Raw genomic sequence first — 241445 nt, forward strand, 5'->3', positions numbered from 1 at the left:
CTATCTACTAGTGCCTTTAAGAATAGGAGGAGGAAATCTAGTCTCTTTAACGCTAAGTCTACTAGCTGCTACTACTACTACTACCTTATAAAGCTACCTAGTACTATAGTTAAGATACCCTAGATAAAGATAATAAGAGTAAAGATAATAAAGATAATAACGTTAGCTATACTATAGAAATAGGTCCCTAAGATAATAATAATAGATCTATTTATATAAGGGATTATTACTATAACTTTAATAAATCTAATAGCTAGCTAGTAGCTAATAGCTAGCCTACTTCTAGCTAACTTGCCTATAGTTAGCTAGTATTTAGCTAACTTGCCTATAGCTAGCTAGCATCCTATTAACTAATATATAACTATTAATACTACTAGCCTATATATATAACTAACTAGCCTATATATTAATAACCTATATATACGCCTAGCTAGCTAGCTTATAGTTAACTAGCCTAAAGTCTATACCTATACCTATATATGCCTAGCTAGCTAACTTATAGCTAACTAATTTATAGCTAGCCTATATATATACCTAACTAACTAGTGTACTAAGCTAACTACTATTAACCTAACTACTTAACTAGTAATAATAACTAGGATTATAGTAGTAATAATAATAGTAACACTATTAAAGACACTAATAAATATAAGGACTTTAATAACTATAAGAATAAATATAGTAATAATAAATATAGTGACAGTTATAGTAACAATAATAACTATAACAAGGACTATTAACCCTTGACTATTAACCTTTAGGTATATCCTTTCTGCAATAGCTACAACAGCCTTATAGAAGCCTAAGGCACACAGTTAACTACCCTGTTAGCTAGTAAATAATTGCCGTACAACGATTATTTCTATTATTAGGGGGGCACTTGTCACAGGACAATATGCGGCCGACCTTCGGATCCACTTTCTTGGCCTTGCCGATGGATCCATTGGTCGGGCCGATATCCTGCCGACAGCTGGTGCCCCACTGGGCCCCACCTGTCGCCAGTCTATAAGACCGGCTGTTGCTAGCCGTAGCTCTAGCTTAGTTAGTCATCGAATCCATCACCTATTTAACCGTGTCAATAACTATAGTATACTCTCTAAAGCCCTTAATAAAAATGTATTTCAAATGTATTTTCCCTTAATACACTGGTTATAGCGCTAGCAGGAAGGTCCTGGAGCAGCGGTTGTGTGCACCTGCCTACTTAAGTGTAGTTATTCTAAGACCTTCTAGTCTTAGAATTCTGTATCCTTTTACGTAGATACTACAGTGGGCTACGTATAGGACACGTCAGCAGTGTAACCACCACTGGAGCAGCCTAGCTGCCAGTCACGTGACATTATTCTAAGACTACCCTACGGTCGCAGGTTCAATTCCCCCTCACGTCACGGCAGGTGGGCTCTTGCCTGGGCTGATAGCCCTAGGGCTGGGGGATGTGGGCTTAAGTAAGCAAGTCTTGGTAGAGCCAGCCAGGGACCAGGGCATGCGCTGTGGACAGCGCGCTAGCGTGGCAAAGGCGGGGATGGTGTCACGGCGCTGGCAGGAAGGTCCTGGAGCAGCGGTTGTGTGCACCTGCCTACTTAAGTGTGGTTGTTCTAAGACCTTCTAGTCTTAGAATTCTGTATCCTTTTGCGTAGATGCCACAGTGGGCTACGCATAGGACACATCAGCAGTGTAACCACTACTAGAGCAGCCTAGCTGCTAGTCATATAACACTTTTTTAGTACTTATCCTAAGGAGTATTAACCTTTTAGTAGTAGTTATTATAGTATTTCTTACTATTTTTTTAAATTATATAAATTTTTTTCTCTAGACTAAGGCTAAAGTAATATTTATTAGAAAATTAAATTTAGTGCTAGTAATAAATGTCTAGTTACTTTAAAAGTAGCTCTTAGGCTTTTTTTATATAGTCTTTTATAGTATATAGGCTAACTTAGTTCTTTTAGTAGGTAATACACTTATAGTATCTAAGTATACCTATTACTTAGTAAATAGTCTACTAGTAATAGTTAACTTCTAGGCTAGCCTTAGTAGATAAAGACTACTAAGTAAAAGTCCTTATATCTTATTTATAATCTTATACTAATCTCTTTATTTTCTAGATATTATTAAAGGAAAAGATCCTCTTTTTTTCTTATGTTTTATCTATAAAAGGGTTATTATAGAAGCAACAAGACCTATTAGCAAGAATATTATACCTAGACCTCTAGCTAACCCTATAGTAGTTAAAAATCTACTGTTTTAGGTATATTAGATTAATATATAATAAATAATTAACTACCCCTTAGATCTTTGCTTTTCTTAGGGTATTGAAATGCTAGCGGCCTATTTTGTATAGGTATTAATTAAAGGAAAAAATGATGTTGAGAGTACTATAGGTTGTTAGTTGTGAGGGGTAATAATAGGGGGTAAGTGGTGACGTGTGCACTTTTTTTTGTACACTGTGTGCCCCGGTGCCGGTTTGGTGTACCTGTAGGAACACGCTCATCATGCATCACTCTTATGGGTCAAGCCTTCTTTCCTGGCCTCGTCTGCGAGTGCAAACCCTTGGACTGCTCACAGGTTCCAATTGATGATTGCTGTCTCATCATTGGTCGGCTGGGCGTGTGACATAGCTTCCAGAAGTCTGCATCGAGGATGGCTAGATCGGCTCAACCGACGGGAGGGAGGGTGTGGTTGAGAAATGTCATGGTATCATCCTTCCAACGTCTGGTCGGCTCCTATCTATCTGTCCTGAAGTGCCTTGGAGGTCATCAGTTTGGGCCGAGCCTGTTCCGTTACCTTGATTGCCACAAATTGATCTCCGACCCCTAAACGGCACAGTGTCATGCTGTGCTTCTGCTCGCCTCACATCAGCAGAGATAAGAATCATTTCTCTGACTCTCGCTCAGGCCCCCCGACCCCCAACCTCCCTCACCATTAGTCTAGTGTATCTCACTGCTACCAACTGTCAATAGCCTCTGTCGAAGGGGGTTCAAGCAATGATAAGATTGCCATTGCACGATGCCGGGATCTCCAGGTGATGCCGCTCTGGATCATTGCAACCAGCAACGAGTCGTGGAGCAGGGCCAAGCCCTGTAGGACCCCGATGTAAGAGGCGTGGCCCCGCGAAGTCACAACAATTGCAAACATGCAACTTGAAAGAGACGCTCCTGCCTCCGAGTACGAATCCGTGCGGAAGCTGCCACAGGTAAATGCAGGATATCTACAAGATATCGTAGGAGAGGGGAGGCCATCTTCAGCCTTCCACTTTTCGCATTCTACGGATGCAGTGCAGGCCCGTGAAGAGCGACCGCTTATTTGAGACCCTCTGTCTCCTTGAGCGGACAACCGTAGGCCAGAGAGTAGGAGAGCCTAGGAGGTGGAGACCCCAAGTAGTTCTTGAAGCACCAGCAAAGACCAGAACGCCAATGCAAGTTCCAAAGTTGAGCCAATTGCCACCACCTGCATCTTGATACCCTTCTGGCAATGCAGTAGTAGCATGGAGGGTACAATCGCTCATCGCCACTACTTGGTATGGTATACCCCGTCTTCCGAGAACAGGCAAATGCATATGCAATGCAACGCAAATGCGCATGAGGGCCGTTGGGGAGATGGAAGCGAAGCTATGGTCAGCGGCAGCAGGAACGAGGCGTCTCGCGCCTACCGCTACCATGGGGGGTTGGCTGAGACCGCAAAGCTGAAGCCGGTAGGACTGTGCCCGAGGTCCCTCGTCTCGGGATACAACTGGTGTCAAACAGAGCACTGTAGCCTGTTGTTGAACCATGTAATCAATGTCTCTTTCTTGTCTCTCGTGTCTTGTGTGAACTGCCCGCCAGATGCGACGCCACGGATAAACGTGTCCAAGTAAGTAGGAGCCTTGGAAACGACAGGGCCGCCCCCTCTCAAAAACCGCACAGCCCCGCCCCTCCTCCTGCTTTCTTTCCACAGGCGCCTGCGGTACAGCCATCCAGTCTTGTCCCCGAGATAATGCTCCGCACTCTGTCACTACTACCCTTGCAGCCATGCGGGAGTCGTGCCGTTCTGACAGTACCTATGACTAAGAAGGGGATTTCGCCAGCTCCGTCGGGCCTTGGGGCCGCTGGGTGTTAGAAAATATGGCTTCATCTTTCTACAAATACGTGAATGTCAGTCGGCCGTCTTTTGACTCGAGCCCTTGTCATAAGAACCTAGTCTTTCAGCATCTCTGTTGGTAATTATATCTCGTCATTAATTTGCTACGGCCGTGACATCTTATAAGAGGGGGTTTGACGGTGATTCCGCTGTTGGTATATACTAAGAAAGTGACGGCGATCCCTCGTTGGGGCTTACAGCTCCCCCTGAATATGGGTATATCGTCTCGATGCAATGTCATCGAGTAAGCTCGCTTTCCAGTATAATCTGGGCTGCTGAACTCCATAGTCCCTGTAAGTCGGTGTCAGAGTCCAGTCGGCATCCCGGGAGAGGGGGGTCCGTATAACTTTCCACATGGGATCCGAATCAAGGACCATTCGCAAAGATCGTGAAGCCGGCCAAGCAACTCGCGCGGGAGAACATTGTGATATGCTTGTTTACGCCGCAGTATTTGTCCTGGTCTATTATCAACGCCTCGTTGACAGAGCTATAGTGTCCCTTTGGGAGAATCAGGCTGCCTTGGGAAAGCGAACCTGACGACCAAATTGTAATGGCTCATTCGGTACCGGCTTGGTGGGTATCCAAGGGAAACCTCCAGAATGACGTGTCAATATCAATGTTGAAATCATACGTTCATATTGCATTGGAAATTAACCACGACTTTTACCCACTTCACTTATCTAGTCTTCCCTTGAGCTCACTGAGGCCCCTCGGGTTAGCCAGCATAAGACACTAGGTTTAACTTGTCGGTTGCGCCAGCTTCTCATCCCAAGATCTTGCAATACACCTATGAGATTAATATTCCTCCTGCGTGCGTTATAGAAAGGGCTAGTTGTCGCATGACAGTTGTAATCTCCATCCAGTTGTAGTCCCACGGATATTACCGTCCCAGAAACTTCGGGCTACGCTGGGAATTACTTGGGCCCAGAAAACGTGCCTGTACAGATATACAAGCCGCCATAGGTCTCGCAGCAACTTCCCGGTTGTGTAGTAAGAAGAAACGATCTCAACGGAGAGGCATCACACGCTAGGTAGATGGAGTAATTCAAAACTCCAAATCTCAAGACCGAGGTGCTGCAGATACTCACACCAGTACACAACAACCGTCTACCTCCCTATCCTACTCAACAGTGGCCTGTATCCCATGTTTGTCTGATACAGAAGGTAAAGACGGTCTTTGATATCGTCGTGAAGCTGGCTCGTTCATCATGTATCCTAAGGACCTAGTAACCCTCCGGAAGGCTAGGTCAACGAAGGGGAAGAGAGGCTTTGTAACGGCCGACAAGCACAGCTTGAGGCGTCACTCTTTAATACCCCATATGATATCGGTCAAGCTTCCAGAGAAAATAAATGACAAGAAAATTGCCATACCTGCCAGTGACTGTTTTCTCCTATGGGAACTAGCTAGGAACATCAATGCAGGTTTGCCATGGGCGGTTGACGCAGGATAGTAGGCCATACTCAATAGGTAATCTCTTGTATCTGATGAAGTTATCCAACCGAGATCAGGCAATTCGGCAACAAATCAATCGCAATCGATCGTAGCCATCTTGCTTAAATTTCAGAGCCGACCCGACCCAAGTTCACTCACCACTTGACATGAGGAGTCTGATCAGGAGCATGCATATATATATATATATATATATATTTATGTGGTTGTTCGCTTAGAATGACATCTGGCACGGGAAACAAAGACCGTTGCTACAATCAATTACAAGGTCCAAGACGTAAGGTGTGCATCTCAGATTTGGAAAAGTAGAGTGTTTTGAAAGTCCTCCAATATGGAGTTCTCCAGGCATGTGCCCTCCGGCTGTTCACAACTGGCAACGTTGATATTCAACCTAAGCGCCCAATGGCAGCATTACGAAGTGGGGTGGCATAGTGAACAATGCCAGTCGGCAACTTCTTGAGGGACGTGGTCCGACTACATTTCAGCCACTACAACCTCAAATACTCCGTAGGATGACTAGCATTTGTTTCGTGATCTGACGTCTCCTGAACATCTACCAAATACAGCACGCGCAATAGTATTTGTTCTCTTGTCACCACTCAATGAGTTCGCAGACGGGCAACTCCAGCGATAGGTATGTGTACCCCTGGCCCGACCGACAATGAGGTGATTGTTATCTTGACGGGGCTGATGTTGGAAATTATACACAGCGCTGCGAATATTATATTCATAGGAGCTGGAGCGGTTGGTTGCTTCTATGCTTCGCGACTGCATCACGTAAAAACCCAAGTACCAGTTCTATCGCCAATCTGGCCGAGCTAACTCATTCACTAGCCTGACCGCAATGTTCGTGTCTCGCTTGTGGCCAGATCCAACTACAAAGCCATCAATGAGTCGGGCGTAAAGCTGCAGACCCATTCATTTGGAGATTACACCTTCAAGCCACACGCGGCCTTCTCCTCCGTCGAAGCTGCGGCATCCGCAAGCAAGGACGGCTGCAAGACGCAGTGGGACTATGTCTTCGTGACGACCAAGGCACTACCTGATCGCTCAGATGACTCCGCCATGATTGCCCCCCTAATCGGACCCCGTACGAGCATCGTTCTGATACAGAACGGTGTTGGTGTCGAGGAGCCTTTCCGTCAGCGGTTCCCCGACAACCCCATTGTGAGCGCCGTGACGGTCGTCAGCGCCGAGCAGACGTCGCCAGGCGTCGTCCGCCAGAACCGATGGACGCGGATAAGCATCGGTCCGCACACAGACGGACTCGGAACAGGCGACCCCAAACTTGGCCGGCTCGGCACACAGGCGGTCGAGCAGCTCAGTATGTGGTGGGGCCCAGGCTGGGGTGGCATACGTGACGTCGAGCCTCATGATGAGATCGGGCTGCAGACAGTGCGATGGCACAAGCTTTGTATCAACGCGGCGTTCAATCCGAGCGCGGTGCTAAGTGGCGGAAGGGGCAATGCCGACATGGTGACGGACCCGGAGCTACGGGTGCATGTGGTGGGCATCATGAATGAGATTAGAACGGCGGTGCCCAAGATACTGGGGAGGGAATTTCCCGATGATTTGGCTAAGCCGGACCGGATCGTGAAGAGCACGGAGCGGAACACGGGAGCTAGGCCTAGTATGCTGCTCGACTGGGAGGCGGGCCGGCCGCTGGAACTGGAGGTGATTCTGGGCAACCCGGTGAGGATAGCCAAGGCACACGGGGTCGAGATGCCGCGTCTGCAGACTTTATATGCGCTTCTGAAAAGCGCGCAAGCAATGCGCGAGGAGGGGACCGCAAAGTCAAGACTATAGAGACATGGACCTGCTAATCACATGCCACCCAGTCACATGCCACCCCCGATGTTAGGAGTTCGCCGCAGAGATTGTTGGCATGTCTAGTTTTGGTAACCCAGCCCACAACTGGCCCCCAAATCTCCGCGTTATGGTTGGCATCACGGCGAACGGCTGTCGTGACCATACATAAAATTGCGTGAAGGAGCTAAGGACCTTGACATGGCCACGCACTACGTCTTGTCGTTGCCTGTATGCTTCTATACAACCATCAATTACGAAGAGCTGAAGCTACTCAACCTGCCAAGAAAATCAATTATAGTCATCGTTGGCTGCACTACCCGGACAGCCTTGCAGGAAGTCCTTCGGACCGAGGGATACGAGCATTGAACAAGTTGAGTATAATGAGTTGTTATCGAAAGGGCTCGAGCCCACATGAAGGAAGTATCAAGGCAAAAGAACAAGTCGCCCCGAGGGAAATAGCCGTGGAGAGATGTCAACTAGACAACATTATACGTGGAAACGCGAGTCTCGGCATGCCACCCGAACGTTGGCTAATCTCAACGGCATGGGTATCCAGACTGAAGTGACCATGGCGCAAGGTCAGGGGAGAGCCATTCGGGCAACGGTTTGGCCGATGTATCTACCTAGTAACTACCGTAAGGGAGAGGAAGCACGTGAGAGACATGTGCACTTGTCGGAGCGCAGTCGGCAGGCGCAGATGGACCGTTGACGGTCGTTGACGCCATGAGATCATTGGCCAAGCAGCAAACACCAGCGTTGCAAGAGGCAGGCTTTGGTGGAGAAAGCGGCTCAACGGGATGGATGGCCTGACGTCCTCATGCATCCATCTCATGATGCTGATGATGAAAGACATAGACAGAGCGGGTGGCGGTGGCGTTGCATGCCTCTCTGAACAGGAGGAGGATGAGGCAGGCGGACAGATAGACAAGGCAGAAAGGTTACGTTACACGGAAGCTTGAGCATGAATACGGTTACACCATGGAAAGGGAAAAGTTGGAATGGAAACAAGGGCTAACCGAGAAAACACACAGTGCCTACACCGTACCCGGTACATTAGAAAAAGCCTGGCACACCACGCAGCTAGTGACGCCAGATGAAGGAGGCCGGCAGCCGGGTTCTGATTGGCTTGTAAGGCTTGAATACCTGAAGCACGGGCCACTATCTATGACGGCATGACTCGCTGTGCGCAGAGAGAGAGAAGTCTTGCATTTGCATATGTATCCTCATCCAACCTGGCCAATTACGCAATTACGCAGCAGTTTACTCCGTACATGGGACCTTATACGCATAGGTAGATCAAAAGCCTTTGTTGTACCTAGCTGAGGTCAAATCATCCACCCAACCTGCTGGCGTTGGGAACATTGGGAACGGGGAGTCAGCCTTGCTCAGCTCTTGACGTCGAGGGCGTGTACTTCAGACACTGTGTCTCGTTGCACTTCAGTCCTCCCTTTGTTTTTACTATCCGACGCGTCCATCGTGCGCACTGACTTTCTCCTCGTCATTTTCGCCTCTCAGGTTGGTGTTTTTTGTCGGGTCAGGGATAAGAATAAAATAAAACATAATATAAACAGAAACATACAGGGTGGCAGGGGAAAGTTCTATGGCCCTAGTGATGTAAATTGCCACACAGTATCTAAGCATCCTACCTATCTCTTTTACCATAGAAATCTACGGAGTATAGTGGTGGTGATAGGTAATGCGTAATAGCTAGATGGCGTTGACAGCTGGCGGACTGGAGGGGGGTAACCTGACAGGGGGGATAAAACCTCGGCCTGGTACCATAGTAAAATCCCTCCCCAATCTGGATTAGTGCAGACAGAGGTAAGTGTCTGTCAGCGCCAGTACTATGTACGTGGAGGGATTTTCCAGCAATGGTAAGATCGACACTTGCATAGCCTTTTCAAGCATGGGCGATTGTGAAAATCCCATTTATCCAGGATCACGAATTCATATTCTTGTCTTTACATAGTACTGTCAACTGCCGAATTCGCCACTGATGATTACCAACCCCTCGTCAAACGAAAGGACTATTGGTGAAAGAAACCCCATTGAAACACAATTCAAATGTTGTTTTACAGCAGACATGTATTCCAGCACTATGTGTTTAGAGAGTCTGCATCATTGTCAACTGGGAAGGGAGTGGTTGATGAAACCCCTGCAGGGCCCGTCAATGGCCACTGATCGATCTTCCACTTCAAAAGACGTTCGGGATCAGGCTTCTACAGACCCAAGATATACCGGTCAGAATGCGATGCACGAATGCGTGGCTTTCCAGACCATCTCTTTGGAAAGCATGTCATGGCCAATACCAGTCAGTCGCTTGGAGTGGGAGCGGCCACGGATGACTGAAACCGCGACATTGGGACGGCCACGGTCTGCCCCACGCAAAATCGGTGGCGACCAGACGAGATCGAATTTACAATTCCCCTCCATTCGAATTCAGGGATTTCCGATCGCCTGTCTGCACACACCTGGGTTCCCCCACTCTCAGTGCATGGACCTGCCTGCCCTTCTCCTCCCCGACGGCTCTTGGTTGTGTACACTACCTGCGTTCCCCCCACCCCCGACTATGGTGAGGATGTTATTGTGTACCTACCTAGCGAAATACACGTAAACTACAGTACAAACCCCTGGAGACCAGCCGGGTAGAACATCCTTATTGGTAATAGGTAAGGCACATACTGCGTAGTACGGGCTCCGAGGGTTTTTTTTTGGGGGGGGGGGGAGGGGGGGCATTTCGATGCAGCTTTGTCGTCCAGGATTGCAGCAGAAGAAAGACGGCACAAGCAAACGAAAGGTCAGAACTGTCTTCTTCAGCCACAATGCATGTTCTCTCGGTAGACACTTTTGTCCCGGATATGAAACACACGTACAGTCATGACTGTAAGACGGCTTGGTTCCCCTGGGTCTATCAATATCGGCTTTCCCCTTTCTACCTCCCTTTTCATCTGTCCGTGGCCGTAGTAAAGGTAGGCACTTGAGAGACTGGCTAGCTAGCACTAACGAAGCATCAAGCCCCATAGAGCCTGTCATGAATCAGCGTTTCGGGCAATTGCCGCTCAGAGCTCTTTGAAGCGGAACCGTGGTAGGGAGGGTAGGACGCAAATGGCGGATGGTCGGGCTTGGTCCATGACGTTACACGAGGAGCCACTTGACCAGCGATCGACACGCTAAGAGAGCCTCGGCTACCCGACGACCTTGCCAACAACCGCCCCTGATGCCTGTCTTTTGGCTGCCTTCCGTGCCTCCCTCCCATCCTTTCGTTCGACGACCCTACCATGTACACCACACCTATGTAAACTACCTACCTAGGTAGTAAGTAACTCTTTGCTCTTCAAAGGTGAGCTTGATCCTAGCCTGCATGATTCTTCTCTGCTCCGGGAGTTTAACTGGACTCCCGATATGTAAACCACCTAAACTGGCCTGGATATGGATGGCTCATAACCTGGGGGGACCAAGCACCCGGCCTACCCTCATTGCCCTCCTTTCCTTGATTAGAATTCCACAAGGTAGCGTAACTGCAAGTACTACCTATGTAGGTTTGTGTCTGTAGACTAGTAGGCCCAGGTAGGGGATCTCAAATGAAGGTCCCCTGGTTCTCTAAATACCATGTTTTGTAGCCCAACCCATGCTGTCTTAACTCTTTCACAACTTGGTTTGTCGGTGTAGGCCCGAGCTGTGTGATGTGGTGTGCGGGTTGCAATTCATTCTTGCGTCCTTGAAAATCAAACCCCGTCTTTTACCTCAAGCAGTTCAGCGCCTTCCCACTTGCCTTCCCTGCTCCATGATAATGGCTCTTCCTCGCCACTCTTGATTTGGCCGAGGTACGTACGAATACTTGTCATTACCCTCGTCCCGCCTCCTTCTCAGCTGCCACGCCACGGCAGCGACAGTGGCCCAGCCACCTGTTTCCTAGCCTTCCTTTCCCCTCCGACACCTTGGGCACCTATCCTAGTTGCCCACCGCCCCTTCTCCTCAGTCTCCCCCAAAGCCATTTTTACCATCGCGGCTTCATAACCTGCCTAATTGTGCGTAGTACTAATACAGGAGGGGGAAGAGGTAGTGCTGTAATTAGCCTCTGCAGGATTTGTCGTTTTCACTGCTCCCGACTGCTGCTCAAGCCACTCTTGCTCAGGTATTGATTGCTGCTACTATGTATTGCCGCTATACCAGACCACGGAGCTAGCCACACCTCCTCCCTATTGACACTGAATTTCCAACTATCTCCTACCATGTACATGCCTTACCTAATGTAAGTCATTACCTCTTCTCCTCTTACGCCACCACCGCCGACCCGAAAATCAAGGAGTCCCATGGCCGAGAGCTGTACTTCTCTCCCTCTCGTCACCACACGCCCTCATCTGCATATCGCTTTTGACTACCTATTCCTGCTCTTTCCCTTCTGCTGTCGCTCGTCGTCCGTGGCAAAAACTGTCCTTGCCTTCTGCACGCACACGCACCCACACATCCTTCCGAACCCCGATTCAGCCCAGCACACACAATTGCATTCTACCCCCCGACATCTCCAACGCACGCCCCCCGACTGAATGAGTAGACGATCTCGTCCACCGTAGACGCATTGTACCGCGAACAACCAGCGAAAAGCGAGCGCACATCCTTCTAGGGGGCTCGATCTCAGCGAGGACTCACCGTTGACTTCTGGTGCTATTCCTTTACACCAAGATCCTTCTTCGACCTTCAGTACCCCCTGTTTCTTACCTTTTCCCGTCTCTCTATTCCTTTGTACTATTGTCTGTGTTCTTGTTCAACCAAGGTTCTCGTCCTCGTGCGACTTCTTCCGCCTTATGCCAAACCTCAGCAACTGCCGACCTTTGAACCCCTCGCGAGGCCTCGTCCTGCTTGCGACTATCTGGGCGGGGGCTGTAGACTTCTAGGTCTCTGCTTCTGGTCTTCAAGCATGGACGCACATTCCGACGCACCGCGGCCTTCCGTGGCCTTCGGCGACCGGTCATCCACATACGATTCTTCCGAGATGACTCCTGTACCGAGCGGTCAGTCCAACTCTGCTGCCCACCAGCTGCCAAACTCGCCCGTGGCACCCACCGCCAATTCCGTCCCCGTTCCTCCCACGAATGCAACACCAAGCTGTGCTTCGTCATGGAGCGCCAGTTCTGACCGCCAGCTCGGCCACGGTGTTAGTCCCGACCCGACAGATCGAGTTTTCCCAATCCGTTCCGTTGTGAGCGTCGACCGCACTGGCAGGACCTCTGGTGAACACGATTACTTCCCACGAGTGCCTGACCATGGCCAGTATCAAGCACCCCGTCCGGGCAACCCTCGTATTGATACTGCCACCTTCGAATCTGTCCCTCATCGCGATTCCACCTCAACACCTTTGTCTAACGCTGCCTCGCCGAGCGACCGCCAGGGCGTACGGACGAGAAGGAAGATGGCAGGGTCCGGCCCAATATCCAGCGTCCAAGCCGATGCCGCTCGTCACAACAGTTCGCAACCACTAGAAATATTCCAAGATTTTGCGTCAGACGGCGAGGATTCCTCTGCACAAGGAGATGGTTCTTCGCATCATCAGATATCCTTCTCCACCGGTGCCCTCGGCGAAACGGGTAACGATGGTCTACTGACGACACGATTCAAGCACGTCGTGACGGATGAAGGTCACCATGTTATCACAGGCACCGATGGCGTTCTTCAGCGATGCGAGGATGAACCCATCCATACACCCGGCTCTGTTCAGGGGTTCGGCGCATTGGTGGCCGTTCGCGAAGAAAGCGATGGCCGGTTTTCTGTTCGGTACGCTAGCGAGAACACGGGAATGCTGATAGGGTATCCGCCACAGCACTTGTTCCGCCTCGGCAACTTCTTGGACATTCTGAGCGAGGAGCAGCAAGACAACTTGCTCGACCACATCGACTTCATCCGCGACGAAGATGCCGACCCAACTGTCAATGGACCAGAGGTCTTTAGTATATCCGTGCGCCCGCCGAGGAAGAAGAGCGTCAAACTGTGGTGCGCCATTCATATCAACCCAGCACATCCTGACTTGATCATTTGCGAATTTGAAGTCGATGATGACCGCCGGTTTCCCCTACGGCCACCAGACGAGCCTACCCCGATGACCCCCGAAGATACGTTGCAGTCAAATCCCACAGCCGAGGAGCTGGCCGAGAGCACTGCGATCCTGAGCAAGCCCCTGAGAGTTTTACGGAGTGCGCGCAAGCGTAGAGGTGATGCTGGGGCCATGCAAGTGTTCGACATCATGTCCCAGGTGCAGGAACAGCTTGCAGGGGCCTCGAACCTGGAGAGCTTCCTCAAGATCCTAGTAGGCATCGTCAAGGAACTTACTGGCTTTCACCGAGTCATGATTTACCAGTTTGATTCGTCTTTCAATGGTAAAGTTGTCACAGAGCTCGTCGACACCACACAAACCAAAGACCTGTACAAGGGCCTGCACTTCCCCGCCTCCGACATCCCACGGCAGGCTCGCGAGCTGTACAAACTGAACAAAGTAAGGCTCCTCTACGACAGAGACTTGGATACCGCCCGACTTGTCTGTAAAACAAAGGAAGACCTCGACGTGCCGCTAGATCTCAGCCATTCATACCTTCGTGCCATGTCACCTATCCACCTCAAATACCTGAAAAACATGGCCGTTCGCTCGTCAATGTCGGTTTCCATCAATGCCTTCAACGAGTTGTGGGGCCTCATCGCCTGTCACTCATACGGCCGCAAGGGTATGCGTGTATCATTTCCGATTCGCAAAATGTGCCGTCTGGTTGGAGACACCGCCTCACGCAACATTGAAAGACTGTCGTATGCCACTCGGCTTCAAGCGCGGAAACTCATCAACACGGCGCCTACTGAAAAAAATCCGTCTGGCTATATCATCGCTTCATCTGATGATCTCTTGAAGCTGTTCGACGCCGACTTTGGCATGCTATCCATCAAGGGAGAAACGAAGATTCTTGGCGATGTCGAGCATTCGCAAGAGGCCTTGGCAATGCTAGAGTACCTTCGGCTACGCGAGTTGGCGTCCGTTGTAACGTCTCAGGATATCCGCGAAGACTTTCCAGACCTACGGTACCCTCTTGGTTTCACCGTTATTGCGGGACTGTTATACGTTCCTTTGAGCGTCGGAGGCAACGATTTCATCGTATTCTTTCGGAAAGGCCAGGTCAAGGAGGTCAAGTGGGCTGGAAATCCGTACGAGAAGACATTGCGCGAAGGAACAGCTGCGTATCTGGAACCCAGAAAAAGCTTCAAAAGCTGGCACGAGACGGTGCTTGGGAAATGCCGAGAATGGTCAGAGGAACAAGTCGAGACAGCCGCCGTCCTTTGCTTGGTCTATGGCAAGTTTATCGAAGTTTGGAGACAGAAGGAAGCAGCATTGCAGAGCAGCCGCCTTACCCGGCTCTTGCTTGCAAACTCTGCCCACGAAGTCCGCACCCCGCTCAACGCCATCATCAACTATCTCGAAATTGCGCTAGAAGGCTCGCTCGACCAGGAGACCCGTGACAACCTTGCCAAGTCCCACTCAGCATCCAAGTCGCTGATTTACGTCATCAACGACTTGCTCGATTTGACCAAGACAGAGGAAGGACAGAACCTGATCAAAGACGAGGTTTTCGATTTTGGAATGTGTATTCGTGAAGCGACTGATCCATTCATGAATGACGCAAAGAGGAAGGGGATCGAATATCAGGTCATTGAGCATCCTGGTCTGCCCCAGCATGTTTGCGGTGACAGCCGGCGGTTGAGACAGGCCATTTCGAACGTCGCAGCCAACGCTGTACAGAACACTTCGAAGGGCTCTGTGAGAGTTGAACTATACGTCAGCGAGGTTTTGGATCAACGGGTACGTATCGAAATCGTCATCGAAGACACAGGAAAGGGCATGACGCCTAAGCAACTGGACACCTTATTTCGAGACCTCGAGCAAGTCAGCGTGGAGATTGACGAGACAAGATTTATGTCTCCAGAAGACCTCGACCCTGGCAAGGATAAGAGGATATTGGGATTGGGTCTGGCTGTTGTCGCGAGAATCGTCCGCAACATGGACGGCCAGCTGCGCTTGAAATCGGAACATGACAAGGGATCAAGATTCGTCATACAGTTGCCCTTTGACCTCCCCCAAGAGGCCCCCACAGCCGCCAAGGCCGGTCAGAGCTCCGCGAACTCGTATGCAACCTCCAGCGTGGCGTCTGTCACAACAGCGATCATGCCGGATAAGAATGGCGAGATGATGCTGATCGATAGGGGAAGTAAACTGCCTGTTCTCGACGAAGGAATGGCAGACGCGGGGCGCGCAGAGACAGAGAGTATGGAAAGCAAGAACAGCGTTGCTACAGCAGGAAGCAAGAACAGTGGGCGGAGCTCTCGAAGTGATGCCGAACGCTTGATCGACGCGATCCAAACGCCTCTTGCCATCGGAGATGCCGACTCGAACCGACCAGCTGCTCACCGGCAGTATTCTAGGGAGCATTTCGGTCGACCATCATCCTCGGAGGGGCAGAATTTCTCATCCGCCTCAGCCTCCAGACTGATGGAATCGTCAAATCCGCGTGGAAGTGACCTGAAAATCTCGAAAACTGTCACAGCCGAACCATTACAACGTCCCGAAGTTGGGTTTGCGAGCGTTATGGATGCGAAAACTCCCATCAGGGCAGTCAAAGTACCCGACACATTCTTCGAACAGCCGTCAATGGTTCAGGAAAGCGAATCATCTCGAATCCTTTTTGAAGTACATGACCACCCCAAGGATCCGGGGACTTCGGATGCTGGTACTATAGGCACCGCCCCCAGCGTCGTCCTGGGCGCCGACAACACCAAGCTGCAAGTCCTCATCGCCGAAGACGATCCGATTAACTCAAAAATTCTGCGAAAGCGATTGGAAAAGTCTGGCCATCAGGTCTCTCACGCCGTCAATGGAGAAGATTGTGCGACCATCTACCGTGAGAAGTCCAGGGCCTTCGATGTCGTCCTGATGGATATGCAGGTATGTCGCTACCGTTTGTTTGCCTCGTCAGATGCGTGTTCTTACTAATGTTTCGATTTTACAGATGCCAATCGTTGATGGACTGACAAGCACGAAAATGATTCGAGCTTTCGAGAAGTCCAGTGACCATGACGGTCACTCCGCAATAGCGGTCCATAACGGCGGAATTCCTATCTTCGCGGTCTCGGCATCCCTCATCGAGCGGGAGAGGGACAAATACATAGATGCCGGGTTTGACGGCTGGATCCTTAAGCCAGTCGACTTCAAGCGACTGAACACTCTGCTGCTAGGCATTGTAGACGACGACGTCCGCGCGGCATGCCTTTATGCTCCCGGCCAGTGGGAGCAGGGAGGCTGGTTCAATCTCCGAGAAAAAACGACCAAGGTCGGTGTTGACCAAACGGCGCCGGTTGAGACATCGAAAGTCTCGCCCACAGATCCTTCATCGAAAGAAACAACTGACTGTAGCTTGGACGCCCGAAGCTGAGAACCTCCTGGCTTCGGAGCATTGAGCCTCTAGGCGACCGGAAAGCGTAGCATTCAGTCCGCAGGCACCGCGGGCTACTCTCTCTTTTTGTTTTTATTTTTACCCTTTTCGTTCTTAGTGTCATGCGAGTATGTTGGCAGTGATGATGACCATCACCATAATGTGCATGGCGCCAGGACCTCGTAAATCTCTCTGCTTCTAGCTTCGCATGCACGCCGGTAGTCCAGCGAGTATTCTACGAGTAGTGGATGCGAATTGTACATCGGCGAGTGGTAACCAGTGTCAGCCATGATGGCGTATCGCGGACACGGAGTTATGTAATCTATGTCACGGTGTTCAAAATCGGAAATTGGGTTGTCGAAACGTGATGACATAGAGTCAAGGCGGTAACGGAAATGATACCATGGCAGAAGCATACGGGTTGCATGGGAAGGAGGCTCGGCAGCTTGGCGGCCCTATTGAGGTCGGCGCCGGGGAGGCGTTTTTGATTTACATACTGTACCTGCTGGTTCACTTGGCCCTCGATGCAAATATACCACCTCGGTCCCTTTTCCTTCCTCGATTCGCATTTTTGACTAGCCTCAAATTGTTGAGATGCATTTTGCTACTTGGGCTCACACCTGCTCCCAGCACAGACAATTTCTTCACGTTTGTTGTCAACCTGAAGACGACTCTAACAATCGCTGAAAGAACTTGATCCCAACTTTCCATCTCGTCATCGCGACCGTGGTAACTCTTAACCTTATTGATCTTGGTACTACGTTGCCCCCCATAAGCGCTGGTCACAATAGGGGTTGTTACATGCGTCAACTTTCAGCTTCACTGGGCAATGGTATCATTATAAGGCCGATATTCTTGCGGGCCATCACGCCTTGCGTCTCCTTGCGTGTCCGATCCACTCTGAGAGCATTGGTAATGAGCAAGATGGGATAGATAGCGGGCTTAGCTCCATTTGCCACCTGCCCAGCTAGACACAGGAGACAGAAACGGGATGAAAGGTGCAAGCAACGGCCACACAGCGTGAAGACATGTGAGGTGCATCCCGAGACTTTTTACAAGCAGTCGGTGTATTGGAACTACCCGAGGAGGAACCCTGTAGATGGCCAGCATCAGAATGACGAAGTAATGGTATGAGAGGCAGGCTGCTGTTGCTTTCGTGAATAGCCAGAGTAAGCCCACGAGTTTGACGTCCCAACACTCCGGGATGCCTATTAGCCCGGGGCAGAAGGCAACGATCGCGGCCGCGGCGGCAGCTGAATCTGTGGCAAGGATGCAAGTAAGGGTCTTCAAGTGACCTCTGGGATGAAGTCGTGGCGGCAATTGGGCAGATAAGCGGTACGCTTCGTCGCAATGGCCCCCGCAGTAATCCGCTGCCGGTGGACAAGCGAAGATTGCGTTGATTCGTAAATATATCTATCGCCATTCCCAAAGCTCTACGTGAACTCTCTTGTTCTCCACGTATCTTGTAGGAGAAAGAATGGCAAAATCCACAAAAGTTGGACAGCGACAGGGACTTCGTCGGAATCAGGCAATAAATGACCACCTCCAGTCGCATATTGTTCAAGTCTTGAAACATGTTTGTTCTCTTTCCACTATTGGCAGTATGTCAACTCCTCCTCAAAGCACGGAATCGAGGGCAGCCGACCGCAAAAAGACAGAAATGGAGGGTGGGATGGCGATACGAAGGCAAGTCTCAGTCTTGGTATGGTAGGGTGCTGGGAACGAGGACTGAGAGTTTCTTTGAACTCAAGCATTTCCAACACATCATTCTGACTCGATGCGTCAATCCAATTAAGACTTCAAGCAAGGTTCCCCGCTGCCATCCCGACTTCACAGATATCGATACCTACATGTTCAGCTACCTATAAGCATCAAGTTTCATTTTTTACCTTCCCTTTCGGTTCAAAGTTATTGCTGCCAATGAATAAAGCTCATGCTTGCAGCCGTGCTCACCTTGACATGCACAGCCTGGCCAACCCGCCAAGAGCGTTCATGCATACACAGTACTGGATAGGTGAGATATCGAAGGAGAGAAAGCTAAAGCTATTTCCGAAGTTCGATCTTTGATAGCTTGCTAGCATCCTCCCTGCCACAAGAGAGTCTTCGAGTCCCTGATCTTAGGTTTCGCTTGATCGTATCACCAAGTTCTGGTTCCCCTTCGTCGCACAGGAGACTAGTCCCTCCATGAATAGTTCTTTCTCTCTGCGCCTATTTGAGTAATCGAGAGGAATTGGGGAGTTGAATGAAATATTCAGAACCAAAGACGGACAAATGGACTTGTTGTCCCCACGGTAAATACTCTATATACCGACAAGACCCTTTCATCTCTCCGTGCTCAGTGACCCGCACTTGCTTTGAGAAAGGCGATATGTTTATGCTGGGATAAAATTCTTGGTGTTGTGACCTTCCTTGTCTACAAGCATCGAACAATTCGATGACGGTGGACACCGGCAGCTCTCAAGGGGGAAGTGTGCTGGACTCTCTTACGGCCAAAAAGGTAATCCTTCGCGCAGACGCTGCTGGGGAAACTTGGGCTGTCCTCGTTTCCATCATTAACTTTTGGAAATATCCCCAAGAAAACTCTGAAACCATTTGTTGCTGCCGCTGTCTCTACTAGCCCGTCTTTGCCTCCAATATCTCCCCCAATGTCCCCAAATGGGTTCATAAACATCTCCGACTGGATCGACCGACTGCTCTTTGCCCCTTGACCTTCTGGGCTATCGATCTTCAAACACGGGAAGTGCCAGTTGGCTAGTCCATTCGTCAATCTCGATCGGATTCTGGCTTCATGTTCCACTCTCTTTGTCTCGCGTCTGCATAACAATCCCATTACACTGTCGCCAAGATGGATGCGTCCGTCCCTCCCACGGAATATGCCGACGACGAGAGGACGACAGTCGTCGGATCTGCGGTCTTCTGTATCCTATTCGCATCGACAATGGTTAGTCTGAGAATCTACACGAGAACGAAAATCATTCGAACGTTCGGCATTGATGATTATCTCGCCGTTGCTTCTCTCGTGAGTGAAGCTAATATTATTGGGAAGTAATTTTGAGACTGACCTGCAGTTAAAGTTAGCTACAGTGGTCTGCGGTACTGCCATCGCACTTAGTGGGTTGACTTGAACAGGTTCTGCAAGAAACAAACAGCTGACCCAAACGACAGTGACGACACATGGTCTTGGAAGGCATGTCGTAACTCTAAACCCGAAAGACATTACTGAGTATATGAGACTGTTCTACATATCGATAGTCTGTTACAACATCGCAATACTCTGCATCAAACTATCATTCCTCTGCCAATACTATCGAGTCATGGTTGTCCCTAGACTCCGCAAGATCTACGCAGTTGCCTTGCTCATCGTGGGTGCCTGGTCAACCTCCCAACTATTTATATCGGCACTCCAGTGTTTGCCAGTTTCTGGGTTCTGGGACAAGTCGGTGAAAGCAAAGTGCATTCCGAACCAGCCGCAGTGGTACGTCAACGCCGCGGGCAACATCATCACTGATGTCGCCGTTTTTGCCTTGCCGATGCCTATTTTTTGGCACCTCAGACTGCCTCGAAAGCAAAAGATTCTCCTCGTGGGAATATTCAGCCTGGGATTCTTGTAAGTATGCCGACCTTCGTCAGATGTCATGTGCGTGTCCCTTACGCGATAGTTGCATGTATTAATATCTTCTCAGCACTGTTGCCATCAGCATTGTAAGGGTTCAGTTCTTGAACGTAGAGACCGACTTCACCTGGACAAATGTCAAAGCCTCCCTCTGGTCTCTTGGTGAGATCTCGTCAGCCATAACATGCGCAAGTCTCCCGACCCTTCGTCCACTTCTGACCAAGTTATTTCCGGAGCTGATGAGCAGGGTGAACATCTCATCTGTCCCCAGCCAGCAGACGGAAACACGGAATACCCGGCCGACGCGGGCGTACTCGGGTCTCCCGAAGCCACGAGATATGGAGAGGGGCATCGCCGATTCGGTAGATTCTAGCGCGAGGTCGAGCCATATCAGGGACGATAGATTGGCCACCTACGGACTGCCGTACAATCTCCATACAAACGAGTCGAACGAAACCATCTTCGGTCTGACCAGTGTGCTCGAGGATTTTAAGACCTCTGTTAAGCCAAGCACTGCCACCCCGGGTGGGCGACTGGTGGCATGCAACACTTCCAGTAATAAAAAGTCGCACCACGTCCGGAGAGATGGAAATGGATTTTGAGCTGGAACTTAGCTGAAAGAAGGATAAGAGAGTCGTGAAACACTGTCCTTCGCTGTTTGTTGCTCTCACCTGAGTCTCCTTGTATGCTGGAAACAATAATGAGGTGGTAAGAGACAAGGCAATGGCGCAACAAACAACGGTAGTAAACAAATTTCAAGGAGGTCGACGTCATCGATGAAAGAACGAGGCTAGCAAAAGAAATCAGCAGAGTCGGCAGGACAGCACTCACCTTCGACTGGTCAGCAGAAGCGACAACGGTACGCATAGCCTCGCAGCTATTGGACATATCAGCGTCGTTGCCACTGGAGGATACCCATCTCGAGAAAACATAGGATTAGCACGTAGCATTTGCGATATCAATAACGCTTGCGCGGGGAACGTGAGGCAACCGCAACAACGGACTATTCACAGTTAGCCGCTTCACATCCCTCTATAATACTGGAGAGCAACGATCTATTATGTCGAAAAAACCACTAGGTAGCACGATTAATATATTGGGTATCTCGGAACCACATAAAATGTAGTAACTAGGGAAATTGCGCGACACTTCGTCCTCGTTTTTTCCATTCGCTTCATCTCTGTATGTATGCATTACTGGCCGCTCATAAGCCACAACGCCACCAGGGCTTTTTCTCGGGCACCTTGTATCCCTCCTCTTGGACGTTATGCTTCCCTACAATGGCGAGGAAAACTTGATCAAGCGTTGTCGGTGAAACGCTGAAATGATTGATACCCAGATACTCTCTCTGTTCCTCCAACATCACAGCCAGCTGACCAATCGCACTCGATGACATGTCGTTTGCAGGCGTGATATCTTTGGTCTTGTCGCCGCCAAAGACCATGAGAACCTCCCTTGCAGGTACGGAGAAGCGCATCTGGCCGTGGTATGTTTTCTCCTCCACGTTGGCTCCTGGGAAAGTAGCCGTGACCCATTGGCGGAGATGCTTTGTTTCTTCGAGTGTAGTGTGCGGTGCCGTCTTGCTGATCAAATGGACGTGCAGGGCATCGCCAAAACGATGTCGGAGATCATCCGTCGTGCCGACAGCAAGCATGCGCCGAGCAAGAATACCAGCTCGGTTTGCGAGAGCATCGGCCTCCTCCATACTGTGCGTGGTCAATAGGAGAGACCGGCCAGCGACCGTGGCGGCTAACGTCTTCCACATGATCCGCTTGGCGGCCGCATCCAGCCCTGAAGAAGGCTCGTCAAGGATAAGGACCTTCGGATTGCCCATTAAGGCGATACCAAGACTTAGTTTGCGCTTGTTGCCCCCAGAGAGAGTGTGGGCCATTCGCATCGAGAACGCCTGCAAACCGACTGCACCGATAACAGCGTTGACGTTGTGGTCGATATCAGGGATTCCCCGTACACGAGCATAGAACTCGAGATGCTCGCGAACAGTCATCAAGTCCATGGCGTCATGTTGGGGACACACACCAAGGTTTGCTCGGGCAGCAGGCAGATCGTGGATGACAGACTTGTCCTCGATGAGAATCTCACCGCCGTTTCGACTTGGTTTGATGTCTCCGCGGATGAGAGAAATGGTCGTTGACTTGCCTGCACCATTTGGCCCAAGAAGGGCAAACACTTGAGACCTCTGGATACCAAAGCTTACATTGTCGACGGCTGTGTTCTTCCCAAATGTCTTAGTCAGATGAATGACCCGCAGACCGTCATCGCTACTCTGTGTGGTTACTCTTGCCACTTCTTTGGTGACTTCCTCGTCAGACGAGTTTGCATCCTCTGTCTCGTCATGGTAACGCCGGTGCAAAAGCCGCCGGACTGACGTTCCGACGGAGCCACTATCAGCCCACAAAAGAATGCAGAACAAGCCGATGGACTGCAGGAGCAAGTATAAGATAGGACCTCCATATTGGAGGATACCACCCGGGTTTGATGCAAGTTGCCGTCCATCGCAGGCCGTCGAGAAGAGATTTAGGGCCAGGAACATGGCACGCACGACTGAGCCAATAGGCGCGATAGCTGAGATGACGAAGTGAACAACAAGGATGTTATCGTCGATTCGTGGGACGGGCGAGAACGTCACCGTGCACATGTAGGCGATCAGATAGATGAGGAACATCACCGCTTGCCCGGCCGCGACCCAGGCGTACGTGGACAGCGCTGTCTTGCAGAACAGGGATATCACGTACGCCAAAAGAATCGCAGTCAAGCCGTAGAGCAAAAACACTACGAAAATGAAGCCAACATGATACCAGACGGATGACAGGGTAGCCCAGAGGATGGTAACAAGAGTTGTGGATGCCAGAACAATGAGAAAATCGAATGCGAGATAAGACGACCACAGCGGCAAAACACGGACGCCGTTACTGTATTGGAGCCCGCGCACCCCTTGTCGTCGCTCGAGGCTGGGATACAGCGCAAAGAATCCTGGGTAGCAAGCAAGAGCGATGCCGCTGTAGACGATGAATTGCAGTCCGTCTCCATCCGAACTTGCGAAGGGGGTGGCAAACGGTGCCCAGGACATGATGATGGTAACATTGCTAAGAAGCATGTTGAAGATGTTTTGCGTAAGCAGAGGGTTGATGAGACCATTGTAGTCGGCCATGTACGCGATGGTTGGTACAGCAGAGTCGCCACCCAGCCAGATCCCACCCGGCAGGGTCTCTAGCCGTCGGTCAAAGATTGTGTCTTGAAAGGCCTGGAAGCTTTGTACGAAAGTGGAATTCTCTGTGAGAATCCGACCGGCGTCTTCAGAGGCGGAGGCGGAGCCAGCAGCAGCAGCAGCATCGAACGCTGGGAGAAGGACGCTAGCGGCAGTGTTGAAATCCAATCTCGAAGTCGGACCAAGCACTAGTTTCCAGGCGAAGTCCGTGAGGCCAATTCCTTCTGCCTGGTCAAGTGATCGTTCCTCAGAGGGTGCACATCCACTTTGCGCTTGATCCTTGATGAAAAGAGTGACAAGACCGGCAGCCGCCACAGGCAAAGCAAATGCGGTGAAGTATGGAACCCAGTTGGTTTTGAGAATGGTGATGCGCTTCCGGAGGAGTACCACTGCCTGCTCCACGAAACTAATCTGCTTGCCATCGAGCAGTTGCAGCCCTCGCCGGGGCACGGCACCAACGGGGAGAGTTTCGGCCGATGCAGTCGAAACTGTCTTCTTTTCGTTCAGGTCCGACCCGGAGTCGGGAAGTACATCGCCAGGTTCTCCATGGATTTCTTCGGCCAACTGAAGAAACACATCCTCAATGGTGGGCCCCGAAAAACGGTATTCGTGAATCCCAAATGTCTCAAGAGTGCGAATCACCTTAGCGGCCAGGGCTGAAGACGGCGAGATATAGCTGATGAGGTCAAAAGAAATCTTCTTTTGAACTCCTTCTACATCGGGAGCGTTCTTAAGTCCTGTGTCCTTGTGCATATGGACTCGATACCCACCGCCGAGACGGTCCTTTAGCTCCACCGAGGAGCCATCAGCACGGAGGGTGCCTTTAGACAGAATGGCGATATGATCGGCAAGGAGATCGGCTTCGTCCAGAAAATGCGTTGTGAGGATTATTGTCCTTCGACCCCTTTCAGCCAAGAGAATATCCCAGAGCTTACGTCGAGAGAGAGGGTCAATGCCACTGCTGACTTCGTCGACGCAGCAGACAGCACTTCCTCCAGTAAGCATCATGCCCAGCTGCAGTTTGCGTTTTTGACCTCCAGACAACGTCTTCGACATGGCTTTGCCTTTCAACTCCAAGTCGACAGACCTGATGAGGTCTCGGATCTCCTGCTTGGAAGCGATCTGCCCAGGGGACTTGAGCCTGTTGAAGATCTCGATGTGTTGCTCAACCGTCAAGTCGTCCCACATGACGTTTTTCTGAGGTGCAATCCCGAGTCCGCCAGTGCCATCAATGGTGATGGTGCCGCTTGTAAGCTTGCTCGTGCCAGCGATCGAGTCCAGTGTCGTGGACTTTCCAGAGCCATTGGCGCCCAACAGACAAAGAATCTGTCCTCTGCGAACATCTAGAGTCAGGTTGTCGACAGCACAAACCGGGTCACGAGGGCGCGAGATGAAAGAAAACAGACGACGGATTGAGGAAGGACGGTATATCTTGGTGAAACCTTGCAAACGCACAGCAGCATCGTCCTGCCGTAGTTCGCCGACCGCCGTTCCGTCATTCCGATTGTCAGGCGACTTCAGGATTATCTTCCTACCTTTCGTAGTAGTTCCATGAAGGGATGACTCGATCAGGGCCCCAAGTAAAGGGTAGGCAAAGATCTGAATAATCAGGAATACCCATAGAACAATACCGGAAAGCAGCCACGGGCTACCTGGGGCAACCTTGGCCAGGTTGGTTGGCAAGTCCTCTCGCTCCCATCTCGCCATATATGTGATGAAGTAGACATAGTTGCAGGGCGCAAAGAGAAAACTAAGTAGTCCCACAGCGGCAGTGCTCGGGTAGGAGATGGATTGTGCAAGGATGCCGAGGAGCATGATGGCGAGTATGGCGGCGATGCCACTGATCTGAGCCTTCTTGAAGAGCGACGAGGTCAAGATAGAGAGGGACACCATGGCGATTCCGTTGAGAAGGTGGTATATCAAGACGATTCCGACGCCGGTTCGCGCAAAAACACCAGCGCGCAGCACCAATGACCCAATGACCCAACCTGGGATGTAGATCAGGCTAAATGAGACATGGTAGGAGATGACACGGGCAGCCTGCGCGTGCCACCTTCGTTTGACGGGCATCATGGCATCGACGAGACGAATCATGCCACCTTCACGCTCGGTTGCGATGAATCCTGTGAGGTGGTATGTGACGAAAAGGACACTCGTCATAAATGCCACGCCCATCCAGTTGGTGATGGCACTTTGATAGTTGATGCGGATTCTCACAGCACGCTCCTCCTGGGTTATAGACGTGAAAGGGTATTCGTTGACGGTCTCTGGGAGAGAACCCTGCTCTACTTGGGACAGCCCGGACCCGGACGATGAGCCGGACTGGATGGAAGCAATAGCAACATCGACCGCTCTTTGTAGCGGCAACAGATAGATCTGAGCATCGTTTTTGTCCGAGTCGACATCGACAACAATGCTTCGCAGAGCTCCGTCGCTGCGGAGCGTGTAGTTCCAGTAGCCGCCTGGGCCCTCGGACGGAGAGGCTTGGAACACGACGGCCCCGTAGCATTGAGAGACACCGCGGAGGTTGGTGGGACAGTCGGTTCCAAGATCGGCAGTGGACGAGCGGCGGAGGACCGTTTTGCCGGCGCTTTCAACAGAGGTTGCTAGGGCGTCGATGACCCTGTCGATGTCACCTCCAGAGAAACCGTTGTTTACGAACACGACGGTTTCTCGACCGGAATCTGCTGCAACGTTGAGAGCGTCCGGAAGGGATCGAATGCTTCTCGGATCTGAGATGCCAAAGACGGCCGGCGGCACGAATAGATTCTTTGCAAAGCTAAAGAAGGTCGTCAGAGCTATGGGCAGGATGAATGCGATGAAGACGGCAGCGACGGCGTGGCGAAAGATGATGGCCCAGTTCTTCACCGTGAGGGTCCACGTCTGGCGAAGGAACGCCATTGTTGGCGAGAGTCGCCGAGGGGGGCGGACGCTCGAATCGGTCTCTTGTTTACTGGGTGTCGTTGTCGAGGAAGTATGCGATTGAGTCGATCCAGGTATGGTGACGGGCACTCGAGCTTTCTGCCTCCGACTATCAGCGCAGTCTATCTAAGATCTAAGCGCGACGCTGTCAGAACTCCGAAAACAAGGGTAAAGGTAGAGGCGCAAATTAGGCCAAGTCGCTGGCGACATAGGATATGTACAGTGATGTTGGTGTTGGTGACGCCTCAAGATAGGGAGGTGAAAGACAGGTGGTTTGGATCAAGGTGATGGGATGTCTCGAGCGGTGGGAGGGGCGACGTCGGGATGAACTCATTGAACTAGGGGTTGCCCGCCGAGTGGAAGATTGCAGAAACACTGAAACAGCGAAATGGAGCAAGACACGAGCGGCTACAAACTTGTGACCTTTGCGGACACAAAAACATCGGTGCCGGTGGTGAGTGATGTAGAGGATTTGAACGCGCCGAACGCCACTAGCACAATCTGTGTGGACGCCGGGCGTCGTGTTTACGGCGCTTCTCCACTGAACTAGAATAACTGTCCCGAAGTCCGGGCCAGACTTGTCTCCCGCCCCTTGTCCAGGTTCATCCCGCTCGCTGATCACGTACAGGTATGTATGTTATGCTCGGATTCCATCGACCTCGCTTAACTGACCGCGCCTCTGGCAAGACTTGGCACTACTATGAGCCCGGGCGAGCTTGTCCTTAGGTACCTACCTATTCGAGGTCTGGGCGGGGCCGAAGACACGGCAGCCTGATTTATGAATATGATCTACGGCCCAAGTCGTAGCCAAACAGTCGCGATGCCCCACCATCTTTCTATCTAGGTCGTAGGATGGACAAGCGTCCACTCAAGGAAGGGCATGTATGTATGTGCCTACTGTCGCGTGGGATATGATGCTCCCCTTGGGATTCCTGCTGTTGTGTTTCTGTTGTGATTCAGTTCCATCCGTACCGAAAACAACAACCAGGTAATGTGCTGTCCCAGCATCTTCGTAGCCAGATCCAGTGCGGCATTCCGCACTTCTCCACCTGTCTAGTCGGGGGCTGCAATATGACGACGACTCGGGGCCTGTATCTGGCTAGGACGCGCGTCCCCTGAGCCTCGACTGACTGCTCCTCCTCTGCATCATGAGGACGCCTCGTTGGCTGCTTTTCAGGGGTGGTGTTATGAACTTGACGTTGCAACCTTCAAGGTGGACGCTGTGCCTTTCCGTCTTTCAGCGACGGTTAGTCGGGCCTCGGTTCCCCGTCTGCTTGCTACCAAAACTCTGCAACAAAATGATGCAAACGACGTCCATGGACTGCCAAGAAGACGGACCACCTGAAGACGATGAAGGAGGCCATAGAGGTAGGTGGCTTGGCGCTGCCGACCAACATAACCTTCTTATCTGTGTCGCCTCAAGTGTCATTCGATTCGTTGGTCACATATGCTTAACTATCAGCTGAACTTTATTGACAAATGCGATTGACTTGCCCGCGCTGGTCGGTATTTAGACGATGCTCCAAAGTATGACATCTCTCTTGGTCCAGCAAAACGAATCAGTGCAGCAACAACCATCAACCCTGCTCATGCTTCCGAGTCCCCCAAAACCCCTTGCCGTAGCTGACCAGAATCTCCTCCCCCTTGCCAATACCCCCCTTCCCGCTCCCGTTCTTCCCTTCGGGCAGCACCCAAACAGCCATACACCGCTGCCGAAACCTCTGACACCAAACCTCGCGAAACTCCGCGTTAGGCCTGTCTGCAATCCCGCGATAGTCATTCACGAACCGCGCTTCATTACCGCCCTTGTCCGCGTCCACCGCGACCTCAGCCTCCCGGTCCAGCCACAGGTCGTAATCCGAATCGGACGGCATCTCTGGGTGTACCGTGCCCAGATACGGCAATACAAAGGTCCCCGGCTTGAGGTGCCGCGTTGCAAAGAGTCCGCTCTGTCCCTTGGCCGGGTGTCTGTCGTCCGTGATGGGCGTGATCTTAACCAGCGAACTCGGGAGCACCGTAGCCTGCGCCGGTATGTCGGGTACATCTGCCGGCTTCTGGCTAATTGCCTGCCGTTGGGTTGCGGTCAGGAGCCGAGAGTGCACCGGGGCTGAAAGGTACGGCAGCCTACCAGGCCAGTTCTTGGGCTGTGCCATGAGGTTCCGAGGCCTTCGGTATACGGGAGGCAAGCAGGCTGAGCTGAAAGGTTTCTTTGGACAACTTGGCTGAAGGGTTTTCTGTTCAGCAGTTACGGACACTGGCGCAATTGTCTGGCTCCGTAGGAACCAGAGAGCTGACCCCACCCGTTCATTTGCTGCTCAGACGCTCGGGCTAGGGTTTTCATCCATGCCTTGACGCCGGACAGAGCGTGTACATGTTCGGACGACCCCAGCGATTTCAGATCCGGTATACTCTCCACGACAATCAACGATATCGTAAAAAAGCACCCAGCAAGTCGGACAAAAGAATTAATTCATGTCTTGTGAACAGTTTTATAACCGAAATGCGCGTGCACTCTAATTACTACAGAATGCAGCTACACCTACAACATAATACATTATTGCTCCATCCCCTCCTACCCTGGGGGTTTGGAGAATAAGATGCCCAGCTACGGAGAGTATTCTTTGCTTTCACCGCCTCAGATCACCATACCTCCAGTCTCAAAAAAAAAAAAACAAAAAAAAAAAACCTTTATGTTCCTCCTGCCATCAGTCCTTGGTAGTAGCAAAGGCTCAGGTGCAGCGAATGCTTCAGGTGAGCGTCTTCTGTGAGAGGAAGGCCCAACACCCGGGGAACGTCCTACGAAAGAAACACGTCAGTATACTATCGAACGTAAAAGTATTCGTGAGCCGCAACCTACCTGCTCTTGCCTGGACGCTTCTCCCATCACTTTGGCCACGGTCGATCCCATTTCAGAGATAGCTGCCAAGCTCGTGATGTTGGCACTCTCGGCGTTTTCACGCATGGCAGGTAAACCTGCAACCAGCTTTTCGAGCACGGGAGAAAGAGCTTGTTGTCGTTGTCTCCGGCGGTTCACCAGTTCAAGGAACGCCTTGTAAACCTCACCGCCAAGAGTCCAGCCTGCGATGTCGTCGTCGTGGCCTTCGAAGCGAGATAGGATCGCTGTCAGCTCGTCGTAGTCGCGACTGATGACGGCAGACGGTGCCACCTTGTGCACGAAGACGTCGTGGGCCTCTGGGTACGACCCAGCCCGGAGCAGACACTGAACCTCAGCGGAAGAATCCTTCTTCACGGCCCTCATGTAGAGAGCCTGAGCCTCCCAGATCCATGCCGCCGGGATTTTCAGGGTTTTGGTAAGAGTTATAAAGTTGATACCGGTTTCGGGCCCCAGAAGACCGGCATGGCGGCAGAGATTGTCCTGTACAGCCTTGGCCCTCATTTCGGGCTGGCTAAGGTGCAACAAGACAAACGTAGCTTCGAGCCAGCTTCCTTCGTTAATCAACTGATCGGCGAAAGAGATGGTCAAGGCATCGGCCTTTTCAGTTGCGTCAGGACCATAAGAGACCTTATTGGTAGAGAGCAGGGCGCGGCTGAGTTGCCAGCTGAGACGGACGTTGAAAGGCGACAGCTGGCTATTTTCTGGACGCAACACAGCCTCCAAATCGGCTTGCTCGTCTGCGTAAAGTTTGAGAAGACCCCACAAGAGGTCCTCGCGCTGATCCTGATCCTGATCCTGCCAAAGCGCCGGAATGCCTTGCTCGATAAACCATGTTTGCGGCCGCTGCTCTCTATCTTGGGCAACGTCATCCTGGAATATACGAACAGCGGCAGAAATATCATCTTCGCGCGAGATGGAGTACCAGAGACGAAGGCCGAAGGCCTGTTTCCAGTCCAGACCAAACCGCTTGGAGATGACAAAAGACTCAATACGGTCTTCGAGAGGAACGCCCTTCTTCCCCTCGCAAACGCAAGAGTTGCCACTGAGAAGTTCGTATATTGCTCGGATAGGATCGGAAAACTCAGACAAGAAGTTGGCGTCTTGCCATTCGCTTAGCTGCTCGCGCACGTCCTTCTTTGACTCATCGTTGCTCCCAATCAGAGATACCAAGGTGGCAAGGCGGAAGTTCTTGCCGTCGATAAGATATTTGCAGGCGTCTTGAATACGGTGACCAGACAAGGCAGCAATCGCCTTTTCTTCGCCCGATCTGGCGAGGGCAATGGATCGCGACGATGCAGAGTCGACGAGCGCCGCCCAAAACTGGGACAGGTTGTTTCTGCGGGACTGAGCTTCGGCAGATCTGTTGACGGTTCCAACTGTGTCAAAGAGAATACTTGCAAGCTCCCAGACGAGCTTTTCGTGCATGTTGCTAGGATTGCTGACGTCCTGATCGTGAAAAAGGGACTTGAGCGTCGTGGGGTGTAACAACAGCTCCGGAATGCCCCCGGCGAGCTCAACCCGGGTCATCTGGATCTGGTTCTCAAGTGTTTTTGCGGACGACTATTTGCAGGTTAGGTAACATCTTGGTATTTCCCACCCGGAATTGACGCATACCTCATTGGAAAACTTGGCTGATTGTATGTTGCGACCCTGAGCTTGGATGACATTCTTGGTGATCATGAGGCTGTCGGCCATGTTTTGTCTGCCAGCGCCCTCGAGAGATGAGCGCCTGGAGGCAAAAATCAGAGTTCCGTCGGGTCCCCAGCTGGGCCGCATTGAGTTGTAAAAGGAGCGGTCGGCGTCACTCATGTCGGACTGGTCAACGAAGGACTTATTTTGTCGTTCATAGGGCCACTAGATTGATATTCGCCTTAGTCACAGTGATCACATCTTAAATACAGGAGGGCCATTCAGAATGCAACCCACGCAATGCAAACGGGGTCAGACAATCCTTAGACCATGAAGTATTCACCAACCTGAACGAATCCTCTCGAAGGCGCAGGTGCAGGCGGGGCGGGAGCCTTGGCCTTCTCAAATAGCGAGTTCATCAGGTCGATGCTTGTAGCAAACCCGCGTCCGTCAGACACAACTCGGCTTTTCTGTTCTGTTGCCTCAACTTCCTCGACAGCCGGTCGCAATGCTGCCTCGTTCACACTCCGGAGCAATGCTCTGTCTCTCTTCTGAGGACTAACAGAGCGTTGGAGCATATCCATCCACTCGTCTCCTCCTGCGACCTGAAGTCTCATTGGAGTAGCCGAGCCCTTCAGTGCCCGCATTCTAGCTCTGAGAATGCCACCCGGTGTTTCGAGTACTGGGGCTGCAGCATCACTCTCTGGCGATTCGCTTCTCTGCTCCGCGGCTAGATGGCGTCTGAGGGGGGTTCCCGCCGTGTCCTCATCCTCAGACATGCCATATCCGATGTCCTGGTCGTCTGCCTCCTCTTCCGTCGACAGAATTAGCGCATTGGACGTCGAACCCGCGAAGCTATCCCCTAAAAAAGACTGACGCTGGGCAGGTCGTTGCGTGTCTTCAACCTCGTCAAAGTCTTCGTCCCGATAATCGAACGCACCAGGGAGAGCGCGACGCTTGCTCCTGCGAAAATCGAATGTGTCATCTTCCTGTGGGCTAGACTCGGAATCGTCCGAGTCCTGTTGGGAGACATTGCTGAAAGATGCATCGTCGCGGGACGGCTCGTCGGCATGTTGCTCAGCCTCATCCTCGTCCTCGTCGTAATCCAAACCATACGTAGTGAAATGTTCAACCGAGAACTTCCAAATGCCAGTTTCAGTATCGTAGCTCTCAAACGTTGTGTTCTCAATGCGCTTGAGGCGCTCCACGTGCTTGTGGAAGCGTTTGGCGTCGTTGCTGGGCCGCTTGTCTCTGCCACGCGGCCAAGACTGCTCCAAAGAAATGGTAGCTGGAACGTTCAAGCCCTTACCCACAGGAGGCTTTTTGGCTGCGATGGGATAGACAGTCGCCGAGCGGGTTTCCAAGATAACGATGCCTCCAAAAATCTCATCCAGGTCGATGTTTGTAAGGTCAACAGGTACTTTGAATTGCACACTGCCAACGTTGTCCCTGCCCACTGTAAAGCCTGTGACTGCCTGGCGCTGCACTCTATTCATGGAAGCAAGCACCTCCTTGGTGGGGCTCATCCAGTAGGCGCCAGGGGCTGCATCGAAACCTTCCTTATGGTCTCCGGGAGGCTGTGAGGACGCATCCTCCTCATGGACTATGGCAAGCTCCTTGCCCTTGCTTGGGTCCGAGCCTTCGGGTGTTCCGGCTGCTGATGTGGTTCCGTTGACACTGACACCGGCGGGCGCTGCCTTCTGTGTAACCGCATCACCTCGATGGGTAGACGTGGTGTCATTTTCGTTGCTACCTTCGGAGGCATCCATCGTGCTCGTGTCAAAACTGACTCTCTTGGACAACTTACGAGAGCTATTGGCATGGTCGGAAGAGGGCTTCTCCTTCGTAGGGGTCGAGAACAGATCGCTCCGCATGTCCTTGTTAATGATCAGTTTCTTCACACTGCCATTCTGACCGTAGTAACGAGGTCCAGAGCTGGCCGAGAAAGCACCGGGGGCAAGGATGCTGTCCTCGGTATTAAAGCTTCTCCTTAGGTTGCTGGTTGACACGCTTTTGCTCAAGCTTCGGTTCATGGACGAGGAGCCGAGCAGACTCCGGCTAGTACCGCCGGGAGTACTTGCTGCGCTTGAAGGGCTGGCACCAGGAGTACCGTAGGTGCTGTAAGAGAATCCGAAACCCCTCTTCTGAGGCGTCGCATATCGAGCGGCCGACGCAGGATTCAGCTTGTACATGGGTAGAATGGAGCTGCGTCTAGGCTTGGATTTGCTAGAAAGAGGTGTAGCAAGTGGGCCTGGGTTTGGCGTCTCGGATCCTCCGAGGTTGGAAAACAAGGAGGGCGAGCCGTACGCAGACACATCGTTGATACTGGCCGTGAGAGACTGTGGACCGGAATTGACACCTTGGGAGTTGCCCAGGAGCGAGCCTCCGAGGAATGAATTCTGGGGCTGCTGCTGCTGCTGCTGGTTGTTGTTTCCAAACAAGGAGCTCTGCTGCTGCGTGTTCTGACCTCCAAACAAGCTGCCGCCCGCAGGCTGAGCTGAGCCAAAAAGCCCGCCTGGCTTCGTCTGATTTTGTCCACCGCCGAATAGTGATGACTGTCCGGTTTGTTGTTGTTGCTGCTGCTGCTGATTGTTTGCGCCCAAGCTGCCGCCGAAAAGGCCACCTCCACTGTTTGTGTTCTGGCCAGTCGTGTTAGATCCGAAGAGACCGCCGCCAGTGGCTGCTGGCTTTGCTCCAAAGAGTCCACCGCCGGTGGTGTTATTTGTGTTGGTAGTACCAAACGTGTTTGAGGTAGTGCTCCCACCTCCAAACAGACCTCCTCCAGTACTTGACGCTCCGCCACCTCCAAAAAGACCGCCACCCGCTGCCGGCTTCTGCTGGTTGTTTCCGAAAAGCCCGCCGCTCGCCTGCTGAGGCTGTGCGCCGAAGACTCCACCTCCACCGAATGCAGAGCCCGTGTTTTGCTGTTGGGGCTGCGACTGGTTATTCCCGAAAAGCCCACCACCCGCGGATTGGCCAGCGTTGCCGAACAGACCACCGGTGGAGCCGGTGTTATTGGTAGTGTTACTATTCGCCCCGAAGCCACTGTTTGTGGTGCTTCCAAAACCACCGGTAGTGCCGCCTCCGGTGTTCCCAAAACTGAAGCCTGTCGGTTTGTTCTGGGTTGTGTTGTTGGTGTTCGAGCCGAAAAGACCGCCACCTGTGTTTGCGTTTGTGGAGCCAAACCCGCCAGTCGTGCCCGTAGTTCCGAAGCCGCTTCCGGTACTTGCCCCGCCGCCGAAGAGCCCGCCGGACTGGGCGGGCTGCGACGTGGCTGTAGTGCCACTGCCAAAAAGGCCTCCGGTAGCCGGCTTAGCAGCACTGTTTCCGAAAAGACCACCACCGCCAGAACCGAATGCTCCCGTAGAGCCACCGCCGAAACCGCTGGTCGTTGATGTGTTGGCGGTGTTGCTTCCACCTCCAAAAAGGCCACCTCCGGCGGATGCGCCCGTTCCGAAGCCCGAGGATTGCTGGTTAGTTGTCGAGCCGAACCCACCACTGCCGAAGTTGGAAACGCCGAAAGCACCTGTACCACTAGCATTGCCGTGACGGCGTCCTTGTGCATAGTCAGCCAGTCTCAGTTCCTCGGACGACCACTTCTTGTACGGCTCCTGGAATAAAATGTTTTGGAAAGAGTTCGACTGGTTGCCTGCTCCCGTAGTTTCCTTCTCTTGGTGTGCTTGGAAAGGAGTGAGTGCGGTACCTGGCGGGTCACCGACATTGGAACCGATGCCGGGGTTCATCGATGCACCGAAGCCACCACCGGCGGCGGTGGTGGTACTGCCAAAGCCGCCTGAGGTGTTTCCAGCACCAAATAACGATGTGGTACCAGGAGTGCTGGCGTTGGTGGTAGAGCCAAAAGCGGGTTTGCTGGCACCGCCAAACAGTCCTCCGCCAGAAGAGGCTCCTCCAAACGGGGATGAGGTGTTTGTTGTGTTGGCACCGAAGCCGCCAAAGGTGGACGGCGTAGCTGTATTGTTGGAAGTGTTCGAGGCACCAAAGAGGCCGCCTCCGGTGGACGGGGTGGCACCAAAGGCAGGTTTCGCAGCCCCGAAAGCTGTGCCGGTGTTGGATCCAAAGCCGCCTGTGGAAGCAAAAGTTAGCATAAGAACCTCTCAAACCCAGCTCGAGACTCAACCAGACTGCCCACAACAGTGTAAACAACCTACCCGATGACGTGCCGCCAAATGCACTGGTTGTGTTGCCGCCGGCACCAAACAAGCCGCCGCCAGTACTGGTGTTACTGGCGGGCCCAAAGGCATTGTTTGCTGTGTTGCCAGAGCCGAAGCCTTAAGCACACGGAAGTTAGTTGGCAGGCCATCGGGGAAGCTGAGATGATGGAACAGGATGGTGAGGTATGTTGCGACGAAGCAGATTTCGACTTACCGGTACTGGCGGTGCCCGAGTTGTTATTGGCCCCAAATCCTCCAAAACCAGTCGACTGCTGGTTGTTGGTGGAGCCAAAGCCACCGAAGCCGGTGCTGCCAAAGCCAGACATGATGAGCAATGACTAGCAGCGACGGTTTGTGATGCGGTCAAGGATAGGGGAGGAAAGGATAGATGGCGCGACGAGGCGAAGGTCCGCCAACTCGTGGGCGCTGTGTATGTCGCCGATAATCAATTACAGACAGACATTCAGAGCAATCCGATCGGAAGGGCCGACGAGGTCGATGGCCTATGAGCGCGTCGGCTGGAACGATTGGCGAGGTGACTTGATGTAGGAGGTGCGTTTAGGTAGTATAGCCGGTGGTCGAGTTTTTTTTCTTTCGATGGGTGCCGCGCGAGGGAAAGATACGTGGAGAAAAAGTGGCTGGGGCTGGCGGAAGGTGCACGCGCGCTCTGATGACTGGGCGAAAGTGGCCAGGCAGGGGGACGAAAAGAGATTGAGAAAGGATTAGAAGTCGAGAGTAAAGTTAACAAGCAAATTCCTCTGGCCCGTTGAAAAATTGCCGCTGCGGAAATGTCAATGGCGGTTGACACGTCTGTTTCGCGTTCCGATGCGAAGAAGTCAAATACCTTAAGTAGGCTGCACTGAGGTTGGGTAGGTAGGTAGACAACAATGGTCTCTGTGGCGCGCGAAGAATAGTGCCGGTACGCTTAAGTAAGAAGTGGTGGTAGCTCCCGTAGTATACCTACCTACCTCTTCCGGCGGTTTCTGCCTGAGGACCAGGTTCCGACTCTGATTCGACCAAATGACAGAGCTCGAGACCGATGACCAATGAACGAGCTCGATCAGCACACCAGGCAGGAGCAGCAGAGTAAGGAGGATGTAGCTTCCGCCTAGGTTAATTAGTAATAGTACCTTCTCGCCTGCCCAATCACGAGCTCATGCTGCCTAGGAGAGAACGCCTTGCTTGGTCACGTCAGGTCACCAGACCACACTTGGGTACCTATTGTTGCGACCTCAAGAATGACCTTATGAACGTAAGTGGGAAGAAGCTCATGTGGGGAACCTACCTGGTAGGCCGACATGAGGAATGAGTAGGTACATTTGCTGGGTCGGACGCTACTCGATTACCAATTTTCCCAGCCCGCCGATGATGTCTACCTCCTCCCGTACCCTTTGTGTTTCCCATTAGTTTATCCCCAAGCCTAATGGAAAACTCCGACGATGGACCAAAAAATACAATGAGCATATTGTCAATTTAATTCTCTAGAATTCATTCATGTCGAAGCCCGGAAGGACGTTCTTCAAATGCACCCATTTCCTCACGACAAGCATCTTTTCGAGGACCCTTATGACGGGCTATACAAAAGATAGGTAGATGGCTCATGTTAGAGCACTATGCGCAAGCTGTGTAAATGTAAAGGAGGAGCAAACCGCCAGCCAACTATGAACAGGAACAAGTTGAGTCCTCTGACGGGTATGTATCCGCATTGCAAAACAAATCCCCCTTCCCCAATTCTCTAACAATAAGAAACTATCTTTAGTAATCACGCCAACTACGACCTACGTTGATAATGCCGATCGCTAGCAGCTGGCATGGACCGGCTCACTGGTACCCACGGAACACAATCTAGAATTGAATGAGGTCTTGCGGCTGGGAGTTCTGCTGCTGTGGCCTTGTTGCTGCGAATGGGTTGTTGCTTCCATTGATACCAGCGGGACCCGTCGCGGCAGGCATTTGCGTACCGCCGTAAGAGATGTTGGGCATGCCTGTATACTGCGATCGAAGGAATGGATTGCTCCCGGTTGCTTCCGCCGTAAGACGTTGCGCCCCGGTGCCCGCGCTGTTGACGAACGTCCCAGGGGCTGTGTGCTGCGCGGGGATACGCGTCTGACCCGTGTTGCCGAACGTGTCCATACCGTCTCCTCCAGCAAGCAGAGCGTTGAGCTTCGCCTCATGCTCAGTAAGCTCCTTCTGCGGGGCCCCGAACGTGTTGGTGCCTTGGTTGGAATTCGTCTGTGGTTGGTTGAAACTTGGCTGGCTATAGCTGGGCTGGCTAAAAGTGGATAGGGTCTTTTGCTCAGGTAGAGCGGGCATGGACGACTGGCTCTGGGGGTGCGGCCGGCTAAACGACGAGGCAAACGGATTGTTTGAGCCCGTCTGCATGGGCTTCATCGGGTTGGCCGGCTTCATCGAGCCAGTGGACCACGGGTTGTTGCTTCCAGGCTGTGCAACAGGTTCTTGGAGGGCGGAACTCTGAACCTGTGCTTGAGCATAGGGGTTGTAGCCCGTTGGCTGCGGTTGAAAGCCCTGCTGCTGCTGGCCGTAGGGATCAGACATGTTTTGCTGCATTCCATACACACCACCACCGTAGCCGTTGGGGAAACCGGTCGCTTGTGGCTGCTGATAGCCTGTGTAGGCATTGGGCATGTAACCAGTGGGTTGCGGCTGAAGCTGGTTTTGGTCGATGGGGTTCGCAAAGAAGTCAACGGCACTTCCCTGCTGATACCCTTGGTTGAAGCCGGTGTATTGGGGTTGCGTCGTCTGGACGGGGGTGTCATCGAAGAGTAGTGAAGCATTGGTATCTTCCATCTCACGTCGGCGTCGCTCGTCCTCCTCCTTGCTCAGCTTTATGGCTTTGGCAAGATCGTCGTCTTCGGTTTCGTGAGCAGCGCGGCTCGCTCGTTTCCGGCGATCCTCCTCCTCCTGGTGCTTGCTGGCCTCGATGGCAAGTCTATACTCGGTGTCGTCCTCGTTACTCATCCGGCGACGGACGCGGGGCTGCGTAGGGCTAGTATGCTGAGGTGCGAACTCTTCAAGGCCGGTGACGCGAGACTTCCATGACTTGCGATCGCTTCTCTCGGCTCGTAGCCTCTCCTCGTCCAAGATGAGGGCTGTGAGTTCTTTGGCAGCGACACGCACTATTCAGTTGTCAGCAAAGCAAGCCCAGAAGTGGTGACAAGAGGTCTATATGTCGCGTACCGTTCTGGCCAACGTCTCTACCGTCTTCATCAACGTATTGAAACTCGCGCAATGTCTTGATGATGTAAATGCTCTGTCTCGCCCATGTAACGACGAGCTCGGAACCCTCATGCAGGCAGTAATCCAGGACCTTCAACGCTTTCAGGACGTGCCTCCAGTTCTTTCCCTTGTCGTTCAATCGCTTGTCGAGCATGTCCATGATCTCATAGAACTCGGTGGATCTGTCATCATATTCAGTATTCGGCCTGGCTCGTGTGGGTACGGAACACCTACGTATTGTACGTAAGTTGAGCGATTTCGCTCATCTGAGTTCCGGTCGGACCCCATGGGTCGTTGCTGGTGGCTGAAAATGCATGTTTAGCAACGGCATAAACAAGGAGAGGCGGAAGGAAGCGAGCAGAGCGACGCACCTTCTCTGACCTTGACCTGGACGCTGGAGTAACCCTTGGTCACGTTCTTGACGCTTCGCATGACCTTGGACATTTTGGCGGTTGTGTATCGTCGTCAACGGAAAGCTGGGTGGGTAATGGTATCTGTGGATGAGGAACGATGGGATTGGCACGCGATGCCCGGTCTGGCAGGAGGTTGGATGTGGTTCGGGGAAAGTGGGCTGCCAGATGCACTGGACGACAGCGTAAGAGTAAGGTAAGGTAGCCAGGTGCGATTGGGCGGCAGAGCGCTTGGGCCCAACGCAGGCGGAATAATGATGCGACGGACAAAAGCACAAAGACTCGGTCGTTGTTGACAGTGCTGATGGACGGCGAGATTGATGCGCGGCCAAGCAACAATACCTGCCGACGATGGAAAAGCAAAGGGTTAGATGTGGGAGGGGCGGTTGTGACGACAGTACGGTCCCACGAATCGAATGGCGGCTGAGCGCTGAGCGTCGCAGGCCAAGGGTCGGTTCTCGTTTTGGGGGGGTTCACTGAGGGTTACGGGTCGTAACGGCCGACTTCGCCAGCAGCTTGGAAGGGTGGCCCAGAAGACGGTCGAATGGGTCTTGTTACGCGAGGTCGCGGAGGCGAACTATCAAGTAGCGTTTTTCTTCTCCCTCTTTTGTTTAGTGACGATGGGCTCGGTGTGATGATTGAGAGTCAAGATGCGGGAAATGGTGTTTGGAGACGAGTAAAGTTTGTCCAGGTCGGTGTGATCGGATGTTGGTAGAAACAAGGCATTGGCAACTGGCAGTGGCATCGGCACTAGCTATGGTAATGGGCGGCAATACTTGCGTGCCCGTTTTGAAGTGTCGCACACCCACCTCTACAGGTCCACGGGTGCGTGTGCATGCGTAATGCCACTTGGCGAGCGGAGATGACTGGGCGACTCGGGCGTTGAGCGGCCTGTAGGTACGGACAGGTAGACTGTGGAAGGGGGTCGCCCTCCAGCCACACTCCAAGTACCCCAGGGCGCCGTCTTGCAGAGGTAATACATCCATGACACCCTGAAGGGGCAAGGTGCTGACGGAAACCTTGATGCCAGGACATCCTCGCCGAACGGTACATACCTATTCGTACAGACATGAACATTGATTACACCGTCTCCTCGCGCTCTCCACCTGGGGCTTTTTAATTCTATTTCTAGCCTTGTATCGAGTCTCCCCAGTAGCGGGCACAGATGAGATTTTGGCGACGAGAAGAAAGAGCAAATCATGACGCTGCTATACTTGATGTTCAAGATATGCCTATGCTGCATCTATACACGCGTCTTGCTAGCCTCGGTTTCAGGACTCTTAGCTGCTTGTGGCGAACGAGAATTAGAAAGCTTGCAAGCAACCCGTAGCTTGGGGTGCAAAACATGTACCGGTACCACCTCTGCTGAGCTAAGGCACATATGTCGGGTGAGAGGCTAAGGGTGATATCAACCAAGGCTACCCTGAGTCCCCAACGATACTATAGAGGGTTGTGGGGAACAGACTGGGGAGTCCATAAGTATCATTGAGTAACTGGCGAAGTGTAGGTGGCTATGAGACCAGAGCGAGACAAGCCGTGGATTGGTCAGTTATCTCTCGTTGAGCGCAGAATAATCGTCGTGAACTACCTGTCAAGCTAGATTTGTGGCCCTCCAGCAGTCTTCTCATTCATCGAACATGGTTCTTGCATGCATCAAACAGCTGTAGCGCGCTTACTTGCTCAGACGGGTCACGCTCTAGCTATTCTAGGTACCTTCCAGCATGGAACGGAGAAGAAATGGCGAGCTGCAAGATCAATGACTGATGCTTGCGAGTGACCTGCGATGCCGTGCGCCTCAAACAACTGTCACACATTTGTCCAAGCATGTGAGGCCATGCCCCTTGCCATGCTCACCAACACATAAAAGACATGACTGCCTGCGTCATCACAGCCGAGCCCGGGAGCTTACTTTCGCAGCACCCAGCTTAGCAACACAAATATATGTAACTGTTTAAACCATACTTCAGTACACCAGGATGGCAAAAGGGGGGCCCTGTGCCTGCTCACACTCTTGGGAGCGCCATCAAAGCTCATGCGCCCCAATAGCTGGTTTGAAGCTTCGTCCAATTACAGTTCCAATCCTACCGCGTCCAAATAGGCTGCTCAGGCCGAAGGGGGCCAAGCACTTGCATCTCTGCATGCCTGTCAAGGTTACACTACGAAGTTTAGCATCTGATTGCCTGTCACTTCACACCCTCGAATAACATGCCGCTCTTGCATTATAAGATACACTATAACAATATCGTCTCAAATACCACCAGAGACCACAGTAGTAAGGGGTACCAGCTGTCTGGTATTCACTCATCTCTCTGCATGGCCATCAGCTGCTCCGTGGCTGCTGTGGCCGCCCCCAGCTGTCTTTTCGCCCGTAGCCTCTTGCGCCCCATCCTCGAACTGCACCCGAACCACATCAATCGTCTCCTTACTCTCAGGCTTGAGTCCTTCAACCTCTTGATCCTTGGATGCCCCAAGACTCGCAAGTCTTTGCTTGTCCTTAACCCAACCTGGTGGAAGACCAGGCCCGCTGTCGGCATTGCCATAATCGCTTTTCTTGGTACCCTTGGGCCATCGGCCCGGTCCGCGCCCTGTTCCACCCGTTTTCCGCCGCGCTGAGGACGACGAGCTTTTGCTCTTGGGTCGACTTGCGGTAGGTCGCCTGGCGCTACTGCCACCGCCGGATCGACGCGGTCGCGGGTTGTTGCTTGTATTTCGCGGCACAGATGGCCGAGGGACGCTTGGCCGCGGCCGGTCAGAACGTCGGCCACCAGGAAGCGGGTACACTTCGAACCTCGACGGAGGTATGTCCTTGTACATGCTGGCCCAATTACGCCCCATTGCCTGCTCAGGTGTGGCCGAATGAGGCACTTCACTGTGTTGAAACCCGTCTTCGTTCACTGTTTCACGGCTCCCGTCCCCGCCGACCAAACCATCCTGGTGTGACTCCGTTGATTCGTAAATATCGGGCTCCACCTTTGAGCCATTGGTATCTTTGCCGCCGCTATCTGCGCTGGCAGATAAGGCATCGACAGGAGTGTGAAAGTTGTCAACGATGCCCTTGGTTGGAAGGCCATTCACCGCTGGTTGTTGCTGTAAGGAAGGCAGCAGTGTCTCTTGAGCTGGTTTGTGACTGTCGTCTTCTTCTCGCGGTGCTATCGCACTGATGGCTGGGCCAAGCTCGAAGTTTGTGGCATTGCCTCGTCCCATGACGTATGGTGTCCAGGTGAGCGCATCCGGGTTCAACTTGACGTAGTTCTTGGCCTCCCACTTCGCGATATACTCGTTACAGTATGCTAGATCGACGCGGAAGGCATACAGTTCCGTCTGGGGGTCACGCACGAGACATCTGAGGCCTTCGAGGGCAGAGATGACATCGTCGGGAGTGAGCCCCGTATCGTCCGACATTTGTCGAATACTCAGACCTGGGGCGGCTGATTTTTCTTCTTCGACATGGTCTAGTAGGTACCGGCACAGCACCAGCCTCCAGTAGTTGCGGTAGGAAACGAGACCCATGTCTGAAAGTGGCTTTTCGGGCGATCCTGTCTTGCGTTCCACGCGAGTAAGCAGGTAAGAGAAGTCGATAAGCAGGTTGCCGTAACCTTTTCGCTGGTGTATAGGCAATGTCAGGATGCAAGAGACGTTGTTCTGACTGCTGGCTCGTTTTTCTTTTGAAAAGTAACCAACAAAGTGATAGCCAAGTGCGTCGTATTCGCATAGGACATAGAAGAGAAACGGCTCCACGTCGTAGTAGAGCGTCTTAGATCCTAGGAACAGCTTGGCAAGGAGGCAAAGATTCTGGCAATAGACCGGGTTCTTTCGGCCGTCCACCTCAAAAACAGAGACGGATCCATGGCGGTATATTTCGTCGCCCGGCGGGTGTTTTGCTGGACACTTGAGTTTGTGCCGCCAAGCAACATAATCTGAGTTCATATACTTCAGGCAGAACTCGCAAATATAGAGCGTTCGGTTCCGACTGTACTCCTCGGGGTAAGGAGCAGCATACCAGGTGTCGATCTCCCAGCCGCCAAAGTCGATGCACTCGATCTGGCTCGCCGGGCCAGAACTCTTTTTGGACCTCTTCGCAGGCGTCGCTAAATTGAGCTGGACGCTGTGGAGACGAGCCCGCCAAACCTCCTCTGCTTTCTGCTTGGCTTCGTCGAACCGCCGACGATCATCGTTGGTAGGTAGTGTTCTTGATGTGTCGGCTTCAGCTTCGCTAAGGATGCCGCCGTAAGGTTTGGCTTTGACTTCATCGGTCTCTTTGTCGAAGAAGGAATAGAAAGGGTGTGCATAGTCTGATGACGTGAACGAAGCCGTCATGGCGGCAGCCAGCCCATCATGAGGCGGCGCAGTTGTGCTTGCCCTCTCAACTCTTCTTCGGTTTGACGCAGACTTTCGGGATAAGACTCGACGAAGAGCGGAAGGTTTCAGGCGCATCTTGACGACGACTGAGCGAGTTTGCCGTATGACCGTTACCGACTGGGATTTGCGTGTGGGGTTAAGGCGCAACTTGCGTCTTGAGTCCTTGTCTCTGGTCCCACTTCGACCATCTTGCGACGCTCCCGCACCGTGACTTGACTCCCGGTCTTTGGAGGCGTTGCGCCGGCGCTTTCGGAGCGACATGACGATGTCATCCGCCTCGACAGATGACGTTTTGCGCTTACGAAGCACACGAGATCCATCCATTGGATCACCGTCGAGAAGCAAATGGTTGAAGACCGAATGGGAATCGGGTTTGATGGTACCTTTTTGAGGTGGAAGTAGGTCTCGCGCAACTTGGGAAGCCGTTGATCTTCTGGAAGACGGTGAGAGCTCGAGATCGATTTCGTGCTTCTTATCATCGTCATGCTCATCGGCGTACTCGTATTCCTGCTTTTGAGCAGTATCGACTTCCGCCTCATCAACTGGCGCATCTGCCCCCAATGCACAATCGAGACACTTCCATTGAGAAAGACCTAGGATCACACGTTAGTAAGAGACATACCCAGTGGAGAAGAACGTACTACTTTGTTCCTGAAGAGCGCCGGCTTCCCGAGCGCAATGCTGGTGTGCTAGGTACCTTTAGTCACTGTCCCGCTTTGAGGCAGATTCACTTACAGTTTTCGCCGCAGTTGACACAGGTTAAGAAATCTTCGAAGTCTTCGGCGGGGTCGTGCTCTTCGTCTTGTTTGCAGAATATACACATGTTAGGTGCCGCGTCCTCTGATTCCTCTTCGTCATCTTCATCCGCTGCAGCGACCTCGTCCCAGGCAGCGTCCTCTTCAGATTCGATGCCAGATTCACTGTGAGAATCCGAATGATCGCTGTCCGGCTCATCCGCCTCCTCATCGGTTTCGCCTGGTCTGAACTTGACAGCGCCGACGCCCTCTGCCTCGTCCTCCTCGATAGCATCCAGCAAGCTACTACTACTACGGCTTCGCGCGCCGCCTGAAGCATCATCTCTTTCGTCTTGTTCCATGCGCTGCTCCATATCTTCATCAGACTGATGATCTACCTCATCGTCCATCGAATCCTGTTCAGAGAGCTCGCTATTATCGTCGAGGTTCTCGCCCATCTCAATGTCGTCTTCAGCGGTGCTTGCGTCTCTTTCCTCGTCTTCGTCGCCGACTGCATCCGATAGTTCGTCATCGTGTGTATTAGGGTTCGTCAACGGGCTTTCGGTGGTTTGTGGTAATCGGTCCGAGGGAAAAATTGGTGCATCTTCGAATTCAGGGTCTTCGTCAGATAAAACTGCGCTCTGCTGCAGCTCTTCCTCGGTGAGTTGCGCGGTTGCCATCTTGTCCAAGGTGCTCTGCCCCCGCGAGATATTACAATGATCGTTGAACAGTCAGAACTACTGTTTCAGAATCCGTCCGTCAAGAACAAAAGTGTGGGATCCACAGCCCATAGCTAGCACAGAAGGGTTGGAAGTTTAACGAGAACGGCGCGTAAGAATGGTGATGGTTCGTCTTATTCTGAGCGGAAGTTGTAGTGGAGAGGGTGACAGCGCGTCTAACTGTGGGCGGCGTTGCGCGGCAATGATGCGCCGTTTCCTGTGGTTGTCGAATTATTCAGGTAAATAGCGCAAGTTACGTTGTCAATTTGTTATCGAGAAACCCTCCAAGACGGAGAAAAACCATCAGTAACTTCAAAATCGTGTTCGAGGCGCAAGAAATGACACGCTGCAGGCTCTCGGACTGGCGCAATCTAAGGGATGTAGCTTCCACGGCTATGTTGGACCGTGGCGCGTACAGTATTTCTGTATATTACACACTGTACATAACAGGCATGAGGTAAAGGTGCGTTTAGTGGACCTACATTTTGCGCTTGGAAGGGGGACAATCGTCTCAAGTGTCCGTTTTCGCACGGTGGCGAATGGTGAGCTATTGGGACAATGCACAATGGTGGGTAGCTTTGTATCCAATCATATCTGCCGCCAAAGGACTCAACCAGGAGCATAGATCACGTGATGCAAAAAGCTCCGGTGCGACGAGTTCACGACCTGCTGGGCACCTGCGGCAGCGCATCACTTCAGTCAACCAGATTGTCAACCTTGGGAAACCGGAGTTTGACACCCCCCGACTCGTCTGCCGACAAACCGACCGCAAGCTGTCGCTCTTGTCAGCCTTGCATCTTTTCGAAATATACAGATACATAATTGACCGCAATTTGCCGAACGGCCGTCCACCATAATGCCTGTTCCTTTCGAGACATTGATTCCTTATGGAATCATGATTGCCGTAAGAGCTGCCCTGCGCCAGCTATGACGTCTGCGCTGTCATGATAGGAACTAAGGTCTATACAGATGTTTGGTGTCACCGGTACCGGACTGCATGTCATTAAGGGCATCCAGAACGGTGGAAAGAAGCCTCGCTGGGGTTTGGACCAGTGGGATCGGGTAAGTACTCTTTACCTGGACTCGTTTATGAGCACATTATACTAATCAGACCATGCTTTTAGCAAAGTATGTATCTCTCAAGAACCCGAACTACCTATCTATCACTCGACCTCGGGCTAATAGAAACGATTCCCAGTGATGGACCGAGACCGTAGACTTACGGGCGACCTGCGTGGACAAATTGGAAACCACGAAGCGCCTCCAGGCTTCGAGCTGAACAACCCTTGGAGAGTATGTTTACTTGAGTGAACACTTTTGGAAAGAGCTAACCATACGGCATAGTTAGAGAAGCGCATCTCGTAGAAGGAGGTGGATACCAAAAACATGTATTCTACTAGAAGGGTATGGCATCTTACGATGTCTCTTCGACTCCAGCTATCCAATTACACACCATTTTCAGTTCAACAAACTAGTTACCTACCCAGTGGTACCGTTTGCTTTTTTGGCAACCCTGGCATGTGGCAGTAGAGGCTAGGCATGTTGAGGATTTATTGACCAAATGACTGTGCAGGCTACTGAAACAACTGGGGTACTGTCCTTCTTGAGCCGAAACCAGCTCTAGCCTATATACGAATTTGCGCCTTGTTCTTGTTCAGACCATCCACCAACAAACAGGCTTGACATATAGCCTGACTGGACATGTAACCGCACCTTTCGCACTTGCCCAATGTCTGTAAAGGGACGCTGGGTAACGCTCGGTTTGGCAAAGGTTGATTCTTGGTTTGTGTTCTGTTATCCGCAGCTGCAGTCCTGGTGAAGTCTGTCTCAAGATCATCATCAATAGTTGCTTGGCTTAGGCTTGCATCCAACTGAGCAATTTCTTTCTTTGAAGCCTTGCCCTGCTGCGACCCACACCCAGTAGTATAATCATCTTCAGCGTCGCGGGCAGAAGATCCTTTGCAAGCATAAGTACTACTTTGTCCACCAGCAACAAGACGTGCCATATCTTCGCCACTGCGGACGATGTCGAGGATGGCACTTGGCCGCACCCGCTCAAGATTCTTGATCAAGGTACGAGCGGTCCCTCGAAATGCTTCAGGGCTGTATATGCACTCGGTACTGAAGTAGTCGAGCTTTTTGTGGTGTGCGTATAGCACAATCTCTTTCTCATATGAATACTTGAGGGGCTTGCTGCGCTTGACATCGCAGGTGTCGTCACCAGTGACGATGCTTGTGCTTCGGCCTAGGCGAGGTAAGTCGCCTCTCAAAAGGTTCATTAGGATAGTTTCGGCAACGTCATCTGCGTTGTGGCCAGTGACGAGGTGCTTGATGCCCAACATTTTGGCCCCACGGTCAAGCGCCTGTCGACGAAACACGCCACAATATGTGCAGTTGCCCTTCTTTCCAATGGTTTGGACGACCTGGTCCATAGTCCAACCATACAACTCATCGTACCCAATAACCGTCAAAGGCATCTCATACTGAGTGGCATTTCTCTTGACAGTCTCCAGGGAGTCGTCTCGGTAGCCCTTGATTCCCTCATCAATGCTAAGAAGCACAAGATCCAGACCGTAATGATAACGCTCATTGAGGTCTTTGAGAACGCTCGCCAAGACGGTCGAGTCTTTGCCGCCTGAAGCACCAATAGCCACCTTTTCTCCTGGAGAAAACAGCGCAGATGAGACGATCGTATGGTGCACTTCCTCCTCAAAGACCGAGATGAAACAGTTCTTGCAGAGCTTCTGATGGTTCTTAGGACGCTTGACGAGAGCGCGCTCCGTCTTGCACTTGGCGCACAGAACAGGAGCCATGTTGGTGACTGCGCTTGGGTAGCTTGCGGCGACGGCAGTGCCTTGCCGTTGAGGACTAGATACAATGTGTCGGCTCCTTGCAGAAGAGTAATGATTCCAGCTGAAGCGAACAGTCGCGACGGTGATTCAGCTTTGCTCCAGTCTTCAGCAGGGGGTTGTTATCGGTCAACCTAACACGCGTTGGAATCGAAGCTCCGTGTGATGGCCTGGGAACCTGATTACAGAGTTTGATAAAGGAGTTGAGCAACGACCGAGAGCAAGTGTTGGGGACGCCTCGGGGTTATGCTGGTAGACCAGATCGATGGACCGAATCTACGTGTGAAGATAAAACTGTTTTGCGCTGGGTATCAGACAGAGCCGAGAAACTGCGTGCATGATAATATGTACCGACGACCTTGGGGTGAGGCAAGACTAACGGGGGGTTTTTTTTTTTTGGCGACGCTGGCTATAAAGTTCTCTCGGTACGTACCGCCCAGGTAAGAAGATCTTGACCCGTCGGATGCTGTGTCAGTGATCATGTTGGACCTCAGTGAACCCCAACAGCAAGAAGTTGGACTACCGAAAAAAGTTCATTGTGCCTCCAGACACTCACGCCACATATCGGTAGTATTGATATTCTCGAAAAGACTCTGTGATGAACTGCCTTGGTACAGCCATGAGGAAATAAGGAAGTCGAGTAGCCAACATGGGACACAGCCCCAGATCTGTCTAAAAAGCATGCCAATCAAACGCTGCGCATAGTGTTCAGAGTTCCAAAAGATGACAGAATCTGTTAGTGCATCAAGATCACGTGGAGATAAGACTAGCTTGTTGTCCAAGCCGGGAAGGCGACTCCTTATCGAGAGTCTACGGCCACACTTGCCCTAATTTTTATTTTTTTCCCTCGCTCTCGGCCCACACCGCGAATCTGAAAGTCTTTTCTTTCGTCCGCCGAAAAAACTGTTGACACTTGCACTTGCTCTTGTGTCCGTCCCTCATTCACCCCCGCCCACGGCAGTATCACGACAACCGACAAAATGGTGAGTACATATTGAGTCTTCGACAATTCTTTTCGCACTCGAGGCAAATTATCCAGCCATCGCTCGCATGCGCGCTGGGATATGATTTTCCATCTTCCCGTCTGCTCCCGGCATGCTTGCGTGTTGGGAACGGGGTAACGATGATGATTCTGGCTGGAGGGGACGTGTGAGGCGTTGGGGATCTGTCTCTGATGCTTCGCCGTCTTTCTCTTTAGAGTTCAGGGAAGACTCAAGTTGCTTTGGACAACTCGCTGATGTCTTTCTTTCTCAATGACAGCCTCCCAAGTCCGGTAAGAAGGTGGCTCCCGCCCCTTTCCCTCAGGGAAAGGCTGGCTCCAAGAAGGGTCCTAAGGTAAGTCCATTGTGCTCACTCTTCCCCAATACTCGCGCGGCATCATTGCGGCTGACCACGCGCTGTAGAACCCTCTCATCGAGCGCAAGCCCCGCAACTTTGGCATCGGTCAGGATATCCAGCCTCGCCGTAACCTGGCCCGCATGGTCAAGTGGCCCGAGTATGTTCGTCTTCAGCGCCAGAAGAAGATCTTGAACATGCGCCTCAAGGTCCCCCTGCGATCGCCCAGTTCCAGCACGTCCTCGACCGCAACACTGCCGCCCAGGCCTTCAAGCTCCTCAACAAGTACCGCCCCGAGACCAAGGCCGAGAAGAAGGAGCGTCTCGTCAAGGAGGCCACCGCCATCAAGGAGGGCAAGAAGAAAGAGGATGTCTCCAAGAAGCCCTACACTGTCAAGTATGGCCTGAACCACGTTGTTGGCCTGATTGAGAACAAGAAGGCTTCCCTCGTCCTGATCCCCAACGACGTCGACCCCATTGAGCTGGTTATCTTCCTCCCGGCCCTCTGCCGCAAGATGGGTGTCCCCTTCGCCATCATCAAGGGCAAGGCTCGCCTCGGCACAGTCGTCCACAAGAAGGTATTTTCTATTCCTGCTGCAGTCGCAGTACCTTGCTTCTTGCTCATGCGCTGACTCTTTAGACCGCTGCTGTCCTCGCCATCACCGAGGTTCGCTCTGAGGACAAGAATGAGCTCTCCAAGCTCATCTCCGCCATTAAGGACGGCTACCTAGAGAAGACTGAGAGCGCGAGAAAGCAGTGGGGCGGTGGTATCATGGGCGCCAAGGCCCAGAAGCGCACCGAGAAGAAGCAGAAGGCTCTCGACAACGCCATCAAGGTCTAAGATGGAGCAATACCCGGACTACTTTAGTGTATTAGGAGACTAGGCCACTGGAGGCTATCGGATTCACAAAAATTTGGCATGGCGTCGGAATGACTATTTTGGGTTTCAAGTTGATGCTTTTCTTCCTTGATGCTGTGTTTCGACGGCGCATCTCACATGTGTCGCCATGCATCGTGCCCCATTTCCGACCCGAAGGAACGCATATCCCACAATTGAGTGAACGGCAATCCAATGTATCTGCCGGAAGCCCGAATTATATGTGATACGATTGAGCCATTGATGATATTTACCTTCAAGAATTGGGATGCCAACGCGGCTGTTGGTCGGTTCTCGTCAACAGTGGCGACGCCCAGTCGTATGCCGAATATGTGAGTAAAAGGCTACCCGAGTTTGCACGCAAGAGAAGACTCAAGGGAGAGGTTGCTGTCGACATTAAAGCCCGACGAGAGGTAATTGCCCGACCTGCCTCCCATTTGGTCATGTGTGAGCCATTGTAGTAATGCAATCTCATGACACTAAGGCGGACTACGTAAATGTGAGGAGAGAAAGCGGGAGTTAAATAAAGCACCTGGTCATGGTTGGCGGTGGGGTTGATCGGCGACAAGGACTGTTCTTATGGAGGTGGGGTTGGTCCAGATCAGTTTGCCAATGTCTCTTGACACAAAACTCAAAGTGCTTCAAAAGGATGAGAAACGTCTGAGATAGGATTGTTGTAGGTACGAGCATCACTACCCAAGAAAATCGAAATGATGCGATCTGCACTTGAGTATGTGAGGATGCCAGACCTGTCGCACGCCAAGCCAACGAATATGGCGGTGTATCCCAATCATGTAGGTACGAATGCCGTAGCATTCTTGGCTTTTCAGCCAGGAGTGCTTATCTTCTTTCGGCCCCTGTCGTTCTCAAGCTGCCCCCTCGTGCTTCGCGCGTGTCCGCTGCCATTACTACCTAGCAGACAGCACTGCGTCTATTTATGATCATCCGGTCTAGGCCGGTTATCTATTTGGATGGCGCATTTCGGCTGCCATGTGTGTTTCCTTGCCGCAAACCCACCTCGACTGCACCCACCCAGGTTCTGATTGTTCCCGGTCTGGGTTGTCGACGGGAGTCACCCTTTATTTTATCCTCCTTGAACTGGCGCATCATCGCCATCAACTTTAAATGGCATTCCGATCTAATGGCCCGCCCCACCCTATCCTCTCGGTACGCCTATTCGTACATAACTGAGCACAATCGGCATCTGCGCTTTATGGTGTGAAGAGCGGCGTTGAGTCCCTCCATGTCGAGACGAGGAGAAGGCTAGTTTGATGAGTGTTTTTGACAAATGGCCGGGCCACTTTCCGCTCACTTCTTCTACCTGAGGAATTGCCAATGAAAGTATGACCGGGAACATCGTAAGCGCCTGTCCGGACGTTTAATGCGAGTATGGCATTACTAACTACTTTCGGGCTAGTTAGTAGCCATCAATCGCTCTGCTTCATTGCTTTATTGCCATGCTCTGCGTCCCCCTCTCCATCATCCCCTCCTGTAGTCAATGAGGCGTACCGGCTTGACTGGCAAATGACCCATGCCGGCGGCCCTCCCGGTCCCAGGACTCGGGGGTAGAGGTTGCGGTCAGTCAGTTTAACCCCTCGGAACACGGCACACGCCCAAGCTGTCAGAGGAATGCTGGTCAGAACGAGGACTCCGAGCAGAATCGGGGGAAGAACATAGGAATCGGTGGACAAAGAGAGCACGTATCATTAAAGATACCTTGTCTTCCATGCCAGTATGTTGAGGTGCACATACACACCGGTACGCGACTGTTTCAGAGCCCTTGACTCAACTAATCCCCGACAGCTCGTACCCAGCGGACCAACGATCAGACGAGCGTTTCCCGTGTTGTTGTGGACTGCCATATGTCTAGTCCATATAGGAGCGGCCTACAGGGTATGATGCTTGCTCGATCCATGCCGGGCTAGGACGGAGGTACTCCAACTGGCGGAGAAGGCTAACCCTAGGAGACAATGACACGCAAACGATACTTCTGCCCAGATCTGGTGGGCAGAGTTGTAGTCAACTAGTCAACTACCGATAATGCCGCCGTCGCCTCTATTCATTGGGACCCCCCTCCCCTGCCCTTTTTGTTCCCATCTTGTCCCATTACTGCCTTTTTCGTCAAATGAGAACAGCTGTTATAGGAATTGTCAGATATGCCGTGTCTTCCGGTAAGAATCGCCGATACATCGCGCCGCGAGGTCGACAGGGTCGGATTATGCTTGGGTCGTTGTCCGGAATGACAAACACTTCAAGTCGCAATTTGAGTTAGACGCATCAAGTCGCGGAAAGGGGGGGGGGGGGTCCCTCCCGTTCTCCCCCCTCAAGCCCATCATCTCCCACCTTTACCGTCTGTCGTGTGCTAGCTAGTCCCTGGTGAATCCAGGATGACACGTTTGGTATTTCGGAGCGACTCGTCCAAGGCTTGGCTCTGCCTCCGAGTGCGGGCAGCTTTTCATGAAGTGCCATGGTCCCCCAGTCCCAAAGGACGTGAGATGCACGAACTTGCCCTGCTATTATCTGTCGTCATTGCCTTCCCCATGACCCTAATATATCTTCGAGCAATATATCATCGTTCTCTACTTATATCACCTTCATCCTCCTTCTCCTCGTCCTCGGTGGAGTTTCACAATATACTCTTTCGTCAAAACTGCGTGCAGCATCTCAGTTGCTTCTGAAGGATCTCGAAACACCTTGCTTGATGCTTTCCTTATTATAGCTTGCCCCCCAAGCAACCCACACCTTGCTTGCAAGTCTCCGACTATCTCAATGTAAGTCTCCTTGACACAGTTGGTTGACCTTGCTATGCCATACACTAGATACCACGTTCCACCTTCAGTCACCCGCCCACACAATCTTTGGGCACTTCCCTCCCTCTCTTCCTCTCTCTCCCCCCCCTCCTTCTCTTTCCCCGACAAAGCCTCAATATACTGTTGCTTAGGCGGATTGTCATAGTGCATCTAGCCCGACACGGCTGACCCACATTCAAGTAGCAGGATAATCCCACAAGGAGATCCAAGGTCACACCACATCATTCGGCGCCCGCCCTCCCCTCACGTTGGACTTGATAAACCCCGACTCTGGTGACTCTCCAACCAGTTTACTGCGCGTATTATCGGTTGTCGGAAAATAAGTTTGCCTTTTCACCTCAACGCTGTTGTGCTCCCCACAGGTCCGACCGGCAGTCTCCCTCCCACACAAGATTTACTGGGCTTTCTTGAACCCGAAGCCTCGGAAAGAGACAGGACTCTGGTGGCCGGCCCAGATCCTCTGTCTTGGATCCAACATAAGCACCATCGGGAGGTCTCGTATAATAGTTGACTCCTTGGCTAAGCAACTCCAGCTGCGCAGGTCTCAGCTGGCCCTCATCCGCACTGCGTCTAAACAAGGCTAGCTAGCAATAAGGCGACTCCGACTGTTCCTTTCGTATTAGTTTTATTGATACCCTTTCAAACCTCCTCGCAAAGCAGGTTGCTTAGTGGTTGAATTGACCGCAATGGCGTTCCAAGACCGTAAGTACCACTAAGAGCCCTCTTGGTCTACCCTCACATGTTACTGATACAGCGTCTTCGTCAATACAGAGAACAAGTTCTTGTATGCTTTGAGCTCGAACCAGGCATGGGCTGGGTACAAATCGCACCAAAACCCTGCCTTCTTCAAAAACCTCGCTTCGGGGCAGTCGCCCTCGATATGTAAGGCTACCTAGCTTCCACGCACACCGGCTGCTGATCACGCGCGCCGCCGACAACGTCTTATCAGTTATGTAGCTAACAAGGTGTGGCAACAGTGTGGTTAGGCTGCTCTGATTCAAGAGTGCCAGAGACAACAATACTCGGGCTTCAGCCCGGCGACGTATTCGTCCATCGCAACATTGCCAACATCGTCGCGCCCACGGATATCAACACCTCAGCCGTCATCGAATACGCTGTCGCACACCTCAAGGTCAAGCACGTTGTCCTCTGTGGCCACTCGGCCTGCGGTGGTGCCAAGGCAGCGCTGGGCGATTCGCGTGTCGGAGGCGTCCTGGACACCTGGCTTACACCACTGAAGGCGGTTCGCGTTCAAAATGCTGAGGAGCTTGCTGGCATCAAGGACGATGACCATCGCGCTGTCCGGATTGCCGAGATGAACGTCGAGACTGGTGTCAAGGTCTTGATGGCTAACTTTACGGTCCAAGAGGCCATGAAGGAGCGTGGTCTTACAGTCCACGGATGTATTTTTGATATTGCTAGCGGTCGTATCCGTGACCTTGGCTTTGGCACCAAATTTCCGAAGAGCCATAGGAGCAGCAGCATCCTTTCCAATGGCGGGGAGGAAGAGATTGTCCGCGGAAAGCATGCCCAGCTTGTGTTTAGCGATGGAGGGGATGCGTCCATGCTGGTCCGCTGAAAGATAAAGAGCGCTGTTAACGGCGTAATCTGGACATACCCCCTTCACCTGCCCGCCAGTGTGAGGCGATGCTTAGCAGTGGCCACAACTGTATCTGAAGGCTTCAGATTTGCTTCGTCTTTGGGAAAAGTCGTGTTAAGGAACTAAAGTGAACATCGCACGGGAAACGAAACAAATGGTACAGAGAGGTTGAGTTCATTTTACGAAATCAGGGGATGGGTGTCAATGGTGTTGAACATGTGTGATGGTAAACTTATTTCTCCCATTTTCAAGGGGTCATGCAGACAAACAGAGCCTTGCTTGATTCCTTGCAAAATCCCAAGACAAACCGGAGAAGGGGGTGCTTTCATTCCCTGCCTCTACCTATGCCCAGTTCATTGAAGTCGGATGTCTGGATCTCATCAGGTCGACATTTCCTCTAAACTGCCGGAATTCATGCCTCTGTCTCGTGTCGTCGGAAGAAGTGGCACGTGTATCTCGTCAACAGTTACGACATTTAACCGTAAACCAGCTTGAAGATGTCGTTGAAGACAAAGTAGTTGCCGGTAGGGTCACGCACCAGCTGGAAAGCCTGGGTGTAGTTTTGGGGGCGCTGCTCCTCGTCGACCTAGATTCGCAATTGTCAGAGAATTTCCAATGCGGTTGATTAACCTAAAGGATTTTAGTCTTGTGCTTACCAAGAGCTGGCCGGTAACGAGAATGATGATGCCGCCCTCAAGGGTGGGCTGGGCATCGAGGGTCGTAACCTGGTGCTTGACCTTCTCGAAAGGAAGAGACTGTAATGGTGTTAGTGTCACCTCGCGGCAGCGCCTTGCTCCTCTGGCTCTTGTCCAGGAATCACATACCGTGAGCTTCTCGACGATGGAGTTGACGCCAAGGGTGGAGGCGGACTCAAAAGTCAGCATGGATTGCTCGCGCTAGTTATGCCGTTAGCTTCGCAAGGCCACCCGATCGAGAGATGAAGATAAAATAAAAAATCGGTTGTTATCTCACGTAGAGGCTTGCAAGTCCCTTGCGGTCCGAGTCGAATTGGTTGTAGTAGAACTCGATGAACTGCTCTGTTTGCGTTTAGGAAGGAGTTAGTCTGGCTTAGGGTCGGAGATAGACGGCAACGGCATTGGAAAGCAGGTTTCGAGCAACGGGAGCACCTACTTGCAACCTCTTCAAAGTCTGTCATTGAAACTTAGTTAGCCATCTTTCCGTACATCCGTCTGCAACTCGATGTTGGCAAAAGAAAAACAAGGAATCGTAGAGATGTCGGAGAAGCGGGGCAAGAACACGGCCAGCGCAACGCGAAGCGCAAGTGCAAGGCTGGTCGCACTGGTCGCGGAGGGAGGACGGAATTGACTTACTGCCAGCCATTTTGTCTGATTTTAAAAGAGGAAGGCTATGTTGTAGGCGTGATCGGTATGTCTAGGATGGGCAAAAAGCGCTCGTGAGTCTAGGTGGCCTTTTTCTAATCTAATGGGAGAGCTTTCCTGAGGGCAGTCAGGCTGGAAAGAAAAGAATGAGGGGTGGTGGTGACTGAGAGGGGCCGTCCGTCACCTTACAGGGGCACAGCGCACACATCGAGGGCCCAAGGCTGTTCCAATTCGGGATGGAAGGTACCTAACGCACGTCGCATACGCTGGCGAGGTACCTGGTCTGTCGGGCCCTTTCGGGCATAGGGCAGTATACCTTCGGGTTTCCTTGTTGACGGCGGGGTTGTATTGGTCGCAGTGGGCAACCTCTTTGGTTACCGGTATATGCGATTGTACTGCTTCTCATACCTCTTTCTCTCATAGATGGTGGGGTAGTCTCATTTTCTTTAAGCATATGCAATTAAGAGTTTTCTGCCTAACGGGACAACCTGCTTACTAAATGCTGGCCGCCCGAAGCGAGCCTCTGTGGGGGGGAGGCCCGTGCGCTGGACTTCTCTCGTCTCGTCCAGCTACAAATATTTCAATCCTTTTAAAACATTTCGCTTTCCTTAATCTACAACACGATATCTCTTTTCAAATAGCCCGATCCTGCTACTTACCAACAGTCCAGCACGCAGGATATCCTAACCTGGTAAGCATTTACTTTTACTTCCTAACCACACCCACACATACGTGGGTTGCTACATTGATGATCATCTCTTCCATTAAGAACGGCCAACAGAAAATACCATGTTGATTCAAAAATTATCAAGCTCAACAGTCTGAATGTAGCTTACATGCAACATACTCTTTTGCAACAACAAACTTGTTTTGTCAATGGATGTTTGCTAACCCGGACTTTCACAGATTTACACACTCCTACGCCCTGCTCAAAACTGCATCTCGGCCAGATTAGCTCCAAGATAGATAAAAATGTTATCACTCTACTTGGCCATTAGCAACCACGCACTGCTCTCCCTTCGCCAACCTGTGACATTTTCTTAGAACCCTTGGCTGGCCTGAGGAACTCGGCGACTGACCTGACCTTTATCATGGCCGCGAGAAACGTTGCGACGCTATGCTGGTGAGGCGCTGGCCGTCACAAGATTTCCAGATTTTCGACGCTGAATGTGCTTGTTTTGTGAATGAGGAACAAACGCCAGTCAAATAGCACTGAATATAATACAACTTGAATGGTGGCCTGGTTTTCTGAACATCTCATCTCACAGAAACGGAGCTGTGGGTACATGAGCGTAGGTTGGTATTGGTTTCTAAACGCTTCTAGGACCATCCTGCACCCATGTCCTACCTTCAAATGCCTTTCCCTCCTTGAGAAGATGCTAAAATGCTCATCTGCCGTGGTCTTGGTACCTATGCTTTGGCATGAACTTGCCAACGTCACGGTTCGCCGCTATACCCAGACCTCAAGAATCGCGGCTACTGGCCGCCTCCTTGACTACCACCTAAGCTAGCGCCTTAGACCGCTCGGTCATCTTGCCGGTATCCTGGGTGGATTTCTGAAGTCGGGAAAACAAGTCGTAGAGGATGGATTCAGGCCGGTGAGTCTATGGATAAGACCGAAGGACTATGTCAGCTGGCATAGCATAGCACAGCGTAACACTCGTTTTGTGTGCTGTTGGGCTCTAGAGGGAAAAGTGTGTCTTCGCTACCCATGTCTGGGTAAATGGGGGAATCATGACGCCAAAGCGAAACATAGCTGGAGTAATCAAATTCAAGACGGAGATGGTATGCTTACATTCGACTTCTTCTAGAGGGACACAGGGGCCAAGACAGCCGGTGGCTGGCTGTCGTTCCTAGGATGAGAAGGTGCAATTCATACCTCAGCCTTTCAACTTTAGGAACTCAAAGGGGCAACTTCCCACTGATTAATTTGCCCGAATAAAATCAAATACGGCCACTGCTCTTCATCCCATGTAGCATCATCGAACACCGGTTCACTCGCCATGGGGAAACGAAGCCCTATACCTCAACCCGGGCCCAGCCGCTTGGGGTGGGTACAACATCCTCTCTTCTCAACTTAGCCAGCTGCTGTGTTTAGGGGTAGAAGGACTACCCCAATGCCAAAAGCCTCTTGAAAGAGGACAGCATGTCCAACCGTATGCATACTGATTGCTAGCCGCATTACCAGATTAATGCGACAACAGGCAAAAACCCATGCCACGCTCATAACACTTGGTGTTTTGTATCTTTTTCTTAAAAATCCCTAATGCCAACTTTGGCTTCTGTCTGCCATATCTGGGAAGTTCAACTCAATCAGCAACTTATGGTCTAGAGGACAGCACCTGAAGATATGATACTTGACCAACCTCCCAGGTATGGATGCTGTTAGTACAAGGTGGCTTATTGTCGTTCCGAAAAGTCCTTACATCGCTGTGCTTCGACCCCTCGAACCCAAAGCGCACAGCGTCAGACCACTATGCTGAATCGTTAGGGATGTTTGGTTTTGAAGATGATCTGGGCTAAAAGACATGTCTCGAGGGATATAATTTTCATTGCCTGCCTCCCTCGAAGGGAAATGCCGTGGAACTGGTCAGCCCCATATACGCAAGTGCTCATTGGCACGAAGGACTCATTGGAGCTCCATGAAGCATAGAAGAAAATGCATCACTCTCAAAAAGAAATAAACAGCTTGCCGTGGGATAGAAGCCGGGGCTTATGAGACTGCGGATACCGTATCTGAGCGCTGTATTGTTTGAGCGAGAGTCCGAGAAGAATATATCAAAGGTTCCAGCCACGGTGCCAAGGTCACGCCGTGTAACATCATGCAGATGCCGATTTCCGCGATATAGGAGGACATGAACGACCGAGTCTGGTTCTCTTGAGCCATTGAATCACAATTCAACTTCTTTTCCGGCGAATTTGGAGGAAATGAACTCTAAACTCTTTATGTGCTCGCTCCCAAGATACCCCTCCAGCATTAGATACACAGGAGGATATCTCAGGGAAGGGAGATGTGGGACAGTGTCAACAGTGAATGTTGGCCCAGTGCGACGAGGTTAAGTGGAGATGAAAAGTTGCCAACTATTCTGCCAGGGAAGAACAAGAATGAGAGGACATGAGACCTCGTTATTCGTTTGCATGGTAGTTCGTCGGTTGCAGAGAAATATATTACGACAATGTCGAGAGGTATCCATCGTTGGCGCTAGTGTGGTGTCTATCAATGATGTTGAAAAGAGTCGGATGAGAACCAGGCGTCCAGGGAAGGGAACAGCAAACAACGGTTCGAAACATGACACAACGCATACGCATACACAAGCCGGCATCACGATGGGCACAATGTGGGTTGTTGCTTGGATTGACCGACGAATTGCATGCAGTCTATAGTCTGTTTCCCGAGGCCCCAAAAATGCAATGGCCGTCGCATTACGCCTATACAGCAGACGTTGTCGCCTGCAAAGAGAATCGAAACCGTATTTCGTTCCACGATATGATTTGTTTACTTCCGTAATGCACCCCCCCTTTAGCAGCGACGTGCCCCATTCGTCGAGGGAGATCGGGACTTGCCTCCTAAACGCCTTCTACCTTATGCAGGGCATCCATCCGTATTGGCCGTTTCCTCGCGCGCTCCACCATCCCCCGTCCACAACTATTCGTGCCTCTATCTTGGCGTAGCACTCAAGTGTGCCATCGATCGTCATCGCCAGATTGCGGGAACCGAGTACAGATCACGGAGAGGATGGAAAAATTACTGCTATCCAGCTCGGCTCTCAAAGTTCCGATTCCGCACCGTTTGTCTCGACGTTCATGGGGCTGCCGTTCTGAGCCTGACGTTGCGCACGAAGGCGGGCATTGCCACGTGGAGCACGGTGCCGAGGTGCGGGCCGTCCATTGCCGTTCATGTTCTCGTCGTCCTCATCCGAATCGGGGTGCTCATCCGCATAGAGGCGCGCCTCGTCCAGTTCGGTCATGTCGTCCGGCCTGTCCCTCAACCACTGCATCCGTGGACCCGATTTGGCAATCTCAGAGACGCGGAAGCCGTAGATGCGAGGCTCATATATCCGACCAGCACCCAGACCGGGTGCAATGTTCTTGGCATACATGCCGTTTATCATCTCGACCGAGTCATCGTTGATGCGTGCGCCACCACTGCTGAGAACCTCAGCTCCACGCTTGGTGAGGTCGTACTCCGGGAATGTGAGGAGGAAAAGGGCACCGAACGTGCGACCGAAAAAGGCTCCATCAACCGTCTGGAAGCGGCTATTGGGGGGGACGTAGACGTCGAGACATGAGGGGCAGAACAGCTTCACAGTGTCTTCACCAGGAATATCAGAGAGTCCCACCGGGAGTGTCCTTGCTTGATCGCAGTTTGTTCGGGGGCAGCAGCCGAAGTGACCCAGCTCGTACTTCTCACTCATCTGTTGGATTCCTGCCCGTGAGCAGATGAACCGTTGATGAATCAGGCCATAGAGCATCTCAGAGGAAGACTCAATGACGCTAAGGTCACTCGCCATGCGGCTATGTTGTCTCCGGTCGTGTCTGGGGCCGAGACGGTCTTGGTCTCCCGAATCATTATCCTCTTCGTCTTCGTCTTCCTCTTCCTCTTCGTCCTCGTCTTCCTCAGGCTCCACATCGAGGATCATCTGAACGTACCCGGTTAGTACTCAAACCTATAAGGCGGGAGGTTTCGAGAAGCACAAAAGGGGGGAAGAGGGGGGAAGAGGGGGGGGGGGGTTGAAGAGAGCGAATAAGGCAAGTTCAAAGGATAGGGGGAACACCGAGAAAATCTTGAAGAGCATACCTCAAGTGCTTCCTTGTACATGGCGACCTGATTCTGCAAGCCCGTGAGATTGAAGTCATCTTCAATGAACTCCTCAGAGACTTCTGCGAAGTATTCGTGGCCAAGTAAAGAGCAGAAGGAAGATATCCAAGACTCCGGGGCCCCCGAAGAGGTGGACATGTCGTCGAGGTAATCCAAGGTGGTGGTATTGATGGGGTGTCGGGTTAAAAGGCGAGAGTTTGCAGCGCGAGTAGGCTCGCGCGATATAACCGTTGGATGGAGTCAAAGTCTGGCCTTTGTACGGCTGTTTGGATATCGGGTAGTAAGTAGTATTCCCAGCAGGGGCGCAAATATGGCGGGGTAATTGGTGGGCGTGCGGAAGGGTCAGACGCGGCGCATATCGAGCGCAAAAGTCGACGCCGTCGATAGAGGGGATGGTGGATCGAGGACGGGTTTCGCGAAAGATCGGAGTCAGCGCGCTTAGCGAAATTGAGTTGCGATACAATTTTATTCGTCCTTATTTTTGCTTGGGGGCGAAGGCGGCGGTGGTATTTGGGCCTCTCAGCAAAAGCTGAAGTTGTGGTGGGTGGCTGTGGTGCCTCACGCAGACCGCCCAGCCCGCTTAGAACAGAAGATTACACCCAATCACAACCGTGGCCTGTGCGCGTGCTTCTGCCCGGTGAAACGGGTCTTTTCTTAATCCAGCGGCCGTCCATCTCGGTGAGAGACTCCCTCTCACCTGCTAGCTATGTCCGTTCACCGAATTGCAACTCCATCCCTCGCCCACGTGATGTCAGTCTTGAGAGAACACGCGTCATGCCGGAACTGATGATGCACCATATGCTTGTCACGCGTCAGTGTCCACCTATACCGAGAAGAGAGCGTTTCCGGATGAGCCGTGTCTGAGAATGGTATCTCGCATACCAGGCTGTTGCTGCGCAATCAGGTTGCCAAAGCCAAGACTGACCGGCCGAAGCTTCTCAACCATCACCTCCGTCGAAGTCACAAAAACAGCATTCAACGCCGTCGACATCTCCGAATTCCGAGAGACGGCTTTCGGTCCGGGGATACCTCGTCTTTTCAAACAACCAACGACATCCTCAATCAAGAGTCCCTTCCCAGCATCATTAAAATGGTTCAAGCACGATGAAGCCTTTCACCCCCAGGCCCTCACGCAGGGGCCCACCGTCACGTTCGCTAGTTACATGGACCAGTTTGCGCATCACATGCTACCCTATGAGCTAATGAGCCCCCAACTCTCTGAAGACACGAATCTCATTGTCAGTACAACAAATCAGTTCCTTCACTGGCTTGCTTCGGGCTCGGACCCCATAGGCGCGGTCCTGGCCGGCATCGTTCATGCCGCTAGTTATCCCGACGCCTCAGAGCCGCGCTTCTCCTCTTTCACCGCGCCCTTTCTGCTCCTTCTTAAGGCCGCTGAGTTCAACAGACTGCACGAGAAGAAAATCAAGCAGCTCTATGTAGCTCAGGCCCAAATACCTGACCTCCCGCCGGGACTTCAGGATGACCTCCCTGTCCCGCGCATTGTAAGGGACGCCGGCAAAGGCGATGTCTATAGTTCGAGCGTGTGGCTCGGGCTGGAACCGACGTACACACCGCTGCACCGAGACCCCAACCCAAATCTGTTCTGTCAGCTTGTCGGCGAAAAGACCATTCGTCTACTTCCCCCGTCGTCTGGGGATCGCTTGTATTGCAGGGTGCAGACGCAGATTCAACAGTCTGGAAATAGCCGCATCAGAACGACGGAGATGATGGAAGGCCGTGGGAGAGTCGTGATGAACGCGGCCGTTTGGGGTATGGAGGGCTCCGAGGACATTGTGGAAGCCAGATTAGGCCCCGGAGATGCTTTGTTTGTCCCCACGGGCTGGTGGCATAGTGTCAAGAGTGGGCATCATGACGGGCGACTTAACGCGTCGGTGAACTGGTGGTTCAGATAGGAATAATGAACGAGGGGACGATGGGGCATGTAAGGCAAGCTGCCGTGTACTACAGTGGACGAGTTTCGATTGTTCAAGTACCACCCATGGCGAGCCAGCAGAATACAATACTTTTGGTTCTTTGCCGACGTATTCGTTCGCTTTTTGCTGAACTTGAATTCACCTCGGAACGAAAACTGCGGTAGTGGGGTGAGCTGTAAACCCTATTGTAACCTAGAATTTTCCCCAGATTCCAAAAGCAAGACCCACTACTAGCACAATAGCTCAGGGGTAGAGCGCTGGGCTCATAACCCAGAGGTCCCTGGATCGAAACCAGGTTGTGCTACATGACGAGTTCTTCTAGTGCTGCAGCATTGTTTTTATGCATCTATTGCAAATATACCGCTTGATTGTCGCATTTTGCTCGATGATAGATGATTTACGCGCGAGAGTGTATTGATATCAACAGTTGTGCAACAGCTTGTTAAAAGCGTTTTAACTATCCCGAATCGGTGCCCCTGCGGCGCACAAAACAAGGTAGCCCATCCTTCATTGGGAGTGTCAGACTGCTCTTGCTGACTCTCGTCGAGTCGTCCACCCTCACACAGTCGAAAAGGCCAACCACCGTGGCGATGACCTGCACGGCAATGATCTCTGCCATTTTCTTGCCCAGACACGTCCTCGGCCCGCCGTTGAAGACGGGGAACTCCGAGGCGCTCTTGTTGGCTACCTTGCCATCAACCAGCCAACGCTCAGGGCGAAACTCGTCCGCATCAGGGCCCCATGTGAGGCGTGATCGGTTCATTGCCCAAGTGCACCATACAATGACAGCGTTCTGGGGGAGAAAAGTACCGTCCGGCAGAGTGGTCGCCTGTACAGCCTGCTTGATCTCGAAGGGGATGGGTGGGAAGATGCGCAGTGCTTCACAGAAGACGGCGAAGATGTATGGCATCGAGGTTGGATTGCCCTGCTCTGATATGGCCTTCTCAAGTGTGTCCTGACTGTCCTCTGTGACTTGGTCGATTTCCTTGCGGACCTTGGCTACGACCTCGGGATGCTTCATTAACAAGTAGAACGTCCATGTAAGAGCTTGTGCCGTTGTGTCTCTGCCAGCGGAGAGGTAGTTCAGCGCAGCATCAGCGACCAGCTGCTCATCCCCGATGGAGTCCAAGAGCGATTGGATTAGACTACCCGAGATATCGCCCATTCTATCCTTGCTAGCATCTTTGGAAATCTGCTCCTCGTTCACGGTACGAATCTTTCTGTCCTTTATTGCGTTGGAGACAATACTGCGTCCGAATGACTTCACGGCCGATAAAGACTTCCGCAACCGGGCACCAGTAAATAGTTCGCTGACGAACCATAGCGGGTTTTGAAACCGTTCAGCAGTTGCTCCGGATGCGTAGTCGAAAGCCAGGCCGAAATCGTCTTCGGCGTGCATCTCCATCTGGGACTTCCCATCAGCGAAAGAGTCCTTGCCCACGAGTAACTTGGCTGGAGCAGGGATTGTGTGGCTTTTAACCAGGAAGGAAACCTACATTGTACGCCATCTTCCCCATGAGTTGTGTGGTGATTTCGTGAAAGACAGCTTGTAGGTCGACAGTTCCCTTGCCGGCCTTAGCCTCCAGGAAGGCCACACTCCGCGATAGATACTCTGGCAGAGCTACATCTGTCAGGACTCTCAAGTTTGACGTGTTGAGAAAGTTCAGCCCCGCTTTGCGCTGTATCCTCCACAGGTTACCATCAACATTGATGATCCCGTTGCCTATATCTGTGTGAGCAAACATAACCCTTCGGTGCTGATTCGCATGGGGTGCTGACCGAATAAGTCCCTCGACCGCGCTTGGAAGAACTCGCCCTTGGCAAATATGCCCTCATTTTTGAAGACGTAGTCGAGATTTCTTGGGTCACTGATAATGACGCCAGGCGGGAGGCTTGGAACGGAGATCTGCAAGGTCTCATAGCCGTAGAGCTGCTCGCACTTTGCAAACCAGTCGAACAAGTTTTGTCGGTCTCTTAAGAAGTTAATGCCGTTGCCAGCAAGGGGTAGGGTACCAGGGGGGCGTCTGGGCAAACCAAATCAGTGCTGCGTTGGACCGGGACCTGTCCGTCCCATCTGTGGGAAGCTTCGCCTATGACTTACTGTAGCGGAACACCGTTTCTCTTCAATTTGGATTGGCCAAAAATGGCATACAGCAACACGGAGACGATGCCCGCGGCGAGGACTGTTAAGGGGTTAATGACACCCATGTTGAAGCCGTACACCACAATGGTTGTGAAGGAAACGAGCAATCCTTCTGTCAGTCGTATTGTGCTTCAGAATTCCAAAGAAACCCTTAGCGTTTGGACGAGAAAGGCGTTGAAGGAAATATCAATAATCCTGGGATGAAATCCGGTGGTTGGGCTGCTGCTTCTCGGCCTCGCTTCATTCGGTCTGCAAAGGAAGGGCCTAATTAGCGGCAGCAACACAGTGACATTGGGCCAGATCAAATTAGGGTATGTTAAGTGCGTCGGAAATCGTCTGATGTCAAATCATCCATCCAATGAAGTCCATCGCAGAAACTCAACGGCTTCATCCAGGTAGGCCGAAGAGGAAGCTGGTTGGCGGTTGACGCCTGGCGAGGACAGCAGGTTGAATTGGCTTTCAAGTCCCAAGGGGTCGATCCCACAGCTTCCCTCTCCACTAAAGCCCTGTCAAACCCCGCACCCCTCCCCTGTAGCTTTCCGCCGTCATGTTGTCTTCCATTTCATCATCCTCACCTCACATAGTCATTTACCCCCAAAACGTAAACACCGCCAGAGAATCGCCGACGGAGCAGTCCCGTAGTACACCTGTGGATATGTCACAGCCTCATACCAGCTGTGTTGTTCAGCCACGGTCAAATGAACAACCAAACCTACATACCTAGGTACCTAATAGATAGGTAGGTACTGTGTTCCTGTACCTGTACAGCGTGGAGACAGAATCCCTGCCCGTTCTGGATCTTTCGGTGTCTCGAGGTGTTTGTTATGTGCAGCGAATGCAACACCCTCGAGCCTTTCGCGCCAGCTAGGGGCAAAGCGAACTGAACGCCTCTGTTCCTCTACTCAACAAGCACACCATCGACCCGTCCATAGCATCAACCCTTATGGCTTAGAATTGGCCTACAAGCTAGAAAGCAGAAGCCTTTTGGAGGCACGTGCTATCTAGCGTCGAATCTGCTTTGGCCGCCCATATCTCGGAATTTCAATTGCTCCATATCGAGCGTTGTCTCGCTTGCACGGCTCTTCCCAACAACACCAACCACTCTCGCCTTAACGTCACTACGATGGCGCCTCTTATACCACGATTTCACCTCTTCGAAATCGACGATCAACCATGGTACGCACGACTGCATCGACTCCCTCTCCCTCCGCTTCACCTCTGCTTCGCAGTCAACTGACATAGTCTCTGAACAGGTTCCCGTCCTTCCTCCGCGCTCACGTTCAAGAGGGCCTCTACGTTGCCTGGGTCCAAAGACTCCCCGTCCTTCAGACTGCCTCCCCAGCCCGCGTCGCCGCCCAAATCCTTCAGCGCATGCTCGGCCCCCGCCTACCCTCTTACACCTTCATTGACTTCTGCGCTGGCTCCGGCGGGCCAACTCCTGCCATCGAGCGTCACATCAACTGCCACCTCACAGCTCAAAAGCAGCCCACTGTTGACTTCATCCTGACCGACCTGCACCCTAACACCGACGCCTGGGCCCGCGCCGCCGCCAAGAGCAATCATATTGGCTACGAGCCCAATAGCGTGGACGCTGCCGCCGCCCCCCGCGAGCTCGTCGACGGCTATACCTCGAAAGGCAAGAAGGTCTTTCGACTCTTCAACCTGGCCTTTCACCACTTTGACGACTCGCTGGCAAAGGCAATTTTGAAAAATACACTCGAGACCTCGGACGGATTCGCCATATTCGAACTGCAGGGCCGCGACCTATACTCTTTCCTCATGCCCGCCGTCCTCGGCATCGGGTGCATCTTCTTGGCGCCCTTGCATGCGTGGAGGTTACGCTCGCTTTCGGTGCTGATTTTTACCTACCTCATCCCAATTTTACCGTTCGTATTGGTATTTGATGGGTATGTTTCTGCCCTGCGAACAAGGACGCCTGATGAAGTCGAGGCATTGATGAAGTCGTGCGGTGCCCGCACCGATGGTTGGGAGTTCAAAAGTGGCAGCGAACCGCACCTGCCGCCTTTGGGGCACGTGAACTGGATCGTGGCCGAGAAGATTTCATCCAGAGATTGGTGAGATGAACGGCGTGAGCTTGGAAGTTGCAGCTATCTGCATAAAGTAGTATATAACCACGATATGACCCAAGTACTTGTGCCCTACATCAGTGTCACCAAACACTAATGTCAGTCTAAGGCCTAGAATCAGGGGAAAGCAGACGCCCTCAACGTGGGCATGCATGTTCTTAGATCCAAGATAGACACCTCACCAGCTTCACGGGTGAGTCGAGGGCACAGGGGGGATCTTATTGGTAGTACAATCTACTCAGCTCATGAACCCAGCCAGACGCTTGCGAATGTAACCGGAGGATCTTGCAGCGTCGGGCTCGGAAAGCTTAGAAAGATAGAGATTTAAATGACGGGCCCGCAGGGGAGGGGACACTATGAATGACGTAAAACTTATTTTCATTTTCAATCTATAAGATAAGTCCAAAAACTGATCAAACTCCTGTGTTTATACAACAGAAAAACAACAGAATCCCAAAACTGCCGCAGTCCCACGCGGCATCATGTTCATGTCGAACGATGTCGACATAACCCATTTCCCAAAAAAAGACCCAAAGAAATGATTAGATATGATAATCATAAACCCACAAATAACGACGCTTTACGCTCGCACAGCAGCATGCACTTGGTTCGAAACTTTAGTTTAGACAACGGGACCAGCCTTGACGACCTCCTCGGTCGCCTCGCTCGCGTACTTCTTAAAGTTCTCGTTGAAGAGGGTGCCGAGCTTCTTAACTTCGGTCTCAAAGCTGTCGTTGCCCGCAGTCCAAGCGGCCTTGGGGTTAAGCAACTCACTGGGAACGCCGGGACAGGTCTTGGGGACCTGAAGGTTGAAGGTGTCATACGTCTCGTACTCAACCTTTGCCAGCTCACCGGAATGGATGGCATCGAGAATGGCGCGGGTGTACTTAAGCGGGCAGCGTTTGCCGCCCTGGGAGGCGCCAGCACCAACCCAGCCCGTGTTCAGAAGCCAAGCGTTGGCATTGTGGTGCTCGATCTTATCAGCGAGCATCTTGGCGTAACGCATGGGGTGCAGAGCGAGGAAAGGCTGGGCGAAGCACGAGGAGAAAGTGGCCTGAGGCTCGGTGACACCGTCCTCAGTGCCGGCCATCTTGGAGGTGTAACCCGATATGAAGTGGAACATAGTTTGGGCGCGGTCCAGCTTGGAAATGGGAGGTAGGACACCACGAGCATCGCAGGTGAGCAACACAATGTTGGTGGGGTGCGAGTCGGAGCGGCAGGGAATCTTCGCATTGCTGATGTACTCAATTGGGTAGGCGCATCGGGTGTTTTCCGTAAGGGTTGAGTCATCGTAGTCGACGATGCGAGTCTCGGGATCAAAGACAACGTTCTCAAGAACGGAGCCGAAGCGAATGGCACCAAAGATATCAGGCTCCTTTTCGGCCGACAGGCCAATGGTCTTAGCGTAGCAGCCGCCCTCAATGTTGAAGACGCCGCGGTCACTCCAGCAGTGCTCGTCGTCGCCAATCAGGGCACGCTGAGGGTCGGCCGAAAGGGTGGTCTTGCCGGTGCCGGACAAGCCGAAGAAGAGAGTGACGTCGCCGTTCTTACCCTCGTTGGCGGAGGAATGCAGAGTGAGAACGTTATGCTTAATGGGCATCTCGTAGAAGAGGACGGTGAAGACACCCTTCTTCATCTCGCCAGCGTACTCGGTACCAAGGATGACCATCTCCTTCTGAGCGAAGTTGATAGCGACCGAGGTGCCGGAGGTCATGCCCTCAGTGTACCTGTTGGCAGGGAAAGAGCCAGCATTGTAGATGGTGTAATCGGGGTGGAAGTGCTCGAGCTCCTCACGAGGAGGGCGGATGAGCATGTTTCTCATGAACAGTGCATGGTAGGCGCGGGCACAGATTACACGGACGCGGATGCGGTACTTCTCATCCCATCCAGCATAACCATCCACGACGTAGATGCGATTTCTCGTGTTCAGATAATCGATGGCACGCTCGCGGTTGATCTTCCAAACCTAAAAATCTCACGTGTCAGCAGATTTGTGGATCTGGGTGCCGAAGAGAAGCATTGATGTGGAGGCGGCGAAAAGTGGTGGGGCGAGGGACAGGGATGAGAAAAGTGGTTTAGCGTCTTCCCCCCCTCGGGTCGGGGCAGAAACAGAAACGGGAGTGGGTAACAATGACTGCAGGGCTATGACGACACTCTTCTAGGCGCAATCTGCGCCCAGAGCACACATCGCTCCCATGTAGAACACAAAGGGGGAAATGTCTGGAAACATTGGATGATAGCATTTCGATGAGATGCTCTCCCCCAACAAGTGTCAATACGTATCGATGCTCAAATTTCTGCACTTGACAGATCGGGAGGAGATGGAGAGAGGTCGCAGTGCCGATCTGAAACATGACGTATTCGTCGACGGCAAGTTCCTCGGCAAGCTTGACCTTCTCCTGTACTGCTGACTGGGATTTCAACCAACTTTACAGCTGTAGTCAAGGGAAAGCCAAAGCGGTGCAAGGCGACTTGTTTCATCGAGATGTCGCGTGACGAGAAAGACCTGCTTGATGTCTGTGTCTGGGGGACGTGGCTACTGCTGCTGCTGCCGGGCTGGGCTAGGCTGGGCTGGGCTGGGCTGGGCTAAACGGGAAACAAACAAAGAGCAGACAGGAAGCGTGCCGACTTCGACTGAGCCATGACTCGGCTTGAATGTGGTTTGTCTTACCTCGGGTGACATGGGCTTGTTGACAGGACCCCACCTAGGAAGTTCGACTGTTAGTAAATGGTTACGTATTCAAGAATTAGCAACCAGCCATTTAGCTGCTCACATGCACGCGGCAAGATGTGTACAATGGAAAGGTTTTGGGTAGTAGTGCTTACCAAATGTCGTCCTTGGAGCTGTCCTCCTCGACGATTCGCTTGTCGAGAGGCGAGCGTCCAGTCTTCTTTCCAGAGTAGGCAGTTAGCGCACCACTTGATGTGATAGCAGAGCCAGTCTCGTATACGAGAGCGTCTTCGTAGAGGGCGGCAACGGAGGCGTTAGGGATCTAATCCACGGTTAGTTACTTGTCCAAGAACCTAACCCTAAGCCGCTTTTCGCACGTACAATGGCGACTCGGTCATAGTCAATGTGCGCGGTCTCGTGAAGCTCCTCCTCTGTTTCGGCGTGTTAGACTAGTTCAGGGTGTTGGGTGGCTGTGACCGTCGCAGAGGATCGGCTCGCAAATAGACTATCATACCAAGCTCGGTGTGCTCATGGTGAGGACTGGATATGCCATGTTAGTCGGGATCCTTTGCAACGCGTGTCCAGATATGGGAACAAGGGGACATACGCAACACCACTAGGGTGGAGAGGGGTCTTGTTGACGTTGCTAGCGATCACTTTGGCGGTGGTCATGTTAGCTTCTGGTTTGTTCTTTTCTTCAAGCAAGGTAGGCAGTGATGGTTGGGAGACCTTCCCGAGGCTATGTGAAGGGTACGGGAGGTCAAGAAGGGGAAACAGAGCGCATGTCTACGTGGAAGATGTCCGATAGACGGGAAAAGGTACGGCGATGTGGATAAAGGGGAATGAGGAAGGAGGGAACAAACTCTTGCGTAAATCTGCGTGGGTTCCTTCGTGAAGAATTTGTGACTTTGGGCCCTTTACTGCTGGATCGGTGTAGGGAGAAGAGGTTCTCTGGACGGGATCCTTCATGGTTTTAAAGAATTGAGAAGACGGCGGGTTGATTCTTTGAGATCGGGTGAAGATGGCTTGGGTCTGGGCTTGTGGTTCTCGTCCGCTTTCAGGGATGGCAAAGGAACCGTGTATCCACTTGCGTGTCGAGGTACGGATAGTGTGGAGCGAAAAGCCAGATGGGAGTGTATGGAGTGAGTGGGCAAAGGTGTAGACAAGACTGCTTCGCGACTTGGTCCGGGCTGGAACCGAGGATAGAAGGCCAGAATGGGGTCTCCCACTTATAAGAACGGGCGCGGCGTGTGGAGTCGCGGGGAGGAGGGCAACGACGTGACTGGACGAGTTATCGTTTGCTGGGCGCTTCACGATATTATCTCGGGTTCGGAGGAGGGGCGTAGATCCTTGTTGCGGGCTCGGAATAGGGACAGGATCGGAAAGACTCGAACCTGTTGCTTGTCACTTTCGTCCCTCGGGGCGAGCTCGTGGAGAAGCGGACTAGCGAAGATGGACAAGTACGTACTGGGTATGTATCTCTCTGCCCTACCTTAGGTAGGCCAGTAGGTAGTGAGTGTGAGTATGAGTGTGGGAAGGGGTGAGAGGGGAGGGGTGGGGTGCGTGGGTGTGTGGGCAGTGCAAGTGCTGCGAGGTGCAGGGCATTCTTGGTTTGCCTCATCGTCCAAAGATAATGAGGGCCCGACCCGTCTCTTTTTGATTATTAGGTCATGATATCACGCCGGGCTAGGTACTGGAGCAGTAGTGGACAGGCACACACGAGAAAGGGGACGGATGGATTAATGGACTAGTGCCATGCGAGTGGGAACTGGGAATCGGTTACGGTAAAGTGAACATGGCGGCATGGCAGGGGAGAGGGTACGCATTAGACAGGTAGCAATTCGACATTTCTCTCGGTGGACGATTTACAACACATTCTGCTCCCTCTCTTCCTCTCAGTATTGTACTACTGCGCGCGGCTGCATACCTACCTACCTACCTACCTACCTAGGTGGTATACATAGTACGTGTATCCGTACATTGGTATGCATGCACGCACAAATCCGCATCCACCCCCCCACCCACCCCTTCCCCCTCCACCCTTTTTTTTTCCCAAGGCGGCCTCCCCCACAATCACAATCTACAGGCTTCTTCCGTCTGTCTCCGTGGGTGTCGGCATGGTCCTCCCGAACACTGGCTAACTTACCTTGTCTCTCTTGCATCTGATCCGTCGATAGTGTGACTCGAAGCCGCCCGCCCGCCTACCCAGTACGTAAAACATGTCTTTGTGCACGCGATCACTTTCAACAAGGCGGCAGTACATGGTTCCTTTCTGCCGATTTGGGTTCGTTTAGTTACAGATTGCGGCATTATAATATTGGACGGCTCTCGGGCTGTCGCGTTTGGCAGGAGAAAGAGAAGAAGACGAGAGGACAAAGGACAAGAAAAGTTTAGGCGGCCTCCGGGACGTTCCTCGGTCGTCGACGCCTCTCCAGTTTCTTGAAATGTCGAGGTCGAAAAGATCCGGGAAGGACAATGCACCTGCAGAAAAAATGCTACCATTACCCTTGCACATCCACCAGCCAGTACCCAAGTACCTCGTGGGAGAGGTACATCGTATGCCTATCTGTGTGGCCATGCGGCGCCCAACCCGACGAGCCCCATGATGATCGATTCAAATCTTGTTTCTCCAAGGGGCCAATTAACCGCGGCCAAAGTTACGAAACCATGCATTAGGCAGATAAAGTCGGAAACCAACCAACTTAACTTTTTTATTCTCTGAATTCGTCTTTGGATCTCTCCCTTACCCTCTGAGGAACGTGACCGAGTCAGGGTGAAGAACGAAATAAGTACTCTGTATGCATTTGATTGTCCCAGTTTTGCTTTTCGGAGAAAAACAGAAAAGAAATCTAGACGGAAAGGAGCCCCGAAGAAAAAAGAGATGGGGAAAAAAAAATCCAAGCATGAATCATGTAGGAATAAAGATGCACAACAACAGGAAGAGTTGGGGAACGACCCGTCCAGTATCCGTTCCGTGCCGTACCTGACTGAGGAGAGAGCGCGAGGCACATGTCTGCTGTCCCTCGTCATGGGTAAGGGGCACGTACGTAGGATGCAGTACCTACCTTAGTACCTAGGCTCACACCCGCTTCCCACAGATACCGTCATCATGCCTTTGTGCTCTCCCTGCCCGGGTCCTGCTGTTGTCAGGATGTCTTCCTCACCCCGCCCCCTCGCTCTCAGCCCACCTCAGCCCAACCTCAAGCCCAGTAGAGGCAAGCCAAGACTTTGAGACAGGTCTCGACAAGGGAGGTAATAGGCAAGTTCCCTTTCGATCTGATCTTTTGGCTTGCGATGCTGCTCCCCGCCGCGGCGCGAGTTCGCAGCCCGCCGGGTTGCCCTGCAAGCATGTTACCCTGCCATCTTGCTCGACCCAGTAACCAACCAGCGCTTACGCGGAAAGTCTACCTAATCGCATGGCTTCCATGCGCCTACGAGAACTCCGTCTCTCTGTCCGAACCTGTTCTATTTTGTTATTTTATTATTTTTATCTATGTGCTCTGCAGACTAATTGCAGTACAACACAGTGGAGATTTCTCTCCTCTTGCTTCTCGTTGTGTTTGTGTCTTGGATGTTTCCCACTTCCCTTTTGATGACCCCCAAAGTGTCCCTTCGGCTTGTCCAAGCGGCAAACAGCAACCTACAGGCAAAGAGAACAAGCTGAAACGACATCCACGATAATGTTTAGGAACACCATCTCAAAATGATTGATTACAGCACTAGTTCTCTGCCTTTGTGTGAAGCCAACACCGCCAACGCATCGCGGCAATGCAATGCAAGAAAACAAAATGCCATGCCGGGTTTCCCCTCTTTCACGGGTGTCTTGTCCTGCTTGTTACACACACACCCCATCTTTTCCCCAAACCAGCACAGTTCTTCATCGGGCTTTCACGGGTAGGAGGGGAAGCCAAGTACGATCCAAAACGGCTGGATCTGATGGATCCACAGTAGGTGGGATGGGCCCTGGCCAATCTTGCAAAAAGATGACGTTGGACAGCTGCATCGAAAGGAGAGAGCCGCTTCGCGTGGGTGTGTGCGCGTGTGTGCGCGCCCCGCCCTGGTGCGAGTTACCCCGCGCTCCCATTGCCGTTCGCCCAATCGGCACCGCTAGCCGTGCAGAGAGGCTCATCCTCAGCTTGCTGTTCCGATATCTTCCGGCGCACACAACCCAATTCCTTGCTCAACTTGTAGATTGTATCATAACTGCAACTCCAAGATACGGTAATGTGCAAGTGTCGCAACTCGATACAATTCACTCTCGGGTCATACGTAAGCACACATGCATGCCATAATAACCTACTGTACCATTACGACAGGGGTGCCAAAGCCTACGTTGGCTGAATATTGATCCTTTGCTTTACCGTACCGTACCATACCGTACCATACCGTACGTACCTACTACCTTTGTATACGAGAGAGGCCATATCTGTCCTATCCATCCCTCCCACTACGTACATTTCTTGTTCCGAGAGCACGTGTGACAGGTAGCATACCTCGTAAAAATGGAGATAACAGAAGGATGGACAACAGAGTCATCGACTCGTCTCGGGCAAGCACAGCTCGTCATGGGGGTGAACGGGATCATCTGACCGGGCACGTTCAAAGATGAAGAACCGACATTGCAATAACATCTCGTGAAGTGCCCTGGCTAGCCAGATACGGAAGGAGGGGGGGGGGCTAACAGTCTGCGAACTGGATCAACCCTACGATACGTAGTCGTCGTCTCGGCGCATCCGTATTAGCATTACACCACACAGAACAGGCAACTAACAAGAACCAACTGGGACGTACGCCTCCCGTGGCCTATTGGACCACCCAGTACGTACCTCTCTGAATTAGGTACCTGGGTTTGTGCCCAGGTACTCTCGAGTTGGGCTGTCACTCCAGAGCCCGCTCCTAACCACGAGAAAATCTCGGAACCGCCGACTGGGCTGGGGATACCCTTATCGTTCTCCAACTCGTTGGCATTGCAGCCCCGAGAATGTCCTACTCGTCGGAATATTTCGGGAGACACAATAGTTCCAGGTACTCCGTAGTCATCTCGGAATCCGACAATCCTGACACCTGCTTGCTACCTTAGCTCGCTTACGCATGCACACAAACACACATATACACGTATACAGGGTCAAAACGTGAAGCCATCGTCATGTGCGTGTTTTGTCCGGTTTGAGATTGATTTCTGGTTTTGGATCGATCCATCTTTCCCATCCCTTACCCCAATCCTCCTTCACAATGCTATCTTCGGTCGGCCTTGTCATGCCGAGTCTGTTGTGTCGCGTCCGTCCGTGTCATGGCATTGCCGCTCTCATTTCATGACGTCGCCCACTCCTCTTTCTACGTTATCCAGCCCCATCTCTATGCATGTCGGTCGTGGCCCAGAACACCTTCATCATTTTGTGGTTGCGAATACTTTTTCGCGCATGCCATTTTCAAGAAACACGGCTCGATCCTCTCGTCCCAAGTTGACTCTTGGTTTCGCGTCATCCGTTGTAAATTTAAGAAGCCTCGTCAGTGATCAGCTTCGTAATCTTGCCAATGGCAATGGTTTGTCCCTATTCCCATGTGTTAGCCGTCGGGCGAGCAACTTTGAGGCAAGAGCGAGCGGAACGAACCTGGTCTCTGAGGGTGAAACGACCCATTTGCGGGTAGTCTTCGAACCGTTCAATGCACACTGAGCCGGCACCGCCAATAACTTGCAGACGAGCGATGATACTGTCTCCCTTCTTTGCGTGCGAAGGCGGCAGCTTGCTCTTGCGGTTGGTGCCCTTTTGCAGCTTGTGCAGCAAGGCGGCGAAAGTCACTTCCTCGATGGCAGCGTGAACGTGCAGCACACAGTTGAAGCCCGCTGACAAGATGCTCTTCAACTCCAGGATGCGGATCTGCGCCTCAAATGTCTGCACGTTATGCACCAAGCGCTTGGGCGAGCACAGGACAAAGCCAGGCATAATGTCTTCCTCCTCAATGCCTCTGAGACGGATGCGAACCTGGTCGCCACACTGGGCAACCTGCACTTCCTCCTCAGTCTCGCCGTAAATGGCCGAGGCATCCACGTTCTGCTTGTTGGGCATCATGACAAGTGACATGCCCTTCTTGATGACGCCGGCCTCGATCTTACCCTCAATCATGGTGCCCATGTCGCGGTACTTGCCTGCGACGGCCATCATGAAAGGCGCGTTGACCTTGCGCTCCAGAGCCTTCATACCATCAAGGTACTCAAGCAGTGAGGGTCCGTCGTACCAATCGGCAGTGCCCTTGGGAATCCTCTCTTTAATGTTGATCGACTGCTGGGCGGCGACGGGGATGAAGAAAACGTCTGTCTTCAGGTTGTAGCCAGTTCCCTTGAGGAACTGGGACAGCTTGGACGTGCACTCCTGGTAGCGCTCTTGCGACCATTCTACAGTAGCATCGTCCATCTTGTTGATGGCAACAATCAACTTGTTGACACCCTGCGTCTTGGCAAGCATAGCGTGCTCCCTGGTCTGGCCACCACGTTCGAAGCCGGTCTCGTACTCGCCTTTACGGGCTGAAATGACCAAGATACCGACATCAGCCTGCGAGGCACCGCCGATCATGTTGGGCACGTAGGTCTTGTGGCCCGGAGCGTCAAGGATACTGTATCGTCGCACATCGGTCTCGAAGTAACCTCTGCCAACCTCAATCGTCTTACCCTGTGACCTTTCCTCCTTGTTCAAGTCCATGACCCAGGAAAGGTACCAAGACGGGTTGCCGAGTTCTCTGGCTTCCTTCTTGTACTTTTCCATTGTCCGCTCATCTACCATTCCTGTGTTGTAGAGGATGGAGCCACCCAGAGTGGACTTTCCGGCATCAACGTGCCCGATGAAAATGATGTTGACGTGCTCCTTTCCGTAGATTTCCTTCAGGGTCGCCTCGTCGACGTCGGCAGTCTGCTCCTTTTGAACGGCGTCGACATCTCTCGCGGCGGTCTTCTTTTCACCTGCGGAGGGGCTTGAGCGGCCGGAAGAGGGAGATGGAGAGATCTTTCCGGACTTGGTAGTAGAAGCACCCGTCTTCTCAATCGCCTTAGCAGCCGTGGCCTTGGCTCCGGCCTCGGCCGTGGCGGCGCCGGCCTCCTTGGCAGACTCCTCCTTCTTCTCCTCCTTCTTAGGCGGGGCAGTACCGCCGATTGAAAGGACCTTCGCCTTGGGCTTGGGGGCGTCACCGCCAATGCTCAAGACTTTGGCACCGCCCTCCTTCTTCACTGTAGGTTGGGGCGCGGGCGCGGGCGCGGAGGCATCGGCGGGGCGCTTGGCAATGGTCGGGGCGGGCTGTTGCTGCTGCTGCTGTTGCTGCTGCTGCTGTTGTTGCTGCTGCTGTTGTTGCTGACCGTACTGAGGGTAACCCTGGCCTGTGAGACCTTCGCTTTAGCGGTGGTTGTGATGAAGGTCATATCCCAATGTCAAACATACCGTAGGGTTGTTGGTAGCCCTGGTGGCCGTAGGCACCATAGTTATTGCCCTGTCCGTACTGGTTGAAAGTTTGTTGACCTTGACCACCGTACTGAGGGAAGCCGCCAGCACCAGCGTAGCCCTGGTTGTAGTACTGCTGGTATTGAGGGGCGTAGCCGCCGTATTGCTGACCGGGCTGGAATGCCTGAGCTCCGGGGGTGAAGGAGGAGGCGCCTGGGCGGAAGGTGCCGGGCTGAGGGTTCTGCTGTTGGTTGAGGTTAAGCTGCTGCTGGGCCTGGCGCGACAGGTTGTCATCCTGGGCCGAAGGGTCGTCTTCCCACGAGTTGAGGTTCGACATCGTGATGGACTGCGGCGGGGCGGATGGAATGGATTATCGAAGAGTAAGATAAGTAGGTGGTGAAAGAGTGGAAGCGGGATCGAGGGGTTGGGGAGAGAATGCGGTCAGAGCTGGGAGTGGGATGGGATGTTAACGAAATGCGCCCCAAGAAAGATTTAAAGAGGGGCTGGTGGGTTTATTTTTCCCGTGGCGGCAACAAAGGTGACAGGTATTACAGGCAGACAGTGAGTGACTTCAGTACCTGAGGTAAGGCAGGGACGCAAAAACGGTGGGAGACAGATGGAAAAGGTGATGAGGACAAGGTGACTACGACTTGGATCTGGGTTCTAGTGACTCACCTTTGGATTGGGCGTGCCACTAAGTTCCCAATTATTCTACTCGTCAAATGGCTCAGATTATTCGAAGCCTTTTGCGGTTCTGGCAAATTTTTTTTATTATCCTTTCCCAAAGATCCAACGCAGCGGCTCAGGTTTTGCAAGTGTATCGACCCGACGAACGTTTTGAAGTGCGGGCTCCACCGTTCGGCGGGGTCGTCGCGGCGCTGCCTTGACACTGTTGCACTGTCCACGGTTGTGTGTCTCGATTGAGGGGTAATTTGCTCCTCCAAAACCCAGAGCACGATGAATGCCGCTCGCTGGGTTAACACGAGAAGAGCGGGGCTGGCTGCCCATTTCGCACTGTGCGTTGTGTCAACCCCTTCTGCCCAAATCGGGCATTGCAATTGGGCTGGGCTCCGACTCCAGTAGTATTGCAGTGGGAGGGGGGGGGGGCGAGCTTCCACGCCTTGCTAGGCCTTGCGATCCCGTCACCGACCAGGTTCACCTCTGGCAACCTGCCTGAGGTATCCTGGTTCCAAGACTTGCACCGGGAAGATATCGCCTCTTTGTGCTAGTTCTTCGATGCAGAAGGTCGACTTCGCCTATTGATCATTGCACACAAACGAAAAAACCCCTCTGCCGCATTGGTAATCTCCTCATGACAAGGCTTTCCCAGCACCAGCATGGAACCTGAACAACCATGGATGCCTTACTCGCTAGACTGGGAGCCCAGGCAATGAACATGGCCATCAGGTCGGGCATTGCCTTGACTTCGACCTATGCTTTCTCTCAGTGTTCACGCCTTATGAAAACTGTCGATGACAGGGCTGTTCGGTCAGAGATCAAGAAGCTTCAGAAGAGGTTGGACAGCAAGATCAAGGTGAGAGACCACGCCCTTGGCACTGTGGTCACCACGCTAACTTACCCTGCGGATCGTTTCTCCTGCGATAGATCTCATAGAGTTCAAGTACTTATCCCTATTAATCGCCTCCCCTGGACCCATCGGCTAACAGCTCCTCAGATCGGGCAGAGGCAATGCCTTCCTGGAATCGGCTTTGCCTCTGGCCAAGAGTCTAAGGCGGAGTATCGCTGCTCTTGGACGCCGCGTTGAGCAGGCAGCACAGACAGGCGAAGCAACTAGCCAAGCCCTACCACAGAGTCTGGGTTCTGAACAGCACCTTGAGGAACTGAGGGCAATCATCGATGATATGAAGGACCTCTTGCATCAGCTGGACAACGATATCCCCCTTTTGCACATGGCCATATCTGCATCAGGGGAGAGCCTCAGTTCTGCCATGTCCCCGGGTGTGTCGCCGTCACGTTTCTTGCAAGCAGGTACTTTTCTCACCTATGGGGATAGTCAGTTCGCCGTTGATCCTTCTCGCCCTGTGCAGATAGGACCTGTCTTCACACTGTCCATCTACATGTTGTTCCTCGGTCACGCCTCGACAACACCCAAAACACAACCGGCGCACCAAGAAGGACATTCGCAAAAACGGCAAAACAAGTCATCCGAATATACATCGGCGCCGTATGGTCTTGGGGAGGGAGAGCGTAAACCCTTGTGGCAGGAGGTCATTCACAAAGCCAGGGTTCGGCTGTGTCGGACACCGACGGGACACGTTTTTGATCCCAACAAAGGCTTCCAACCGTCAGGGGCCCAACACAGCAGATTCACCGAGTCTCGGTTCCGCAGGTCGAATGCTTACGGCTCGGATCAGCGCAACGAGTATGCCTACCACCTTGAGATCATTGAGAATTTGGACGATGGCCGTGCTCACGACGACCTCGATGCTGAGGCCGCCCCGTACGACGACATCAGACACGCGGGCATTCGCGAGTCTATCCCTATCCATCAAGTTTCCAAGATGTTCTATGCCGATACTGGCCGCATCCTCAATATTGGCGTTGAGGGAACAGACAACAATCCCGTTCTGTTGTTAAAACGAGACCTCCATGCAAAGCCACCCTTGGATATGCAAGAAGAAGTGATGGCATTCGACGACGAAGTCGACTCCATCATAGTTTCCGGATCCGAGGATGAAGAGGCTGTGGATGAGCAGGAAGACATCGATCGTCAGCTTCGAGAAGAGAGTGCGGCGCTGGAAATGCTGGAGCAAATGCCCAAGCTGTCTACCAAACCCTCTTGTAGGCGCTTCCCCAGCCACCTGGATCCGGAATGGCTTGCTGTGGAAGTATATGAAGATAATGACGATTCGGAGAGCAGTGAGACCGAAGACGAGGATCTTGGGGAGGAACTGCACAGGTTGGCCACAAGCTCGGGCCCAATGTCAGCAGCTGCGTCTCCGAAAACATTTTCCCGTCGTTCGAGGGCATCGTTAGACACAAGACTCATGGCGCAGATTCAGAGTCTGTCACTGCAGTCGTCCCCATCCGTCAAAGCTACGGGATCAGCCGCGTCGGTCTCATCGTTCTCTCGGGAAGTAGCGAAACATGCGATGGAGAATACGGAGTCATTTGTCGCAAGATCGCCGTTTGGCGCGGTTGTCACCTCTCTTTCCCTCATGGAAATGTTGATTAGATTGGCGAGTCTACAAGAGTTCCAACAGGCACCGCACCTAACCATGCACGATCATATCCTGAATTTCTTCTTGGAAGAATCATCAACGACGGGACTGACGGGAGAAGAGCGGTTGAGGGCGAGGACGGAAGCGAAGGAGCGTGTTGGTTTCGATCCATACACTGATACCCCATCTAGATGATAGAACATTAGAAAATGATTGCATGACTGCGAAGCTGTCAAATCGCGCTCTTCAAGGTTTACTGGCATGTAAGGTGGTTCTGTGAGACTTAATAAAAAGCGACCTGGGTTTGAGGCGCAAAGTGCAACTGCGAGTCGTGCACAGCCACACATTGTCTCGACTCTAGATTCCTGCCCCACATCTGCTTAGTGGCGTCTGGTTGCCTACCCGTTGCTGGGGAAAGTTATGTCATTTGTAAATGGTATCAACAGCACATCCCGTTCACGTTGAATCAAAGCCCTCCCAACAATCGCGGCTTGTTACGTTTACACATTCTGGACTCTTCCGAAAAGGTGAAAACCGTCTTGTCAATAAGAAGGACCTCATTATCGGTATACTCCCTCACTTTGCCGGAGCTATATTGATCCCGCTCTTGTAAAGTTACTACAACCCACATTCAGTTGTTCCCCCCCCGCCAACGAAGGTCAACATCTGACCCCTCCATTTTGAAACGACAGAAAACTAGGCGACCAAGTTCGCTTTCTGACACCAAAACACATGATTGCCTGAAGAGCAATCGGATTATCTCGAGCCAGCGCGCAGATAGGACAACGACTGCAGTCCGACAATACATATCAAGACTAGTCACGGCTAAGCTACACACACATCAATGGTCAACCAGCGGAATCCGGCCAAGGGCTCCTTGCGCCCGATCAACCAAAATGAGGACTCGCAGTCCTCGACCGCGCGCCAACTGCCCAAAACAAGCACACCTTCCAAAGACTTCCGTGGAGTCTCTCGCGGGACATTACAATCCGAGAGTCTCGGAGGTTCATCCTCTTTCGAACCCGATGCCCTCACTGCCAGATTTGACGCTATGCGCGTGTCGACAACGTCAGCATCGAACTCCCGGGCGGCAATTCCAAACACATCAGCGCGTCGCAGTCAGCCGATCCAACGCCCAGTCAGCCCTGAACTGGTAGAGATTACGCGAGGCGACTTCAAGCACCCATCTCGACCGACTTCCAAGGAGAGCGATGCAAGCTCAGGCAATAAATCAACGCTACCCTCTGATGCATTGGAATCCTTCTTCTCGGATACAAAACGTCGCGATCCTTTACATTCTTCACCACACCAGCCGGTCTTTGGCCATCCGACTAAGATTATGTCCTCTCTCAAGCAAAAGGCTACAGGCGTCTTCAACGAACGTAGATCTCGACCCGAGCACCATAGATCTCAAAATATAGCTATACCGTCTGTTCCCCTATATCAGGACAAAAAACCGGAGCCGCGCACGTTGTACAGCTCTATTGGTCCAGATGCCAACCCTTCCACCTACAGACCTCCCGGCAGCTTTGGAGAAACCGAGTTCTATACCGATCCGGCGAAAGCCTCAGCCGACCTGAAGGCACTGTTGGAGGGCGGCATGGAGTCGGACAATGAGGAAACTCAAAACAAGGAAGCTGAAGCGGCTGTCAATGATGGTACTATGGAAGGTCTCAAGGTGAAGCTCCTTCCCCACCAAGTTGAAGGTGTTGAGTGGATGCGAGGTCGTGAGCTTGGCCCAGTCAAGAGAGGCAAGGTCCCAAAGGGTGGTATTCTGGCAGACGACATGGGTCTTGGTAAGACTCTGCAAACTATCTCCCTGATCCTCAGCAACCAGAAGCCTTCCAAAGGCGATAAAGGCTACAAGAAGCATTTCGAGGGCATCGAAAGGACGACGCTTGTAGTCGCGCCCCTAGCGTTGATCAGGCAATGGGAGTCGGAAATCAAGGAAAAGGTGGCCAAGAATCATGGGCTTAATGTTTGCGTTCATCATGGGCCGCAACGCACCAAGAGGTTCAAGGACCTTGCCGCCTACGATGTGGTTGTGACCACTTATCAAGTCCTTGTTTCCGAATGGGGCCACTCGTCCGAGGATGACAACGGCGTCAAGGCAGGATGTTTTGGCCTTCATTGGTGGCGTGTGGTACTCGATGAAGCACATACCATCAAGAACCGCAATGCAAAGTCGACAAAGGCATGCTACGCGCTGCGTTCAGAGTACCGCTGGTGTTTGTCGGGAACCCCAATGCAGAACAACCTGGAAGAGTTGCAGTCCCTCATCAACTTTTTGCGGATTAAGCCATACGACGACCTGAAGGAATGGAAGGAGCAGATTGAGAAGCCTCTGAAGAACGGCAAAGGACATGTTGCTATTCGCCGCCTCCACAGTCTTCTACGGTGCTTCATGAAGCGACGTACCAAGGATATTCTCAAAGAGGAGGGGGCCCTCAATCCAGGCGGCAAGCCGACGAAGGACGGTGAGAAGTCTAGCACAGGCTTCAAGGTCACTGAGCGCAAGGTTGTTACCGTGGCTACGATGTTCTCTCCTGCTGAGCGTCGCTTCTATGACAGACTGGAAACTCGAGCCGACGAGAGTATCGAGAGGATGTTGAAGGGGAAGGTAGACTATGCTAATGCCTTGGTCCTTCTTCTGCGGCTCAGACAAGCTTGCAATCACCCCAAGCTGCTTGAGGGCAAGCTCGACAAGGACAAAGATGCGCTGTCCACTGACACATCCAACAAGAACTCCTCTGCAGACATGGATTCTCTGGCCGACATGTTCGGCGGAATGGGTATCGTCGCAAAGACATGCAGTATCTGCGGACGAAACCTTCCCAAGGATGTTGTCAGCAGCGATAGAGATACCTGTCAAGAGTGCTATGATGATCTGGCCTACTTCAAGGAACATGAGACGCCAAAGACAAAGAAGCCTAAGCACAAGAAGGGCAAAGTCAAGGGGATTGTGAAGAGGCCTGTGGTAGCCGAGGCTGAGGACGGAACACCATACAAGCCTAGAGCACGCCGCCCTAGAAACAGGAATATTGTCGTCGACAGTGATGATGAAGAAGCAGACGGCAGCTGGCTCGTACCTGACGACCAGCGTTGCCAACTGCGGATGGGGAAGGCTGGCGGCGAGGATGACGAGAACGCTGAGGGCGGCGGCGACTGGATTGGACCCGACGACTCTCATCACGAATCCGAGAACGAGGAAGAGGGCAGTCAACTTGACAGTTTCGTTGTTAAAGACGATGAGGATAGGCGTGGGCGAGACGTGGAAGAGAGTTACGCATCCGACGACAGCCTCCCTTCGATAGCAGCGATAGCATCGCAGGTGAAGGAGGAGAATTTCGATGCGTCGCAGTCGCAGTCATTGCAGACCGACTCGGAAAGCGAAACCGAATCGGAAGAGGACATGGGCGTAGACGAGTTGGAGCTCTATTCTGACGATGATACGAATTACAACCCTGACGGCCAGGTGTCTCACATCCTAGCCTCCGCCAAGATCCGTCAGATGATGCAAATTCTGCATAAGGAAGTCAACCAACACAAATTCATCGTGTTCTCGCAGTTCACTTCCATGATGGATCTTGTCGAGCCCTTCTTTCGTAAGGAGGGTTTCAAGTTCACTCGCTATGACGGTAGCATGAAGAACGACGAGCGGGAGGCTAGTCTGCACCGTCTCCGTAATGATAAGAACACCCGGATCCTGCTGTGCAGTCTCAAGTGCGGCAGTCTGGGTCTTAACCTGACGGCAGCCACTCGCGTCATCATCCTAGAACCCTTCTGGAACCCCGTGAGTTTCTTACCCCTTCCCTCCCTCTCAACGCATCAAGCTGACAGATAATACGCTAGTTCGTCGAAGAGCAAGCCATTGACCGAGTCCATCGCCTTACACAAACAGTTGACGTCATTGTCTACAAGCTCACTGTCGAGAAGACAGTGGAGGAGCGTATCCTCGCGCTGCAGGAGAAGAAGCGTCTGCTTGCTGAGACGGCTATTGAGGGAGGCATGAAGAAGGATGCCTTCAAGCTCGGCTTCAAGGAAATTATGGACCTGTTCCGCCGCGATGCACCCGATGCGGTCTCCCGTGGCGACGATAGCTACGTCGAGCCGTCCTCTCGTAGCACTTCTGCGAGGACCAGCAGACAGGGTTCTCCTGAGACCAACTTAATGGCCGGTAAGGCCAGGAAGGCGCCCAAGAAGATCGAACATGAGATGTTTGGCCGGCGCTGGTAGACGGATGGAAACCTGCTAGGCTGATGTCTACATGTCTCAAGTATAATTGTGTTCGGATGTGATAATTGGGGAGTATTGGCAGATGATGCTCTGTCTTCCCAAGAAGCCACTGCACGGGAGGAGCTATGCTCTTCGGCAAGGAACAGACGGCATTCTACGGCGTCAGGGAAGTGTTTGATTTAAATCTTGACGAAGCAATGGCGAATGAAAACATGATTTCCACGTGAGACATTGACGGGACGAACCATTTGTGGTTGCCAAGTTGGCGTCGTAGGCTCAAACGTTGAGCGGCAACAGGCGTTGGATACAACGAAAGGAACTTCGGTCACGTCACAAACCCGAACAGCAGGGGCGACAAAAAGTATGGTACATATTCCTGTGCGCCATTTATAAATCCTCCCATTCCCCCCCTCAGCGGGCCATCGTCCCTCCCTGCCTACAAACCGACAGTCTGTCTCCTCAAACTTGGGTATGGAGCTTTGAACAATCCGCAATATTCGTCCCCTATCAAGAAATGAATCGCACACAAGGCCATTGACTACACAACACGATACTTCATGGGACACGGCGTCAAATTATCAAAACGTCCCCCGGAAAGAATGGATGGGTGAAAGAGAAACCTCCCTGCCTCCATCGCCGACCGTCGCTGCCATCCAGAGAAATGAATGTATGTTACCTATTAAACAATCATATGCCTTCCCTTACCCAGTGGCTCTTTCTGGGGCTCCTAAACACGTACCCATAGTCTCACTAGGCTGGACGGGCTAGGTATTCAGTTCAGTCGTTCTCTAGTTATCGCCTCACCATCTAATACACGCCGCTTTGCCGATAATAGTCCGCTGGAGGCGGTGCACTCGGTCCATCACTAGCGGCGGCGCCCGGCGGAACGTATGCTCGATACTGCGGCTGTGACGGGCTCTGGCTGGGTAGACTGTGTCTGGCATCATAGGCCGCGCCGCTAGGCTGTAGAGGAGGCGGTGTCAAGACCTCAGACCGGGCAGGGCCAGGAACGGGCGGTGCTGCCGTCGTTGGCACAGGCGGCGGGGCCTGAGTCGGGGCGTTGCTATAATTGCCCTGCCCCTGAGCTCCAGATGGCTGGTAACTTTGGTAGTGCGGCTGCTGTGGTTGTTGAGTTGGCTGAGAGGGCTGTACAACTGGTGGTGCTGACGGTTGGAAAGAAGACGGCGCGGGCACCGTCGAGTTGCCTACGGCAGGGCTGCTATTGTTGTACGGGTCATCCTGAGAGTAGACGGAGGACGTATACGTTGCAGCAGAGCTCGGGTTGTGGGCAGCAATGGGAGAGTCATATACTGAAGTCGCCAGCTCCTGGGCGCCGTAATTGCTCTGAGGCCTCTGGTTAGGAGGCACGGTGTAGGTAGAGTAGGCGTTGGCTGGCGGTGTGGGCGATGTATCAATCGACGGCACCTGGGCTTTTGCGGTGGACGGATGACGTTGGTCACGTGGGGGATACTGCTGCTGGTTGTGAGACGGACCGCCCGCTGATGGCACTTCTGCACCGGCTACGTAGAAAGGGGCAGGTGTGGCCTGGGCTGGACGCTGGAAGTTCGGCGAGGGCGTGGACTGGGGGTATTGTGGTTGGTCTATGTACAAGACTAGTTAAACTTGTGCATTTGAGCAAGGCAATCAAGGTAGTTCACCTTGGGGTGCAGGAGTGTAAAATCTCTGCTCCTGCTGCTGCTGTTGCTGCTGCTGCTGGGGATGCCCCTGAGGACCTTGGGCAGGGTATCCTGCTCCTGGACCGCCGGGGTAGCCGCCAGCGCCCGGTCTCATAGAGTACTGGTGGTAGCTTGGTTGAGGAGGATGCGACATGGACGACTCCAATAACGACTCGTAGTCACGGCGAGCCTTGATGAACTTTTCGTTCAATTGTGTGAAGTCATCTGCGTCGTGGTCAGTGAGGGCTATCCGGGCAAAATGGCTACAGCAGCCTGCCTACCTTTCTTCTGCGAGTACTTCTCGATGAGCTTAATCAGCTTCGGTCTAATGGCTAGCGTCTGATGGTAAAGCTTCTGCGCAGCAGCCGCTGTTAGTACCAGGCTCGTCATGTATAAACCGTACTACTCTTTCCGACTTACTGAGATCTCCTCATTGTCCTCCTCTCTGGGCGCCTTGTTTGATGTGCTTAGCAACGTGAGCAGCTTCTCGACATTCTTGATCTCTGCGAACACCTCGGCTTCCATCTGGGCCTCGCGCGCCAGCTCATCGGGGGTCGGGTCCGTAAGCTTCTCGACGTAGTTGAGAGGGAAAATACCCGTCTTCCCCTTGAGCGAACCCCGCCACCAATCCTTGTAAACGGACTCGAGCACCGCAATGACATCGCCCTTCTTGAACTCAAGCTCGCCCGGCTCCGAGGGAACGAAATCGTACAGTGCTCGCACTCTCGAAACCGTAGCAGCCGTCGTGCCTGCGGGCACGGGTGTGGAGTGAGGCTGCGGCTGGGCGGCCTGTGCCGACGATCCAGGGGCAGCGGAAGATGACGAGGCGGCGGCGTTGGACGCGGCAGGGGCTTTCTTCCTCTCCTCTTCCTGTAGCGACAGCTTCAAGGCCATCTGCAGCTCCTCGTCCTCCTTCTGGCGATCCACCTCGGTCAGGCCCGTCTTCTGCGGCGCTGAAGGGGGCTGCAAGGTGGGGTTGCTCTGCTTGAGTCGGAAATATGCGTCGTACATGATCCCGAGATCGGGGTCTTTGTTGAACATGTCGGACCACTCCTTCATGCGCTCGAGGATCTTGGCCTTGACCTGGGTGTGGGTGTTTCGGTCGTTTGCGAGTTTCAACATTGCGTCGGTGAAGGCTCGGCTAGAGAGCTCGCGGTGCATGTTCTTGCCGCAGTTTTGACTGAGAGCATTTGCAAGCTGTACAGGAGCAGGGGCGACGAGATCAGTGATGGCTCGCCACACCTGGCATGTTGCCGAGGGCAGAGGGGAGGACGCATGAAGGGCGGGCAACTCACCTCGAGGGTGTAAAGCTGGACGTTGGCGTTACGGTGCGCTAGGCGCTTGATCATGGCCTGGACAACTTCCTTGGGCCCATTCTGGTCGCTGCCAACGCGATCGCAGACCTCGATGATGGCTCCCCAGTCTTCCGAGGTCAGGTTCTCGTCGGTCGCCTTGGCTAGATGACGTAAGGTCACGCAGGTTAGCAATGTTCCTCTCTCTCTTTCTCTCTCTCCCTCTCCCAGCTGGTGGCGACAGGTGTGTGTTGGATCGCAACAGACGTACCGACGCCCTCGTCAAAAGGACCAGCTGCGGCAGCTCGAAACATGTCGGGCAGATGCTGCGAGCGACTGCGGATGCGCTACAGTGACCGTTGGTCGGTGAAGGCTGGTTCGATCGGGTCTGGTCACTTGGAGTATCTCGTGAGGGTTTTCGTGTCAGGATTATAAGTCGGACGAGTCGACGAGAAACGGAAGGCGCTACAAAGGGTTGCGCGAATGGAGAGGGGGGGGAGGATGTTGCCGCAGGTATGTGTTTTGTTTGTGTGGATGAGAGGTTGATTTGTCGGGAGGGAGTCGAGTTTAGCCAAGTCAGGCAGGCTGGCTGGCACCTTGGAGCCTGGTCGGGTGGCTGTTGGCGTAGGTTTGGTATGTGGACGGACGTTGTACAGTACACTACCTACTATCTACCTAGGTAGGTACCTACAGTCAGCAGTGTGCGAGATGAGGTAACGTCAGGCAGGTCAGGCCGAGTTGATTAACCTTGTAAGTAGGTCAGGTAGATATGGGGGGCGACAAACGGACCGACCGACAGTCACAGTCGTCAGTCGCAGACGCAGAAAACAGACTTTGGACACTGATGGCAGTGTAGTAAGGTATGTTCCGTACAGTACGCATCTACCTTATCCAATACGATACGTACCTAGGTAGGTAGGTAGGTAGGTAGGTAGTGGGGGAGGGATGCTAACATATGTACCTACCTCCCCCCCATGCCCTGCAGCCGACATGATCCATACATACGCGTGTACCTAGGCACTCCACTAACCGTCGTCATCATCATCAATCCAGCCGGGCTGAGCCGCCGATGAGTTACGTGGACGTTTTCTCTCGAGTCTTGCTCTTTTCCTCTGCGCACCGCCACGCCCATGGATTGATACTGTGCATGTAGCATAGCTCGACAATTCCTCCCATTCAATCTACCCAAAGCACAGGCGTGCGTAACCAACCATACTTCAACTTTTTGTATGCGAATATCCAGACATATATTGTCGATGGCTGTATCTAGCGTGCCTACACTACATACCCAGTTACGTAACAGCCGTAACAGCACCCCCCCCCCCCCCCCCCCCCCAAGTCGACCTGCGCCACACCACAAACAGCTGCGGGGAACCTAACCCCCGCCAAAACGGTACAGGTACTGCGTACTGCGTCCAACACCTGGATACTCACATGAACTTGCCGCAACCTCACTGCGTCAGCCTGACGATTCCCGCCGCCGGGTACGCCATGCTGCTTACACCGTTGTGTATACATGCCAGTCTTTGTGCATTCTCTATCTTATCTGGAGCAGAACTCTTGGTTTTGCCAAGCGTGTTTTAGCCAGTCTTCTTTGCCGGCAGTGGAACATCAAGTCTTTCATCAATCCCCATTTCAGTCCAACGCCGGAATTCCCCTTCGCCGAACCCCAATCATGTATATCTTTGCAATGTAAGGAAATGTCCGTTTCTGTGGCGGCTTCTCCATAGACTCACCAAGTGGGCCAATCCGGGCCTTATGACCTGATGTGACTTCGCCACCATGTATAACTTGAAACCCGGAAAGACATAGAAGAGAAAAAATACTAAGAAAAAAGCAAACCCTCTGCTGGCTCTTCTAGCCCTGCTTTGCTATGGCATCGGCAAGCAATAGTCATCGTGGTGAGCCCTCTCTGCTCACCAGCCTCGTCGGCTAATGCCTCGAGGCTCAAAGTCGGCGCGGCTTCCCGACCCAGATCCCACATTGCCGCCGCCTCGTCCCTCCTCCAAGCTCCTCCGTGACTGCGCGTCCATCTCTGACATGTCGAAGAGAAGGGGCTCCTCGTCCATTAGGTCGTGCTCGCCGCGTGCATATCGGCCGCTGGAACCTGTAAAGCTGCCTCTTGATGATTGAGGGGGGGTCTGGCCTCGCCCGCCCGCCGAGGGCATACCGGCGTACCGGCGCCTGCCAAAGGGGGAACTTGAAGGGGCAACGGTCATCAGGCCACCCGGGGGCTTAGAACCTTCCGAGGAGCCCTGCCCCATCATGTCTGCCGAGCCCGAGGACGGCAATTCGGACGCGGGTTGCAGTGAAGTGCCAGGTCGATGAGATGATGACGCGGCTGCCGTTTGTCTACCCAACAGCATGCTAAGCGTCGGCGGCTCGCGGTCTTCCGCACCTAGGCTTATGCTACGATTCGCAGCAAAGGCGAGGTCCCCGTCATCGTCGTCCACCGTGGCCCGATTCTGTTGCGCCACCGAGCTTGACCTTCGAGGGTGGATGCCAATTCTGGGTGATATTGGAATGTCGATAGCAGTGGTCCCGTCCTGGGTAATGGTGTCTTCCCTGGCGAGCTGTGTGTTTTCCGCACTCGGGTCGGTTCGCTCGCTCCGGGGCTGGCTCGTGTTGTAATTGATGATCGAGTTTTCGCTCAGTCGTGAAGGAACAGCAGGCGTGTGAGGCGTGTGTGGGGACAAGGGCTTTCCCGGCGAAGAGGATACCGATACAGATGCAGGCGCAGCCATGCTGGGAACGTTGGAGAGTTGCCGGCTGGATGAGCTCGATGAACGCTGCATATGCATCGACGATGTCATGGAGTCGGTCAGCGCATTATTTGACTCCTTCATGAGGTGGAACCTCGAAAGCTGCGCAACTGTCCGGTTCGTCGCCCCCTCGCCCTTTTTGCCGGATTCGAAACTCTTGAGAGTCTTCTTACTGTCCAGCGCCTTGAGAAATTCGGAAATCTGGTCATCGTCAGTCTGCAGAGACCCAGAGCTGCCCCCTCCACTTGCTTCGGCCAAAAGGCCGGATCCTGGCTGGGCCACAGACGAAGACAGACTCTGCCGTCCGCTGCTGCCCTGTTCGTCATCGCCGGCCTTGCTAGCGCCACCGAATGACAGTCGCCCCTTGCGATGAGTGAAGCTGCTGCTGTAGCGGCTGGTCGAGGATGGTCGCGGAGAGCCTACCACGGCGGCCTCGGCCGGTGGGGGACCGCCTCGGAGAGAAGCAGGCATCCCTGCTGTTAAAGATGTGCGATTGCGGGGCTGGGTGAGAGCGTTGAGAGCCGCGGCGCGCGAGGCCGGAGAAGCCGGTGACTCGGAATCCAACGTCCGCGGAATGGGGGATCCCGACAGGGAGCCAGCCTTGAAAGGCTGAAATGAGACAGACGGCCGGCGACCAGTGCTGCCAAAGCCCTTCATAGAAGGTCTCGCCGCGAGGCCGGTGACGGGTAATGAGTTTGGAGGGTTTATTTCGTTGCCTGTTGGGGCGGATCCCGGTGGTGAGCTTGTGTCAGACCCGGGGGGTCTCACGGCTTTGAGAGCCGATATAGGACTGGTGCCCAGGGCACCTTCGCCGTGGAAGGTCGAAAGGCTGCCGTATGTCTGGTGAATATCTGATAGATTCCGGCTTCTCCGGTGAGATGGAAGAGATCCAACTTCGGAGTCATTTCTCCTGATGCTTTCGCGTCGTTGAGGCAGTGATGGCTTGAAGAAGTTCTCGTCAACACCCATGAAACGCGAACTGAGAAGCGCCTCCGAATCGTCTACCCGGAAGTTGCACTCGTTTCTGTATGTCACAGATGCGTGGAAGCGGCCCACGGGTACCTCCAAGTCGCCAAAAACGTACTCGGTCACGACATCCGGTCGCCCGTCGTACAACGGATGCCTAAGCCGGTCAAGACCGCCGGTGTCGGACTCGCCGGTTCGGATGCGGCACCGGGGCTCCAAAGAAGGGTGGACACCTTTCGTCAACGATGACTGGGAGAACTTCCACCCTGGAAGGATCCTTGTCGCAACGAAGAGCGACCGAAAGAAGACGATGCTCTTCTTGTAAATCGTCGGCAGCGTCGGGCCAAAGTCGTCAAGATCTGTGGTGGGCATCGTCTTCAACTCAATGCGCCATCGTTCCAAAATCACCTCCGTGTTCCTTTTTGAGGGGACCAGACGCCCGTCGTCGCTCGAATCAGACGAGTTCAGAGCTTCCATGACGTCCCAGCGCTTTCCATTCTCGTCGACGATGACCAGGCTCTGGCTCGGGGTGAGACGGGAGGTATCGAGATAGGTTTCGATGATTAGGGGCATGGGCTTATTCTCGAAGCTGCCGCAGTTTCGCCAGATCCGGAGCTCCTCCTTGAAGTCGTCGAACTCTTCCGTCTCGATTTGGAACTACAGAGGCGCAAAGCGTCAGTAGCTAGAAGCGAATAGCAGGAGATGGAGAGCGTGCAAGGACCATGACTTACCCATTTGTTCAGCTTCTTGCTGCCGGATCCGCGAGCCGCATATACAGGCTTGAGCTTCATGCGCGATTGCAGGACCAACGACGCGGCCTTGGTGTGAAAGTTCTTGAGGCAAGTCAGTCTTGATACTTGACCGGTATGCTCGCGCGGCTCCTGAACCTACCTGAATTATCTGGTCCAGCTTTTTGACTGCATCGGCAGATACGGTGGGCGGAGACGACATGTCAGCGGTGGGCGAAGCCGTGACGGAATCGCGGCCAGAAGCTCCCGACCCAGCTCTATCACGAGCGCCAAGGATGCCTTCTCTCGGGTTGTTGGTCCGAGTGGGATTTGTCTGGGGGGCGGAAGCAGGAGAAGAGACCCGCGGGGCAGGGCGAGCTTGTTGATGCATCTTGTCTCGGGATGGAGACCGGCAAGGCAAGGGAAGCAGGCGTCTCGGCTGTGGTTGTGTAGCTAGCTGTCGAAGCGAGGCTCTCCCCCAAGGCAAGGATGCTAGTGCGATGCGGTACGGGCTGCGCAGGAGAGGCTATGCTTCGTAGGCGGAGGGAGATTCGCGGTGTCGAAATCGGGTTGGCACCGAACCTGCTCATCCATCCTTCATAGCAAGAGAAACGGGCGGTTCAAGGCGTCGATGCCTCAATCCAGAAGCGTGCGCCCACGGAGGGTCGCTCGATATAATAGAGGGCAACTCGATGCGGCGGCGGAAGGGAGGAAGCAGTGTGGAGGAGGCTATGTGGGAACGGTGGCGGCGAGGCAGGCAACGACGGGGAAAGGCAGGTTCGGGTCGACGTGGAGATGGGGCGGAGGAGGACGGAGGGCGATAGCGATAACGATACTGCTCGAACAGGCCAAGGGCGCTGTGTCACGTTAAGTTAGCAGGCAGAAGTAGACAGGGCTGCAGGGCGGCGGAACAGAGGAGTTAGGCGTTGGCTTCGACCATGGCTGGCCTCTGGTTGTCCAAGGTAGGATAAGGGTGTATAGTATGGTATAGTATAGGAAGGGAACTCTTATGCACGTTCACTAACAAGGCCAACGAGTTGGTCTACTAAGTGCGCGACGTGTGGTGGGTTCCCCAGGAAGGGATGGGAGGACAGCAGAAGTTGGATATGCGAAGCTTGCGTACCGTACCGTCTTGTCGCAGTCGAGTTGGGGAGACTGCCGATGTCGGTGTCATCCGCTCACAGGTTGAGGCTCGTGATGGTCGACAAGTAGCCTTCCGCCATCGAGTCACCTGCTTTGTGGGGCAAAAAAGAGAGAGAGAGGGGGGGGGGGAGAGAGAGTGTGTGTGTGTGCGTGTGTAGTACGTGTGTGCGTGTATGCAGGTATTTGGAGTGAAAGCAGGGCGGTGTAACTAGGTATACCTACCTACCTACGTTGTGTTGCCGCTGTCGGTAGCGGAAAGGCAGGGGGAGGGGGAGGGGGAACGCAGGTTCAGAATGGCGCAAGTGCAGAAAAGATCAGATGGTATATGCTGATTTGGAAAGAGTCGAGGGGAAGTAAAAGTCAAAGTTGAGAAAGAGAGGGATGGATAGGTAGCAGGATTAGGTAGAGAAAAGGGTTGAGAAGAGACGAAGAGGGGAGGAGGTGTGGAGAGTGAGAGAGTGGGTGGCTATGGCGATAAGACGCAATTCAATGCAATGACCCAGTATTGATGATGCAAAGAGGGCAAGAAATGGGCGCAACAAAGGGATTGTTATTGTTAACAATGCCTGGGTATCCTGAGAATTTGATACCTAGGTAGGTAGGGCAATCGAGGAAAGAAAGAGAGAGAGAGAGAGAGAGAGAGAGACGGGGAGGGAGCATAGACAGACAGACATACAGACGTCAGAGAAGAAGGGAAGACAGGGACAAGACAACAATCAAGACTGCGGGTGACATGGATCTCTTGAGCTGCTCCCCAGGTCCAGCGTCGACTCTCGCCAGTGATGTGCGTGCGTGCGTGCGTGCGTGCGTGCATGCGTGCATGCGTGCATGCGTGCGTGCGTGTGTGTGTGTGTGTGTATGGTGTGTATTGTATCCGTAGCATGAGAGCAGAGTCAGGTAGACAAGGCCAGTCAGTGGACAATGGGTCTGGGTCCTGCAGCGGCAGCACTATCCGCTCCGCAAGCGCGTACACCGGCACCCTTAACAAGCATCCGTGAGCTGGGGCGGCTGCTGTAGGCTGGCCTGGAGCATCTCCCTTGCTACCAGTGCAGCCCCATCTGCCCAGATGGCCATGCCATGCTGTTGGATGGGATAAGATGGGATGGGATAGGATGGGACGAGACGAGACGGGGAAGAGAGAGCAAGGGGTTACTGGCGAGTACCTTGTCAGATAGCCTGTAAACAGCCACCATCAAAGTATCCAACAAGTATCGTATTCCAGACCGTTCGTCACAGGATGGGATGCCCCATGGTTGCCGCCTCACCTCGCAGGCGTCTACACTTACACTAGGTACTGCGTAGGTGCAAGCAACTTACCTTTCTACTGCTGCCCTCTTCTTCCCTTTCTTGTTGTATCCATCTACTATGTACTACCAGGTACCTAGGTAGGCAGACACGGTCCAAATAGCATCTGTTTCCCTCTCCTCCGTCCACGCACGGGCTACCCCGTTACATCTCGTCGGATCGCCAATAAACTGACACCAGCACATCATCTCTTATCAGTACCGATACCACCACCACCATCACTACCACACCACACGACACCACACCATGGCCCCCGTCCGCCGACCACTGATAAGTACAAGGCCGTATCGTGGGCCCCCGCATGCGCCTAGAGCACCTCCGCAGATCGGACCCAGCATCCGATGGTACCACTCACACGCTTCCTTTCTCAGACAACCAAACTCCGATCCACAGTCACGGCATGAAGATAAAATCGCCGATGGGAGAGCCCTGAACCTCCTGAGTAACCATGTATGCCTTGCCAACCTTTCTCCCGTCACATGCTGCCACCAGCTGGCCTAGTGTGGGCTAGGTAGTCTAGCTTACCCTCGGGGACAACCCACCCAACCACAATTGCTCTCCTCTACCTCCCTAATCGAGTCTCTGTGACATGCAACCGTACCTGGGCAGGACACAACGGCAGACGAATTGGACCCAACGAGTCTTGTTTTTCTTCTCTCTGACTCTCTGAAACACACACACACACACTCTCTCTCTCTCCCTCTCCTTCTCTCTCTATGTTTCTTCAAGCATCCCGCCATATTGTCTATTACACTGGTTGCCATCAGTCTCGGCCCACAGTGTCCGCCCCATAAGTAAAACCTAGTTGCCAACCTAACCATGTCTGACCGACCCGTGTCTAAATTTCTTCCGGGGCTCTGACTTCCGTGACAACCACCCACCTTCCACACCCCAGAAGCGCCTGTAAACACTACGCAATTAGTTATCACTGGGTGGGTGCCGCTGCCGCTGCAGCTGTCGATGCTTTGCCGCCCCTTCCCCGCCCCCGACTGCTCCGTCCTCGCGAGTTACTCGCCGGCCCGCTCGGCGCCTTGGCCGCGCATCCACCGGCCTCAACACCGCTACTGACGCCTTGCTCCTGCCCCAAGGGCCCGGCGCTCTTGCTCTTGGGACCACCGCGGCCGCGTCTCCCTCGTTTGCTGTCCTTTTGACTCCTCCCCTCCTTCATCTTGTCCTTGGCTTCCCTACGAGCCTCTTCCTCCTGTACACGCCGTGTCTCCTGGTCCCACCATTCTTGAAACTCCTGTTCCTGCTGGATCTCTTGCATCGACCTCTTTGCCACCGCTTCCTTGACAATCTCTTGTTCTCGCTTCTGCTGCCCGATGATGTCCTGCAAACTCAACCCCAAGATTGGCTCGCTCTTGCTCGCTGGCGTCATGTACGACTTGGAGTGCGGCACCAGGTGCTTTGCCGTCGGCTGGCTCGACGATGCACTAGGCACTGCAGGAGAGGTGCTCACGCGGGACTGCCCTGGGAAGCGCGTATCGGGCGATGCGGCTCTTCGGGGTGACGAATTCGCCGAACTTTGGACCGAGAGCAGCTGCCTGGTGTTGGTCGCCAGCGGTGGCACAGCCTTGGCCGAGCCCTTGACCAAGGTGTCCCTCAGCAATGTCTTTGGTCCGCTTTGAACCGCCTTCCAAGGCGCGGGTTTGCTTCGAGCCGCTTCCTTGTCCCAGGCCGCCCTGGGTTGCTGAGCTTCAGCCTCGAGGGCCGCTTGTGCTGCTGCCTGTGCCAGCTGCTGCTTCTTGCGCTCCTTCTGCGATACCTTGGGCTGAGCCGGCTTGGGCGAAGCCTCTTTGCTCTTTTGGGCTGCAATGCCGGCCGACAGGGCCGACTTGGCAGGGGTGTTCGTCAAGACCTGGCGCAAGTCCATCTTTTCAGTTGGGAAAGTCGCTGCTGCCCATGGGCTGCCGGACCTCTGGGCGCCGAACCCGCGAGAGTTTGTCGGCGACGGGCTCGCGCCAAGCTGTCTGCTCGATGGTGGACTTTGCCCCGGGAACTGCGGCGACCCGTCTTGGCCTCTGCCGTCTTTCCAGGGGCCTGGCAGCGATGGCAGCCGTTCCATGCCGGATCGACCCTTGGCCTCGGCAACCCTTTGCGACGGCGAGATGGGAGGAGAGGGCCCTTCGTCGTCCATGTTGAACATCAGGTCCCCCTGGGAGTCCTTGGGTCTCAAGCTGGGACTGAACGACTCGTTCCGGCTAGCCTTGGACTTGCGTCGACTTTTATCCAAACTGGAAGACATGGAGGCGGCCATGTCGTCAAGGCTGCCGAACTTGGTGGTCTTGAAGGACGACGACATCTTCTTGTCGTCCTCTCGCTGACTAAACCGGAAAGCCATCTCCCGCACCCTTCTTCGCCGCTCTTCGTCAATGTCCAGTGCAAGGTCGGGGTCCTTCTCCAACAAGAGCAGCTCAGCTCGGCCGCTCCTCGCAAAGGGATAGCAAGCCAGTTGGTTCTCTCGTACAACGTTGTCCAATTCCTCTAATAGGTCTTCGTCCAAGTCATCCAAAAAGTGATTCTCAAGCAGAGCCTCCATCTGCAAACAAATGTACTCCAGGCCGGCGTCTTTGAACTCTGTAACCGAACAGGCACTGATTTCGTTCAGCAACAGGGCAATGTTCCTCGTGTTGGCAAAGCGCGCAATGATGAACTGGCAGATCTGTGACAGCCGATCGAGCATCAGCTCGTTTGCGATGCTCATCACAGACATGACGAGATCTGAGAAGTCATCAATGTTCGCTGCAGTAGCCTCGTTGAAGATATCAGGGCCGACGTCTGCGTAAAGGTATCGCAAAACGTACTGGAAGGCCTTGGGGTCGCAATGACTCAGATCAACATGAACAAGTTCCTCCTCGTCTAACTCGTCACGGCGGCCTGCGAGCCACATTCCGCCAGCGCGTCCATGGAATAGGCCTTCGAAAAACTCGCATCTTTGGCGCATGAGCTGACTGTGAACTGGCACCTCTTCGCCATCAAGTTCAACCAAGGCATCGGCGTCTTCAAAGTACTTGGTGTCTTGCGTTGCCTTCAGAAAGTCCCTGTCGAGCGACTTCTCGACGGTTGTTTGCAGACGCACCGCTGCTTCAAGCTTCATCATGTCGAGCTTGGTGGCCAACTTCATCAGCTCATTTCGAACATGACGATACCTGTGCGCGAGAGAAGGCGCTTGACGGGTGTGGTTCCAAGCCGGTATGACCGCGTCGTCGTAGCAGTAGACCACTAGGTTGACCAAAGAAAGCAGATCAATCGAGTCGAAAATGATGACCGTTTTGCCATCTTCCTCTCCAATTTTCAATACTTGGGTCATCTCGCACTCCCCCGCATTGCGATACTGGCTAAGCAGGCCTCGCAAAACATAGCTTCGGGCCGTCAGAAGCCAGGAATGAATCGGGATCTTGATATCCGGTGAAGTCGATGTACAGACCTCCATGTTGAGATCGTCCTGCGGACTCAGGTGGAGGAGGAATGAGCGCAGATCGCGCTCCAAATCCGCACTCTTAAGAAGCTCATATGCCAACTCTCCAATCCTGTACTTTAAGTCCTCGGCCTTCCAGAACCCGAGTGTATCCTTGTCACCGCCGCTTGGCGTCGAGGCCTGGAAGCCTCTCAACGGAAGCAACGATGCCACATCCTCCCAGAGAGACTGCTCATCGATATTGATTTGTTGCTTCATGACGTCGCAATCCTTGCGGATTGCTGCGAACGCGCCAAAAGTGGAACTTCTGACAGCCACAGCGTTTGTCACGCTTGGAACACGCTGGAACTTAAAGTCCTTTCGTTTGATGTCCGATGACCCTGGAATGGCGGCATCTTTGGCCTTGGCACGCTTGATGCGTCGCCAGACTGCCCCAGACTCTGTACATATAATGACAGCGCCATGCTCGCCAACGCTTACCGACTTGACGCCATCCTTCCGAGCGTTCCAGACACACTGCGGTGTCGTGACAGCGCCCTTAATCTTGGAGGGGTTCGTCGTGGAAGTGGCCACAGGGGCAGCGTCGGACTTGTGATTCAATGTCATGGTGAACAGGTCGCCTCTTGTGGTGACTGCGGCAATTGTCTCACCGCCGGAAGTAATGCGGCTAACTTGGTTCTTTGCTGAACCATACCTTGTCGACGTGGACGTGGCGAACTGGTGGTTGACAAAAACGTCGGGGGAGGGGAACTTAACAAAGTTGTAGCCGTAACTAGTAAAGACGCAGACTGTACTATCGGCCAGCAAGACTGTGGTCGCCTTGTCGATGGCCGAGACTGCAGCGATAGGTGAGGAGAAGAGCGAGGCAGCAACTTTTCGAGGGTTTGGCTGGACCTCCAAGGACCTCGAATCCGCATCCATAAGGGCCAGCTGGCCAAGGTTCTTGCCCCAGCAAAACAGAGACGTCGACGTGTGGGCTACAGAATGTACGGTGGATGCTGCAACGCCCACGACGACCTCCTTCTTGAGGGTCCCAAACACTTGTCGTGGAGTAGTGCTCATAGGTTCCTCGTCCTGCCTAGCGGGCGACGGCAAGCTGTATCCTAGCTGAGAGCTGCTATTGGATCCCCAGGTCCATAGTTCGCCGGCATCCGTGACTGCCATGGTGTGGTTTTGGCCTAGTGCAACTTGCACCACCTTCTTCTCGGCGAGAGCCCCCTGGACGGGCACAAAGCGGAACTGAGTATTTTCATCACCCAGACCAAGTCGTCCACCGCGGCCGACGCCACAAATGTAAAGGTTCGATACAGGGTCGGTTGTCAATATGGCCGTATGCAACTTGGACAGAACGGCGTCATGAATCCGTAGAGGCCGGTTCCTAATCAAGGCGGGTATTTCCTCCATGTCCATGTCCTCAGCCGTAAGATTCGTCGTCCCGTGTGAGGTTGGCTTCGTCCTTGTAAGGTGTTCCTCGTAGAATCGCCGCACGAGCTGATCGGGCCGTTTCAGAGTAACCCTCTCGGGGAACTGTCGATCATCTTCGTCGCCTACTCCAAGTGAGATGTTTCGGTTGCTTCCGAAGACAAAGATCTCCTCGCCTTCAGATGCACCACCTAGTGCGGCGACGGAGCCCATCAACGCCTGGCCTCCGTCGGAGGCGTCGTCCATGTCAGATTCGAGGTCGGAATGATCGGACCCAGCCGAGTCATATAGGTTTCGTACAGCAATAGTCGAGTTGTACAGGTCGAAAGGGCTATTGCCTTCACGGTCCTTGGTCTTGATCAGCTGGCCAGCCTTGGCCACGGAGCTTCCCAGCGTCTGTTCGGTCAATATGCGACGCTCTCGCTCGAGCAGCAGGCGGGCGACAGCAACATTTCCGTTGTATAGTGCCCTGTGGAGAGCATTCCAGCCACTCTCGGGGTCTTGGACGTATAGGTCGATGGCGGGGTGGTCAAGCAGTGCCTGAACAAAAAGGATGGCGGCGGAATCGGGCGAGGAAGCGGCTCGGAGGAGCACAGTGAGGCCGGCGTGGTCGCGACTGTTAATTTCGGCCTTGCCGAGATTTGAGTTGATATTCTTGCAGGTGGCGGCGCCGATGCCACCGGTCGAGGCCTTGCGTGTCTTGAGATTCCGGGGAGAGGTCCCATAAGGACCGGGACTTCCGCCCAGAGATGCAGCGCCTATCCCCGGACTCCTCGTGGAGGTTTGTGACGCGTGGGCGGCCGGGGCCAGTAGACGCCGAAACCTTTCGACATCGTTTTCCCAGTAATATTTCCAGAGTAAGTGACTCATGGGCAGGGGTGGGCGAGGGACCCTTCCAGCACCTGGATAGCACCTCGCTGTGAGTCTCTTGGATCACGGCTTGTTTAAAGGTGCGGTTCCGAGCGCGAGAAGAGTGTTTTCTTTTTGATTTTGATGAACGAGGCTGGAAGAGTTGAGCCAAGGGACGCGTCAGGTCGGTTGCGAGGTCAGGAAGGCCAAAAAGGAGGGCGGGAGAGGGGTTTGTCGATGTTGCCACCTAGTCGTTGAGGCCGGGGCTTTAGAAGGGCGTAGAGGGAAATTAATTGCAGGTAGCGGGTTGCTGATGAAATTATCAGTGTCGCGGATTGAGGCGCTTGAGTTTGGATGGCTGGACGAGTCGGTTCGAATGGAGGATGAGGGCGAGGACGAGGGCGCGGGTCTAGAGAGGGATTCGAATGGTGAGGGAGGTGGGGTTTTGGCGATGGGAAATCGAAGGCATTCGTTCATTCAAACCGCAGGCCACTGACAGGAGCAGTTGTGAGCGCCAGGGCCCGGGCTGTACCGGGGGCCCACTGGAGACTCGTTCGTTGCTGCGCAGCCATCCAATGGGACGCCCGTTCCGGAGCCTGTGCTCTTGTTGCAGGCCAGACAAGCTTCGCTTCAGGGGGGCGCTAGCGTGCTGCTGTCCAGCTGCAGTGCTGACAGGGAGATAGGTGCACACACAGTACCATACCTTAGGTATGTGAAGCGAAAGGAGGCAGGCTCTACATAGTGCTCTCGCGGATGGTGCGGATGGGTGAGATAGGATACTTGGAATAGATACCTAGAGTAGGTAGGATAGTAATCGTCTTGATCGGTTCGTCCGTATGTGACTAGGTATCTATTCGTGACGTTGCGTCTTCGAGACAGCAAAGCCAAGAAACGTTGGCCTTTCATCTGATGGCTGAGATGTTGTGGTCTTTCTACATAGGTAGGTAGGTAGGTAGGTAGTTTGAGTTGACGTGCCGCCCATTCCTCTGCAACATCACGCATACCATGGCGTTCAAGATGGGTTAAAATTACTTGTTGTTGATGTTGTTGTTTCACTTTCCTTGTCGTTGGTGGTGTGCATCAAACCAGAGTGAGTTAAGCGTAAAATACTACATATGTCATCAGTCAGTGCAGACTACCTACCTAGGTAAGTAGTCGAGTTGTTGCATTACCAAGTAGTTGTCGACTTGGCATTGTGGAGAGCTACCCCGGCCTCCTGTACCCCGCCTGAGTGCTGTACCTGGAACCGCCATTTTGGGCTGCCAGATGCGCGCCACTCAGTTTTGGTCGCTTACTATCGTGTATCTACTACACTACCTCGGTAGGTACCCGGGGAGCTTGGTTACATTGTGTGTGTCCATGAGTAATATCCGGTCCCTTCTCCATCGTGAGAACTTCGAGGGAACGCCTCGTACATACATGAAAACACCGTTTATGACTTAGCAGTCTACTTGAAGCGCAAAATACTTTGTCAGCAGAATCTATACATCTATCTACTGCCTATTGGCTGCCGCCTCGTTGTTGTACTGACTGACTGACTAACTATTGGCAACGCATTTTATCAGTACCTGTGTTGTTAATATTTGGTCTGATCGAAGACGGCGGGAAGGTTGGATAACGCAACAACTTGGATAACGTGAGGGGAAATATTAGTCAGAAACTGAATAAATGCAGCGCTAGGCTAAAAAGGGCCCTTTTTTCATCAGCAGACTTTGCCCGTGCAAAACCTTCGCATTTTACCACGTACCTGGATAAGAATGACTTCTGGGCCCCTTATTTGAGGGGGAAATACTAGATATCTGCCCTTTTCCTATACAAACCGTTATAAGGTCCTTCAGAGGTGCCCATAAGCTATCCAACACTTAGATACAATAATGACTAAGCAAGAGTTAAGGTTATATATCATTAAAGTGTAATAAAATGCGTGTTATTAACTTTTTAAAATTAGGGTTAGGGTTACAGGGATAGTATGGTACATCTTGCCTAGCTAAGGTTTAACTTAATGCGCTTATATAAGCAGTAAGTAACCCTTATTTGAGGTACGAGCTGTTATCCAACTTCGCCGCCGTTGCCGACCAGAGCCTAAACCTACCTTCACTTCGAAACCACGCCGCTTCACACACAACACATACACACACGCACAGAGAGAGAGGGAGGGGGTGGAGGGGAGGGACAGAGACAGAGCACCAATCACGGACATCATACGTCACCAGTGGAGTCTGACTTGCAACCGCCGTTAAGGGACTTCCATCCGGGGGTTAATCCTTGCGATAAGAACCTCCTCGTCCGATTTTCGCTTGATTTACCGAGTAACTTCTTCACTTTACCTAGGTAAGTACCTATCACCCGGTGTATTCCATTCCTATCCCCCCGCCTACCTACCTACGCACTGAATCCGCCCTCTGTTTTTTTTTTTCTTTTTCATTTTCTTTGCGTCTCGGCATGCTCCTAACTGCGCATCCAATTCTCCTTCCGACCAGCTAATCCCGCCAATTCACAGTGGTCTTCCGTCAAAATGTCGACCGACAAGCCCCTCCCCTTCGTCTACCAGTTCGCCGCAGGTTTGTCTCGCAAAATAATCCCGAGATATCGGACCCGGAATACTGACCGCTGCATCCAGGCGCCATTGCCGGCGTCTCGGAGGTCAGTACTTAGGGACACCAACACCATTCCGACATGCATTGACAGACGTGCTCACGCTTCCGCGACTCTAGATCCTGGTCATGTGGGTTCACAAGTCTCGCGTCCCAACCTCACGTGGCCAACTAGCTAACCGTTGCCAGGTACCCTTTGGACGTCGTCAAGACGCGAGTGTGAGCTCCGCCTCGATTCCCTACCTACTGCCCGCCCGCCCGCCCGCGCTTACCGACTGACACGCCGTCTTCAGGCAACTTCAAACCGGAAAGGGTGTTGGTGCCGACCACTACAATGGCATGGTTGACTGCTTCCGCAAGATCGTCCGCAACGAGGGGTACGCGATACAACCCCGCCTAGACTCGTCCCGGAGCCTTCAACTGCTTACAAAACTCCCAGCTTCGCGACCCTATACCGCGGAATCACAGCCCCTATCCTCATGGAGGCTCCCAAGCGTGCGACCAAGTTCGCCGCCAATGACGAGTGGGGCAAGATCTACCGCAACATGTTCGGTGTCGCCAAGATGAACCAGTCCCTTTCTATCTTGACCGGTGCTAGCGCTGGTGCCACCGAGACCTTCGTCGTCGTCCCCTTCGAGCTTGTCAAGATCCGTTTACAGGACAAGGCTTCCGCCAGCAAGTACAATGGCATGCTCGACGTCGTCCGCAAGACCATCCAGACAGAGGGCATCCTGGCCATGTATAACGGCCTCGAGAGCACCATGTGGCGCCATGTCCTGTGGAACGCCGGCTACTTTGGCTGCATCTTCCAGGTCCGCGAGCTGCTCCCCAAGGCCGAGAACAAGACCTCCCAGATCACTAACGACCTGATTTCCGGAGCCGTTGGTGGCACCTTCGGAACCGTCCTGAACACCCCCATGGACGTCGTCAAGTCCCGCATCCAGAACAGTCCCAAGCTTCCCGGCTCGACACCCAAGTACAACTGGGCTTGGCCCGCCGTTGCCACCGTTGCCAAGGAGGAGGGTTTTGCCGCCCTGTACAAGGGTTTCCTGCCCAAGGTTCTGCGTCTGGGTCCTGGAGGCGGTATCCTGCTCGTCGTCTTCACCGGCGTCATGGACTTCTTCCGTACCCTCAAGAGCAATGCGTAAACTCAACTTCACAAAAAGAGATTGACCCAAAGGAAGGATGGAAAGGGACAGAACTGGATTTTACATCTTATAGAGGTAGATACCAACACCGGGGTTTTGGATTCTGGCGCTTAGCAATAATATCATATTTTCGATGCCTGGTTTTGCACCTCACCCAACATGCCATTGCTTGCCTCGAGCGTCTGGGAAACTTCGTAATAGTTAGCAAGAGCAGCTTATCCGCGGAGGTTTCTGATCCCAAGAATCTTGAGCCAGGAAATGTTTAAGTGGCTCGGTTACCGTCTCTTGGGTGTGATTATTGCCGTGACCTTGAGAGTCGGTTGAATAGCGTTGGATCGGGACAAGAATTTGTTATTGCAATTTCAAGGCTGAGTGGCAGTAGTTCTTACTTCCGTAGTGATAGTGCCTCTCATCTCTCCCTGCCTTCTTTCCAACGCCGGCCTTCGGTCTTTCGCTGTCTGACCTAGGTAGGTAGGTATTCATTACAGAACGAGAAACGGATGCGTGTCACTGACAAATCTATAGCTTTATGCCTTACCTTTTGGGAGCTGCGCCCTCTTCCGCACTGCTTCACTCCTGCCGTTGCGACTGAGCAGCTTCTGGCAGCAATAAACCCACTTGCAGATTCCAGATCTCGCACCTCACACACAGCCTTTCATACTCGGCTCTTCAACAAGGCATACCAATCTCATCCATTGCGGACCTTGGTATAGGCCTGTCTCACACTCTATTTTCTCTAACTGCAAAGCCAACCTTCATTTTCATATGCAGACACGTTCACGGGCATAGCGTGGAGGTTGAGTTGCGGTTCATCACATTGGCAGTCACATCGTTCAGTGGTGACTCGCAAGCAATACTCGACCGAGACAGCATATTCCGTCTCCGCATGCTTGCCCGACGAAGCTTCCTGTAAGCAGGAAGATTTGGTGCTCAGGTAAGGAAAGTCTTTTCTTTTTTTCGACATATTACGGTCCTTACCTGTGTCTGGGTTGCTCCTTCCCTGGTTACCGACAATTTCATGCTCATCTATCCCGCGCTTTTGTTGCCTTATTTTAACACATCACTTATCTCGCACACACTACCGCACGCTTCAGCTCACGTCACGTAATTGGCTTTCTACTTCAAATACAGCATACAAATTCGGTCATAGCTAACTAACTCTCGAGATATATCGTTCTGGCTTTGGCAGGTCATTCACGATGACTACAATAGACGGGATCCCCCAGTCACTTACCCTAGCCGCAGGAGGCTTACACACACCTCCGTTCGACAATTCTCCTTCCAACGGCAACCAATCGGCTAGCGTGCAGTCGTTTCCGATCCAAGGAAACGTCATCACTACAGACCAGCAGGCACCAACTGCTGGTTCGTCATCAGCGGAAGACTCTACTCTGGAGTCCACTGTGGAAGAACTTCAGGTCACAGGCGAGTCGCACGCTGCTCTGGCCAGCCTTTCTAGTGGACTGCCGGGTTTTGGGGTCGAGTTACACACCAATGGACTAATCGTCTTAAACTCCCACGAGGGCGAGGGGACACGACAAGACTACAATCCAGACGAAGACGAAGTCGATTCTGATGACGGCGTAGCGGTCTCGGAAGATGGGTTGGAGCTCCACGGCGGTGTCAGAGTTAGTTCTGCCGAACTCTCTTATAGCGATGAAGACGATGCCGAAGTTGCAGACAGAATGGACGAACAAGAGAATGAAGAAAACGAGCCCGATGGTGGAGAGGAAGAATACGATAGCATGTCAACTGCAGGCGAAAATGATGACGACTTCAATCTACCTCTGCCCCCGCCTATCGACCTCGACCGTGTTGGTTGCAGAAGCGAGTGCCGAAGAGATTTCCGTCAGGGTGTTGACTTCTACGAAAAGCAAGTCGAAGCCCTTCAGGATAGGCTTCGGAATCTAACCATGACGAATACCGATCTGAAGACCAAGCTGGACGAGGCGAACCGTCAGATCGATGTTTTGAAGAATCCAGCTGCCAAAAAGAGAACCGGGACAACATGGCATAAGAAACTTCATCTGTCCATCACCAAGCCCGGCCATAGAAACGCCCTACCTTACAGTAAAATATACAAGCTTTGCTGCAAGGAAGAAAATATGAGCTCCAAACCCGGGAACGTCCATCCGAACTTGAAACTTCGGCGGCCTAAGCCCAACGAGCTTCAAGCTGATGCATTGGGCGGCTTGTTAACTGGTAACGCAAGGGACGGCTCGGAATCTGACCCAGAAGAAGAGAATCAAGGACCGGCGGTAGAGGGGCGTGACGGACCCGAGGCGCTGTTCGTACAGAACGACGAGCAAACGGGGATCGAGCAACCTCGGGAGGAATCGGTACTGAGAAACCTCGCATTCGAGCAGTTTCCGGCCAAAATTCAAGCCAATATCTTCAAATGGGTCTACATCCAGGAGGACAAATTGATACACTGCATAAGCCGTCTCGATCCTTACATGCCCCCGAGGAGCCCACTGGGACTGACGTCAACAGAAGCGGTTTACCCCATCGATTCCACCTTTCTGGCAAATCGTGCAACATCACTTATGCCATCAAGCCCAATAAGCATCTTGCTCTCCTTTCTGTCTGCAAACGATGGCACTCCCTTGGTGTTCACGCCTTCTATGGACTCAACACGTTCGCCTTCTCAAGTCTGGGAGAGTTTGGTCGCTTCTGCACTGGCATTGGAGCTGCGCGCCGAGAACGAATCCAGCATGTAGAGCTTCTATGGATGGGAAACCAGTACCTCACACAAAGACCAGTCAAGGAAGGCAAAGAGCTCAGATGGGCTTCCAAACGAACTTGGGATGTTTCTTGGCTCTGCCAGATGCGCCGGCTGAAGAGCCTTATCGTCCATATAGACGAGAGCGGCAGTAGTTATAGAAGACGAAAACACGAGCCAGCTGAATACGTCGACTGGATGGCATCAGTGACCGCTGGTCAGCCTAACTTTCGTCTGACAAGATCTCTCAGGACTTTGCAGGGATTGGATTTCATTTACCAGCTTCGGGGAATGGAGTTCATTCAGTTCTACGACTATGAGATGGGTCGCAAGAATGGCGGCCGTCACCCAATCCGCGACTGGTCTTTCTATATGGACATTGAAAACGTGACGGCGATGCCGAAGACAGGTGATCGGGCTCATGAGGCAGAGTTCGAAAACCTAACGCCAGTCCTTCGCGATTTCGTACTCGCAGACGAATATCTGGAAGCAATCAAGGTCCTTTACCGTCAGAGTGAGGCGTTTGATGCGAAGCATATCTCGCCAGCTAATGGTAAGAAAGTTGAAGACGAACATGCCGATGCTGAGATTCCAGACATTTTGGGGCCTAAGGAAAGACGCAACACGATGGCATCTCGCGCGGTAACTGACATGGAAAAAGATGAAGACGAAGATGACGATATTGAAATGGCGGAGCGAGATGAAGACGAAGACGATGATGTTGAGCTGCTAGACATAGCGATACCTGCCGAAAGACGTAACGCGACAGCATCTCGGGTGGTGATTGGCGCGGAACACCCCAATGGCGGTGGGAAGACTACTGCCACGAAGAAACTATCCACCGCCTTTAAAGTGGGATATGATAGTGCTGAAGATGGCTCAGGCACCGAGGATAACGATACCACTCCAAGAGCGCATGTGTTCAACGCCCGTTCTGGATCGGCTTTCTCGAACGCTTCTACCTTTGGAGAAGACGGTATCGGGAGCAGCTACGATGATGGGGTTTCCGTGGCGGGATCGAGTAAAGAGAAACCCATTGATCTGGACTCTTTCGAGCCCGAAAAGACACCACAACCGACCCAGATCCAGCACGAATTGGACGTGAAACGTGAGCCGTCTCTGGCGGTGTCTATAGGCCCATATTCGTCCCGAGAGAGCGAGAGATCTTTCGACAGCGGCAGTGGCCTCTTCCTTCGCTCGCCAACAATGTCTCGCCCCCGCACCCAACGCGAGTCCACGGAGATGACTGAGATGCTACGGAAGAGGGGATTTGAGGATTCGGAAGTACGAAAGATCATTGACTTGACTGAAGTCGAGGATGGGCCCTCGTCCATGAGTACTGGATACCCAAGTTCGTCTCAAACCGGTTCCACTCAGCAGACGCATCTTCATCCACCAGCAGCATTTAATCCCTTGACGCAACTTAGTACCAACCCGATTCGTGGCCGTCCCGATAGCGAGGATGAAGACACCCCGATTTACAAGAGACCTCGGTGGTTTTAATTTCCAGATCGGGCATTTCTTTCTCTTCGACCATATTTAAGGGGAAAGATGATCATTTTCTTTTCTTCATCTTGTCACTTTACAGAATTATCCAGCTCTGGTCCATGAGGAGCAGCTGCAATATTTGCCTTCCTTGCGTTTCGGCAGCGATATTCCGACTTTCATGGCAGTTGGGTTTCGCTCTAATATATCAATGAGCTTTGCGATGTATGGCGGCAACTATTCCTTCCACGATCTTCGACATATCGGCGAAAGTACCCACGTTGCATTTGGGTTTGATGATTTCCAGCGGCGACTCGCAGCATGGAGCGAGAGGCATACTAGATGAGGTGTGAAAGGCGGTTTGCGAACTCAAAAATCGGGTTATCGGCGACTTGACAGAGCCGTCTTGGACTGGCCAGGCAGTCCACAATAGTATTAGACAGAGCCATGGTCTGATATCCTATCGGACCACGCCGCTTGGCTTGCACAGACAGATAGAAACCCAATAGCGATTGAACTTTCTTGAACTTGGTGGTATATCAAACTCCGCAGAGACAAATCAGAAAGTGATCTTGGTGCCCTGGAAGGCAGCCATAGTCTGCTCCTCTTTGGCCTTCTTCCTCGCCTGCCAACTGGGATGCAGGACACCCTCATCATCCCTTCTCGGGGTCGGCCTCGGCTTCCCCTCGGGAGCGGCAGCCCTCCGGCCGTCACCTCTCCTACTCCCCTGCTTGGTGCCCAACGGGTTTGACACGCCCTTCTTCCACGGCTTCCGCGGCCCGTCCTCCTCCCCACCGACGGCACCCCGCTTCATGTCCCACCCGCTATCCCGCGCGCCGCTTCTTTGCGCCGCAGTCTGCTTTTTGACGTGGTTCGCCTGAGCGCCGTACTTCTTCTCCCAGATGGCTTGCCGCTGTTTCTGCCCCAGACGCTTCTTGGGAGGTGCGAGGTCGAGGTCCGACGCCTCGGACTCGGAGTTGGAGATGTACCCGCCCATGAGCGAGGGTAGGAACGTCGTCTCCCCCGGCCTTCCGGTGGGTTTCTTGGCACGAGCCTGTTTCTTCTGTTTGCGCGATGCCGGTTCGGGGGAGGGGGAGAGGGAGACATTGGCGGCATTGATGCGGCGTTGCCTCTCCGAGTCCATTCCGCTGTCTGAATCATCTTGGCCGACTGCGTCCTCATCCTCTCCCTCTCCTTCTTCATCGCTGTTGCTCTCGTCATCTGTGGTGTCTCCGTCTGCGGCTTCGCCCAGTAGGGCCTGGTATTTGGCTTTCAAATCCTCGCCGCCGCTCCCGTCTTCCGAATCCGAGCTGCTGAGCATGGCCTCAAACTTGGCCACGGCCTTTTCCTCGCCGTCCTCGTCAAGCTCGACCTCTTCGATGTTCTCGTTCTTCTCTCCATCAGAGGCGCCGCCCTCGGGAGGGATCTCGTCGTCCATCTCGTCAAATGGGTTCTCTTCCTCGCTAACCTCGGCCTCGGCCTTGGCAGACACGTCCTTCGCGTCAGCTACCTTAGTCTTCTTCGCTTCTCTGGGCTGGCCTTCCCCCATCTCATTCTTATCTTCAGCAGCGGCCTTTTTCCCCTTCTTCTTCTTTTCCGGTATGGGGACATTCAGGACCAGACAGACGCCTCGGACCGCCTTCTCGATGGCTTCCCGGACATGAATACGCTTGAATAGGCCGCTGGTGACATTGTGCAGAGCGTCCTTCTCTTCCTCGGACAAGTCTGGCTTTGGAATGCCTTGTTTAATCGATTCGGGGAGGGCGGGACTTTCAGCGATTTGCTTGACTTTAAGGAGCGAGGAGTGGAGGTGGGCGTCGGCGGTCTGTTGGAGATCAAGGGACTGAAAGGTATGTTAGCGACACTGACCGGCCTTGGGCGCCGTTAGGTTTGAGTTTTACGCACCTTGAGCACAAGAATCTCGCGCTCCAGCCTCTTGACCTTGTCGGGCGTCGCCTTGTCGTCGTGCAAGCGTTTGCTGTACCGTTGACGTTCTAGTCCTTTCGCGCCCTTCAGGGCACGGAAGATCTCTTTTCTGTAGTCGGCGAGCTTCTGCTCAATGTCATCCTCGCGTGATCTCTTTCTCTTGACCATTTTGGCCGGCGGTTTAATTGTGTTTGGCCTCTTTCGTTGTCGTTTGAGGGGGAGGTGGGTGTCGGAAGCTTCGAAGCTGGCCGGCGGAGAACAAGAAAAAAATGCGGTTCAGATGTTGAGTATCCGTACTCCGTATTAGAAGACAATCGATAAGGCGGAACGCTTCCGACGACCGTGCCCGTAATTGATGGGTCGCTGCTCGTGCTTGTTGGAATGGTCAAAAACGGAGACATAAACTTTGTCTGTTATCTGATTGGCCGTTATGGTCGACGTAGCGACATGGATGACGTTCCTTCTTTGGAGGGGCATCCAAAACACCCCGCCGTTGCAGATGCCTACAAGTGAGCCTCGTTGATTGCGCTTTTTTGCTCGAGAGATTAGTATTGTTAGTAATTCCTTCAATAGCTATCAAACGCATGAGTAAGCCGGAGCAGCGGCGTGAGGAAGCAAAAATTCGCCTCGCACGTAACGAACAAAGTATGGCGGAAAGTAAGGCCGAATTGGCCGCTCTTGGAGCTGGCACTCTGTTTGGCGTCAACGGCATGATTGCTGTCATAACGGGTGGCGGTTCAGGTAAGTGCTTCATTTGCCGTGTCCTTAGCGGAAGCTGACAAAACGGCAGGCATCGGTCTGATGATGGCCAAGGCCTTGGCCGTCAACGGTGCCCAGAAGGTCTACATCCTGGGCCGGCGTAAGGAGGTCCTCCAGGAAGCTGCGTCTTCTGTCGGACCCAATGTCGTGCCGTTGGTCTGCGATGTAACTGATAAATCCAGCCTCAAGGAGGTGGCCGCTGTGATCGAAAAGGAAGTCGGCTTCATAAACCTCTTGGTCTGCAATGCCGGTGTCGGTGGGCCCCAAGTCAAGGCTCCTTCGGCAGAGATGACGGCTTCCGAGTGGGCAGAGCAACACCTTGAACACGACATGTCCGATTACACGCGAACCTTTGATGTAAATGCCACCTCGGTGTGGTACACAACCATGGCATTTGTCAAGCTGCTGGACCTCGGCAACAAGAAGGGCAATCTATCGCAGACATCGCAGGTTGTCTCGACCAGCTCCATCGCTGCCTTCAACAAGAATGCTCCCGGCGGTTGGGCGTACGGTCAGTCCAAGGCAGCCGCCACTCTGCTTATCAAGCAGCTGTCAAGCAACCTACCTCGCTGGGACATCAGAGCCAACTGCATCGCCCCTGGCTGTGAGTCTTCCCTTGGGCCTCGTAAGAATAACCGAACTGACATACGACTAGTGTTCCCGAGTGAGATGTCTGCGCCTATTGCGAAACTCTACAGCAACGACGGCAGCGTTCCCAAAGAGATGGTGCCTCTGCAGAGGATGGGCGACACTCAAGATCTGGCGGGTGCAATGCTGTACCTCGCATCTCGAGCTGGGGCCTACTGCAATGGCACGATCATAACGGTTGACGGCGGTAGACTTGGAAACTTCCCCACGACATGGCTCGCTTAGGTTTGAGTGGGTGTTAGTAGATACGTGCTTTGCTCGCTTGGTAGATAAAAAGACGGTCAAGACCCCGGTCTAAAGCAAGAACCTTGGGTTCGCCCACTCGTAAGTAACTTAATTTGGGCATGCAATTTGACGTGTCCGGCCATGAATTGATTGCTAATGGAATGCGTGCTAAGAACGAGCGCTGCAAATGATGTTTGACAACGTTGGATTTCCATGGCTCCAATGTCAATCAGGGGTGTATGCGAGTCAATCAACAGGCGTCACAACCAGGACCTTGGCTCGGTGCGTTCAGTGAGAGTGAAGATGTGGAGAACTGAGAACAGGCACCGTACTCAGTAGGTAAGGGAACCTGATTTCGGAAATACATCGGCTAGCGCGCCGGCGTACATCCCGACACACCTCGAATACCTCCACGTACCTAGAAAGAGGGGCAAAACGCAGAACGGGCGTGAAGACGGTACGAATACAAGTACAGTCCAAGAGCCCAACTGACTGTGATCCAGCCTCCCCCACATTCTGTTGTTCCCTGCCCTGTCTGGCTAGGCTCATGCAAGTGGCTTAGCCTTTGGGCGCGACACCTTGTCTCTGACTCTGGTCGCTTTGCCGCTTGCTTGCTTGCTAAGTTGCTTGTTTAAGCTGCGCGAAGCTTCAGGCCTCGTTGCGGTCCGGCTTCAGAGTCGCTTTTGTGCTCGTTTTTCTTGACGGGTTGCGTGCTTGGCTGCGATCCTGTCCGTCACCCGTTTTCTGGCATCAGTTCTTCGTCTTTCCTCCCCCCCAAAACTATGGTCATTTGGGCAAGGAAACGCAGACCAAAATGGACGGAGACTGGGACGAGGTGAGTCGGGTCCCGTTTGCATTACCCATCGTCCGCTCTCGCGACGCTCCCTTCTCTCGGCAGACGTGCCTCAGCTGGAGTTGCCCACCAGGTGCACCCTTGCGCTCGGCGCGATCGCCTGCACACACGCTGCACTGGTTTTCCGTATCGCGCACTTGACTAACCATCTGGAATGTCAATAGGTCGCTCGCATCCCCTTTCCGCCTCCGGGCGTCCACGCCATGGCGACGCCCGTGACGACCATGACGTTTGACACGGCTCAGGACCTGCTATGGACCGGGAACGACTACGTATGAGCCATTCGAGCCAGCCTTCGTCGCGAACGCATACTGATGAGCTGTTAGGGTCGCGTCACCTCCTTCTACGGCAGCGAGCTGCAGCGATACACCTCCTTCAAAGCACATACGACACCTGACGGCCCTGTGAGGCAGATCCTCGTCAACGACAAAGGCGTTGTGGTGCTGGGGTCGAGGGATATACACATGGCCTCCCGAAAAGGCCCACCAATATGGCATATTAGGTGCGAGACCTATGCTCCGACCGCTGCATCACTGCCTGACACCGTCAACACAGACACGATGATATGAAAGACTTACGATGCATGAGCTTTACGTCCAAGGGGACCTCCGAAATTCTAGTGGCCGGATTCCAGGACACCATGTTCGTCGTCGACCTTGCCAAGGGCGAGGTGGTCAAACAGGTTTGTTCGGCATACATGAGACAATACGGCCCGTCTTGCTGATGATGCTGCTGAATATAGGTTCCGACCGCGCGCTCATATAAACTCATGAAACGAAGCAGATACATCTGCGCTGCCACCAAAGACGGCACCGTTGACCTGATTGACCCCGTCAACTTCTCGGTTGTCAAGAGCTGGAGCGCTCACTCGGCCCTCATCAGCGACATGGACGCCCAGCATGACTTCATCGTCACCTGCGGTTATTCGCTGCGCCAGGGCCAGAACTACATGTTGGATCCTTTCTTAAATGTCTTCGACATCAAAAAGATGTCGTCAATGTCGCCGATTCCGTTTCCCGCTGGTGCCGCCTTTGTCAGGATGCATCCGAGAATGTCAACAACGAGTATCGTCATGTCTCAGGGTGGGCAAATGCATGTTGTTGACCTGATGAATCCAAACACTAGCAATGTACGACAAGCCAACACTATGACATACCTTACTATGTTCGAGATTGCGCCTTCCGGGGAGGCTGTTGCTTTGGCGGACGCAGAATACAACATCCACATCTGGGGGTCTCCTTCGAAACTCCGCTTCGTGGACTTCGCGTCACAGACAGAGTTCGCAACCCCCGAAGAACCACTGCCTTCCATAGAGTGGACTGCTGATACGTCAGTAACTCATGTTCTCAAAGTTGTCCATCTATTATTTCTGGTGCTGACCTACTGCCAGACCTCTCAACTCCGTCGGCATGCCGTACTACAGGGAGGTCTTACTATCCGCCTGGCCAGATCTCATCTCTGACATTGGAGCTCCCCCTACCAAGTTGGAACCCCAATTCGTTGCGGGTCTCAAGCAGTCGGAGCTGGGCTTGTATGGACGCAACACCCGGGGTCTTCGCAGAAACCAGGTCGAAGACACCCGGAATCTGGACAAAGGGAACGCCTCGGGGATTTTGGCGCCGAAGTTTCTCAGCGAAAAGGCGAGAGAGTTTGCCAAAACCCCGGTTGGCAATGCGAGTGGCGATGACAAGGTTGATGACGTTGCCACTTCTCTTGCGCAACTGGACATCGATCCCACGAAAGCAGAATGCCCTCCAATGTACCGCAATGTCGAGATCAAATACAGCAAGTTCGGCGTTGATGACTTCGACTTTGGGTATGATAACCCGTCTCCCAGCTCAAACGTCTTGCTTGCTGACATCCCTTAGGTTCTACAACAGAACGCATTACTCCGGACTCGAGATCCATATTGCAAACTCCTATGCAAACTCCCTGCTCCAGGTCATGCACTTCACGCCGCTAATTCGAAACATGGCCCTCCAGCACGCAGCCACCGCATGCGTCGCTGATACCTGCTTGCTGTGCGAGTTGGGTTTCTTGTTTGACATGCTCCAAAAAGCGGACGGGTCCATTTGCCAAGCGACCAACATGCTGAAGACTCTTAGCCACCATCCCCAAGGTTAGTGCTTCTTTCCTTCTTTTTTTTCTTTCTCTTCTTGCTTTTTTCTCCCCCCTTCTTCTCGGCTCTTCTTTTTTTTTTTTTTCCTTTTTTGAATTCGAGAAGCAGAAGAGGACACTAACACGCTGGTAGCTGGCCCACTTGGTCTTCTTGAGGAAGACCCCAATGGGTCTACTTTGACGGTGATGTTACAGGGTCTGACGCGGTTCCTCTTGGACAAGATAGTCCAGGACTTTCGATCCATCCCGCCCGGCTCGAATGTTATGGAACAGGTATGTGGCAAGCGGCTGCATTGAATGCCGGGGTAACTGACCAGTTGAAGATGCTTGCGACGTCAGCGACAAGTTCAATCCGATGCATGAACTGCAGAAGCGAATATACTCGGCCTGGGTCCACCTATGTGAACGACTTGATGTACCCGCAAACAACAGGGGTGAGTTGAGGTTCCAATTTTTGCAAGTCGTCGGACTTCCAAGGGTCTTCGTTCTTGGCTGGAGCAGGTGATGGGGGTACTTTGCGCGCTGAGCTCTGAAATGTTTGCCAACAGCCCGCTTTCAGTTCACAACACTAATCGCGCATAGAAGAATACGGGCCGCAACCAGAAAACACCAAAAGTGACGTTTTCGCAGATCCTTAAATCAAGTGTCGAGAGGGAGACAACATCCAAAGGCTGGTGCAGTCGATGCCAGCGTTATCAGACCATTGCAACTCGGAAGACCATCCATAATATTCCCGCAGTGTTCATGCTGAATACTGCCGTCGGAAACGCAGAGCAAAGGCGTTACTGGTCCACGCCGGGCTTCCTTCCCGAGGAGATTGGCGTCATAGTAGACCACGGCCAGTTCTTTTGTTACGAGGGAGAAGACCTGAAGCTCCACCTCCAACGTGGAATCCACAACATTACTGTGTATTCGCTCATCGGAATGGCCATGAACATCGACCCCGGTCCGGGCCAGAAGCCCCATTTGGTTGCCATGGTCAATGGTAAGATCTTTCCTTCGGATGTGTGAAATCCAAGCTGACTGCGATGTAGTCGCCCATGCCCAGCCCACAGCACCGGAGGCAAGCCAGTGGCATCTGTTCAACGACTTTCTCGTTCGGTCTGTGAGTGCTGAAGAGGCGCTTTCGTTTCACCCCAGTTGGAAAATGCCGTCGGTCATAGCATTCCAAGTCAAGGAGGCGAACAACAAAATCGACATGGACTGGCAAAAGAACATCGATACCTCGCTGCTATACGAGGACAAAAAGTTTGAGCCCCCCCTGAGAGTTTCCCCGTCACGGATGGCTCGCTGACCACAACTAGCCCCCATATTGATGGCAAAACTTATCGCGCGCTCGACTCGGCCAGTGAACAGCCCGGGCCTGACAGCATTGTGGCCCTGGACACTGAGTTTGTTGCTGTTCGCCAGCCCGAAATCGAGATGAACTCGGATGGCGAAAGAGAAACGATCAGGCCGATAGTGTACGCTCTTGCGAGAGCTTCCGTCGTCCGTGGCCAAGGGGAGGACGAAGGTCTTCCCTTTATTGATGATTACATCTCCATCAGGGAGCCCATTGTCGATTACCTGACGTCGTACTCTGGTATTACCCACGAGGATCTCGATCCCCGCGTATCGAAGCACAACCTTGTACCCCTGAAGGTTGCGTACAAGAAACTCTGGATCCTGTTGAACCTTGGCTGCAAATTCCTCGGCCACGGCCTCAAACAGGACTTTCGAGTGATCAATATACATATCCCACGGTCTCAGGTCATCGACACCATTGACCTGTTCTTCTTGAAGTCTCGTCTTCGGAAGCTCTCGCTGGCGTTTCTGGCGTGGTATCTGTTGAAAGAGGACATTCAGCTGGAGACTCACGACTCGATCGAAGATGCCAGAACGGCGCTGAAGTTGTACCGGAAGTATTTGGAGTTCGAAGACGCGGGTGTATTGGAGCCAATGCTGCAAGACATCTATCGTGCTGGACGAGACGTCAACTTCCGACCACCTGCTAGAAGCGGACAGGCTGCGGACGTGCAGAGGACAGACACACCGCCTCCCCTGCCTACCGACGGAACAGCCGTAACTCCGTCTACACCGGGTGCTGTTAGTATTGGACCATCGTCGAGTGGCGGGTTCGGCGCAGGCTCGACTTGGACGCCCGGAAAGGGGTCGCCGCTTCGATGAAACGGAAGACGCCACCGGTAGTCTAGCACTCGGTTTAGGGGGCTGCTTCTGTAGGTTTCGAGAACCACTAGGATCAATAAAAGACTTATTGGACTTGCTGTGACGGGTCTGTCTCTCGCGATGACCGTATCGTTGCTGGAAGGGGCATGTTCTTGTCGTCGCCATCCCGCCCGATGGCTTATTCCTGTCGGTTCGTGGATGGAACTATGTGATGCCTCTCCAAAAGAATTGTTTGATGACCTTTGCGTGTGCCAGGAGGTGATCTGGGGCAGGCTCAACTTGGTTGCGGAGGCAAGCACTTCTCGGTGAGTGAAAACTCTGTCGTTACTGACCCAACTGAGGTACAAATCACACCAGAACGAAGCCGGAAGTCTCGGGGTTTTCAGAAGCATATTTCAATATCAAGTCAAGACATAGTGCTGTTGCCTGGGTGGGTTTCCATCCTCGACGTGCGCTGCTATTCCAGACCAAATCCGGCCTTTTCTCGACTGACTTTACCATTGCCCGTAATGTGTCAAGGTCGCGCAACCAAGTCACTCATATAGAGTGATGTACCGGACAACAGCTTCCTCGTGGTGCACATTTTGCGATGGCATCTCGGCCGCGCGACGCTTCATCAACGCGCATCGACGACCGATACCATTGCTCGACGGTGCTCGCTCGCACCGCCCACGATCTCCCACGTGCCAAGAGGTGTTTTTTACCTACAACGCGTGACAACTCGCCACGACAAGCAATTTTCACCGAGAAGATTTTCGTACAGGTTCATTTTTGCGTTAGATACCAAAAGACACGCTTTTCGCAATCCCTCCCCAACTTGCCTACTTGTAATTGTCCCTTTGACTCTATTTCGATACTAAAACGCGCCCCCACGCCTCGACCTGATTCGGCCTAGCCCTCTGATCTGTTATTATCCGATTTTGCTTCTTTGAGCCTAGCGTTCAGCCCTACGACGCGATTTAAGCTTATTCCACCCTGGTGTGGGACTCTTCAGCCAATCAAATCTTGGTGATCCGGCGCGACCTTGCTGGCTCCACACAGCTATTTAATCCCCCCTCCTCTCCCCCCCCTCCAACTTCCCTCCTCCTTCTCTCCTCACGGTTTGACTGTTGATTTGTACTCTGGCTTCAGCTATGATGTCTTCTCACTTCTCGCCTGTGTCGGATCCCGCCCGCCCGTCTGAGACCGGTCCGGATTCCAGGGTTAAAGTCCCTGTCAACACCAGCTCGACTTTTGTCGCCTCGCTTGGTTCCCTCGCCCTTCTGTTCGTCGCTTTGGCTGCGTCCTACCTTCGCCCTCTTCTCGCTCCCTTTCGGGAACGGATCAGGTATGTTTCTTCTCACATGGGGCCTCTCTCCAATGGGAGCCACCTTAGGTGATTGGCTTGCGTTTATTAACCTTGTCCTCTAGCGGTTTTCTCTTCGCTCCGGCGCCCCCCGCGATGCCTGTCGTTAGCTCGTCTCCTCGTCAACAACAGAATAGAGCTTCTCGACCCTCGATCACGGCGCCTTCTTCTCCCTCTCTTGGTAAGTCCTCTCAGGACTTTTGTGCGCGCTTCACCGCGCCTGTTCCCCCTTTCTGTACCCCTCCCCGTCTGTCTCCCCGAGCGTTCACGCTCAGCATGTCTCATTACATGGGTTCCCTTCCTCGAAGGAGCCCTTCCCTTTCTTGTTCATCTGCCCCTTCCCCGTCTGTTTCTGTTGTGTCCTCGCACTGTCTCCATGACCCCTTTGTCGATTCCGCTTCCCCTCCCAGCCCTGTGCCCAACTTTGATCAGCTTATGGCATTCGCCGATAAGCAGATCGATAAGGCACGCGAGGCTCGCCTTCGCCAGCCTCGCTCTTTCTCTTCTTGTTCTTCTGCTTTCTCTGTTTCCGGTTCTCTGGCTTCCCCTTCTCTTTCTGTATCTGCCCCTGTTTCTTCTTCTGCTCATGTTTCTCCTTCTTCCCCCGTTGTTTGCGTTTCCTCTGACTGTTCCTTGATTTCTGTCCCTTCTTGTACCCCTTCTCCTCGCGAGATGGATACGATCGATCGAAGTGTTGAGCGCATGCGCCTTCGGGCAATTGAACTCGACCGAGATTGTGACTTGAAGCTTGCGCAGCTCAAAGCTCTTGTGGCCAGTGGCATACCGACGAAGCCGTCGGCTGATAAGAGTCACGACTACTCCACTGACTCCCCAACCCCTCACACCATATCGAACTGGGATTCCACCCTCGAGGAGGATCGCCTCAGTTCCTACTCCTTCACGCACATGCCCACACCCTCTGCCCGCATTCCTGCAGCCTTGGCTGAATGGGATACTTCTTCGGCGTCTACCCCTGTTGCTTCTGTTTCTTCCCCTTCTGTTCTTTCTATTTCTTCTCCTTCTCTTCATCCTGTTGTTCCCTCTTCTTGTTCTCCTGTTCCTTCTACTCCTGTTGCTTCTGTTCATCCCCTTTCCATGTCGCCTGACCCAGTTCTGCGCAAGTTTGCGCGGAATGTTACCAAAGCTCACTTCGCCGCTCGTGGTGAGGAGCTTCCCCCTTCCTGGACGCCCCCATCCTTTGCCCATGGTAAGCCCAGCCCCCCCAAGCTGCCGCAACCCCTTCCCGTGTCCCCTCGACCCCCGCGCCGCCTTGTTTTCATCAGCAGACGCTCTCGTCGTGCTGGTCGTTTCCTGTTTTCTGAGTCCTGATTTCTGTTTCCTGTTTCTCATTTCCTGTTCCCTGTTTCTTTTGTTTCTGTAGTCGCTCTTTATTCCCACCCCTCCCCCAACATGTCGACAGGCAGAATATCATTAGTCCCTTGTTGCGGGAGGGTAATTGTACTCCCGTCACTCTTTATCCGGTTATCGCCTTTTTCTCCATCAAGAAGGTAAGTTCTTCCCCATCAACTAACAAGACTCCAATTCGCTGACTTTGGGTGCGCACGTTGTCCACGTTAGAGGAACGGACAGAAAGGTAAGCAACTCCCCCTCTCCTAGCTATTCTTTTTCAAGATGACTAATATGATGACACGCACATTTGCCTGCTCTTGTGGACAAACTCGATGTGGTAAACCAGTAAGTGACTCTGCGCTTCTGCAACATCATCATTGACTAACTTGATATAAACCGTGCGCTAGTGTTCGTTTCCTATCAACGATTGCAAAGAAAGTAAGTGCCCCTTTCCAGTACTAAGCTGTCGACACCAGCTGACCATTTGGCAATTGCTCTCCGGGACGATGTTTTAGTGTGTTACGACTATTTACTCTTCCTGCACCGTGATTGCACTCACCATTGTTATCATTCTCATCATGTCCAATTTCCTCCCAACTACATTCCGTCCACGATGGTGATATACGCGTCATGCCCCCAACGTCCAGATCAGAATGGTTTTCACGCGTCTTCTTTCATAGGCCTAGTATTGATACAAGTCTTCACTGAAGCCTGCATGCGTGGTTGCTGTTTTAGTTGCCACAGCTCAAAATCATTCTGCGCAAACCTGATTGTGACTGGGACTGAGATGACTGCCAAGACTGAATTAAGGGTGCAGTGCCACGGCACAGGCAGGCTTGGAGCATCATGAGTGCATGCCCAAGCTCTGCTGCTGTCTGCAGGCCAGAAGATTACGGTAGTTGCAAAGCTGGAGGCAAGAGAAAACAGAACCAAGGCCGCCGCCGGGATACGAGATTACAACTTACAATGACGAGATGTGACGGCGTTGTGCCAGGCCTCGACGTGCCCTAGAAGATGGTGGCCCAAAACGGTTCGGGCATTCCAGACCTGCTCCTACTGGAGGGGGCTACGGAGCACCCATGACATAAAGATGTGACATTCTGGCCGGATGACAGCAACGATGCAGCAAGACCCACAGACAGACTATGTTGCTTCGTCAATGTCAACTCGGGCATAAGACGCGGAGACCGAGCCAAGTTGCCGGAGAAGGAAGGAAATGGCTCAAAGGCGGCATCCAGACTGCTTGCCGGCTCGGTGCCGCGAGACGCGTGATAAGGAAAGCAACACAGCATTGCCGAGCCATGATGTATCCCGGGCCAGCCATAGGCAAGCCGGGAAAACAAACGCACCCCACCCCCTCCCCCCCAATCCTCCCGGGACGTGAGAAAGGGCCACAAGGGTTTCAAGGGGGGGGGCTACGAGAGGATGTTGAGACGCTCGGATCATGACTTGCGGGGTGAAGCCGCGGAAAAGGGTCGAGCCAAAAGCGAGGGTTTTCGGCCCAGGGTCAAGAGAGAGACGCGGGAGTATCCGGGATGTGGTTGAGTGGGTCTGCAATCCAAGATAAGGAAGCACCAGGCCCAGGGGACGTGGAGCAGCAAAGGACAAGGGAGGTCCATTTTGGGTTCGATTCGAGTACCCGAACTGGGTCCCGCGTGCGTCAGCGTTGTCATCCAACGTTCCTGCAAGGCTGATTTGTCGAGGAGGAGGCAGTAGGTAGGTCCAAGGCGGGCGGGGCTTTCAACGAGGTCGTTTGGAATACGGATACAGGGCCCGAGACGGGGTGCGGCGAGGGGTGCGCAGGGTCAAATCAATCAGAACGGTGCCGGTGGCGGATTGAGCCGCCGGGTGGGGGTTCCGGTTGTCGCGCTTCTTCTTGCGTCGGGTCATGGGTGGTGATTGTGCATTGCACGATCAGACGGTCAAACGTCATGCGGCGGCGGGATGGGACGTAGGAAGATTTGGGGTGGATATTGGGTTTGTGCAAGGGACGAGTGGCGGTTGGGAGAATGAATAAATGTCGCTTCGTTGGGGTGGTGCGGATAGGGCTGTAAGGTGTGAGGAGGTACCGTAAGGAGGTACATATTCTCTGTACGAGGCGGCTCAACAGGTTCGCATGTGTCGAGCCAAAAAGGAGACAACATCTCTAGGACGGCGAGGGTTCGAATCCCGGCCAATTCCAACAAGATGCCTCTGCTAAGACATGGCGGGCTCGAGGCGAACGGTGTATTCCCAACGGACGGGAAGGTGTAGTAGGATCCGTAGTAGTAGGCTGGCTGATAGGTAAAGGGTGGCTGGTTGCGTGTCTCGGTGAGGGCACGGTGTGGAAGTGAGTGGAGATGATAAGATAAGATATATTGTACGATGTGTTATCGATAGGTCAGGGCACGTATCGTATGATCCGTGCACTGGTCTGTGTACTGGTCCGTGCTGCTAGTGCCTGTTGCCGTCATTAATTACCCCGCATCCTCGTTGCAGCAGGCAGGTGGCAGCCAGTAGTGCGTTGTTGCAGGCCAGTCCCGGAGTAGGAGGAGGGAAGATGGCAGCACATGACAGACAGACAGACAGTTCCTATTTTTGAGGCCGGTGGTGCGCCCGCCTGCCTGCCTGCCTGCCTGCCTCGCCTCGTCTGTACTGCGTTCATCATACGTACAAGTATCTAGGTACCTACATAGGTACATATACTCATCGGTTACTAAGTAGGGTAGGTACGGTAGTCTTCTTGCCATGATGACTGCGTGACGTGCGTGACCTCTTCTGTACCCCAGCTTTGAGCAAGTTCGGACCAGCGGCTTGATCGGCACCATCGGGGCTTTCCTCTCGTACTTTGTGTCCTCGAAGGGGATGGGAAATGAATGCCACCATCATAGGTAGCTACGCCATCAACCAGTCTTCCAGTCGACACTGCATGTGTAGATATAGCTGTACGCAGGTGGCGACATGTCGTTCGACAAATGAGAAAACATACATACATACACACACTTGGGTTGGTACTTCTTCTGCCGCCTACCTAACTACTAGTATATCTACCTAGGTATCTTGTCCGCTTGAGGGGTTGTTTCCGTCTCCCGCCAGCCAAGCAAATCAACGCCGGCCGATTGACAGACACCCGTTTCACTGCTGTTTGTGCTGTCATCCAAGCAATTCATGGGCGTTTTTTGGCCCACCATTGTAGCAGGCATAATCGTCTTGTTGTTCGCTTGCTTAGCCATTCATCCTTCCATCCGTCCGTCCCCCTCCCAATCACGTTGATGCATGGTGGTGTCGGAACACATCAACCCCGCATCCGGACGGCACCAGAACGACGCGACACACAATACCTACCTACTACGCCTGGCTTCGCAACCACGGTCTTCCGTCGGAACTCCTCCAAGCCTTCATTGGTGCGCCGTTGCGAGCCAGGGATAGCGCCGCCTGGACGGGAGGGTGGGAAGCTTTTTTTCTTCTGGGGGACGACGTCCATACCTAGATGTCTACCTTTCGTCCTCCGGGGACGGGAGGGGGGTCTGATGCCTTGACTGTGTGAACTGGTAACCCGACAATGCCTAGCTAGGTACTTGTCCTGTCTGCCGTGCAAGGAGGCTACATGGGCAAGATGGATAGATACCTTGGTGTTGGCGGGCAGACAAGTCAAACTTGGTTGGTGTTATGCGCCGCAAAGGCGTGAGCGCGCGCGCGCGTGTGTGTGTGTGTGTGTGTGTCTCTCTCTCTCTCTCTTTCTCTCTGTATGTGTCATAAATATCACCCACCACTGCCTCAAACTCCGCACGGGGTGGTGGTCCATACTCATCACACTCATCATACTCTCCCGTACACACAGGGGACTCCTGTGACCGCCACTCTCTTCGGCTGTGCGTCTTCGGGTTAAGACGCGAAGCTTCCTCCTCCATCAATCGGTCTAAAGCCTCCGTCATCCGCTAACACAACACGCAAACGCAAAAGGCTTACTTACTTTTGCCGTCGACAATTAACAGCCTCCCTCCATCCAGCCCGCCTTCTTCTGCTAGCTCGCCTAGGCCCAGCTACTGCCGAAGCTCGACCGTCCCGGGAGGCACCTGACATCTATCTCGGCCATCTAGGCTAACGTCAATCCCTTTCCACGAGCAAGACAAGAAAAGAAAAGAAGAAGTAGGAACAAAAGAGAAGTACTCGGCCCCGACTACCCATCCTACCTACCGTCTTCACAAGCTTCATCGACCCTCGACTCTGATTCGTAACGCCGCAACTTGCTCTTTCCTCCAGTCTTCAACAAAGCAAAGCCATAGCAAAATCCAACACAACCCCGCCTTTTTCGTATCCTCATCCTTCAGCTCCCTTCCCCCGCCCCCAACGGCACGCGACCTCGAATCGAACATCCGCCTTTCAGAGCCCCTGCAACGCCCACCGGACACCGTTATTGAGTGTAACAGACCGTGGCACACGTACTCCTTCGGCCTTCGCAACAAGACATCGTCTCGCTCCACAGTAAGTAGTCGTCGTTGTTCGAGCTTTCGAGCCCCCCCGTTTCTCACTCAAATGTCTTTTTTTGGGGGGACGTGAGGCGTTCAACAAGGGCGCCGAGCTAATAAAACCCCCCCTCCTCATCTCTCTCTCTCTCTCGCTCGGCCTTGCCCTGTTCCCCTTCTCTCAACCCCGCCACCGCTGCGGCCTTGCTCGTTGCAGCCGGCCGGAATTCTGCTTTTGCATAGTGTGCAGCCCGAGACCTTCAGACTCGTCCTTTCTCCGTCAAGCATGCCGTCGTTCAACCACTCCTCCACTTACATGGGGATGAGCCGGTTACCTTAACCACGGCTGCGTCCCACCCGGACTCACCCCACAACCCCTTGTCCCTATCTTTTCCGATGTCATACCCCTCCCCCCCACCATTACCGCCCTCCTCAGCACCACCCAGGCCGACGAGACCCGGGACCGTCACCTCGGTCGCGGCGTCGTCTGGCTCGGCCTAACCCCAGCCATTGTCTTGTTCTGCATCGGTGCACATTTCATGCCTACACGCGCTAAGCTCTGGCACTACACTCGACCGAGTACCTACTCGTCTGCATATCCATGCCTTGCCCATCGTGCGCCCGTCCGCGCATGTGGGACCTGCCAGCAGAACCCAAATGCCGAATTGCGTCTTTGCGTCCCGTCTCATGCTTTTGTTGGACCCCCACCGGTTCTACCTGTACCTTGCTGGGGGGGTTGTCTTAACATTGGCATTTGCAAGCCATTGAGGGATGAGGGATGCCTCGTCCATACTATAAAGCTGCCCGTGACACCTCGCTATCTGGACCTTGACTGACTGTCTCTCTCTTCTCTTCTCTTCGATAGCTTCTTCCTCCCCTGTTCAATCTAGCCTCAGTAAACCAAACCGCTTACACTCGGCGGCTCTCACGCTCGGCAACGTCCATTCTCTCCACACCGAGTCGAGTACTCTCTTGATACTCACATCCCCCGACCTCAACATGAGCTCTGGTTCCTTGAAGCAGGCCGCCGAGGCCGCACGAACCCGCACATCCGAAGTCATGAAGGGGGACTCTGCCGCCGTCGCCAACGACTTCCTCCACACCCCGTTCATGAGGGCGGCTCTGCCCTTCATCAACGGCGGTATCAGTGGCATGGTTGCCACCACGGTCATCCAGCCTGTCGACATGATCAAGGTTCGTATCCAGCTCGCCGGCGAGGGTGTCTCTGGAGGACCCAAGCCCACGCCGCTATCCGTCACAAGAGAAATCATTGCCAGCGGCAAGGCCCTTGACCTCTACACCGGCTTGTCTGCCGGTCTCCTGCGCCAAGCCGTCTACACAACGGCTCGTCTGGGCTTTTTTGACACCTTCATGGCCAAGCTCGGCCAGCGCGCCAAAGAACAGGGCAGCACCATTGGTTTCAAGGAACGTGCGACTGCTGGCCTCGCTGCTGGAGGCCTGGCTGCCATGTTGGGGAATCCCGCCGATTTGGCTCTCATCCGCATGCAGAGTGATGGACTGAAGCCCCCGGCCGAGCGCAAGAACTACAAGAGCGTCATTGACGCACTCACTGGCATTGCCAAGTCGGAAGGTGTTGGCGCCCTCTGGGCCGGTGCCGCCCCCACGGTCGTCCGAGCCATGGCCCTCAACTTCGGGCAGCTCGCCTTCTTCAGCGAGGCCAAGTCGCAACTCAAGCAGAACACGCAATGGTCCTCTCAGGCTCAGACGCTCACTGCCAGCGCCATCGCCGGGTTCTTTGCCAGTTTCTTCTCCCTGCCCTTTGATTTCGTCAAGACCCGCCTGCAGAAGCAGTCCAAGGGCCCCGACGGCAAGCTCCCGTACAAGTCCATGGCCGACTGCTTCGCAAAGGTGGCCAAGCAGGAAGGCGTGCTGCGCTTCTACCGCGGTTTCGGCACATACTACGTCCGCATTGCTCCCCATGCGTAAGTGGACATTTTCCCAGTTCGCGTGGCGTCCACGTCGTGTGTTTGATTACCTTGTATACTTTTTTTTACTAACAATGCCGTGTGTCCACAGCATGGTAACGCTTATTGTCGCCGACTATCTCGGCTTCCTCACCAAATAGAGAGAGAGAAAATGATTGAAACCAAACGACACTCGCTCTTACGGCCGGCCCCGACGTGAACCAATTGATTTTTCTTTATTGGCCATTCTTGGGTTCTTTCTCGGACTGGATTGAAGCACAACAGAAGCCAGCCTCGCCTAATCCGTTAAATCCAAAGATGGCCGTCGGGCACCTCAACCTCAGTCTTTTGAATTCACATTCCCTATCATCCCCGGCGCTACAGGTGCAATTGCAGTTTATAATGGGGTTTTCTTACGGTTTTTTTTTTATTACTCTCTTGAGGTATTCGCTAGGGTTTATACCAGAGTCCTGAACGGGACGAAAGCGTGAGGGAGAATGTACATAGCACTGTCAGTCAACAATTGGCATAGGGTGCGTGTGTGCTACATGCACCTTCCTGCCCCCCTATGTGTAGGGATTGCACAAATAAAGAAATCAGTTCAATCAGGTCAATTCTGCTTACATTGGAATGTCTGTGGCCTAATTAAACTTAATGGCTTTGCATACGTGAGAGTGTACGTGAGAGAGTGTGTGAGAGAGTGAGAGAGAGAGAGAGAGAGTGTGTGTGTGTGTTGATGGGCTGTGTGCTCCTCAACAGTGTCTGAGAAAGGGAGAGAGCATGTGCTTTTGTTTTTTTTGGTGAGATGCAATTTCCGGGCGCAAGCGGGAATGAGACGGATAGATCCGGCCAGAATGCCATGTTCCGCGGAATGCACCTCACCGAGCTCACCTGTTGGGGGGTATGGCCAGCCAGGGGGGGGGGGGGGGGGGTGGTCAGCGGTTCCCAAGCGCAACTCAACGCCTGAGTCTCGGGATGTCCTGCACTTGGCTTGCTGCCAACACCGTTGAACGGCGCCGGGAGGGGGTGGGGGGCGGGTTTGGTGGTTCACAGAAAACCGAGGGCTTTGGTCCATATTAGAATTGTTGTGTTGTATCTTTTTGAGTGCTTTGCCTCAAGAGTATCTAGCCAGCCTCAGCGTGTGCTTCTTCTCTTTTCGCCTTGCCTTCCATCCCCCCACCCACTGTCCCTGCAGAATTTTGCAATTTGGGCTTCGTAGATGATTCGAATAACGCACACGCACACACACACACACACACACACACACAAGAGAGTCAGTTCTGCTGCTCCACCAGCAGAGAGAGCACCTGGCCCCCCACAGAGCATGCTTCTCCTGTTTGAGCCGTGACGTAGTGCACCGTTGTTGAAAACACACGCCGTCTTCACAGCCCAGAGGATGGGCCGATAAAGAAAGGGGTCCGAGAAGAAGAAGAAACAGCCTTGGATCATCAGCACCTGAGGCGGCGCCGGCATGTGTTGCAACTGATTAAACCCGACGGGTTGTACTTTGTCTGCTTTTTTCTTTCTTTTCTTACGTCCCTTTTGTTTTGTTGACCGCCCACACCCCATCTAGTTGAATGGAAACAATTCCTGACCCATGTGGTCAGCCAGGCCACCCTACTCCTGACTGGCGCTCAGGTCCGGGTTCTTCTCCCACAAGTTGCGGAGGAGCGCCGTGACGCTCTCGTCCTCCTCGCCGCCCACCAGGCTCGACCCGCTCAGTCCCTGCACCCCGGTTCCCTCGTGCAGGGCCCGGCTGCTCTGGTGGTCGTCGTGGTCGGCCTCGTAGCTAGACCCGGCGCCGTTGGTCCGGATGGAGTAGGCGCGGGGCGTCACCGGTCTCCGGGCGGATCCAGTGCCGCCAGAAGCGGCGGCTAGCGCCGACTCGTTGAGGCTCGAGTTCCGCATGTGCTGCTGCTGTCCCGGTACGACGCCTCCACGCATCGAGGCGGCCTTGCCGTTGCCGTTGGCGGTGCCGGTGCGGGGTATGCGCTGGTTCTTGTTTGCGCGGTTCACCTGAACGAGACGGTCGAGCGAGCGCACCACGGGGTTCTGGAACCTGCGGACACTGAGGTACTCCATCCCCGTTCTCTCCAGTTGCTTCGTGACGCGCGGGTCGCGGCTCGCTCCGCCGTCGTAACCCGGCCCCCCAATGCCAACCAGGGGACTCGCGCCCACCGCGCCCACGCCTCCTCCCGCCGCCTGTCCGGGTTCGATGACGGAGCTGGCCCGCTGCAGGTTGAGCTTCTGCTGCGTGCGTGATTTCTCGGCCGGCGGGGCGGAGCGCCTTGCCGACCGTGGCGCGAGCGCTGTGCCGTCAGTCTCTCCACCGACTTCACCTGCCTCATCGTCCGACAGCGGTAGGTCTCGCAATCTTCCCTGCCGCCCTGGGCGTCCGGAGCTGGAGGACTGCGGCCTCCGCGGGGGGGTTGCTTCTGACCTGAGGCTGGCCGGCCGCGGCGTGGGGATCTGGTAAAAGGACCCTTCGCGGGCGGCGCCAGAGCTTCCGGCGTTGACGAACCTCGAAATAAGCTCGTCGCCGGAGCTGGGCAAGGTGCTGACGTTATGCGACTCGGCAAGTGTCGAACCGCGGCCGATTGGGTCGGGGGAGCGGGAGTCGCCCCGCCGTGAGGCCGTGACGGTATCTGTCGTCATCTTTGGAGGCGCGCCGTGTGATGGGATGCGTTGGAGCAGTCTCGAAGTCAGATACTCCTTGTGCTGGACAGTGTCGTAGTCGGGAGTCACCGCAGCTGGGATTGATGGGTGCGCCGCGGGGGCATCTGCTCTCGAATTGTTGGCGCTGTTATTTGCGCTGTTATGTGCGCTGTCGTTTATGCTGTTGTTGACACTGTTGTTCGCGCTGCTATTGTCGTCGGGTTTGGCCGAGGCCTGTGTGCTGGCCAAGGATCCTCGTCTTGACAGGTAGGGAGAGGCAGAGGTGCTGGCGTCGACCCAATCGTCTTCCTGTCCGTCGTTGCCCAGATCAAAGTGTACCTGGGACTTTTGCGACTTGACCTTGCTGACAGCGGGGTTCGAGCCCGTCCTTTTGAGCTTTTCCGACGACTTGATGTTGGCGGGCTTGTTCACTTCGCTGTGGGATTTGTTGCGGCGCAAACTCGCGGCGGAGGCGGTCTTGCCGAGGTTTGCCGAAGAACTGTCGTGGGAAAGCTTCGCTTCGGACTGGACTCGACGATGACCGGCGGCGGCGGCTGCTCGATTTCGATCGGGTGAGGGGGATGCGTGTCGGCGGTGGTTCAGTTTGGAGGCAGTAGAGCCATGGTGCTTGTGTAATGCCTTGGAGGAGGGGACGCGTGCGTGTAGGCGGCCGGTGCCGACGACGTGCTTCTGCTTGGAGCGGTGCTGATGATGGTGGTCTCGGTGAGCTTGGTCGCTGTTTGTTGAATCGCTCTCGTGGTGATTGAGAGGAGGGCGCCTTGATTGGTTCGTTGCCGAAGAATCGTCGGCGTCTCTGCCGTCACGAACCATGGTTGCTTATTTGGGAGGCCCCGGGGGATACAGGACACTGACAGTGATGAGCACCGTAGCAGCCAAGGCACAATGTCATAGATGTGGACAGGTTTCGGGGGGGGGTTGATGGCAGGGTTTGTTGCTGATGCGCTGGGCGTGGGCGTGGGCGTGGGCGCGGACGATCGGAGGACCGATTGGGATGGCGGGTGGGTGGCCTGCTTGTGCTGTTTCAATGAGGTAATGCCTCAGACAAGACAGGGCGGGACGCGTCCAATTGGACGGCGGAGGAAGCGGCGGCCGCGGCGGCGGCGGGCGTGGTGGATTAAGTGAGACGAGAATCAGCTAGAAAGAGGCGGGGGGTGTCGTCGCAAAAGTCATCGATTCGGGGTTCTTTGTTCTGGAAATCCTGCCCTCTAGCTGTAGGTACGTTGGAAGCTGACTTGTGTTACAGGGAAAAAGGAAAGAAAAAGAAGGGGAAAAGTAAGGAGGGAAGAAAAAGATCAAACGAGTACAGGCAGAGAAGAGAGAGTACGGGATACCTTAAGGGCCTTACGGATGGATACTGGTAGCTAAATTGCTAATAAACCGCCTTGACAAGGTACCCGAGACCATATGTGCCACACGCGCGCGCGCACCCTCGTCTGGCTCCGGCATTCCACACCCGCTAAGACGCCCGCTGGAACCTCACCCCAGCATTCCACGATTCCTAAAAAATAAAAATAAAAACAAAAAGCCCACCACCATCTTAGTGGTTTACAATGCAGGTAGTGTTTGTGGGGTCCAAGCCGGACGAACCCATGATTGGCCCGAAAGCCGGATGACGCTGCTGCGCTGGTCGGCGCGCTACGATTCCCCATTGTATGCACGTGATCCCCGCCTGATAAGCTTCTTGGTTGCATCAATCAAACCCCCCGTAGCTTCGCTCCATCACTGCATCTGTTTTGCCTGAAGCAAGAAATCGCCAAACCACTCCACGGCCCAGTTCAGCTTTTTTTTCTTCTTCTACCATATTAGCCGTCTTATTACAAATTCAATCCGTTCCTATCGCTTCCTCAGTGCAGCCGTCGTCATGTCTAGTCAAATCACAGCCCTAGAAGAGGATCGCCAACAGTATCAAGAGCAGGTACGCGCCGACTTGTCCCACCCTCATGGCCCAAAACAGGTGCTGACCGCTTTTTGAAACAGCTGGACGTCGTCCTCGCCGGCCTTAAAGATGATCCTGAAAATGCTGAACTCAAGAGCCTGCAGGCGGAGTTGAATGACATGATCTCCCTACTAAACGAGTCTCTTGCTGAGCTGCAGCCGAAGCAGGCACCCAAGCCCGCACCACAGAAAGCTCCCAGCCCGCCAGAACCCGAGAAGTGGTCCAAAGAGAACCACCCCGCCTTCAAGAAGGCCGCTCCCGCTCCGGAAGAGAAGGAATCCGATGCGCCGCCTGTCGCCTACCAGGTGAACGACACCGTCATGGCCAAATGGGCTTCAGGCGATCGGGGCTTCTACCCGGCACGCATCACATCCATCACGGGCTCATCAACGGCACCCATCTACATTGTCAAATTCAAGAGCTACGATAACACCGAAACGCTGCGAGCCAAGGATATCCGTCCCATGTCCAACAAGCGCAAGGCTGACGGAGCACCAGCGTCCGGTCCCAGTGCCGGCCAGCAACCCGCCCACACGCCTTCCGTTCAGTCAAATGGCGTCGTCACGTCCGCAGCCGCCAGCTTGTACCCCGAACAGCAGGCCAAGATCGAGGCTGAAAAACTCGCTGCCGACGGTGCCGCAAAGCCGCCTAAACCCAAGAAGATCAAGGCCACAAAAGAACTAGAGAAGGGCAAGTCCAAGTGGCAAGAGTTCAACACAAAATCAAAGTTCGGAAAGCAAAAGAAAGAGAGCATGTTCCGCACACCCGACGGCGTCGGCGGCCGAGGTACGTGACTCTGACTACATGAGCCGGCACGACACTGACACTGTTACAGTTGGCTTCACGGGTTCTGGCCAGGCCATGCGCAAAGACCCGACTCGCAGCCGACACGTATATCAGCAAAGCGACGAGCTTGACTAATCGCTTACCAGGGAACCGGCGTGTGGGAGAATTTCAGCCAAAAAGGAGGTTCGAGGCTTCGGCGGCGTTACGGGTGGTTTGGCAGTCTCGTTCCCTTCCTGGTAATGTGTCTTATTTTCGCTTTACATAGGCTAACGGTTTGTACGCGAGTTATGTTCCCTCCAGACGATCGTCGGGGTTTCAGTCCCCCTTCTGGAATCTGCGCAGATGGCGCAGGGGGATTTCCTGATACAAATACATGAGATGCCCAACTACCCCATCTCCCAGGTCATTTTGACTAAATGTTTGGCTCCATAGGATATCCATCGTACACCACAACGGCTTCACACCAGCGAGGAGCGCCAATGCCCGTGGGTCATGGGCCAGTTGGCGGACTACGGCATGCGAAGGTCGATTTTCGGGGCAATGTCTCTCGCCATCTTGAGGAAGATCTCGGCTCTCTCACTCGTTGGTTCTGCCACAACAGTGGGTTTGCCCAGGTCCGCGTCGTCGCCGATGGACGGATGCAGGGGAACATCGCCCAGAAAGTCGATCTTGTGGTCCCTGCACATGCGCTCAACCCTCTCGTTGGACCCAAACACATGCGTGTCGCCGTGGCAGTGTGGGCAGCTGAAGAGCGACATATTCTGGACCAAGCCCAGAATGTTCACATTGACTTTGTTAAACATGTTGACGCCCTTGACAGCGTCTTTGACGGCAAGTGTGTGAGGCGTGGTGACGATGATGGATCCTGGTTGCAGTGAGCGCTTGCCAACGGAAAATGTGCCTTGTGATGTAAATCGTAGTTATGACACCAATGCTGCTGAGTGAGGGCTGACGTACCATCAAGGATGACCTGTTGAGTGATGGTGAGCTGTGTATCACCGGTGCCAGGGGGCAGGTCAAGAACAAGAATGTCCAAGCCGCCCCAGTCAACTTCGTGAAGGAGTTGTTGGATGGCCTTCATCACCATCGGCCCTCTCCATACGACAGCGTCATCCTCTGGCACAAGGTAGCCCATTGACATGGTCTTGACGCCATAGTTCGTCATCGGAACCAGCTGGTTGCCTATCTCTTCGTCAGCCAGTTCTGGTGCAGCAGCCTTTGGAGCAACAAATACCTTGGGATAACCGAGGCTCTCCAGACAGATTGAATAGTGTCGGAATAGAAGGACCAAAAATGTCGGTATCCAGAATGCCGGCGCGATAACCGAGTCGCGCAAAAGCCAGTGACAGGTTCGCTGCGAAGTATTCAACAAATCTACCCCACACGTCTGCCATGAGGCCCATGGCGCCTACCTGCAACCGTGCTCTTGCCAACGCCGCCCTTGGCGGACGAGACGGCGACGACTTTTTCCACACCACGAATTTTGCGTTGTACGGGCTTTCTAGGCCAGTTCGGCGGTGTGCCGGACTTTGGGAGCCCCTATGCTAGATGTGAGCTATACAAGTCATGTGCGTACATGGTTGAAGCGTAGTCGGTCCTACCAAGGGGTTCTCATGGCCGAGGACTCGGATGGTCGGTTGAAATGGCCTAAACAGCGTTGGTCTCATTGTGGCTGCTCCGGCGTGCAACAGGGAGTAACAATAAACCTATACGAAGCCGCAAATAAGTTAACAGGGCTTCAGGACAAAGGCCCGAAGGTTTATAAATGGCACCTCAAAGTGATGATGGTAGGAGATGTAATTGATTGGTTCTTCGCCGACACGTCTCCGAGCGGAGTATCTTCGGCCGACCTTCCACAGGCGTCACAATCGACTTCAGCTAATGTTTTGGGGACTCGGCAAGTCTGAGCACTGCATAATTGATAGGCTTGATTGTTGCCGCCAAATGGAATTCGAGACACGCATAATACGATGGGGAATCCCATTGTTCGTTCAGCTCAACAATAGACAATGGCCACGACACGTGACCTGGCGGCGAAGTATGGCCCCACAATTGGACATTTGGTCCGTGTACGTACCCTTTCATCGCGCTCTCGAGTTCGCGATGAGAGCCGTGGACGCGCTGGAACCGACATATCACTGAAAAAAGCCGCCGCTGCAAGTCGCGACTCCATTACCCCGTTATCCAAGCATGACATGTTACAGATGAAGAACTCATAGCTGTCTCGCCCGCTTCTTCTCATCTCATCGTTCTGATACCCTCTTGACTTGGTTTTTCTATTTTATTTTTTTATTTTTCTTTCTTGGTTTGCGCATTCGCTGGTCTCACACAGAAAGTCTCGTTCCAACTATATATCCACAGAAGTTGGCCGGCGCAAGGGGACAGCGGAAACGCATAGAAACTCCGGAAGCCTAGTACGAACTGAGCGTACCACACACACACAAACGCACCAAACAGAACACCATGTCCTCACCCTCGGCATTGTTCGACTTGAACCAAGGGCGTCGCGACCTGGCGTCCCTACCCGCCGACTGGCAACAAAACATTAGAGAGGCTGTGAGTCTTACAGCAACCTCCGACCCAACATGGCTGCTCATGAGAGGAGACACTGCGATATACTGACTCCCTTGCCAGTGGGAAGTTGTTGACCAACAAGGCCTCGGCTCCCTCAACGCGCGCGAGTGGCCATTTGCCCTCCGCGCCATCGGCTTTGACCTTGCCCGCACGGAGACCTACGCCCTCCTCCTCGCGCACGGCGTCCCGCCGCACGACCACGACCCGTCCCGGGGTCCTTGCAGCCCGTCGCGCCTGCGCATGCCGCAAGAGCACTTCTCGGCCATCGCCGCGTGGCTGCTGGTGCGCCGCGACCCGCAGGAGGAGGCCGAGGACGCGTGGAAGATGTTCGACCCGCGCGGCACGGGGCGCATCACACTCGATAGCCTCAGAGCTGTGTGTGCCGAGGTGAACAGCACCCTGAGCGAGGCGGACATGAGGCGGATGATTGACATGGCCGACATCTCGGGTAAGGGGTGGGTTAGCAAGGAAGAGTTCATCGAGGTCGCCAAGGGCGGGTTCGGACGCGGTTAAGCGTGGCAGCGGTGGAGGAGAAAGAGACCGGGGGGGCGGGGGAGGGCGACTTCATCCAAATTCAAGTTGGCAGACTCAAGATTTACACTAGAGCGAGAATGTCTTACTTTTTTTATTCCTTTTTTTTTTGTCGCAACCAGACTCGAAGACCATACCGTCCGTTTGTCTTTCACCGGTTTTCTTTATTCTACCTAGGTTGTTACAGCCCATCTCAAGACGGGCATGAGAAAAACTGACGACGAGGATACAGGAGTGAAATATAATCCAAGACACAAGTACGACGACGGCGGTGCAGACGGATGGGGATGCCTGCGGGATGCACATTGTTTTGTCATGTTGCCTGTCTACGCTCCTCCGTCCAAATCTAGACCGTGATACCAAGTGGCTTCCTCACCGGCAACCCATACGCCATCTCAATCATCCCCATCTGGTTGACGCTTTCTTCCCCGTTCACCCACGTTGCCCGTCTCCCTCCCCTTGGTACGGCTAACAAAATGCTCCAGCTGGTGTCGATACGTGAACCAACACGCCTTTCCTTTACCGTCTATACCGGCTTCCTCGAACGTGCACGCCTTTTGCACCGTCTTCTACGTCTCGCCCTCCCCTTCATCCTCCACACGACCCGCCATGCGTGATACACCTTGTCCTCGGGCGGGTGCCATCAGGAACATCAGGTTGTTTCCCTCGTATATCAGATAGCATGCTCGCTCTATCCTGATCTTTCTTCGAACGAGGTCAACACTCACGCGATTTGGCGGCGCCCAAAATGCCGAAACGGACAGCGCCGTCTTGCTTCGGCGCTGGTGGGCGGGTTAAACACTGGAAACCCCGTCCTTCCCTCATCCGCAACCTTCCGGAGCCAAACGGGAGGGGAGAAGAGGGAACGCACCGTTTGTCACTGCAAATGGAACCACCGGGGTTTGTCTGTTTTACTTCATTTTTGAGAACTATGTAGGTAGGCGTCTTCTGACTACTTCACCCTACAATGCAGAGCAGACCGCATCCCGTTTTGGTCCTGCCACTACAGAGGTATCACCCATTATTCATCCTTTACAAAACATCGTTGGCGTTGAAGTCGTACAGAGCCTGCTTGACACGCTCCTTCATCGTCTTCTCACCCTCACGGACCCACACTCTGGGGTCGTACTTCTTCTTGTTGGGCTTGTCGTCACCCTCGGGGTTGCCGACCTGGGTCTTCAGGTAGTCGATGTTCTTGACGACATAGTCGCGGACACCAGCCAGGTAGGCGAACTGGAGGTCAGTGTCGACGTTGACCTTCACGACACCGAAGGAGATGGCCTTCTTGAACTCGTCGACGGAGGAACCGGAACCACCGTGGAAGACGAAGAAGACGGGCTTCTTGTCGTTGGTGCCCAGCTTCTGGGCGACAAACTCCTGGTGCTTGCCGAGGAGCTCGGGGTGGAGCTTGACGTTGCTGCGAGGGTCAGCACCGGAGTTGAGCCGGGAATACAAGGTGAACGTGACTTACCCAGGCTTGTAGACGCCGTGGACGTTACCGAAACCAGCAGCAATGCTGAAGTAAGGGCTGATGGGGTTCAGGGCCTGGTAGATGGCGTAGATGTCCTCGGGCTGAGTGTAAAGGGAGTTGTTGTCTGGCGGGGTTATTAGTCAGGTTGGACGGGGCAGAAACGACGGGGCATCATTGACGTACCAACATCCTCGTTGTTGACACCGTCCTCCTCACCACCAGTGACTGCACAGTTCTGTTAGCTACCCGATCGTCAGAGGCTCGCATGTTTCAACGGCTGCCTTACTTCCGATCTCCATCTCGAGCCATAGCTTCATCTGTTGGCAGTACGTTAGCGGCGGCCCCTGGTAGGCATGTGAGCTTCAACTTACAGGAGCAGAACGCTTAAGGTACTTGGCGGTGGTCTCAATGTTGTAGGCAACGTCCTCTGTGTTTTTGTGAGCAACGGCGTTAGACGGGCAAGAGCTGCGGCAGACTACGAACCCTCGGAGAGGTCGATCATGTGAGAGGAGAAAAGAGGGGTGCCGGAGCGCTTGAACTCCTCCTCGTCGGCGGCAATCATGCCGTCGAGCCATGGCAGGAGCTTCTTGCTGGGATGGCTGTCAGCATCTGAGAGCCCCAAGGGCATGGCGAGGCAAGTATCAACTTACGCGCAGTGGTCAGAGTGGAGGACGACGGGGACGCCGTAGATGGGGGCAATGGAGCGGATGTAGTGGGCAGCAGCGATGGCACCGGCGACGGAGGCCTCCTGCTTCTCAGCGCTGTTGGGAATGCCCTTGCCGGCGAAGTAGGCGGCACCACCCTGGGAACTGGAGAGTGTCAGAGATTTTGCAACATGGCGGCGGCGGCGGCGGCGGCGGGGTGGCTTCTGAGGGTTGTGACGTACGTCTGGAGGATGATGGGGGACTTGGCCTCGCGGGCAGCCTCGAGAGCGGCAACGGCGGTGGAAGAGGAGGTCTGCCAGGCGGGGTCGTTGTTAGCCGATTGTCACCAGAGCGCCCCTCATCTCATAGCACTTCGATCACCATGGCAGGGGATTGATGGATGGATGGAAGGATGTACTTACGACGTTGGCAGCAGGAATGGCAAACTCCTTCTCCTTGGCGTAGGTGAAGAGCTTCAGCAGGTCATCGCCGTAGACGACGCCGGGCTTGATGTTGAGATCCTGGAGGAGACCCATGGTGGATGGTGGGGTATGTGACGTTTGAAGGTGGTTTATTTCTGTTGCGGGGTTGTGCAGGAGATTGAGCAGTAGTGACTTTGCGACTTGATGCAGATAGTCAGAAGCGAAAAGCGAAGAGAAGGTTGCAAGGTTGAGGGATTGGAGAGAGGAGAGAAGAAGAAGAAGAAGAAGAAGAAGAAGAAGAGACAGGAAAGTTTGGAATCAGGTGGACGCGGCCGAGTTATGTTTGATTCACACGAGCGGGATTTTAGTCGGGCTGGCTAGCCATGGCATCAGTCCAGTCAGTTCCCGCCTGGCTGGGCTGGTGTGAGGTGCAGAGGTACATAGGCCCGAATCGGCGTCCACCTGAGAAGGAGCTCCGCTCTGCCAGCTCCCGCGTTGCGTCGTTGCTTCTTGTTCCTGTTCCTGTTCCTCTTCCACTTCCACTTCATGGCCAGCCCAGGCAAGGCCGGGCAAGGTCATTCGGACCTTGCAATGATGAAGCAAAAGGTGCGACGAGGTACCTACATTGAGCTCCCCTCTACGAATGAATGTACGTTGTCTTTTTCAGAACGGGAGATACCTAGGAAGGTAGGCAGGTAGGTAGCTATCCAACAAGGGTATCTGATACACAGCTACCTACCTAGTATACTATAATAAGACACGAGCAGGACCTCCGAAATATCAAGCGTAAATAACCCGAGTCTCCCAAAATATACGCCAGCGTTTGACAATGTCCGAGGAGAGAAATACCGCTATGCAACGATGGGAGAGTGAGTGTCTTGTCGCCGTCTCAACCTCTTGGAGTTGTTGAGGGGCAGGAGGACGAGGTACCTCCGCCGCGGAGGTCCATGTACCTTTTTTATCTTTATTTCTTTATTGACCTCGGCCGGACGAGCTGGGGCGAATCACAACGACGCCTTACACATAAGGTACCTCACCTAAGGTACCTTAGGAAAGTCAAACGCGAACAACCCCTCCCCCACCCACCGGGCCAAATTGACGTCAAAAAATAAATAAAAAAATCATGGCCTGCACCGCCCGCCGGAGTAATTGGGGTCAGGGTCCCCCCCCCCCCACCACTTAATTCCCCGCCGTTCTGAGAGTGATTTTTTCCCCCCCTTCTCCGTGGCATGTTGTGTGGTGTATTTGTTTCATTGTACGTACCTACCCAGATTTTGCTGTGTCTTTCTATTATTGGGCGGACAGACGAGGGAGCCGAGGAATTATTGAAAATGGTGTGGTCCAACTCTTACATACTTGGTGTGTGATGCAATCTTTAGGTACCTCCCCGCTGTTGGCTGCTGACAGTCATGACCTTTGACTTGTCTTGACTTCCCACCTCCTGATATCTCGGCCTTATTATGGTGTCCGCTGCGCGATATTTAATGGGAGAGCCACGCGAATATCGAATGACTCGAGCGCTTGGCTTTCTATTCGAGGGCTGCGTACTGCCTGCTTCATTGCCCCTCCCTCTTCCCAAGCCGACCTTCACCGAGCAAGTCTCGGTGTAATCTTCCCATCTATGCATCCATCCCGTCTGTTTGTCTGTCTGTCCGTCCTGGAAGGCCGGCGATGCTTTTCGGGTGGCTTTCAGGCTGCTCGCAACAACAAATCTCCGTCGCACATCATCCCTGCACCCCGACCCCCCTCCATCCTGTTCCGGTTCCCTCACCTCATGCAGGCTAGACCCCGGAAAAGCACGGCCAATCGCGCCGCTTCATGACGATGACCTTCCCGGCCATGCAATCATTCTTTGTGCCATTCCCATCTGCCTCCTTCCTTACCCAGCCTTGACCATTGCCGAAGCCCGGGAAGTTGCGGGATCGCATCGGGCATCTCGACCCTTGGTCCGCCGAAAATCGAAATCTCACAACTCCAAGAGCCAGTCTTGCCTTGTGGCTGCCACTTCCTCGGTCCATCGCCTGCCTTCCCCGCCATTTCCTCCAAACGTTGCCCGAAAACTCCCACCCGGCTCGGCTCTTCTCGTGTCGTTAAGCGTCGTGGCTCTCCACCTCCAAGACTTCTCGTTCCGTCCTCCAGCGCAATCATGACCCCTTCATCTCGGGTCCAAACCACGAGCTTGCATATGCCGTGTCATCAGCTTCGGGTCGTTTCCCATGACATCCGGCCTGGCGCGTTCATTCTGGGGAATTCCCCAGCTTGACTAGCCACTTCTTCTCCCGTCTTGACAAATATCTAGTTTCATTATCGTGTACAAACAAACCGCAGGCCCCTTCCTTTCTCTTCCAGCTGCTTCCCGTGTCTTCATTAGAGCCGTCGCGTCATGGGTATGTATCCGTGCACTCACCTCCTCTTTCTTATATACCGTCGCCCGATCCAGTATCTCCCACATCCGACTCCGTCTCCCCCGCTCTGCCATGACCCCAAGCCTTAGTCCAGATCCAGATCCTTCATCGCCTCCGCAACAAACGTCTCGTCTGTTTGCCGGCCCGAAGATGCCCGCTCATCGAGCTGCGCCCCGGCGTCGTCCCCAGCTTCGCTAGTGCTTCCCTCGCTCTCCGTCTCCGGAGGCGTCTGCAGACCGGTGACGCCGCGTACCCCCATGTTCCGCTTCAGCATGCACATCTCCACCGATATACCTGGCCCGAACGCACACCCCACCACGTAGTCACGGACTCGGCCGTCTGGCGCAACGGCGTCCATGTCTTTGGACCGCAGCCGGTCCATGACGCTGAATATTGTTGCCGAGCTCGAGTTTCCGTGGTTGATGTAAGTGTCGTAGCTCGCTCGCATGTGGTACGACGAGATGCCCATTACCTTCTCGGCCCCCGATAGAATTGTGGCGCCTCCGGGATGCATGGCCCAGTCAAAGTCGTCGGCGTTTTTGTACGACGGTGGCAGTGAAGGGACGGACGCGAGCAGCTCTTTAAAGGTTGACGGAATAGCGGCCGATGCGAGCTTGGGAACCTGTGGCGAGAGAATCACCTTCCATCCTAGGTCGCCCATGTTAGTCAGGACGCCCGGGACAGGCAGCGGCCAGGAAGGTCTTTGGCTTACCAACGGGGTCAACGTCGAAACCCAGATCCTGGTCTGTATCGGGAAGGATCTTGTGCTCCCAGCCTAGTAGGTCATATACGGACTCTGTCGGCTCGCCAACACCATTACTAAGCACCACGGCGCTGGCGCAATCGGAGAAGAGAGCGACGCCGATCCTCGTTTCTTGGAGCTGGTCGATGCTGTTCAGTTCGCTGCGCACCATTGTCGTGCTCACCTCGAGGGCGACGCAGAGAATCCTCGCCGGCTTGTTGCGAACTTTGTGCCCCAACGCCAGGTTCGCCGCCGTCCTCAGCGTCGCCAGACCTCCACTGCAGCCGACTCCGTGAAGCAGCACCTTCTCGACCTGGTGCGTGATGCCCAAGCCCTTGACTACATAGTGGTCGAAACCGGGGTTGGCGCTGTCGGTGCAGGTGGTCGACACGACGTGTGTGATTTCGCTTAGGTCGATGCGAGCCTCCTCGATGGCCTTGCGCGAAGCTTCCACTGCCAACGGCACGCCGTCGCTCATGAAAACCTTGTGCAGCTCCGCGATGGAGGGCGCCTCCTTGTTGTTTACCACGGGGTGTTCATGTGTGCCGATGGACGACCGATAGTCAATGCCAGTGAAGCGGTTGATGGCAAGCACCTTTTTCATACTGTTGGCGGGTCAGCGAGAATGCTCAATACCCAATGCATCATGCGATGGCAGTGCACTCACGAAGGTGAGTCGGGGTAGAACTTGTTGCTCAGGTATTCTATGGAATCCGTCTTCAACGAGTACGGTGGGTACTGGCTGCCGACGCCGATGATTGACAGACCGAGGTCTTGAAATGTGTTGGGAGCCGCCATTATGAATGGTGAGAGAGGTGCGATGCGGGGGAGGGGTAGCTCGCGTTAGGCTGGCTTTGGCGCCTGGTCGAAATTAAGCAAGATGTGTAGGGACAAGGAAGTCAAGACAGTCAATGCCCAAAATCATGAAGAGAAGATCTTGTAGAAGCTCACGAGGAGCTGTGGGAAGGGTCTGGCAAAGAGGCAAAGCCGGAAGCGAACGGCAATGGCTTGCGCAAGAAGGGCTGGAGTGATGATATCACCTGCGACAACGGTAGGCAGGCGAATAGAGCACACCCAAATAGGGCGATAGACAGAACAGCACGGGTGGATGGATGGATTGATTGGGGAACTTTGGGCGTGTGCTAAGAAACGACGAACAATCTAGGTATGCAAGAGGCAAAAAGTCGGTCAGTTTGATCAGGTAGGCTCGGAGCAAGTAAAAATGGAAAGGACGGCCAGGCTCATGCACGAGGAAAACATAATAGTGACGGCGACATAGCATGGCATGGCATGGAACGGCATAGGTTAGGTAGCATGGGGTGGTCGGTCCTTGGTGGTAGCTAAGACACGTAAGGCCGACCTCGTCTGGTTTGTACCGTCTTGTTTTTGGCGCAATCTTCTTCTTCTCTCCAGGCTCAACAGACTCGCCGAGGCACCAGGGGCGGTTTTGGTGGGGAGTGTGATTTAGCAACCGGCCTGCCGTCCTGTGCCGTCTTCTAGTGGACGGTGGATGGGGGGTTTTTGCTGCTGCTTTCTCTCGTCTCTCGTCTTCAGACGCGTGCTTCCCGTGTGGCGAACTCGGGGACGGAGGTATTGTTGCACCGTTTCACTACGCATGTTCTGCTTCCCCCGGCTCGGAGTGGGTGGTAGTTCTGCCTCATCCTGGAATGGAATGCAAGTGTACGGATACGCAGTATTACTAGGCAACGGGGTAACATTGGGACCGGTAAGGAAAGGAAAGGGAAACAAAGCCCACCGGAGCTGAAACTCTGCCTGAATCCAATCCTCGGAGCCGGGCGCTTGTGTACCTATCTAAGCCTCCTTCAGCATGTTGAATGTTAGAGCAGTACCTTTAAGGAATTGGCAACTCGCCCCGGGAACACAAGTACTATGCTAGCTGACCTTCAGCATGCTGGAGCAGGCTTATCTGGGCAGAGTTTTCGTGGCGTACGTAGCCTTGGTTGCGCGACGCAGACCCCTGCTCCTGCTGCTGCTACTTTGTGATGGGACCCGAGTGCGGTGCAACTAACTGTATGCGTGCGTACATAGTAGGTAGCTAGATAGCTATAGCCTATAGGTGGGTATTAGCTGTCTGTATGTTGTGGCTGGCGAGTATGTCATGGAAACGGAAAAAGAGGCTGTCAGGAACCAAGAGGCGATTATTGGGTTACCGTTATCTGACATGCGTGCGATGGCTGAAAATACCATGCGCCAACGTACACGTGGATAAAGGTTGAAGGGCCTGGCTTCGAAGCTGATGCGTTTAGGGTCTGTATTTTCTCCTTTTGTCTCACGCCCATGCAGTTCAGCAGCGACTAAACTCATCGGACGGCATGTCTCGTCCGATCAACATTGGTCCGTCCAATGACGCCCTTTCTGTCTGTCTGTGCCTGGCTCCAATGGCATTTCCACTTGACATGTTTCCCGTAACGATTCATGGTTTTCATGGATACCCATCCGGAACTGCTTGCGTGGATTATTGACACACGCCAATTGCCTTGTATCTTCTGGCTCGCGTGCCTTGCTCCATGTCGATGTGGCGAGTGCAGAGCTCTCACACCACTTACGAGAGCTAGACGTAATTAACCATCGACATGAATTGCTCCGAGTCCTTAATCACCTGCCTACCTAGGTAGCTATGTAAGCACCCTAATCCCACCCAGGACTACACTACCTACCATGGTACCCAATGCATAGAGACTGGATGAGTATTGCAAACGCAGCTTTTGTGTTGACACGTCTTCGAGCCTGGTTTACCAGGCTGATCGGAATTTTCGCTGAGGAGACGTCGTCGCCCTTTTCTCATCTATGCCGCTTAGGGTTTCTTGTAGTGGTGATGCGACCTCAACTAACATACGCAGAGAAAGCTTGACAGAACAAACTTCAAATCCTTGGCGAAACGAGGCATCACCTGATAGCCTCGACCTCCACTACCCTCCTTGTCTTACCTTGGGGTACACTACCTACTTCACCCTGCTCCTGAAGGAGGCCCTTGCCTCATCGGAACATCAGCTCGGGCATTCAAGTTGCTCCGCCGCCCGACTTAACCCCCCTTTTTCCCATAATGCCGCTCTTCCAGGCCATCAAGCTTCCTTTCTTCCTACACATCGCCATCGAGACGGCCGCCGCCTGCACCTTCATCTTCAACCCCGCCACGCAGGTCCCAGCCCCGTCTCCCGCCACTCGACTGGTGCTGCAGTCCTTTGGCGGCTTGCTGCTTAGCACGAACCTGGTATGCCTCACCTTCGTCGCGCGGCCATTTGACGAGACGACGAGGCGAGTGGCGGCGGCGTTGGCGTTTTGGCACGCCTGGCCATGCTGGCGCGCCTATGTAAGGCTGGCGAGGCCCGAGGTGGATGGGACGGGCAAGGACAAGCACGAGGGCGAGTTAGTGAGGAAGACGCTTGCTGGGCCGGGTGTTCATCTAGCAGTACATGTTGGGATGTTCGTGTTATTCGCCGGAGCCGCGTTTGTTGGATAAAGAGCTTCACGCCTTCGGATCCTACCCGACGAAGACGCGCGGTCTCCGCATCTACGTAATAACAGTCGACTCCTGTGTTCTGCTCGACAAGCCATGGTCTATATATATATATGTACATATATCATGGGGACATCGTCATGATGTACAACTCTATAGGCAACAAGCTTTCTCACCCCGCCTAGACCGTTGCTTCAGTTGCGGAACAATCGCAGACCGGCCTCCTCGGCGTCAACATCCTCATCGTCCTCCATCTCTGCGTCGGATGCTTGCTCACTCAGCTCCATCTTCTGCCCGAACAACGTGCCGAACAACCGGTCGATCGCGTCCTGCTCCCACGCCCTCCGGTCTTCGGGCGCCATGAAATTCTGCAGTTTCTCGTGCACGTTGAACCGCATCTTGCGGCCCTTGCTCGCCCTCCTGTCGACGTGCTTCTTCGTCTTGGCCTCCTTCATGGCCGCCCACCGTACCGTGGGCTGCGCCGCCGTGCCGCCGCCGGTGTCGGACGTGCGCTGCTCGACGAGCTCCTTAAGGAGCAACTGGTAAAAGTCCGCGTCGTCATAGACCTCCGGGTCCTCGTTGACCTTGCGCGCCACCTGCGCAGGCGCACAGGACCGCGGCGTGCGCGTGCGCTTGACCAAGCGGTCGACGTTGAGGAGCTGGTCCTCGAGGCTGGCGACGATCGACGTCTGCGTCGAGACGAGGTTGCGGGACTTGACCTCGACGTTGGCGCTGCGCGTCTTGGCGGACCACGTCTCAAGCACCTTCTTGCGGTACTTTGACGCGCGCTGCTCGGCCTCCTGGATGCCCTCCCAGATGACCTCGCTCGACGTCGACGTGTCGTAGTCGCCGCGCTTGCGCTTGGCGCCCGCAGCCTGCTGCGCGAGCTCGGCGGGGAGCAGGCTGGCGCGGAAGCTGTCGAGGGTGTTGAGCAGCTTGAGCGCGGCCTCCTCGGCGGCCTCGTACGGCTCCGAGCCCTGCCCGTCTTCTTCTTCATCACCATCTTTGGAGGTGGGCTCGACCGCGGAAAAGGAATTTGTCGCGACGAGGGCCTTCTGGAGGCGGATGCGGATGTTGAGGAGGCCGTCAAAGGTCTTGCGTTGCTCGCGGACAGCCATGCCTTTCTGCGCGTCCTGCTGGACGGCGGCGGAGATTGTGGCCGCGAGCGCCTTTTGGCCTTCGCTCATGAGCTTGCGCTGCTCGGCTCGTGCGTCAGCCGTGGAAGATTTGCGGCGCGGCTGGTCGTCGTCGTCGTCGTCGTCGTCGTCAGAGACGTCTGAATCTTCCTCGGAGTCTTCGTCTTCGTCCTCGCCGGAGCCGATTTCCGCGTCGTCCTCGTCATCTTCATCATCGTCCGAGCCCTCAAGATCGCCCAGAAGATCCTCATCGCCGCTGTTGGAGCCTTCGAGATCTTCGTGGTCGAGCTCGGCGCTCTCGCTGTCGTTATCGCTGCCCTCCTCCTCGTCAGAGATGAAGTCGGCGGCCTTGAGCCTCTTGCTGCGACTCTCCTTTTTGTCTTTGGGCAGTGAGTTGCTGCGAGAAACGAAGCCGTGGAGCTCCTCGTCGTCGCTATCGCCAAAGGCGTTGTCGCTCGAGATTTCAACGTCTTCATCTCCGGCAGCGGCTTCGTCGGCGGCCAGGTCGGCAGTCTCGGGGTCGTCGAACTCTTCGCCGTTCGAGTCGAGGTCTTCCCGCGCATCCTCGAATACGTCGCTGCCGTCCTCGCCGCTCGAATCGTTCAACGCATCCCGACTGACGCGGGCGCCACGATACTGGGGTCCGAGGGAAACGCCCTCCTTTTCGCGGAGCTTGCTCTTGCTGCCGCGATGGTTAGCCTTCTGCAACGACAGACCTGAAAATGGTGCGTATCGTACCCTACGGTCACATAGTGCTCGGTGCCCGCATTTTCGTCAGCGGCCTCTTCACTGCCGCTTTCGTTTTCGCTCTCCTCAATAGGTTCGGCCTCGGGATCGAGATCTGTAGAATAGTGTAAGTATTTGCAGGACCGGAGTCGCTTGAAAACCTTGTGCGTTACCCTTTGGTGCCTTCTCTTCCCAGTCGGAAGCTCTTCTGCGGGTGGCCATGTTGCTTGTCTACTGCGGTTTGTACGGCAACTGATCGAGGAACTCCCTAGGCGAAATTTCTGGGCTTCAGAAACTTTTTGGTGGTGTCGCGCGGCAGAACCAGGGACCCCACCATCCATCCATCCATCCCATCGATTTGTATTATGTAAGCTCGGCTCGGTCTCTCCAGAAATGGGCTTCTCCTTGTACGGATAGTTAGTTATCCATGGTATTCGAACAAAGAACCAGAGAGCAGTTAACTAACCTTAATGGACCTTGACCAGATTTCAATATGTTTCAAAGTTTGAATTCCGACTGCTCATATTCCGAGTTTATTATAGTGTCGCAGTGCGTCGATGATTACATAGACCACCTGCTCTGCATATATGTGTACTTAGGTATCTACGTATGATTCCTTACTACTCTGTACCTCGGTCAGCTTTGCGTTGCTAAAAAGGCCCAACAGCCAGCCAATCAACCCGCGATCGCATGCTAAGCCCCTGTACCGTCACGTGATGGGGTGCTGTGCGGCGCAGGATGCGCTATCTACCTGTCAGCGGAAGATGCCCCATTCCATTTCCAGAGAAGTGCCGCTAAGGAAAGGAGGTACCTACCTTGGGGGGGCCAAGTCTTGGAAAGAGACTCGTTCATTACTCGCCTGCTTTTCACATTCACGAACAAGGCCCTGGGACAAGAAGCACTGGACAAAAAAGCAAAAGATCCTGCCGGGGGAGTCTCGCTATGCGCAATGGAGCAGATTGAGACGCAAGTCAGCGACTTGCGCTACTTGACTCAACAAGCAGTCATCCCTCTGCCGCCCGACCGCGCTGTTCCTTCTCCACACAATCACTCTGCTCATTCCCCCTTTCCGCGACACCCGGAGACAATTCCGCGCAACACCCAGGTCCGCCCTCGAGAGGCCAAACTGCCGCCGGCACGCCTGGTTCGAGCTCTGTATCGGGTTCCAAGAGGAAGTCGGAGGACGAGAGCAGTGCTGCAAAGCAGCAAAGGAGCAAGAGGAATCGGGTGCGTTTGTCCCTGCAATCAGCCTGCCACTAGCCATGGCCATTCCACCTCCTACCCCCCAAAGTGCATCTCACTCCTGTTCCCGACCCGTGCTGCCATGTTCCTCTCGATACAAACCCTGTGGGAATCCAGAAAGCTAATTACTGTTCCTGTTCCAGTACATATCCATTGCCTGGTAAGGACATCTCTGTCTCCGCCATGTCTACCGTGCAGGCGTAGCCAAAGAGATCCATCCTCTTGTGAGCGCATGCCGGATTGCCCAATGTCGTTGCGGCCCTACGCCTCTACCTGTTTGGATCGGACAGCCTATCCCAACGACCTCTTCCTTGCCCCTGCTCAAACAGGTTTCCTTTGGCTACGTGCCATAACAGCCCAAGATCACCAATATCACTAACCGTTCTTCTTTACAACAGCAACGAATGCAAAAGACGCAAGATCAAGTGCAATGGCGAGACTCCCTGTCAACGATGCGGCAACCTCAACCTGGCGTGCCTATACGCCCCAAACTGCTGCTCCAACAACTTCAAGGATTCGGACGAGTACAAAACCATGACGGCGCAGATGGCGCGCCTGCAAGAGCAGGTTGATGCTCTCTATCAGAACATGAACGCCCTCCGTTCCGAAACTCTACATCTGGCTCCCATCCAGGACAAAGCATTGCCTCTCCCCTCGAGCATAGTTCAGGCCTCCCCGACGAGCTCGCTGTCTCCTCTCCATCGCCCTGATTTGATCCAGTCCAAGCAGGCATCCTTCCGCGGGCCAACCAGCATGGCCTTTAGTCTTGACGTCGCAAACACCACCATTCATAACATGGGCTACAAGGGTATAGGGGATGGCGACGACCGGGGCACACAGTTGGGGATACCCGAGGAGAGTCCTTTTCGCACGGCTCCCCGGGAGAGTCAGGTCGACCCGTTGTGGGATTTTGGAAAGGACGAGATGATTCGCCTGTGTCGGTTACATGAGGAAGAAGTCGGCATCATGTATCCTGTGATCAAGATACAGTCCGTTATTGACCATGTCCGCCACTTGGCAGCTTATATGGACTCGGCTAGGAAGCAGGGTCTTACACCCAGTTTCAACGACGAGAAGACACTCCAGCTCAAGATTGTCATGAGCTGCGCCCTGGTTGTAGAAGAGCACGGCCACAGCGAAAGGGCATCCAAGCTGATTGACAGCATGGAGGCAATACTCAACCGGAAGCTCATGGTCGAGGCTGTTGACGTTGTGAGTCTTCCAGCGCTGGCCCTTCTTGCTGGCTACAGGTTTCTGGCCAACGAGGAGATCCTCGCATGGAGAGTCATGGGTCAGGTTACTAGGTTATGTCTGGAGATGGGCATCCACCGAACAACTGGCATTGCCAAGATTCGAGACGAAGAGGAAAGAAGGATCGCTTTGAATAGCTTCTGGTCGGCCTATGTTTTGGATAGAAGGTGGGCCTTCAACACAGGTCTGCCGTTCGTGGTTCCAGATGAGGAGATTGATCCAGCTCTACCCATGCCCGTAAGTAGTCTTTTGTGTTGCAGTAGATGGGAATGGCATCTCACTCACACATGAACAGGAAGAGTATCCGTATCTCGTCGCCATGATCACCTACTCAAGGTTGGGGGCCAAGGTTTGGCGCCAAGTTGCTCACTTCGGCCCTGTTCTGGCCCGCGAGCTCCGACACGAAGACATGGAGCAGCTAGATCAGGAAATTCTGCAGTGGTATGAAAATGTCCCAGAAGAAGTCAAGCTTCGTGGCTGGGACAAGGAGAAGCAAATGACGTCCACGCCGTCGTATAACCTTCAGCGACTGCGTATCTGGACATATCTTCGTTTCAATCAGGTCCGTTGTTACTGATCGGCGAGCAATGGAGAGGATAGTGCGACGCTGACATACTTCAGATTCGTATCTGGCTATATACACCGATCCTTCACAGCGCTACAAGCATAATGAGCCATTTGGCTCAGGCTCAACGTGTCGTCGACCTCGCAAAAGATACGATTCGCTATCTTGGCCACCTTAACAACACCACGAACCTTTACCGCAAGATCCAGGTCTTTTATCACCAGTTTCTCACATCCGCAATATCTGTCCTCTTCCTGGCCTCTGTCCACGCTCCAGTAAGGTTCAGTTCCACTTGCCGCGAGGAGTTCTACATGGGGCTGGAGCTTGTCAAAGACCTTTCGGCCAAGAGCTGGGTATCGCAACGGTTGTGGCGTACAATCAGTTCGCTTAAAGAGGTCGCGCCGAGCATTGGTTTGCGCAATCAGTCGGATGAGGATGCCCATAGCTCTGCGGCCCTGGCGATGGCCGGCTTGGCCAGCGGGCAGGTGTCAACCAGCCCAGCCACAATTGCCCCCTTTGGTCGTTCTTCCCTCTCGACGACGCCTACGATGCATCAACAACCAACACCCAATTTGGAGACGGCACAATCACCAAATAACGGTGTTCGCATTCAAACTGAAATGAGTCGCATTTTCGAGGGTTACATGGGACTTAATGGAAATCCAGCTGGGGGAGAAGACGGCTTTGGGGAACAGCAATCGAGTGCCAATCTGCCCCCCAGTGCTTCAAGCCCCTACGTTGACAACGTCTTTTTCCACTTCAGGGAAATGTTTTAGGGTTTCTATGGGTCAAGCCGCATTCCGTTTGTGTGGGCGGCTGTCTGTATCATGGGGGCATTTATCGACCGAGGTTGAAGGGGTGACGAATAATTGGGATGTGGTGGGTATTCTCAATCATGCGTGAGGGAGAAGAAAAGTAGTCCTCGTTGAAAGGTGTGCCGCACCGGAGATAAAGCCTCGTGACCAGCGATAGCTGGCGATGCCCGGCATCGCCGAAACCCAGGTCCTTACGCCGCCGGCACTTATGTAGTATGTACAGACTGTTGTATTTACAAGAAAAAAAGTTTGATAAATCTCAACATATACCTCGTCCATGTGATTCCTCACAAGCCAAACCACTTCAGGTCCTCGCTTACGTTAACTGGTACAGTATGCCCAACAGCTTGCGCAGAGACGCCCATAACTTGAGTGCCATCACCATAGATGATGCGCGTGTAGCCGCCAGTGGGTGAGTTCGTGATGTTCGTAGTAAAGCTGACACCGTGGATAGTGGACCACTGTTTGAGCTGCTCCTCCAGGTTGGGCGGCCTGACGAGCCCGTCTGCCGTGCCATGGTATGTTTGGATGCGCGGGTAGCTCCCATTGTAGCCCGGATACATCTCATGCACCTGGGAAGCCCATTGTGTACCTGTCTTGATGACTTGAGCGTTGGCGCACTTGCCATCGGAGGTGGTAGGGCTTGAGCCTGGCGATCCTGCGACGCATCCCGCTGCAACACCCGAATAACACGTCGCCGCGGCAAAGATGTCTGGGTACGTAGCAGCAAGCACGTTAGTCATCATGCAGCCTGACGAGCTTCCTGTAACAAAGACGCGCTTCGGGTCGGCATTATAGCTCGCGATCGCGTAACGGACCATGTTAGCCAGACCCGTGGAGTCGCCGCCACCGTCGTGCTTAAGGGAGGCTGCAGAGGCGACGTCCCAGCAGTTATTGTCTCTGGTGGAAGACGGGTATATGACAAGGAAGTTGCGCTTCTGATCGGAGGCCGCAATGTAGTTGGCTTGCTGGGCGTAGGCGTGGCCGGAGCCACCGCAAAGGTGGAGGGCGAGGATGATGGCGGGATTGGGGGCCATGTTGGGAGGAACGGAGATGTCCATGGTCAGGCCGGTCGGATTGGCGCCGAAGTCCCCGACATGCTGGAGGGCCGCCTCAGCATGGGAGAGGAGGGGAAGGAGAGTAAGAAAGATGCTGCGGAGATGCATCTTGGGCAAACGAGTGACGATTTCCAGAATCTGTGTTGAAGTTGAAGCTGAGTTAAACTTCTTCAACGAATGAGGCTCCGGATCAGGAAGCAGCTCTTATATAGGGATACGCACAAGGGTCCCATCAAGGGGGTCTCTGGTGTAAATGAAAGGAGCCAAAAGCAGGAGCCTTGTCCGCTGCGTCGCCCCCAGCCTAATTGCATGCATGGTATCCGTGCAACTGTTACTCTAGGGCCTCTAAAGCATTCACGATTTCTTCAAGTAATACGCATCTCCGAGAGCCTCGCATGTGATATGTCAAATGTCGAAATTGCAGATCAAGAAGCGGCTATAGCGTACACCTTCGCTGGTCTCCATCGTGACCCAACCTCTAAGGTGCGTCCTAGATTGACGTTATCAAGATGTCAAAACACCAAGTCTTACCAGTTTAGCATGGGCAGAGTGTGTCTATCCATACTATATGTGTATGTGGCGCTTGTAACAAGCTAACATTCCCAAGAGAACCGCACTAGAGTGCCTGACCGGAAATTTAAGCCTGCCAGGTTAGGAAATTTTGCCGGTTATTCTGCCCACCGGGGGGGGATCGTCCCATAACTTCGGCAAAAGAGTCGGTAGCTGCGGAGACTTTGAGGGGCGCTTGGTCATGCCTAATGTTCTATATATATTGAGAACCCCTAGTTGCGGGAGAGGGCCAATATAGGCCGGACCAGAAATGTTAGGTGTTGACAGCTACTTAGGTATTCTACACAGTAGGTCTGTACTACCTACCGTCAGAGTAGTAGTAATATGGGTATATTTACGGGCGGATGCACTTCCTTGGATTTGACCCACGTCCGAGCCGGGGTGCCTTGTTGCGCCGTTGGATCAGCGTTGTGGTCCAAGCCTTTCTTGTAACAGGCTGACACGGAAAACTCATGAAATAAAGGGGGGGGGGAGAGAATGATCAGAGGCGCCACACGGGCCCGCTTCGGGATATGCCGAGAAACTACCGTTGTATTGGTTTTATATAGAGTGCGGGGGACATCGGCGTCGAGCGGGGCCGGGGGACGGGGCCTCGGAGCGGAAGGACTTCTGGATACGAGTAGACCAGATTCGGTATCGCGAAGCCGAACTTTTGGATTTAATCCCATGTGTATAATATGCCGAGGTAATTGCTGCCTTGGACGCCGTCAGGTCTGTTTACGCGGGCTCGATCGCTCCAATGCGTTGTACGGCATGACTCCAGTCTCCAAGCAAGCTTCCGTGTTGGGCCAGGTGGGCTTTAGGAACAACATCCTGGCGTACAACTAGGTGACGGACGTGTATCGCCGGCTCAAGGCATCGTTATCTGCCTTTGACTGCCCGGGTTTACGTGGTGGTGAAAATGTGCTGTGCAAACCGTCATTTCAGGAAAAACTTAGCCCCAAGACGCTAATTCTAGTCAAAAAACGTTTCGTGCACCTCTACAAGCTTGACGTTGACAGTTAGGTCTGGGGCTATCACGTTTGCTACTGGTGTAGCTGTGTTCTACCTCGGGAGTACTTTAGGGATAGGGTAGCTAGGCATTAGCAGGCGCGTAGCAGATGCTTGATGCCGCCCTGCTGCTGTCAGTGCTGCGCTGTGCGCAACAGGCGTTACTGCCATTTGTAGCCTGCGAAGAAGCAAGGTGCTGTTTGTTATCTTTGCTAGCGGTGCAGCAGGTTGTGGCATTAGTGTGAGGCCCAACGATGCCAAAAGGTGGCGATTTGTATTAAGATTAATGGCGGCGATACCGGGCTGAGGTACTGGACTCACAACCCAGAACCTGCTTCGAAGTGTCAGACTAGCGGATAGCGTCTTTTCCCTAGAGGCGTGAGAAGCTTGACCAATACCACATGGCCCAACTCGGATGCCAAGACGGAGCGGTACGATGTTTCTGTCGATCTGTCGAAACAAAAACGGTACAGGACGCCGAAGGAACGTGGATGCCAATGAACATAATTATGAAACAACAGTCAAGCCTGTCATCTCCGATCCATGTAGCGAGACGTGCTCGAGAAACTAGCCCCCTCAGTTTTCAAATACCCAATGCCGTGTCCCCCGCAAGCGGGCCGATCAGAAATGGCAACGCGCTGATCGTCTCAACCAAAAAGGGTTGTTCACACCGGCGATGACCCTTCTTGGTCGTCCGCGTAGCTCAAAATGAGCCCAGATCAAGACGCTCTTAGCAAAGCCCCCAACGCGTTAATCGTGCCGGATAATGATCTTGTCAGGAACAATTAGGGTCCTGCTGATATCATGAAGACACCGCTATCAAATTGTAAATTCCGTACCTGCACCTCCTGAACAATGTGGAGGCACCATCGCCGGTGTGTTTCATTGGAGGATTACTCAAAAGTACACGGCGAGCTTCGGTAATTACCAGACGACTCTTTGATGAAATTATGGAACAGCAAGTAGCAGTGGATACTGTCGTAAGCTCAAAGCGTTGCCTACTGAACCTGACGGCGCTCAAATAACTCATATATTTGAGAGCAGGAAAGGATATTCAAATAAGTTCTCTTTTAGAGCGCAATCCTCCCCCCTATAGCACCGACTTTGGTTTCTTGGACGAACCCGCCCGTCTGCATGTCTGATGGGGCATATAATATTGGTACCATAATCTCACGATATTCGCAGGGGGTTTGAGTTCTGTTTCCAAAACGTGGGAGACATTGCGTCATCAAATCGACAGAGGTCCACCGACAATAGACGCCATACATTTAAAGATAAAGAAGACAAGGTTCTTAATTTGGAAAATACCAAGAGTGCTTTGAGTGGTATAATGTGTTCAATATATTTGCAGGTACACGGTTTCTGTGTGAAACCAAAAGTCGTTTGTGTTCTGCTATTTAATTACCGAGTCTCGTGGACTTCCTGGAGAATTAAATCAGAGACCGAGTTCTGGGCATAGCCGTGTTCCTACTCTGTATCTTCATAGGGCTTGGCTCCCATATGTGTCCAAACCCGCTCAATCATCAAGGTAACAGCCTTGTTCTTCGACCGGAACAGTAACTCGGTGTCTCCAGTTCCAAAGGCCGAGATGGATTTGTGCTGCAATTGGGTCAGCCAGCATTTCAAAATAACATGTAGTATAGGGTACGATAACTCACCAAGCCAAGTGTCAACTTGATAAAACCATACGCCCAGTGTTGGTGATAGAGTTTCGTAGGCTGCTTACCCTGAAGAGCCAGAAGCAGATTGTCTGCAGCGTAAGTGGCCTGCTTCATGGCAACTCGGGCATTGGGGTTGGTGACACCCGTCTCAGCAACATCACCACAGACGTAAATATTAGGAAGCGAGTCGACGCCAATCTGCATTGTAGGTTTGACCTTGATACGGCCCGAGTTGGCGATCGCCTCAGGGACGAACTCGCTGATCAGCTGAGAGGAAGGTTGCTGGCCAATGGCGTTGACCTGCTCATGTGTTAGCAGCTGAGAAAGCCGAGCACTTTTACCACGAGCTCGAGACTCACCAAAAAGTCGCACTCAATCTTGCGGCCAGAACTAAGGGTAACAAGACCGTCCACAGGCGACTCAGTAGTTGTCCGTTCTCCCAGAAAGACCTCGATGCCAAGTTGCTTCAAGCCCTCGAGGGCTCTGATTTGCAGATCTTGGCCGAACCGATTCATGACTGCGTCTCTGGAATGAACCAACGTCACGTTTTTCTCGGGATACCGATCTTTGGCATCTGTGGCAAGCTCAACACCCGCGGCGCCCCCGCCGACAACAACCAGATCTCTCGCGGCCTTTATGCGCTGCTGGAAGCTCTGCAGTAATTGGATTCCTTCCGTCTTGTCCGTTGAGCCTACTCGTGATGGCAATGTCATGCCAGCGCCGGATCCCGTTGCAATGATCATGTAAGAGTACGGAATCTCTTCGCCGGTGCTTTGGATGGTTACCGTTCTCTCCGTGATAGTCGAGACACGGTCATGAATCCATCGTACGATGGACTCGGAGCCTGCCGGCAGGTAAGTCCCATAGGGGATAAACGTTTTGTGCTCATGTCCCTCCACGACACAAAAGCGAGGCAGCGTCCATGTGAATTGCCAGTGCCGGTTCGGTTCGATGATAATGAGACGGTATGGCCCCTCTACTGGCAGTGAAGCGGCTATCACTCGGACGGCATGGTAACCGGCGAATGAAGCCCCAACGATGACAATATTGACCGGCTCGGCGTCTTTCGCTGCTGGGGGGATGGGAATTTTCTTGGTGAAGTAGTATCGCCACAGGATGTCCGCAAACCGCCCAAATGCGTATCTCACGAGCCCAACAAAGAGGACCACTTTCCGCGACTTCTTCAGCATGTTGGCCGACTCCGGGAGCTCATTGGCTTTTTTTTTTGGGGGGGGGGGGGGGGGGGGGGTGAGGTGCGAAAGTGACGGCGCAAAGGCCTATTCAAATGAGAATAAATAAACCCCCGGTTGGTTCATGGGCACTTTTTACGAATCTCCTGGTGTAATGCAAAAGGGAAAGGGCAGGTTGGCTATATGAATTGGTAGAGAACCTGCTTATCAGATGCGCATCTGATTAGAACCCGAGGCGGACTAAACGGAGATGAAATGTCCGTCGGGGCGCCGGGGGTCTGTTGCTGGCTTCGGCCGACACGACCTCGGCACCAGCAAATTCAGACATGATTTGCTTGAGCCGGCGGATTTAAGGAGAGAAGGCTGTTCGGTCTTGTAGACCCTAGATACCTCAGCATCGAGGCATGGCCCTGCGTGATTCCAAGAGAACATACATTACCCTCAATGACAAAGGCTACATTGAATGTGCTGACATTCAAAGGAACCTTATTAGGGTTTCATTGGCACAAGAGTCATGACAGCGTATTGATAGCATTAACTCAATTAGGGGGGAGTCATCCGATACATAATCGTTGTTGCCTGCACCGAAGATGCCGTCGCCACATATGCCTCCGATTCTTAAAGCCTGCACCTCCCGAGACCTGGATCTCGACAATTGACCACGGGAGTAACCAACCCTTCTTTGACCTCCCTGAAGGGAGACTACCCCACGCTGCGCCATTCCTTGAATGCCATGCCCCCAGCACAAGCGGGCATCTTGACCATGAGAGGCACCTCAATGTCCTCGGCTGTGCCAATCAGCTCCGCCTTGTGGATGATCTTCTCTTCCAGGGTCTCGTAACCCATTTTCTCGTACAGCTGGTAGGTCGAGGGTGACAATTCGAAGTAGATGGGGATCCCCAGGCTGTTGCTGAGCTCAATCCCCCACTTACGCCAGAGGGCACCAGCCTTTCTGTCCTGATGTTTCGGATCCACGGCAATAACGTGGGCGTCTTTAGAAAAAGAAAACAAAACCAGGCTAGTCAGTCTTGGCTCCAAACATGATCGTCGGGATGTCTTGGCGGCGACTTACAGATGTACCGTCGCCGGCCAAACAGCCTTTCTCTGACATCGTGAAGCGGCTTGAGAACCGCCTCGGCACGCTCTCTGGCCGCTCCCTCGAGCCAGCCTACACCGTGATTTTTACGCTCTTCTTCACTCCGTTCTTTGAGATAGATATTACCCAAAGCCATGCCAACGACCTCCCCTGTGTCGGTGTCGACACACTTGTATGTGTATTGGCAGTCGTTGTGGTGCCACCACGATAGAGTGCCCGCGGTTTGAGCTTTACGAAACTCTTCAGAGTCTACTCCGCCTGGGAGCAGTATTTTGACCATGATGTCTCCCATAACGTCACCTTTGAACGCTTTAAAGTAGGTCCGGTATTAACGCGGGCAGGATTGCGTAACCCATTATGACGAAAGACCGAAGAGGGAGAAGAAAGCCGGATTGGTTGGAGACCCTAGAAAGGGGGGGCAAGGATAGACTGGCAAGATTTGAACGTGCGGCGAGAACAAAGCAACGACGTCTTTGCAGGTCACAAACGGTCTCATTTGTCAACGAGGAAAGTACCACGACTTATATACAGGCCTCTTATCTCATAGGCCTCCGTTGCTGCATAGGGACTGGGAGACCCGCCAGAACTGCACCATCTGCGTTGCAAGACTACTCAACCCCCTCACGTTTTCCTCGGAGTCTCCTTCTGGTCTAGGCAACGCCGGACAGAGCATATCTCCCTGGGGGAATCTTGAGATGGGTCTTTTCCTTGTTATGCATGTCGGTAAGGGTAAGTATAAAGTCCCAACCGAGCAAATAATAGACATGGGTCGGCATTTCAGCTGAAGGACGTGCCCCTCGGTGGCCAGAACACATCCAGAGTTCACCAGTATTACAGAGTCCTGCTGCTGAAATAATATTGGCAGCTGAAGCTTTAGAGTTTGACCGATTCCGCAGTGCTTGCCGATGGCAATAGTGGCCAGCTGATTCCACGACGCCAAATGACACGGGTTCCGATGGTCCGGTATCCTTGGTGCCGATTCTAGGCCCCGTTTAGACAAGATTAAAGTTATCAGATCCGCAATTCCAGCATCTCAACAAGTACAGGTGTCCGCGACGACCATGACCTTGGTAAGAACAGAAGAAAGCTAGCAAAAGGTTTCTCGACCCTTGGCCAAAGCGCACCACTCCACTACCTCGCAGTTCGTCACAGGCCGCTCTTGGTGGCGGCCAACGGCTGGGTCCTGTCTCACTCTCCGTACCCAGCATCACGTCGGGCGTTGGGTGCTTCGATGTCCTCTAGAGCTTTTTAAAACGCTTCAGAAGAGCCGAGGAGGGAATCAAACCGCTTATCGATTTCCATCGATTGGTGGCGTTGTCACTACAGTACCGAAACAACTCAGCATCGGCGCTAAGATTGATGACTTTTGGTTGTAATGCCAAAGCTGGCTTACCAGACCTGCTTCGCTTCCTCCAGCCATTATCTGATCCATCAGGTCCAATACGGCTCTCGGCATCATGACGTCTAACGACTCATCCATCCCGGAGCATATGTTGAGTTGGGACTAGTGGGTCGACGACTGGCAGGGGTTCTCGGCCCTGAGATAGCATTTGCTTTAGCGACGGAGGCAATGGGGAAGAAGAAGGGAAAAAAGTTCATTCCATCCTGAGAATTGATTTGGCGCCTTCTACTTTGGAACTAGAGACCGAGTCCTTTTCCATTTGACCCTTCGTTGTGGCAGGGCCCTCGGGGAATACCCTGGTGGGCGTGGTCTGATTTTTACGCCTGATCTCTTAATCAGTACCCAGTTACTGAATCAGTCACAAGAGTCTCTCATAGCTGGGCAATGGGACTACAGAGTCAAACTATGAGAAAGGGCTCTCATGGCTGCTTCCGAGGTTCCATATCTCGAACTTCGGTGCGCTTCACTACTTGGTCAACCCTGCGAGCCACCAGCCCTATGCGAGCGTCATGGGCATTGGCTAGTTGGCGTTGTATCCCAATATGCTCCCAGACGCATGCCAAGTGGATATGCATGGGAACACAGGCAAACATCTATAAGTCTATTGGGTGAGAAAGGCCGCTTACTCGGCAAGTTGAATCTGGATCGCCAAGTCCTCTTGATATAAACTGTGGAGTTGTGGAATCGTAACGAGTCCTAAGGTTTCGATTGCAATTATGATGAGCCCCTTGTTGAAATTCTTGTCGGTGCAGTGTCCATAAGCAGCCAAGGGTGAGCTCGAAAGCTGTTAGACTGACGTGATAACCAACTACACCGCCAGACCTGGTTCGGTTGTTGAGTATAATGGAAGGGTAAGCGGAATAATGTAGCTGTTTGCGAATTGTAGTGGAGTGAAGTCACGAGCAACGGGATTTGGGCCGCGAGAGCCTGCTGGCTGATATGAAGTTTGCACTAAGGTTATTAAATATAAGAGCTCGCGAGGCCAACGTGTCAGGACTCCTCCTGCTGGGGTTTTTATAAGTCTCGGATGGGCCCCGGGACGCTGGCTGAGACAAGCCGCCGCATGTCAAAATGATGCCTTCGAAGTCCTTTATTAAGTATTGTATGTGTTGGATATCATAAGCGCAAGTCGTAAACTTGGGCAAACAAGAAACCACAACGCTTTATTCCGCCGTAAATCCCGTTTTGGTCTCTCCTAGGTCCCATATACCATCGCATATCCAGTGCCCATCCTCTTTCGTCCACAAAACATCTGGAATCCTGCTGAACCTTGCGTCGTAGCGGTCCGAGACGCCCATCCAGAACCAGAAGTCATGCCATTGCACCGACATGGGTTTCTGAGACTCTGGCTCCGACTGCGAGGTCTGCGGTGCCGGCTTGATTCCCTTCTCGTCGAAGCAGTCGGCGACCTTCAACCACAGGTTCTCGTCCTTCAGCTGGTGAATCGCGATGGCCTCATCGCCGACTAGGGCATGCTGAATGGCGTCCGGGTGCGTCTTCCTCCTCGCCCATGCCGTACCATTGTGCCGGGCGTCCTCGTCGTCGTAATCAAACTTCTCCGTGCCCCTGAAGTTGACAAAGCTGGCCCTCTTACGCCCGTTCAACATGAGAGTAGCCACGGCCATATCTTCCCCGGTAACCACACCTTGCTCGCTCTGGAGGCGTACCAGGAGCTTGACCATGTCCCAAGTGACAGTGTACATAGCTCCATGAGGGAAGACGAGGTCCCAAGTGGGAGAGTAGTAGAGCTCGCCGATAACGGTTTTCCGAACCGTGCTTTTCAGGGTCCCCATAGCGGCATCCGTCAATAGTCTCGGCACAAGGAAGCGATCCCAGAACCCGCGAGCGTTGAGCCATAGGTCAGTGTCCATTTTGGAGACGAACTCGTATTTGACGTCGTGGTCGACCAGCCACTTGAAAAACTCGAGAGTCTTGATGGTGTTGGCGGTAACATCGTTCTCAGCGATGTGATCGAGCACAATTATGTCCCCAAAGGTGCGGTTCTCCTTGGCCACCATTTCAGTCCACTGAGGTCCCGGGTTGGACACCACAAAGCGTCCGTCGAAAGGCACGTCCTCAAAGATTCTCATCCATGTTGACCGAATGAGCGTCCGGCGGTTGGCATCTGATGCTGTGGAAATGACCGCCGCGAGCCAGGGTTTTGGGAGCTCATCGGCGGTGCCGTTTGTTGTTGAAGGCTGCTGAGGTGAGTAGGGGAAGGGGTCAAGAGCGTAGGAGGGCTCCGGCAGGCCATCCACGAGGTTGCCATGGACGATAGGCTGCGTGATGGGGGCCGCGAACGGCTCATGGTGTTTTCGCTGGGTGTGCTGAGTAAGGTGAAAGGCAAGGCCGAGGAAGATGATGAAGCAGGCTGCAAAAACACGAAAGAACTTTCTCTGAATGCATAGGCTAAACGACGCCCACATCGTCACAAGCATCGACGAACACGAAGCTACGGAAGGCATGTCGTCTCTCCGATTCAATTCTGTGAAGACGGCAAGTTAACGGACGAGCAACGAACGGTTGTCGAAAGAAGGGAGGGAGAGAGTTCTCAGAAGATGGGACGAGATGGGATAGAAGAGACGTAACTCCAAACCCACCCCCTCTCGCCTGATACAAAACATCACACAATCAAGTTTTCAGCAGCAGCAGCAGCAGCAGTAGCAGTACTATTCCTAGCCTAAAGTATAAAATACATCCCTGAGTAACAACCCCCCCGGCTAAGAGGGCAATGAGACTGGGTTGAGTCGTAGATAGATCCTCATCGGCGTAGTTGGTTTGACGCACAGCCGCAGGCAAACCCGAATCAACTTGCAACAACACGTGCAGCAGGCCTCTGTTTGGGCTGTGGCTTTGTGAGTGTCCGAGTTATGATATGTTCGGCATCTTAGCCATGTGTTCCTCTCTGATTTGGCTTTGGTGCTTGGGCCAATGGCAGTTGTCTTGAAGACGCTGCTATTCGTGCTTTTCTCTTGAGAGTGACGTAGATGGAGGGTCCCAAGCTACAAAATTCTTTCCTAAGGTTCTGCACGTGGTCAAGGTCCAAGTCTACTGGCTAGTCAACCATACGGGTCAGCCTTGGAGGCGGACAGCCCCCTTTTTGACTTTGAAGGGATTCGGTGTGCGACGCACTGCCCCGGAGCAGCTACACTACACTACCAAACTACCTACTCATGATTTGCCAATCGCTGATTAACCGAAGAGGTTTGTGTCGGTGAGGATTCACAAGTGCGGAGGGGCGAGAAAGGAACTTTTGCAGCTGCAAAAGGATGAATCATGTCGAAATTGCCAACGGATCGTTTCCTGCACAGTGCACACAACACTGCTCCATAAGACACTTTACTTCAGGAGCCATGGACGCCTCCGGCGAATTTGACTCTCGGGAACTCGTCGGGGACCGTCTATCTGTCTTGTCATTGGCCCCGTTCGAAACAATTCCGAATATTGCGATCGGACGGAGAAACTCGCCAGAGGCGTGGAGAGGATGGAATCGTCATCACCTCCCCTCATAGTAATAACGGCCAAGCAGGCAGCTTTTCTCCACGAGCTGCCTTGCGAATCCTTTGGCGTATCACGCTGCACGAGACTCGAACTGCAACGTTCGAGTTGGTACTGAACCGCAGCCTGGACTGGCATTCTTATGTACACCACAACTGGACATGACAGTCTCTGCCTTGGGAGGGCATGTATCCGCATAGCCTTGTAGCGTCGATGGTCTCCCCGACGTCGACTACATGAGCTATTGCAATATAGATATGCCACAAACAGCTGGCGACGGCCTGACTATAACCGACGTTCAGATACTAATAACCCTAGTTTGAATTGGAGATATTGAGCTTGTTCAAGAGAAATCAGCTGCGCACCATTGGCAGCGGAATGACACGGATAAACGCGTAAGGTTCCTGTCCACCTGAGGGTGACGCCACACTTCATGTATGAACTTATGCGCATGCGCTAATTCGAGTGACCGTTAAGTAGCTTTCGCAGATAGAGGTGAGATATATACGGTCAAACGGTCCATCTAGATAAAAGGGATATGGGGCAAAATGGGCAGTATATACCTGTGGAAAGTCATATAGTCTCACACGTGGTATGCCCACGTGACAAAACAGAGTAATATAGCCCATGATAGGACGATGTGTAGCGAGGGACCCCAAACGAGAGTGGCGGCTTCGCAGACATATATAATGATGAAGGCATCCAAGTTTCTGTAAAGCTCATGGCGAGTCTTGTGTAAGCGCCCACCAGATACCAGTTATGCAGGAAGGGCAGAGCTGACTTCTTTCCTTTTGGGTATATAAGGTTTGATTCAGCAGTTGAGATGGGACTTGGCCTGGATTTTACCCTAAGCAGGGATTGCTGTTGCTTTGATGTTGGATCAGTCAAGGCGGAAATTGGGTGAGTGTTTCTAGGACAAACAGTAAATGAATTGATGCTTTCATAGCAACCATCACCTTGAAATGATTTTTTAGTTCGAACAAATACGTCCCCGTTTCATCATTTATCTACAACAACTAAAACCGCTTCCCGCAGTAGAATTAGCCCTCAGGCGAAGGCGTAGTTTTCTGGATTCAGGTCCTCCCTGAACAGAACGCGTCAAACTGAATCCAAAGCAACATTGCTTCAAGACTTGCATCAGTCTAGTTACTTTTATTACAGTAATAAAAAGATGGATATTCTATTTTTCTTTCGACGTACCGACTTCATGGCTTCGACCACTCGGCATATTGATTGTTGCAAAAGTCTAGTGTTCTAGACGTCCAGCAAGCGCAACGTGATGTACGCATTGGTTAACGTTGTTGAAAGTGAGCGCCCTACAAGCTGTCAAGGCAAATTTTAGACACACATGATGAGTTTAAAATGCATTCTTGATGCTGATTTTTCCTGAACAGTTGACATACCATGGTTGGTTAGCAGGCCATCAATTCGACTCTCGAGCATCGCGTCGGGTTTGGCGAACGTAGTTTCGGGTATTCTACGGCCATGAGAACTCATATCCCGCATCGAACATGATGTAAAGATAAAGGATATTCATTACAATATGACCGGGCTCTTACTATCTCGGTCCTAGACGTGTCGGCGGCTGAGATAGAGCTGCTATGGTCAGACCTATCTATCTCATTTAGGACGGCACAGGCGCTGTTGCATATTAGTGGCGGAGAAGACAGGGGGGGGGGAGTTCCGTGGCGGGGGAGGAGAAAGCACGCCAGAGCAAAGCGGCATGACATCACCAACGAGACACGCAGCATGGGACGATCCATCTCCTCTCCTCTCCTTGCGAAGCGAGCGCTATGCTTCATTTCTGTTTCTTCTCTTCCAACACCTATTCATGGTCCTCATCCTCGGCTACAACCAGCTTCCAAGAAAAGCACTCTTAGTTAGTTGGTAACAAGCAAAACGGCTCCAGAAATGGCGGGCTCCCTTGCAAGCAAGTTCCTGGCTACCGTCGCCCTATGTGCCGCTGCCATTGCTGCGCCCACCGGCGGCGATCAGATCGTCTTCGAGACCGATGCCGATCTGACTCGTGTTCATGAAGAGTAATTGATCACCAACTAATGCACATGGACGCTTGTCTCTTCAAACAACAACTAACGCGCGGCGTAGACTATTCAACGCCCAGGTCATCCCTACCGTCTTGGAGGAGTTCCAGCCCATCCTAGGTCTCTCGGCCGAGTGGTCCTCTGCCGATGTAGCTGATCTCGGCAATACTCTAAAGCCGGCGAATCTCCAGTCTGCACCATCTGTTTCCCTTGTCAAGGGCTCGTCAATGTCCAGAAGCTTCATCACCACGACCTACGTCCTAACGCTGACTGACCCGGACGCACCGACGCGTGACAACCCCATCTGGTCCGAGTTCTGTCACTGGATTGCGACGAGCAGCTCCCCCACCATCTCTGTAGGCATCGACCCGGAGCACTTGAACGACGTTGTTGAGTACAAGCCGCCCGGGCCGCCGCCCAAGACAGGCAAGCACCGTTACGTCTTCACTGCGTGGGTTCCCGCCAACGGGACCAAGGAGAAGCTGCATTTGTCAAAGCCCGAGGAGCGCAAGCACTGGGGAGGCGAGGAAGGGCGCGGCGTGCAGAAGTGGGCGAAGGAGAACGGTCTCGTCGCAGTTGGTGAGTTGAGTTGACTTCGCCGTCGTCTCTATGCTCTTGGTGCAATGACTGACTGATCGCCGTGCAGGTGCAAACTTCATCTACGCCCAGAACGAGAAGTAGTGACTCAAGTGGCCAAAACACACAATTTCTTTTGTCGGTTGTATCAACACAGGAAAAGCAGTAGGGTCAACGCAAAACATGGAGATCAACCGATGATGATTGATTATTGTTACTCAATGGTCACCTAGCCCAGTGTCCCTCAAGCTTGGGAGGCAATGCGATAATAATATGAAAACCAAGAGAAGTATGCATGTAATTAGCGAACCGCAATGCTGTTAAAGGTTCCCTCCTTCCTCTTCCCACCTCATCTTTTGCCTGCGTTTCGTCCTCATTATTGTCCAAACTTTCCCTCTCAAGTCATCTCGAGACCCGATGAAACCTCAGCAAGTTCAAGATTGCGATTTAATCCGTCGTTACTTGCGAGTAGGGGATGAGTTGGAGGCATTTTCAGCCGTCCGGCTGCTACTCGACGTCGGGCTCGGCGTGGCGCTCCGAGCCTTCTCCCTGCCACCAGGACATTGTTGGCCAGCACACGGCTCTCCCTGGTTGGGAGAGGGCTGCTGCGCCGCATCGTGTTGGCCGTTGGTAATGCCGTCGGGAAGAGGCGTCTCGGCATGACGTTGTGCGAGCCTCGCAGCGCGCTCAGCCCGGTTTCGGCGCTTGATCGCATCCCTTTTCCTCGCCGACTCTCCATTCCACGAGCACTTTTCTTTGATACGGGCACAGTTACCGCATACCTTGGAATTTCCCTCCCAGCGGACACAGCGGGCATCGCCCTTTCTGACACACCCCTGGCATCTCTCATCGCCGTCAACAGACTTCCCTTCCCTGTTGATCCGGTCCCCATGCTCGTGCTCGTGCTTGGTCTTGTTTGACACCAACTTTCCTGCAGCTCCACCTGACGTGCAGAGGGTGCAGACACACAGCACCTTTTCCCCTTGCTTCTTCTGCGGGCCTGGGGACTGTGGTTGTTGGGCGGCCGCCGCCGCCGCAGGAGCCAGAATCCGATGTCTTCCGTTTATGGGACGGAAGCCTTGGACCCTGGGAGCAGGCCGCTCAGAGGGCAGTCGATGTCTTGAGGGTGATGCTGCGGCTCTTGAGCTCTGGCGCTGCTGACTGGTGCCGTTTGCCAGAGCGATGGAGGCGACGGGGGCAACGGGAGTGACGGGAGCCATCGGGGCCATCGGGGCGACCGGGGCAACGGGGGCAACGGGGGCAATGGGGGCAATGGGGGCAACGGGACTGACGGGAGCCACGGGGGTGGCGGGGGCAACGGGGGTCATGGGGCGGGCATACGCTACTTCTTGCCGACGGTTGTAGCTTTCATATGCTTCTGCTTCGACTGAAGGGGAGAATTCAAGCTCCCCTGCTAAGATGGCTGCGATATCCATTGGACAATCGTCTCGTCTTTAAGACTGGTATAAGCTGGTCTGGGGTGTCGGTCCTTGGCCGATGTGTGTTGACTGCTCAGAAAGCTGAAGGGACTTGGCTTTAGTCGTGCTTGGATGGAGACTAAATGATGGGATGGAGAAGCTCAATCCGAACAGATTGGACGGGATTTTGTACCGAACTATAGAAGCGACGGAGATACCTATAGCTCTGAATGTGATGGGATGCTAGCCAACAGAAGCAACCGAGATAGTTACAGGTAGCTCTGGGATTCTACACGGCTCTCACCGGGCTGTTCCTTTCCTCGCCCGAACTTTGATTTTGGCGAGCCATACAAGTCACCTTATCGGAGAAATATGAGTAATATGTGAAGATCGTCGCCACATCGTGGCTCTGTAGATGACGAGAAACGGAGGGCTGTCGTCCGGTTCACCGAGGGGCACGGTTATCATGAACGTCACGAACAGGATCAAACATTCACTGACTAGCGAAAGCGCTTCCGCCCTACATGGGTGGTAGATACAAACGACGATAACTTGGAACGCAGGCCTGGACGCCATCTGTAGCTTCCCAGGCTTGGTATTGAATTCGGATGTCTGGGAGACAAGCATCCGCGTCAAAATTGCATGTTAACCCGGGCAGGGTAAGAAAGAACAATGATGTGAAAGTTTTCTAGAATAAACCCGCAAGGTAAGGTGCCTAGCCATGGATTGAAGCGCCTTTCCTATTCAATTTACGCATCACCTTCGCGGTGGTGTGGCCCGTATAACGACCGAAGCATAACAGTCGCTTCCTCCTCATTTGGAAGTTTCAGCACAGTTATTCTCCAACACACTCGCATTTGAGACTGATGTTCATTTCTAATGTCGCCTTTACACTCTGAATCACTGCGAGCTTGGACGTTGGAAGAAAAGCCTTCGGAGACGCCCAATCGTACTGAAGTGATAGCCTTCCCGTGTACCATCAAAAGCTGTTGACTGATTGTTTCCACATCGGCACCCATTACTCTCTAAACTATGTCCTGCCCAAGTCAAAGTCATGACCTCTGTTCCATGGAACTCATGAACAACAGAAAAGACAGACACAATAACAATTGAAGTTTAGTACGAAACTACACAGCCGTTGAAAATGCGGTTATCGCCGGTGGACCGCCGATGCCCAAACGGGCATGTGTATCCGCGCCATCAGACGGACTATCGGACCCCGCACCATATCGCCCGCGTAGACATGCCATTGTCCCGCTCGTGAGCAGCGCGGGGTTCTTCCTCATGGATGGACCGAGTGTGCAACTGTGTCTTGTGTGAATGCCGTGGGACGGAACACAACGGGAGAAAAGCATTTTGATTTAAGCCGACGGATGAGACAGCCTACAGGCGCGTCTGACGATATCGCACAGCATATTCGAGCATCACGGTTGAGCTCCTCTTGTGTCCCTGACATCATCCAGTTGAGTACAATCTCAGGATTGAACATCACTCTGTCGAGCGAGCTCTCCTATCTCACAAAATATTCCACCTTGAGTCTACAAACACCATGGACGAAAGAGCTGGTATTCCCGTCACGCTCCCTGTGGCCAACCCTACGAAAAGCTATTGGCAATCCCCTCCCTCCGTTCTCTCAGACCATGCCTCGAGTTCATCGCCACCTTCAACAACCGATACCCTGATAATAGGAAGTGGTATCACGGGCGCTGCCATAGCCCATTTCCTACTCTCCCCGCCTCCTACCAGCAGCCCTTCTCGACAAGCGCCCTCCCCTCCCGACATCACGATGCTGGAGGCCCGCGCCGTGACATCGGGCGCGACAGGCCGTAACGGAGGTCACACAAAAGCCGCATCGTACCGATCGTTCCTCCATCATGCCAGCACTCTCGGCACCGAGACCGCATGCCTTATTGCGCGGCTTGAACTTGCCAACGTCCGTGCCGTTCATACGTTCGCAGCCACTCACCTAAAGGACAAAGCAACGGAAAGCAGGCCCTGCCAGACTGTTGACGTGATCTACGATGCTGCTCAGTGGGAGGCAGCAAAACGGGCCGTCGAGGCGATGAGGCTGGCCATGCCCGATGACGACGCTTCGCAGTACGAACTCTACGAAGCAGAGGAGATGCAAAGACGGTTCCACGTTTCGGGTGAGGGGCTATATGGCGGTGTTGCCTATGAGGCAGGCAGCATCTCTGCGTATCGCTTCACCACCGGCGTGCTAGAGCTGTGCGTCGACAAGGGCCTGAAGCTCTTCACGGAGACGCCTGCAACCAGCGTCAAGAAGGTTGACGGAACCGCAGCAAACGGCCATCGATGGATCGTGGAGACGCCCAGAGGCCGGATTCAAGCGCGGAGGGTGGTGCTTGCGACCAACGGCTACACGGCATTCCTCGACGCACGGTTCCAGGAGTCCATTGTGCCGATGCGCGGACAGATCACGGCCCACCGGCCGGGATCCAAGATGCCGAAAGAAGGCCTGGCGACAACTTACAGCTTCATCTACGAAGGCGGCTACGAGTACATGGTCCCCAAGCCGCAGGGGACGCAGTTCGCTGGCGATATCGTCATCGGCGGCGGCCTCGTCCGCGCGCCGAATGAGGGGCTGGGGGAATACGGGACGACGGACGATTCGCAGCTGAACCCCATCATCAGCACATACCTATACGGGACGACGCCGCGCTACTTTGGCGACAACTGGGGCGAGGACGACCCGGCTGGACGGGTGCGCGCGGAGTGGACCGGCATCATGGGCTTCAGTCCGGACGGGTTCCCTTTTGTCGGCCAGGTGCCGGGCGAAGAAGGGCTCTGGGTATCTGCCAGTTTTCAAGGCCATGGCATGGTGCTCTGCTGGATGTGCGCGAGGGCGCTGGCCGCCATGCTCGAGGGGACCGAGGAGGATAAGCAGCAGCTGAGCAGCTGGTTTCCCGGGGCCTTCGGAGTCACCTCCGCACGGCTGAGAAGGAGATTCACGGGGACGGTAAACCACTCGACATCAGGACCCGCTGATCGAGATGCTGCTGGTCCCGGGGCTCCAAAACGAGCTTAACTTGCTGACTGCACCTTACGTGCGGCCGCCTGCTGCGCGCGCCAACGGCGGGCTGGGTTGGGCTGGGTTGGCTTATCCATCGGGGAGGGAGGGCAAGGATAGACTTTGCTCGCGTCCTGCCCTGGTCGCTTAGCTTAACCATCCGGTCGGATTGATGGCCATTCTGGCGGTGTGAGAATGAGACATTGCGAGGCAGGAAAAGGGGGGATGAAATGGCGCAACCCTGGCGGCCACTGCAATCATTCACCAAGTCGGTATTGCTACTGGCTGCTTCTCTGCTGCCCCTCGACCAGTGCGACCTCGGGGGGGGGGGGGCCAGGGAGAAAAGCACGCGATGTATCCGTACATGTTGGATGACACTGCGAGACGCTCGTGGCGGACAAGTAGGGAGGGGAAGCGATACGGGCGGGGTTCGCGATTGGTCTTGAGTCACACCCGGCTGGGCCGCTTGCCTGTCCCGTAGCTCTCTGTGTACTCTGTACGTTTGTCCAAAAGAACGCAAGCCGTATTCCCGGGTCAAGCAGATACATGATGCGGCGCTGTGACGCTGTCCATCCTGCATACCGCACACCCTGCGTGGAACAACAAAAGCCTCGAAACAGCCCCGCCTGACAAAACACCAATGAGATGGATGATGATGATGATGATGATGGATCAACGGCGTTTGACGGCCTGCCCCATCGTCGTTTTCTGGGAGCCGTGTAAGTGAGCGGCACAGGCGGGAACGGATCTTGCCAATGCGCTGGCACGGTAAGCATCGGCTCGGATAGCTTGCAGGTGCAGCGGCAGAGCGACCACCCGGCTGGAATCGAATCACAGCACACAAAGATACAAGAAGCATCCGGTTGCGAGGCGGAGCAAAGAAGAGAGTGGGAGGGACCGAAACGTGGGTGTGTTTCCGGACTCGTTCTCGACGCACGAAACGTACAGAGAGGAGGACATGGGGGCAATCAACCGTCACGTCAAAGTATTCATACGGTACTTGCAGTGATATCGTGTAGCCTGGCGGGTAGCGTACCCCCTTACCTGCGTGGTTTCGGCAGACAGCCACCGTTGTAAGATTTTCACAGCAATGAGCAATGGGGTTGTGCGCACTCCACAGATACAGAAGAGGGCAACTTGCTTCCGCACGATCCACTCGCTCACTCACTCACTCACTGGTCCAGGAGAGGATCGTCCGACTGGGACGGAGGGCCTACATCCAGTCGTCAGGATCAGAGATCGATGTGACGATGTCACTCTGGAAGCAACCATCGGCTCATTCGCGTACGGGGGGGGGGGGGGGGGGGGGCGCTCCCAGGATACCTACGAGACCTCCCCCGTCCCGCTCCCAACCCCGACTCAACAGAACATTGTGGCAGGCCCTGCCTGCCCTGTCCTAGAAGGGGGGCGACATACACAGGTAGTACCTATGCCATCAGGGGGGCGGGGGCGGTGGTCGCTCGACAGACCGTCGTACGACGACGAAGAGGACGAGGGTGGGGGGTTGGGCAAACCAAACAACACCTCATCCATTGCCGGCCGGCTGGCTTGGGACCCCAACCCTACGCTGCGGTTTGCGATCCACTGCTCTGGAGACCCGGGACAGGCTGCGAAACCCAAAGGATTCAGGGAGAAACCCGACAGAGGGGACGTCGACCCGCACGCACTGCACGCACGCACTGCACGCACGGTATTGGGCCCCACCAGCAGCCCTTGGGTTGGGAGCGCATGTATGCCGGATGCGGTGAGCGTCGCAAGTGCTGCGGTGTTATAGTCAGGCCGCTTCGTGCCCCAGCGGCAGGAGGAGGAGGAGGAGGAGGAGGAGGAGGAGGAGGAGGTGGAAGAGGTGGTGGTGGTGGAGGTGGAAGAGGAGATAGATAAAGAAGACGAAGATTAACGCAGCGGGCTTTGCAAGGCGGCTGGTGATCGTCGTGTATGCACCTATACCGTTCGAGTCATGTCTATATGGGCATGCGTACTTGGGCTGGGGAGGTGGGCAGGTCGTTGTTGTCGACATGCGTTTGGCACCCTCAATGACGCCCGACTGTGTACATACATACATACATACATACATACATACATACATACATACATACATACATACATACATACATACATAGTAGTATATACATTCTTGTGAGAAGTTGAAGAATTGCGCGCGTATGGTTGGTTGTGCATGGAAATGCGTCCGAGTGCGCTGCAGCCGGCAGCCGGCAGCCGGCAAGCAACCAGCAGGACCGGCACAAAACCATGGAAAAACAGGGCAATCACTCGTGTTCCCGAATCTTGAGGCTGTCGTCTAGCCGTCTCGCACGAGGTCATTCGGCCTCAGCCCGTTGGTGCGTTTGCTTCTGTCTGGGGTCCTGGCAAGCATGGACTGGGCTGGGCCATAGGCGGTGTCGAGCACGCACGGAATCGACCGCAGGAAACGCCTCTCGAGAAGAACATTCGGTCATCGAAGCTTTCGAGGCTGGGGGAAAAGGGAGGGGGAGTAATACTAGCTTGGGCTTTTTGTTTCGCCCCAGGGGAGACGGCGTTTGTCCTAGTCGTCCCACGCCTACACTACAGCCAACTACCGCGTTTGACGACGCTAAAGGATCGATGGAAGGGGGGCGGCGGGGTTCGCTTTCGGCTCTGTCTCGTCCCATTCGGGATGGGTAGGTGGAAATGGATGGATTGAGGCACGTCCGCTACGATGTGAGCCAGATACGGTAGGGCTTAAGGGATCTGCAGAGGCGTTATTCCCGGTGCCAGCTAAACCGACTACGCCCCCCTTCGCTCCGGGCGGTTCAGGTGAAAGAAATGTCGGGTGGACAACGCGGTCTGGAGATTGGGTGATGGCGCGGGACGGGGAGCAGGGACAGGTTGCAGGATCACGGCACGTTTGGCACGCACGCGACGGCCGGCGGCGGTCAGCCGGGAACACATGTACCGTCGACCTCGAACCGGCCATGGGTCGAGCGAGGCCGGAGGGGACGAGAGGGGATGATGAGATGAGACGACGTCTTCCCTCGCCAGGCTGCGAACATAGTGGTCTACGCGACGTCGACGGGTGACAGCGGTCAGCAACGGGGTTGACGGGGTTTGGGGGATGGTCATGGGGTCCCGAGAGGTCGCATCCGAATCGTTAGGTGGTGCTGGCTGGTTAGGCTGGGATAATGCAATCAATGGAAAGGAACCTAGAGACGCGAAGGGTCGCCGCCGTCCGTGTGATACGTCAGGCCTGGTGGCAACCTCTGACTCTCCGTGCTTCGTCCCGACTGAGGTTGTTGACGAGCCAGGTCTCCTTATGGCATGCACACCCCACATCATCCGGTGGCGCGGCTAGCTCACGGCGGGAAGTGAAGCGAAGGACGTGAAAGGCTAGCCTGTTGCAACTGCCGGCTACCGGCTGACGGACGAGAAGCGTGAATGGTTGCCATCTTCCATGCATATCAGGAGAAGAACATCGAGTAGGGAGGGACGGATGGATGGGTGCCCTCCTCCGCCACGGGGCTACCCGCTTTACAAATGCACACGACGGAAACTTAAGACGGCCATGTCTTGTTGCCGTTTGATAAACGGTTGAAAGGGGGGGGGAAAGGGGAGTAACACTTTGAGGACAGGGTAAACTTGCCGATGTGTACGGATATTACCGCTCTCACTCACATATTCTCTCTCTCTCTCTCTCTCTCTCTCTCTCTCTCTCTCTCTCTCTCTCTCTCTCTCTCTCTCTCTCTCTCTCTTGCTCGTAATGAAAATATTTTCCGGCCCGTCATTAGATCGAGAGACCGACCTAGATGGAAGTGCGCCCGCCCCCTTCTCCCCAAGAAACGCTTCCCTCCCAAATCCCGGCCGCTCAGCGTGCCATTCCTTTGGGAGCATCCACTTCCACTGCATGGTTGGCCCCCCCTCCTCCCCCCCTGGCTGGTGGTGCCCATCTTCTGAGTCCCGTCCAGTAGTGAGTGTATAGGCGATGTTACATGGCTGCTGCAGCGTTTCTATCCATGTCATGACCTTTGCTTTCCGTCTGGACCTTTGAGCGAAGAAGGGCGAAGAGGCGAAGGGGGAAAGACAACCGAGTGGATTCCCTGTCGGCCACCTTGCATCACGTCTGCACAGGGCCCATGTACAGGTAGAAAGTATCCGTGGCGTAGTGTACATTTACCCTTTCCCCTGAACTTCGGCCGCCTGTCTGCCACCCCGCTTTGCCTACTTGGATCCCACCAGCTTCAAACCCCTCGTGCCGCTAAGAAGGACAATCTGGATCTCGGCCCCCACCGGAGGGACAGGTTCAAATCCCGAAATCTGACGGTCCACTCTCCCGGAGACGCTTGTCATGCCAAGCTCGCCAGAAGCTCTCATACCGCACCCGCGTGTCCTTACTGTGACTGACCTACAGGCTACACACTTTGTAGCATACAGCATCTGCTGACAGACTGGATAGGGTGGGGCCGGGGAGGAGGCCATGTACGGAACGCACCTACGTGGCGTGGTCACAAAAGTCTCGTTGGGGTGTGCCGAGTCTTGCTCGATTCATCATCCGTGGGACAGAGAAGGTTGATATTAGCAGCGACCGACGTAGCTTTGGCGAAGTCGATGGCAGCTGATGGCCACCTCCTCCCCCCTTATTCTCTGACAGCGCACAGTCCCAAAGCTCTTTGTGATATCTGACAAAGATTCGGCTGATGTGGGCTGTTTCTGGATTCGGACACGAGCCCAGCCAGTGAACGAGGGAGAACCCGGGTCCGGGAGCATGGACATGGATCTCTCGTCAATGTAGAATCCTGTCAGCGACGACTTCTCTACTCTACTCCCATTTGACCAGGCGGCGGGATGGATGCACGTCCTTGACGGCCATTCGATGTCGAAAGAGAAGGGTCGAGAGCCAAGACGCCGGTCCGTGTCCTTCTCCTCGAGGTTGTACAATGTACTGTAGTTTACACTACAAAACCTGTGGCACTCGTCGCAACGAAGGAATGCCCGGGCAGAAAAGAGCGGCCGCTGGGGGCAGATGTCGGCACCAGAGTCTCAGTCGGTGATGTTCTCCTGCGAGGGAGAGGACGGAGAAGAGGAAGGGGTCTCCATGTTCCGAGGCCGGTCCAGATCTCTGGCGGTGGGATGTTTGGCAGAGTATCCGTACCATCGGTGGACGATGGGTGATGAGCATACCTCTCTTCCGGGACATGTCGCAATCTCACGCAAGTTTTTAATTATTATTACTTTTTTAATTTCTTTTTTCTTTTTTTTTTCTTTTTCGTATGGCCCCGCAGCCCGTCTCGCATGAACGACCCGACCTGCTGGACTGGCTGGATATCAGGAACCCAAGGGCTGCAGGCCCGCAGGCAGTGATGATTTGATGGTCCCTGAGAGGACGAAGGAGGTTAGGTCAGGTTACGCTCGGCGACAAATGGTCTCAGTTTTGACACAACCTTGGCCATGTCCTTCCAGTTCTAGTCCCCATCATCCATTCCACGTTTCCCAGGTGTCCTGGGTTTGGCTGTCGCTCGCTGTTGGTATGGAGCTGTTGATATGGAGGAGTTGACAATATAAACTACCTACACTACTACGTAGTAGGTGGTATACTCTTTATCCGCATGGAGTGAACAGGATGCTGACAGCGAATGGCTGCCCCTGCGAAAATCTCCCACCCATCTTGGGATCCCTGTAAGCCCCGGGCTTTGAAATGAGCTTGTACACGGCAACAAGTGGAGAGAGGGCGATAACAGACCCCTGGACAAAGTAGTGTAGCCAGATCAGAGGAGGTCGAGAGGGGAGGGCTAAGAGAAACGGGGAGAGGAGAGGGGAGGGGAGAATGTACCTCAGCACCCACAGGTACATGGCCCCAACTAACCAAGCAAAAGAGAAAATTGAAAGAGGAGGGAGGGGGGGTTCGAGGACTCGAGGAGTTCATTCCGACGGTGTTTCGCCCGCCTCGCGACAGGGTCCCGTCTCCATCAACCGACTAACTGCAAGCAAGAGTCAAGCTTCCCCTCCTGATCATCTGGATTATCGCTGGCAGCCCGCCCAAGCGGGTTCGTCAAACGCTATTCGAGCTCTTCTCCCTCGTCGTCGTCGTCGCCGTTGTCGTCGCCTCCTCCTCCACTGTGCTACCTCGTCTTCCGGACGGACCATGTTGTCAAGCTAGGCTCGCCTCTCAACGCGCATACATGACACCAAAGCATGCAGAGTCCGCGCCTACGTGTTGGTAAACAAATTAGCTGATGTAGACAGACAGACAGACAGACAGACAGACAGACAGACAAACCGCGCGTTACAATGATGGGGGAAAGGAGTCGCCTGTCTCATCCATGGCTTTGACACCTCCTGACTCGCCCGGCCATCGCAACGCTGCCGACATGTGGTCGTAGCCCTAAGGCAAGCCACGTCTGCCAGCACATAACTCCCTATCACACTCTCTGCTTCCCTTTTTTTCCCCTTTCCTTTTCTTTTCTTTCTTTTCTTTTCAATTTGCTTCTCGCGCTCTTCACACCCACATGCCTAGCTAGAATCCTCGTTCTGCTTCTTTGGTCTCCGGGACCCGGAAGCCAAGCTACATACAAAGTACACCACATACCCGGCTTTTCGTAGTGTGTTGGGGTATTCGGTAATAGCAGCTATCTGAAAGTCACTTTGCGTTGCTTGAAATCCCCACTTCCACTCGAGCTGCGACACTAACGCATCCCATCCCATCTCATGCCTCTGGCCCCTCCGTCGAACACCTCCTTTCCAGGCGGGTTTCTTCCATTGGGGGCGCCAGCCCTTTCCCCGACATGATTGATGCATGCAAACGTGGCTTGGGCATGAAGTGGAAGATGAATTTTCTACAATCAAGACACAGCCCAATGCCTGGACGACTTGCCGTCTCCATTAGGTCAGGACTCGCGTCTCTCTGCCTGTACCAGGTACACTGTTGACCCTCTCGTCTCTCGCCGTTGTACTCTGCCTGAACTTATATATCCGTCGTCCGTCGTCCTTCCTCTGCCCCCCCTCGAGGTGGACAGACAGACAGACAGACAGACAGACAGACCGGCAAGGCAAGGTAATGTACACTACCTAGTATGTTGACAATGCATGTGCCACCACTCTCGGCGCAAGACAGACGTGCTTCCCCCCCCCCTCACCGACCCCCTGGCTGGGCCCAATCACGGACCTTTCATGACGCCTTCGTCCCTCATTCCCGGGTCCCCATGTCGTACGGTCTGACCCGACAGCTTGTTTCTGAAGGATTCCCCCTCTCCTCTCCGACGCCGACCGATGCCCTTACGCTGAACATTGATGTGCGCAGCCACCCCACTGACGGTGGCCAGCTCTGCGAATGCCGTAACCACCCTGTGAGTGAGTGAGCGAGAGAACGAGCGAGCATTTATTAGGGAGTGAGTGCAGCTTGGTCGGGGCAACTAAGTCGTCCTGAAGCTTGTGATTACTTAGTCACATACGCACGTACGCGCGCACACATTCAAAGTGTACCACACACATCGTGGCATTTCCGTCAATCGTATCATGGCCGTTGTTCCCCGCAAACAAACACACTCTGGTATTGGATTGGATTGGATCGATAGCAGGGCATGCATTTGGTGACGAGGTATCGATGCATGTCCATTAAGCCTGAGCGCATTGGGGACATTGAGCAAAAGCGCCGTGCTGCATGGTCGTGTGTGTGTGTGTGTGTGTGTGTGTGTCCCTGTACCCATGCGAAGCAAGGTATACATTCCCACTGACTGTCATGTACACACACACACACACACACACACACACACGCACACACTTATTACATTTCCTTCCCTGCTGCCTTGCCTTGCCTTGCCTTGCCTTGGTGTGCGAGTTCTCTCGACCCAGAGAGGGCCACAGCGAACCCTGTGCAGCAGACACAGGGCAGACCTGGACATGGACCTGGATCTTACCCAGTCGTCCATACCTTAGTCGTCTGTCTGTCTATCCATCCATGTCTTTACGTACGTACCTCCTTACCTGACCATTCCTTGCCCCCGTCTACCTAAACTAAATAATGACAGACATCAGTCACATACATAACCGTCCGTACCTTTGTTCACATTCGTCCTGTGTTGTTGTCTCCCCCCCCCCCCTTCAAAGGCCGCCGGGCATCGTCGTCGCACCGAGTTATCACCTTCCCGACATCTGCAAAGCTTGCGCCCGCGCCCGCGCCACTGACCGAGTCGTCTCTTCTCGGTCTTGAAGACAGACGTTCATCAACCCCGTCCAACACCCTTGGTCGTGATCCCAAGCCAGCCAGCCAGCTTGCCGATCGGTCCCAGGGGAGCAAAAACCAGGACATCTAGCGAACGAACCGATCGCCCCGCCACCAAGGAGGAGTGAGGAGCGCAGCCCCCAAAGACAAGACACCAAGAAGAACACCGACAACGGATAACCAGCACTGCCGTATCGTATCGGCCGCCAGAACACTGCCATTCTAGATGGATGCTAGTTGATGGTCGGAGCTTGCTCGACCAACCGCAGCTTACAGAGACTACCTCGCAGCTTTGCCTTCCTTCTTGCTTTCCGCCCGACTCCGAAAGGGTCATTCATCCATCATACTTGTTTCTCAGTCTGCTGTCACAGCCGCCATACCAGTACTACACTACGCTACACCACACCACACCACACTACACTCCGCCTCGTGGCCTGGGCTGCTTCGCTTCGCTTCGCTTTACCGGTACGTACCGCTTTCGTGGCTGGATCGTACGTATCTGCACCACTCCCACGGGTCCCCTTGCGTCTTTTGCTTGTCGTCGATACCCTCTGCTATGCTTTTGCCCCCTTCGTGGCCAAGAAACGGCCATGGAGCCGCCCAAAAAGACACAAACCACCATATCCTTTCTTCCACAATACCCGCGCAGCCCGTGGCAAGACAATGCCCGAGTCCCAAGGAGCAGTCGAATCAAACTCTGATCAGCTTCCCTCCTCTTCTTCGCCGCTCGCGTCCGCGACTTCGCCCATCCCGAACAAAGCGCCGGCACTCACACACACACACACACACACACAGTTAGACCAAATAACCCTCTCCCTCTCCCATTGTCTCGGGTCTCTCCTTGCATTTTGTTGTCCTGTTCTCTTCTTGTTCTCCAACATAAGCGTGCTGCTTGTGTTGTGGGAGGTCCCCCCCTTCGTCCTACGTTCTCGCTCCCTTTCTTCACTTCACCCCCCCCCCCCCCCCCCCCAGATCGACGTTTTCGGCCAACCGTCTCCCTATCTAGAGCCTCTCTCTTAATCCACAAGCAGCTCGTTCGCTTCTAGCACCGCTTCGGGACTTTTCTGATCTGACGGTTGGACACAGGAGATCCGCTTGCCAATTAGGGGCGTCGTCACCGGCAATATTAGGTGTCTTAGAAGGTTGTTCCTCGCTCATTTTGGAATCTTCAATTCCTGGGGTTCCTTTGCCGCCGAGGTGCCAGACTGTAATTCCACTTCGCCCTGTCGATTTGCTATCGAAGCCGGCGTTGCACCAAGTTGGACGTCTCTGCCAAGCTTCTTTCTCGACGCCGACTGTCGACACCTTGAGTGCACTGGGAGGATCCGGGGCACTGGATCGGATCTCACATGCATCCTCTCGGTCACGGTTCGCTCCAATACTTCTAGTCCACAATGAATTCGCCGCCGAGTTCACTCAACGCAAACCACCTCAGAGACGCAGTGGCAGACCCTGCCACGGATTGCACACATTCGACCAAAGAACGGCCCGGACATCGGGGCGCAATCGGCAGCCCCCCTTCGCCGGCAGGCTCAGGTCCGGCCGTCATGTCACCACCCAGCTCCACCAATACCGCCATCACCGTCGGTTCTCACCACGACGACGATGACACGGAGAGCCTGACTGACAGCGTGAGAGAGCACACGTACGAGAACCGCCTGCGATACCATGCATATCGCTCGGGACGCTACGCCTTCCCCAACGATGCAACCGAACAGGATCGAGACGAGATGAAGCACATTATCAGCGTCGAGCTGTGTGGAAGGTACTTCTTTTCGCCCGTCCAAGAAGCACTGACGAGAGGTGCCGAGATCCTTGACCTAGGTAAGAGTCCATTGTTGAGTGAAGCTGTAGTGCGGTCATGTTGCGGGCACCGTGCCTTGCTGTTTTGTGTCATGATCGCGTCGTGTAGCAAATGCTATGAGCTAGATCATAGTCCACACTCATGCCACTTCACGGGGCATGCAGTGCTTGCATCGGCATCGGCCTACATATCGCGCATCCATCTCCGTCCTTGCTTATAAGTAAGTCATGGGTAGCTAACAATGCCGTTGCAGGAACCGGTCCCGGCCATTGGCCCATTGAATGTGAGTGATGTTCCAACCAGGCTTCTCCATATGGCGGTCGACTCACATGATTATTTTTCTTCTCTGCAGTGGCCGACTTGAATCCCAATTCTAACTTCCTCGGCATCGATCTATCGCCTATCCAGCCTCACGAAGTTCCTCCCAACTGTCACTTCATGGTCGACGACATTGAACACGAAAATGGATGGGATCTGGACAAGGACTATTTCGACTTTGTTCACCTTCGACACACTTTACATTCTATTCGCAATCGCCCAGAGCTTATGCAAAGGGCATATGAGTACGCCCGTCCCTCGCATCTCCTTGGTTGCCTCCTCATACCGTGGCCTCTTGGGGGTCGGATTCGAGCAAGAGGCTGACAGATTCGTAGACACTTGAAACCCGGTGGATGGTTCGAGATCCAGGAGCTCGAGTTTTTCCCTCTTTGCGACGACCAGTCTTGTCCGGAAGGAGATGGGTATGGATTCCGGGTCTTTACGCAGTACTTGGATGCAGGGCTCAGGGCCCTTGGTTCAGAAATGCACGGTATCCGCGCAGCAGTCAGTGAAATGCAAGCCGCAGGGTTCGAAAATGTGCAAGAGGACCGGCGGAAGTGTCCCATTGGCGACTGGCCGGCGAGGCCTGAGCTACGAGAGTGCGGCATCTACATGCGAGAAACGATCCTGGAGGGACTCAAGGGCCTAGCGACACGACCCTTCAGGGCCCTCGGCTGGACGGAAATACAGATTGAGATGTTTCTCTTGGGCGTGAGGGGACACGTAAAAGAGAGAGACTTTCATACCTATCTCTTTCACAGGACCGTATATGGACGGAAACCACTCGATGCATCGGAGCGGTAACTTGACTTACGAAGAGCCTGGCTAAGACGTGCCGAAAAAATCGAGGAGACGAACGAAACGAAACGAAACGAAACGAGACGACGAAGACGGACGGATCACCGCAACATCGACCAAGGCAATGGTCAATTAGAGTTGGCTACCTTCTTTTTTCCCCCCCCAGTTGATTCTTTTCCCGGGATAGGACGCTGTCTTTCCCACATTGTACGTGCTTTGCATACGGGTGCATCTGGGGCATTGCATCAAAGGGGTCTAGCAGGCGGGCTGGGAGGCATCATCATCACAACGGAGGCACTGCATCGATTTCCAAGGGGAGCCTTTCGGCGGTTTGCAGTACAAAATGGTCAGCGGGAGGGAGGTAGCTCCGGCTTTTGCCAAGCCAGCTAGTTTTGTTCTAATTGCAGCGGGCGACTTGGGAGTTGTTTCTTTCTTTTCTTACTGGGCCTTTCTTTTATATTCCCTTCTTCCAGCAGCACTCATGAGATCACGAGTACGATGGGCGGCTTTTCTCTTTTTCTTTTATTTTATATTCTTTATGCATTGCTCGGTACATATGTGCTTGGTGTATCTTTCTAGCTCACACTCCGAGCTAGTCTTGGTCGTTTTTGTACATTCTTCAGGACGCGGGCGGCAGCTGCTGCGGCTTCTAGGCCGGCCAATGTGACAGGAGTGCATCGACACTCAAGAAAACAGCGAGGGTGCTCATAGCGAGCGCTTCTGGATATCCTGGAATATATTGGTGCTGTTGAACATCAAGTCGTTGTCCTCGCAGATGCCGGCTGTCCACTGCCACAATGCATTCGTCGTGCCTGGACCAACTTGCCGTGGCCCATGTTCACCGTTGGAACCAGACCAAGAGCAGCCCCGTCGCGAAATGGCGTGGCAAGTCCCCCGATGAGACTATAGACATAAATTAGATAAGACTGGGAGTAGCGCGAATGTTACGCTAACCTGAGAGCAATGAGGGGCTAGCTGCTGTGTTAGTTATTGAGCTGCCCTCTGTGGCGTCTGTGTAGTAGCTCCTATTTGTATCCTTATGATCATAATCCTCTAAACCCTCTACGCCTTCACCAAGGGGGTCTTTAAAGTCACTATCATCATCATTCTTGTTTGCACTTCTGTTGCTGTCATCGTCACTGAGATCTCCGTATAAGCCATGTGAGGTCCTAGCTCTATTATGACCAATTGCTAGGGAGCTATGGGCTTGAGGAGATAGTATCCCCCTTGCCCTCTTCCTTGTTATACGCAACATACGGTAGCTGTCTGCGTCCAGTGCATCGTTGGAAGCCAAGGTAGTGCTGGTCTTGGTCAAAACATCAGCCGCAGCGTCATCTAGACATAAGGTGTCCCAGATTTCGTCAAACCAGAATACCTCAAGCGCACGTAATTAAGCAATAGTGAGGGGTCTCCGGCAGTACAACAGCTGTGTCCCCAGAGGAAGACACTACAGCTGCACACAGAAGGACAGAAGCCTTTTCACTAGGCGGCAGTACTTGTATATAGTGGCCTGCCGGCCAACCAGCTTAAATGGGGCCTTGTACGGCCGATAGGGCTCCGAGCTGCAGAGCCAGCAGCGCATAGAGACATCCATGGACCATATTGTATCCTTGCAGCAGTCAAATACGCTGTCCACAGCTGATATAATACGTTGTAACTGGGCTTTGTCCTCTGGGATGCTTACATAGGGCATGTCGTCCTCGGCGTTTCGGACGTCCGCGCCGACGGCCGGCAGCTCTGACATCCTCACAAGGAAGTCGCGGTAGGCACTGTTGAACATAAGATCCCAGCCTGTGCGACGCATCTAGCCTGTTTAGAACGCTATATTAACAGGGCCTGTGGCAGTAGCAGTAGCGCGGAGGCCGCTGGCAAGGTGGGCTTGTTCTGCATCATGCGCCGCCACAAGCAGGGCCTCTTGGGCAGTGGGTGCGTCATCGGCCCCGGGTGTACCTGTCTTGCGGGGCGGCGGCAACCCTGGCGTGGTGGACTGGGCTATCCAGTAGCCCCGCGCACCATTCTGTGACCAGCTCTGTAGTAGGACACTGCTGTGAATCTGGTCCCGTTGCCAGCCTTCCGCCTTGCGCGAGTCCCTGATGCCGTGTACCTTGCTGAGGTGACGGCAGACTAGGTCATCGCTTGCTGTGCGATAGCTGCAGTGACGACACGCGTGGCCGCAGGTGACTAACAGTGTTCCATGCGGCGGGAGGCTGTTGGGACGAGGAGCAATGTTGTTTGGGTCCCCTAGCCGTAGGGACTTTACTAATGCGCTTAGCCTATGGCGTTCCGGCTTAGGCACATCGTGTTTCTTGGCCAGGTGGCGGCTTACGTGCTCCCTAAACGCCTTCAATGCGTAACCGCAAGGCCGGCAGATGAGAACTGGTTTAGGCTTGTTGAGATACAGTTGCAGGGCTTCTAGGCGCTGGCGTTGCTTGTCCGTCAAGCCGTGCAGCGTCGTAGGCTGGGACGGAGGGGGGGTCAAGAGAGCCAGGTAGTTGTACTCCGTATGGGGGTAGTGTATGTTTGATATTCTTGGGTAGGGAGAGTGGAACCGGCTTGCTGTAACATGCAGGAAGTCTGAGTCCACCCCGCATTTCACTGCCCAAACCACCCTGCCCAATGCATATCTCCTCCTTACATCTACTAGAACTTCAGAAAATGGCCACTAAATTACAAGCTTTTATTACTTGCGTATCAGGAGATTAAAGGAGTAACGATGAGCTATCCGAGAACCAGCGGGTTGCTATTGCAGCTTATGTGCTGGCTGGCAAGAGTTACCGTGAGGCAGCATGTACCTTTAACTGCACTAAGGGAGCAGTACAGCGGACTATAGATCGATTTGCTAACAACTAGACCTTTAGATCTAACCCCTGAAAAGGATGGCTAGAGAAACTAAATAGGGTAGAGAAAAGAGCTATTATTAGATCCGTTTAAATTAACCCCTGGAAGATATACTAACAGCTTGCTTATAAGTGGAAGTATAAAGTATACCTTTGCACTGTTAAGAAAGCTCTACAGTAAGCTAACTATTATAAATAGTGTTACGGGCTATGCCCGGTCAATTGGCATGGGCTGGTGCCCATTGCTTGCCTTCATAAGTGCTGCCAGACAACAAGTGAGGGACTTGTTGTTACGTACCTTTTGACCATCTGGCCGGATGGCTCAATTGGTAGTGCACGCCATTATGTCCGCCTGCCTGACGGGCAGGCCCCACATAATGGGACACTGAAGGCTGAGATTCGCTGGCAGCCGAACTACGCCCACACTAGTGGGCCCGTTCCTTCACAATAGTTATAGTGTTTTATAGCTTAACTAGCCTCTATACTTACTTAACTATAACCTAGTTAAGTATATCTAGAAGCTAATAAAAGATAAGCTAAGAGTTATATACTTAAAAGTATTTAATTTAGGGAATAATTAATTAGATATAGAAAGGTTTAAGGAGAAATTACAAGAAGCATAGGAGGTAGTACTATAAGATATAATAAAGTGTCTTATAAAGTTACTGCTATATTACTTATAAGCAGTATAAAGAGCATAGAGCTAGTATACACAATACTAAAGGGTAAATAATTCTCTTTTAATTAACTATAGTCTTGTAATATAATTTAATAAATTTATAGATCTATTTGTGGTAAGAGTAATGGGGTTAATGTTTGGGTGGGGGGTGTGACTGTAGTATCAGCCAATGAGAGACCCTAGGGAGCGCGTCGAGATTTCCAAGTCAGGCAGGGGGGCATAGGGTGGGTCGATGGATGGGTTCAGCCAATGGTTGTACACGGACGGCCGTATCTTGACGCGTTCCGACGGAGAATACTTGAGTAAGGCGGCGTCGCATGTAACTTGTTGGGTTGATATAGATGTATTAAGCTCTGTTGTATTCCTTGCATGTGCAGCTCTTGCTCTTGCATGTCTATAATCATTAGGATAAGTTTGATGACCACAGTATACAACCTACATTTTTAAAGGTTTCCTCAGTAGCATGAGTGTAGCACCAGTCATCTATAATTTTTGAGTGCACTGTACGGCATGTGTTATGAGTGTCTTGCACTAAGTGATCCCTTGCTCCGTTGTCGCAGCTAAGAAAGATGTTAGCATTTCTATATATAGTAAGAGCCCTACCTAGTAAGACGGAGGTGACTTACTGGCACCATTTCATACCGGCTTGGGTACCAACTGCAAATAGCACTAAGACGGTAAGGAACTTCATTATGAAGGGCGTAGTTTGGAATACAAAGACTTGTAGTAGGAGGTAACTGGTTGCATTAATACAGCTAGGAAGGAAAAATGTAATAAAGAAAGGAAGACGTAGCTTAAATACCTATGATTATAGAAACCCCTAAATAACTCAATATTAAATAATATTTACTGCTATATATAATCAGATACAAGGATAATCTCTTATACTTTTAAAGCAAAATTACTTAATAACTATTAGGTTCAGACTATCTAAACTATCACTAAGCTAAGTAAGTACATATTTATAACAGACTAGCCCCGTATAAGGCCTTACTAAAGATCGCGGCCATGAGCCACCCCTGATCAGGCCTACCACGGAAACCACGATGCCGAAAATTCGATGGCCAGTGCGGCATGACCCTGATCAGGCTAGCAGCAGGGTGGAGGTTTGTTGTTTTCCCCTTTTTCTACTATCGCCGCGGTTAATAACCCCTGCAAAAACGCATTTTATACAACAAAACTATTACTACTCTACAGAGTCTAAGAATTCCGAAGATTAAGGCCTTAAGCTGCCGCCGCTATAAAGCGAGTAAATAGATGAGTTGGGTCCTCTTTCTCCTGCTGAGTTGACCAATATCTTGAGATTCGAGATTCAGAGTGTAACCATATACAAACAAGAATCCCTAGTGTTGGTTGAATAGGTCCTTGAATAGACGAAGCTGAGCGTTGGGGGAAGACTGTAGGTATACAGAATCGTACATGGTGACAAGCACCGACAGAGCCGAAGCAGGGAGACACGAAAGAGGGAACCTGAAGATGATGTGTAACTCTCTAATAGTGAGAACCAACACATGTGATAGATAGTGCAGCGAGGAATTTGGAAACAGCTGGCCTTGGTTTAACAACAGGGCGAAGTGGAGCGTCGCGACTCATCGGCGATGCGTCGGCTGTTGGCCAAATTGGCAAAGGCGGCTCAAACCGAGTAGGAATAAATAAATCAATCTGGTAACCGCCAGGCGCCTGTGGGGCGACTCTGGTCCTATTGTGTCTGTTGGGTCGTAATCTGGATTTAGAGAGTGTTTCTAAGTCATAGGCATCCCGTCTGAGTCAGGGACAGTCCTAAAAATGTTAAGAATAGACACATGCTCAAGTGCTTTTTGTGACTTAAGAAAAATATAAAGGTGTTGTCTATTTAATTTAGGATAAATAAGTCACTCTAAATCTTTTGAATGCTTCTTTTATTACTTACTATAGTAAAGATAAATAAAAGCTAATTTTACAACGTTTTTATGTTTACCTGAAGGAATAAATAGACGCGGAGATTTCCGGTATTTTAATATATATACAGACTAATAAGGTCGCAGCTAGGAAAACCTGAAAGAGCACTAGGTAGACGTGGTATAGTGTTACGACCTAACCGACTACATGCAGCTAGAGCCCCACCAGGCCCTAGAAGTACAGGCGGCACGACGTCTTATAGGCTAACAAAAGGATAATGTTACGACCTAACAAGTTACAGGCAACACTACATAGCCCCACCAAGGCGGAAGCGCGGGCGGCGCAGCCTTTATACTAACGGGACAAGCAGGATCGTCATACAGGTAACTCTCTAAGCAAGTAAAACAGATCAGTTAGCAACAAAACAATAAGACTAACTATTATACTCTCTTTATATCTATCTCCTTATATCTTTATATCTACCCCTGTTATCCTATATTCTTGCTTCTATAGAATATATCTTTACATAAGATATACTCTCTTATATTCTCTTGGGTAATTATTCTCACTCTAAGACCTTTGTCTACCTGTTATACTAACAGAAACCTATCTATTAAGGTCTAGAGAAGTTGCTCTATTAATTCAAGCGTGTTAATAGGGCATCTACCAAGCTTATTACTATACTATATATTACTTGTCACAGGACAATATGCGGCCAACCTTCGGATCCACTTTCCTAGCCTTGCCGGTGGATCCATTGGTCGGGCCGATATCCTGCCAACAGCTAGTGCCCCACTGGGCCCCACCTGTCGCCAGTCTATAAGACCAGCTGTTGCTAGCTGTAGCTCTAGCTCTAGATAGTCATTAAATCTATTACCTATTTAACTATATTAAGTAGTAGTATAACTACTAGTTGGGACGGGGCCTGCTTGAAACGCTACCATCACCGGCCTCGCTGATCCATCGTTCAAGTGGGGGGTAGTCGCATGCCGTGCCTGTACTGAGGCATTTTGTGCTGTCATAACGGTCAGAGAAGCTTCGCTAGCTGTTGCTTGCCACATGTAATAATGATCTTTCATACGGCCACCCCTGCAAGCTGTTCATAGGCTCTGAAGCTCTCAGCAGGTCATCATGCAGCGCGCGTATAAAATGAGCCTGCTTCTCATACAGTGCGCATCTACCTGGCCCAGAGGGGAAACCATCGTGACAGGCTCAAGTTGGAGATCTGGTATAGTAAAGGGCGAAACAAGGCACGGGAGCACTACGAGAACTCACCAGATTGGGCGTTTCTCGTCGCATCGATGGTGTCTCGCTTTGCAGGCGCCGCACCCTGTTCGACTGCGTATGTGATGCTGCCTTCGTCGTGACGACGTCTGGGGCGCTTGCATGATGTTGCACCCACACGACGCGTGATACTTTTGATAAGGGTTTGACAGTGTATCCGGATATCAAGCTACTTCCTTAGCAGTTCCAGAGCGTGAATGGAGTCGGGTACGGGGTCCAAAGCCACCAACCTACATAGCTAGTTAACATTTCCTTCGTCCATCGTGTGGCAGCGCTAGCCGACCAAAATCTGAGGAGCAAGAAGTCTTAATACATAAATACCCATAAGGCAGCCTTCCAAGTTGCTCCAGTCTCGTGCTGCCGCAGGTGTTGATAAATTGCTTATCTCGAGCGGGCCAGGCCAATATGACTACCTAGTAAGACACGTAAGGTGTACCAATGTTTGCATCCATCCTATCATAAAGCATCAGCACTAAGCTCTTCGGGTGTGTTTGACGCGGGTTGCGTGATGCATCATGCCCCAGGACGGCGTTAGACGGCCATTTCCCAAAAGACAGCAGATGCCTCATAGTTCAACCTGTTTCACATCTTCTTGCTGATAAGGGTTGTGTTGACCTTGAGGGAGAGTTTACTGCGAGTGGTTTGTTTACTATGGTGCGGGGCTTGATAACCACTCAGGATCATGATGATGTTAACTGTTCTTTGCATGAAAAAGAGCCGCTAACCATGTTCATTATCCTTCACGAAAGGGTTTGTTATACGCAACACCTTCTGGTTTGGACTCTTGAACTGGCATGTATGCATATTGCAAGAAATTTGAGTGCCCCGACCAAAATATCTATATAAGACGAGGATGTTGTATTTGAGAATTCAGAATATCCAACCTTTACTCTCATCATACCTGGAACTAGTACTACAGACCAAAGGCTTCCCGAGCACAAAGTCCCTATCTTAGAAGACATTTGCAACGCCTCTCGAGATGGCTTCATTTAACCACAGCACTACCGCAGAAGAAGTTGTCTCACCCTTCGCCTCTGATGCTAAGGGCCGCACCTTTCTCATCACTGGCCCAAGCGTCGCCCGCAGAACTGATACTCGTTGCCCGCCCCGAGGCCAAGGTGGCGCCGGTTATTGAGGAGATCAATACTATTGATCCGTCTATCCGGGCCACCTTTGTTGCCGTGGATGTCGCCAAACAGGACAGCGTTCGAGCTGCGGCTGCAAGTATTCTGGAAGACCCAAAGATTCCCAAGATTGACGTTGTGATCAACTGCGCCGGCATTATGTATCTCCCGGAATTCACAACCGACGCCAAGGGGAACGAGCTACAATTCAGTTCCAGCCATATCGGTCACTTTCTTCTCGCGAATTTACTGATGCCCAAGATTCTCGCCGCTGGTGAGAATGCCCGCATCATCAACATCGCGAGCCACAGACATCAGATCTCCGACGTGTGGTAGAACAATCCAACCTTTAACAAGGGCAAAGACTACCATAAGTAGAGCGGGTATAGGCAATCCAAGACCGCAAACATCTTATTCCCCGTCGAATTAGCTCGCCAACTAAAGAATCGCGGGATTGTGTCTCTATCTGGTGAGTGTACCATCAAACTACTAGCAAGTGAACGCCGCCTAACGCGAGATCAGTCCACCCTGGAAGCATCGCAAATACTGGCCTCTTCAACTACGTCCCCATGACAGAGTTCGACTCGGGTGACAAGATATCTAGAAAGAACACCGGGTTGCCTTTTGCAATTGACACGTCATTCAAGACGGTTTCTCAGGGATGCTCGTCTGCTGTGGCGGCTGCGCTGAGCCCTGAGCTTGCAGCCAACAGCGGCTCATACATCCAGAACTGCCAGGTCGGAACGCCGCGAGAGTACGCGCTCTATGGCTAGAAAGCGAAGAAGCTGTGGTCAATGACCGAAGATTTGGTGGGACAGAAGTTTGATTTGTAAATGGTGGAGTAGGAATCCTGTAGCTAGAGCCCTGGCTGAGTATTTTCCTGCTGCCAATATGGGTTTCGATGCGGGTGTTCACGATGTAGTTAGAGCACCGCGCTTGCTTTTCTATCTTTCCTGATATCACGCTCTTTCATCTCCCTGCTTGTCTTTATCTCTTTGTGTGTTTCTCTCAATGACCCCACTGGCAAACATGTGTTCTCTCTGAGGAGACTGTGGCTGCTGTTAAAACCCACTGCTCTCGTGTCTCCGCACATAAGTGACGTATTATTAACTCTATGGTGTGTCTCTGAAGTATCAGATGCTGCGCATACAACCATCTGCTATGACCCAACAGATATTACTGATCAGGGGCAAGAGGCAGAACCAGAATTCAACTTCCCACTTCTAGAAGCAGGATGAGTACATGTATAAGACAGAGGGAGTGCACATCTCTAAGCGCTAGTTACTATAGTTAGGAGAGTTTGAAACGAAGGGGCGACGTTATAGCAAGGACTTACTTTGTGCTGTGAATTAAGACTGAGATAGGAGCTTTGCTGTCACGATAGCTTCCTACAGCACCTGTCAGGTGGATTATCATGTGCTATATCACGTAGCGTCTCACTCGTTACTCAAATCACTTGCCTATATATAAGACTTTTCTTTAACATCTCTTCTTTCATAAGAATAATCTTTTCTTAATATGCCCAGCTATGTGCTCTAACTTGTAACATTTAACTTCTAATAATAGAAGGGTTATACTTAAAAAAGAAAAGAGTCCAAGAGTTTCATAGCTAAGACTCCATAAGTGCCGGATTAGTTAGTAGTTAAGTCAGTGACAATCAGCTAATAATACCTGGTGTTATATACTCTTTTTAGAAGAAGGTAGTCCACATAGGATATTACTAGTAAGTATAACCTAGAGAGACAGACGTAATAATTAAGTTCAATAGACATAAGGTTACTTATATTACTACTCTATAAACTTAGATAACCCCCTAATATATAATAAAGGTAAGCTCTATGCTATCTAATATACTTTATATATCTCTAAATCTAGTAAGCTTTGTTATTTTAGTCGAGGATAGGACAATATCAAGAAGAAAAATCGGAAAAGGGGACGAAATATTTAGGCAGTGCTTAAGTCACGAGCCTACTTTTATGTTTAGATAGAAAATTAAAGCGACTAACCTTTCCAAGTTATATTCGACAAATTTATATTCCTGAAAGCTACCTGTGTTGAACACGGACAGATAGGAACAACACATTCTGCACAAACTGTTTCGCGCTGTAGTTCACATTTGAGCCTGCCACTCAAAATAACCAAACTAAAGCTTGGAGCTAAGCAATTCAGTACTTGGTTGTATATAGAAAGGGCTAATCTGAGTTACGCCAGTGCCTCCGACGCTGTGTTGCTGCGAATCTCTCAATCACGGCTCAAAACAAACGAAACAGCAGGGTGTCTGGCTGACCAAGCAACGATAGTAAATACCCATCGGATTCATTGTTGATGTCCTCCATAATACCAATCTCTGGGGTTTTCTTGATCGACAACTTGACACAAGTAAGTAGAGGAAGACATAAAGGTTGTTTTCTTGGGTGTAGCGGGCCAAAACTGTCCTTTTCGCTGTGTGTCACGTAGATGAATGTTAGACAAACACATTGTCTCATTGCTACGTTCTTAGTATACGACAGTCTGGCAGAACCTGAGGCTATTACGAGAGGTGAACCGCGGATGGAGATGTTATGTGAGATCGCAGGCTGTGAGTCATGGGAAAGACTCGCTCACGACGTGGGGCAATAGTTGACCTCAGTCGAAGTAGCACCGCTATGATACTCTATGTATCTATAAGTTTCGAAAAATCTGTATTTTTATGACTTTTGAAGTGTCCTCCATGCATTGTAACCTGCGTGCTGGTCAAGGCTGCCTAGTCTCAAGCTGGTCGTGGCCATGATGTTGCTTCCTCGGATCAAGTCCTTCTTGGTCATTACCAAGAAGGGATCTTCACAAGGTCTGTTTCGTGCCTAACAATTAATGGTGAGCGCGCGCAGTACTGACCGACCCCTACAGTCAAACACGGGCAGGCTGGGACGATAAATTAAATCCACGTTATCTCGAGCTCTATCAACAGTCATTCGCGGCCTAAGAGGACTCATTCCATCACCTTGCAGTCTTACGCCCCAGCTGTCTACTCGACATAGCCAACTTCCATAGAGCATGTCAAGGATGGTATAGGGTAGTTCACACGTGAAACGGCTGCTCGAATATGGACGGTTTGATACTTGCTTGCCACAGCGTTGCTGATAAAAGTGGTTGGAGTGTGTCCATTTGCATACTCGAAGTCAGCGGAATAGTTCATGACATGCTCAAGGGTGCGATGACGGCGTTGGATTGCGTTGAAGAACGGCACGGCAGATTCGACAAATGGCATGTTCATCAAGCGGAGAAGGCTGGTCTTTCGACTGGTTTCAACGTCTCCTGGGGGTCGAGGGCACAGCTCGTCATCAAAAACAAATTGATGCAATGCGCGCGTCATTCCCATCGCGCATTCTGGAGTTGCCGAACCAAAGTCCCAGTCCAGGGCTCAGCAGACGACGTGCTCGAAGCTCGTGATAATCGCTGACAGACACCAGGACCTCCCACCATGCGGGATGTCTGGTTCTGATTTTCGTATCAGCGACGTGTGGCACAATTATGACCGTATTCGTCCAGGGCCATCGTGTATGCAAACATGCCACGAACGACATAGGCCTAGCGGGCGGAATCGCGTCATTCATTAGAGAAGTGAGTCAGCCCCCAGCCATCCGGCCACTGCACGTGGTCGAAAGATAAGAAATTGGTCTCCTCCCCCCTTTCGGGTTAACCGCCTCGGACGGGATTACCCTGCATGGTAGCGGCACAGTCCGCAGATGAGATGGCCGAAAAGGGCTCATTGCGACGCGGAAAGGTTGACAATGGCAGGTTGCCACTGCTCCAGGTACGCTCAAAAGGGCAGCACTGGGAGATTGCCAAGAGATGCAAACACGCCGTGAGGTAGTACTCAAGAGGACCGTACCTCCAGTGTTTGCTAGGTACTTTGGACCTTTGGAAACGAAACCATTCATCGGGTACTACCGGCGCGGCGCTCTCATTGGAGGTCTGACTCGGGCCACGAATCGTTTCGAAGCGCGGAAACAGGTCGGCAGAAACAACTCGTAACGGGCGGCGAGCCGCAGTCGCTTGTGCCGTTTGCTCCCGCCGAGGACTTGGCGCGCCTAGTAGCGCAGAATAACCTTTTTTTTCTCTCTTTCTTTTTCTTTCTTTCTTTTCCTTTTCTTTTCTTTTTCCGCCACGGCATGGGTACATAACTATCAGGAGAAGATAATCAGGGTAAAGGAGAAGAAAAAAGAGCATAGATGTGTAAAGGACCTAGAGGGATCCCCCCCATCTCGGGGTCACAAAGCAAATGTTCGTAGACTATACGCATCACTCGACCAAGCGCGCACGGCATAGGTGCATGACAGACAGTCGAGCATTTGCGTCAGCCGTCAGCCAGTCCACACCGACACGCATTTCGGGCTGTCGAACCCGTGTTTCCACCTGCCACCCGCCGCCAGTGGCGCTGGTGAGCCAGATCCGCGTCATTCTCTCCCGGAACACCCGCCCTCGTGGACTGCCGGCGGTGTCTGCTGGTGGGGTGGATATGCTCTTTCGGACTTGGAGCGAAGCCGTTGTGGATGACACACGGACTATAGCGTGCAGTAGCTCGAGGTATCTCGGCGGTTCTTTGTTCAGGCACCAATGGGGCACACCATACTCCGTACACAGCACGTAAACCAAAGACGCAATGAAAAAACAAGGCGTGATGTGGCGATGGGATGGACTTGACTAAATAAGCTGTTTGCTGAGCGACACACACACACACACACACACACACACACACACACACACCTTGCTGTGGTAGCGAATGGTGCTAGGGCCCCACGCGGGCTCTCCGTTCGGGTACGGAACGGATGTGAGGAACAATATTGATTAGAGTGAGGTCGGAGCGTTACAGTACTACCGAGACGATGGACCAATATTAGGACGATATTTCCAGCTGAATATCAGTCCAGACTGAATGCGGAATAGTTGTGTAACCTTTTTGATTGTAATATGATTGTAGCAGCAATAGTTGGGCGAACAACGCACGATAAACCAGGCCCCGGAATCCGACCGCTGGGCACGACAACCTAGCCTCAATGTGTACATGTCACCGAGCTCATGCCATTGCGGCAGATCCCTCCGGCACTCTGGTACCGTGGGGCCTTTAGGCCCTTGGCGGGGAAGCTTGCCAGATCGCTGGCGACCAATATCTCTGATGAGCTCAGGAGAACAAAGAACAAAGAAAAGGCTGGCCCCATTGCCGACGAAGAAGGCTAGAAGCCGTTGAGAAATCCTTGAAAGGGGGAGAGCGGAAATACCGGAACATTATGGGCACTTGTCAGCCTCGAAGGTTTCCTGCTCATCTCCTCCTTTTGCGCCCTCAACTCCATCAAATCTGCTTTGCGACTTCGCCTCCGCGACCCGCGAGTTGATCTGTTCCAGATTGATCGTGATCCGTCTCGAGGTTTCGAACCAGACATGGGTAGAGAGCCCGATGCTCCAGAGTCTACAGACAAGCTGATATTGTCCCCCCCCTGTCAACCCGAGAGTACCGTGCACGATAACAGCGATAAACCTCATCCTAAAGGCTGCAGGTTCAAATCCAGTTCAAATCCAGTTTTCTTAGATTTTTTTAATTCCAAAACGGCTCCGCCGGGGAGGGTTGGAATGGTCTAACCCACCCTGCTTCCTACGCTGCGCTCCGGGTCGGGATGGGCCAAGACCATCCCTTTTGCCTCTAGAGATAGTTGTGTTATCACTAAATCCACTGTCTGCTGAGCTTTATTGCTGTTATTGTGCACGGTACTCTCGGGTTGACAGGGGGGGACAATATCAGCTTGTCTGATCACTCGATGCTCCAGTATTTCCTGAATCTAAAGTATTACATACGATAGTACGGATAGAGGCTGGGAGGTGGTCCCCCAGCCCACCCGGGCGGAACAGGGGAGGGGGTGAGGAATTCTCAAGTTCACTCAGCTCAATGCCTCGGCGGTCAGCCAGGCCGATAGGAACCATGAGCCGGTTCGGACATGGGGGGGAGGAGGAGGAGCACGTTAATGAAAAATAAAAAAAATAAAAAGAGAAAAGTAACGCTAAGATGACCGGGGAAGGGCTGGAAAAGGAAAAAACACGAGATGGCCACTGGGGACCCGTGATGCACGCTGCACCACATACTTGCGAAAACTCATCCATAGGGTAGTACAAAACAAGCTGCTGGGCACAAAAACTTGGCACAACAAGCAACAGAGCGGAAGGGATATACGATGTACACGGCAAACAGGCCAATAGCAGCGATTAGCAAACAGAAGGGTTCGTTGCGGTTCTGCCACCGATACCAGAGGTGTTTATTTATAGCAACGATCACCACAAGGGGCGCAGGCCGAGGCCTGAGGTGCTACGTGTGCATACATAGACGGTGCAACCCAGCGCCACCTAGCGGCAGTAGAGAGCCACCAGACCGCCAGATTCGAGAAGCAAGGCGCCAGAGTTGAGAAGCAAGGCTGTGTGAGGTTGGCGCTGCTTTTTCTCTCTGGGAGAAGAACTTGAAACAGAGCCCATTTAGACTACAATGCAATGGAGGGTACGGTGCGTTGACCAATGGTGATGGTCTGTTCAGGGGCCACTTATCCAACTTTGCTCTGCTTGTGGTGGTTTGTCGGTATGACGATATTCTTCTACTACTATGTGTATATCCATCGATCAAGATAAGGGGAGGGGGAAGGGGGGGGGGGGATTGCAGCAATCGGGTGAGTGAGGGGGGATGGGCGAGGGCAGTGGTGTGCTCAGTCTGAAGAGCCGAGGTGCCGTGCGTGGCTATCCAAGCAGCAGCCTTGCATGCCTACCTCGTACTATACCTACTACTACTGTAGGAACACCTTGGATATGGGTTGAGTGTGATATAACGGGTGGGCGTCTGTAAAAGCACTTGCAGGCGGCGTGGATGTATTCGATGCGCGCCACTTGCTTTTGCGGGGAGGTGACGTAAATCATATACACAACAATTTACCACGTATAGTGCATATTGCACAAGAAAACGCTGCTCCACCGCGGACCGTATTTCCTTTCCAGCCGCGTCATGCTAACCCTAGATAGGGGGTGACTGACCAAGCTTATGGCCAACGGGGCGGGATTTTATCCTGGATACGATAACCCTGCTAACTGATTCTCCACTATGTGGCGGGCAGGCGCCTCATCGATTGGATGAACGGGGACAAGAAGCAGAGAGTCTCTGCTGATTAACCATTTTGCTCGCTCTCATTCTTCCATTCTCTCTCTCTCTCTCTCTCTCTCACTCTCTCTCTCACTCACTCTCACACACTCTCTCTCACTCGTCCCACCCAACTGGGACCAGGGTCCAGCAAGCCTTGCTGTTAGAGTTTCAGCTTCTAAGGACGGACCAGCTTACTGATGTACTATGTTCCCGCGATTCCGTCGCCCACTTGCTGCCTACACTAGTACCTAGCACCTAATCCAGCTCGACGGTTCGGATGGAACACGAACATCAGATGAGCAACCGACAAAACGCTCTGGGCAACTAATAGCCGCCCGCCGTTGAGTTCACCTGTGCACCATTACCCGCGGGCTTCTGCGCACCGAAGGCGCCTGTCATCACCAGAGGTCAAACGCCCCGCCATTGTCCAGGTTGCTCCTTGGAAGTATTGGCAATCCTCTTCTGGGTGGGGGGCCGGTGGTTGAAAGAGGGTATTTATCCATATTAGTACACTACCGTACCTAGGCGGGCAAAGCAAGCACACAATCATGCATGGTTCAGGTAGGGCTACCTACGGTGATACCTCAGTATCTCTCTACACATTGCAGGGGTGAGAAAAGGAAGGTGACTGATTCTCAGCTTGACTGATAACCAACCGATAACCCGTTTGCCATGTCTGCCGTTGCAGCGAGAGCAAGCCACAGGTTGCATGCGCCGTTTCGCCACCAATGAAGCTGTCGCAGACCCTGCCCAGGCTAAGCCCATTACGTGACGTCAAGAAACTGTGCGCTCTGTCGACATTTCGACAAGACAGGGTAACCAACGGAGAGAGATTCCACAATCACGCTCAGTTCGCTTCATCCCAGCCGCCGGGCGTGGGGTGTTGTGGCACCGCCGCCTCCTGACTCGCTTGGCGGCTCCATCTCCTTATCAAACACGCACACACACACACACACACACACACACACATACACACATGGGAAGAGTCTTCCCGAAAATTCTTTTACCAAGGCGTGGGCATGAATGCATGAAAGACAGAATGGAACAGGGAAAGAAGAAGAGGTGTCAAGGTTGGAGAAGAAGGAAGAAGAAGAGGGTCTTCTGCGGCGAATGTAGAACTGAGAAACGCCCAGAACCACAATACGCTCACCACTGGGCGTTTTTATACGAACAAGTATGCAATGCAATGCAATGCAATGCTTCCATAGCCCTCGGTCTCTCCTATCATCCCCTCCTATCCTCTGTCCAACCCACCCAAACGGCATGCACAAGCCGCTCTAGACCTTCTTGTTCTCGCCATGTGTTTGTTGGCGTTCAAGCTACTGAAGCTTTTCTCAGCCGGCTCAGGGTTTGCCTGGCCACACAAGTCGACTGATCCCGGGAGAGTTCTGGGATCAACTGAATTCTCGGGGAAAAAACACACCCATGTCAGTCCAAAGATGTAGTGGGTAAGACGCAGCAAGTAACCCATCACACTCTCAACAGGCCCGACTTTTCCTCCCCGCCCCCCCTCCTGCGCAGTTCCACCCCCCGCTGACCCGTGTTGCTGAAGTTCCTTTTACGCTATCTATCCCGGGCACCGCGGAAGAGTTCGTCAGTCGGTACTGATGCTAATAGCATACGGATACGCGTGAGAGGGGTGCCGCCGCCGCCGCCGCCAACTGTGAACGACTTTGAACGAGGACCTACCCCAAACTCTCCAACACCCAGGTTCTCGACCGGGAAGATCAGTCTTGTTGGCCAGAGTCCACCTCGTGCTGAACCTGGCCTATAGTCTGGGAGGGTATTCATAGTGTCCAATCGGCCAGCCTCCGCAACCCTGCCTGGGAAGCCGAGGGTCACCACTGAGATGCCACCTCTACTACGGTAGTACGTATGATGTACTCCGTACACATGAGTAAACGTCGAGCTCGTATCCTAGAATGGCAGTCTCCGCAGACGAAGGGCATGACGGCTAACCTACTATGTAACTGATGTCCCTACTTTTCGTGAGGCGATGCCGCCCATACGGGGCGGGTCTGACTATGTCTCCATGCATCCTCCTGCCACCCCTTACCACTCGACCTACTACTACACACACGCACACGCGCGCGCACACCATCAGCTGGAGACATGGGAGGCCGTAGTAAGCAGGCCATCAAAATGCTGTGGTATTCAAAGGTTTCCACCCCCATAGTAAAAGTAGCCCATAGATCCCGTAGACCCCCCCCAATCTCTGACGTACGTTGCTTTCTGGTTTTCCTGCCTAGCTCTCGTTTTTGCTTCGGGTTGTGTATTTTGTGGGAAAGGGAAGCATCTCTACTATCGCTCATCCATCTTTCCCATCCCTCGTCTCTCGTTCAAACCCGATCCCCAAACACTGGCATCACTCGCTTCCGCCAGTTTATGAATGCTGTTATAACTCATTGACTTTGTCCTTAGCCCCCCTCCCCCTCCATTGAGTTTATCGTTCTGTCCGGGAGCTATCATCATCAGTATTGAAACCAGCCAGCGTCTATCCCCTCTCGCTTCGAGGACGCACTTGGGCGTCCTCTTTCAGAACAACCGTCCAACATGTGGTTCGGGGAACTGAAAGCGCTCTTACTACTGGGCTTCCTGTCCCGTAATGTTAATGGCCTCAGGTACGACGAGAAATACGTCGACTACAACCTCAACCAGAATAAGGATGCGACAGATCCCATATTCTACGATGGAACGTGGGAGGGTCACAACTACACGCCGTCGCCGGAGAACTGGCGGTTCCCGTTCTACACCATCATGCTTGACAGATTCGTGAACGGCAACCCGGATAACGACAACGCGAACGGAACCATACTCGAGCAGGACATCACGGGCACGCAGCTGCGATGGGGCGGTGATATCGCCGGCCTGGTCGACACTCTGGATTACCTGCAGGGCATGGGCATCAAGGGAATCTACTTTGGAGGATCGATGCTCATCAACGCGCCATGGAACTACGACTCGTACTCGCCGTTGGATCAGACGCTGCTGGATATGCACTTTGGCAACATCACAGAATGGAGAGCGGCCATCCAGGAAATCCACGACCGTGGAATGGTAAGTCGGATAAGCACAACGTGCCTCCTAGGAGGAGCCATGCGCGACTGACCTGCCAAATAGTACATCGTCTTCGATAACACGATGGCCACCTTGGGTGACCTGATCGGCTTCAAGGACTACCTCAACAGCTCGGCGCCGTTCGAACCCCACGAGATGGAGATTGTCTACAAGACGGACCGACAGTATCTCGACTGGACCTTCCCGACCGAGTACAACGAGACTTGCGAACACTTTCCTCGTCTCTACCTCGAAGAGGGCAAGGAAGTTCCCCAAGAGATCTACGACATGTTCGGAGGCTGCTACAACGGTGACTTTGACCAGGTATGGCTTTATTCCCAGCCACCCCCCCCTCCCCATCGATTCGACACCTTCGAGAGCCGGCATGATAACTAACCGAGACACGATGGCAGTTCGGTGACACTGAGGCTTTCGGCGTATACCCAGATTACCGGCGTCAGTTGACAAAGTTCGCCTCCGTCCAGGACAGACTGAGAGAATGGGTCCCCGCCGTTAACCAGAAGCTCGCCCACTTCTCGTGCATAATGATCAAGATGCTGGATATCGATGGTTTCCGATTTGACAAGGCGCTGCAGGTCACGGTCGATGCCCAGGGCGAGTTCTCCAAGAGGATGCGTGAGTGCGCTCGCGCCGTTGGCAAGGACAACTTCTTCCTCCCCGGCGAGATCACGGGCGGTAACACCATGGGTTCCATCTATATCGGCCGCGGCCGCGTTCCCGAGCAGTGGTTCAAGGACATCAACACTGCTTACAACACAACCCAGGACAAGGCAAAGGACATGGACATCTTCATCCGCGACGAGGGCCACCAGGCCCTGGATTCCGCCGCCTTCCACTACTCCTTCTACCGTTTCCTCGTCATCTTCCTAGGTATGGACGGTACCGGTGTGGCCGGCTACGATGTGCCCAGTAACTTTGTCGAGGCTTGGAACGAGGTCCTGCGGTCCAACGATATGATCAACGCCAACACCGGCAAGGTCGACCCCCGCCACATGTTCGGTGCCATGAACCAGGACACTTTCCGCTGGCCTGCCATTGAAGTCGGCCACGAGCGCAGTTTGATGGGCCTGTTCATCACGACGCTTCACTTGCCCGGCATCCCCATGCTCACGTGGGGAGAGGAGCAGGCGTTCTACGTCCTCGACAACACGGCGCAGAACTACATGTTCGGCCGTCAACCCCTCGCCTCCGCGCCCGCCTGGCAACAGCACGGATGTTACTCTATGCCCGCAACCCTCTATTACCAGATGCCCCTCAGCAAGGCGCGCGAGGGATGCCGCGACGACACCGTCTCTTATGATCACCGCGACCCCAGCCACCCCATCAGGAACATCCTCAAGCACATGTACCATCTGAGAAAGGAGTACCCCGTTCTCCAGGACGGCATGTGGCTCGAGCAGCTGTCGAACAACACCGAGGACCTCCACTACCCTGGTAACTCCGGAATGGCCACCACCACCGGTCTCTTCAGCGTACTACGTTACCAGCTCGGCGTCCAGGACCTCGGCGAGAACCTCGTTCCCATCTGGTTCCTGTACCACAACCGCAACGTTACCCACACCTACCAGGTCGATTGCAGCAAGAAGGAGGAGGCCATCATCTCCCCCTTCGAGTCCGGTACCACGGTGAAGAACCTGTTCTTCCCTCACCAGGAGACCACGCTCGACTCATCGCCCGTGGCGCTCCCTTACGCCAACAACAAGGGCTTCAACGGCTGCTTCAAGAACATCACTCTGACCCCGTTCGAGTTCCGTGCCTACGTCCCCAAGGCCGACTTCAAGAACCCCCCCGTTGCCGTCACCAAGTTTGCTCCCGGCCATGACGCCCGCCTCCAGTCCGACGAACCCGTCAACACCGTCCCCATTGAGCTTCACTTCTCCGTTAAGATGGACTGCGATTTATTCAAGGACGCCGTCAGCTTCCAGTCCCACACCGACGACAACAGCGTCCCCTCGATTGACGAGAGCTCCATCCAGTGCGCAGACATCTCCGAAGCCGTCTCTCAGTGGACGGCCGCCTTGCCTTCTGTGTTTTCGTGGAAGGCCAACCTGGTCAATGTCAAGCATGGTGTGCACCAGGTCATTGTTAAGAACGCAACCGTGTCTGGCGGGCAGACGACGACAAACGTCACCGACAGGTTCCTCTTCCGCATCGGCTCTCTGGACAACGGCATCGTCTTCCCCCATGCGGCCAACTACTCCACGACCCTCCTGACCAAGGACGCCGACGGCACTCTCAGACTCAAGCACACCTCGGCCGGAGCCAGCAAGTTCCGCTACTCGACCAACTTCGAGTCATCTTGGAGCGACTGGGCCCCCTACGAGACCGAGACCAAGGTCGTCAAGCAGCCCTGGAACGGCACCAAGGAACAGGAGTGGGAGGGCGAGCACGTCGTTGTCCAGTACTACAGCAAGCTTCTCGGCTCCAGCGCGTACATGGTACATGCCGACCTCGGCTACGACACCCCGCGCCGCATCCCTCACATGTACGCCGTCGGCAAGTTCAACCAGTTCGGTTACGACAGCGGCTTGACCATGTCCCTGAAGCACGAGAGCGCGTCGCAGTGGGCGTGGCACTACATGGACGAATGGCCCAACTACTTCAAGTTCAGCATCTGGGGCATGAACCCGGACAAGCAGCCCGACCAGTCCTTCATCTACGGTGACGTCGACGGCGACCACGTCGTCGAGCGTCTGCCCCCCTCGTCGCTGTTCCAGAACGCCGTCAACATCACGGAGCCCCCTCCCAAGCCGTACCTGGCCTTCCGCGTCGTCCTGAACGATGCCACCCTGCAGTACCAGCTCATCCCCAAGGGTAACATGTGGGTTCAGTTCATGCTCTGGCTCTTGCTCCTCATCGTGCCCGTCCTCAGCGGCCTCGCCGCCGTGCAAGCCTTCAAGCGCTCCTTCTACAAGGTCAAGTTCAACGAGCACGGTGTCCACGAGACCTCCAAGCTCGGCATGATGGTCCAAAAGACCCGCAACGCCTTCATGGGCGCCGCCGGCGCCGTGCCCCTCAAGATGCGCAGCTCGACCGACCTCGTCTCCGCCGCCGCCGCTGCGACCGCCGGCAACAAGCGCCGCAAGGTCCTGATCGCCACCATGGAGTACAACATCGACGACTGGAACATCAAGATCAAGATTGGTGGTTTGGGTGTCATGGCCCAGCTGATGGGCAAGGCCCTCAAGCACCAGGACCTCATCTGGGTTGTGCCCTGCGTCGGTGATGTCGAGTACCCCCTGGACAGCCCGGCGCCCAGCATGTACGTCACCATCATGGACTCAGAGTACGAGATCAAGGTTCAGTACCACATTGTGGACAACATTACCTATGTCTTGCTTGATGCTCCTGTCTTCAGGAAGCAGACCAAGTCTGAGCCTTACCCCCCGCGTATGGACGACCTCGAGAGTGCCATCTACTACTCTGCTTGGTAAGTTTCGTCATGACCCCCTCCTATCGAGTCTAGAAGATCGCTTCACTAACTGGTTCGATAGGAACCAATGCATCGCTGAGACCTGCAACCGTTTCCCCGTTGATCTGTACCACATCAACGATTACCACGGCGCTATTGCTCCTCTTTACCTGCTTCCCAGGACGATCCCAGTTGCCCTGTCTCTTCACAACGCCGAGTTCCAGGGTCTCTGGCCTATGCGCACGCCCGAGGAGAGCAAGGAAGTCTGCAAAGCTTACAACCTAAGCATCGAGGTCGTCAAGAAGTACGTCCAGTACGGCTCAGGTAAGAAACTCCCCGTCACCCACGCCTCCCGCCCCCTTGGCACGCGTCCTGACAAGAAGCAGTGTTCAACCTTCTCCATGCCGGCGCCAGTTACCTCCGCGTCCACCAGAACGGATTTGGTGCCGTCGGTGTCTCTCGCAAGTACGGTGACCGTTCGTTCGCTCGTTACCCTATTTTCTGGGGTCTGTCCAAGGTTGGCCAGCTGCCTAACCCCGACCCTACGGATACCGCCGAGTGGGACAAGACCGACTTCATGAACCAACCCAAGATCGAGGTCGACCCCGCCTACGAAGCCGGCCGCGGTGACCTGAGAAGACAGGCTCAGGAATGGGCCGGACTTAACGTCGATCCTGAAGCCGAGCTGTTTGTCTTCGTCGGACGTTGGTCTCTGCAGAAGGGCGTATGTGGCCCCCTTTCTCCGCCTTTTTATGAGTTTTTTTTTTTACTAGGAAGAAACGACTAAACTAACGCGCGAATAGGTTGATCTCATCGCCGACATCTTCCCATGGGTTCTGGATACCTACCCCAAGGCTCAATTGATTACCATTGGACCCATGATTGATCTTTACGGACGCTTCGCCGCTCTCAAGCTCGCCAAGCTCATGGAGCTCTACCCCGGTCGCGTGTTCTCCAAGCCCGAGTTCACCGCCCTCCCGCCTTACATCTTCAGCGGTGCCGAGTTTGCCTTGATCCCCTCCAGAGACGAGCCTTTCGGTTTGGTCGCCGTCGAATTCGGCAGAAAGGGAGCTCTGGGTGTCGGTGCCCGCGTCGGTGGTCTCGGTCAGATGCCCGGATGGTGGTACACGGTTGAATCGACCAAAGCGGTATGTCTCCTCTCCCTTACTTTTATACCATGTTGAAAAAAGAGAAAAGAAAAAAGAAAAAAGAAAAAGAAAAAGAAACACAACGTGACTGACCTGACCCCCCCCCTCTCGCAGGCCCATCTCACCAAGCAGTTCAAGCACGCCATCAAGGATGCCCTCGAGACGGACACCAAGACCAGAGCCATGATGCGCGCCTGGTCCGCCAAGCAGCGATTCCCCGTGGCCGAGTGGCTCGAGAAGCTCGAAAAGCTCCAGGGCGGCGTCATCAAGGCGCACGCAAAGTACGGCAAGAAGGGCGTCAAGAAGGGCAACGTCCTCGTCAAGCACAGCCGCGCCAGCTCCATCGCCGCCCCCCTCCGCAACGACGTCGAGCTCGTCGACCGCTCCCCGGCGTGGATGCGCCAGGTTTCCGACTACGACGACGACGCGACGACGCTCCACGGCGGCCGCAACACCTCCGGCATGCAGACTCCCCGGTACCCCAGCACTCCCGGCTCGCCCGCCATGTCCCCGACGCCCATGTATGCCGACTCGCCCTACAGCTCCCGCGCGGCCTCGCCGGGACCGTACAACCGCGATCCCCAGCATGGCCGCAACGTCTCGGGCAACTCGGCCCACGACTTCGGGCTCGGCCGCAACTTCTCGCTCCCGGGACCTGCCGGGCAACAGCACTACCAGCCGGCGCACAGCCGCGACGCCTCCGGCTTCTCCATGGCCGACACCCTGCCGCTCCCGCCCCCGGGAGGGGGCCTGGGCATGCAGCAGGACAACTCCTCGCGCGCCTCCATGCTCAGCGTCGAGGACGTCGTCGGCGACAGGCACGACTACAAGCTGCAGCAGGTCGACCCCTTCTTCACCGACTCCAACGGCGAGTTCTACCACCACTTTGAGGAGAAGCTCAAGAGCCTCAACGCCGGCAACTCCATGTCGGACCTCTGCATCGAGGACTACCTCATCAAGAGCGAGAAGGAGTGGTTCGACATGTACCTCGACGCCCGGCTCGGCCGCGCCGCCTCCCCGTCGTCGCCGCGGTCGCCGCGGGCCAGTTCGAGGTCGCGCCCGTCCTCGCCCATCAACGCCTCCAAGATGAGCCTGGGCGTGTTCAAGAACAGGTCCTCTTCCAAGCTGAGCCTGCCCCTCGAGCGCGAGCGCGGCCGCAGCAGGGTGCCCTCCGGCCTGATGAACAGCCACGCGGCCTCGGACAACAACAACAACAACAACGGCTACAACGACCACTCGCCCCCGGACTCCCCCGGCTCCTACAACGCGCAGTTCGACCTCCCCGAGGACTACGTGCCCCCCACCGGCGTCAAGAAGTACCTCCAGTACCGCCTCGGCGACTGGCCCGTGTACTCGATGCTCCTGGCGCTCAACCAGATCATCGCCACCAACTCGTACCAGGTGACCCTGCTCACCGGCGAGGTCGGCCAGACGGCGTCCAAGCTCTACATCATCGCGACCGTCTACCTCTGCTCCTCCGTCGTGTGGTACACCCTGTCGCGCACCATGCCCCTCCTCTACCCGCTGTCCGTCCCGTACTTTCTGTACGGCTTCGCCTTCATGCTCCTCGGCTTCTCCGGGTTCCCCACCAAGAGCAACGACCAGGTCTGGCTCCAGAACGCCGCCACAGGGCTCTACGCCTTCGCGTCCTCGTCCGGCTCGCTCGCCTTCGCCTTCAACTTCGGCACCGACGGCGGCTCGACCGTCCCCAAGTGGATCCAGCGCCTCGCCATCATCCAGGGCCTCACCCAGCTCTACACCCTCGCCCTCTGGGCCTGGGGCAGCCTCGTCTCCGAGGCCGAGGCCAACAGCGTGGCCAAGCCCACCCTCGCCGGCTCGCCCTACCTCCTCGCCGTCTGCGCGCCCGCCGCCCTCCTCCTCTGGGCCGTCGGCGCCGTCCTCTACCTCGGCCTCCCCGACTTCTACCGCGAGATGCCCGGCCCCATCCCCCAGCTGTGGCTGACGCTCCTGAAGCGCAGGACCATCGCCTGGTACCTCATGGCCGTCTGCATCCAGAACTACTTCCTCAGCTCCCTCTTCGGCCGCAACTGGTTTTTCCTCTTCTCGTCCCAGCACGTGCCCGTCTGGAGCATGGTCATCCTCGCCCTCTTCTTCTTTATCTTTGTCTGGGCCATCGTCCTCTGGGGCCTGGCCAAGGCCAGCGAGAGCCACCCGTGGCTGTTCCCCATGTTCGCCGTCGGCCTCGGCGCCCCGCGCTGGGCCCAGATCTGGTGGGGTACCTCGCGCATCGGCGTCTACATGCCGTGGGCTGGCGGCGTCGTCGCCGGCGCCGTTCTCAGCCGCATCCTCTGGCTGTGGCTCGGCGTCCTCGACGGCCTTCAGGGTGCGGGTATCGGCATGATCCTCATGCTGACCCTGACTCGTGTCCACGTCGCCGCGGCCTGCGTCGGGGCCCAGGTCCTCGGCTCCATCTTCACCATGCTTGGCCGCGCCACAGCCCCCAACAACGTCGGTCCCTCGACAGTCTTCCCCGACATCAGCCAGGGCGTCGATGTTGCCTTGGCCCACGGCTGGTTCTGGGTTGTTTTGCTACTCAACCTGTTCATTTGCTTTGGCTACTTCAAGTTCTTCAGAAAGGAGCAGGTCAGCAAGCCTTAAGACAGAAAGAATAAAAAAAGGCTATGAAATGTGTTTTTCGGTTATATGGGAGGATAGAGCATTTCCTGTATTTTTCTTGAGTAGATACGAACCTCACAGTAACGACCCCAACCTTCTATGGTAATAGAGTTAATGACACTGATTCAATAACCCTGTGTGATTCCATGTTTAAGCTGGGGTGCCCCGGCATGTGACGATCACTTCCCGCTTGGATGGAGAACGCTCGTTAATGTCCACCGAACCGAACCCCTTGGAACAAATCGTAATCAGCACTTGATTGGATCCCATGTATACGACGCAATCTTAAAAGATGTGGGCGACGCCCCTAACGAGAGAACTGGCAAGCGGTTCTTCAATCCTCCAAAGGCTTCGTTGAGGGTCTTCGGAAGCCCGGATCTGCAGAGCCACCATGGCACAGCATCTTTCCAATTTGCACCGTTATGCGCATGGCTTTAGAGCGTTCCCCGTCGCAATCAAAGCCGATCCGTCCAATAGCTGCAACGTGAATGCCTTCTGAACGCAACTATATCTATAATGCCAGCCTTCTTCTCCTCTGGCTGTAGTCTAGCTATACTCTCTCTGTAGGAGTTCGATACCTCGTCCCGCTCCCTTGCTTTCTTCCCGTCAGGGGTTCGATTCCGCGTATACCATGATGAAGCTGTCAGTAATATTCGTCACGTTGGCGCTTGCCATCTCTTCGGCGCAAGCGTGTGCCAGGTACAAGACCTGCTGGTGAGATTTGATCCTCTCTCCCATATACCCACCTCTCCGGCAGGACCGATTTGACTGACCTTTGTCAAGGTGCGAGAGGAGCAACGTTGAGTACCAGGGCAAGATCCAGGACAACATCGCCTGGGACGAGGACACGGTGAAGGCCTGTGCCGGCACCGGGGAGGCTGGCTACTACGGCCAGAACTTCCAGGAGTGCTACCGGTACAAGAGCAGTCGATGGTGGTTTATCAAAGCCAAGGCCATCAACAACTGCGATTGGACAGATGTAAGAAGGCTCCCGCCGACCGGCAATGCCCCCCTCCCCCCCGCTGAGGACAGCAAGGACGCGATGGCTGACGTTTTGTTTTCTGTAGAAATGCATTGCTGCCGGCGCTACCATCGGGTACTGTCGTGACAAGATTTGACAGGCTGCCAACGGTGGGAAAAGCCCCGATCAGTGTGTCGGCATGGTTGCTTGGACGGGATATTTCCTCTGAATGCCGGTCTCACTCTCGCTCACGCACACACACACACACACACACACACACACGCACCATGCTCCGGCCGATTCCGTGCTCCGCGGTCGATTCCGTGCTCCGGCCGATTCCGTGCTCCGGCCGTGGCCACTTTTGAGCCGAGAGTGCACCTAGCCCCAGGCAAAAGGATGCAAAGGAAGCGGTCAGACACATGGGGAGACACGTTTGATACCGAGCGGGCCAAGGTTCGCTATCCGTGGAAAGCCGGCCTGAGAAAAGGCTCGACTCGACGCTACGTCGCATCGGATTTTTGCGCTTCCATTATCCGGTCGGTCCCTCATGCGCAGCGCCCCCTCCCTTGTTCATATCGCCGGGAGGCTAGAGAGCCAACCTGTCATCTGTGGTCGAGGGAATGTGGAAGCTGAAGGGTTTTGTTTATTAAACAAAAAAAGACTATGATCGGCTAGCAAAAAGGAAAGGAGACCAGGCGAAGACGGAAATTGGTGAATACTGGCAATCTCACTCGTGCATGTAGAGAGGCGTTCGTTGAGCTGAAAAAATGAAAACGGGTTGCCTTTTGACCAACTATTTTTCTACTATACCTGTCGCGCCAAGCGGGGAGAAGGTCATACTCCCCTCCCTAATCATATACGTTGACAAGATATCGAACCTCTGAGAAACGCCCCGTGCCAGACCGCAGCTCCAGGCCCGGGCCCCTCACTTTAGCAGATGCCCGTCGGACGGAACCCCCTCCGGCCTCTTCCAGTGCACCGGCACGCCGCCCCAGCTCTCCTCGCTGTACTTCTGCTGCACCTTCTGACAGGTCCGCAGGCCCCACTCGGTGACGCCCAGCATGGCGCAGCTCTCGAACATGAAGGCGCAGCTGCCGGCGCCGACCTTGGCCGGCTTCAGCTCGGCGTTCCTCGCCCCCTCGCCGCTCTCGGCGTCCGGGCCGTGGCCGCTCATGGTGTTGTGCAGGCTCGCCCCGCCCGGCACGAACCCGCCGGACCCGCCGCGCTTTGCGTCGTACCCGCCGGCGATCAGCCCCATGAACTCGGACATGGTGTTGCGGTGGTAGTAGGGCGGGCGGAAGGTGTCCTCGGCCACGAGCCATCGCGGCGGGAAGATGACAAAGTCGGCGATGGCGGTGCCCGGCACGCCCGAGGGCGCCGAGAGGACGGTGAAGATGGACGGGTCCGGGTGGTCGTAGGAGATGGTGCCGATGGTGTTGAAGCGGCCGAGGTCGTACTTGTAGGGGTAGTAGTTGCCGTGCCACGCGACGACGTCGAAGGGGGTGTGCTGCTGCGTGGTCTCAAAGTAGTCGTTGTTGAACTTGACCGTCACGGTGTAGCTGCCCGACCCCTCGTGGGCCGTCGCGCCAAAGTCCTCGCTGAAGCAGGCCACGGGCACCTGGAAGTCGCGCGGGTTGGCGAGGCCGTTGGTGCCGATGGGGCCTAGCTCGGGCAGGACGAAGTGGCCCTGGTACAGCTCGAGGGCGTAGCCCCGGGCCGAGCCGGCCGGGAGGTGAACCTGGTACTTGATGCCGCGGGGGATGACGGCGACCTCGAGCGGGCGGACGAGGAGCCAGCCGAGCTCGGTGCGGATGTCGAGGGGGCCCTCCTGCGGGACGATGAGCAGGTCGCCGTCGGCCGAGTAGAAGGCGGCCGTGTCGTCCATGCTCTTGCCGGCGGCGTAGACGTAGATGCCGATGCCTTGCTTCAGCGTCGGGTCTCCCGCGCCGGCGACGAGACGCATGCCGGCAACAAAGTCCCAGCTCTTGGCCTCATCGTGGTCGAATGGGTCCCAACGCAGCTGATTGGGGATGTACTGCAGCTTGGATGGCTGGGCTCTTGTCTCGGGCGACGGGGCCGAGGTCGCGGTGTAGGGCGGGTGGGCGCACGAGGGGAGGATGCGGTAGAGCCAGGCCTGCTTGTTGTCGTGGCGCGGCGCGGTGAAGGAGGTACCCGAGAGCTTCTCGGCGTACAGGCCGTGGGGCGGCTTTTGTGGAGAGTTTTGGCCGATGGGGAGGGACCCGGGGACGGCTTCGGATCTGTGAACGGGGAAGCGTTAGAGTGCTGGCGTCGTGGGGAGGGGGGAGGGGGAGGGGGGTTCAGTCGGCAAGATTGATATATAGGGTGTGAATGGAATCAAGAACGCCACTGAAGGGGGGGGCAGGATATCGGCCCTGGGGTTGCACGTACTCGAGGTGGGAGTCGAAGCCAATCTGGTAGCGGTACTTCTCGGGGAAGTCGAAGCTTGTGACAGGCATGGTAACTAACGGCGGGATGGGAGGGTTCTCAAGCTTCGGGCGAGTCTGGCTTGATGGCCGGTAGTGGTTGGAGATGGGATCGGTCTGGTCGGGACGAAAAGGAAGGACACACGGCGTTCTAATACCCCCCCCCCTCCTTCCTCTCCAGCTCCCCGCCCCTCGGGCCATTCTGTATGACGTTGGGGCAAGATGTGTATCAAATGGGGTCTGTTTTGACAGTGATTCCATTTCCGCGGTCGACTGCGTGCTAAAGTCGTCGAGAAGCGACGACTGCCGACGGTAGCCGGGTGGGTGGCAGCGGCATCGGTTCCTAGGCTTTTCAATTCCGATTTCCGGATTGGAGACGTGAGGGGAAAACCCGCTCGGAGCACATGCTCACTCAAGTAGGCAGGGCAGGGCAGGCCAGGGCCTTGGGAATAGAGATGGCGGGGGCTATTCCGTAGGTTGCGTTTCGGATTTGATTCGTACGTTCAATGCCCTCGTAGAGCTTGTTGTGGGACAAGGCTCCATTGATGCTTGGCAGAGGTCGGCTTGTCTCTAGAAGAAAGGATTGTTTGTATTCAGTCAGCCTCGGTGGAGCTCGACAGTTTGATGGCGGCGGCGGCGGCGGCGAAGCAACATCTCGAGCTCTGCGAGGGGCATTGCGGCTTCGGGAGTAAGTCGATGGGCATGTCGTGTTGGTCCAAGTTACACATCCGTTAGTGACAGTTTAGATGATTCCCGCTCGGTATGCTCAGGACCCTAGTTCCCCCGGGTTGTGTGGGTCACGATTGCTGCAGGAAAGTCGGAATGGACGCACCGGACTCGCTCCCGTAAACCCACTCCTTCCGGACGACATGCCACTCCAATGACAGGAAATTGAACTTCACGTGCAACGGTGGGACGTGGCTTTATTCCTCTGGCCAAGTAGAGAAATACATCGCAAGCTTATGTACGGCAAAGTGACAAGGTCAACGAGTCAATTGAGCCAATGGCCAAGCTGTTACCACTAAAACCCATTCGCTCAACGGTCCGACGACATCGACCATCCTAATAGCTGTACACCTTGGGAGCGTCAAGCTCCAGAGTAGACATCAGTGACCTGAGGTACACCCGCATTTGGCCAAATTCATCGCAATATCCCGTTGCGCCAAGTCGCCGTTTCGAGCCAGAGCAAGACGGCTTCTTGGTCACCAAGTATTGCACCAGGTGCCAGGCGACTTGCGAGGGGCTTTACTCTTCGCCTTCGGCCTTCTTGTTCTTCTTCTTCTTGCCGCCGCCGCCGCCGAAGGCACTGCCTCCTGTCGCGGGTTGCTTCTGGAGGTGGACGACCAACCGGGTCCAGCACTCTTCCTTGTCCCATTCGAAGCCTGCCAGGTACGGCTTGTCGAGCTCGTCATCCGCCTATTGGAGATTAGCACAGGTCGGCTTGCGTAGTGACGTGAGGAAGATGGTTTCTTACCCTCTTCTTATATGCCTTGTGGATGGCGTCCAGTGCGTCTTTTATTGTTACGCCCTTGAGGTTGCGCGCCGTGACTTCCATGCCGAGGGGGAAGTGCAGGTCAATCTTCTTGACTGGCGGCTGCGAGAGCGGCAGCTTGAGGATTTCCTTGTCCTCCACTGTCGAGGACGAAGTGTTGATCTTCCTGCAAGGGGTCAGCCATTGGCACGGTAGTAGAAGACACTCCCAACACCCGCGTCCAAAGACGGATGGCATGCTAAATTTAGGTGATGAGACTTACCATCCTGTCCGTTGCGTTTCCGGGGCGAGCTCCAGCTCAATCTTTTGTTCTTCTATTACAGGGCATCCAATGTCAGTGGCGTCCCGAGGCACCCAAGTAGTCGTTCGGTTAGGACTTGGCGGGTGCAGGGCCGGGACGGGGACGTACCGAGATCTTTGATGTTGTAGACGCCGGGGGCGGCGGCCGAGGATTGACGGCGGGTCTTTTGCTCCTTTGGGGGGGACTGGGAGAGACCTCCGACAGCAGAGTCGACCTTGGTAAGCGGTTCCGTCATGGTGGCGATTGGTTGTGATTTCGTATAGTGTATGTAATGGAGCGTTTGTGGATTGTCTGGTGGAAGCAACAAAGTCAGCTTACCGAAGCTTCCGGTGCATGTGAAGGGCGAGCTTCCTCGAATCCAGGAACGGGAGCTCTCTTGGTTGTCAATGGATGGGGGAAGGGGAGGGGTAGCTATGATTACCTAGTGATGAGTAGGCGGTGTTTGACTGTGAGATGGATAGAAGGAGGAGAAGTGGGATGGAGAGGGGATTAAGAAGGGAAGAGGATTGGGGGGGAGAGGGGAGGAAGGTAGGTAGATGGATGTCGATGCGGTCGGGCGTCTGACCTCGTGGTGCCGGTCCAAGACAGGCAAAAGGAGGGGTCGAGAGGGGTGAAAGGGGCAGATCGAGGAGGGATAGGCAGTACAGCTAGGATGTATCCGATGTTCCGACGGGCAGTGTGAAGCGCGGGAAATACCTGGCGATGTATTGAAGTACTTGAATGTATTTATTGGATGCGTAGCGGTGCCATGCAGGCCGAGCTATGGCAGGGAAGGGAAAGGCAGGGCAGGGCAGGGCAGAGCAGAGCAGAGCAGAGCCAAAGGAGCGAGCTCCCTCTCCCTTGTCCATGGAGAGCGAGGGCGGGCTGGGTTAGACTGGTGATGCATTACGGTTTCGTCAGACCGGGCGGGGTAACCGCCCATCAATGGCGCCGGCAGAGGATCGCGTGACACGGGAAAGCTCATGAGATGGGATGCGTTGCGCTGCGTTGCGAGGGTGCAAGCAAGCAAGCAAGCAAGCAAGCAAGTACCGGTAGCGACGGGTGGTCCGGGCTGGCAGGGAAGGGACGACCATCCATCCATCCATCCATCCACCTCCGCCACCTCTTGGTGCTCAGAAGAGAAGAGAAGCGAAGCAAGCGAGACTGACTGACTGACTGACTGATTGACCGACCTGCTCTGGTGTCAGGCATGCGACACCATGTGAGAGATACCTAGTGAGTGAAGGTGAGAATGGGATGAGAGTCAAGGATGGGAGCAGCTCATGGTGGTCTGTCACTGGTCTGTCACTGGTCTGCCATTCGAGTTGGCTGATTGTCCGAAACGGGCATGGACCAAGGTACATACGGGGGGGTATCTCTCTCTACCTTGCCTATGTACGTACCCAAGGTGGGCAGGTAGGTAGGTAGGTAGACAGGTAGGGTAGGTACCTACCTAATCGTACCTACCTAGGTGGGCAAGGTAGGTACCTACCTACCTAACCTTCCTTCCATAAAAGTCTGGGGTAAAAATCCGGGGAAGGGGCCAACCAGAAAAGGCAAAGAGAGAGAGAGAGGGAGAAAGAGAGGAGCCGGAGACGGACTCTGCTGCACCTGCAGTCGATGTACGTAGTAGTAGGTAAGCTAGTCTTTGTAGTCTGGCGCTTTAAACACGGTCGGGTCCACTCCTCCCGTCTTGTCTCGTCTCGTCTCGTCATGCTATGGGGAGAGAGAGAGAAGGATGAGGGGAGAGGTGCCAAGGCAATCGCCCTTCTTCAAGATACATCGACGAGCACGCGCTGTGGATGGAAAGCAATAAGCCCCCATTTCCCATCCCTCGGCAGAGTCCCACGAGATCCTCCAAGCATCAGAACCAGGAACAGCAACAGGAACAGCAACAGGATCAGAAAGACCAGACCCGGGCGCAACTGAACAGCGTGATGCCGTTCCCACAGCGGGGTCGCGCCGGCATCCAGTGGGACCACAAACAGCCCATCCCTCGCCTGATTCAAACAAAACCCGCCACCACTTGGACCGACCTTGCCGTCGGCATACTGTACGTACGATGTAGTATACTATGTATGATGTATACACACATACCTACGTCTGGATGGCTGAGACACAGCATTCTGTTGTTGCCCGCCCTCTTGTCTTCTGCTCATACTGTGTGTAATTAATGACAAACCCCCCACCCGTCGACTGGACTGACTGGTGAGAAGGCCGACACTCACGGCGCATGCGATGACAAGGACGGGCTCACAATGGAGTGACATGATTTGCCAGGCCACCTGGATAGACTTTCGATCGACGCCCTCCAGAGGGCCCTTCATTGGACTGCGCCGACCCCAGTGCCGCCTGAGTTTGTCCCTCCAAGTCACCATCTCCCTGCCCCTCTTCTTCTCCCCTACCACGTTCAGTAATACACTACATCGTACCAACGCGTTACTTCACACCACCTTTCCGTCTTGCTTTCCCCCCTCCCTTGTCCTCCTCCTCCTCCTCCTCTCCAGTATTAGGTGGTAGTTCCATCATCGGACCCTGATATAAGCCCATCTGGATCCCAACAGCTCCACCGTCCCAGCGTAGTTCCGCTTTCAATTGCTGCAGTCTAATTACTTCACGCCATGCCTCCATCCTCCCAGTCTCGCCCTGTTTTGTTCATCTTCTCCTTCAACTTCAATCATCGTCTCCAGCCCGGACTATCATGCCAGTCCCACATTCCCACGCCTTCTTAGTGTCTCGTCCACGTCTCGCCCGTACGTATCACATCAAATCGCATCGTATCTAGGTGTCATATCCTATCGTCGGCACATGCGGCCTCTGCTACGTCCACGTCCGCCACGTTGCTCCCGGCACTCCTCGCCTACGCTATCGCTTCCTTCCGCCCGTTACGTGAAGGCCTCACGCCAGTTCGGTGATGCCCGTCCGTCCGTCATGGCTCCAATGCCTCGAACCCATTCGCTCCTCCTCAGTTGCCCAGGTGCACCCAGTTCCACCACGCATCCACGTGAAATGCCTCAATGACTCTACCGTATTCCACTGCGAAGCTCGCTAATGTTCGTGACGAATGACAACGGTGAGTGCTGGGTGGTCTCCCCTCTCTGCCGCTAATGGTTCAGTTGGACCATCACTGTCCCGGCCAGCCAAAGCACGAATGCATTGTCTCCCAAACTGCCTGCCCTACGGCACCGACCAACTACTACGGATGATTCGACCTGCTTGCTGCGCTTCGTTACCCCCCCCCGTCGTCGACTCCGACGCTCCCGAACCCTTCGAGCCACCTTGGTAGCCACCCGAAAACTGCCCTGATGGCGTTTCCCCGCATCAACAAGGTTCAGACAGCGTTGTAATGGGCTCTACAAACAGCCTAAAACCATCTGTACTCTAGGTGGACAAGCTCAAATCCATCCATACCTCGAGTCTGGTCTGGCTAACACATCAAGTGGCAGAGCGAAGCAAGAACCCGGTGTTGGCCTCGCTGGGCCTCGAAATACACATAGTGATACGGCGGCCCAATTCCTTTTCCCAAGGATAACCGCACATCGCAACCAGCCGCCAAGTTACGGCTATGACGAAGCGCGTGGAGAGGAGGGAGGGATTCGGTTTTGGAGAGAGAGAGAGAGGCAGGAAGTTGGGGGAGGTGGCAGGACAGACGGGAGCTTGGACTCTCGCCACCAGGCTTCACGTAGGCGGGCAGACCATCACTGAGCGGGGTCGCTCCTCACTACTGCACCTGCTCTGACTGCGCTAGAGAGCTTGGAAGGTGCAGGAGCTTAGAGAGCTTTCCCTGTTCCCTGAGCTGAGTTTTCAGCACGCCGCCAGACACGATATGGTCTGTGCGCATGCTTCTGTCGATAAGCGCCATTATCTTATCTTATCTCAATCCACAACCCCCCCGTATTCCGTCATGCCGATCCGTCCAAGGAAGCGCGCACACACACAGGTCCAGGTACCTTGGGTACTTCCTTCGCTGTATGTTGTATGTGTGCTCGTGCCGTCACGGACGAGCAATGAACAAAGTCCAACTCCGACCCGTGAACGACGTCTGCTTCGTCCAATCACCCTCTCTCTCCCTTGGCTGCCACCACGAGTCGTAACTGCCCAATTGCTCAACATCTGTTTCCCGGCCCAGAAATAGAGGTCCCTAGCTATGGCTGTCTTGACCACCACCTTGAAGGTACTTACACGCGATCTTTGGTGGGGGCTTTTTCTGCTCCCGCAAGCCGGCTTGAGCTGAAAACGGCAAGGCAGCTCCCACGAGTGGTCGCAGCACTTCTCGTGCTGGGAAGTGGAAACGTCGACGAGAATCTTCGCGGGTACTACAAGAAGTAGTGAGTTTCACTTTGTTGACAATCGAGGCTGCCCTCATTAATGACCACCTCAGCAACGCATCGTCAGCGGATATCGCCCCTCTCGGGAAAATCTCAAGAACAGACGCTAGGAATTTCCAAGCCTGGGCGCGAGATCGGTGGGAACATCCCACCATGGCCAAGTTCTTGGAGGCAATGCCGTCAGCAGAGCTACTTCCCCTATCCGCCGGGGTCTAGGGTTACGAGGCAGATACCGAGATAGGCCTGACGTACAGACAAGTGTTCACGACAACCCCGGTTGGAGGGGCATTATTGAAATTGAATGGCAGGAAGATAGGTACCGCGTGCGGAATCAGAAGTAGGTCAAGGTTTCCATATGCTCTGATGCTGACAACAAGTTTATACTGAATGTTATATAGGCTTAGGCAGAAGCGATTTACTCCTACGCTTTATTCACAACGGGCGTCCTTCATCCAATGACGCCTGCGAGTATGCTCTGATTTCAAACAACCCTGTAACGTCGAGACATTATTGCCTTCAATCTTGTCATTCGACCATCCACAAAGCTCCTTGTCAGTGAATCCGGCCTTGACTCCGATTCGTTCTGTGAGTTGGCGCCGCTGCTACCCAGTCCGTCGAGATCGGTAAGCCCCAAGGGGGTAGACTCATCGACAAGGACGGCAAATCGATGGTTGTACTGTTTCTGCACCTCATCGAAAGCGTCGTGGTGGAAGACCAGCGACGCCTCCCCGTTCCACGCGCAGGCCTGCGCCATCCTGCCCACGACGTGCTCGATGCGGAACCGCGCCAGCACCTCTCGCTTGCGGGCCCCAACGACGAGGTGGGCCGACCACCCGCCGGCGCCGGCGCCGCGCAGGGCGTACTGCTGCGCGTGGGCCCAGCCGTGCCACGAAAGGTCGTCGGGGCACGGGTACGGGATGGCGCAGCCCCTCCGAGGGACGGCATTGTCCGCGGACACGCGCAGGCCCTCGCGCAGGAGGCGGTCGAGATCCCGGGCCTGGACGAAGAGGACGGCCTCCCACGCCATCCGGGTGCGGTCGTGTCCGATGCGCGGGTCGACCACCGAGTAGTGTGTCAGTTCCACGTTGTGGTAGAAGTCGATGAGGGCCTCCTGCTGCGTAGCAGGGTCCTCGCGGGAGACTGCCGCCCTCAATCGCTTGCTTACGATGAATCCCATAGTTGGTGGATTTGCCGTGTTGGGGGCTCGGCCGACCTTGTGTTGTTGATGTGTTTGGGTTTGATATTCTTCTTCTTTCTCCTTCTTGAGATCGGCTTTGTTCCGTATGGTATGTAGCCGTCTGGGAGTTGAGCTCGGGGAGGGATTGCTATATGTGAGAGACCAGTGATGAGGGAAAAGCGAGGGGAGTGCGGCAGCAAGTAAAGAGTCTATCGCAGCTATCTCCGGTACAGCGTCGCTGGCAGTCGATTTGGGTTTGGGCTTGCCACGGATGGACCGCAGTCTACAGATCGCGGCACAACCACGGAGTATGCCGGTTGGGGTAGCCCCGTGAGAATCATTAAGGTGCGTTTCCATGATGGTGGTGGCACTGCGCGGCGTTCACACAACAGTTGTAGATCCCCATGTCTAACGACTGCTGCTTATTCGGCGGTGGTACCCAGATAGACGCATCGTCTCGATGCATGCATGGGTGGCCAGGCTGTGTTTTTGCTCTCATGTAAAAGTAATGTTTCATCTATTGGGAATCACTTTGCTTCGTTCGTGCCTTCCGACCACTGAACAGGAATCTACTGAATTTGAAGAAGCCAACCGTCGCCCTCTCTGCCCAACGCGCTGACGCCGCCCCAGAAGATGACACTCTTCGCATCGGCGGCGTCTGCGCCGAAGAAGCCTCGCGGACCAGGGTGAGCCTTGCCTTCCGCCCTCACCTCCTCCGTCGGGAGGAGCTCTACCTCGGCCCAGGTGAACTCGCCGGAATCGATGCGCGGAAGCTTGTCGCGGATGGCGTCCTTGATGGCGGCCGCGCTGAAGCCGCGGGTCGGCAGCTGCAGGGCCCAGATGTCGGTGTAGAAGTCCTTCTCGGCGGAGGTGCTGTTCTCGCCGAACATGTAGACAAGGTAGTGCCTGCCGACTCCGGTGTTGACGGGAACCAGGGCGCCGCCTTCGCGGGGGCGGGGGCCGGGGGTCAGGGGGTTCGTGGGGAAGCTGACCGTCTTCCACTCGAGGGCGTTGGGCTTCTCGCGGTCCTCGGCGTTGGACTTGAGGTCGAGGTAGTGGATGGCGCCGCTCATGCCCGAGTCGGCGCCGACGGTGTAGAGCACGTTGTCGACGAAGGCGGCGGCGAGGGGCGGCTGAGGCGACGGCGGCAGCTCCGTCCACGCGAGGGTGTCGAAGTTGTACATCCAGGTCTCGGTAGTCGCCTCCTGCCCCTTGGATGTGCGGCCGCCGTGCAGGACGAGGAAGTCCTGGGCGTCGTCGACGAAGATGTGGTGGTCGAACCTCGGCGTGAGGCTCTTGCCGATCTGGCTCACCCCCTCAATCTTGGTCCACTTCAGGCTCTCGGAGTCCCACAGCCACAGGCACGTCTCTGGGATCGGCTTGCCGCTGGCGTCGGCGCCGCCCTGGACGATGACGAACTGGCCGCGTGCTGCGGCAGCGTGTCTGGAGCGCGGGGAGGGCACGTACGTCTCGCCGGTTCCGGCGTCCTGCATCGCTAATGCGGGATAACAGGCATAGGCTGCGACGGGCTCTCCCTTGGTCACGGAGGGCAAGGAGAGGACGTGGAAGTCGGTGGAGCTGAGCTGGCCGTCGGCGGCCTCGCCTCCAAAGATGCAGGCTTTGTGGTTCACGACGGTGACCGAGTGGTGCGAGCGTGCGAGGGCACTACAAGAGCGTGTCAGAACACGTCCCTCAAGGGGAAAAACGGAAAAGAAGGAGCCAAAGGCTTACGAGACATCGAACGCGGGGGACTGGGTGGTGGCGACCTGGGACAGGGTAACCTTCAGAGGCTGGGTCGGGCGTGCCACGACGGCGACGGCTCCGACCTCAACGCTGGTCGAAACGATCTGCTCGGCCACGAGAGCACCTGCAGCGACTTCAGCCATTGTAGTTGTTGCTTGGTGTCCTGAAAGATGGAAAGGAGTGCGTGTGCGTGAGTGTGAGTGTGTGTGTGATTGTTGTAAGCTGCTGGCTGCAAAAGCTGGGTTGGAAGGTCGTTGGTAGAAAGGGCGTCCGAGATATGTGATTCGGAGTGAGAGTGTGATGGATGGGCGATTGGATGTTGGGAAGCTGAAGTCGTTTTGCCCAACAGAATTTTGATCATTGGTTTAGGCTAGAAGTGCGAGGGATGGATGTTGCATCTGACGATCAGGAACAAACTGGAGGGGGGAAGACGTTGTTGAATGACGTAGTGCCTCCCGCAAACGATACATGACGTCACGTTCGATTGTCTCTTTCCGCCGTCAAAACAGATGTAAGAAAAAATAATAACGGATTTTCCTGTGGGAAAAAAATACAGAGCGACGCAGGAACAGGAACACCGCAAGGGATGTATTCCGGGGACACGGACAACGGATGAAGACGAGGCCGCTGCTCCCGGGCCGAAGAGCGTAGTTCCGCGCTCGCCGGCTAGTCAGCCACCATATCCTCGTTATCCCATTCCGGTGTAAGGCAAACAATCCTTGAGGGCATTTCGGCCGGCTCTCGGAAGGTTGCATTAGTTGGGATTCAGAGCCGTATGTTGCAGATACTCCCGACTACGGCAAGCAAGGCGGCAAGCATCTGCCCTTTGATCCTTGACACACGCGTGCTCAGAGGCCATCGGCGCCGGCAACCAGAGCCTCACGTATCCGACTCTGCAGAACTTCCGTGTCTCCGCCGGCATTACTGACGGACATCAGCACGGCAACAGCACGCTCGGGTGGCATCCGACGGTGGGGGGTGTCCAGAGCGCGGCATGTATGAGAGACATGTCGAGTTTGGGCGGCCAAGCTTGGAACACTCTTTTCCAGATTGAGCATCTGCAGAACCAGTGTCGACTTTTTGAATGAAGCCTTCGTCAGGGTTCCTCGGGTTTTTCTTTGGTCCCGTTTTCTGGGTGCTGGAGTGACAAGAGGCGAGGGCAGATGCGACGCCCTTTGTCGACAAGGTCATGATTGGCTGCTGTGAGGTATCTTTGGCTGTGTGAAGTACAGATATCATATCGCCAATACATTGAAAAAAACCAATCCCCAACTCCACAAGTCATACATCCCATCCTGGGTCATTCATAATACAAGGAAAGGCTCCATGTCTTATCCATACATCATCCGACGCTCAAAGGGCGCTGAGCACTGTCACCAATCCGCCCTGGTCGAGAGATTCTCGCAAATCCGCTGCAAATAGGTTAGCCTTCTGTGTACACCAAGGGTCCTGCATTTTCATGTTCCTCGCGAGCTCACCTTTCTACGATTCCTAAAGTCCGTGTAAAAGCCGAGCCACAGATCTCTTGTGGTGCAGTCTTCGGCCCCGTCCTTCGCCACGCATTTGGGCTGGTGCCCCTGCACGAGCTCCGGCGGGGAATCCAGCCAGGGCTTGTGCACCGGCCAGTCGGAGAAGTGGAGGAATTTCGCCTCGTTGTAGACGGCGACCGCGTCGAAAACCTCCTTGTCGTTCCCGAGGTACTCGGCCATGTGGTCGCCTCCGAAGGTGCGCGTCAGGAGGTCGTAAGGGCGGTGCGGGATGATCATGGCGCTGTCCCTGTACAGGGTGTTTACGATCTCCATGTCGTAATCGTCCTTGCCGGCGCTGTCTATCTTTGCCCTGATGCGCGCGAACTCGGCGGCGCTCGGCGTCACGAGCATGACCTGAGAAGAAAGGATGTCCTTTTCCGGATACAACCAGTAGGCCAGGGGCATGGCCACGGAGGCGGGCGGCAGGAGGAAGAGCTCGTCCACGTTTTGGAGGAGAGTCGAGTCGGAATCAAGTGACAGGACGCGTTCGTACTGCGTCTGGTTGAAGGCCAGCAGTTTGGTGAAGGAATCAGCCCACGTCGCTAAAAGAGGTATGCGTCAGCTCCATGGGGTTCGAATGTGGGTGCGCAGGCGGCCAGCGGCATCATGGGGGTCAACTTACGATCTGCGCTTTCCCTATGTTGGACCACGATAGGTACCAATTTGACCCCATAAACATCCCTCGCGCGGATGAGAAGTTTCGCATCCTTTGTGCCGCCCCCCGTCGCTTGGGGGTCGAGCATGGAGGACGGATACATCATGACACGGTCCGCCTTGCTTCCCACGTGGTCCAACCTTTCGAAGAACATGACCGAATTGCAGAGATAATGCGAGTCAGTGACGTATTGCACATACGCAAACCGAGACCAGTCAACATGGTCTTGCCCGGACGCAGCGCCGACTCCGAATGAGGCAGACGACCGTATTGCCGAGACGCGGACCGAGTTTTGGAACACCAAGATCACGAAGAGGATCCCAACAACGGCGGCCACGACTGCGCGAAAGCGCTTCGAGCGCAGGACCTCGGATAGGCTCGGTCGGGTCTTTTTCGACGAAGGCAAGGCGGGGCTGGACGCATCGTCAGCGGGAACGCGGGAGTAGCTCCATTGAGACCTCAGAGCTTGAAGGGCCATCAGGGTCGATTGGAAAGGAGAACGATGACCAGGCGAGAGCAAAAAGCCATCGAAGTGAGTTTCGCGGACGCCTGCGCGGGCCGTCTGCGCCCCAATATATAAGAAATGGCTATGTGGGGGTATGTCTTATTGAGGCGGATGCTGACCAGCCAATGATATACTCGCGAGCAAGGAAAGCAGCCGCTCTCGGCCCCTGCATCTATTGATAGGAGGAGCATTGAGGAAAAGAAATCCTCTGACAATCCCGGCGAATGATACGTGAGAAGCGGCCGCTACGAAAGCATAAAAAGTGGAAGTCTGGAGTTAAAGTGAAAACCCCTCATCGCACTGCTGGCAAGCATTAAACAGTTGCACAACCTCGGCATAATGCATCAGGCCAGTTTCTCCCGGCTCTGTTTGCCAGCTCCCTGTTGACATACATTGTATGATACACATTGTGCCAGGATCAGGGTGAGGAACTGCCGAGACTGCAAAGCTACGTTGGTTGCGGTTAAGTAGCATCGCAGGGGAAGGTTGACCAATGGCAACCGGTACCAACTGGACGGTCTAGCGCGCCGAAAGCTCATTTGCGACTTGTTGCAACCCTTCCAGAGACTGGGGTGTTCCATGGGTAAGTCGAGCTTGCCGCTCGCACATTCCAGTCTCTGATCATCACCACAGGCTACTGCAAGCTCAACAACACGAACGGTTGCTATGCCTCCAAAGCCGGCACGCACAATCAAGCACAGTCTCTCCAAGACGGTACCGGCTCTGCGTCAGGCATCCGATATCGGCCGCCCCTTTAAGAGTGGATGGCTGGGATGGACGTCCGCGGGACATTGCCTCTGTCCTGGGTAGACTTAACGACACTCACCTCCGCCTCTCCAGATTGACCGACGCATAGAGTCGAGAATGTCGGTTTGTCGCCCGTTGAGAGCCAGATGATCGCATACCCTAACGGGGTCTGGTATCCCGCCTTTGCTGGATGCCCGGGCGTCGGCGCCGTTGATACTGTCAACCAATCTTTTACGACTCCGTAAGACTTGACCAACGCCAGTCTTGCTCCAGGAATGCCATGGGCTCAAGGAAAGACGAGACCCAACTCGTTCGGTGTGAATATTGACTCGGTGGTTTCACGGATGTCTGGTTCGCTCCGATTTGGTGGATACGACCAGAACCGATTCATCGGCGACGTCCTGGTGGCAGACCAAGATTTCGTCAGGATTTCCGAACCCCTTGTCGAATCGCCGACGCCATATTTTCCATGCTTCACTGGGGGGGATCGGCACGTGCAACCTGGAAAGGGCTTTTCTACAGGACGCGTTCCTCGGCGCCATTTGGGACAATCCAAATAGTGGCTTACCCAGGCACTCGGCCCGAATATCCAGCTTTCACCCAGTGTTTTGGAGATTGCTGAAAGGCATTCAGCTATAAAAGCTCACAACGATGCACCAGTCTACACTAGGGAGCTATACGGTGACGGAGAGTGGTGGGGTTACAAAAGATCATCTAATCGAATGGTGGAGCTACCATAGACGGCGGCAAGATAAATACCTTTGGACGGTATCATCAATGAGTTTATGTTCAGCGAGTTGTTTTCCAAAGGTTGCAAGTAAGGCATTTATGGATATTCTTACACTCCCGGGCTCGTAGGTGCTCGTTTTCTGCTCCATAACACCTGAGTTAAAAGGAGAAGATATTCCACAGAAACCGCCAGATGATGACATACTATTTATTAGTCTTTCTAGCTTTGAGAGGCCTATTTTCTCACATGGGCGGCTTTTTTTGAAGGCTCGGCAGCACTGAAGATGTACAGAAATAGTTAAGTCCGAACCTGATGTATGACCCCTTACCAGGCAAACAGATCCAAAAAGAAAAAAAGAAAAAAGAAAAAGAAGAGAGAGAAAATGAGGGGAGATAGAGAGAGAGATCAGATATACTTGTTAGAGCAAGTTACGTTATCTAGACGACGCACTAAGACAGTCAGAGGTTGCAGACGTGGCCGCATCAAGCTAGAATGCAATCACGACACTCAGAGCTTGGCAAGGCGGCAACGTAGCTACCGATTCCCTGTATGAGACCAGTTGGCGGCTAATAGACGCCGTATTAGGCGTCTTCAATGTGTCTGGTCATTTCTCACAAGTATTAGTCGCAAACTTGATAAGACGGACGCGTAGGAACACGGGTACCTAGCCATCTTTGAGCGGCAAGTTAGAAACGGCCATTAGCCTAAAACCCACGATTGAGAAACACGCAAGTCAAGTTTGTCACAGATCGGGCGCTTTCCCAAGATGGGAGGCCGTTTTGTACGATTCCTAGTTTGATTCGACAAATTACATGTTTGCTGATTTCGCTCCCAATCTCACATTGCATATATCCAGCTGCGTCATCACGGTGACTATTGTCACAAAAACACCCGGTAATCATTCGAGTATTCCAGACAAACCCCCTCAGACATGACCCTTTCCAGCTCTGGGCAGTCAAGAAGGTCTTTCTTAGGGACGAGAAAATTTTCCATAACCATACCGCTGGAGATCACCATCACTAGCACCTTTTGCTTCGTATTCAACATGGCCAACTCTCGCACATGGACAGTCAACAATTCTTGGTACAAGTTGCCATTCGGGATATTTCTGCCGATACTACCCACACTAAGGAATTCAGCTTCTGGAAACTCTTCTGCAGCCTATCGGCACACCCCATCTCGAAACGGACGGTCACCTAATTCATCATTCAGCTTGCCGCACATATCCCTTTCCTATTTCAAATTACAGCAATCATCATTCTCACTTAGAACAACACCTTTGTAGAGGCGTTTGACAGCGGCGTGACGGCACCAAGCTTGAAAATTTCTGTCGAGGCTAGGCTCTAAAACGCGGCAAATCACTCGGTCACGTCTTATCATATCAACTATCGCTTCATCCCAGTTCGCGACTTTTCTCTCTGCACCATGAAAAGGTCCCATAGCCCCCAAGGGGCAATTTTGCCGTCATGCGAAGCCACATTGAGATCCTGTCTTAACCAAACACAAAGTTCGTCAAAGAGCACTCGAGTGAGTCCTCGCGGCTGGACCATCGGCTAAATCCAAAGACGGGACTTTCTCATCCTCTGTCGGCACGAGCCTGTACATGTATTTAGCCAAGTCGATTTAAGTCAACTTATTTCCAACTCTGGTGACCCGGTAAAAGTGATGGTGAGGGCCAAGAAGGTTCTGGCTTTGCCTAAGACGACAACAAAAAAACATACAACACCAGATATTCGCTGGTCGTCACCGAGCCAACTACTAATCCGGCCCTGATGAAGTCTTAGCTGTGAGAGCGTTAGCCTCCTTTTCTTGAAGCGGAACACTTATATTATCAGAAAGCAAAGCTCCCATCTCAGTCCCACTTCACAGCATAAAGTAAGTCCTTGCCAAAACGTGACCCCTCCGTTTCCAACTCTACCAAGCATAGTAAATAACGCGCTTAGATACGTGCACTTGTCCTGCTTCTAAAAAGTGAGAGGTCGAATTTTGATTCCACGTCTTGCCCGCCACCGCACTGCAGCGTTAGGGACCAATAAGAGCTCCTGGGGGGAGCAAGAGATGTCCCACAGCACTGTCGCTGGTGCAGTGGATTAGGTTAGTACGTCCTTTGATATATTTAATATTAATACGGACTTCATAAAGGCCGGCAAAACTACAGAGGCTACGCAGCCAGGCGACGCCTCGCAAGGACAGATAACGTTTGTGGAGTTTGGTGCACTAAGCAATCGTTCAGTCAATAGTGCCCACTTTGCTAAGCCCTCCTAAAGGTCGTGGACACAGGGTCTAGTGGGAATCCCGAAAGCGTCAAGGTATTAACTCCTTGACGATTCCAAGCTACTAAATCGTGGGTGTCATAAGCTTAGATATAGCGATAATAAGACTAGAAAAAAGGTCATTTCATATCTCAGAACACAGAAACACTAATAAACTAGGATAATTATTTATATACTGCGTGTTACTTAGGAAACCCTGTTCCTAGGCTGCTCTTAGAGTTATATAGACTAGCTGGTACATAATCCCAAACGTATTGCTACTCTTAGTCTTAGAGGCAGCAGGCCTAGTAATTGGAGGTAAGTTGTTAAGGCCTGATGAACCTTAAGAGTAGGTATTTTCTATACGATCCTAGCAGCTTTCTTTTTCCGAAATTTGCCTTCGTTGGAAGGGCCGTGAGGATGAATCGTCACGAGAAGAAGTTGAGTAACGTCAACTTTTGGCGTAACCAAGCGTCATATGGCCATCGGCATGACTATTTACTGCAATACTTAACTTTACTGAACATACTTCCCACATTTTCCGTGTAGGGAGCAATAGCTGATGAAACCCTTGGATTTGACATCATCCTCCTGGGTACCATCCAGAGTGACAATGCAATACAAGCATTCAGCTTGGTCGTAGCACTTCAACGAGTTAGCTTGACTGTTCTAGTATGGAAGATCAGGTAGGTAATTACGTCGAGGGTGCCAGTTCGAGTCACAAGTTGTCCGCGTCCAGCACAGCCTTTGGTTACCCCGGCATCGTCAGGCATCACATTCCCATTCGCGTCGAGAGTTTTGCAGGAACAGTCCGTCTGCCCGGTCGCAGCTGTGACAGTAGTGGCCGCAAATCTGGTAGCGTCAGAATCATTTCCAGCCAGGGACCCATTTCGATATACTTACAAGACGGCTGCGACGTGGGTGAAAGAAACCATGTTTGAACGAACGAAGGAAAGCAATTGCCTTGTATGATGTAGGTAGGCTTTGCAGGCAATTTTGTCAATGATGCAAAAATGAGATGTCAGACGCAAAATCCGTTGCAGCTTGCTCACTTTAGATACTGGGATCCAGCACTACTTCTTATACAGGAAACATCAGCGACACGGTGTTTAATCCACGAGGATTTACCAACGGAAATTAAGACAAAAGCGGAATTGATTGATATCCTGATTTTTCAACCGTCTTCTTGTGGAGTTGTTTATTTTATTAATCTCATTAGCTTCATTACAACTACACCACATCAGACGATGTAGGTTTCGGCTACTCCGAGCTTTCTCCTGCGTTCCTAGTCGCGGGCTGGGTTTGACTCAGTCAACATGAACTATGCCCGAGCAAAGCAAATCAGTTAGTTAAACTTCCGGCTTGCCGTATGAAGGGGCACGGGTAGAATACCAGTGCGATTTGGTCGGCGGCCAATAAGTTAAGCCTATCTTAGAAGGCACTGCCACCACCACCACTGCCACTGCCACTGCCACCACTGCCCACGTCCATAACCGGTGCAAAAAACGCCCTTTTTGCCGCAAATCCACCATCGCCAACAGACGCCCACGATGCCCGAGATTAAGCCCTCATATCTAACCTTCGAAGAGCAACAACAATATATACAAATTTACTATCGCGATAAGGGTATTAGCCTTTAATTAAATAGATTACATAATATAATAAATTTTTAAATTAATTATAGCTGTTGCCTCTATTTTACCTTGACTATAAATTGCTTAAATCTAAAGAGTTTTTAACTTTATATAACTTTCTAAATCTTGGCCTTCTTATTGGTTAGTTAGGTCGGAACATTGTTTTTGCTGACGCTGACATAATGTATTCCGAAATAGGCTTAACTCACAGGCCGCCGACCAAATTACACCAGTATTCTACCCGTGCCCCGTATAATCATAGGATCCCACTCTTCTAGTTTAGATGAGCCGCCCCTCACTAGAATCATCTACGTAATAGGTATATGGAGCAGAGGCAGCGTTATTCGTAATACCTGGTTGTACCGAATATGAAAGACTAAATACAAATGCAAGCCCCTCCACGAGATCCTCCTGATAAGTCAGACAATTGCGGCTCGGGCGGTTGCTCAGTTGCTGGAGAATGCGGTCCCAGATCCCTCAAGATCGAATCGAGGACTCTTCCAAACCCAAGACGGTTTAAATGGCTTGGAATCTGTTGGTAACACCAAGGGATAGGTTGATACGGTTAACCGTACGTATCGGTGGCAATTGACGAATAATGGGGGTAACTGTGGTTCTCTATTATGCGTGAAGAAAAGAAGGATAATTATCGTGGGTTGGTTGGTTGAATAACCAACTTATTGCCCACGAATCCTCGGAGAATCTATGGCCGAATATCCGAGGATTCGCCGGCGATGAGTCATCGGGGTTAACCCGATAACTCCGATATTTATCCGCGATGGTCAACATCGCAACAGAATCACTTGAGAATGACCGAGAATGAGGAATGGGGGGGGACTTCCCTCGCCGGTGAAAAACGGACGTGAGATGAACTGGAAACCCTCCCGGCCTCTATACACTGGCGGGAGGCTGTTGTCTCGTGATAATAGGAAACCCTTTCAGTTTCGAGTGGAAGATCGACTCAAAGAGTCTATCTAATTCTTTAAAAAAAGTATTGTCCCAATCACAGTACTGTAAGAGCAACTTATCCTCGGACTGCATGGCGACAAGCTGCCTACAGCAAGACAGATCGCTTCTTATTTTCTCGCATGGATGACTCCCAATCCTTGGAAGTTCAAATGTTTTTCAGGATTAAAATATGGACCACGCATCGTCACCTGCATCTGCATTTGCATGCTTCATGACTCGCTTTTGGAGTATGGTTCTTGTACCATCAGTTTTTTTTTTTTTCTTTTTTTTCTTTCTTAAATTCAAGTCATTGCAATGGCGTTGAGAGGTGTCAGGGACCCAGCGGTGAATCCCCCAGTGGATCCCCCAGTAGATCCCCCTAGTCATCCGGATGAGGGGTAAAACCCCCTTATCCTGGCCCACGATAATTACAGTTGGCCAGATTCGAATGTTGTTACACCCAGATACCCAATAATGATCCAGCTAAGTGTCCCTTATTGTCGACTTCTTCACTTAGATGCCAGCGCCTCGAACAAGAGGGTTGCACTTTCCTGTTGATGGGGATGAGACGTTAGTAATGTCAGAAACATCTCCTGCTTGTGACCTGTCGTTCTTGTCTCGGTGCTCATTCATGATGTCTTTATCCCCACACGGGGATATCGGCCTTTGCCCGTCGACAAGCTCACACAGCGCCCCGTATCGCTGTAATATCCACCTTGGCGCGGGTTAGGTTGTCTCGTTTTCGGGTGGTAGTCGTTGACTTGTCGTAATTGCCTTGAAAGCAGACATCTTTCGACGGGTTGGTTGTCTTGGTGAGAATGCCAGGTCACCTCGGCCGATTCCAACGTACCATGCACATCGGGACATGGCGATCGAATCCCCTCGGAAGTTCGCCGCTGGTTGGAGTTGGCCCTCTGCAGGGCTGATTGCCGCACAACCTCTGCGTTACTGGGGAGTGGGAGTGTCAATTACGATTATAGATCTCAGTGGCGTTGGAAGCGCGGGAGACGGGGGAATATTCCGGGGTCGTATCCGGGGTCGTATCCGGGGTCCGGGACGGAGGCATCACCGCGCGGGGCCCGAATCGAGTACAGAATAGGGAGGCGGGGGGTGTGTGGGGCTGGGGTTTGATGGAGGGTGGTTGGAGTGCTCTTGACCCCAAACCTTGTCGTGTTCTGGGCCCTGGCAAGTAGCCTTTTTGATGATATGCATGTGGCTTGTACGGGTTTGAAGTGGTCGTTTACTGGAGATGTTCTGGTACAACAATGTATTATTGATGGATCGATCCTCCCTGACGTCTCCCGGGAGGTGATCACTGTCCTGCATTATGCCCAATGTGAGTTTGTTTTCTTCAACCAGGCGTCCGCTTCCCGTTTCGTTCCCTTGCGCGAACAGTCGAGATCCCGAGGACAAGACTCTTTGTGGCATGTTCATTTCTTGTAAGGCAACAAATACCCTGGCGCATTGGAGAAAATACCTCCTATATCTCTCCATCCCGTCTCTTCTAAGAAGAGACACGAGCGTGGTAATAGTCCACTGGCCCTGGTGCTCTGGGTCTAGTTGGCCACTCAAAGCCATGGACTCCATGTAATACGCCTGAGGCTGGCTCTCGCACCATGCTCGAGCCAACCACATATACTCCAACGGATGTTTTTGCCTCGCAGGTGCCGTAGATTTCATGCTCCTCGGAACCCATCGTGGCGTACTTCCGTCTGGTTCAAGTTGGATAGCAGGTGAGCCGACACTGGTGGGATTGTCATGACTGTAGTGCGTCAGAAACATGGCGTAGGGCCCGTTCGACCCCGCCTGCCTTCCAGGCGTGAATGAAATAAACAGATCAGCTGTTCTTACCAACAAGCTAAGAAACAGAATATTGTAGAAAGAATAACGAAAAGCTGGCCGGAAACCCAGACCCGCCCAACTGGCACGGTTTCCGCACTCATCTCTCTCCATCCCTGCCGGAACAAAAAAAAAAAAAGGCAAAAACATACAACACCAGGTATTCGCTGGTCGTCACCGACCCAACTACTAATCCGGCCCTCACTGGCTTATCTATGGGAGAGCGGACGGGATCCCGAGTTCTCCAGTGGGTGTGGTCGTATGTGACAATTTCGCTCATAAGCGAATTCATATACAGAGTATACGTACGGATATTAGGAATGTACTGATCCGATGGGCGTCATCCGCAGCAACTCCAGGAAGGACTATACGGACAAATTGGAAGATTGAAAATACCAGACTTTTCTACAAGGTAAAGTCATGCGGTGTAGAATCTCCATGAGGACACTTCATCAGAGGCCTTCCGTCAGTCAAGATGTACCAATTCCAGGAGGCTGGCTCCATTAGCCGAGCTGAATATCACCACAACAGAAGTATGGACTTCCGTATTGACAAAGAATTCCCATATAAGACTCTCACCATGACTGGTTTCCTATCTGATACTGTCGGAAGTTAAAAATGGTCTGAGTACAATGGCTAGACTCCAAGTTCATTGGTAGCGGTTGGTGTTACCTCCAACCTTAAATCGCCTCGTCGATAAATCTCCATCCCTGTGGGAGATGGCTACCGAGCTCTCAATACCACTCAGTGTACCATAGACTTTGTGCCAACAGTGTTTCGAGTTCCGTCAGAATAAAGATAGAAGCATTCATGTTTCGCCGCCATGAGCATCGAATATATCGACATGCATCGCTCCCTGGCCCGAACAGCTGTGAGGCAATTCCGCCTCGCCTTGAACAGTCTGACGAGCTTTCACGGTTCATTACTTGGAGAAACCTTTCTGTCAAGCACAGCAGTTTAGAATAGTTCTTTCAACAAAATGGGCCACATTCGGAAATCTAGTGCTCCGCTTCTAAGTTTGCAAAACCCTCACTACCATGATCGACTCTATATTATTGGCAGGTTACGGAGCAGCACAATTGGTGGTTAGCGCTCTCGCGAAACCGGCCGAGGCTGAAGCCATGTTCGACGTATCCGCTCTATTGCTGTTGGTGCAGTCTTTAATGCAATGGCATTTGTAATATATTGCTTCAGGGTCCTGTAGGAAATATCATAGACAAAGGAGGCTACTATTCCAGTATCGAAAGAGGATTTTTGGGAGCATGGTAACAGACAAAAGAGTAAATAGGCAAATATCTTATGAAAACACCGCATTGAAATAAGACTATTTTCTTGGAACGTGGTCTGCAACGGCTGTCTCTTCCTCTTTGCGCTCTTCAGCCCTAGACTCAACCCTGCTTTGATAGCCTGATTCGCCCACCAAGTTGTAGCCCTCGAAACCGTTATGCTAAAATGGGTTCAGAGTTACAACCGGGCTCGGAAAATAGTCCAAGTCTTGTCCAAGAACAAGTTTTCCGACCGGAGCACTGTGGCAGCTATTGTAGACAGGCTAAGAGCCAGAAGCAACCGATCCTGTGTATGGCTCACCAGCCGTAATATTGCTGTGGATACTTGTTTCATTGGCAAGCTGTATGACAGAGGCAAATAGGGATTCATAAACGGTCCATTACTTCCCGTCGTGCACGGGTACTATGATGATAGTCGGTCTACGTTGTCTCGCCCGAACGTAGGATGGGTTGCTGGTAAGTTGGCATGGGGCTCCCAGACGATAGGCAAGGAAGTTGGACTGTTGCTAGCCGTGAACATGCCTCGATACACCTAGGTGGAGGTGTGAAGATAGGCCGCAACGGCATGGAATGTTGGCATTTGGTTACCTCAATCCACTACTTCGAAGTAACAGTCAACACAGTCCATGTTAATGCGTCGAATGTGTACTTGGACGGAGAGTTAAGTTAAGAAGAACACGACATGAAGAGTGTGAGCATAGCCAGTGGTAAGTACGTAACTAGTCGGCGTCGGTCACCATCAGGTAAGATCTCCATCAGCAAACGAAGATTGAGAAACGGTAAATCATTCGATTTGCCTATCAATGTTTTCATCCAAACATTGCATCACCGGGTGTGTATATTCAATGTGACTCGGTTTGCCTGCATCAGTGTGCCACATCCCGCGAACGAAGCAAGGGTATATAAACGGGTGAAATGGTGTGAGGCATATATGTATGCTGTTTCCTAGCGGAAAGAGAGAAGCATCTAGATGTAGTGAGACGTGCATGTATAGAAAAGACAATTGATGCCCAGCTAAAAGGAAGAACTGCCTTTTTGGGAATCAACTGCATGCTTGTAAACGAGCAGACGAGTAGGAAGTGCTCGATACGCGCCACCGTCTTGTGAACTACACTACTCCGCTGATTTTAGTAAATAGCTAATGCGATAATTGTATTGCTGAAGACCAAACTGCCTTCAAAATAGGATGTGAGAGGCACTTAAAAGGCCCATGACCTCATTCAAGATAAAATGGACTCACCATCTCATCGTCTATCAAGGCCCAGATCTATATCCAGAGAAGTTGGAGAGTCCGCTCAAGCAATCCATCCCACATTCAATCCAGAATCTTCACAACTATGGCTACCATGGTTCCCTTATACAACGCTTTGCCCACCCTGGGAAAGGCCGATTCGCTCTTTATCGATAGGCCGAGGGTGCTCAAGCAAATGCGTGACCCCCTTGCCCAATACAACCATGTCTTTGGCCTTTGTCTTATTCATGCGCATTGCAAACTGTAGGAAGACGACATCATGTACGCCCAAGGAGACACTGCGAGACCTGTGAAAGTTGCCTCTCTCAGTGAGTATCACGCCGAGCGCTGGCTGCCTTCCGGCCCACCATACGAGTACACCAGCCGATTAACCGTTGCTCCGCCCGCCGATCTCCTCGAATCATTCAGCGAACTTGTCTCTGGCATCGGTGTTCTTGGTCTGTACCACATTGACACTGAGAGCGGCGGCAAGATGATTGAACGTACCGAGGGACGGATGAATTCTCTTTCGCCCTACGATGGTTCTGATGGAGCAGAGTCGGGAGACCATTTGGAGACAGCTTGGAATCTTGGGAAGGGTGATCCTGTCACCATGGCCTGCGTCATTTAATATTACTGTGACACTCGACCAACCCGCTCTGGAGGGACTCACAAAAGTATAGTAGCAGTCTGAGCCGCCATGTACAACTAGTTACCTGCTAACTTGATAAAACTTTAGACACAAAAAGTCGCGTTAGGCAGACCTTAGCTTTTTGGTGATTCACGATCTCATCAAAAAACCACTACGGAGGAGCCTGTCAAAAGTGGTGATCCATAGTGCCAAGTCCAACACCCTGCGCGGGGATCCACTATAAATATATATATCTAACCAATCAGAACAATGGGAGTTTCTCTTTTTACCCGGCCCCTTGCAAGAGTAATTTTACCACAACTATCCATCAACAACAACTAACTATCAACAACAACTATCTATTGCAACTACTGCTGTTATGGCCCACGTCGACCCCTACTTACGGGCATCTGTTCTTGCCCTTCGAAGCCGTGCTGGAGGCAAATCTGCAAACGAGGTTGCAGAGGCTCTTAATATACCCAAAGTTACAGTTAATAAGATTCTCGCACGCGCAAAAAAGCACGGCTTCGACCCCTCTGCTCCTACCTTTTCTCTCCTTCCCGAATACGTTGAAGATGCCCCTCGAGCCGGCCGGCCCAAGAAGACTACACATTCTGTAGCAGACCCTGTTATCTAGAAGGTTTGCTGTGACTGTTACGGCAGGGAAAAGAAGTGTACTGACATTGCTAGTAAGCTACAAAGAGAGCTTAATATTATATTAAGGCTATTATTGCTCTTGACGGTGGCAACAAGTTCAAGGAGGGCTAGAAAGCTGGCGAATACTGATCAAAGGTTAAATAAAGTGAATAAAAGCCATTAAAAGCCTTAAATTTAGCCTTAATCTAGCTTCACTTGGGTGCTCTTGAGGGGGTGAAATGTTAGTCGTAATCACTTTTGGTGGGCAACTCTGTAATTATCTTTGTCATGGGGTGGGCCTTGGCACTATGGATCACTACTTTTCGCAGGCTCCTCCGTACAGACGTGGAGTTTTGCCAACTTCTGGTGAAGCAACCCATACTGACTGCCGCCGAACAGTTCTACAACCTGGGTCGTTGGACATGTTGTTATAGTACAGGGGCTCCAGCATGTGTTCATTTATTAATTGCTTTACGATGCGGCGTATATAATCCAACATCAGAACGTTACAGGTTTCGTATTTGTTTTTAAACTATTGCACAAACAATCACTTATTATTTCCAAGTCCACTGCTAGTAAAGCTTTTCGTCTTCGCGCATTTGCTTGCTCAGGAACGGTTCCCATGATTGATATCCTATTGCAAAAAAAGCAAAGGTAAGAATACATTGTATGTGGATACTTTGAGAACACAACGCGTCCTCTCTGCCTCTGGAAGATGTGACATAGTGCCCAGCTAGTTGCTGTCACCATTTATCTCTGAAACCATTTAGTGTAGTTCATCTAGACTGGGTTGTTTCTCCGGCGAAGGATTTGTGCAAGCTTCCACAATGCTATTCAAAGGTGAAGGAACAGGGATCTCAGCCCGGTCTGTGATCGGAGCATTCCCAAGTACCATGTGCCGAATAACGTCACCTAAATCATAGATATCAGACTTCTCAGTCCATTCAGGAACCACATTAGGGTCACGTGATACCTCAGGAGCCTAGCGGATTCCCCAGTAACTTTGCACGTCAATAATAACAATCTTGGAATAGTCGTGAGAAAACACAAGGTTGTCAATACGCAGGTCGCAATGCACAATGTCAAGTAGGTAAAGGGACTTGAGCCCAGATATCAGCTGCAGGATCCAGGCTAGGTAGGTAGATAGGGCGTGAACTTGTCCAAGAACAAGATACCGTGGTTTGAACTTCTCAAAGACAAGCTTTCCATCTGGCAACTTCCCGAGCAACTGGATGATGTGTTCAGATACAGGCCTCCCCGGACAAGATCCTCCCTAACACTTGAGTAGGTTTCGTACTTTCTCTCATATCTACTCTGCTTCGTGAAATGTTTGTCGTCATCGACTTGAACAACAGGAAGCAGCTTGAGAATTTGACTGACATCCTCCGAGTCATCTGGCTCCTCTGGAGGAGGTGTAGGAGCCTGCTTGAGAGGACGAATCTGGTCGCCGGAGATTTCATGATGACCATGTTGCTCAGGTAGCGTTTGGTTTAGACGCAAGATTTCTCCAGAGAGTGTGCCGGCAATGGCGGCCAGCCGGACATATTGATATGCGTCGGTACCCTTCTCATACCAGAAAATGAAATAGAGTATAGTACCCATGATCTCTTTGTGTAGGTCGATTAGTTTTTGCCCAGTTAATGAGAAAAGATTGGTTGAGTCTCTTTTCTTGGAATAATCCTCTCGTATGATGCGCACCTGTTCGGAAAAATAAATGTCCGGAGCATCTGCCATGATAGATCGAAGTTTCAACGTTTGTGGCGTGAAGAAGTAAGCAAGATATGGGATTGGGTAGGTCAACTTCTATGATAGAGAGGCTAAATGTTGCACCTTCGATCAACCGGGAGGGCACCACAAACATAAAGATCCTAAGGGTCACGTGCGGAGCGCAGATCTTGCAGCATTGTCGCCAAATACAGCTGGTAAACGACCTACATGCCACCGATTCTCTGAGACAATGCAGTTTCCTTTTGTGGCAGGTGCCCACAGCCTGCCAGCTTAGCCCAGTTCTCATCATCACACACTTCATCACCCAGTTTGTGCCACACCTTGCTCGCCGACTTGGTTGATCGCCGCGCATGTCCCATTAGCTGATGTTATCTGCCATCTTACTGTGCGCTGATGTGTTGGGTCGGGGCCATGGTGGCCTCTGCCAAGGACGGATTGAGCTCCCGAGGGCGCCCGAGCACTGGAACCCCGTCCTTGGCCCACCCCGATAACTCATCGGCCAGGGTTCCCTTCCACTACAAGACAACTCCGGCAGCTACACGACGGATACATACAGTGTAGGTACCTCCATGTGACAGCGTACCCTTGGCATCGAAACATGAGAGCCCATGGACCCGGCCCGGCTGCAGGCAACTGTCACGGCAAAGGCCTACCGGCAAATGTACCATAGACGAAGGTTGAAGTGCAAAATGGGAGGAGATTTGGGGACAGTTGGTCAATGTCTTGCATCGACGAATTGGGGCGGCTCGGATCAACATTCCACCGCTTTGACTGTTTGCCGGACTCCGGCCGTCTCTAGTGCGTCAATGTAATAGCGCAATTCCCCTAGCCAAAGGATGTACTTACTGTACATAGTAAGACCCTACCCTACAACTCGGACCACCCCTAATGTCGGACCACCCCTAAATAGCAGAGTGATAAGGGATAAGTGTATTAAGTTAACTATTTCTTAAAAATCAGAGATAGGCTTAAAGCACATGAAACTTTGTAGATAGCTTTTGATAAGCATAATATATTATAAAATATATCTAGTATAATTCTCTATAGGCTATAAAGTACTATATCTATATAAGCCCTTATCTATAAGAGTAGATAAGGTAAAATAGGTATATTTAAGTATATAATATATATAGATTGTTTATATTATATATTAAGTATAAGAGAAAGTACACTAAAAATCTTATGTTCTTTAGACTTTTCTCTAATTTTTAAAAAATAGCTAAATCTGTAGATTTAGTGTAGTAAATCTGTGAATTTGGTGTGTATTGGCATGGTCCGACATTAGGGGTGGTCCGAGTTGTAGGGTGGGGTCTTATGTTGCCAAATGGTGTATGGGTCAGTGTTGACAGCAGGGGTAAAAAAAACTTCGGCTGGATACCATAGTACTATGGAGCGGCTATCGGGGCCTAGCCCTCCACTAGTGAGTAGGTCAGCTGATGATAGGGGAATAGTCGGTTACACCACTTGTCCCCGCAGTTTCTCTGTGTAATCCTCCGCTTGAAAGGGTAGCAGTTAATAGGCAGACACATTACAGGTCTGCCTACAGACCCCTAAAATACTACACTACAAGTAATAATTAATTATATAAGAATACTAAATATATTTAGATATTCCAACTAGCTTATCTAGTTAATATAGGTCTAATATTTTTCTGTTAGTTTTTTACTAGTTAATTAATAGGGATCCCTATCTTATAATATTACAAAGGTTAAGAAAAGGTAGTTAATTATTGTTAATAGTTAACTAGTTAACAAGGTAAAGTAGGAGTATAAGTGTAGTAGTACCCTTGCGTATAGGCAAAAGTAGAGATTCTGCCAGTAGGCAGTGTATTATATAACCTACTACCTCTGGCTGTATTACCTATATGCTAACACTAGTAACTTTCTTGTGTAGTAAAAGTCACTAGTGCTCTTATTCCTTTTAAAAAGCCTAAAAACATAATAAAAATAAAAAAAGCAAAAGTATTACACTTTTTATAGTTATATACTACTATAAATTTATTTATTTATTTACTTAGTAAAGGTAGGCTTATATTATTTTATTTAGGTATATTTCTTTTTAGCTATAGCTATTAGAGGTATATACTTATGTTAAATAGATTTAACTACTATTAATCTATATAGTTTATATAACCTATTTTCTTCTTTAAGTGCCTATTATTCTATATCTTATTATTCTTATTATTTTTTATTATATTTATATAACTTATTTTTTTATTTATATTTTTACTTTATTATAAAAGATAAGACTCTTAAATACTTAGTTTAATAAGGACTTTATAAACCTATTAGTAAGGTTATTATTACTATAGATTTATTATACCTTAAAAAGCTTATATTACTTATATAATTATTATAGTACTATAATATTAATTATTAAGTGCTTCTTATAAGTAGTACCTAACTTTACTAGGCACTTATATAGTAAGTATAAGTTAGTGTAAGTAATAGTAGAAATTAATAAGTTACTAAGCTTATTTACTACTATTATAATAGTTATAGAAAAAGTATATACTATATTAATACCTATAACTATACTATAGACTTTTAATATAAGAACACTTTATATTACTTATTTAGATTTAGTTAATAAAAAATAAAGGATATTACTATAGAAAGTAAACTTACCTTACTTATTATTAACCTTTTTATTAGTAAAAAGAATAATAAATTTTAACTATAAAGTTAAGTTATAATTATTAGTAAAAGATTTATTAGTAAATATAAAGAGCTTTATATTAGGTAGGTTAAAAGGAATAAAGATAAGGCTATAGTTAAGTATATTTATCTACTACTAGATTCTCTAGTTAAGTTACTAAATAGCTTTACTATTAGGCTCCTTATACTAGGCTATAGTAGATAAGTTAAAGTATACTTTAGGCTAGTAGATAAAAGCAATATATACTTCTTAAGTATACTACTAGATATAGTTTTACTAGGCTATAGGTAATTTTTTATTAATAAGTCTTAGCTTTATGCCTTAGCCCTTTTAGTAAAGTATAATAGAAGTATTTTTAGCTAAAGTTAAAAAGATAATCCCTTTATTAAACACTAAAGGTTTATTCTCTATAAATAAAATTTTTTATTTTATAAAGAGCTTTACCTTAGTAAGCTTATTATCCTTATAGTTAAAGAAATTAATACTAGTTAAGCTAATTATATTATCTATTTATATCTTAATTATTATAAAGTTAAGGTTTTTTATAAATAAAAAGAGTAAGTATAGGTTATATAAAGTAGTAACTATATTAAGCTTTTCTTAGTAGTAGTAGTTATATATTATTTACTAATAAGTACTTACTTTAGTAAGGCTATATAATAGCTTTACTACCTTTATAATAGTGCCTTAAAGGTATTAATTATAGATCTAAAAGGAAAGTTATATATAAATAGTGTAGTTAAGTTATAAAGTTAACTATATATAGGCCTATATTATATTTTATAGCTATATTACCTTACTGTTAGCTATAAGGGAAAAGGTAAGCGCAAGAATTATATACTAGCTAGCTCTCTAAATTATAGGTAACTAAACTAGTAAGGTTTTTTTACTATTATTACTATAACCTTATACTATAAGTTATAATTTCTTATATAGCTTATTATTTTTACTTTTAACTTTATTAACAAGGTAAAATTTAAAGATATAGCCCTAGTAAATAAAAGGATTATATATAATAATCTTAAATATACTATAGTTAATAAGGCCTTAGATTTTACTCTTTTTTAACTATTTAAAGGGCTTACTAGGTGTAGTAATAACGCCTTAGTTATATAGTTATTATATAAGGGCTAGGTTAGCTTCTTCTTTAGTAGAAAGAAAAGTAGTAAAAAGAGGTTTATTTATTTTTTATAGTAGTATATTAACTAAAGTCTTATATAGTTGCCTATAGGTATACTATATAAGAGGAAAAGCTATAGTTTAGATAGGTGCTTTTGTTTTTATAGTAATAATAATAGTATTCTTTATACGTTTACTAGTATAGTTAATATCTATAGGTTAGTTAGGTTAAGGATTTACGTTAGTAAGCTTATTTACTTCCTTCTTAGTGTAGTAAGGTTTAACTAAAGTAAAATAAAAGTTATATAGGCTATTAATATTAATAGTATAATCTTTACTATTAATAGATAGTAAGTAGTATAGGCTAAACTATTTACCTTTTTTACACTATACTTATACTTTGCTACCTAATAGTAGGTCCTTAATAGTAGAGGTATCTAGGCTATTATATACCTTAAGTGCCTTATAAACTTAGTGTATTATATAGCTTTTATAGAGGTTATTAGTAGCCTTCTAGATAGTAGTTGCTTATTAAATAATATTAAGTAAAAGAGTAAAGTTAGTAGTTATATAGAGGTAAACACTAAATACTAAGAGGGTTAGTATAAAGCTATTAGGGCCTATAGTGTTATTAACTACCTTAACTATACTCTAAAGGATAAATTTATAGTTAGTAGTTAAGTACTCTTTATATATAATTTTATAGGCCTATTAGAGCACTATATAGTATTATTTAACCTTTCTAATACTATAGTACGCCTTAATAAGGATAATCTTAACTTTAATACCTATTGCGCAGGCTTTATACAAAAATTCAGTTATAGTAAAGTTTCTGCCTACGTTAGTAATAATCTAGTCTAGAGGTCCTTAGTAGACATTAATTTTGTCACAGGACAATATACAGCCGACCTTCGGATCCACTTTCTCGGCCTTGCCAATGGATCCATCAGTCAGGCCGATATCCTGCCGACAGCTGGTGCCCCACTGGGCCCCACCTGTCGCCAGTCTATAAGACCGGCCGTTGCCAGCCATAGCTCTAGCTTAGTTAGTCATCAAATCCATCACCTATTTAACCGTATCAAGTGGTAGCACAACCAGTTGCAATACCATAGGTAATTAACCCTCTGCCGCCATTAAATTCACAATAAGAGGCAAATACACTAATCGCTATTAAAAGCTATTTAATTAGTTATCTTAAAGGCAACTAATTAGAGGCATCCCTTCACCAGCCTGGCCGCCAATATGCGCCTACCAGCAGATTTTTTCGCCGCTGCCCCCGCCGGCCCACGCCAGACTAACCCATCCGGCCAGATTCACCACACCTCCGGCCACCACCACTATCGCCAACCTTCACTTCAACAACCTCACTTTTCTTACCCTTCTTTACACTCCTTTATATCAGTTATTTTACCCCTACAGACGTCAAGGCCACTGCCACCAGAGCTACTGTTAATTAAAGCCCTTAAACAGCAACAACAGCAACAAAGTCACCAGCTAGAGCCTTACTATAAGTGTAGTACTAGATTTCCCTTAAGATCTACACTTTTTTACTATATATATACTAATAACTATAGCTAACAATATTACTACTAACTTTACTATTAAGACTTTATATCTTAGAATACCCTTTTTTACTACCTACTAGACTACTAGCCCCTATTACTTTTACTTTTAAAGCCTTTACTACCTTTATTATTAACTTTACTATTACTACTATTAATAATAACTATCTTATTACTACCCTCTTTACCTATAAGTAAATAGTCTATATTACTAGTAGTACTAACCCTCCTTTTAGCTATAAAATTTTATGCTACTATTAAGGCCTTTACCTAAAGGATAATACTAATCTAGAACTAGGAGAATATAGTCTAATAGGAGAGTAAATAAGCAAAGGATATATAAAACCCCTAGCTAGTAACAAAATACTCTAAGCTACTGCTACTAACACTATTACTAGTGTACGCCTAACTAATAGCCTAATGTAGCCCTAAGTTATATACCTAGCTACACCTTTAGAAGCTATATTAAATACACCCTAGATTTAGAGGAGGTTACCTACCTAGAGGTAAACCTATCTATTAGCGCCTTTAAGAACAAGAGAAGGAAATCTAGTCCCTTTAACGCTAAGTCTACTAGCTACTACTACTACTACTACCTTATAAAGCTACCTAGTACTATAGTTAAAATACCCTAGATAAAGATAATAAAGATAAAGATAATAAAGATAATAATACTACTAGTTATACTATAGAGATAGGTCCCTAGAATAATAATAATAGATCTATTTATATAGGGGATTATTACTATAACTTTAATAAATCTAATAGCTAGCTAGTAGCTAATAGCTAGCCTACTTCTAGCTAACTTACCTATAGTTAACTAGTATTTAGCTAACTTACCTATAGTTAGCTAGCATCTAGCTAATTCTCCTATAGTTAGCTAGTATATAACTATTAACACTACTAGCCTATATATATAACTAACTAACCTATATATTAATAACCTATATATATACTTAGCTAGCTAGCTTATAGTTAACTAGCCTAAAGTCTATACTTATACTTATATACGCCTAGTTAGCTAACTTATAGCTAGCTAACCTATAGTTAGCTAACCTATAGTTAGCTAACTTATAGTTAGCTAGCTTATAGCTAGCCTATATATATACTTAACTAACTAGTATACTAACCTAACTACTATTAACCTAACTACTTAGCTAGTAATAATAACTAAGATTATAGTAGTAATAATAATAGTAACACTATTAAAGATAACACTAATAGATATAAGGACTTTAATAACTATAAGGATAAATATAGTAATAATAAATATAGTAATAGTTATAGTAATAATAATAACTATAATAAAGACTATTAACCTTTAACTATTAACCCTTAAGTATACCCTTTCTATAACAGCTATAATAGCCTTATAGAAGCCTAAGGCATATAGTTAACTACCTTGTTAGCTAGTAATATTAAATAATTGCTACACAACAATTATTTCTATTATTAGGGGGGCACTTGTTATAGGACAATATATAGCTAACCTTTGGATCTACTTTCTTAGCTTTGCCAATAGATCTATTAGTTAGGCCAATATCCTGCCAACAGCTAGTGCCCCACTAGGCCCCACCTGTCGCCAGTCTATAAGACTAGCTGTTGCCAGCCATAGCTCTAGCTTAGTTAGTTATTAAATCTATTACCTATTTAACTATATTAAATTTAGTAGTAATAAAGTGCCTTTTATATAGTCTTTATAGAAATATTATAAAGAAAGTATACTATATTAAAAGTAGTTATAGTATTAACAATATAAAAGACTAGTTAGTTACCTTTAAGGTATATAATATTAATAATAACCTTATAGTTAAAAGAATAGTTATTATATAAGGTAAATTTAAATTATAAAGGTGCCTTCTTATAGAGCTAGTAGTAATAGTAGTATTTAGTTAAGTGCTTAATAGCCTTAACCTTAACCTTATAACTAGCCTTATAAAGAACCTTATAAAGACAGTAGACTAATAGGTGCCTAAATTATTAGTAAAGTTATTATAACTCTACGTTAGTTAAGTAGTAACTAGTAAGGCTATATTTAAGTAGGCTAAAAAGCATCTATAGATGCCCTTATTTTTATATAACTAGTACTATAATATTACCTTATTAAAGGGTATTTATAAGGTTATTAAAGTAAATAAGTAGTTAATCTATATTTACTAAGTAAAGTAAAAAGGGTATATTTATAGGTATTATATAAAAGGTAATAAGCCTAAATAGTATACTAACTATAATAGTGCCCTTTAAGTAAATAGTGTTACTACTACTAAACTAGATCTTTACTTAGCTAGTAGTAGTAGTATTAATAGTTACTAATAGTTAGATCTATTATAATATAGTTACTTATAGGTAACTAGCAGTAGAGAAGGTTACTATACCTATATTAAGTAAAATACCTTAAAAGGTACCTAATAAGTAATAATTTAATATAAAAGAGGTAGCTAAATCTAATAATACTATACTAGGGTTATCTTTTATTAACTAGTAATAAATAGCTTAGTTAGCTAGGCTAAAGGCAAGCTTATTACTACTAAAGGTAGTACTACTAAAGAATATAGTAAAGGTATAAAAGGTATTACCTTTTAGTTTATCTTTACTGCTTTTAAGAGTATAGTTACCTTAAAGGTAGTAACTAAGGTCTTTATTATCTTTATTACCTTCTTCTTCCTATAGGTAACTACCTTTATAGCTAGTAAAAAAGGTTTAATATATAGTTAATAAAAAGTCTTTTACTTAGTAGTTATTTTTAAATTATTAATATACCTTATATTACTTATTAGTAGTATATTTTATTAACTAATAACTAGGCTTATAGTAAATATAGTACTTCTTAGTATTATAGTTACTATTATTATTACTATAATAGTTACTATTACTATAGTTATTACTAAACTACTAGTTATACCTTTAGCTATAGTAAGTATAGTTAACCTAGTATTAATTATTAAGGTCTACCTAGTACTAGCTAACCTTATTATTATATTTTATTATAGTACTTACTAATAACTATAGTTAGTTATAGACTTCTTTTAATATAAGCGCTAGATTAAATAAGTATAATTTACACTTATAAACTCTAGAGTAAGTATTTAATAGCTAGGATTAAAGGACTTTATTATTATAGTAGCTATTAGGTAATACTTATTAGATAAGAGTAAGTTTATTAATAAGCTTCTTAAGTACTTTAAGCTTACTTTTTTTAAGGTTATTATATATAATATAGTAAAAAGTAGTATTTTACTACTTAGTAAGATATATCTAAATAGCCTTAGTGTTAAATAGGCTTTATATATATATATACTTAGTAAAACGTAGGGGTAAATTAACTTCTTATTAGGTAACTAAATAGGTCTACTCTACTATTGTTGTATAAAGCAGTTATATACTGCTTAAGTATAACTTAAGTTATTCTAGCTAACTAAAAGTATAATCCCCTCTTAATATAACTAAGGGCTAAATAACTAGTCTATGCCCTTTAACCTTAAATTATAAACTATTTATAGTTAACTAACTAGGTGTTATATAATTATTAGTATTAATATTCTAACACTTACCTTTCTTCTTTTATAATTATATACGCCCTTGCGTTAACTAATTAGATAGTCCTAATTAGTTTTTATAATAACTTTACTTTTAGTAGCCTACTATTATATATAAAGTTATTTAAACAAAAATAAACTCTAAATATACCTTTTCTAAAAGTAAATATAAGGTAATACTTACTAAGCTAATTAAATCTA

At 52.5% G+C, this 241445-nt stretch overlaps 77 protein-coding genes and 1 non-coding gene across 78 annotated transcripts; 36 read left to right on the plus strand and 42 right to left on the minus strand.

The window, feature by feature from the left end:
- Positions 1–3235: 3235 nt before the first annotated feature.
- On the minus strand, positions 3236–3763 carry LY79DRAFT_582221 (uncharacterized protein; the record flags this gene model as incomplete). The annotated part of the gene is made up of 1 exon (XM_060560242.1): positions 3236–3763. The coding sequence occupies one exon, from the start codon at positions 3761–3763 to the stop codon at positions 3236–3238; it is 528 nt and encodes a 175-aa protein (XP_060410915.1).
- A 2399-nt stretch (positions 3764–6162) lies between these two features.
- On the plus strand, positions 6163–7366 carry LY79DRAFT_521921 (ketopantoate reductase PanE/ApbA C terminal-domain-containing protein; the record flags this gene model as incomplete). The annotated part of the gene is made up of 3 exons (XM_060555399.1): positions 6163–6194; positions 6271–6304; positions 6395–7366. 3 exons carry the CDS (start codon positions 6163–6165, stop codon positions 7364–7366), a joined length of 1038 nt encoding a protein of 345 aa, XP_060410916.1.
- Positions 7367–9280: 1914 nt separating this feature from the next.
- LY79DRAFT_563028 (uncharacterized protein) lies at positions 9281–9989 on the plus strand. Its single transcript, XM_060558522.1, has one exon. The coding sequence runs from the start codon at positions 9366–9368 to the stop codon at positions 9981–9983; it is 618 nt and encodes a 205-aa protein (XP_060410917.1). The 5' UTR covers positions 9281–9365; the 3' UTR covers positions 9984–9989.
- A 2298-nt stretch (positions 9990–12287) lies between these two features.
- LY79DRAFT_672190 (hsp90-like protein) lies at positions 12288–16830 on the plus strand (the record flags this gene model as incomplete). The annotated part of the gene is made up of 2 exons (XM_060564021.1): positions 12288–16343; positions 16408–16830. 2 exons carry the CDS (start codon positions 12288–12290, stop codon positions 16828–16830), a joined length of 4479 nt encoding a protein of 1492 aa, XP_060410918.1.
- A 2938-nt stretch (positions 16831–19768) lies between these two features.
- On the plus strand, positions 19769–21045 carry LY79DRAFT_521898 (uncharacterized protein; the record flags this gene model as incomplete). The annotated part of the gene is made up of 4 exons (XM_060555396.1): positions 19769–19849; positions 19905–19941; positions 19996–20437; positions 20514–21045. 4 exons carry the CDS (start codon positions 19769–19771, stop codon positions 21043–21045), a joined length of 1092 nt encoding a protein of 363 aa, XP_060410919.1.
- A 602-nt stretch (positions 21046–21647) lies between these two features.
- LY79DRAFT_521916 (ABC transporter) lies at positions 21648–26570 on the minus strand (the record flags this gene model as incomplete). Its single annotated transcript, XM_060555398.1, has 1 exon — positions 21648–26570. One exon carries the CDS (start codon positions 26568–26570, stop codon positions 21648–21650), a length of 4923 nt encoding a protein of 1640 aa, XP_060410920.1.
- A 1598-nt stretch (positions 26571–28168) lies between these two features.
- Positions 28169–28744, minus strand: LY79DRAFT_672193 (SET domain-containing protein; the record flags this gene model as incomplete). The annotated part of the gene is made up of 1 exon (XM_060564022.1): positions 28169–28744. The coding sequence occupies one exon, from the start codon at positions 28742–28744 to the stop codon at positions 28169–28171; it is 576 nt and encodes a 191-aa protein (XP_060410921.1).
- Positions 28745–29279: 535 nt separating this feature from the next.
- Positions 29280–35614, minus strand: LY79DRAFT_521881 (nucleoporin autopeptidase; the record flags this gene model as incomplete). The annotated part of the gene is made up of 6 exons (XM_060555394.1): positions 29280–29387; positions 29449–31047; positions 31102–31341; positions 31464–35200; positions 35286–35405; positions 35503–35614. The coding sequence occupies 6 exons, from the start codon at positions 35612–35614 to the stop codon at positions 29280–29282; spliced, it is 5916 nt and encodes a 1971-aa protein (XP_060410922.1).
- Positions 35615–37133: 1519 nt separating this feature from the next.
- Positions 37134–38969, minus strand: LY79DRAFT_592581 (ENTH domain-containing protein; the record flags this gene model as incomplete). The annotated part of the gene is made up of 4 exons (XM_060561440.1): positions 37134–38425; positions 38487–38707; positions 38760–38829; positions 38897–38969. 4 exons carry the CDS (start codon positions 38967–38969, stop codon positions 37134–37136), a joined length of 1656 nt encoding a protein of 551 aa, XP_060410923.1.
- Positions 38970–41101: 2132 nt separating this feature from the next.
- LY79DRAFT_563045 (MOZ/SAS family protein) lies at positions 41102–45191 on the minus strand. The gene is made up of 3 exons (XM_060558523.1): positions 44030–45191; positions 43936–43983; positions 41102–43887 (listed from the first exon to the last, which is right to left on the minus strand). The coding sequence occupies exons 1-3, from the start codon at positions 44706–44708 to the stop codon at positions 41237–41239; spliced, it is 3378 nt and encodes a 1125-aa protein (XP_060410924.1). The 5' UTR covers positions 44709–45191; the 3' UTR covers positions 41102–41236.
- A 412-nt stretch (positions 45192–45603) lies between these two features.
- On the plus strand, positions 45604–46112 carry LY79DRAFT_672198 (uncharacterized protein; the record flags this gene model as incomplete). Its single annotated transcript, XM_060564023.1, has 4 exons — positions 45604–45651; positions 45717–45809; positions 45933–46040; positions 46092–46112. The coding sequence occupies 4 exons, from the start codon at positions 45604–45606 to the stop codon at positions 46110–46112; spliced, it is 270 nt and encodes an 89-aa protein (XP_060410925.1).
- A 260-nt stretch (positions 46113–46372) lies between these two features.
- Positions 46373–47560, minus strand: LY79DRAFT_521844 (PP-loop family protein; the record flags this gene model as incomplete). The annotated part of the gene is made up of 1 exon (XM_060555389.1): positions 46373–47560. The coding sequence occupies one exon, from the start codon at positions 47558–47560 to the stop codon at positions 46373–46375; it is 1188 nt and encodes a 395-aa protein (XP_060410926.1).
- Positions 47561–48319: 759 nt separating this feature from the next.
- Positions 48320–49771, plus strand: LY79DRAFT_672200 (ribosomal protein L7Ae/L30e/S12e/Gadd45 family protein; the record flags this gene model as incomplete). Its single annotated transcript, XM_060564024.1, has 5 exons — positions 48320–48331; positions 48857–48931; positions 49000–49140; positions 49197–49508; positions 49571–49771. 5 exons carry the CDS (start codon positions 48320–48322, stop codon positions 49769–49771), a joined length of 741 nt encoding a protein of 246 aa, XP_060410927.1.
- Positions 49772–53303: 3532 nt separating this feature from the next.
- Positions 53304–54196, plus strand: LY79DRAFT_582230 (carbonic anhydrase; the record flags this gene model as incomplete). The annotated part of the gene is made up of 3 exons (XM_060560243.1): positions 53304–53319; positions 53389–53499; positions 53595–54196. The coding sequence occupies 3 exons, from the start codon at positions 53304–53306 to the stop codon at positions 54194–54196; spliced, it is 729 nt and encodes a 242-aa protein (XP_060410928.1).
- A 496-nt stretch (positions 54197–54692) lies between these two features.
- Positions 54693–55373, minus strand: LY79DRAFT_592586 (nuclear transport factor 2 domain-containing protein; the record flags this gene model as incomplete). The annotated part of the gene is made up of 5 exons (XM_060561441.1): positions 54693–54803; positions 54874–54972; positions 55042–55113; positions 55190–55254; positions 55349–55373. The coding sequence occupies 5 exons, from the start codon at positions 55371–55373 to the stop codon at positions 54693–54695; spliced, it is 372 nt and encodes a 123-aa protein (XP_060410929.1).
- A 3951-nt stretch (positions 55374–59324) lies between these two features.
- Positions 59325–60514, minus strand: LY79DRAFT_592587 (casein kinase II regulatory subunit; the record flags this gene model as incomplete). Its single annotated transcript, XM_060561442.1, has 2 exons — positions 59325–60197; positions 60356–60514. The coding sequence occupies 2 exons, from the start codon at positions 60512–60514 to the stop codon at positions 59325–59327; spliced, it is 1032 nt and encodes a 343-aa protein (XP_060410930.1).
- Positions 60515–61092: 578 nt separating this feature from the next.
- On the plus strand, positions 61093–62637 carry LY79DRAFT_563080 (JmjC domain-containing protein). The gene has a single exon (XM_060558524.1). It carries the CDS (start codon positions 61243–61245, stop codon positions 62290–62292), a length of 1050 nt encoding a protein of 349 aa, XP_060410931.1. The 5' UTR covers positions 61093–61242; the 3' UTR covers positions 62293–62637.
- LY79DRAFT_563081 (cytochrome P450) lies at positions 62528–64969 on the minus strand. Its single transcript, XM_060558525.1, has 4 exons — positions 64415–64969; positions 64093–64337; positions 63810–64036; positions 62528–63718 (listed from the first exon to the last, which is right to left on the minus strand). Exons 1-4 carry the CDS (start codon positions 64519–64521, stop codon positions 62771–62773), a joined length of 1527 nt encoding a protein of 508 aa, XP_060410932.1. The 5' UTR covers positions 64522–64969; the 3' UTR covers positions 62528–62770.
- Positions 62546–62617, plus strand: LY79DRAFT_t204. Its single transcript has one exon. It is a non-coding gene; the product is annotated as a tRNA-Met (tRNA).
- A 610-nt stretch (positions 64970–65579) lies between the features above and the next one.
- LY79DRAFT_521828 (uncharacterized protein) lies at positions 65580–66535 on the plus strand (the record flags this gene model as incomplete). The annotated part of the gene is made up of 2 exons (XM_060555387.1): positions 65580–65632; positions 65710–66535. 2 exons carry the CDS (start codon positions 65580–65582, stop codon positions 66533–66535), a joined length of 879 nt encoding a protein of 292 aa, XP_060410933.1.
- A 315-nt stretch (positions 66536–66850) lies between these two features.
- Positions 66851–70357, minus strand: LY79DRAFT_331182 (phosphoenolpyruvate carboxykinase). The gene is made up of 7 exons (XM_060552497.1): positions 70078–70357; positions 69822–69870; positions 69729–69754; positions 69596–69645; positions 69370–69536; positions 69215–69248; positions 66851–68509 (listed from the first exon to the last, which is right to left on the minus strand). Exons 1-7 carry the CDS (start codon positions 70181–70183, stop codon positions 67166–67168), a joined length of 1776 nt encoding a protein of 591 aa, XP_060410934.1. The 5' UTR covers positions 70184–70357; the 3' UTR covers positions 66851–67165.
- A 4352-nt stretch (positions 70358–74709) lies between these two features.
- On the minus strand, positions 74710–76978 carry LY79DRAFT_521836 (P-loop containing nucleoside triphosphate hydrolase protein; the record flags this gene model as incomplete). Its single annotated transcript, XM_060555388.1, has 3 exons — positions 74710–74766; positions 74827–76589; positions 76642–76978. The coding sequence occupies 3 exons, from the start codon at positions 76976–76978 to the stop codon at positions 74710–74712; spliced, it is 2157 nt and encodes a 718-aa protein (XP_060410935.1).
- A 1017-nt stretch (positions 76979–77995) lies between these two features.
- LY79DRAFT_521820 (RanGTP-binding protein) lies at positions 77996–80018 on the plus strand (the record flags this gene model as incomplete). Its single annotated transcript, XM_060555386.1, has 2 exons — positions 77996–78175; positions 78309–80018. The coding sequence occupies 2 exons, from the start codon at positions 77996–77998 to the stop codon at positions 80016–80018; spliced, it is 1890 nt and encodes a 629-aa protein (XP_060410936.1).
- Positions 80019–80667: 649 nt separating this feature from the next.
- LY79DRAFT_521961 (SNF2 family domain-containing protein) lies at positions 80668–84059 on the plus strand (the record flags this gene model as incomplete). The annotated part of the gene is made up of 2 exons (XM_060555403.1): positions 80668–83616; positions 83676–84059. 2 exons carry the CDS (start codon positions 80668–80670, stop codon positions 84057–84059), a joined length of 3333 nt encoding a protein of 1110 aa, XP_060410937.1.
- An 807-nt stretch (positions 84060–84866) lies between these two features.
- Positions 84867–87341, minus strand: LY79DRAFT_521866 (VHS domain-containing protein; the record flags this gene model as incomplete). The annotated part of the gene is made up of 6 exons (XM_060555391.1): positions 84867–85660; positions 85718–85960; positions 86017–86089; positions 86156–86932; positions 87031–87191; positions 87299–87341. The coding sequence occupies 6 exons, from the start codon at positions 87339–87341 to the stop codon at positions 84867–84869; spliced, it is 2091 nt and encodes a 696-aa protein (XP_060410938.1).
- Positions 87342–88943: 1602 nt separating this feature from the next.
- Positions 88944–91874, minus strand: LY79DRAFT_672211 (autophagy-related protein 13-domain-containing protein; the record flags this gene model as incomplete). Its single annotated transcript, XM_060564025.1, has 3 exons — positions 88944–91412; positions 91487–91588; positions 91647–91874. 3 exons carry the CDS (start codon positions 91872–91874, stop codon positions 88944–88946), a joined length of 2799 nt encoding a protein of 932 aa, XP_060410939.1.
- A 2689-nt stretch (positions 91875–94563) lies between these two features.
- On the minus strand, positions 94564–100085 carry LY79DRAFT_563111 (BTB/POZ domain-containing protein). The gene has a single exon (XM_060558526.1). It carries the CDS (start codon positions 99639–99641, stop codon positions 94857–94859), a length of 4785 nt encoding a protein of 1594 aa, XP_060410940.1. The 5' UTR covers positions 99642–100085; the 3' UTR covers positions 94564–94856.
- Positions 100086–101928: 1843 nt separating this feature from the next.
- Positions 101929–103503, plus strand: LY79DRAFT_563116 (mitochondrial carrier domain-containing protein). The gene is made up of 6 exons (XM_060558527.1): positions 101929–102181; positions 102241–102263; positions 102335–102345; positions 102404–102433; positions 102508–102591; positions 102654–103503. Exons 1-6 carry the CDS (start codon positions 102136–102138, stop codon positions 103360–103362), a joined length of 903 nt encoding a protein of 300 aa, XP_060410941.1. The 5' UTR covers positions 101929–102135; the 3' UTR covers positions 103363–103503.
- Positions 103504–104561: 1058 nt separating this feature from the next.
- Positions 104562–107587, plus strand: LY79DRAFT_592599 (uncharacterized protein; the record flags this gene model as incomplete). Its single annotated transcript, XM_060561443.1, is given in 3 exon segments — positions 104562–104727; positions 104740–105847; positions 105859–107587. The coding sequence occupies 3 exon segments, from the start codon at positions 104562–104564 to the stop codon at positions 107585–107587; spliced, it is 3003 nt and encodes a 1000-aa protein (XP_060410942.1).
- A 541-nt stretch (positions 107588–108128) lies between these two features.
- LY79DRAFT_592600 (NADH-ubiquinone oxidoreductase 30.4 kDa subunit) lies at positions 108129–109663 on the minus strand (the record flags this gene model as incomplete). The annotated part of the gene is made up of 2 exons (XM_060561444.1): positions 108129–109412; positions 109475–109663. 2 exons carry the CDS (start codon positions 109661–109663, stop codon positions 108129–108131), a joined length of 1473 nt encoding a protein of 490 aa, XP_060410943.1.
- Positions 109664–110142: 479 nt separating this feature from the next.
- LY79DRAFT_672216 (short chain dehydrogenase) lies at positions 110143–111127 on the plus strand (the record flags this gene model as incomplete). Its single annotated transcript, XM_060564026.1, has 3 exons — positions 110143–110236; positions 110286–110858; positions 110910–111127. The coding sequence occupies 3 exons, from the start codon at positions 110143–110145 to the stop codon at positions 111125–111127; spliced, it is 885 nt and encodes a 294-aa protein (XP_060410944.1).
- Positions 111128–111653: 526 nt separating this feature from the next.
- Positions 111654–116694, plus strand: LY79DRAFT_331718 (exonuclease). Its single transcript, XM_060552498.1, has 12 exons — positions 111654–111962; positions 112145–112252; positions 112307–112482; positions 112536–112662; positions 112723–113309; positions 113371–113796; positions 113849–114099; positions 114232–114371; positions 114422–114532; positions 114681–115083; positions 115133–115346; positions 115403–116694. The coding sequence occupies exons 1-12, from the start codon at positions 111942–111944 to the stop codon at positions 116262–116264; spliced, it is 3426 nt and encodes a 1141-aa protein (XP_060410945.1). The 5' UTR covers positions 111654–111941; the 3' UTR covers positions 116265–116694.
- Positions 116695–117372: 678 nt separating this feature from the next.
- On the plus strand, positions 117373–119929 carry LY79DRAFT_661558 (uncharacterized protein; the record flags this gene model as incomplete). Its single annotated transcript, XM_060562792.1, has 6 exons — positions 117373–117591; positions 117675–118816; positions 119030–119117; positions 119188–119203; positions 119367–119397; positions 119841–119929. The coding sequence occupies exons 1-6, from the start codon at positions 117398–117400 to the stop codon at positions 119927–119929; spliced, it is 1560 nt and encodes a 519-aa protein (XP_060410946.1). The 5' UTR covers positions 117373–117397.
- A 3771-nt stretch (positions 119930–123700) lies between these two features.
- LY79DRAFT_592603 (uncharacterized protein) lies at positions 123701–123940 on the minus strand (the record flags this gene model as incomplete). Its single annotated transcript, XM_060561445.1, is given in 3 exon segments — positions 123701–123788; positions 123810–123891; positions 123907–123940. 3 exon segments carry the CDS (start codon positions 123938–123940, stop codon positions 123701–123703), a joined length of 204 nt encoding a protein of 67 aa, XP_060410947.1.
- A 463-nt stretch (positions 123941–124403) lies between these two features.
- LY79DRAFT_521968 (mitochondrial carrier domain-containing protein) lies at positions 124404–125490 on the plus strand (the record flags this gene model as incomplete). Its single annotated transcript, XM_060555404.1, has 2 exons — positions 124404–125347; positions 125442–125490. The coding sequence occupies 2 exons, from the start codon at positions 124404–124406 to the stop codon at positions 125488–125490; spliced, it is 993 nt and encodes a 330-aa protein (XP_060410948.1).
- Positions 125491–126520: 1030 nt separating this feature from the next.
- On the minus strand, positions 126521–128965 carry LY79DRAFT_563138 (uncharacterized protein). Its single transcript, XM_060558528.1, has one exon. The coding sequence runs from the start codon at positions 128813–128815 to the stop codon at positions 126947–126949; it is 1869 nt and encodes a 622-aa protein (XP_060410949.1). The 5' UTR covers positions 128816–128965; the 3' UTR covers positions 126521–126946.
- A 901-nt stretch (positions 128966–129866) lies between these two features.
- On the plus strand, positions 129867–130862 carry LY79DRAFT_592606 (uncharacterized protein; the record flags this gene model as incomplete). Its single annotated transcript, XM_060561446.1, has 3 exons — positions 129867–129920; positions 129983–130727; positions 130777–130862. 3 exons carry the CDS (start codon positions 129867–129869, stop codon positions 130860–130862), a joined length of 885 nt encoding a protein of 294 aa, XP_060410950.1.
- Positions 130863–131236: 374 nt separating this feature from the next.
- LY79DRAFT_521947 (P-loop containing nucleoside triphosphate hydrolase protein) lies at positions 131237–132394 on the minus strand (the record flags this gene model as incomplete). Its single annotated transcript, XM_060555400.1, has 5 exons — positions 131237–131592; positions 131685–131909; positions 131962–132081; positions 132140–132266; positions 132329–132394. The coding sequence occupies 5 exons, from the start codon at positions 132392–132394 to the stop codon at positions 131237–131239; spliced, it is 894 nt and encodes a 297-aa protein (XP_060410951.1).
- Positions 132395–132724: 330 nt separating this feature from the next.
- LY79DRAFT_563149 (uncharacterized protein) lies at positions 132725–134020 on the plus strand. Its single transcript, XM_060558529.1, has 2 exons — positions 132725–133283; positions 133362–134020. The coding sequence occupies exons 1-2, from the start codon at positions 133191–133193 to the stop codon at positions 133812–133814; spliced, it is 546 nt and encodes a 181-aa protein (XP_060410952.1). The 5' UTR covers positions 132725–133190; the 3' UTR covers positions 133815–134020.
- Positions 134021–134864: 844 nt separating this feature from the next.
- Positions 134865–136483, minus strand: LY79DRAFT_521851 (fructose-bisphosphate aldolase; the record flags this gene model as incomplete). Its single annotated transcript, XM_060555390.1, has 9 exons — positions 134865–135249; positions 135304–135427; positions 135487–135528; positions 135590–135620; positions 135675–135730; positions 135787–135893; positions 135954–136112; positions 136190–136260; positions 136370–136483. The coding sequence occupies 9 exons, from the start codon at positions 136481–136483 to the stop codon at positions 134865–134867; spliced, it is 1089 nt and encodes a 362-aa protein (XP_060410953.1).
- A 2376-nt stretch (positions 136484–138859) lies between these two features.
- On the minus strand, positions 138860–140314 carry LY79DRAFT_521909 (chalcone and stilbene synthase domain-containing protein; the record flags this gene model as incomplete). The annotated part of the gene is made up of 3 exons (XM_060555397.1): positions 138860–139422; positions 139487–140121; positions 140184–140314. 3 exons carry the CDS (start codon positions 140312–140314, stop codon positions 138860–138862), a joined length of 1329 nt encoding a protein of 442 aa, XP_060410954.1.
- Positions 140315–140912: 598 nt separating this feature from the next.
- LY79DRAFT_332198 (uncharacterized protein) lies at positions 140913–141403 on the plus strand. Its single transcript, XM_060552499.1, has one exon. It carries the CDS (start codon positions 141027–141029, stop codon positions 141279–141281), a length of 255 nt encoding a protein of 84 aa, XP_060410955.1. The 5' UTR covers positions 140913–141026; the 3' UTR covers positions 141282–141403.
- Positions 141404–142100: 697 nt separating this feature from the next.
- On the plus strand, positions 142101–143093 carry LY79DRAFT_332245 (uncharacterized protein). Its single transcript, XM_060552500.1, has 2 exons — positions 142101–142156; positions 142378–143093. The coding sequence occupies exon 2, from the start codon at positions 142581–142583 to the stop codon at positions 142995–142997; it is 417 nt and encodes a 138-aa protein (XP_060410956.1). The 5' UTR covers positions 142101–142156; positions 142378–142580; the 3' UTR covers positions 142998–143093.
- Positions 143094–143188: 95 nt separating this feature from the next.
- Positions 143189–145197, minus strand: LY79DRAFT_521954 (apoptosis-antagonizing transcription factor; the record flags this gene model as incomplete). Its single annotated transcript, XM_060555402.1, has 2 exons — positions 143189–144812; positions 144869–145197. 2 exons carry the CDS (start codon positions 145195–145197, stop codon positions 143189–143191), a joined length of 1953 nt encoding a protein of 650 aa, XP_060410957.1.
- A 1654-nt stretch (positions 145198–146851) lies between these two features.
- On the plus strand, positions 146852–148690 carry LY79DRAFT_521879 (fungal-specific transcription factor; the record flags this gene model as incomplete). Its single annotated transcript, XM_060555393.1, has 3 exons — positions 146852–147586; positions 147645–147911; positions 147971–148690. The coding sequence occupies 3 exons, from the start codon at positions 146852–146854 to the stop codon at positions 148688–148690; spliced, it is 1722 nt and encodes a 573-aa protein (XP_060410958.1).
- A 288-nt stretch (positions 148691–148978) lies between these two features.
- Positions 148979–150024, minus strand: LY79DRAFT_651898 (PHB depolymerase family esterase). The gene is made up of 2 exons (XM_060562567.1): positions 150010–150024; positions 148979–149925 (listed from the first exon to the last, which is right to left on the minus strand). The coding sequence occupies exon 2, from the start codon at positions 149893–149895 to the stop codon at positions 149017–149019; it is 879 nt and encodes a 292-aa protein (XP_060410959.1). The 5' UTR covers positions 149896–149925; positions 150010–150024; the 3' UTR covers positions 148979–149016.
- A 2409-nt stretch (positions 150025–152433) lies between these two features.
- LY79DRAFT_563176 (uncharacterized protein) lies at positions 152434–154235 on the minus strand. The gene is made up of 3 exons (XM_060558530.1): positions 153368–154235; positions 153006–153308; positions 152434–152946 (listed from the first exon to the last, which is right to left on the minus strand). Exons 1-3 carry the CDS (start codon positions 154196–154198, stop codon positions 152815–152817), a joined length of 1266 nt encoding a protein of 421 aa, XP_060410960.1. The 5' UTR covers positions 154199–154235; the 3' UTR covers positions 152434–152814.
- A 517-nt stretch (positions 154236–154752) lies between these two features.
- On the minus strand, positions 154753–155756 carry LY79DRAFT_651900 (uncharacterized protein; the record flags this gene model as incomplete). The annotated part of the gene is given in 4 exon segments (XM_060562568.1): positions 154753–154845; positions 154859–154900; positions 154910–155190; positions 155271–155756. Coding segments are annotated over 4 exon segments (732 nt in total). The 5' UTR covers positions 155587–155756.
- Positions 155757–157859: 2103 nt separating this feature from the next.
- LY79DRAFT_521872 (uncharacterized protein) lies at positions 157860–159122 on the minus strand (the record flags this gene model as incomplete). The annotated part of the gene is made up of 1 exon (XM_060555392.1): positions 157860–159122. The coding sequence occupies one exon, from the start codon at positions 159120–159122 to the stop codon at positions 157860–157862; it is 1263 nt and encodes a 420-aa protein (XP_060410962.1).
- Positions 159123–161495: 2373 nt separating this feature from the next.
- On the minus strand, positions 161496–161853 carry LY79DRAFT_563185 (uncharacterized protein). Its single transcript, XM_060558531.1, has one exon. It carries the CDS (start codon positions 161698–161700, stop codon positions 161533–161535), a length of 168 nt encoding a protein of 55 aa, XP_060410963.1. The 5' UTR covers positions 161701–161853; the 3' UTR covers positions 161496–161532.
- Positions 161854–161944: 91 nt separating this feature from the next.
- On the plus strand, positions 161945–163185 carry LY79DRAFT_563186 (phosphatidylethanolamine-binding protein). The gene is made up of 3 exons (XM_060558532.1): positions 161945–162233; positions 162301–162815; positions 162883–163185. The coding sequence occupies exons 1-3, from the start codon at positions 162106–162108 to the stop codon at positions 162915–162917; spliced, it is 678 nt and encodes a 225-aa protein (XP_060410964.1). The 5' UTR covers positions 161945–162105; the 3' UTR covers positions 162918–163185.
- Positions 163186–163194: 9 nt separating this feature from the next.
- LY79DRAFT_563189 (uncharacterized protein) lies at positions 163195–164055 on the minus strand. Its single transcript, XM_060558533.1, has one exon. It carries the CDS (start codon positions 164039–164041, stop codon positions 163271–163273), a length of 771 nt encoding a protein of 256 aa, XP_060410965.1. The 5' UTR covers positions 164042–164055; the 3' UTR covers positions 163195–163270.
- A 1426-nt stretch (positions 164056–165481) lies between these two features.
- On the plus strand, positions 165482–167597 carry LY79DRAFT_563191 (FAD dependent oxidoreductase). Its single transcript, XM_060558534.1, has one exon. It carries the CDS (start codon positions 165780–165782, stop codon positions 167274–167276), a length of 1497 nt encoding a protein of 498 aa, XP_060410966.1. The 5' UTR covers positions 165482–165779; the 3' UTR covers positions 167277–167597.
- Positions 167407–168191, minus strand: LY79DRAFT_332410 (uncharacterized protein). Its single transcript, XM_060552501.1, has one exon. The coding sequence runs from the start codon at positions 168032–168034 to the stop codon at positions 167537–167539; it is 498 nt and encodes a 165-aa protein (XP_060410967.1). The 5' UTR covers positions 168035–168191; the 3' UTR covers positions 167407–167536.
- Positions 168192–169068, plus strand: LY79DRAFT_332411 (uncharacterized protein). Its single transcript, XM_060552502.1, has one exon. The coding sequence runs from the start codon at positions 168349–168351 to the stop codon at positions 169030–169032; it is 684 nt and encodes a 227-aa protein (XP_060410968.1). The 5' UTR covers positions 168192–168348; the 3' UTR covers positions 169033–169068.
- A 323-nt stretch (positions 169069–169391) lies between these two features.
- LY79DRAFT_332415 (uncharacterized protein) lies at positions 169392–169970 on the plus strand. The gene has a single exon (XM_060552504.1). The coding sequence runs from the start codon at positions 169509–169511 to the stop codon at positions 169917–169919; it is 411 nt and encodes a 136-aa protein (XP_060410969.1). The 5' UTR covers positions 169392–169508; the 3' UTR covers positions 169920–169970.
- On the minus strand, positions 169971–170605 carry LY79DRAFT_332414 (uncharacterized protein). The gene has a single exon (XM_060552503.1). It carries the CDS (start codon positions 170568–170570, stop codon positions 170022–170024), a length of 549 nt encoding a protein of 182 aa, XP_060410970.1. The 5' UTR covers positions 170571–170605; the 3' UTR covers positions 169971–170021.
- Positions 170606–175560: 4955 nt separating this feature from the next.
- On the plus strand, positions 175561–177086 carry LY79DRAFT_332465 (uncharacterized protein). Its single transcript, XM_060552506.1, has 2 exons — positions 175561–175911; positions 176533–177086. The coding sequence occupies exons 1-2, from the start codon at positions 175687–175689 to the stop codon at positions 176842–176844; spliced, it is 537 nt and encodes a 178-aa protein (XP_060410971.1). The 5' UTR covers positions 175561–175686; the 3' UTR covers positions 176845–177086.
- On the plus strand, positions 176994–178372 carry LY79DRAFT_592620 (methyltransferase domain-containing protein; the record flags this gene model as incomplete). Its single annotated transcript, XM_060561447.1, has 4 exons — positions 176994–177270; positions 177504–177533; positions 177603–177813; positions 177904–178372. 4 exons carry the CDS (start codon positions 176994–176996, stop codon positions 178370–178372), a joined length of 987 nt encoding a protein of 328 aa, XP_060410972.1.
- Positions 178373–178541: 169 nt separating this feature from the next.
- LY79DRAFT_332436 (uncharacterized protein) lies at positions 178542–179120 on the plus strand. Its single transcript, XM_060552505.1, has one exon. It carries the CDS (start codon positions 178710–178712, stop codon positions 179031–179033), a length of 324 nt encoding a protein of 107 aa, XP_060410973.1. The 5' UTR covers positions 178542–178709; the 3' UTR covers positions 179034–179120.
- Positions 179121–179636: 516 nt separating this feature from the next.
- On the minus strand, positions 179637–180818 carry LY79DRAFT_693509 (uncharacterized protein; the record flags this gene model as incomplete). The annotated part of the gene is made up of 4 exons (XM_060564780.1): positions 179637–180045; positions 180109–180170; positions 180198–180202; positions 180317–180818. Coding segments are annotated over 4 exons (801 nt in total), but the record flags the coding sequence as incomplete, so codon positions are not given.
- Positions 180819–181956: 1138 nt separating this feature from the next.
- LY79DRAFT_563200 (uncharacterized protein) lies at positions 181957–182688 on the minus strand. The gene is made up of 2 exons (XM_060558535.1): positions 182509–182688; positions 181957–182442 (listed from the first exon to the last, which is right to left on the minus strand). The coding sequence occupies exons 1-2, from the start codon at positions 182571–182573 to the stop codon at positions 182286–182288; spliced, it is 222 nt and encodes a 73-aa protein (XP_060410975.1). The 5' UTR covers positions 182574–182688; the 3' UTR covers positions 181957–182285.
- Positions 182689–184805: 2117 nt separating this feature from the next.
- LY79DRAFT_332498 (uncharacterized protein) lies at positions 184806–185166 on the plus strand. The gene has a single exon (XM_060552507.1). It carries the CDS (start codon positions 184892–184894, stop codon positions 185108–185110), a length of 219 nt encoding a protein of 72 aa, XP_060410976.1. The 5' UTR covers positions 184806–184891; the 3' UTR covers positions 185111–185166.
- Positions 185167–186081: 915 nt separating this feature from the next.
- On the plus strand, positions 186082–186941 carry LY79DRAFT_582267 (uncharacterized protein; the record flags this gene model as incomplete). Its single annotated transcript, XM_060560244.1, has 3 exons — positions 186082–186500; positions 186558–186637; positions 186691–186941. 3 exons carry the CDS (start codon positions 186082–186084, stop codon positions 186939–186941), a joined length of 750 nt encoding a protein of 249 aa, XP_060410977.1.
- Positions 186942–191099: 4158 nt separating this feature from the next.
- Positions 191100–192483, minus strand: LY79DRAFT_563209 (uncharacterized protein). The gene is made up of 2 exons (XM_060558536.1): positions 191998–192483; positions 191100–191625 (listed from the first exon to the last, which is right to left on the minus strand). Exons 1-2 carry the CDS (start codon positions 192298–192300, stop codon positions 191434–191436), a joined length of 495 nt encoding a protein of 164 aa, XP_060410978.1. The 5' UTR covers positions 192301–192483; the 3' UTR covers positions 191100–191433.
- Positions 192484–195871: 3388 nt separating this feature from the next.
- LY79DRAFT_521883 (alpha-1,3-glucan synthase) lies at positions 195872–203575 on the plus strand (the record flags this gene model as incomplete). Its single annotated transcript, XM_060555395.1, has 7 exons — positions 195872–196375; positions 196439–196699; positions 196789–199826; positions 199891–200132; positions 200192–200532; positions 200612–200956; positions 201071–203575. The coding sequence occupies 7 exons, from the start codon at positions 195872–195874 to the stop codon at positions 203573–203575; spliced, it is 7236 nt and encodes a 2411-aa protein (XP_060410979.1).
- Positions 203576–204227: 652 nt separating this feature from the next.
- LY79DRAFT_521818 (uncharacterized protein) lies at positions 204228–204711 on the plus strand (the record flags this gene model as incomplete). Its single annotated transcript, XM_060555385.1, has 3 exons — positions 204228–204307; positions 204377–204572; positions 204661–204711. 3 exons carry the CDS (start codon positions 204228–204230, stop codon positions 204709–204711), a joined length of 327 nt encoding a protein of 108 aa, XP_060410980.1.
- Positions 204712–205479: 768 nt separating this feature from the next.
- On the minus strand, positions 205480–207031 carry LY79DRAFT_672238 (homogentisate 1,2-dioxygenase; the record flags this gene model as incomplete). The annotated part of the gene is made up of 2 exons (XM_060564027.1): positions 205480–206812; positions 206964–207031. 2 exons carry the CDS (start codon positions 207029–207031, stop codon positions 205480–205482), a joined length of 1401 nt encoding a protein of 466 aa, XP_060410981.1.
- Positions 207032–208243: 1212 nt separating this feature from the next.
- On the minus strand, positions 208244–209026 carry LY79DRAFT_582271 (uncharacterized protein; the record flags this gene model as incomplete). The annotated part of the gene is made up of 4 exons (XM_060560245.1): positions 208244–208414; positions 208473–208656; positions 208753–208804; positions 208900–209026. 4 exons carry the CDS (start codon positions 209024–209026, stop codon positions 208244–208246), a joined length of 534 nt encoding a protein of 177 aa, XP_060410982.1.
- Positions 209027–209810: 784 nt separating this feature from the next.
- LY79DRAFT_661580 (uncharacterized protein) lies at positions 209811–210821 on the minus strand. Its single transcript, XM_060562793.1, has 2 exons — positions 210157–210821; positions 209811–210083 (listed from the first exon to the last, which is right to left on the minus strand). Exon 1 carries the CDS (start codon positions 210483–210485, stop codon positions 210267–210269), a length of 219 nt encoding a protein of 72 aa, XP_060410983.1. The 5' UTR covers positions 210486–210821; the 3' UTR covers positions 209811–210083; positions 210157–210266.
- LY79DRAFT_582272 (uncharacterized protein) lies at positions 210487–211040 on the minus strand (the record flags this gene model as incomplete). The annotated part of the gene is made up of 3 exons (XM_060560246.1): positions 210487–210821; positions 210868–210921; positions 210977–211040. 3 exons carry the CDS (start codon positions 211038–211040, stop codon positions 210487–210489), a joined length of 453 nt encoding a protein of 150 aa, XP_060410984.1.
- Positions 211041–213579: 2539 nt separating this feature from the next.
- On the minus strand, positions 213580–214275 carry LY79DRAFT_592626 (uncharacterized protein; the record flags this gene model as incomplete). The annotated part of the gene is made up of 1 exon (XM_060561448.1): positions 213580–214275. The coding sequence occupies one exon, from the start codon at positions 214273–214275 to the stop codon at positions 213580–213582; it is 696 nt and encodes a 231-aa protein (XP_060410985.1).
- Positions 214276–214844: 569 nt separating this feature from the next.
- On the minus strand, positions 214845–216161 carry LY79DRAFT_521952 (kelch domain-containing protein; the record flags this gene model as incomplete). Its single annotated transcript, XM_060555401.1, has 2 exons — positions 214845–215940; positions 216007–216161. The coding sequence occupies 2 exons, from the start codon at positions 216159–216161 to the stop codon at positions 214845–214847; spliced, it is 1251 nt and encodes a 416-aa protein (XP_060410986.1).
- A 797-nt stretch (positions 216162–216958) lies between these two features.
- On the minus strand, positions 216959–218808 carry LY79DRAFT_637998 (glucose N-acetyltransferase). The gene is made up of 3 exons (XM_060562290.1): positions 218170–218808; positions 217497–218089; positions 216959–217430 (listed from the first exon to the last, which is right to left on the minus strand). Exons 1-3 carry the CDS (start codon positions 218678–218680, stop codon positions 217392–217394), a joined length of 1143 nt encoding a protein of 380 aa, XP_060410987.1. The 5' UTR covers positions 218681–218808; the 3' UTR covers positions 216959–217391.
- A 565-nt stretch (positions 218809–219373) lies between these two features.
- LY79DRAFT_672243 (uncharacterized protein) lies at positions 219374–219699 on the plus strand (the record flags this gene model as incomplete). Its single annotated transcript, XM_060564028.1, has 2 exons — positions 219374–219486; positions 219564–219699. 2 exons carry the CDS (start codon positions 219374–219376, stop codon positions 219697–219699), a joined length of 249 nt encoding a protein of 82 aa, XP_060410988.1.
- A 2933-nt stretch (positions 219700–222632) lies between these two features.
- On the minus strand, positions 222633–223585 carry LY79DRAFT_563233 (uncharacterized protein). The gene is made up of 3 exons (XM_060558537.1): positions 223340–223585; positions 223135–223288; positions 222633–223081 (listed from the first exon to the last, which is right to left on the minus strand). The coding sequence occupies exons 1-3, from the start codon at positions 223369–223371 to the stop codon at positions 222953–222955; spliced, it is 315 nt and encodes a 104-aa protein (XP_060410989.1). The 5' UTR covers positions 223372–223585; the 3' UTR covers positions 222633–222952.
- A 5676-nt stretch (positions 223586–229261) lies between these two features.
- On the plus strand, positions 229262–230158 carry LY79DRAFT_563237 (uncharacterized protein). Its single transcript, XM_060558538.1, has 2 exons — positions 229262–229992; positions 230048–230158. The coding sequence occupies exons 1-2, from the start codon at positions 229655–229657 to the stop codon at positions 230055–230057; spliced, it is 348 nt and encodes a 115-aa protein (XP_060410990.1). The 5' UTR covers positions 229262–229654; the 3' UTR covers positions 230058–230158.
- Positions 230159–231407: 1249 nt separating this feature from the next.
- Positions 231408–232375, minus strand: LY79DRAFT_592630 (uncharacterized protein; the record flags this gene model as incomplete). Its single annotated transcript, XM_060561449.1, has 3 exons — positions 231408–231623; positions 231651–231869; positions 231920–232375. The coding sequence occupies 3 exons, from the start codon at positions 232373–232375 to the stop codon at positions 231408–231410; spliced, it is 891 nt and encodes a 296-aa protein (XP_060410991.1).
- Positions 232376–241445: the final 9070 nt, after the last annotated feature.

The sequence above is a fragment of the Colletotrichum navitas genome (assembly GCF_030913465.1).
Source record: "Colletotrichum navitas strain CBS 125086 chromosome Unknown LY79scaffold_61, whole genome shotgun sequence".
Lineage (NCBI taxonomy): Eukaryota > Fungi > Ascomycota > Sordariomycetes > Glomerellales > Glomerellaceae > Colletotrichum > Colletotrichum navitas.

What these genes read in the sequence shown, in the direction of transcription:
- LY79DRAFT_651898 (XM_060562567.1), bottom strand. Translation starts at nt 149,895, where the DNA reads ATGCATCTCCGCAGCATCTTTCTTACTCTCCTTCCCCTCCTCTCCCAT.
- LY79DRAFT_332415 (XM_060552504.1), top strand. Translation starts at nt 169,509, where the DNA reads ATGGAAAAACAGGGCAATCACTCGTGTTCCCGAATCTTGAGGCTGTCG.
- LY79DRAFT_563176 (XM_060558530.1), bottom strand. Translation starts at nt 154,198, where the DNA reads ATGCTGAAGAAGTCGCGGAAAGTGGTCCTCTTTGTTGGGCTCGTGAGA. An exon ending in AGATTGAGTGCGACTTTTTG is followed by an intron (nt 153,309 to 153,367) that starts GTGAGTCTCGAG and finishes ACACATGAGCAG; the next exon opens with GTCAACGCCATTGGCCAGCA. An exon ending in TCAAGTTGACACTTGGCTTG is followed by an intron (nt 152,947 to 153,005) that starts GTGAGTTATCGT and finishes ACCCAATTGCAG; the next exon opens with CACAAATCCATCTCGGCCTT.
- LY79DRAFT_563189 (XM_060558533.1), bottom strand. Translation starts at nt 164,041, where the DNA reads ATGGCCCCGATGGCTCCCGTCACTCCCGTTGCCCCCGTCGCCTCCATC.
- LY79DRAFT_563045 (XM_060558523.1), bottom strand. Translation starts at nt 44,708, where the DNA reads ATGGCAACCGCGCAACTCACCGAGGAAGAGCTGCAGCAGAGCGCAGTT. An exon ending in TGTCAACTGCGGCGAAAACT is followed by an intron (nt 43,984 to 44,029) that starts GTAAGTGAATCT and finishes AAAGGTACCTAG; the next exon opens with CACACCAGCATTGCGCTCGG. An exon ending in CGCTCTTCAGGAACAAAGTA is followed by an intron (nt 43,888 to 43,935) that starts GTACGTTCTTCT and finishes GTGTGATCCTAG; the next exon opens with GTCTTTCTCAATGGAAGTGT.
- LY79DRAFT_332410 (XM_060552501.1), bottom strand. Translation starts at nt 168,034, where the DNA reads ATGCTTACCGTGCCAGCGCATTGGCAAGATCCGTTCCCGCCTGTGCCG.
- LY79DRAFT_332465 (XM_060552506.1), top strand. Translation starts at nt 175,687, where the DNA reads ATGGTCGGAGCTTGCTCGACCAACCGCAGCTTACAGAGACTACCTCGC. An exon ending in CGCTTCGCTTCGCTTTACCG is followed by an intron (nt 175,912 to 176,532) that starts GTACGTACCGCT and finishes GGTTGGACACAG; the next exon opens with GAGATCCGCTTGCCAATTAG.
- LY79DRAFT_563233 (XM_060558537.1), bottom strand. Translation starts at nt 223,371, where the DNA reads ATGGTTTCTTTCACCCACGTCGCAGCCGTCTT. An exon ending in ACCCACGTCGCAGCCGTCTT is followed by an intron (nt 223,289 to 223,339) that starts GTAAGTATATCG and finishes TGACGCTACCAG; the next exon opens with ATTTGCGGCCACTACTGTCA. An exon ending in CTCGAACTGGCACCCTCGAC is followed by an intron (nt 223,082 to 223,134) that starts GTAATTACCTAC and finishes AACTCGTTGAAG; the next exon opens with TGCTACGACCAAGCTGAATG.
- LY79DRAFT_331182 (XM_060552497.1), bottom strand. Translation starts at nt 70,183, where the DNA reads ATGAAGGATCCCGTCCAGAGAACCTCTTCTCCCTACACCGATCCAGCA. An exon ending in CCATGAGCACACCGAGCTTG is followed by an intron (nt 69,646 to 69,728) that starts GTATGATAGTCT and finishes ACGCCGAAACAG; the next exon opens with AGGAGGAGCTTCACGAGACC. An exon ending in ACTATGACCGAGTCGCCATT is followed by an intron (nt 69,537 to 69,595) that starts GTACGTGCGAAA and finishes ACCGTGGATTAG; the next exon opens with ATCCCTAACGCCTCCGTTGC.
- LY79DRAFT_563209 (XM_060558536.1), bottom strand. Translation starts at nt 192,300, where the DNA reads ATGGATGAGTTTTCGCAAGTATGTGGTGCAGCGTGCATCACGGGTCCC. An exon ending in CAGCCTCTATCCGTACTATC is followed by an intron (nt 191,626 to 191,997) that starts GTATGTAATACT and finishes GGACAATATCAG; the next exon opens with CTTGTCTGTAGACTCTGGAG.
- LY79DRAFT_563200 (XM_060558535.1), bottom strand. Translation starts at nt 182,573, where the DNA reads ATGAAGTTCCTTACCGTCTTAGTGCTATTTGCAGTTGGTACCCAAGCC. An exon ending in GCCGGTATGAAATGGTGCCA is followed by an intron (nt 182,443 to 182,508) that starts GTAAGTCACCTC and finishes CATCTTTCTTAG; the next exon opens with CTGCGACAACGGAGCAAGGG.
- LY79DRAFT_563237 (XM_060558538.1), top strand. Translation starts at nt 229,655, where the DNA reads ATGTACGCCCAAGGAGACACTGCGAGACCTGTGAAAGTTGCCTCTCTC.
- LY79DRAFT_332411 (XM_060552502.1), top strand. Translation starts at nt 168,349, where the DNA reads ATGAGCAATGGGGTTGTGCGCACTCCACAGATACAGAAGAGGGCAACT.
- LY79DRAFT_563028 (XM_060558522.1), top strand. Translation starts at nt 9,366, where the DNA reads ATGATTACCAACCCCTCGTCAAACGAAAGGACTATTGGTGAAAGAAAC.
- LY79DRAFT_563185 (XM_060558531.1), bottom strand. Translation starts at nt 161,700, where the DNA reads ATGCGGGATATGAGTTCTCATGGCCGTAGAATACCCGAAACTACGTTC.
- LY79DRAFT_332436 (XM_060552505.1), top strand. Translation starts at nt 178,710, where the DNA reads ATGGTCAGCGGGAGGGAGGTAGCTCCGGCTTTTGCCAAGCCAGCTAGT.
- LY79DRAFT_332245 (XM_060552500.1), top strand. Translation starts at nt 142,581, where the DNA reads ATGCCGCTCTTCCAGGCCATCAAGCTTCCTTTCTTCCTACACATCGCC.
- LY79DRAFT_661580 (XM_060562793.1), bottom strand. Translation starts at nt 210,485, where the DNA reads ATGACGAGACGAGACGAGACAAGACGGGAGGAGTGGACCCGACCGTGT.
- LY79DRAFT_563191 (XM_060558534.1), top strand. Translation starts at nt 165,780, where the DNA reads ATGGACGAAAGAGCTGGTATTCCCGTCACGCTCCCTGTGGCCAACCCT.
- LY79DRAFT_563186 (XM_060558532.1), top strand. Translation starts at nt 162,106, where the DNA reads ATGGCGGGCTCCCTTGCAAGCAAGTTCCTGGCTACCGTCGCCCTATGT. An exon ending in CTGACTCGTGTTCATGAAGA is followed by an intron (nt 162,234 to 162,300) that starts GTAATTGATCAC and finishes CGCGCGGCGTAG; the next exon opens with ACTATTCAACGCCCAGGTCA. An exon ending in GAACGGTCTCGTCGCAGTTG is followed by an intron (nt 162,816 to 162,882) that starts GTGAGTTGAGTT and finishes ATCGCCGTGCAG; the next exon opens with GTGCAAACTTCATCTACGCC.
- LY79DRAFT_563080 (XM_060558524.1), top strand. Translation starts at nt 61,243, where the DNA reads ATGGTATCTCGCATACCAGGCTGTTGCTGCGCAATCAGGTTGCCAAAG.
- LY79DRAFT_563111 (XM_060558526.1), bottom strand. Translation starts at nt 99,641, where the DNA reads ATGAGTCACTTACTCTGGAAATATTACTGGGAAAACGATGTCGAAAGG.
- LY79DRAFT_563149 (XM_060558529.1), top strand. Translation starts at nt 133,191, where the DNA reads ATGTCCTCACCCTCGGCATTGTTCGACTTGAACCAAGGGCGTCGCGAC. An exon ending in AACAAAACATTAGAGAGGCT is followed by an intron (nt 133,284 to 133,361) that starts GTGAGTCTTACA and finishes CTCCCTTGCCAG; the next exon opens with TGGGAAGTTGTTGACCAACA.
- LY79DRAFT_332414 (XM_060552503.1), bottom strand. Translation starts at nt 170,570, where the DNA reads ATGATGTGGGGTGTGCATGCCATAAGGAGACCTGGCTCGTCAACAACC.
- LY79DRAFT_332198 (XM_060552499.1), top strand. Translation starts at nt 141,027, where the DNA reads ATGGGGGGTTTTTGCTGCTGCTTTCTCTCGTCTCTCGTCTTCAGACGC.
- LY79DRAFT_563138 (XM_060558528.1), bottom strand. Translation starts at nt 128,815, where the DNA reads ATGGTTCGTGACGGCAGAGACGCCGACGATTCTTCGGCAACGAACCAA.
- LY79DRAFT_637998 (XM_060562290.1), bottom strand. Translation starts at nt 218,680, where the DNA reads ATGGCCCTTCAAGCTCTGAGGTCTCAATGGAGCTACTCCCGCGTTCCC. An exon ending in ACATAGGGAAAGCGCAGATC is followed by an intron (nt 218,090 to 218,169) that starts GTAAGTTGACCC and finishes TACCTCTTTTAG; the next exon opens with CGACGTGGGCTGATTCCTTC. An exon ending in ACTTTAGGAATCGTAGAAAG is followed by an intron (nt 217,431 to 217,496) that starts GTGAGCTCGCGA and finishes ACCTATTTGCAG; the next exon opens with CGGATTTGCGAGAATCTCTC.
- LY79DRAFT_563116 (XM_060558527.1), top strand. Translation starts at nt 102,136, where the DNA reads ATGTCGACCGACAAGCCCCTCCCCTTCGTCTACCAGTTCGCCGCAG. An exon ending in CGTCTACCAGTTCGCCGCAG is followed by an intron (nt 102,182 to 102,240) that starts GTTTGTCTCGCA and finishes CGCTGCATCCAG; the next exon opens with GCGCCATTGCCGGCGTCTCG. An exon ending in GACGTCGTCAAGACGCGAGT is followed by an intron (nt 102,434 to 102,507) that starts GTGAGCTCCGCC and finishes CGCCGTCTTCAG; the next exon opens with GCAACTTCAAACCGGAAAGG.
- LY79DRAFT_332498 (XM_060552507.1), top strand. Translation starts at nt 184,892, where the DNA reads ATGCAGCGCGCGTATAAAATGAGCCTGCTTCTCATACAGTGCGCATCT.
- LY79DRAFT_563081 (XM_060558525.1), bottom strand. Translation starts at nt 64,521, where the DNA reads ATGGGTGTCATTAACCCCTTAACAGTCCTCGCCGCGGGCATCGTCTCC. An exon ending in AGAAACGGTGTTCCGCTACA is followed by an intron (nt 64,338 to 64,414) that starts GTAAGTCATAGG and finishes TGGTTTGCCCAG; the next exon opens with ACGCCCCCCTGGTACCCTAC. An exon ending in GCGGTCGAGGGACTTATTCG is followed by an intron (nt 64,037 to 64,092) that starts GTCAGCACCCCA and finishes ACACAGATATAG; the next exon opens with GCAACGGGATCATCAATGTT.
- LY79DRAFT_331718 (XM_060552498.1), top strand. Translation starts at nt 111,942, where the DNA reads ATGGACGGAGACTGGGACGAG. An exon ending in TGGACGGAGACTGGGACGAG is followed by an intron (nt 111,963 to 112,144) that starts GTGAGTCGGGTC and finishes GAATGTCAATAG; the next exon opens with GTCGCTCGCATCCCCTTTCC. An exon ending in TGTACCCGCAAACAACAGGG is followed by an intron (nt 114,533 to 114,680) that starts GTGAGTTGAGGT and finishes AATCGCGCATAG; the next exon opens with AAGAATACGGGCCGCAACCA.